This window comes from Bufo gargarizans, chromosome 5 (genome assembly GCF_014858855.1).
Source record: "Bufo gargarizans isolate SCDJY-AF-19 chromosome 5, ASM1485885v1, whole genome shotgun sequence".
In the NCBI taxonomy this organism is placed as follows: Eukaryota; Metazoa; Chordata; class Amphibia; order Anura; family Bufonidae; genus Bufo; species Bufo gargarizans.
The window spans coordinates 316,916,923-317,160,715 of NC_058084.1; the positions used below are offsets into that span (position 1 = coordinate 316,916,923).

The 243,793-nt window shown below is 43.7% G+C and overlaps 2 protein-coding genes across 2 annotated transcripts; one reads left to right on the forward strand and one right to left on the reverse strand.

The window, feature by feature from the left end:
- Positions 1–34,145: 34,145 nt before the first annotated feature.
- PPP1R3G (protein phosphatase 1 regulatory subunit 3G) lies at positions 34,146–37,097 on the forward strand. Its single transcript, XM_044293226.1, has one exon. It carries the CDS (start codon positions 34,414–34,416, stop codon positions 35,326–35,328), a length of 915 nt encoding a protein of 304 aa, XP_044149161.1. The 5' UTR covers positions 34,146–34,413; the 3' UTR covers positions 35,329–37,097.
- Positions 37,098–101,864: 64,767 nt separating this feature from the next.
- On the reverse strand, positions 101,865–242,665 carry LYRM4 (LYR motif containing 4). The gene is made up of 4 exons (XM_044294006.1): positions 242,568–242,665; positions 240,165–240,294; positions 217,208–217,328; positions 101,865–102,222 (listed from the first exon to the last, which is right to left on the reverse strand). Exons 2-4 carry the CDS (start codon positions 240,248–240,250, stop codon positions 102,160–102,162), a joined length of 270 nt encoding a protein of 89 aa, XP_044149941.1. The 5' UTR covers positions 240,251–240,294; positions 242,568–242,665; the 3' UTR covers positions 101,865–102,159.
- Positions 242,666–243,793: the final 1,128 nt, after the last annotated feature.

The following is a 243,793-nucleotide window of genomic DNA, read 5'->3' on the forward strand; positions in this document are numbered from 1 at the left end:
AAGTCATTATTTACACTAGTTTCTCATGTAAATAATGATGAATAAGCTGGAGCAAATGGTCCCGCCTACTGTCTCTTGCCATTGGCCTTTTTGGCCAACTCCGCCTGAGGGCGATGTCTAAGCACACCCCTCATTCTTGACACGACTTCTGATGGTGAGTGGAGACGTTCCCAAGGAGTGTACCAGGCGCTACCTCAGAGGGGTATTGGGACCAGGGAGTGAACCCACTGGATTGACCTTCAGGTGGTAGGGTACGAAGGCAGAAGTCAGGACAGGCGGGATTCAGGCAAAGTCCATAAACATAGATCAGGGTCAGGGCAGGCGGCAATCAGGCAAAGTCCATAAAATGTAATCCGAAGTCCGATACACAGAGTGACAAGAACCAACAGAACACCTTTGCTCAAATGGGAAACTAGACAAGCTAGAAACCTAGGTTGCTCCGGCACCTTCCTGTAGAAGAAAAAAGAAAAAAAACACAATGCAACAGCACTCTGCAAATACAAATAAGGTACAATAATGCCATAGTTATAGAAAATATTCTGGTGCTAATGCTACATTTATTTTTTAAATTTGATATTCTTAGCAGATACATTTTGTAAAAAAATTATTTGGGCCTGTCTGCCTGCGTCAAGGCGATCTCTATAAGATGGGAACCTAACACTAAATACTATCTGTTATGTGCCATACTGTCCACCATAAAATTGAAGGAATGCAGGTTCCACATGCATGCTGAGTCCACTCTGCCTTTTATCATTTTTGTGCCATAATTGCCTCTATTAAATCCAGGGAATGCAGGTTCCAACATGCATGCTGAGCCCACTCTATACCTCTCCTGGTGCCAGCCGGCTTCCAATGAATTCAGAGAAAGCAGGCTACAGCTTTATACTTACACATTAAAATCAGACTATAAGGCAGACAGCATGCATGTTGGTACCTGCATATTATAACCCTATTTATTTAACTTATATGCAGAATATATCATTCGAAATTCTCGACTGGATAAAGCAAAAGCTGAAATTGCTGGAAGAAATATCAACAACCTCAGATATGCAGATGATACGACTCTTATGGCAGAAAGTGAAGAAGAATTAAGGAGCCTCTTGATGAGGGTGAAAGAGGAGAGTGCAAAAGTTGGCCTAAGTCTCAACATAAAAAAAAACTAAGATCATGGCATCAGGATCCATCCCCTCCTGGTAAATAGAGGGGGAAGAAATGGAAGCAGTATTAGATTTTGTTTTCTTGGGCTCAAAGATCACTGCAGATGGTGACTGCAGCCATGAAATTAAAAGACGTTTGCTTCTTGGAAGGAAAGCATTGACAAAAGGACCAAGTCTTGTAAAAAGATGGTATAGGGCTCGTGTTCTGAGAAAGCTAGAAGCTCAGAGACCCTCTTGGCCGAAGTCACTACAAGAAGAAAAGCAAGCTTCCATGTGACGAACTTGAAATCAACCTCCTCCAAAGGCTCAAAGGGGGGAGATGCTAACCTCTTGAGGACTACTGATAAATCCCATTGAGGAATGGGTCTCAGTACTGTAGGCTTTAACTGTAGGCTTTAATCTTTCAGATCCCTTAAGGAACCGTTTGATGCTTGGGTCCTGAGAAAAAGACCTGTTGAGGCAGGCTGAGATGGCTGAAACTTGAACCCTCAGAGTAGATGGAGCAAGGCCTTTGTCAAGGCTGTCTTGCAGGAACTGAGGGATGGCGGAGAGGGGCGGATATGCAGACGCCACCTCCCTTGAGGTACACCAGGATAAGAATATCGTCATAATCCGTGCAGTAGGCTCTTGAATGAGACAGTGTTCTCAGGACCAACTCTGAAAGCCCTTCTACTCTGGGAAGGGACTGAGTAGAAGGGCTGTCAGGTTCAATCTGTGCAGATCTGAGCAGAGGTGAATGTCCCATGACACCAGGGTCTGCTGACGGGGGAGCCTACAATATTGCCCTCAACTCATCTGGGTGAGCTGGGTAAACCAGGATCTCTTTTGCCAAAAGGGTATGATGGCTATCACGAAGGCCTGATCCTGACGGATTTTCATCAATATCCTTGGAATCATAGAAAACAGAGGGAAGATGTAAGTCAGCCTGAACCTTTCAGGATATTGACAGAGCATCTATCGCCAGGGGGTTGTCCTCCCTGTAAAGGGAGCAAAACTTCTCCACCTTGGCGTTGAACCTTGTTGCCATGAGATCCACCTCTGGCATCCCCCACTTGAGGACTATCTGCTTGAATATCTCCGGATGTAAAGACCACTCCATTGTTGGAAGACCACGGCTCAGCCAATCCGCTATCATACTGAGGGAGCCTCGAATGTGGATCGCAGATAAATGGGACTGGTTCGACTCTGCCCAATCCAGAATCACCCAGATCTCTGATAGAATGGAAAGTGATCTTGTGCCTCTCTGCTTGTTGATGTAAAGTACCGCAGTCATATTGTATGACTGGACTTCCACAGCTTTGTCCCGGATCTGAGGGGCAAAGTGAAGGAGGGCTAGCCGGATAGCTCGAATCTCATGGAGATTGGATGAGAGAAGCTGCTCCTGAGGAGACCAGGTTCTATGAACTGGAGAGTTGTCTAGGTGAGCGCCCCAGCCTACTTGGGATGCATCTGTTGTCAATATGATCCAGGTTGGCTGGGTCATAGACTTCCCGTCTAAAAGATGGATCCACCATCTGAGGGAATACTGAGTTAGCCAAGACAGGGAGCACAGGAAGTTTAGCCCGGCAGGGCTGCCATTGCATTTGGAGAGGACCTCCGACTGTAGAGGGTGGAGGTGCCACAGAGCCGAAGGGACTGCTTCTGCAGACATTGACATGAGCCCCAACATCTTCATGAGAGTCCCAATTGGAACTCGCCAGGGAACGGATAGGAACTCTGCCGTGCTCTGTATCCAGGATCTTCTTTCTGGAGACAACTGGAGAGACATCCCAACGGAGTCGATTATGAAGCCTAGATATCTTACTGAAATTGACAGGCTCATGTTTGACTTCTGCCAGTTGATGATCCAACCTAAGTGGAACAGTCCCTGAAGTCTTAAAGCCACCACCACCTTGGTAAAAGTGTGAGGGGAAGAAGAAATGCCAAAAGGAAGGGCAACAAACTGAAGGTGTCTTGTGACACCCGACACCTAAGATATTTCCTGGAAGTAGGATGGATCAGAAAGTGCAGATATGCATCCTTGAGGTCCAGGGTTGCCAATTCATCCCCAGGACTGAGAACGTGAACCACTGACCTCATATGTTTCCATATGAAACTTCACCTTCCTTATATACTTTTCGATAGTCATCCGGAGATCTCCTGACGCTTTGGGAACCAGAAAATCTGGTGAATAGATTCCTAAGCCCCGTTCCCCTGCCGGAACCTCCTCCAGAGCCCCCTTGTGGATTTAGTCCTGAACGTAGGCCTCCAGAACCTACTGCTTGGCAGCTTGTAAGAGCTTGGTCTTGATGAACTTGTCTGGAGAAAGAGAGATGAGATTGATCAAATAACCTTCGGAGATGATATTCAGGACCCAGGGATCCAAAATATTTTGGATCCAACTTTCTTTGAAGTGGGAGAGATGGCCCCCAACAGGTAGATGAGGCAGAGGAAAGGGGAAGCTTTCTGGCAGGACGGCAGGAGTAACGGGAGTCATCCAAGATCCTCGAGGAGTCCCGTATTCAGGAGGTGGCTCTTTTATCCTTGGCTCCTCCGCAAGAGCACCTCGAACCCCTTTACTGAGCTACCCAGTCCCTTCGAGATCTTGACTGCTGGCCAGACCTACCCCCACGGTCTTGTCTGCCCCACCCTCAAAAGGACTGTTGGGGAAGATTCTTCCCCCTTTTAATCTGACAGGACTTCCATAATGTCATCAAGCTCCAAGCCAAACAGATGGTTGGGCTCAAAGGGAAGGCCACATAAAATGGGCGCGCAAAACCAGACCAAGGACGCCGCTGAGACGAGCAAAACAAGGTGCGCTAGCACGGTGCCGACAGCCGGTAAGCTGCTGGAACCAAATACCATAGGACCAGCGCCTGAAAAGAAAGAGAGATCCCCCAAAAAAAGGAGGGGATCACCGCCAGTCTACCTGTCCAGAAGGACAGAAAAAAACACAGTCGGCTGGGGGTGGTTCCCTACTTTATAGGGGATATTTAATTGTTTACTTGCATGATTTACTTGGGCTCATAATAATTCCGCCGGTCCTACCAGTCCACAGGGGGTGGTTAACTCCATCTGTGCTGCTGGTAGGACGTAAGGGAATCTGATCCATGACAGTAGAGTGCTGAATATGTACGTTTGCGTGTGTATAAAATATATATACAGTACAGACCAAAAGTTTGGACACACCTTCTGATTCAAAGAGTTTTCTTTATTTTCATGACTATGAAAATTGTAGATTCACACTGAAGGCATCAAAACTATGAATTAGCACATGTGGAATTATATACATAACAAAATAGTGTGAAACAACAGAAAATATGTCATATTCTAGGTTCTTCAAAGTAGCCACCTTTTGCTTTGATTACTACTTTGCACACTCTTGGCATTCTCTTGATGAGCTTCAAAAGGTAGTCACCTGAAATGGTCTTCCAACAGTCTTGAAGGAGTTCCCAGAGATGCTTAGCACTTGTTGGCCCGTTTGCCTTCACTCTGTGGTCCAGCTCACCCCAAACCATCTCGATTGGGTTCAGGGCCGGTGACTGTGGAGGCCAAGTCATCTGGCGCAGCACCCCATCACTCTCCTTCATGGTCAAATAGCCCTTACACAGCCTGGAGGTGTGTTTGGGGTCATTGTCCTGTTGAAAAATAAATGATGGTCCAAGTAAATGCAAACCGGATGGAATAGCATGCCGCTGTAAGATGCTGTGGTAGCCATGCTGGTTCAGTATGCCTTCAATTTTGAATACATCCCCAACAGTGTCACCAGCAAAGCACCCCCACACCATCACACCTCCTCCTCCATGCTTCACGGTGGGAACCAGGCATGTAGAGTCCATCCGTTCACCTTTTCTGCGTCGCACAAAGACATGGTGGTTGGAACCAAAGATCTCAAATTTGGACTCATCAGACCAAAGCACAGATTTCCACTGGTCTAATGTCTATTCCTTGTGTTCTTTAGCCCAAGCAAGTCTCTTCTGCTTGTTGCCTGTCCTTAGCAGTGGTTTCCTAGCAGATATTCTACCATGAAGGCCTGATTCACACAGTCTCCTCTTAACAGTTGTTCTAGAGATGTGTCTGCTGCTAGAACTCTGTGTGGCATTGACCTGGTCTCTAATCTGAGCTGCTGTTAACCTGCGATTTCTGAGGCTGGTGACTCGGATGAACTTATCCTCCGCAGCAGAGGTGACTCTTGGTCTTCATTTCCTGGGGCGGTCCACATGTGAGCCAGTTTCTTTGTAGCGCTTGATGGTTTTTGTGACTGCACTTGGGGACACTTTCAAAGTTTTCCCAATTTTTCAGACTGACTGACCTTCATTTCTTAAAGTAATGATGGCCACTCGTTTTTCTTTACTTAGCTGCTTTTTCTTGCCATAATGCAAATTCTAACAGTCTATTCAGTAGGACTATCAGCTGTGTATCCACCTGACTTCTCCACAACGCAACTGATGGTCCCAACCACATTTATAAGGCAAGAAATCCCACTTATTAAACCTGACAGGGCACACCTGTGAAGTGAAAACCATTTCAGGTGACTACCTCTTGAAGCTCATCAAGAGAATGCCAAGAGTGTGCAAAGCAGTAATCAAAGTAAAAGGTGGCTACTTTGAAGAACCTAGAATATGACATATTTTCAGTTGTTTCAGACTTTTTGTTATGTATATAATTCCACATGTGTTAATTCATAGTTTTGATGCCTTCAGTGTGAAACTACAATTTTCATAGTCATGAAAATAAAGAAAACTCTTTGAATGAGAAGGTGTGTCCAAACTTTTGGTCTGTACTGTGTATAAATATATATATATATATATATATATATATATATATATACACAAAATATTTTATTCTTTAGTGGATGGTGGGACATTGGAATTAATTCCACTGGTTGGACCAGTGTACCCCAGTCCGACACTGGTGGGACATATGTCAGGCATTTTGTATAGTAGGGCATTTGGCAGGCGTTATTATGCTGGTATATGTGGCCCATGTTTATATAATCGGACATGTTGCAGGCATTTTGTATGGTGAAGTATGTGGCTGATAATGTATTTGGAGTTCCTGTTGCTGTCATTGTACATGTGGATGCGTGGAACTCACTATATGGGTTGTAGGCGTAACTGTGAATATATTTGCACCATGCAGCTGGCTCTGAAAGCACACAGAAAGGAAGGGAACAAAGTTGCCCCTCTTTTATCTGTCTGAGGTAGAATAATGCTTTTTATTATCACTATAGACTACAATAAAATACAATTTACCAGCATCATTGCCTGCCTTCTTGTAAAAGACTGCAGGGGGTGATTATATAGAAGTAGGCTTGCTTGTTCCCAGTTAAACAGACTGTTTAATGGTATAGACAATTTTGCTTCCCAGATTATTGAACGTAAGCTGTCGACGTCAGCTAATAAGAGCTATTTGGCAGATACAGCCTTCTATGAGGTTGTGTGCTGTTAAGGCCCTAAAAGGCTTTCTACTAAAGTAAGAAATACATGATCTGGCAGATTCATAAATAACAGAAGGAACATTACAACTTTATATCTGTGCTTGTGCCTAAGTTAAGCAGTTTGCTCTGACTTTTTTTTGTTTCATTCATAGTACATTGTTATGTACCTTTCGGTAAAATAATTGATCTACCACATGTGTGTATGCGTTGCGTAATTGAATTTACTGTGCATGATTTCAATTCCACTCTGTAATATTTGCTGATCTCTGATCCCTAAAGTTTGATGATACACATTGATGTCCTGAGAATGCATTTATATCAGTTCCTGTTATTCCAAGGGAATAGAAATCTAATTTCCTTATCTCACACATGCACTTCACAATATCTAGTTTCATAGGAAGCCAATTAACCTTAGCATCTGAGAGATCCATTCTCCCATACCTCTTTTTAAATAACTAGGATAGATTGGATCTCCACACAAGGGAGAGAGGAAAGATTTCCTAATAAAATGTTTGAACAGGTTTTCCCTTCCGTTTGTGCCATCCACAGGATGCAGATATAATTGAGCATCCATTTTAGCGTTTCAGGACAAGGGTCCCTGATTGATTCCCTGACCTGTTATTCGTTGCTCTGTTGTGATGCAGGAGGCGCAATGGCGCCTGCGACATTCTGCACATGCCAACTTGGCCTATAGAGAGACCAGGACTGCATTGCTGGATAACTTTGTGGGATAGGGTAAGGTAAGTATTATACAACTAAATGTAGAAAAAATAATATTGAGATCCTCTAGGCATATGTTGCATGTACCATATTTATTTATAAATGTTCCCATAAAAAAAAATACAAATAAAAATAAATAAAAATAGCACAATGAAATATAACAAAATACACATATGTTAGCATATACACTCACCTAAAGAATTATTAGGAACATCATACTAATACGGTGTTGGACCCCCTTTTGCCTTCAGAACTGCCTTCATTCTACGTGGCATTGATTCAACAAGGTGCTGATAGCATTCTTTAGAAATGTTGGCCCATATTGATAGAATAGCATCTTGCAGTTGATGGAGATTTGAGGGATGCACATCCAGGACACGAAGCTCCCGTTCCACCACATCCCAAAGATGCTCTATTGGGTTGAGATCTGGAGACTGTGGGGGCCATTTTAGCACAGCAAACTCCTTGTCATGTTCAAGAAACCTATTTGAAATGATTCGAGCTTTGTGACATGGTGCATTATCCTGCTGGAAGTAGCGATCAGAGGATGGGTACATAGTGGTCATGAAGGGATGGACATGGTCAGAAACAATGCTCAGGTAGCCCGTGGCATTCAAACGATGGCCAATTGGCACTAAGGGGCCTAAAGTGTACCCAGAAAACATCCCCCACACCATTACACCACCACCACCAGCCTGAACAGTGGTAACAAGGCATGATGGATACATGTTCTCATTCTGTTTACACCAAATTCGGACTCTATTATTTGAATGTCTCAACAGAAATCGAGACTCATCAGACCAGGCAACATTTTTCCAGTCTTCAACAGTCCAATTTTGGTGAGCTCGTGCAAATTGTAGCCTCTTTTTCCTATTTGTAGTGGAGATGAGTGCTACCTGATGGGGTCTTCTGCTGTTGTAGCCCATCCGCCTCAAGGTTGTGCGTGTTGTGGCTTCACAAATGCTTTGCTGCATACCTTGGTTGTAACGAGTGGTTATTTCAGTCAACGTTGCTCTTCTATCAGCTTGAATCAGTCGGCCCATTCTCCTCTGACCTCTAGCATCAACAAGGCATTTTCGTCCACAGGACTGCCGCATACTGGATGTTTTTCCCTTTTCACACCATTCTTTGTAAACCCTAGAAATGGTTGTGCATGAAAATCCCAGTAACTGAGCAGATTGTGAAATACTCAGACCGGCCCGTCTGGCACCAACAACCATGCCACGCTCAAAATTGTTTTAATCACCTTTCTTTCCCATTCTGACATTCAGTTTGGAGTTCAGGAGATTGTCTTGACCAGGACCACAACCCTACATGCATTGAAGCAACTGCCATGTGATTGGTTGACTAGATAATCGCATTAATGAGAAATAAAACAGGTGTTCCTAATAATTCTTTAGGTGAGTGTATATTCACAGTCCAGAACAAGCTATGGGCCCAGCAGCTTATTAAAATGATGATGGATCAACAGAAATAAATAAAAAGAACAAAAAATATTGCTAAAGGTCATGTCACAAGCCTACCTGACTGGGCTCCAGTGGCAAGATCTCCAGTGTAACGACACCCAGGGCATAAAAGGGGGTAAAAGCCGTTTAAGAGATATTCCCTTTCCAGATGCAAAGGCAGCTACTAAAGACACCAATCTCCCGAACTGGAAACCATATGAATGCTGCATATAGCCGAATAGGAAAAACCATAGGAAAGGTTTACACTCCTAGCAGTCGAACTGGGACAGCATAAAATCCCCCCAAGAACGAGACCAAGCTCTGTGTTGAGGGTAAAGCAGTGGACAGCCAGAGCTGTGTGTTTATTGTTCTTATATACACATTCTTACACAGTACCACCCACAGGGTTTTGTAAAACAACCAGTAACCCCGTACAATACACTCAGACACTCCCACACAAAATCCTCCCCTCAGCCTATGATACAAATACCTTACACAATGGGTTAATGTAATTATCACAGGCAGGATAATACACAGTTTTACACAATGTCTTCTGTCCTGGAGACAATTGGGAAGTAATCCAATTTATCTCCAAGGGCAGAGGCAAAACTCCATTAGCCACATGGTAGCAAAAGACAATAAAAGACATAAGAATATTTAACTGTGCAGCTATTGCACAAAACATTTAACATATCCCCAGATAGCTCAGGTCTGAGCGCATATTATTAGGTAAATGGCACTCAGACTACACGAATACAGTAGAATCACCATGGAGCCAAAGTCTTTCACATAGTCTTTGCAGGGGAAAATCAAGCGTTTCAACTTGGGGCCATAGTATAAAAGAAGCAGGCGGGCAACCAGGCTTCTCCAATGCAATGTGGCGAGATTGGTCTCGTCACATCTCTCCCCTTTTCCAAACAGACTAACAGGGTATCTGACTTTCTGCCATTAAGTTCCCTTGTTAGTCCAGCAGCCCACCCACAAAACAGAAACAGCAGTACAGCCCACCCACAATAAATGGTTACTACACCTGAGCAAGGGAGAAACCTGTCCATGTCCAGCTGCCTCACTACAGCTGTGTGGGGGACTGGTAGAATGCCTTGGTGGGTTGCTGAGTGGGCAGAGACCAGCGGTAGTTTGCCCTGGTGCCAGCGCTACCACGGAAGAAGCCTGGTCGGAGCCTGATTGTTGGAGGAGGAGACCGACTGTGTCCCCTTTGGATACCCAGCTCTGCTGCTGGAGGGGGAGACCGACTGTCTCTCTTTTGGCTAAACAGCTCTGTTGCTGGGGGACAGGACTGACTGTCCCTACCCCCTGTGCTGTAAGTTCAGAGACCACGGTCCCATCTGCACTGTTGTGGGGCTTACTGTCTCCCCCTGGTACGTTAAGCTGCTGGGGAGAGGGGATAACAATCTCCTCTCCCATACATACTTCCAGCCGCTGGGGAGGGTGACGAACTGTCTCCGCTCCCAATACAGTGTCCTGCTGCTGGGGAAAGGAGACTGGGCTCTCTATTCCCGGCTGACCACTCTGCCGCTGGGGTGGGAGTCCAAAGCTCTCCTGTCCCAATAAAACACTCTGCCACTGGGGGACAGGACCGACTGTCTCTCTCCCCTATAACTCAGCCTGCTGGGGAATGGAGACTGGGCTCCCAATTCCCTGCAGGACCGGTGGAGAGACCCCGGTCCCATCTCCACCGGCCCCCTAGGGTTCTTCCCAGTAAACCTCCACAATATCTTCCAAGCTGAAGGGGTCTGGCTCTGTCACTCTGCTCTCCTGCTGAGCCTTCTCACTGGAGTGAAACAGCTGCTGTTAGCCCTGTTCCAGCTCCATCTCCCAGGTCACCAGGTGGAGCAGGTCCTGCTCAATCTCATGAGTGTCGTCCCAGTCATACTTGTTCTCCCTCCATTCAAAGAGATCACGGAACCGGCTTGTGTAGGGCTCCCAAACTCCAGCTCTGAAAAAGTCTCCCATAACAAGCCAGGACCATAAAACTCCTCTCCCTCTGGCTTGTCATGCTCAGCTGTCCTGGGTAGGTACTGTGCGCCACAAATTTTCTTCACACTTAAAGAGTGTGCCCTGAACTTTCTTATACTAATGGAGCGCCGAGTCATGGACCTCTCAGGTTCTGATCCTGGGACTTGATGCTCTATTTAAACCCCTTCCTGGTCATATACCAGTGCCAGTGATAGTCTTGTTTGGGCTCACTAGCTAGGTTTGAGGTTCTTGGATTCATTTGTGCTTTTGACTTCGGCTTGTCTTTTGACTACTTTCTGTGTCACATGATTTGTACTGTGCATCCTGTCTGGTATTTGATCTTGGCTTGTCTTTTGACTACTCTCTGTCTCTCATTTTTTCACTGTGTTGTCCACATGAATCTGACCTATTTTTGTACGACTATCCCTTTTTGTTGTTTATATCTCTTTGTGTTTGTCTGTGTCTGCACCTTAGTAGCATTGAGACTGTCGACCATTTGCGGTCTTGCTACCTAGGGCTTGAACTGCAAGCAGGTAGGGAAAGTAGGCTGGGTTCCAGGTCAAGTCATACTGTCCATGTCTATTCTTATCTACAAGTGTTACAGGTCATCAGCAAGAGTCTATTCAAGAAAGGTCTTCACTTGTGGTATAAATCTATATAGTCTTTACGAAGATAATTGATTGATACTTTTAAATGTGATCTTAAAAATATACTGTTCACACGTAAAAATGCATTGTTTACAAAATATATACGGTATGTTGTTATCCTTTCAATTCATAGAATAATACCTGTGCTTTACTTCAATATAGAAGGCTCATAAGCTCGTAAGGTAGCAATTTGCTTCAACTGGTTTGCTACTTTGTATGCAATTAATTGCTACCTCACTACACAGATTGCAATGTTAGGGTCAGTTCACATGGGTAATTTCTAAAATACACATATAAAAAATCTGCTCTGAATCCAAGCAGATTTTTATGCCTCAAAATTAGGCATGGTTATTTTTCTGCTTCCCATTAATTACAATTGGAAAATCAGCGCTGATTCTTCCCCAAGATAGGGCATACTGCTTATTTTTTACATGCTGCTTTTTTATACATGTAAAAAGGAAGCAACTTGTCACGGTGGGATGGAGTGTGTGCAGCCCTGAGCTCCACCCACACCTCTGTCCCTGCCTACTTGCACGTTCCACCCTAGGCAACAGGGTACAACTAGACGGCGGTCCCTAAACTGAGTACGTGCAGGGCCTTAAAGGTAATAATACAATACAGGAGAAAACAACAAACAAAGTGACAGGCAGGCACAGGGGGGGTAAAAAATACAACAAGGTAAATACGAGCTGAGGTCAGTAGCCAGGAGGTCACATAAATACAAAAGGAAGACACAAGGTCGAGGTCACAAACAAAGCCGAGGTCAGAAGTCAGGAGGTAACGTCAATACCAAGGAAGACAGTCGAGGTCAGAAAGCAAAACCGAAGTCAAAACACACAAGGTCACAATACAGAATACGCTAGTGAAGGAAGACCAATCACAGATAACCTGTGGCATCAGACTGCCTGTTTAAATAGCCCTGGCTGGTGAGTCATGCAGTACACAGTCCTGCAGGGTATTGCGATGGTGAGGTCACGGTTACTTAGGCAAACGAGGGTTGCTCTGGGTTACTCACAGTTTTCTTAAAAGACCCTGGGCAGGCGTACAGCAGTGATGGAGAGGCTGGCACAGGGGTCCTCTGGGGCACTCTCTGTGTAGAGGGACCAGGCTGGGGGTAGGTGAGGTGCCCTGGGTGTTGCAGGTTTAATGTGCCGGTGGCAAGTTCCCTTTAAGAGTCGTGACGCCAGTGCCGGTAACGGTGGCACACCGATTTATGATAGGAATAATTGAAGAACACGATGTTGTGGTGAACCAAAACTTCCTTTTACTGGAAACAGTCAACTATTTACAGTCTTTTGGCAAAGTTCCATAAGGCAGTAGCAATTATAAGCAGGTTTTATAAATGTCAGGCACAATGTTCTTGCAAGATACTCAGAGGGTTAAAACACTTACAGACCAGGCTGCACTTTTCCAAGGCCCGTATGCCCTAATGCTGGCTTTATCCTTGGTAGAAAACTTTCTCAGGTATATATATCCTTGCTTTCAGTAAATCCTTCTGCCCTTCACCCCTCAGGTTGGCTGGAAACACTTCTGCTCTGCTCTGGTTATGGGAACTTCAGGTTTCTCTCAGGAGGCAACTTCTTCTCCTGGTGGCAACTAGAAGCCTGGGCTGTCTAGCTGCATGTCAGGAGGTGGCCCTCAGCTCCTCTCTGGCAAAAGTGCACACTCTCTTCTGTCTCTACACAGAATCCTGACTACACAGACCCCTCTCCCTGAACAGGACCTGACTATATATATTAGGGGTTCCCTCTACTGTCTAGGAGGAGGAACTACACAGATCTAACAGGCCTGACACACAGATAAACAGGGAAATTACACATAAATACCACAGCAATATACATCAAAATGCAATGTAAAATACAATGCCACTGTTCCACAGGAGTTGGAGAACAACGTGGCCCAATTGACCCTTGTGTAGTGCCCATATTTACCTAGTGGGACACTACAGTCACATGACGTGGCAGCGTCACATGACTCACAATACACAGCCCAACACAGCCAAGCACCGATCATCATTATCGGCGCTCAGCTCTCCTGCTTCTCACCGGCTGCCATGGAGACGAGGACGCAGACTGCGTCCTCGCCCCTCTCCATGCGCAGGGCACCGACGGCGCTGTGAAGGAAGCACGCGTCGCCGGCCCTTCGTTACACAACTGCTGACTTCCATTGAAATGAATGAGAGGCAGTTTACAGCCATATAACACGTCAAAATACGATCAAAAAACTTGTGTGAACTGACCCTTACTATCTCTCAAAAGGAATACAAAGCAGGGTTTAGCTCTATTTAGTGCTGGCCGTGTTCATTCACCATGCTTGCCTTGATACATGTATCCTTTTAAAATATGGTTAGATTGAGACTTACCGCTCCAGACACGACAGAAGCACTCGTGTTAATACTTACGGTCTGATGGGAGCACTTGAATAAGTTGATTTTTTTTCTGTTCTGAGGTCTGAATTGGGGTCTTAAGCTTTTCACTACCAGCAGAGTACATGTATGGTGCTGGAGTGATGGGTAAACAAGGAGCCTGCTTGCATGTGCAGGGGGCGCCATGGCCGGCAGGTCATCGCTGTTTCAAACAGCAGAGACCCACGGCTAATGACTGCAACCGGCAATAATGCTGATCATGATCATTACAGCCTTTAGAGGCTGTGATCAATTGTGATCATGGCATCTAAAAGCTAAAAAAAACTGAAGAGTGTGCTTCTTTCCAGTATCCCCTGCGGCCGGTAATTGATTTCAATACATTGGGTCTCTCTGAAGTGACCCAGAGTATTGGAGCTGCAATTCTTATTTTGGCCAACATCAAAAATGAGCAATTCAGCTATTTTCTTGGTTCTCTATGAAACATGATAATATTGAATATAACAAAATTAGTAAGGCTACTTTCACACTAGCGTTCGTCGGTTCGCTTGTGAGCTCCGTTTGAAGGGGCTCACGAGCGGACCCGAACGCAGCCGTCCAGCCCTGATGCAGTCTGAATGGAGCGGATCCGCTCAGACTGCATCAGTCTGGCGGCGTTCAGCCTCCGCTCCGCTCGCCTCCGCACGGACAGGCGGACAGCTGAACGCTGCTTGCAGCGTTCGGGTGTCCGCCTGGCCGTGCGGAGGCGTGCGGATCCGTTCAGACTTACAATGTAAGTCAATGGGAACGGATCCGCTTGAAGATGTCACCATATGGCTCAATCTTCAAGCGGATCCGTCCCCCATTGACTTTACATTGAAAGTCTGAACGGATCCGCGCAGGCTACTTGCGCACTTGCGAATTTTTTTAAAGTTATTAATGCAGACGGATTCGTACTGAACGGAGCCTCCGTCTGCATTAATATGAGCAGATCCGTTCAGAACGGATCCGCCCGAACGCTAGTGTGAAAGTAGCCTAAGTCTTGTAGCCTAAAACACTGTCTACAAAAACATCAAAAAAAAATGTAAAAATATATATAAATAATGAAAAAATATAAAAAATTACATCACCCCCCTTTCCGTAGAATAAAAAATAAAATAAATAACAAAAAAAATATAAACATCATGGGCCTCACCACATCTATAAACGCCCTTACTATTAACCCCTTCAAGACCCCTTTCCATTCACATAGCTATATGAGGGCTTATTTTTTGCGGGACAAGATGCATTTTTTAATGCCACCATTTAATTTACCATGTTTTGTATTAGAAAAAAGGAAAAAAATTATTGGTGTGGCAAAATTTTTAAAAATACAAAATTCCACCAAGGTTTTTTGGGTTTTGACATCACAGCATTCACTATGCACAAAAAATTACCTGACATTCTTTTTCTGCATCTCAATACGAATGCGGCAATACCAAACTTGAACATTTTCTTTTTGTTTTACTAAATTTTCTTTGCATCGCTATATTCTGACAGCCATAACTTTTTTATATTGCGGTCTACAGAGCTTTATAAAAAAAAATTTGTTTGTAACGAACTGTACTTTTCATGCCATTTTTGTAGTACATACAATGTTTTGATCACCATTATTCAAATGTTTTTTGGGACAAAATAAAAAAAAATGTCAAATTGCGTGTTTTTCTTTTTTTTTTGGGTTACTGCGTTCACCGCACAAAAATTAAAAAAAAAATATTTCAATAGTTCAGACATTTTCGGACACGGCGATACCCAATATGTTTTTTCTTATTGTTTATGTAGATTGATATGTAAAATTTGGAAAGGGTAGTGATTCAAACTTTTAATATAGTGGTGTTTTTTTAAACTTTAACTTTTTTTTTTGCAGCAATTAGCCCCCATAGGGGCCTCATACATGGGATCTTTTGATCCCCTCTCCTATTCACCATAATAGAGATCTATTGAATAGGATTTTTACACACTCCATTCTGCACTATGCCTCGTGCATAGCTCAGTATGGAGAAAGCCATGGCAGGCCTGGATCGCTTCAGCAGCGTCCAGGCTGCCATGGCAACCGATCGGAGACCCGCGATTTCACTGCGGGGGCTACGATTGGAAGGAAGATGGAGGCGCATCACGTCACAGGTGTCGCAATCAGCCTCAGCCGGCACCTGAGGAGTTGAATGGCTTCCTGTTAGTGCAGCCGGATGCCGGCTGTATCATACAGCCAGCAGATCATGCGTATGGAGCGGGCTCACTGCAGAAGCCCGCTCCATACATCCCCTCTCACGCAATTACATACCTGTATGTCATCATGCGTGAAGGGGTTAAAATCTAAAAATATTTTTCCAATACGGTGAAATGCGTAACAGAAAAAAGTGTCAAAATAGCCGACTCACCATTTTTTAATTGCTTCTCTTACCCCAATTTTTTTTTATAAAATGTGATAAAAAAGTCACACACACTCCAAAATGGTATCAATAAAAACTACACACCACCCTGCAACAAAAATGAGCCCCAACACAGCTCAGTAGATATAACTATAAAAAAATTATAGGGGTCAGAATATGGTTATGTAAAAAAATTTGTTTTAATTTATTTTTACATTATTTAGACATAAAAAACCTATACATATGTGGTATCGTTGTAATCGTACTGACCCAGAGAATGAAGAGCACTGGTCAGTTTTGTCACAAAGGGAACTCCGTAGGGACAAAACACGTAAAACGGTGGAGGAATTGTGTTATTTTCTAATTCATTTTTTTTTTCCAACTTCCCACTACATTATATGCCATTTATTAAATATACAATGGTGGCATTAGAAAGTACAACTAGTCCCGCAAAAAAGACAAGCCCTCATATGGATACATGAACTCAAAAATAAAAATGTATGGCTCCAGGAAGATAGGGAAGAAAAATTAAACTGCAAAAACAAAAAAAACTTCCAGTATCCAAAGGGTTAACATTGGGGGTCTGATCTGAGTGTCTGAAAAGGGGTCTTATTAACATGCTGGTCTGATCTGAGTCTTAACACTGGGGGTCTGATCTGAGTGTTTGAATAAGTGGTAATGGCAGTTACTATGTCAGCATTTATAAAAAGGGCTAGATGATTATCTAATAGCAAACGGTATTGGGGGTTATGATGAAGCTAACAATAAATGTTATACAGTTGGTCTACAAAGCGTTGAATTTGATGGACCTGTGTCTTTTTTCAACCTATGTAACTGTAGGTGCTGTGTTGATCTGTTGACCCTGGCACTCTGCTGTATATACCTGCCGATAGTTTATGTATAAACATATGTAAAAATGACCATGAACTTTATAGAAATCGATCCTATATTTTGAGTTTTGTGTCTCTTTAATTTTTCAAAGCTGTTAATCAATATATCTTTATCTTAATATTCTCATACTGCCCTGGGTGTGGTGCCCTATTTACTTTGTAGCCCAGTCATGGATGACAACCTTCATTTCCATTCTGCCATTATCACATGAATCCAAAAAAGAACTACACCCTTAAATAGCACTTTAGTGATATGTTAGTTATCATACTAATCATTGTTGTAATGTTTCAGCCCAATTTCACTGTTTCAAACACCAGCAAGATTTCACAAATATATCCATGTCATATAGCAAAAGAAAAAGTTATTGTACATTGATATCAGTAGTTGAAATCTGTCATTAGAAAGTGATAACACAAGATTTCATTTCCTTTCATAAAAATAAATGTTTTTTTAGAAAATCTGTGCAAAAATGACATTCATCATATATCAGTTATATACAATATGTATACTTCTTGACCAATGGCGTAGTACTATGGCTCGCTGATCGGGTGGGTGCAGGAGCCGGACCCCTGCTGTATGCGACGGCATCGGTGAAAACACCAATGCTGGCGCATTGACCCTCCTTATGCTGCGGCATGTGGGGGGAGGGGGGGGGAGGGAGCTGCCTTCCATGTAATACACTTACAGCCAATGCATTACAATACAGAAGTATTGTAATGCATTGTACAGGGGATCTGACCCCCAAAAGTTGTGCAAAAACAAAAACTACAAAAAAAGTTAAAATAACGTTTTGCATAATAAAAAAATGTAAGTTTCAAGTAAAAAAAGGCGTTCTTTTCCCATAATTAAGTAATTTAAAAAATTGCAAAAAAAAGAAAAAAAAAGTATACATATCGCGGTATTGCCGCGACCGTATCGACCGGCTCTATATAAATGTCATATGATCTACCCCGTCAGCCATTTTTGGTCACTTCACAAAAAGTGTAATATCAAGCGATCAAAAAGGCATATTTAGCCCAAAAAGGTACCAATCAAACCGTCATCTCATCCTGCAAAAAATAAGATCCTAGCTAAGACAATCGCCCAAAAAATAAAACAAATATGGCTCTTGGAAAATGGCAACACAAAAACAAAATTTCATTTTGTTCAAAAATGCAGTTACTGTGTAAAACTTAACAAAAATAAAAATGATAGACATATTAGGTATTGTTATGTCCGTAACAACCTACTCTATAAAAATATCACATTATATGCCCCCTCAGGTGAATATTTAAAACCTTTTTTTTATTAAACTATGCCAAAACAGCCTTTTTTTTTCACCTTGCCTTGCAAAAAGTGTTACCAAGTGATCAAAAAGTCTTATGTCACCTGGGGGGCTAAAGCAACATTTTATTGGAAGAAATGAAACTTTTCATTTTCACAGCCAAGTGTTTCCAAATTCTGTAAAACGCTTAGGGGGTCAAAGTGCTCAGTACCCCCCTTAATATATTATTTAATGGGTGTAGTTTACAAAATGGGGTCACTTTTTGAGGGTTTCCACTGTTGGGGTACGTCAGGGTCTCTTCAAATACAAAATGGTGCCCAAAAACTATTTTAGCAAAATCTGCCTCCAAAATCCATATGGCGCTCCTTTCCTTCTGACCACTGCCACGTGCCCATAGAGCAGTTTACCACCACATATGGGGTATTTCTGTAAACTGCAGAATCAGAGTAATGCATATTGAGGTTTAGTTTGCTGTTGACCCTTGCTGTGTTGCTAGAAAAAATTTATTAACATAAAAAAATCTGCATTAAAAATTTAAATTTAAATTTAGCCTCCATTTTCCTTTCATTCTTGTGGAACACCTAAAGGGTTAACAAAGTTTGTAACATCGGTTTTGAATAATTTGAGGGGTGTCGTTTCTAAAATGGGATCATTTTTCGGTGGTTTCCATTATGTAAGCCCCTCAAAATCACTTTATAACTTAATTGGTGCTAAAAAAAATGGTTTTGGAAATTTTGTTGAAAATGTGAAAAATGGCTTCTAAACTTCTAAGTCTTTTAATGTTCTAATAAAATGACATTTACAAAATGATGCCAACATAAAGCAGAAATATGGGGAATGATTACTGATAACTATTTTATGAGGCATCACTATCTGTCTTAAAATTTGAGAAATTAAAATTTTTTAGAAAATTTAGAATTTTTCCGAATTTTTTGTAAATTTGGGATTTTTTTTATAAAGAAAGGAAAAATATATTGACTCAAATTTAGCACTGTCGTGAAGTACAATGTGTCATGAAAAAACTGTCTCAGAATGTTTCCAAAGTTATTACCACATTATTACAACGTAAAGTGTCGGATTTGCAAAAAATTAACTGGGCAGGAAGGTGACAACTGAAGGTAGAAAGGGATAATAGCATTTTTTCAAGTGGCAATCACCGTGATGTTTATTTTTTTGTTCATGTATTTTTATTTTGGAGAAAGTATTTGTAAACATTTTTTTATACTTTTTATATTTTATATAGGTAAATAGAACAAGCAATCATCAAATTGATTCTCTCATAGACTCCATGCATTAGCATTGAAGCCTATTAGAAATAGGACTCGAACGTATTTTTATTCCGTATCCGATCCACATTTTGCGCGGGTCGGATGTGGACCCATACACTTCAATGGGGCCGCATAAAAAGCACACTAGCTCTCAATAGGAACTAATGTGCAGCAGCCTGGAGTACAGGCTGCGACATACACCCTACGGCTCCCCCTATCTTCCATGGAAGGAGCCAGTACACACCCGGAAGCGTGTGCTTCCAGATACCGTGGTCATATTTGAGGGTTTAAATGTCCGCAATCTGCATTGCACCCGATTGCTATGGCACACACTCTGTTCCGGTGCAGGCGCCATCTTTAAAGACCTAACATGTGACATAACAGTATGTCACCAGATAATGGTCAGCCGGCACTCTGTCCAGGAAGCGTGGTGCACGTGTCCGAGATCATGCCATATCTGTTTGAGAAAGGCTTGTATTGTGAGCCGTAACGCGCGTCACAGAAATTGTATCTTATATGCGACGAATAAAAGATTTAATTTGCAGAAGACCAAGTGAGTGCCGGTCTCTTCCTCTGTAACAGTATGTCACGTCGGGAAACAGTTAAAAGGTACCCGCTGCGTACGGCGCAAGCTAAGAGCATGAGCCCGGGCATACTTCCTCTTAACGTTTATGAAGTACAGGTACATCATATAGCATTAAGGGGTTAAAAAGGCCATGGTTTTTAAGTAAAATTTATTGTAATGTACCATACACTATACATGCTAATTTAGTCCCTGATAACAGGAATGGCAGCCACCAAAACAGTTACTAGTTTACACCCAGCATATCTATGGACCCTCTCTGTATAGCAGTGATTCTGACCCTCTCTGTATAGCAGTGATTCTTACCCTCTCTGTATAGAAGTGATTCTGACCCTCTCTGTACAGCAGTGATTCTAATCCTCTCTGTATAGCAGTGATTCTGACCCTCTCTGTATAGCAGTGATTCTAATCCTCTCTATATAGAAGTGATTCTGACCCTCTCTGTATAGCAGTGATTCTGACCCTCTCTGTATAGCAGTGATACTGACCCTCTCTGTATAGCAGTGATTCTGACCCTCTCTGTATAGAAGTGATTCTGACCCTCTCTGTATAGCAGTGATTCTGACCCTCTCTGTATAGCAGTGATACTGACCCTCTCTGTATAGCAGTGATTCTTACCCTCTCTGTATAGAAGTGATTCTGACCCTCTCTTTACAGCAGTGATTCTAATCCTCTCTGTATAGCAGTGATTCTGACCCTCTCTGTATAGCAGTGATTCTAATCCTCTCTGTATAGAAGTGATTCTGACCCTCTCTGTATAGCAGTGATTCTGACCCTCTCTGTATAGCAGTGATTCTGACCCTCTCTGTATAGCAGTGATTCTGACCCTCTCTGTATAGCAGTGATTCTGACCCTCTCTGTATAGCAGTGATTCTGACCCTCTCTGTATAGCAGTGATACTGACCCTCTCTGTATAGCAGTGATTCTAATCCTCTCTGTATAGCAGTGATTCTGACCCTCTCTGTATAGCAGTGATTCTGACCCTCTCTGTATAGCAGTGATTCTGACCCTCTCTGTATAGCAGTGATTCTGACCCTCTCTGTATAGCAGTGATTCTAATCCTCTCTGTATAGCAGTGATTCTGACCCTCTCTGTATAGCAGTGATTCTAATCCTCTCTGTATAGCAGTGATTCTGACCCTCTCTGTACAGCAGTGATTCTGACCCTCTCTGTATAGCAGTGATTCTGACCCTCTCTGTATAGCAGTGATTCTAATCCTCTCTATATAGCAGTGATTCTGACCCTCTCTGTATAGCAGTGATTCTGACCCTCTCTGTATAGCAGTGATTCTGACCCTCTCAGTATAGCAGTGATTCTGACCCTCTCTGTATAGCAGTGATTCTGACCCTCTCTGTATAGCAGTAATTCTGACCCTCTCTGTACAGCAGTGATTCTGACCCTCTCTGTATAGCAGTGATTCTGACCCTCTCTGTATAGCAGTGATTCTAATCCTCTCTGTATAGCAGTGATTCTAATCCTCTCTGTATAGCAGTGATTCTAATCCTCTCTGTATAGCAGTGATTCTGACCCTTTCTGTACAGCAGTGATTCTGATCCTCTCTGTATAGCAGTGATTCTGATCCTCTCTGTATAGCAGTGATTCTGACCCTCTCTGTATAGCAGTGATTCTGACCCTCTCTGTATAGCAGTGATTCTGACCCTCTCAGTATAGCAGTGATTCTGACCCTCTCTGTATAGCAGTGATTCTGACCCTCTCTGTATAGCAGTGATTCTGACCCTCTCTGTACAGCAGTGATTCTGACCCTCTCTGTATAGCAGTGATTCTGACCCTCTCTGTATAGCAGTGATTCTAATCCTCTCTGTATAGCAGTGATTCTAATCCTCTCTGTATAGCAGTGATTCTGACCCTCTCTGTATAGCAGTGATTCTGACCCTCTCTATATAGCAGTGATTCTAATCCTCTCTGCATAGCAGTGATTCTAATCCTCTCTGTTTAGCAGTGATTCTGACCCTCTCTGTATAGCAGTGATTCTAATCCTCTCTGTATAGCAGTGATTCTAATCCTCTCTGTATAGCAGTGATTTTAATCCTCTCTGTATAGCAGTGATTCTGACCCTCTCTGTATAGAAGTGATTCTGACCCTCTCTGTATAGCAGTGATTCTGACCCTCTCTGTATAGCAGTGATTCTAATCCTCTCTGCATAGCAGTGATTCTAATCCTCTCTGTATAGCAGTGATTCTGACCCTCTCTGTATAGCAGTGATTCTAATCCTCTCTGTATAGCAGTGATTCTAATCCTCTCTGTATAGCAGTGATTCTAATCCTCTCTGTATAGCAGTGATTCTGACCCTCTCTGTATAGAAGTGATTCTGACCCTCTCTGTATAGCAGTGATTCTGACCCTCTCTGTATAGCAGTGATTCTAATCCTCTCTGCATAGCAGTGATTCTAATCCTCTCTGTATAGCAGTGATTCTGACCCTCTCTGTATAGCAGTGATTCTAATCCTCTCTGTATAGCAGTGATTCTAATCCTCTCTGTATAGCAGTGATTCTAATCCTCTCTGTATAGCAGTGACTCTGACCCTCTCTGTATAGAAGTGATTCTGACCCTCTCTGTATAGCAGTGATTCTGACCCTCTCTGTATAGCAGTGATTCTAATCCTCTCTGTATAGCAGTGATTCTGACCTTCTCTCTATAGCAGTGATTCTAATCCTCTCTGTATAGCAGTGATTCTAATCCTCTCTGTATAGCAGTGATTCTGACCCTCTCTGTATAGCAGTGATTCTGACCCTCTCTGTATAGAAGTGATTCTGACCCTCTCTCATCATTACAACTGCCTGAACCAGGCTAGAAGAGGCCTGTGTCCTGCACCGCATCGCAGACTGTGGCATGGAGGTGCACATTTACATTCATATCTTCCTTTGGCACCTTGGGCAGTGTGTAGCTGTGCCGCTTTTGGGGGCGGGGTCATTATTATTGTAACTGAGGGGCACTATGGGACATTAATACTATAGGCAGTTTTTTGTTTGCTTTTATGTTTTTTTTAATGGGTGGTGAGCATCATTACAACTGGGGAGCACCTTAGGGGCATTAGTAGTACTAGGGGCACTATTTACTCCTGAGCCACATTGTGTGGCTTTAATACTACTGGAGGAATTATAGTTGGCTTAATAACTGCCAAAGGGTACTATGCTGGGTTTTATTACTACTGGGTGCACTTTACTGAGCTTTGTTTCTATAGGACCTTAACATGTATAGCTTGGAAGAAAGACGAGACAGAGGGGATATGATAGAAACGTTTAAATACATAAAGGGAATTAACAAGGTAAAAGAGAAGAGAATATTTAAAAGAAGAAAAACTGCTACAAGAGGAGATAGTTTTAAATTAGAGGGGCAAAGGTTTAAAAGTAATATCAGGACTTATTACTTTACTGAGAGAGTAGTGGATGCATGGAATAGCCTTCCTGCAGAAGTGGCAGCTGCAAATACAGTGAAGGAGTTTAAGCATGCACGGGATAGGAATGAGGCCATCCTACATATAAGATAGGGCCAAGAACTATTCATAGTATTCAGTATATTGGGCAGACTAGATGGGCCAAATGGTTCTTATCTGCCAACACATTCTATGTTTCTTATGTTTATTACTAATGGGGCAGCAGTACTACTGGGGGCACTAAAGTCAGACATTTTCACTAATGGGGGCATTATGGTGGGTTCTACTACTACTGGGGCGTGATAGGGGAATTATTACTACTGCAAGGCATTATGGTGGGCTTTATTGCTACTGGGGGACTATGGGAAACTGCAGTATAGTATCGGGGAGCAGTGTGGGCACAGTATTGAGGGGGCCCATGGGGTGTTGAGAAGGTAGGGAGGAAAATGGAAAAGTAGGAATCTAAGATGTCTGTGTGACAAACTCTGCAGAGATGAGACTTTAGCGGAATGGCGTTATCATGATGGTCTGGTCTGAATGGAGAACATGAGGAAAGAGAACATCTATATCAGAGGAGACATCGCTGGGTGTGAGATGTAGTGCTGTATTCTCCTGTGTATTTAGTAGCACAGAAGGTAATTTAAATAGTAATAATCATCTATCATGGGTCCTAATGTGGTGGCTGTCGTTTTGACAGGAAGATTAGTGCAACATGCTGTGCTATTCTTCCTGTCAAATCTGAAGGAACTGCTGACAGAGGCTTAGAGCAGAGCCTATGACAGTTATTTTGTTAAAGGGGTTGTCCGGGATTGAGAACGTTGTTACATTAGTACAAGACAGACATACATATAACATACATCCATGTCCTACCTTTTCCACGTTTCTCAAGCCCCGTTTTCCTTTAGGAAATTTATCGCCGGAAGTGAACTTTTCGGTGAACTTCCGGGAGCTTGAGGAGCCCGGTGACGTCACCAGCACTGATGGGCGGGCTTTAGCACTGCTCTAGCCAGTAAAATGGTAGAAGCCTCCGCCGGGCAGTGTGTTATTGTAAACAAAAGAGCCTTTGCCCTGCGCGATTTAGCGCAATGCAAAAGAGAGCATCAGAGCATGAACTGCTCCGATGCACAAGTCAGGGGGGCTGCCTGGGTGAAAATAGAGGTTTGTCTGGGTTCAGCTCTGAACTCGGACAACCCCTTTATCATTTATCTCTGTTCGCTTCGTTGAGGATACACAATCTTACCTTCTTGTCACGACGTGAAAAGGTTGAGAACCACTGCTGTATATAAATACATTGTTAGACACATATTTTCGAGGAATAATAAGCCAAGTTCTTAGACCCAGATTATCAGCATTCATCTCTCAAGATCTTTACAGAATAAAGATCAGACTTGGAACTAAGAGTAGACCTGGAAAAAACACTAAAAAGTCGCCCCATGTTGTAGGTGGGTCCAAAACAAGTTGTTTGGTCCAGAAATACCACAGTGCATCACAATATACTTCCCCAGTAGAACCAAATGCCTCCCCAGAAGCTGCTCCATTGTGGTGGCCAGTGCCAACTGCCAATTATTGTCCTCCTCCTCCAGTTGTCTCTAATTAGAATATGGAGGAGGGTGAAATGTGGGCCAAAGCACTGAGCCAGTCCTACCCTCAGCATGATGCCTGGTCTTTTAGTGTTAACAAATAGTATTGAGCGAATCAAGCTTCAGATCCAAGATCCGAAGTCAATTCACTCAAAACTTTATTTTAATGCTGTCTCTGTACACACTCCGGCGAGGTGAAATTCGCTATCACCGAAGTCTCGCAAAACTTCAGTGAATAACTTCAGCATTCGTTTTTTAAACTTGAAAAACATTTTAAAACAGGAATCCGAAGTCGGATCCGGTACCAACTGAAACCTCAGTACCAAAGCCGACTTCAGATCCAAGTTTTAAAATGTTTTTTAAGTTCTGAAATCGAAGTCCGAAGTTATTCTTAGTTAGTCTTGCAGAACTTTAGTGATAACGAATTTCCCTCGCCTGAGCCCATACATTTTAATGCTGTAAAGAAAACGAATCTCAGTACAGCAAGAAGTTTTGGGCGAATCGACTTCGGATTTATGATCCAAAGCTTGATTCGCTCAACACTACTAACAATCATCCGGGAGAATGCAGCAATACATACCACTTACACAGGGTCGTAGCTATAGAGGGTGCAGAGGTAGCAGTCGCTACCGGGCCCAGGAGCCTGAGGGGCCCAAAGACCCTTGTGCCACATAAGACACTGGTATTATATAAAATGTATGCTGTTTAAGAATTTGGCATGAGGGGGTGCCCTTTCAATGTTTGCCTCAGGCAGCAGAAAAGCTATGTGCTCCCCTGCCCCTTTCCAACAAGCACTGAGGGAAGGGGGGCCCAAGCTGAACTCTTGCACTAGGGCCCATGAGCTTTTAGCTAGCCCCTGCTCTTACATCTAGTCATGTTTCCTCTGATGTAGAAGTTCTCTTTCCTCATCTTTTTCTTTTTGGCCTACACTGCCATGACAAATTTTTTCAGCTACATCTCTGCACAGTTTGCCAAATAGACATCTTAGGTTTCTTACTTTTTCATCAGTCTTTACACTAATTTCCAATTCTGCTGCCACACCAGCATTAATAATGCTCCCTTACAATGCCTTCAGCAGTAATGCACTTTTTAGTGCCTCTGGTAATAATCCCTAAAATGGCAACAGTAATAATAATGCCCAGCAATCACAATGTTCCCTATAGTGCCTTAAGAAATGCCCATATAGTGCCTCCAGTAAAAAAATGCAACACTAATGCTCCCTATAAGGCCACAGTATTAGGTCTCCTGCACACGAACGTGTGCGCCCCGTGGCCGTACTGCGGCAAAATGTGGGCTACAATGCACGAACACGGACCTTGAGGCAGCCGCAGCGGATCGCGGACCCATTCAATTTAATGCACATGTTCTATCTTTTTGTGGAACAGAAGTACGGGATGAAACCCCTCGGAAGCACTCCGTAGTGCTTCCGTAGGGTTCCATTCCGTGCTTTCGTTCCGCATCTCTGGATCCATTCAAATGCCCACGGAATGCGATCCGCAATACGGCAACGGGACACCTACGGCCGTGCGCAGGAGGCCTTAGAAATGCCCTCTGTAATGTTCCCTATCCTCTGTAAATCTAATACTCACCTGAGTTCTGTTCCATGCCGCCATCTGTTCTGCAGACCACATGCCTCTTTCAGCCTGAAATTCCTGCATCATGGCATAAGTGGTCCTGGTGATGTCATCGCTTCGGGGCCGCCTGCGCTAGGCAATGTCAAACCAGAGGTTAACAGCAAGGGAGGAGAAGGAGCAGGAAAGGTAAGTAAGCTTTCCTTTAGGGCTGTTTCAGACAAGCGCGTCCAGTGCAGAAATCACACTCCGTGTGTGAGCATGATTCTCCGTTATGGACACTGCTCTATTTACAGGAGTGGATGGCATTATACTGATTTATAATGCTGTGTGTCTCTGCATGACATATATCTCTTTAATAATACTGACACTATTATGTCAGTATAAAGCTGAATGCACACGGTCGTGAAAGGTCCGTGGTAAGGCTACTTTCACACTAGCGTTCGATCGGATCCGTTCTGAACGGATCCGATCGTAATAATGCAGACGGAGGCTCCGTTCAGAACGGATCCGTCTGCATTAAAATGGCAAAAAAAAAGCTAAGTGTGAAAATAGCCTCGGACGGATCCGTCCAGACTTTCAATGTAAAGTCAATGGGGGACGGATCCGCTTGAAGATTGAGCCATATTGTGGCATCTTCAAACGGATCCGTCCCCATTGACTTACATTGTAAGTCTGGACGGATCTGCACGGATCCGCACGCCTCCGCACGGCCAGGCGGACACCCGAACGCTGCAAGCAGCGTTCAGCTGTCCGCCTGTCCGTGCGGAGGCGAGCGGAGCGGAGGCTGAACGCCGCCAGACTGATGCAGTCTGAGCGGATCCGCTCCATTCAGACTGTATCAGGGCTGGACGGCTGCGTTCGGGTCCGCTCGTGAGCTCCTTCAAACGGAGCTCACGAGCGGACCAGCGAACGCTAGTGTGAAAGGAGCCTAACACGGCCTGGATTCCTGTTGAGAGCAGGAGCACACGGCGTCATTGGTTGCTATGACGCCGTGCGCTTCATGCCGCTGCTGCACTACAGTAATACACTTGTATGATCTATATGAGTGTATTACTGTAGTGCAGCGGCGGCATGAAGCGCACAGCGTCATAGCAACCAATGACGCCGTGCGCTCCTGCTCTTAGCAGGAATCCAGGCCGTGTAACCGTGGACCGTTCACGGGCGTGAAGCCTTGTGCATTCGGCTTAAGGCCTCATGCACATGAACGTTGTTTTTCCAAAAAATGCGTCTCGGATGGGGACCCATTTACTTCAATGGGGTCGCAAAAGATGTGGACAGCTAAACGCATCCGTAACTCCGTTCTGTGGCCACATGTCCTATTCTTGTCCATATCATGGACAAGGATAGGACTGGTCTATTGAGGGCCAGACCTTCCGTTTTGTGAGGGGGTGCCAAAACCCTCACATTCTTTCACAACCCATTTAACAATTATCACCAAGTAAACAATTCGGTTCCAATTAGTGAATACATACCGTACTTCCAAACTTGGAAGGTCAAGAGGGACAATTTGAACTATATTATAATTACACAATAGCACAAAAATTATCTGAATATAGAAACTTCTAAAAATCTAATAATAAAATAATATACATGGCGGGCTATAATATACAGAGAGGAACCAGAAAAGCATTTTCTAGATCAATATTGTAAATGTAATAATGCAAATCTATACTTCAGATCAAAAAGTCGGACATTAATTAGGGACAAAGGGACTTGGGTCCAAAAGAGGGACACTGGAGCAAGGTCAGTAGTTTCTGTTTTTGTTTATTTTGTTTATTATTAACACAGACGGGGGACACAGAGGGCTTTACTATTATGAAGGGGCACAATAGGCATTTCTACTATGGAAGGGGCACAGAGGGCATTACTACTGTGAAGGGGCACAATAGGCATTTCTACTATGGAGTGGGCACAGAGGGCTTTACTATTGTGAAGGGGCACAATAGGCACTTCTACTATGGAGGGGGCACAGGGGGCTTTACTATTATGAAGGGGCACAATAGGCATTTCTACTATGGAAGGGGCACAGAGGGCATTACTACTGTGAAGGGGCACAATAGGCATTTCTACTATGGAAGGGGCACAGAGGGCATTACTACTGTGAAGGGGCACAATAGGCATTTCTACTATGGAGTGGGCACAGAGGGCTTTACTATTGTGAAGGGGCACAATAGGCACTTCTACTATGGAGGGGGCACAGGGGGCTTTACTATTATGAAGGGGCACAATAGGCATTTCTACTATGGAAGGGGCACAGAGGGCATTACTACTGTGAAGGGGCACAATAGGCATTTCTACTATGGAGTGGGCACAGAGGGCTTTACTATTGTGAAGGGGCACAATAGGCACTTCTACTATGGAGGGGGCACAGGGGGCTTTACTATTATGAAGGGGCACAATAGGCATTTCTAATATGGAATGGGCACAGAGGGCATTACTACTGTGAAGGGACACAATAGGCATTTCTACTATGGAGGGGACACAGAGGACTTTACTACTGTGAAGGGGCACAATAGGCATTTCTACTATGGAAGGGGCACAGGGGGCTTTACTACTGTGAAGGGACACAATAGGCATTTCTACTATGGAGGGGGCACATAGGGCTTTACTACTGTGAAGGGGCACAGTAGGCATTTCTACTATGGAAGGGGCACAGGGGGCTTTACTGCTGTGAAGGGACACAATAGGCATTTCTACTATGGAGGGGGCACAGAGGGCTTTACTACTGTGAAGGGGCACAATAGGCATTTCTACTATGGAAGGGGCACAATAGGCATTTCTACTATGGAGTGGGCATGAGGGCTTTACTACTGTGAAGGGGCACAATAGGCATTTCTACTATGGAGGGGGCACAGAGGGCTTTACTACTGTGAAAGGGACACAATAGGCATTTCTACTATGGAGGGGGCACAGAGAGCTTTACTACTGTGAAGGGCACAATAGGCATTTCTACTATGGAGGGGCACAGGGGGCTTTACTACTGTGAAGGGGCACAATAGGCATTTCTACTATGGAAGGGGCACAATAGGCATTTCTACTATGGAGTGGGCACAGAGGGCTTTACTACTGTGAAGGGGCACAATAGGCATTTCTACTATGGAGGGGGCACAGAGGGCTTTACTACTGTGAAGGGGCACAATAGGCATTTCTACTATGGAGGGGGCACAGAGGGCTTTACTACTGTGAAGGGACACAATAGGCATTTCTACTATGGAGGGGGCACAGAGAGCTTTACTACTGTGAAGGGGCACAATAGGCATTTCTACTATGGAAGGGGCACAGGGGGCTTTACTACTGTGAAGGGACACAATAGGCATTTCTACTATGGAGGGGGCACATAGGGCTTTACTACTGTGAAGGGGCACAGTAGGCATTTCTACTATGGAAGGGGCACAGGGGGCTTTACTACTGTGAAGGGACACAATAGGCATTTCTACTATGGAGGAAGCACAGAGGGCTTTACTACTGTGAAGGGGCACAATAAGCATTTCTACTATGGAAGGGGCACAATAGGCATTTCTACCATGGAGTGGGCACGAGGGCTTTACTACTGTGAAGGGGCACAATAGGCATTTCTACTATGGAGGGGGCACAGAGGGCTTTACTACTGTGAAGGGGCACAATAGGCATTTCTACTATGGAGGGGGCACAGAGGGCTTTACTACTGTAAAGGGACACAATAGGCATTTCTACTATGGAGGGGGCACAGAGAGCTTTACTACTGTGAAGGGCACAAGAGGCATTTCTACTATGGAAGGGGCACAGGGGGCTTTACTACTGTGAAGAGACACAATAGGCATTTCTACTATGGAGGGGCACATAGGGCTTTACTATTATGAAGGGGCACAATAGGCATTTCTACTATGGAAGGGGCACAATAGGCATTTCTACTATGGAGTGGGCACAGAGGGCTTTACTACTGTGAAGGGGCACAATAGGCATTTCTACTATGGAGGGGGCACAGAGGGCTTTACTACTGTGAAGGGACACAATAGGCATTTCTACTATGGAGGGGGCACAGAGAGCTTTACTACTGTGAAGGGCACAATAGGCATTTCTACTATGGAAGGGGCACAGGGGGCTTTACTACTGTGAAGAGACACAATAGGCATTTCTACTATGGAGGGGGCACATAGGGCTTTACTATTATGAAGGGGCACAATAGGCATTTCTACTATGGAAGGGGCACAGAGGGCATCACTACAGTGAAGGGACACAATAGGCATTTCTACTATGGAAGGGACACAGGGGGCTTTACTACTGTGAAGGAACACAATAGGCATTTCTACTATGGAGGGGGCACAGAGGGCTTTACTACTGTGAAGGGGCACAATTGGCACTTGTAATATGGAGGGGGCACAGAGGGCTTTACTACTGTGAAGGGGCACAATAGGCATTTCTACTATGGAAGGGGCACAGAGGGCTTTACTACTGTGAAGGGGCACAATAGGCATTTCTACTATGGAGGGGGCACAGAGGGCTTTACTACTGTGGAGGGGGCATTACTGCTGTGAAGGGACACAATAGGCATTTATACTATGGAAGGGGCACAGGGGGCTTTACTACTGTGAAGGGACACAATATGCATTTCTACTATGGAGGGGGCACATAGGGCTTTACTACTGTGAAGGGGCACAGTAGGCATTTCTACTATGGAAGGGGCACAGGGGGCTTTACTACTGTGAAGGGACACAATAGGCATTTCTACTATGGAGGGGGCACAGAGGGCTTTACTGCTGTGAAGGGGCACAATAGGCATTTCTACTATGGAAGGGGCACAATAGGCATTTCTACTATGGAATGGGCACAGAGGGCTTTACTACTGTGCAGGGGCACAATTGGCACTTCTACTATGGAGGGGGCACAGAGGGCTTTACTACTGTGAAGGGGCACAATAGGCATTTCTACTATGGAAGGGGCACAGAGGGCTTTACTACTGTGAAGGGACACAATAGGCATTTCTACTATGGAGGGGGCACAGAGGGCTTTACTACTGTGAAGGGGCACAATAGGCATTTCTACTATCGAAGGGGCACAATAGGCATTTCTACTATGGAGTGGACACAGAGGGCTTTACTACTGTGAAGGGGCACAATAGGCATTTCTACTATGGAGGGGGCACAGAGGGCTTTACTACTGTGAAGGGGCACAATAGGCATTTCTACTATGGAGGGGGCACAGAGGGCTTTACTACTGTGAAGGGACACAATAGGCATTTCTACTATGGAGGGGGCACAGAAAGCTTTACTACTGTGAAGGGGCACAGAAGGCATTTCTACTATGGAAGGGGCACAGGGGGCTTTACTACTGTGAAGGGACACAATATGCATTTCTACTATGGAGGGGACACGTAGGGCTTTACTACTGTGAAAGGGCACAGTAGGCATTTCTACTATGGAGGGGGCACAGAGGGCTTTACTACTGTGAAGGGGCACAATAGCATTTCTACTATGGAAGGGGCACAATAGGCATTTCTACTATGGAGTGGGCACAGAGGGTTTTACTATTGTGAAGGGGCACAATAGGCACTTCTACTATGGAGGGGGCACAGAGGGCTTTACTATTACGAAGGTGCACAATAGGCATTTCTACTATGGAAGGGGCACAGGGGGCTTTACTACTGTGAAGGGACACAATAGGCATTTCTACTATGGAGGGGGCACATAGAGCTGTACTACTGTGAAGGGGCACAGTAGGCATTTCTACTATGGAAGGGGCACAGGGGGCTTTACTACTGTGAAGGGACACAATAGACATTTCTACTATGGAGGGGGCACAGAGGGCTTTACTATTATGAAGGGGCACAATAGGCATTTCTACTATGGAAGGGGCACAGAGGGCATTACTACTGTTAAGGGGCACAATAGGCATTTCTACTATGGAAGGGGCACAGGGGGCTTTACTACTGTGAAGGGGCACAATAGGCATTTCTACTATGGAGGGGGCACAGAGGGCTTTACTACTGTGAAGGGGCACAATAGGCATTTCTACCATGGAAGGGGCACAATAGGCATTTCTATTATGGAGTGGGCACAGAGGGCTTTACTACTGTGAAGGGGCACAATAGGCATTTCTACTATGGAGGGGGCACAATAGGCATTTCTACTATGGAGTGGGCACAGAGGGCTTTACTACTGTGAAGGGGCACAATAGGCACTTCTACTATGGAGGGGGCACAGAGGGCTTTACTATTACGAAGGTGCACAATAGGCATTTCTACTATGGAAGGGGCACAGAGGGCTTTACTACTGTGAAGGGGCACAATAGGAATTTCTACTATGGAAGGGGCACAGAGGGCTTTACTACTGTAAAGGGACACAATAGGCATTTCTACTATGGAGGGGGCACAGAGGGCTTTACTACTGTGAAGGGGCACAATAGGCATTTCTACTATGGAAGGGGCACAGAGGGCTTTACTACTGTGAAGGGGCACAATAGGCATTTCCACTATGGAAGGGGCACAATAGGCATTTCTACTATGGAGGGGGCACAGAGGGCTTTACTACTGTGAAGGGGCACAATAGGAATTTCTACTATGGAAGGGGCACAGAGGGCTTTACTACTGTAAAGGGACACAATAGGCATTTCTACTATGGAGGGGGCACAGAGGGCTTTACTACTGTGAAGGGGCACAATAGGCATTTCCACTATGGAAGGGGCACAATAGGCATTTCTACTATGGAGGGGGCACAGAGGGCTTTACTACTGTGAAGGGGCACAATAGGCATTTCCAGTATGGAAGGGGAACAATGGGCATTACTACTATGAAGGGGGCACAGAGGGCATTACTACTGTGAAGGGGGCACAGAGAGCATTACTCCTGTGAAGGGGTAGGCATAACTGTTATGGGACACAGAGTGGGCATTATTACTGTTATGGGGCACAAAGTGGACATTACAACTGTTAAGGGGGCACAGATAGGACATAACTACTGTGAGGGGGCACATTGAAGGCATAACTACTGTGAAAAGGGCACAATGAAGGGATAAGTATTTTAAGGGGGCATAATGTGAGCATAACTACTGTGAAAGTTATACAGTGAGTGCATAAATACTGAGAGGGGGTACATTGTGGGCATAACTACCGTGAGGGGGCACAAAACTACAGTGAAGGCTGTACAATGAGGGCAATGCTACTGTGAGGGGGTACAATGATTTTTAAGCATTGGGGAAGGTGGGGTGTGCCAGTGAAAGGACCTGGTGCCAAACACCCTAGGCATGCCACTGGCTATACCCTCAGTGTAGGTGCTGGTTTTTGATGCATTTTTTGAGCCAAAGCCAGGAGTGGATACAGCAGGAAGGAGAAGTCCTTCTCTTAAGTTTGCACTCACACTTGGATTTGGCTATAAAAAAAAGGAAATACTGTCTGGAAAAACGGCATGTGTGATCGAAGGCTTAAAACAAGACGCCAGAGAAAGTAGAGCAGCGCTGCCAGTGCCTGGGAGGCGCCATCTGTGAGGGGAGGAGGACGCTTCCTGCCTGTTGCTGAGAGGAAGTTTCTCAGTACATGCTGCTGTGCACGGACACTACAGCCCGGGGTGGAGGAGCAGTGATGCCAGTGAGGCTGGGGGCGCGGGGCTAGAGCTCACCCACGGGACATGGCGGCTCTCTGCCCCCTTCGCGCACAGTGATACACATGCCCCACACGGAGATGCCGAGCCTGCGCCCGCTGGTCGCGCTGCCCGCCGAGGAGAACATTGCTGCGTGTGAGCCGAGCACTTAGCGCCTCCGGACTGGACCGCCACTATGAACGACCATGACTGGGAGGAGGAAGGAGCCGCCACAAGTGCCCTGGCAGCACCGGAGGGCACCGCCGGCCCCTGCCCACCGCAGGCAGGGGCCCCCGGAGAGTTACTGAAGGGGCTGAGCGCCCTGCAGCTGGCGGAGCCCCGGTATAACGACGGGAGGCGGAGGCCCCCTCTGGTGCGCACTCATGTGGACACCAGGTACCCGGAGCCCCTGGCCACAGAGCTGTCTCCCCGCAGGAGGGCACGCTCCCTGCCCTGGAACTCCATCCCGGAGGTAGATGTGGAGGACGAGGGGGACGCCCTCATGTGCTGCTGTAAGCTGAAGAAGAAGGTGCAGTTTGCGGACTCCCTCGGCTTATGCCTGGCCAGTATCAAGCACTTTCTGCCCTCTGAGGAGCCCCTGGTGCCCCAGGCTGTACTGGCCAGGCTGCAGAGTTACCCCCCAACCGTGCCAAAGCCAGAGCTTCATCTGCTGGAGGGCATGTGCTTTTCTGAGTGCCCCATCCCTGAGGACCTGCTGGCAAGGCTGGAGGAGCAGAGGGTCTGTCTGGAGCAGGTGTCCGCCTCCACTTTGGGGGTAAATGGGTACATCTTGGTGAAGGACCCAGGAGACAATGCCCAGGTGAAAGTCCGCTACACCTTTAATAAGTGGTTGTCTTTCCTGGACTGCCCAGCAACTGCTGCCCAGCAATGTACTGGCCCTGGCGCCCAGCGCTTCCACTTTAACCTGTGTTACCCACCCTTTGCCTCTCTCATTCACTTTGCTGTATGCTTTACTACAGGCAACGGGCAAGAGATCTGGGACAACAACCAGGGGGTGAACTACTCAGTCAGCTGCCAGCAGAACCAGCCCCCCGATGTCCAGCCCGCAAGCCCCGAGCCGGAGGAGTTCGAGGGCCTCCGGCTCTGGTAGCACCCAGCTGAAGGGCACCTTTTACACGTATTGGCTGGCAGACGCTTTGTTTCCCTCAATGCAGCACCATATGACCGAGAACTGCCCCCCGCTTCCTGGCAATGTGTGCGGAGCGGTTGTGAAATGGAGCACACAGTACGGTTTTCTAGCAGCAGCACAAGGTTATAAGGGAGACGGAGGATTTTCTCACCTGATGGCGGCCTGTGACAATGACACATTATCTGCCGGGGACAGTAGGGACATTGTTTCCTTGTGTAACATCTCTGCTTAGGACGGGGTTAATTCTACCCTCTCTGACAGTGACTTCCAAAACGTGATGAAATTGCGCACATAATATTCTGTAGATCTGCTAATCGACAATCATGTCATGCAATGGGCAGTCACTAATCAATAAGGCCACTTGGCATATCAAAGGGAAGTTAACCCATTTATTTCCTCTCTAGCGACAATCCTGCTTCTCAGAACGAGGAAAATGAATCTCTGGCCACGAGAGAGTTAGAAAGGCATCTGTCAGCAGTTTCGTACCTATGAAGCTGGCTGACCAGTTGGCAGCTGAAGGCATCTGTGTTACAGAGAAAAATGATATTTTAATATATGCAAATGAGCCTCTAAGAGCAACGGGTTGTTGCCATTACTCCTAGAGACTCTGCTCTCTCTGCGACTTCTGCGTCCTCTCCGCTTTGACAGGGCCCGGTGTCATCACATTTACACTGCCTGGACCTGTCCATAAAAGTGCAGGGGGCACAGCAGTTGCAGAGAAAGCAGAGCTTCTAGGTGTAAAGGATAACCCCCTCTAGTGGCTCATTTGCATATATTAGGCTACTTTCGCATATGCGTTTTGCTTTCCGGTTTGAGACCCGGCAGAGGATCTCAAAACCAGAGCAAATCGCTTCAGTTCAATTTAATACATTCAGATGCGGTTGTATTAAATCGAAACTGAGCAAACTGGATCAATGGGTCCTGGATCCGTTTTTATATCCGAAAAAAAAAAACGTATCCGGCACCATTGACTTACATTATCGTTGGTGCCAGATCCAGTTTGTTCAGTTTCGCAGACCAGACACAAAACCGCAGCTGATGCGTCCTGCTCTGGTTTGTTCTATTTTGTCCCCATTGATAACGATCGGCGACAAAATGAAAGCCTTTTGCCCCAAGTTTTGAGATCCTCTACCCGATATCAAAAGCGGAATGTGAGGCCTTAAAGCATAATATTTTTCAGCAATGCGGGCACATATCAACATGGGACCTACAGAGATACCGTCAGCTGCCAAGCGCACATTTAACAGGCACAAAACTGCTGACAGATGCCCTTTAAAACTTTATTCTGCAGTGTGGGAAGGACAGCCAATATCGCCACCGGTACTGCCCCTACAGGGGGATCGCCCAGCTTTCCTAGACTCCGGAAAAGGGGCAGAACTATGGGGCGATAACTGTATGGGCAGAATTGCCTTTCTGGGCTAGGAAAAGCTGGCTGACATGGGAAGGGTCCTGGCGGCCATATTTGCTGTCCCCTGGAAGGGACGTATGGAGGATCAAGCACTTTGCTCTTTAACCATGGCTTCCAATGAGATATAAAATAACAGCTCCTCACAACCTGCAAAAGTTGTAGGCTGTTATGGCACGCTGGGACTTGTAGTGTCCCAGAGGTTGCGGAGCAGGGATAAACGTATATTTCGACTGTAGAGGAGAGGCTTGCACAGTGGAGTCATTGTATGCACTTTACAGGGTTTCTATGCACTTTTTACATGATTAAAGTCCTGCTTCTCCTGCGCTGTCGTACACTTCAGTGTCTGTGCTTTCCCATCGGTGCTGGTAGCAGTGTAACTATTTACAGGCTGTGGAGCTGCACTCCATAAAGCTGCCAAGTCTTCATTACTAAATCATGACTTGTAGTGCCTCTCCCAGCTCCAAAACAGGAGAGTGCGATCTGCAGCGTTTGCCTTGATTTATGGCTTTTGCTGTGTCAACGGCAGCCGTACTGTTATATAAGAAAAAATGTGCCTTCTGCTGTAAATCCTACATCTTACAAGTCTCCTCGGGGGTCCTGAATACATGCACTCTACATTAAGGGGTTGCCCAGTGTATATTGCTATCTGCAAATGGGCTGGGAACAGAACATCATGGGGCAGTATTAAACTACTGATCATTTTATGTTTCCATGAAGGTCCCCTGACCTGAATATGACGCAGGGAACATAGCCGCTGCTGGAGGATTCCATCTATTAGCGGCCTCCATTCACTTACACTGGGGGTGTACTGCGCATGCGCTAGTTTCCCTGTCAGTCCCCAGTGTAAGGCTATGATAGAAATGCCGATTCTTGTCTGCAAATGCGGACAAGAATAGGACAAGCTCTATCTTTTTTTGCGGCGCCACGGAACTGAACTACGGATGCGGACAGTACGCGGTATGCTGTCCGTATCTTTTGTGACCCCATTGAAATGAATACGGTCGTCTGAATGCACCCTAAAAAAATGGACACCACTGATCAAAGGTCCTGCATGGAAACATGAATTATTCATATTAACCTATTGGACATCAGTGCCGATAGTGTAATAATGCTCATTACGATGTATGTGCTGTTCCCAGCTGGTGTACCTGGCCAACCTATTAACATTTCTCACCATAATTCTTACTAGGGCTCGTTCACACGACTGTATGGCTTTTTCAGTGTTTTGCGGGACATTTTTAACAGATCCATATTTTTATTTTTTTTCAGTAGTGTTTCCGGTTCTGTTCCGTTTTTCCGTATGGCATATACAGTAATTACATAGAAAAGAATTGGGCTGGGCATAACATTTTCAATAGATGGTTCTGCAAAAACGGATACGGAAGACATACGGATACATTCCTTACTGTGGGTGAGACATCCACTGTTCATGAGAAATGGGGTCCCTTGTGTCCGAGGTATCACTGCATTCACTTCTGTAGGACTACCGGAGATTCGGCACCCCCATATATAGTAAATCAAGAGGTAGTCATGCAAGCGTCCTACCACTTCATTCACACTTGGGGATCACTATTATAGGCCTGTCGGACCCTCAGGGATCATTCATTTAGCACCTGTCCTGTGTCCACGAGCTGTCAGGCTGCTCACACAGCAGTGCATTGTATGTATAATGCATAATGTCCGTTATCTCCTCACTGCTCGGTTCCCCGTGCTGTGCCTGAATTCTGCAGCTATTTGGGCTCATCTCATTTTAGACATATCAATGAAGCAGGTAAAGGGGTTGTCTCACTTCAGCAAATAGCATTTATCATGTAGAGAAAGTTGATACACGGCACTTAATAATGTACTGTTATTGTCCATATTGCTTCCTTTGCCGGCTGGATTCATTTTTGCATCACATTATACATTGCTTGTATCCATGGTTACGACCACCCTGCAGTCCATCAGCGGTCGGTGTGCTTACACACTATAGAAAACAGCATCAGCCTACGTGAGCTCCTACTGTCCTGGCCACCAGAGAGGCCAACACTTTTTCCTATAGTGTGTAAGCACAGCCACCGTTGCTGGATTGCAAGGTGGTCGTAACCATGGAAACGAGTAGTGTATACTGTGGTGGAAAAATGAATCAAGCCAGCAAAGGAAGCAATATGGAGAATCACAATACATTAGTAAGTGGCTTGTAATAACTTTCTCTATGTGATAATTACCATTTGCTGAAGTGACAAAACCCCTTTAAATCAGTAAGGATAAACCACAGCGTCTCCTATGCCACATGGGGCTTGGCCTAAGATGTGCCACTGGGTGACAAATTCTGTCACAAAGTGAGTCAACCAATAGCTGGTATAAAGATATACACTTGTTTATAGCCATGCACCAAATTTATCATCCACCGTGATAAAGACTGTGCCTCTTTAGACAGTCTGTGTTTTAGACAGGATTAGTAAATCTGCCTCATGGGCCCATCTCACCCATGTTCTTCAGTCCCAATTTGTATATCTGGTCTTGGCTGTTGACAACCCTTCAGAAGCAACCAGGCACGGACAGGGAACTTAAAGTGGCCCCATGCTGTAGGCGAATCCAAATTGACAACAGCCAAGGCAACACCAGTAAGCAGGGACAACAGGAGTAGGCGGGGCCAGCAATACTGTAGTTAAGCACAAAATACCGCCCCTGCAGAACCAAACACCACAGTGCAGCACAAAACATCACCACCCTTGCTGGAGTATTCAAGTGTATCACTGTTCTGAGTTGAATTCAGGAGGGCCAGGTGAATAAGAATCTGATACTCCTACATTAATCAATATTGAGGTCATCAGCCCACCCAGAAGTTTTCCTGTAAGGTCTATGAACGGTTTGAGAGTGCCTTCTCCAGTATTGGGCAGGATCTAAGAGGAAAAAAGATCAATTCAGCTCATCCCTGTGCAGATTCTATTTCTCGGTCCACACTTATGACACCATGCACGCAGGCAGTGCCGCTTCTGCCACAGGTTCCAGCAACAGATCTTTAACTCTTTACTGGGTCACATTAAAAATAGAAATCCAAGAAAATGCATGGTGAGACCTATTCGTTTCGATCAGACACCTGCTGTCCTTAGTCGTGGCATAACAAACAATACATAATGAGCACCTTTTAAAATTAACTGAGGGGTCGCACCCAGTGAGGTAATAAAGTCAAGGCGCTCCAACAAATTAACCCCTTACTACACCTTATTTGTTAACACTGCTAATGCCATATCTATCTCCTGTTTAAGGGTGATTATATCAATAAAAATATAAAATATCAGAACGTAGGTTTAAGGGGATTGAGAATCTAAACGCAATATCCAAAATAATTCTGTCGTTTGGACCTGTCTGGTCTTCGTTCCTTTTGGGGTTTAAAAAAATCATTCACACCCTTGCACCTTAAAATAGGTAAGATCTCCTGCATGTTGACTTAGGAACTGGTAAGATGCTACAGAAAGATTTATTGAGCTTGGATTGGACATATTAGGGTAAATACACCCGTTCAGGATTTACGTGCGGACAATCCACACTGAAATTCGCAGGTGTTCGCATGGAAATCCGTCCGGTCAATACGCATCGATTTCCTTCTCCCCATTGAAGTGAATAGAGAAAATCCGGACAGATAAAATAAATTGCCATGCTGCGGTTTTTAAATCCGCACCATAGGCTAAAATCCGCATTGTGTACATGAGAAATTTAAAGTCTCATAGAATACAATGTATGTGACCTACGGTGCGGATTTTCCGCACGCAATTATGATCGTGTGCATGTACCCTTAGGCTAAATGCCCACGGTCAGGATTGCGTGCGGATGTTCAGCGCGGATAATCCGCACCGTAGGTACATTGTATTCTATAAGAATTTGAAATTTTCAATGCACACGATGCAGATTCTTTCATCGCGGAATTTGACCTGCGGATTCTCCGCACATGAATCCTGAACATGTGCATGTACTCTACCCGTATGTGAATGAAGAAAATCCGGTCAGGAAAAACTAAATAAATTGACATGCTGCGGATTTAAAAAATCTGCACCGTGTTCAGTGAGAATTTCAAATTCTCGTAGAATACAATGTACATGACCTACGGTGCAGATTTTCCGCGCACAATTCTGATCGTGTGCATTTAGCCTAAATGTGCTCTGAATAGCTTTTTCTGAATGTTCTAGTAGTGGAACCAACGTATGGTTTCCTACATTGAATACAGGTCAGATCGTAATCCAAATGGGTGGAAGCACAATTAATAAAGGTGTAAATAGGAAAACCTCTCCAGTACTACTCGTGGTAATGTCATGTAGAGGCACAGCCTACACCCTGACCCTCCGCATCAATAGACTCCCACTGTTCCCAGCCACATAGTGCCTCCCTTATGTTTCCTTGTGTAAAGACTTAGTGAGACCAGCTTTCCAATAGTGACTGCACGTCTGGCCACAAACCTTAATCCTGCAGATCAAATATTCCCCCAAGGTCAACGTCTGATTCTTTTTTTTTTTTCAATTCTACGGGGCTGCAAATAATATGGACACCACACGGATGTCATCCATCTGCTGCCCATATCCCTGCAGCCGGGCTGCAAATTATAGAGCATGTCCTATTATCTGTTTTTTTCAGTGTGGGATGCACATGGACCACATCCGTAATTTGTGGATCTTCAGTTTACAGACTATGTCTTGTGAATGCACCCTTATTCTAAAACAGGATAGGTAGTTTTTTTTTATATGATCAGTATATGATGATACTGATTACTATAGGACAGTGATGGCGAACCTTTTAGAGACCGAGTGCCCAAACTGCAACCCAAAACGCACATATTTATCGCAAAAGTGCCAACATGGCAATTTATCCTGAATACTACAGTCCAATATAGTATATCTTCTATGTACTTTATCATTTAGCTATAATAGCCTGCCTAAAGTTAGTGCGCTGCCTGTGCTGTTCATGGTGCGCCCTGCGCTGCCTGTGCTGATGAATGGCAGGGGGAAGTCTAAGGCATATTGGTACACTATAGACTTTTTCCAGGGTGCAGGTACCCACAGAGAGGGGTCTGAGTGCCGCCTCTGGCACCCGAGCCATAGGTTTGCCACCACTGTTATAGGAAGTACTGATCCCCACTTCACCTGCACTTCTCTGGTTTCTCGGACAGAGGCATATTTTACGGGTTCTTGATGTTGCAGTTTGTAGGCTGTATTAAGACAGTTGGTGTATCCTGGAATCTGTAACCTAGACTGTATATTTACCTATAATCATCACTGCAACAACGTCTAGCTCTGATAAATTCTCCCACAGGGAGATTCCTCACTACATGCCTCGGATGGCAGCTAGAAGTATATTCGGTAGGGAATTCCCGAGATCCGTCCCAAGCCTCTATTGCCATTTACCCTAAAATCCAAGAATGGAATATCCAGTTCCTTAAAGAGATGTGTTAATACCAAATTAAAGGGGTTATCCAATATCTAATATACCTAATGCCCGAGCCGCTTGTATGGATTACACTTACCTGCTCCTCGGCACCCATATCGCTCCGGATCCCTGTACGGCCGCCAAGCCCCCTTGAGGCTGGTCACTGTTGCGGCCTGCTATTGGCTGCTCCCCTCGTTCCCGGATGTTTTCATTTTTCCAATATAGTTTATTTAGTGAAGTTGTACATTTAGGGTAGGGCTACACAACGACATTTGTTGCGCTGCAATTTTTATAATGATAGTCTATGGTGCCATACTGTGACACGACAGTAGCAAAAAATCCATCCAAGATGGCTTTTTCTGTGACTGCCGCATGTCGCAGTGCGACACCATAGACTATCATTATAAAAATTGTTGTGTAGTTGTGCCATTATTGTCGCGCAACACATGTCATCGTGCAGCCCTAGCCTTATAGTAGAAAACTTTACCAGAAAGAGCGTTGCTAAGGCACGTCCATTTTCCTAGTACAGTTCAATACAGTACCGACCAAGAAGATGCGCTAGGCGTCTGCCCTCATTTCTCCCTCAAATACTATAAATAATATTCATATGTGTAGTACTCTAAATATAGGTTCACATCCCTGCTTATTTCTCACTGATCAGCATAGCACGCTGAGTAATTTAACCAGCCGCCAGGAGATACAGTACATGGCGGTGTGCAGTAAGCGCCCTCTAATCTGAATCCAGGGAGAAGCTGTTCTACAGGATATAGGGACAGTTATATAATACTAGCAGAAGGACCCGGCTTTGCATGGGTATATTTCATTTTATGTTTCCGTGTGTCGTAAAAAAAATATCAACAGTGACCTCTACAGTGACCGCCCCTTTAACTGTGACTTTCACTATGACCGCCCCTTTAACGCAGTGTTTCCCAACCAGTGTGCCTCCAGCACTTTGGTTGTGCGGGCATGCTGGGAGTTGTAGTTTTGCAACAGCTGGAGGCACACTGGTTGGGAAACACTGCTTTAACATGACTTTCACAGTGACCGCCTGTTTAACAGTGACTTTCACAGTGACCGCCCCTTTAACCTCTTAAGGACATAGGGCGTACAGGTACGCCCTTGTGCCCTGGTACTTAAGGACACAGGGCGTACATGTACGCCCTGTGTATTTCTGATCACTGCCGTGCGGCTGGCAGTGATCGGAACCCGGTGCCTGCTCAAATCATTGAGCAGGCACCTAGGCTAAATGCGCGGGGGGGTCCCGTGACCCCCCCATGTCGGCGATCGCGGCAAACCGCAGGTCAATTCAGACCTGCGGTTTGCTGCGATTTCTGCAGTTTCTGATCCCCGCGGTCAGAAACTTTAGTATTCCTAAAATGCATCTGTATCCCTCCCCCCTGCACCCCTTAGTGATTTTTGCCTGGTGGGAGGTGCAGGGGGAGGGTTGCGGGCGGTGCGGCAGGCGGGATCGCGATCCCCCGCCCGCCTCCCATTGCGTAATCGTTGGCGTCTAGTAGGTATACCAGGGTGCCAGCACATTGCTGGCACCCTGGTATAAACGGCTGACATCGGTGATGCGATGTCAGCCGTTTAACCCTTTCCATACAGCGGTCCGTACGGACCGCTGTATGGAAAAGGTTAACAGCGCAGGGAGCTCCCTCCCTCTCCCATCGGGGGGCTGCTGTGCCTTTGCAGCCCCTCCGAATGGAGAGGGAGAGAGCTCCCAGGCAGCCCCCCCAAGCCCCGTCCTTACCCTTCCCCGTCTGCGCAGTTCTGACCATAACTGAGCAGACGGGGAAGGTTCCCATGGCAACAGGACGCCTTCTCAGGCGTCCTGCTGTCCATGGTGCTGAACAGATCTGTGCTGAAAGGCATAGATCTGTTCAGACAAAGTGTAAAATACAGTACAGTACTATATATTGTACTGTACTGTATTATACAGACATCAGACCCACTGGATCTTCAAGAACCAAGTGGGTCTGGGTCAAAAAGAAAGTGAAAAAAAGTGAAAATAAAGTAAAAATCAAAAAACACTTATCACTGATTAAAAATTAAAAAAATGAAATTCCCTACACGTTTGGTATCGCCGCGTCCGTAACGACCTGATCTATAAAACGGTCATGTTACTTTACCCAAACGGTGAACACCATAAAAATAAAAAATTAAAAACTATGATGAAATTGAAATTTTGCCCACCTTACTTCCCAAAAAAGTTAATAAAAGTGATCAAAAAAGTTATATGTACTCCAAAATTGTAACAATCAAACCGTCATCTCATCCCGCAAAAATCGTACCCTACCCAAGATAATCGCCCCAAAACTGAAAAAACTATGGCTCTTAGACTATGGAAACACTAAAACATGATTTTTTTTGTTTCAAAAATGAAATCATTGTGTAAAACTTGCATAAATAAAAAAAAGTATACATATTAGGTATCTCCGCGTCCGTATCGACCGGCTCTATAAAAATATCACATGACCCCCTCAGGTGACCACCGTAAATAAAAAGAAAAAGAAACGGTGTAAAAAAAGCTATTTTTTGTCATCTTACTTCACAAAAAGTGTAACAGCAAGCGATCAAAAAGTCATATGCACCCCAAAATAGTGCAAATAAAACTGTAATCTCATCCCGCAAAAAATGAGATAATCGCCCAAAAACTGAAAAAACTATGGCTCTTAGACTATGGAGACACTAAAACTTTTTTTGTTTTAAAAATTAATTCATTGTGTAAAACTTACATAAATAAAAAAAATTGTATACATATTAGGTATCGCCGCGTCCGTGACAACCTGCTCTATAAAATTACCACATGATCTAACCTGTCAGATGAATGTGGTAAATAACAAAAAAAAACGGTGCCAAAAAAGCTATTTCTTGTTACCTTGCCGCACAAAAAGTGTAATATAGAGCAACCAAAAATCATATGTACCCTAAACTAGTACCAACAAAACTGCCACCTTATCCCATAGTTTCTAAAATGGGGTCACTTTTTTGGAGTTTCTACTCTAGGCGTGCATCAGGGGGGCTTCAAATAGGACATGGTATCAATAAAACCAGTCCAGCAAAATCTGCCTTCCAAAAACCGTATAGCATTCCTTTCCTTCTGCGCCCTGCCGTGTGCCCGTACAGCAGTTTACGACCACATATGGGGTGTTTCTGTAAACTACAGAATCAGGGCCATAAATAATGAGTTTTGTTTGGCTGTTAACCCTTGCTTTGTAACTGGAAAAAAAATATTAAAATGGAAAATCTGCCAAAAAAGTGAAATTTTGAAATTGTATGTCTATTTTCCATTAAATCTTGTGCAACACCTAAAGGGTTAACAAACTTTGTAAAATCAGTTTTGAATACCTTGAGGGGTGTAGTTTCTTAGATGGGGTCACTTATATGGAGTTTCTACTCTAGGGGTGCATCAGGGGGGCTTCAAATGGGACATGGTGTCAAAAAAACTGTCCAGCAAAACCTGCCTTCCAAAAACCATATGGCGCACCTTTCACTCTACGCCCCGCTGTGTGGCCGTACAGTAGTTTACGGCCACATATGGGGTGTTTCTGTAAATGGCAGAGTCAGGGCAATAAAGATACAGTCTTGTTTGGCTGTTAACCCTTGCTTTGTTAGTGGAAAAATGGGTTAAAATGGAGAATTAGGCAAAAAAATGAAATTCTCAGATTTCATCCCCATTTGCCAATAACTCTTGTGCAACACCTAAAGGGTTAATGAAGTTAGTAAAATCAGTTTTGATTACCTTGAGGGGTGTAGTTTCTTAGATGGGGTGACTTTTATGGAGTTTCTACTCTAGGGGTGCATCAGGGGGCTTCAAATGGGACATGGTGTCAAAAAAACAGTCCAGCAAAACCTGCCTTCCAAAAACCATATGGCGCACCTTTCACTCTATGCCCCGCTGTGTGGCCGTACAGTAGTTTACGGCCACATATGGGGTGTTTCTGTAAACGGCAGTCAGGGCAATAAAGATACAGTCTTGTTTGGCTGCTAACCCTTGCTTTGTTAGTGGAAAAAATGGGTTAAAATGGAAAATTAGCCAAAAAAAATGAAATTCTCAAATTTCATCCCCATTTGCCAATAACTCTTGTGCAACACCTAAAGGGTTAACGAAGTTTGTAAAATCAGTTTTGAATACCTTGAGGGGTGTAGTTTATAGAATGGGGTCATTTTTGGGTGGTTTCTATTATGTAAGCCTCGCAAAGTGACTTCAAAGCTGTAGTGGTCCCTAAAAATTGGGTTTTTGTAAATTTCTGAAAAATTTCAAGATTTGCTTCTAAACTTCTAAGCCTTGTAACATCCCCAAAAAATAAAATATAATTCCCAAAATAATTCAAACATGAAGTAGACATATGGGGAATGTAAAGGCATCACAATTTTTAGGGGTATTACTATGTATTACAGAAGTAGAGAAACTGAAACTTTGAAATTTGCTAATTTTTCCAAATTTTTGTTAAATTAGGTATTTTTTGGTGCAAAAAAAATATATTTTTTAACTTAATTTTACCAGTGTCATGAAGTACAATATGTGACGAAAAAACAATCTCAGAACGGCCTGGATAAGTCAAAGCGTTTTAAAGTTATCAGCACTTAAAGTGACTCTGGTCAGATTTGCAAAAAATGGCCTGGTCCTAAGGTGTAAAAAGGCTGTGTCCTTAAGGGGTTAACAGTGACTGTCACAGTGACCGCCCCTTTAACTGTGACTTTCACAGTGACCGCCCCTTTAACTGTGACTTTCACAGTGACCGCCCTATTAATTGTGACTTTCACAGTGACCGCCCCATTAACTGTGACTTTCACTGTGACCGCCCCTTTAACTGTGACTTTCACTGTGACCGCCCCTTTAACTGTGACTTTCACTGTGACCGCCCCTTTAAACAGTAAAGAAATATGGCTGGGTTGTTATGGAAACCTGGAGTAAAACTGTGTTTATGGCAGTTGGGCTTTGAAGCGAAAGAATTGCAGGCTTGTATTGGGGGGGGGGTAATTTTTGGGGAATATCTCAGTAACGGTATGTCCTAGAGAGCTGAGACCCAGTCTAAAACCTTCCCGGACACCTGATGTACCTGTGTGCCAAATTTGGTGAAGATCTGTCCAGTCGTTTGGTCGCGCATAAAGAACGTCTAGACAGACAGAAACTCATTTTTATATAGTCATGTGAAAAAATTAGGACACCCTTTGAAAGCATGTGGTTTTTTGTAACATTTTTAATAAAAGGTTATTTCATCTCCGTTTCAACAATACAGAGAGATTAAAGTAATCCAACTAAACAAAGAAAACTGAAGAAAAGTCTTTTCAAGATCTTCTGTAAATGTCATTCTACAAAAATGCCTATTCTAACTGAGGAAAAAGATAGAACACCCTTGCCCCTAATAGCGAGTGTTACCTCCTTTGGCTGAAATAACTGCAGTGAGACGGTTCTTGTAGCCATCTACCAGTCTTCGACATCGGTCTGAGGAAATTTTACCCCACTCCTCAATGCAGAACTTTTTCAGCTGTGAGATGTTTGAGGGGTTTCTTGCACGTACAGCCCTTTTCAAGTCACCCCACAGCATCTCAATGGGATTCAAATCTGGACTTTGACTTGGCCATTCCAGGACTCTCCATTTCTTCTTTTTCAGCCAATCTTTGGTTGATTTACTAGTATGTTTTGGGTCATTGTCATGTTGCATGGTCCAGTTCCGCTTCAGCTTTAATTTTCTAACTGATGGTCTCACATGTTCTTCAAGCACCTTCTGATACACAGTAGAATTCATCGTGGATTCTATGATGGTGAGCTGACCAGGTCCTGCTGCAGCAAAGCAGCCCCAAACCATGACACTTCCACCTCCATGCTTCACAGTTGGTATGAGGTTCTTTTCTTGGAATGCTGTGTTTGGTTTACGCCAAACATGTCCTCTGCTGTTGTGTCCAAATAATTCAATTTTGGACTCATCTGTCCAAAGAACATTATTCCAGAAGTCCTGGTCTTTGTCAACTTTATCTCTGGCAAATGTCAGTCTGGCCTCGATGTTTCTCTTGGAAAGCAAAGGTTTCCTCCTTGCACACCTCCCATGCAAGTTAAACTTGTACAGTCTCTTTCTGATTGTAGAGGCATGTACTTCTACATCAACAGTAGCCAGAGCCTGCTGTAGTTCTCGAGATGACACTTTAGGGTTTTTGGAGACCTCTTTTAGCATCTTGCGGTCTGCTCTTGGGGTGAACTTGCTGGGGCGACCAGTCCTGGGCATGTTGGCAGTTGTTTTGAAAGCCCTCCACTTGTAGACTATCTTCCGGACAGTGGAATGGCTGATTTCAAAATCTTTTGAGATCTTTTTAAATCCCTTCCCAGACTCATAGGCTGCTACAATCTTTTTTCTGAAGTCCTCTGACAGCTCTTTTGCTCTCACCATGGTGCTCACTCTCACTTCAACAGTCAGGAGCACACCAAACTAAATGTCTGAGGTTTAAATAGGGCAAGCCTCATTCAACATGCAGAGTAACGATCTACTAATTATGTGCACCTGGTGTGATATACCTGTGTGAGATCTGAGCCAATTTAAGAGGGAATACATGTGAGGGTGTCCTATCTTTTTCCTCAGTTAGAATAGGCATTTTTGTAGAATGACATTTACAGAAGATCTTGAAAAGACTTTTCTTCAGTTTTCTTTGTTTAGTTGGATTACTTTAATCTCTCTGTATTGTTGAAACAGAGATGAAATAACCTTTTATTAAAAATGTTACAAAAAACCACATGCTTTCAAAGGGTGTCCTAATTTTTTCACATGACTGTACAGTACAGATCAAAAGTTTGGACACACCTTCTCATTCAAAGAGTTTTCTTTATTTTCATGACTATGAAAATTGTAGATTCACACTGAAGGCATCAAAACTATGAATTAACACATGTGGAATTATATACATAACAAAAAAGTGTGAAACAACTGAAAATGTCATATTCTAGGTTCTTCAAAGTAGCCACCTTTTGCTTTGATTACTGCTTTGCACACTCTTGGCATTCTCTTGATGAGCTTCAAGAGGTAGTCACCTGGAATGGTCTTCCAACTGTTTTTAAGGAGTTCCCAGAGATGCTTAGCACTTGTTGGCCCTTTTGCCTTCACTCTGCGGTCCAGCTCACCCTTGGGAAACCATCTCGATTGGGTTCAGGTCCGGTGACTGTGGAGGCCAGGTCATGTAGTGCAGCACCCCATCACTCTCCTTCATGGTCAAATAGCCCTTACACAGCCTGGAGGTGTGTTTGGGGTCATTGTCCTATTGAAAAATAAATGATGGTCCAACTAAACGCAAACCGGATGGAATAGCATGCCGCTGCAAGATGCTGTGGTAGCCATGCTGGTTCAGTATGCCTTCAATTTTGAATAAATCCCCAAAAGTGTCACCAGCAAAGCACCCCCACACCATCACACCTCCTCCTCCATGCTTCACGGTGGGAACCAGGCATGTAGAGGCTATCCGTTCACCTTTTCTGCGTCGCGCAAAGACACGGTGGTTGGAACCAAAGATCTCAAATTTGGACTCATCAGACCAAAGCACAGATTTCCACTGGTCTAATGTCCATTCCTTGTGTTCTTTAGCCCAAACAAGTCTCTTCTGCTTGTTGCCTGTCCTTAGCAGTGGTTTCCTAGCAGATATTCTACCATGAAGGCCTTATTCACACAGTCTCCTCTTAACAGTTGTTCTAGAGATGTCTGCTGCTAGAACTCTGTGTGGCATTGACCTGGTCTCTAATCTGAGCTGCTTTTAACCTGCGATTTCTGAGGCTGGTGACTCGGATGAACTTGTCCTCCGCAGCAGAGGTGACTCTTGGTCTTCCTTTCCTGGAGCGGTCCGCATGTGAGCCAGTTTCTTTGTAGCGCTTGATGGTTTTTGTGACTGCACTTGGGGACACTTTCAAAGTTTTCCCAATTTTTCGGACTGACTGACCTTCATTTCTTAAAGTAATGATGGCCACTTGTTTTTCTTTACTTAGCTGCTTTTTTCTTGCCATAATACAAATTCTAACAGTCTATTCAGTAGGACTATCAGCTGTGTATCCACCTGACTTCTCCACAACACAACTGATGGTCCCAACCCCATTTATAAGGCAAGAAATCCCACTTATTAAACCTGACAGGGCACACCTGTGAAGTGAAAACCATTTCAGGTGACTACCTCTTGAAGATCATCAAGAGTATGCCAAGAGTGTGCAAAGCAGTAATCAAAGCAAAAGGTGGCTACTTTGAAGAACCTAGAATATGACATATTTTCAGTTGTTTCACACTTTTTTTGTTATGTATATAATTCCACATGTGTTAATTCATAGTTTTGATGCCTTCAGTGTGAATCTACAATTTTCATAGTCATGAAAATAAAGAAAACTCTTTGAATGAGAAGGTGTGTCCAAACTTTTGATCTGTACTGTATATAAGAGACTAGCAGAAGGACCCGACTTCGCACGGGTATATTTCATTTTATGTTTCTGTGTGTCGTAAAAAGATATCAACAGTATCCCCATAACAGTAATCTCTACAGTACCCGCTCCTTTAACAATGACCTCCACAGTGGCCGCCCCTTTAACATTGACCTCCACAGTGCCTGCCCCTTTAACATTGACCTCCACAGTGCCTGCCCCTTTAACAGTGACCTCCACAGTGTTCGCCCCTTTAACAGTGACCCCCCACAGTGCCCGCCCCTTTAACAGTGACTTCTACAGTGCCCACCCCTTTAACAGTGACCTCCACAGTGCCCACCCCCTTAACAGTGACCTCCACAGTGCCTGCCCCTTTAACAGTGACCTCCACAGTGGCCGCCCCTTTAACTGTGACCTATTGGCTGATAAGGGCATAGAGTCCTAGAGAGCTGAGACCCGGTCTAAAACCTTCCGGGATACCTGATGTACCTGTGTGCCAAATTTGGTGAAGATCGGTCCAGTCGTTTGGTCGCGCATAAAGAATGTCCAGACAGACAGACAAGTTCATTTTTATATATAAGAGATAACTGGTTTTGCAATTTTCAGCATAAATTAACAGACAACGACACGTTATCACTTACTAATAGTGCTTGTTTATCTGTGATGCCCCGTTTTCTTGCACTCCATCGCGGAGGTGTGACATTTTCTGCTGTGTTGGTTCCCTATCCCAAACGCTTCACGCCTACATCTGATTTGTGGCAAGGCTCGTAAGGCTCTGCCCCAACATCATCAGCGACCCTGCCTCTCAGGGTGGTGTTCTGCTCATTCTCATGGACCCTGTCCTTGTAGATGTGATGTCATCAATGATGCTGTGTCTTAGGGCAGGGGTTTTCCAGCAGGGCTTCAAGCAGGTTGGATCTGTGATTTTCAAGCTGGGAGCAGAACGAGAGGCAAAGACCTGATGCTACAGACACTGCCCGTGAGTCTTATGCCGGGACAGAATGTGGGTCACAGATCACAATTACACTTGAGGAGTGAAAAGGCACTCCGAACGTTGTTATCTGACTTACAGGTCCTTCTAAAAAAATTAGCATATTGTGATAAAGTTCATTATTTTCTGTAATGTACTGATAAACATTAGACTGTCATATATTTTAGATTCATTACACACCAACTGAAGTAGTTCAAGCCTTTTATTGTTTTAATATTGATGATTTTGGCATACAGCTCATGAAAACCCAAATTTCCTATCTAAAAAAATTAGCATATTTCATCCGACCAATAAAAGAAAAGTGTTTTTAATACAAAAAAAGTCAACCTTCAAATAATTATGTTCAGTTATGCACTCAATACTTGGTTGGGAATCCTTTTGCAGAAATCACTGCTTCAATGCGGCGTGGCATGGAGGCAATCAGCCTGTGGCACTGCTGAGGTGTTATGGAGGCCCAGGATGCTTCGATAGCGCCCTTAAGCTCATCCAGAGTGTTGGGTCTTGCGTCTCTCAACTTTCTCTTCCCAATATCCCACAGATTCTCTATGGGGTTCAGGTCAGGAGAGTTGGCAGGCCAATTGAGCACAGTAATACCATGGTCAGTAAACCATTTACCAGTGGTTTTGGCACTGTGAGCAGGTGCCAGGTCGTGCTGAAAAATGAAATCTTCATCTCCATAAAGCTTTTCATCAGATGGAAGCATGAAGTGCTCCAAAATCTCCTGATAGCTAGCTGCATTGACCCTGCCCTTGATAAAACACAGTGGACCAACACCAGCAGCTGACATGGCACCCCAGACCATCACTGACTGTGGGTACTTGACACTGGACTTCAGGCATTTTGGCATTTCCCTCTCCCCAGTCTTCCTCCAGACTCTGGCACCTTGATTTCCGAATGACATGCAACAGTCCAGTGCTGCTTCTCTGTAGCCCAGGTCAGGCGCTTCTGCCACTGTTTCTGGTTCAAAAGTGGCTTGACCTGGGGAATGCGGCACCTGTAGCTTATTTCCTGCACACGCCTGTACACGGTGGCTCTGGATGTTTCTACTCCAGACTCAGTCCACTGCTTCCGCAGGTCCCCCAAGGTCTGGAATCGGTCCTTCTCCACAATCTTCCTCAGGGTCCGGTCACCTCTTCTCGTTGTGCAGCGTTTTCTGCCACACTTTTTCCTTCCCACAGACTTCCCACTGAGGTGCCTTGATACAGCACTCTGGGAACAGCCTATTCGTTCAGAAATTTCTTTCTGTGTCTTACCCTCTTGCTTGAGGGTGTCAATGATGGCCTTCTGGACAGCAGTCAGGTCGGCAGTCTTACCCATGATTGCGGTTTTGAGTAATGAACCAGGCTGGGAGTTTTTAAAAGCCTCAGGAATCTTTTGCAGGTGTTTAGAGTTAATTAGTTTATTCAGGTGATTAGGTTAATAGCTCGTTTAGAGAACCTTTTCATGATATGCTAATTTTTTGAGATAGGAATTTGGGGTTTTCATGAGCTGTATGCCAAAATCATCAATATTAAAACAATAAAAGGCTTGAACTACTTCAGTTGGTGTGTAATGAATCTAAAATATATGAAAGTTTAATGTTTATCAGTACATTACAGAAAATAATGAACTTGATCACAATATGCTAATTTTTTTAGAAGGACCTGTATATAACACACTACAGTTGAATGCTGGTTTTATTTTTTGTGAAACCAGAAACCCCCTAAACCCTTATTGTGGCAGCCAATTTTGACCTTTTTACATCAAGCCGTATGGGGGCCTTTTTTTGCGGAACAAGTTGTGCTTTTCAATGGCACTATTTTGATATATGTTCACTATATGGACAAAAGTATTGGGACACCTACACATTACAACTACAGGCTCAGTTATGACATCCCAGTGCATTGACACCACCATATCCATTCTGCGGTCCGCAGATCCACAAAATACAGATAAGGTTCCATGTGGCGTCCACATTTTGTTTCAGACATATTGACTTCAATGGGTCCGCGGTCCACATTTTTTTTATACTACATGTTCTATAGGATATATGGATATGGACAGCACACAGACAGCATCAGTGAGCTTTTAGAACAACACAAATGTTTGTACAGGCAGACTGCATAGCTAAGGGCTGGATTTTATACACCTGTGGTAATGGGTCTGAACAAAACACCTTCAGTGATTAAAAGGTGTGTCCAAATACTTTTCTCCATATAGTGTATAATGCATTGAAAACATTGGTCGTCATTTACTAACATTTTTCCGCAAGTTTTTGGTGTAAAAATGGGTTTTGTTGCATGGGTGTTTTTACACTGCATTTAACACTTGAGGGTGGCGGGGGCCAGAACATCGCCTCCTGGGAAAAATTTACTAATATTTATGCTTGAAAACTGAATAAATGTTGGTGAAAAAATACTCCAGTCAGGGACTGGAGTAGTTTTTATGCCTGGGGCAAGGACTGCCAAAGGTGAGCCTAATTTATAATGACGCGCACGCCTCGTCATAAATTAGCTGAGGCATTCTTTAGAGGCATTCCATTATTCATTCAGTAATAATAGAAGTCTATGTCCTGCATAAGGGATCCGTCCGGTTTACGTTATGCAGGAGAGGACTCCAGCATAACGTAAACTGGACGGATCCGTTATGCAGGCCCTAGACTTCTATTATGATCAAATGAATAACGGAATGCCTCTAAAGGCATTCCATCATGAAATTGCATTATGGTCTGTGGTAACGGAATCCATAACGCAATTCAGTAAATACCAAAACATGAACCCGCACACAAACTTAAAAATATGAAATTCGTGCATCCCTAATCATGATGATACCAACTTTTTTTTATGTGTTTTTACTTTTGTGCAATAAATACACTTTTTGAGTCACTGTTTTTTTTTCCATTGATCGAGCAGTGTGATGGCTTGTTTTTTGCAGGACAAGTTGAAATTTTCACTCACTGATATCATTTTGGGTGCATACAACTTTTGGATCCCTTTTTATATATTTTTTTTTTTTGGAAGGGGCAAGCAGAATCGACAAAAAACAGCAATTAAATTTTTTTGGCGGGGGGTTTCAGACAGCCAGCAACCACTTTAATCCCTTAAGGACACATGACGTAACGGTACGTCATGTGTTGTTCCGATCACCGGGGGACGGTGATCGGAACAAGGTACCTGCTCAAATCATTGAGCAGGCACCTCGGCTAAATGCGCGGGGGGGTCCCGTGACCCCCCCGTGTCGGCGATCGCAGCAAATCGGTTTGCTGCGCTATCTGCAGTTTCTGATCGTGACCACGGGGATCAGAAACTTTAATATGCCGAAATTATAGATTTTTCACCACCCCTGAATGATTTTATGCCGGCAGGTGGTGCAGGGGGGGTGTTGCAGGCGGTGCGGGAGTCGGGCGGTGGGGCAGGCGGGATCGCGATCCCCCGCCCGCCTTCTCTTGAATATTTATTGGTCTCTAGTGGGTATACCAGAGTGTCAGCACATTGCTGACACTCTGGTATAAACGGCTGACATCTGTGCTGTGATGTCAGCCGTTTAACCCTTTCCAAACCGCGGTCAGTACGGACCGCTGTATGGAAAAGGTTAACAGTCAGGGAGCCCCCTCCTTACCCTTCCCAGTCTGCTCAGTTGTGGCAGACGGAGAAGGTTCCCATGGAAACAGGACGCCTTCTCAGGCATCCTGCGGTCCATGGTGCTGAACAGATCTGTGCTAAAGGCATAGATCTGTTCAGACAAAGTGTAAGTAAAATACAGTAAAATACACTATATAGTTTACTGTACTGTATTATACAGACATCAGACCCACTGGATCTTCAAGAACCAAGTGGGTCTGGGTCCAATTATTATTTTTTTTTAAGTAAAAAAGATTTAAAAAAAAACATTTATCACTGAATAAAAAAATAAAATAAAAATACACTACACATATTAGGTATCGCCGCGTCCGTAACGACCTGATCTATAAAACGGTCATGTTACTTTCCCCGCACGGTGAACGCCATAAAAATAAAAACTATGAGGAAATTGAAATTTTGCCCACCTTACTTCCCAAAAAAGGTCTCATCCCGCAATAATCATACCCTACCCAAGATAATCGCCCAAAAACGGAAAAAAAATTAGACTATGGAAACGCATGATTTTTTTTGGTTAAAAAATGAAATCATTGTGTAAAACTTACATAAATAAAAAAAAGTATACATATTAGGTATCCCCGCGTCCGTATCAACCGGCTCTATAAAAATATCACATGATCTAACCTGTCAGATGAATGTTGTAAATAACAACAAAAAAATGGTGCCAAAAAAGCAATACCAATGTTTTGAGAGTGTTTTTGCATTCATTAAGCTGCAGTTTATGTCTGGAACTGCACTAAGAAAGGACATGAAAACAGTGGGATCGATGTCAGTGTGACCCCCCCCCCCCCCCCCCCCCACCCCGACTGTTTTATGGCTGAATCAGAGCCAAATTCAGCTTGCAAAAATTTCTGTGTGAAAGGCCCTTTAGGGTTTTGAGTTTTCTATTATAATTTTTTTAGATATATGTTATTTTAATTTTTTTTGCGCTGGTATTATACACTGCAATACTTCTGTATTGCTGTGTGTTATATCTGTCAGTATTGCAATGACAGTATTGCTACCCTCCAAACATACTGCAAGAAAATTTAGACTAGCTGCTAGCTTTATGGATGTGCACCTGTGACTTTGGATGTGCTAGTCTAAATTTTCTTGCAGTATGTTTGGAGGGTAGCTCCCTCCTTTAGATTGAGCACTCCCAGCAGAGTATACAGATAGCTGGTTCCTATATCGCCCTGGACATTGTAGGCTTAGGTTAGGCCCAGGAGAGGCAGTTCTGTTAGTATTAGCTACCCATCTGTAGAAGCAACCTTGACGCCGGGATATGGATCTGACACACATTTAATCAAAAATGTGCGCAAAGAGCTTCCATTTTTACATGTATAGTATCACTTTAATCTAGAATAATCCCTAATCCATTGTTCTATTATTTGCATGTGTAATGGTGTGCAGCCATACGTTTCTTGTTTGCTGTCTGCATGCTAGCTTTATGGATGTGCACCAGTGACTTTGGATGTGCTATTCTAAATTTTCTTGCAGTATGTTGGGAGGGTAGCCCCCTCCTTTAGATTGAGCACTCCCCACCCATCTGTCTGGGGCTTCTGAGCAGAGTATAAATATAGCTGGTTCCTATATCGCCCTGAACATTGTAGGCTTAGATTAGGCCCAGGAGAGGCAATTCTGTTAGTGTTAGGTACCCATCTGCAGAAGTCACCTTGACGCCGGTAGATGGGCCCTACACATGTTTAATCAAAAATGTGCGCAAAGAGCTCCTATTTTTTATGTATAGTAAGTACAATACCACTTTAATCCAGAATAATCCCTAATTCTACTGTTTGCATGTGTAATGGTGTGCTGCCATATATTTTTTGTTTGCTGACTGCATGCTAGCTTTATGGATGTGCTAGTCTAAATTTTCTTCCACCTAATTTGGAGACAGCGTGCTGGTATACAAACCGGTTAGAAATTAGCAAATTGATTCAGTCATCACTTCTTCAGATGCTAGGAGCTCTCCTGTCACTTGATTGATATGGCTTGACATCTTGCCCAGCCCTAACAATCTTGTTCCTGCATCACAGCTCCAAGTAGCGGCGCAAGCACAGACAATCTGCTGTCAATGCTGTGCATGTGCCACTACATTTCTGAGTAGCGGTGCATGAACAATCCTTAGGCTACATGCACACGACCATATGTGTTTTGCTGTCCCACAAAAAAAAACGTATGACATCCATTTTTTTGAGGATCCATTGTAACAATGCCTAGAACGGACTTGTGTCCGCATCCTAGCCGCAAAAAAAAACTGAACGGACACGGAAACAAACAACGTTCGTGTGCATGTAGCCTTACTCTGGTATTGGAAGCAGAACCTCTGTGCTTGCCCCGCTTCTCAGAGCAGTGGCGCAGGCATGTGAATATCAGGGCCGGGCAAGATGTCCAGCCCGGTCAATGAAGTGCCAGGGGGGAGCATATTCAGCAGCAGGGACTGCCCCTAGCAATTGAAGAATTCTGATGATATAATAAATTCCCTCATCCCTGGTCTAAACGCTTCTACCATAGATTCCAATGATTTACCACAGGCAGAGCTTGATAGGAACTTGAGGCTCCTAGGCTGTCATAGCAACCAGATGGCTCCTGCAATCTTGTCGCAGGGGAGCCATGCCGTGCAATTGACCTCGGCATCTGAGGGGTTAAAATTCTCTGCCACTGGGAGTCTGCCATGTAAAACAGTAAGCACCCAGTGGTTATGGTGCCTGCTCAGCTCCTGAGTAGGTGCCAACTTTAAAGACACGACATCCTCCGTATGCATACAGCTGTTGTCGGAAACGGGTTGACGAACTCTGTGTGTGTGCACCAATTTGCCTACTTCATTTACTTTTCTCATTAAAGGGGTAAGGCTATTTTACATGGGCCAGTGATTACTCGTCACTGTACAGCGGAGGTGATTGCTTCATGTAGATACAGCCCTCCTCTCAGATGACGATCTGACAGTTATTGGAAGGGTCTGCTTCATTCCCGATAATCTGCCAGATTGTCTCTACGTAAAAGGACCCTTAATGTGCTGCTAACCACCTGACAAACAAGCAAAATGTTTGTTTGTCAGATGATCTGTCCTTAATGTGGCAGAAAAATAATAAATCTGTATGAGGATGAATGATCAGGCGATGATTAGAAATGAATGCCAATTCCAGAGCATTGCCCTGTGTATCAGTAATTTTATATCATTCCATCCTGGTGGTGATTAAAATCAACTCTCCATTCACTGCCTTCTTGGTGAGCTTGTGCTTATACAGTCTGAAAACAGAAGAGCCGCAATGTAAAGTGTCAGGCAGTGTAAAACCCCATGAATCTTGGCTAAGACTATTACATCAAAATCCCAACAGACAATGGGGCAGATTTAGGTTTCTTTCACATCTGCACTTTTCCTCTCCGGTATTGAGATCCGTCATAGGATCTCAATACCGGAGGAAAACGCATCATGATTATCAATGGGGACAAAACTGAACTGAAGGGAACGTGCACTAGAATGCATTCTGTTGCGTTCCCATGCCGGATAGAATAACGCTGCAAGCAGCATTTTTTAGTGCGTTATGGGATGCGGAGAAAGACAGATCCGGCATGAAACACAATGTAACCGGTTTTTTTTCGGCCACAAAAGAAAACTGATCCATCGCCCACTGACTTACAATGGTTTTAGTGATGGATCCGTCATGGCTATTTTAGATATTATATAACTGGGTCGGTTCATAACGGATGCAGACGCTTATATTATCCTAATAGAAACGTTTTAGCTGATCTATGATGGATCCAGCAAAACGCAGATGTGAAAGTAGCCTTACTAAGATTGGCGTTTCACATGGCTGTCTTAATCAAAAGCTCGATGTAGTACGGTGCACAACAAATTGATCAAAACTCCAGTGCCTCTTGCACACGACCGTATGCGCTCCGATATATACGGTCCGTGAGCGGGTCATATGTCGCGGAGCGGCATTGATCTTGCGCACGGGAGCGCAGGAACATAGATTACAATGATGCTGTGCACGTCAGGCCGCCCGCGGTGCTATTGTCTCTCTCTCATAAGATCATATGAGTGCGCGGGACAATAGCCCAGCGGACGGCCCGACGTGCACAGCATCATTGTAATCTATGATGCTGCGTGCTCCCGTGCGCATGATCAATGCCGCTCCGGGACATATGACCCGCTCACGGACCGTATATATCGGAGGGCATACGGTCGTGTGCAAGAGGCCTAAATTTGGTGGTTCTTAGATTGTCCATGTGCAACAAATTCAAATCTATGCCAGCCGATTTCAGCTATAAATTACACCAGTTTCTGGCATTCATTATGATGACAGGCTACACCCACTTTTTATAACTCGCATTGAGCCCTTAAAACATCTCAAAAAGTCACAAATTTGTGTCTTTTGTATGCTTTGATAAATTCCCTCCACTAAGGTGCAGCCAGCACTGCAATAATAATACCACAAGTATGTACTAACCATAGGTATAAATATGTAATTTTAAAGACTACAAATTGACACTACTTTTGGCCTCTTGCACATTCAGTTTTTTGCGTTCCGTATACGGAACCATTTATTTCAATGGGCCCGCAAAAAAACCACAGAATGTACTCCGTATGCATTCCGTTTCTCTATTTCCGTTTTTCCGTTCAAAGATAGAACATGTCCTATTATTGCCCGCAAATCATGTTCCGTGGCTCCATTCAAGTCAATGGGGCTGTAAAAAAAACCTGAACCGATACGGAATGCATCTGTATGTCTTCCAAATCAGATTTTATGCCCAGAACATTTTTTCTATGTTATTACTGTATACTGTATATGCCATGCTTCCGTTTCCATTTGCGATCTGCAAAAAACGGAAACCAAACAGAAAAACTAAACGGAAGCGGACTGGAAATACTACTGAAAAAAAAAAAGAAAGAAAAACTGATACGTTTAAAACAGACTGCAAAACACTGAAAAAGCCATACAGTCGTGTGCAAGAGGCCTGGCTGCATTCTGATTTTGCTCTGATACATCTTGAGCTTCCTAATGTCCTTGATTTCTGTGTTCCAGCAGCCTTATTCTTCTGGCATTCAACTTTTTGGAATTGTAGATCAGTCAATCTGTTTTATGAGTGTTCTTCTTTGGGCATGTCTTTGTATAATGATATAGTGAGAGAGATAGAACTCCTATATAAATAGGTAAGCTACTGTGTAGTTTACTGCTGCGGTAAATGGAAGATGTTATCTACTAGTAAAATAGTAGATTAGTAGAATTAGGATGACAGCTCTATTGTTTTCTTGATAGGCCTAGATAAAGATGCCCACAGAAAAGCATTGCATTTCTTAGTGTAATACTCTAATTGAGGCACTTACACACTTCCCCCTCAGACTTCAGAGATGATCTGAGTGAGAAGATAAAACAAGGCTGTTTGCTGTGCTAATAGCCAAAAGAGAAGACGTTCAAGGGATTCTGTCACCTCGTTTTCGGTTATAGAGATGCGGACATGCACAGTTTCGATACAGTTAGATTGCTGTAATCTTGCAATGTGCGAGCTCGCGCATGCACAGTTCCTTCCCTGAGGCTGATGCCAGCACAGGGAAAGAACACTATAGCGGCACTGCGCGTGCTCGCACATCGCGAGATTACGGCAATCTAACTGTATCGAAAGGAGGAGATTCGGAGGACATAGGCGGTGCTGGGCTCCTTCACAGGGGGGAAGGCTGGGCACCAGGAAGGTTCGTACAGCCCCTTGTGCACCTTACCAGGCTCATTTACATATCTCTAAAATAATTTTTTCAACAAAATAAAAGGACACAGCCCTACAGGACCGGTATATTCAGGACATGCTAGCAGCGATCTAGCCGTGCATGTCAGCATCTCTGTAACCGAAAACGAGGTGACAGAATCCCTTTAAGAGCCAGTACAGGACGTAAAATGACTTAAAAAAATTCTATCCAGAAAACCATCAACCTGTTTATTTTGTTTTTGTTTCTATTTTTTGGAAAAAGAAAAAAAAACATAATAGATAAACTGGATATTAATATTGTAATGTTCCTTTAAACACTGTTAAAATTCTTACAAGAAATGCCTACATTAAAAAGAAAACTAAATAAAAGAGACTTCTGTACATTGCTACATATTAGATAATAGACAGCATTTCCAATAAAAAGGCTGCGTCCTGTGTGCATCAGAAACTCCACGGTTGAGGATTACAAACACGTTGGTCTCAGAAGCTGAGTGCAGTGGTCAATCGAACATCCCTTTAGAAACTGGAAGAAATCCAGCACAGCTATCAGCTGAAAACCAAGTAGCACCCCATCTATAGTCCAGTGTTGTCAGATGTGGTCCTAATGGAAGGTTTTTTTTATCAACTAGCAAATCCTCTGCAAAACTATAATGGTGAAAAGGATGCTTGGCTCAGAAGTAACAAATATGGACGCCTCCCTTCGGTCTGTGGGTGATTTGGTAAGACTTGATGAAAAACCTAGAAAAGTTCAAGCCAATTTGTTACGAAAAAATAACTGAATGGTCCCAATTTCTGAAGATGAAGAAGAAATACAAATACATCACAAAGCAGTACCTTCAGTAAATAGAAGAACATAGAGCTCTACAATAGATGGTAAGGCCACCACAGAGTCCTGATTTGTGGAATTACTTGCAAGTACTAGAGCTGTGATGGCTAACCTCCGGCACTCCAGCTCTGGTAAAACTACAACTCCCAAGATGTACACTTGCTTGGCTGTTCTGAAAATTCCATAGAAATGGAGCATGCTGGGACTCATAGTTTCACCACAGCTGGAGTGCCGGAGCCATCACAACCAAAGTCTGCAGGATAACAGCTTTTCAGACCATTACCATATGATTATGAACTGAAAAACTGTAAGTTAATGAATAACAATTGTATGTGTGTGTCCCAAAAAAACATTAGCATGCCTTTTGTAGATGAACAAGCATTTCCATTTGTCGTTTTTGACCACAACATGTTTCACATGTGGCACAACTGCTCCTATTGACTTTGAGTAGATTTCATTTTCTACTATTGTGATAAAGAACCTGGTTAAAGGGATTCTGTCACCTCCCCTCAGCCAAAAAACGATTTAAAAGCAGCCATGCAGCACAGCTTACCTGGATTAGGCTGTGCTGTTTTATCTTGAAATCCGTCCAGCAGTTACTTCAAAAAACGACTTTGATCAATAAGGAAATGCGTCCTGAAGGTGCCCAGAGGGGCGTTTTTTTCTTCCTAGTGAGCCCAGTACCGCCCCTCTTTCAGTGCCCAGCCCGCCTTCCTTGTATTTTCTAACCGCCGCCCCCAGCCTGCCACAGCCTCCCCTCCCTCTCCTCCCCCTCCCTCACGCCGAACGAAGTCTCGCACAGGCGCAGTACCCACTGAGGGCTGCGCCTGTGCGATCATCAGGAGACTGAGGGCGGCAGCTTCATCTTCGTCACTGGGCATGCGCCGAGCCCAGTGACGTCCGATGCTCGCTCTTCCCTGCTGACTGAGGGAAGAGCGAGCATCGGACGTCACTGGGCTCGGCGCATGCCCAGTGACGAAGATGAAGATGCCGCCCTCAGTCTCCTGATGATCGCACAGGCGCAGCCCTCAGTGGGTACTGCGCCTGTGCGAGACTTCGTTCGGCGTGAGGGAGGGGGAGGAGAGGGAGGGGAGGCTGTGGCAGGCTGGGGGCGGTTAGACAGTGCAAGGAAGGCGGGCTGGGCACTGAAAGAGGGGCGGTACTGGGCTCACTAGGAAGAAAAAAACGCCCCTCTGGGCACCTTCAGGACGCATTTCCTTATTGATCAAAGTCGTTTTTTGAAGTAACTGCTGGACGGATTTCAAGATAAAACAGCACAGCCTAATCCAGGTAAGCTGTGCTGCATGGCTGCTTTTAAATCGTTTTTTGGCTGAGGGGAGGTGACAGAATCCCTTTAAGTTTAAATTTTATATATTCATTCGTTACAGTATATTCCATTGGACATTAGATGACAATGTCATTAACCCTTTCACGCATTGTCACGTACATGTACGTGATGTGATCCAGCGGGTGCAAGAGCTGCATCCACTGGCATCGCTGTATGTGGTGATGCCACCAGATTAACCCTTTCACATGCCACGGTCAGCACTGACCACGGCATGTGCAGGGTTTAGAGAGGTAGGGGGCTCCCTCTGACACCATCGGCCCCCCGCGCTGCACTGACAGGGGGACGATGGTTGCCATGGCAGCCCCGATGCCTTACACAGGCATCGGGGCCTGCCAGCTACAAAAGCCCAGGAGATCCAGCCTGAGGGCTGGGTCTCCTAGGCAACTGTCAGCGTCTTACTGTGTAAGACGCTGACAGTTAAATTCAGTACAATACAGAATGTATTGTACTGAATTGAAACAGGGATCAAACCTTGAAAAGGTGAAGTCCCACAGTGGGACAAATATAAAAAGTACAAAAATCCTGAACACTTGCTGGCATAAATTTCCATTGAAATGTATTAGTGCCGGATCCAGCATTAAAATTGCTGCATTGACGGATCTGTTCTTCCGGTCCGCGCATGCGCAGACCTTTAAATCTGTGAAAAAAATAAATACCGGATCCGTTTTTTCGGATGACACCGAGAGACGGATCCGGTGTTTCAATGCATTTGTCAGACGGATCCGGATCTGTCTGACAAATGCATCTGTTTGCATCCGGATTGCTGGATCCAGCAGGCAGTTCCAGCGTATCCTCTGTTGCAAGTGTGAAAGTAGCCTTAGGTATCGCCGCGTCCGTAACAACGTGATCTATAAAAATGTCACATAACCTACCACCTCAGGTGGACGGCGTAAAAATGTTTAAATAAAAACTGTACCAAAAATGCTTATTTTTGTCACCTTACATCATAAAAAGTGTAGTTCCAAGCTATCAAAAAGACATATGTCCCCCAACATTGTACCAATAAAACCGTCATCTCTTCCCACAAAAAATGAGCCCCTACATAAGACAATCGCCCCCCCCAAAAAAGGCCTCCAGAAAATGGAGATGCTAAAACATGATATATTTTTATATTTTTTAGACATATTAGGTATCGCCGTGTTCATAAAAACCTTCTCTATAAAAATATTACATGATCTACCCCCTCAGTTGAACGCTGTTAAAAAATAAATAAAGAAAAACTGTCAATTCACAATATGAAGTAATTCTGGCGGTACACGTTCACTACATCCAACACCGGATACATGGCTCAAAAATACACTAACTGGGACTTTTCCATGTGGAGCATGTATTATCTGTGGTAACATCATGAAAGGGACATTCTTCACTAGTCAGGTGACTAAGGAAAGATTTTCCATCAGATCTTTTATCAGATGTACATCAGTGGGAGTCTTGTATCTACTGACTTGCCAATGTGGTGTCCAGTATGTGGGCAAAACCAGACGCGAACTGCGGAGACGCATTGGTGAACATCTACTCGACATAAAAAACAAATGTGACACATCAGTGGCACGCCATGTTTGTGATTATCATGGCGGTAATCCAGAGGTGTTGAAGGTCCAAGGGATTGAACACATTGTGACATCCATTCGCGGAGGGGACATTGATGTGCCGTTGCTCCGCAAGAAAACCAAATGGATATTCAAGTTGGATACTGTATACCCTAAGGGATTAAATGAGGCAGTATCATTCTCTTGCTTTATTTAAGTGATTATGGGACAGTAGATTTGGTCCATCACTTTGTCATGTTCAGTTGTTCTGGTCATGACAAATGGAGAGGTTGTCCTTGAATATGTAATAATCCTGCAATACGCATTGGGTGGTATATATATATATTTGACCCTAGATGTCATCCTCTTTTAATGTATGGCTGTCTGTTCGTGTACCTGATGCACTTAATTGTGCCAGCTCTCCAATACTGGCCTCTTTCTTATATCCTGTTCAGCTTTTCATAGTGATGTCACTTACATACACACCGCATTATGATTGTCCCCCATACAATTGAGCATATTGGTGCTCCTCCCCGTGAGTGTATCATGCTGCAATGTGCGACGGCCACGTCAGGGAGCGTGTCAGAGGATGCGCCTCCATCCCTGATTGGTGACTGACGCCGGCACACACCCTCTGGGGCGGGTGTTAGATTATTTATATCCGGTGTGCGTATGGCCGCACACACATCACAGCGCCGGTGTATGCACGCCACAGTGCAGTAGCTTCACCTAATCTGACACTATCACGAATCTTGTTCGCTCCTGATGACACATGACATCTAAGAGTCATGTAGAAACGCGTAGAGCAAGTTCTTGTGTCTTGTACCGCTTAATGAATAGGGCAGCTTTAATAAGTGATAGTCCATTTGCACTGGCTCCCTCATTCTGACCGCATTGAAGCATAACATATCACTCACTTTTCAGGGCAGCGCTACTAAGGTGCACCAGAACCGAGTATAGCAGCCTTAACTGTACCGACTATCCACTGTATGGCTCAAACACATGAGCAATTCAAGTTGGCAAGTGGATCAGTTCAGTACTGTTAGTCCCTGCACTGAGTGTGGCACAAAAACATTATTTTTGTTTTCAAAAATGCTTTATTATGTAAAACTGAAACAACAAAAAAATTACACATAAATGGTATTGTCGCGTCCGTATCAACCTGCTCTATAAAAGCAACACACGATCTATCCTGCCAGGAGAACGCCGTAAAAAAACTATGCCTCACAAAAGCGTAATATCGATCAAAAATCATATGTACCCCAAAACAGTACCAATAAAACTGTCACCTCATCCCATAATTTACAAAATGGGGTACATTTTTGGGAATTTCTACTCTAGGGGTGCATAAGGGGGTTTTCAAATATGACATGGCAACTTAAAATTATACCAGTGAAATCTGCCCTCCAAAACCCATATGACGCTCCTTTCCTTCTGCACCCTGCTGTGTACCGATACAGCAGTTTATGACCACATATGGGGTGTTTCTGTAAACTGCACAATCAGGGTAAAAATATTGAGTTTTCTTTGGCTGTTAAACCTTGCTGTGTTAGGGTACTTTCACACTTGCGTTGTTTGATTCCGGCAGGCAGTTCCGTTGCCTGAACTGCCTGATCAGGCAAACTGTATGCAAATGCATGTCATTTTTTCTGACTGATCAGGCATTTTTCAGACTGATCAGGATCCTTATCAGTCAGAAAAATGCCTGATCAGGCAGAAAAATGCATTGCAATACCGGGTCCGTTTTTCCGGTGTCATCAGGCAAAACGGATCTGGTATAAATTTTTCTCTCATTTTTAAAGGTCTGCGCATGCGCAAACCGGAAGGACGGATCAAGCATTCCGGTATTTTGAATACACTAATACATTCCTATGGAAAAAAATGCCGGATCCGGCATTCAGGCAAGTCTTCAGTTTTTATCGCCGGAGATAAAACCGTAGCATGCTACGGTTTTCTCTTTTGCCTGATCAGTCAAAATGACTGAACGGAAGACATCCTGAAGGGATTACTCTCCATTTAGAATGGGGCATATCCATGGGGATATGCCTGATCAGTTATTTTCCAGTATAGAGCCCCTGTGACGGAACTCTATGCCGGAAAAGAAAACCGTGAAAGTAGCCTTACATGGAAAAATTGATTAAAAGGGAAAATCTGCAAAAAAAAATTGAAATTTTGAAATTTCACCTCCCTCTTCCTTTCATTCTTTTGGAACACCTAAAGGGTTAACACATTTTGTAAAATCAGTTTTGAATAACTTGAAGGGTGTAGTTTCTAAAATGGGGTCATTTATGGGTGGTTTCTACTATGAAAGCCCCACAAAGTGACTGCATAACTGAACCTAAAAAAGTGGGTTTTGGAAATTTCCTTAAAAATTTTAATTGCTTCTAAAATTCTAAGCCTTGTAACGTCCTAAAAAAATTAAATGACTTTTACAAAATGATGCCAACATGAAGTAGACATCTGGGAAATGTATAGTAACAACTATTTTATGAGGTATAACAATCTGCTTTAAAAGCAGAGACATTCAAATTTCACATGGAATATACTTACCTGGCTCCCCGTGGCGCTCCTGGTCCCCGAACCACCACTGCTGCTTCTCCCCGTGCATGGATGAAAACATCTGGTGTCGGGGGGGGAGCAGCCAATAGCAGACGGGGATGGGGATGAGCCTCCCTAGCGTAACCCGTGATGCCAGGTAGGCTTGTCCCCATCCCCGCCTGCCATTGGCTGCTCCCCCTGACACCAGATGTTTTCATCCATGTATGGGGAAAAGCAGCAGCGGTGGTGTGGTGCGGGGACCAGGAGCGACGCGGGGAGAAGGGTAAGTATATTCCATGTGAGGGGCCCAGCACATGGGGGGGGGGAAACTTTATACTCTTGGATAACCCCTTTAAGTGAGGCCAGAATAATTATATTTTTCTTAACTTTGATAGGAACTGTACTTTCAACAACTTTTGCATAAATCAATAGTACATGGGAATATAACAAAGTTTGCAATATCTTAAATGCCACTATGTCCACTGTTGGCTGATTGTTCAGCCTCAATTCACAGCTAAAATCCATCTTGAGAGAAGATGAGCCATCAGCTTTCTGAGGGATCAGGTTACATGCTGTGCTTAGCAGTATTTTGAGACTGCAGGGGGAGGAGTATGCTTCTGGAAAGTGACTTATACACAGAAAACTTATTAGAGCTACTTACAGGTAATAGCACTGTCTCTGTCTCACCCCAGTTCTGGAATCACAGCTACACTGCCTACAACTGCAGCATAATGTCCTCCATGCTGCTGCTTCTGAAGGTGTGCTACAGAGGGATAGCGGAGTAGGATCTCCTCTTCTGTGTGTGTGAAGTGTATGGGAGACATCATAGCAGCTAGTCTCCATCACTAACTCTGACATTTAGAAAGAGAGTCTGCAGAGGAGAAACTGGTGACAAACTGTAGAACACACATAATGGGCAGATTCCTCATGTACAGTGCACACATATAACAGCTTATTTTAACCACAGATGCAACTAATAATCCGACACAAGCAGATTTTAGTGCCAGGAAGCACAACCATCAAAAGTGACCCCTTTGTACTTACTTTATCAGACTCATTTCCAGCTCAAATATTGCATTATGAAGCACTGTTTGTTTCCTTTTTGTCGTTTCTCATAGTTATCTATTATATCTGGAGTCAATCCATCATCCATTGACTTCAGTCTAATGTAAAGTGATCAAAACAAAAATGGCGATGGATATGAATTAATTTTTTCTAACAAAGTATATAAAATCCCATGTGAACAGAGCCTAAGATGCGAATGTATCAGGCCTTGAAATCTAGAAATTCTGGCTTCAAATTGTCTCAAAATAGGGCTTTGACCTTTTTTTGGGCTTACTTGCACCAAAAGTTTGGGACATTTTGCAATTTTACAAAGTGGGTGTGGTTAAGTATGTTATTTGCTTTACTTTTTAAAAAAAAAACATTAAAAGTCAGTTGCTCTCATCTCACTCTAGTAAAGAGATTGCGTAGAAAAAGTGGAGTAACATCTAGACAAAAGTGCCCTGTTTAAAGATCCACCAAATTTATCAAACGACGTGAGACTTTTCACTAATTTGGCACAGAATGTTCACAGACTAAAAAAAACTGTCTATCACAGAGGTCAACCGCCTAAAATATAACTTTTATTAAGTAATATTAAAAATTACCATGAATCCCTCACATGGGGACAATAGAATAAGACAAACAAACAACTAAGCACAAGTGGGCTAAATTAAGGACAGGGGGGATGGATGGTAAAGTGAGGAAAAGGGCTGGCCAGAAGGGTCCCTAGTATAGCCCTAGGGTATCCCTTGCTAGTACTTAGCCCAGAGATGCACCCTGATGGTGGGAGCACTCTGTCCCTGTGCCTAACCTATCTTTCCTTAAAACAACCCTACAACACAATAGACCCTTATGGATGCCCAGGTCATATATTATAGTAAGATATCAAATACAAAAATGATTGTCTCTATTAAAAGGTCCTCATCTCGACGCGTTTCCCCTTATAAATTAGGTTCGTCAGGAGACAACTAGAAAAAACCCAATCCAGCGCTGCCACACCGCAGCGTGAATACATTAACATTCCAAAAGAACATAAACCGAAATACTGGAGCACCAATAGACAATGTCAAGCCGCCCGACACACAGACAAAATATGCAGAGATAATGCAGCCAAACAAGATGATGTAAAAGCAGAGCATGCGGCAAAAGAGTACAAAAGTCCACCTGAACAGAAATAAGAGATGCTATACTTATCATTCAAGCAGAGCTTGCGGCGGAAGAATACACATATCAACCTCCAAAAAGATAAATCATGCTGTACTTATCATATGAAGTGTGTCCGGCGGCTTGAGGTGCTCCAGGGGGTGCTGAGATGAGGCTCCAATGTGTACAACTGCGCCATTCCATTTAAACCCTAAGTGGGAGGTCCCTATCACTGCCCCAATCCAATTAGGGGCTGGATCACATGGTCTCCCCCGCATATCCTAACTCTCTTAGATCCCTAAGAGATTTATATTATTAGTAGGCTAATAGATAAAAAAATAAAAATAAATTATGAAATAAAATACAGTATATATGGGGCATGGTGATCCCAGTATACTAATAATCCAGGAGGTGGAACGCACGCCGAGCGTCCAAGATGGCCGTGCGTTCCACCATGGACTTGCCGGCACTCAGAGGTGGGGCGCTGCCTGTGTTCCTCGGACGTGTGGAACGCACGCCGAGATCCAATATGGCCGTGCGCTCCACCGTCTAGGAAGTGCTCAATTCCTTTACCAGCATGCGATGGTCGTACATCGCTAGTCCTCCAGTGCTGATCCTGTGGAACGCACGCCGGAATCAAGCATGGCCGTGTGTTCCACAGACCAGGAAGTGTCCAAAGCACAATGTTAATGTGCCTGGGCAGAGATGTGATGATCTGAGGATGTCCACAGAGATAACTAGGTGCCTCCACAAGGAGTTAAAAGCTACAGGGACCCATGGTGAACAGGGGACAAAAGATTATTAGATTATTATTATTAAATATAACAGAGCCCAATTAGGGAAATGCTGGAATCACCCTGGTCGGTATCCAATCACAAATTGGGATAGACCTATATATCCAAGGTGCATCACCCCAAATTGTAGGATGTGTGTCGGAGGTATACCTACCCCGTGACAAAGCGGAGTAGATCAGGACCAAGCAAATATATGTAAATAGGGTTAATGGCTACTCAGATGTTGGTACTGTCTAAAAAAATGATGGACGATTTACTGGGTATACATGATAAAAGAAACCCTTAGATGTATAAATTAGACCCTTCTTGTGTCGATGTCAATTACTGTCATATGAGGACGAGAAGTAGACAGGGGAAGGTCCCCAGTTCTGAAGAAAGAAATGCTTCGGTCTGCTATAAAAAGCAGGTAAATGTGAGTAGCTCATTAAGGCCACCCGGTGTCTGAGACCGCAGTCGGAAGATCCATTCGGTCTCTGGAGTTCCGAATATTACGACACGCCAGACAGGCACCACACTGAAAGGTACCGAAGGGCTTGCGATCAAGCCAGGTGCCCCTCAGTGCGGGCCCCGTGTAATGACTGTGGACAAGTCGATCACGAAGACTCCTACCGCGTCTAAAAGAAATGCTTGGTTGAGGAGAGAGTTTATCTGACATGTCCGGGCCCATTAGCAAAATGGGCCAGTACTTTTTGATGATGTTTCTCACTTCCTGGCTCATGGTATCGAAGAATGAGATTATTCTAATGACCTCTTTATCTTCCTTCTTACATTCTCTCGGGACCAACAGGGTATTGCGTTCGCATGCAGACGCATGCTGGAATGCATCCCTAAGGACGTGTTGCGGATAACCTCTCGTAGTAAATCTCTTTTGTAGTTTCCTCGCATCTTGGTGGAAACCCTCCATATTAGAGCAGTTTCTCTTCATACGCAGATATTGGCCGCGGGGTATGCCCCGCTTTAGACTAGATGGATGATGACTGTTCCAATGCAATAGCTTATTGGTAGCAGTGGTCTTCCTGAAAGTGGAGATGACAAGCCTGCCTCCGGTTTTTGTTACTCTAACATCAAGAAAGGTTAAAGACTCTGGATGGCACTCCGAGGTAAATGATAGTCCCAGTTCGTTAGTATTAAGAGCCCTGATGAATAGGTCAAATTCCTCCAGATAATGAATACATTATCGATGTATCGAGTCCAGAAGACGATCTTGTCACCCCACCAGGTGTATATATCCAGGAAGACCACTTTATCTTCCCACCAGCCCAGGAGGAGATTTGCATAGGAGGGGGCACATAGGCTCCCCATTGCGGTTCCTCTGAGCTGGTGGAAGAACTGTCCATTAAAGAGAAAGAAATTATGCTTAAGGACAAAATCCAGGAGGGTCACCACAAAGTCACTATGCAGTCTGTGACAGACGGCTCTAGTGTTAAGGAATTCCTTTGATGCCATCAGGCCCTTCTCGTGGGGAATCGAGCTATATAGGGCTTCAACGTCAATACTCGCAAGGGAACACGATGGATCAATGTTTAACGCCTCAATCTTGCGTAAAAAATCCATCGTGTCCCTTGTGTAGGATGGAAGAGAGGATACAAAACCTTTCAAGACATCATCTATATAAAAGAAAGAAAGATGGTCCAGCTTCACTGAAAAGTACTTGAGGCTTTATTCAATCCCGTGCAGATAAAAACCAACATACAGCAATGCAGAAAATCGACCGGTTTCGGATCACTATAGATGCGGATCCTTAGTCATGATGTGCATCAGTAGGAGGTGAGGTCGAGACTAAATAGTGAACCACCAAACACAGGTGATCACAATCAGGTACAGGACACACCTCCTGATGACATCCTTCACAGATAAAGTGCATAGTAATTACAACATGCCAAAGGACATAGAAAAATAAGATAAAAACTACAAATTGCAATGATAAAAAAGAGGAAGAGTAAACATATTAGTAATGTAGAATAGTATCATGACGCCTATTCAGTCCTGATGGTATCCGTGAGCCTAGTTTGAAAATCCAAAAGCACTCACGATTGAGCAACTTTTTCTTGTGATCACCGCCTCTGCTTGGTCTGTTAACCCTTTCCACTCCTTGTACTGACATGCTTTCTGTATTACCATCGTGGACCGCAGCAAAATGCAGACTAGCGGCAGAAACATTTTTTATTTTAGCATGAGGTACATCAGAGATGTGACAGCAAATTTGAATTTTCAAACAGTTGGATGTGCACCCGACGTACTGTAAATTACACAGAGAGCATGTTATGCAATATACCACATATGTGGTGTTGCAATTGATATATTGCTGAATAGTATGAGTGGTGTGGTTGCTTGTAGACACAATATGCGAGCTCATCCTCATATATGAGCAACATGTACATCTTTTATGCCCACATTTAAAATTACCTATGTTTCTCAGCCAAGTAGGCTGGGAGCCAGGTTTATCCTGGTATAGAGAGGGGCTCACCATATTTGCTAAAGTAACAGCACGTCGGGCAACACATCTAACACCGCTTTTTACAACATCACCCCACGCTTGGTCATATTTGAGAAGATGAAGATGTCTTTTGACAATATTACATATTTGTGAATATTCACAGCTATAACTCGTGGAAAAAGTAACTTGCTTCTCTTTATGACCAAGCCTGGGCATTTTGTTGGGAAAAATTAAATTATCCCGAGACATGGTAGAAACCATATTCTTAGATCGATTTAAAAGTCTGCTGGGATAATTCCTGGCTAAGAGACGAGTGGTGACAGTATTCATTTCTTCAATGCAAGTTTCACTAGAGGAACAGTTGCGCAAAGCGCGAATGTATTCGCCCCTAGGGATATTATGGACAGTGTGTGCAGGATGACAGGATCCCGCATGTAGGATGGTATTTCCTGCAGTTTCCTTTCTGTGCGTACGACTGTGTACACGGCCATCCCCTACATCCCCCACCAAACACAAATCCAAAAAAGATATTAGGGTCTTATGAGAATTTAAAGAAAAACATAAATTACAGTTGTTAGCATTAAGGAAGGATCCGAATGACGGTACGGCCGCCACATCGCCCGACCAAACAAGGAGCAGGTCATCGATGTAGCGACCGTACCACCGGACGGATCCACTCCATGGGTTGGAATCAGAGAAAAGAAAATGATGTTCCCACCATGCCATATAAATGTTTGCAAGCGATGGTGAGAAACGAGCCCCAATAGAGACTCCTCTGCATTGGAGAAAAAATCTCCCATTAAACATAAAATAATTGTGTTGCATAAGAAATAATACAACTTTGCAGAGGAAATCTCTAAAGGGTAATAAGAAATTGGAATAAAGACTCAAAAACCAACCCAAAGAGATAATGGCAAGATCCTGGGGGATGGCCGTGTACAGGGAAGCAACATCAGCCAAAATCCAAGAAAAATCAGAGGACCACTGGAAGGAATGAAATGCCTGCAAGACTGAGGCAGTATCCCGCAAAAAAACAGGGATACACTGCACTAGTGGTTGCAACATGCTATCCACCCAGGATGACAAATTTTCCGAAAAAGACCCAATACCCGAAACTATAGGGCGCATGGGGGGAGGGAATCCCTCTTTATGTATCTTGGGGAGGGAATGGAAGATGGGGACCACTGGATAAGAGACAAAAATATAGTCAAATTGTTTTTGGTCCAAGTAACCACTATCCAGTCCCTCCTCCAAGATACTCCTCAAAAGGGTTTGGAAAGGAGCGGTGGGATCCTGTGTCAACCTGGTATAGGTGGCGGAATCAGAGAGCATAAGGTCATTTTGTGCGGCATACACGGGTCTGTCCAGGATGACCACCGCTCCCCCCCTTATCAGCTTTTCTCACAATTATATCAGACATACTCTTCAGTTCTTTTAACACTTTGCGTTCACTGGCCATGAGATTATTTTTGTTTTTATTTTTACTGTCATTTATATTCCTACTCTGAAGCACCCTATCAAGTTCAACCAAATCACGTTCTACATTGTCTTGGAATTGATCGAGAGCGGGGGTGCGTGATTGATCCCGCTGTTTTGTATTATGGAGCACACTCCAGATACAATAGGGCGGCCCCTCAGCGGGGACACGCCTTTGTGGACTTTGGGCAGTCCATAAGAGGTGGCTATCTGGGGTTTGCTGGGTAGCAAAAAGCGGAATTCTGCATCACTGATAACCTTATTGGTTAGTCCATCTGTCAGTATCGATGTGAGCTTGCCCAAAAAGATTTATGTGGGGTCGGACGGTAGCACGCGGTAGCAGTCTCTATCGTTTAGTAATTGTTTACACATATGATTATATTGGAGGTGTCCTAAAATCACCAGGTTCCCACCCTTATCTGCCGGCTTAATCACTATAGAGGTGTCCCTCTCAAGATTGCAGGGGGGCCTCGGTCTCACTGCCAGACAGATTATGAAAATACGATTTCAATGGAGATAGTTTTTCTATTTCCTTCGTGACCATCCCCAAGAATATTTCAATATGGTCGTAGTTCATGGGCGGAGGTGCTTTTTTGCTCTTGGGTCGAAGGTCCGTAAAAGGACCCTGACCCGGTGTACGGGAGCCCTCTTCCTGTAAATCACATAAAACCCTGAAATCGACATACTCACTCTCCTGCAAGCCCAACTGTTCACAAGTACTACGATTGTTATTTCTCATAAATTTGTGCCACTTCAATTTCCGTGAAAAAAGATGGAGTTCCTTTGTCCAAATTAACGGGTCAAACCTAGTGGTGGGAACAAAAGAGAGCCCCTTTTTGAGTAGGGCTTCTTCCGCTACGCTCAGTGTCCTGGAAGAGAGATTGATGATCTGTAGTTGGTCACTAGTTTCAGATTCATTATTGATTAGGTACGGGCTCGAAGCTGATAGGGCCCCCCTTTGGCTAAAAAAAATTCCCCTGTATGGCAGGTGGCAAGGAGTTGGACACCGATGATGGAGAAGAGGAGGGCAGAGAAGATGAGGGATAATCGCTGCCTCTTCCTCTTTGATTTTGTACTCTCGGCCATCTCTTTTTGTAGTAACCTCTACCTCCTCCCCTCTGACCCCGTCTATTATTACTCCTTCCTCGGCCCGCCTGTGCTTCAGAGTCCGTGAATTCTTGTTCTGAGGATGAGATATCGGTGTCCTGGGAGGCTTGAGGCCTATCAAACTGGTAGGCCCTATTCTCCCTAAATTCTCTCAAATCTTTATTAAACTGCCTATGTTTCCTTTCTTTAATTTGCCCCTGAAATCTTTCTACAGCGGTTTGTAGAGAGGACTCCCTCCTACTGAAGTTTTTCAGAGGATTTTTCAAAATACACCCTTTCCTCAGATAGGAGTATGTTCATGAGTCTCAGTGAGCTGTTAGTCAGCTCCTGTTCCCATTTGGACAGAAGTCCCGGTGAATGTATTCGTTCAGTGGGCGTAATCCCTATACGGAGGCCGCGGGGGATGATTTTATGTTCAAGGTAGCTCTCTAAAGACTTTATTTCCCACCAAGATTTGATGTTGTTTTTATACTCCTCATATAAGTCTGTGAAAGTGAGCTTGCAGGTGAGCGAGTTCGACAGGCCCGGCAATTCCTTATCTGAAAATATGTCATTAGCTTCTTTAAAGGGCTTCTGTCTGCCCACTAAACCGTTTTTTTTTTTTTTGGTTAATAATAATCCCTATACTGCGAGCTCCCTATACATAAGCTAAATATTCATTTTGGTTCAGTAGATTTAGTTAAAAAGCAATTTTTATAATATGTAAATTACCTTGCTTCCAGCAAGTAGGGCGGCTACTTGCTGGTAGCAGCCGCATCCTCCGATTCTAATGACGCCCCCTCCGCTGTGTGATTGACAGGGCCAGGGAACGGAATCGTTCTCTGCTGGCCCTGTTTGAATTCCAAATCTCGCGCCTGCGCCGTACCTGTCTTTAATCGGCGCAGGCGCACTGAGAGGCGGCCGCTCTCTCGGCCGCTCCATCCTCAATGCGCCTGCGCCGGGTGTAGATGTGACGTCATCGGCTCAGGCGCATTGAGGATGGAGCAGCCGAGAGAGCGGCCGCCTCTCAGTGCGCCTGCGCCGATTAAAGACAGGTACAGCGCAGGCGCGAGATTTGGAATTCAAACAGGGCTAGCAGAGAACGATTCCGTTCCCTGGCCCTGTCAATCACACAGCGGAGGGGGCGTCATTAGAATCGGAGGATGCGGCTGCTACCAGCAAGTAGCCGCCCTACTTGCTGGAAGCAAGGTAATTTACATATTATAAAAATTGCTTTTTAACTAAATCTACTGAACCAAAATGAATATTTAGCTTATGTATAGGGAGCTTGCAGTATAGGGATTATTATTAACCAAAAAAAAACAAAAAACGGTTTAGTGGGCTGACAGAAGCCCTTTAAAACAACCCTACAACACACAATAGACCCTTATGGATGCCCAGGTCATATAATATAGTAAGATATCAAATACAAAAATGATTGTCTCTATTAAAGGTTCTCGTCTCGACGCGTTTCCCCTTATAAATTAGGTTCGTCAGGAGACAACTAGAAAAAACCCAATCCAGCGCTGCCACACCGCAGCGTGAATACATTAACAATCCAAAAGAACATAAACCGAAATACTGGAGCACCGATAGACAATGTCAAGCCGCAGACAAAGTATGCAGAGATAATGCAGCCAAACAAGATGATGTAAAAGCAGAGCATGCGTCAAAAGAGTACAAAAGTCCACCTGAACAGAGATAAGAGATGCTATACTTATCATTCAAGCAGAGCTTGCGGCGGAAGAATACACATATCAACCTCCAAAAAGATAAATCATGCTGTACTTATCATATGAAGTGTGTCCGGCGGCTTGAGGTGCTCCAGGGGGGCCGAGATGAGGCTCCAATGTGTACAACTGCGCCATTCCATTTAAACCCTAAGTGGGAGGTCCCTGTCACTGCCCCAATCCAATTAGGGGCTGGATCACATGGTCTCCCCCGCATATCCTAACTCTCTTAGATCCCCAAGAGATTTATATTATTAGTAGGCTAATAGATAAAAAAAAATAAAAAATTCTATGAAATAAAATACAGTATATATGGGGCATGGTGATCCCAGTATACTAATAATCCAGGTGGAACGCACGCCGAGCGTCCAAGATGGCCGTGCGTTCCACCATGGACTTGCTGGCACTCAGAGGTGGGGCGCCGCCTGTGTTCCTCGGACGTGTGGAACGCACGCCGAGATCCAATATGGCCGTCCGCTCCACCGTCCAGGAAGTGCTCAATTCCTTTACCAGCATGCGATGGAAGACCACTGCTACCACTGCTACCAATAACTTATTGCATTGGAACAGTCATCATCCATCTAGTGTAAAGCGGGGCATACCCTGCGGCCAATATCTGCGTATGAAGAGAAACTGCTCTAATATTGAGGGTTTCCACCAAGATGCGAGGAAACTACAAAAGAGATTTACTATGAGAGGTTATCCGCAACACGTCCTTAGGGATGCATTCCAGCATGCGTCTGCATGCGAACGCAAAACCCTGTTGGTCCCGATAGAATGTAAGAAGGAAGATAAAGAGGTCATTAGAATAATCTCAACCTTCGATACCATGAGCCAGGAAGTGAGAAACATCATCAGAAAGTACTGGCCCATTTTGCTAATGGACCCGGACATGTCGGATAAACTCTCTCCTCAACCAAGCATTTCTTTTAGACGCGGTAGGAGTCTTCGTGATCGACTTGTCCACAGTCATTACACGGGACCCGCACTGAGGGGCACCTGGCTTGTTTGCAAGCCCTTCGGTACCTTTCAGTGTGGTGCCTGTCTGGCGTGTCGTAATATTCGGAACTCCAGACAGAATACCTGTTCAGTCACAGGAAAAATATATGATGTCCGTGAATTTGTGAACTGTCGAAGTAAGGGGGTGGTGTATCTAGCTCAGTGCACCTGTCAAAAAGATTATGTGGGGAAAACGTTTAGGGAGTTCCGGAGGCGTGTCCTTGAACATTTAAATGACATTAAGAACAAAAAAGATACCCCTCTAGCCAACCACATGTGGGAACAGCATAACGGAGACCCCCGACTTATTAAATTTACAGCATTAGAGTTGATTAGACCCTCTCCGAGAAAGGGTGACTGGGACCGCAGGATCCTTCAAAAAGAGACCGAATGGATCTTCCGACTGCGGTCTCAGACACCGGGTGGCCTTAATGAGCTACTCACATTTACCTGCTTTTTATAGCAGACCGAAGCATTCCTTTCTTCAGAACTGGGGACCTTCCCCTGTCTACTTCTCATCCTCATATGACAGAAATTGACATTGACACAAGAAGTGTCTAATTTATACATCTAAGGGTTTCTTTTATCATGTATACCCAGTAAATCGTCCATCATTTTTTTAGACAGTACCAACATCTGAGTAGCCATTAACCCTATTTACATGTATTTGCTTGGTCCTGATCTACTCCGCTTTGTCACGGGGTAGGTATACCTCCGACACACATCCTACAATTTGGGGCCATGCACCTTGGATATATGGGTCTATCCCAATTTGTGATTGGATACCGACCAGGGTGATTCCAGCATTTCCCTAATTGGACTCTGTTATATTTAATAATAATAATCTTTTGTCCCCTGTTCACCATGGGTCCCTGTTGCTTTTAACTCCTTGTGGAGGCACCTAGTTATCTCTGTGGACATCCTCAGATCATCACATCTCTGCCCAGGCACATTAACATTGTGCTTTGGACACTTCCTGGTCTGTGGAACACACGGCCATGCTTGATTCCGGCATGTGCGTTCCACAGGATCAGCACTGGAGGACTAGCGATGTACGACCATCGCATGCTGGTAAAGGAATTGAGCACTTCCTGGACGGTGGAGCGCACGTCCATATTGGATCTCGGCATGCGTTCCACACGTCCGAGGAACACAGGCGGCGCCCCACCTCTGAGTGCCGGCAAGTCCATGGTGGAACGCACGGCCATCTTGGACGCTCGGCGTGCGTTCCACCTGGATTATTAGTATACTGGGATCACCATGCCCCATATATACTGTATTTTATCTATTAGCCTACTAATAATATAAATCTCTTAGGGATCTAAGAGAGTTAGGATATGCGGGGGAGACCATGTGATCCAGCCCCTAATTGGATTGGGGCAGTGACAGGGACCTCCCACTTAGGGTTTAAATGGAATGGCGCAGTTGTACACATTGGAGCCTCATCTCAGCGCCCCCTGGAGCACCTCAAGCCGCCGGACACACTTCATATGATAAGTACAGCATGATTTATCTTTTTGGAGGTTGATATGTGTATTTCTCCACCGCAAGCTCTGCTTGAATGATAAGTATAGCATCTCTTATTTCTGTTCAGGTGGACTTTTGTACTCTTTTGCCGCATGCTCTGCTTTTACATCATCTTGTTTGGCTGCATTATCTCTGCATATTTTGGCTGTGTGTCGGGCGGCTTGACATTGTCTATTGGTGCTCCAGTATTTCGGTTTATGTTCTTTTGGATTGTTAATGTATTCACGCTGCGGTGTGGCAGCGCTGGATTGGGTTTTTTCTAGTTGTCTCCTGACGAACCTAATTTATAAGGGGAAACGCGTCGAGACGAGAACCTTTAATAGAGACAATCATTTTTGTATTTGATATCTTACTATATTATATGACCTGGGCATCCATAAGGGTCTATTGTGTGTTGTAGGGTTGTTTTAAGGACAGATAGGTTAGGCACGGGGACAGAGTGCTCCCACCATCAGGGTGCATCTCTGGGCTAAGTACTAGCAAGGGATACCCTAGGGCTATACTAGGGACCCTTCTGGCCAGCCCTTTTCCTCACTTTACCATCCATCCCCCCTGTCCTTAATTTAGCCCACTTGTGCTTAGTTGTTTGTTTGTCTTATTCTATTGTCCCCATGTGAGGGATTCATGGTAATTTTTAATATTACTTAATAAAAGTTATATTTTAGGCGGTTGACCTCTGTGATAGATAATTCTTTTTACAACCACCAGAAATGCATTTTTCCAGTGTTAAAAATTTTGTAGCTATGCAAATTAGCCTAAGGTCGATCAAAACAAACCATTTCAACCAAAATGGGTTTAAATTTAACAATGGACGATATGGAACACATACATTTTAATGCACAGAAACAAAATCACAACGTTTTTTAACGAATCAACTTTGGATCTATAAAGTAAAAAATACAATCCAACAGCATTCTGCAAACTAAATAAAGTACAAAAAAGTATTCTATTGCTATGCTTATGTAAATTAGAGATGCTTGGCAAATACATTTTGTACAAAATTATTTGAGCCCGTCTGCCGCACGTCAAGGCGATCCCTGTAAGACGGGAACCTAACACTAAATTCTACCTGTTATGTGCCATGACAGCTACCATAAAAATCAGGGAGTGTAGGTGGTTTGCAGTGCTGTTGCATTGTATTTTTTTACTTTTTTTCTTTGAACTCTGGATCTATGATCAAAAGCTCGATTCGCTCAACCCTAATGATATACATGTAAAATAATCTGTAGTGTTTCTCCTTCTATGCTATAACATTGGGGAAAATAAAGTAAAAGATGCTGCTGGAATACATCAATGGTTGGGCTGATGAGGACAGTGTGTGCAGCTCTGGAGTACAGAATGGAGAAGTTCTAGAAGTGCAGCAGCTGATCTGTTTGTTGAGCTTTCAGTCACAGAGACGTTTGGTCTAACAGCAGTCATTTTAATTTAGCAATGTTCAGCATGAAACTGCAATTCCTTATCATTCTATTTTTAATCAATATCACCATGCACTGAAGAAAAATGTATTGTATCCTAGGTTGTAATTCTCCCTACAGTTATTAAAGGAGATTTGTCTCACTTCACCAAATGACATTTATCATGTAGAGAAAGTTACTTCATGGCACTTACTAATGTATTGTGATTGTCCATATTGTCTCCTATGCTGGCTGGATTCATTTTTCCATCACATTCTCCGCTGCTCGTATCCAGGGGTTACGACCACCCTGCAATTCAGCAACAGTGCCCATGCTTGTACACTATGGTAAAAAACACCGACCTACAGTGGATATAAAAAGTCTACACACCCCTGTTAAAATGTCAGGTTTCTGTGATGTAAAAAAATTAGACAAAGATAAATCATTTCAGAACTTTTTCCACCTTTAATGTGACCTTTAGGCCTCATGCACACGACCGTGCCGTTTTTGCAGTCCACAAACTGCGGATCCGCAAAAAACGGAAGGCGCCCGTGTTGCCTTCCGCAATTTGCGGAACGGAACGGGCGCCGGCAATATAAATGCCTATTCTTGTCCGCATCTTTTGCGGCTCCATTGAAATGAATGGGTCCGCATCCGAGCCGCCAAAACGGCGGCTCGGATGCGGACCCAAACAACGGCCGTGTGCATGAGGCCATAAACTGTATAACTCAATTATAAAACAAACTGAAATCTTTTAGGTAGAGGGAAGAAAAAAAAACTAAAATAATAATAATAAGTGTGCACACCCTTAAACTAATACTTTGTTGAAGCACTTTTAGATTTTCATACAGCACTCAGTCTTTTTGGGTATGAGTCTCTTCTTTGCAAAAACACTCCAAATCTGTCAGATTGCGAGGGCATCTCCTGCGCAGCCCTCTTCAGATCACCCCACAGATTTTCAATCGGATTCAGGTCTGGGCTCTGGCTGGGCCATTCCAAAACTTTAATCTTCTTCTGGTGCAGCCATTCCTTTGTTGATTTGGATATATGCTTTGGGTCGTTGTCATGCTGAAAGATGAAGTTCCTCTTCGTGTTCAGCTTTCTAGCAGAAGCCTGAAGGTTTTGTGCCAATATGACAGAAACCTGACATTTTAACAGGGGTGTGTAGACTTTTTATATCCACTGTATGTGTGCACTCCCATGGTCCTGGCTACCAAAGAGGCCTGTGCCTTTTTTCTATAGAGTGCAGGCATGGCCATCAATGCTGGATTAGGACTCATACACTCATGGCTTCATGCAGTCCGCAATGCATGGGCACCGACTGTGTGCCCGCTGTCTGCAGACCCTTTCATTTGAATGGGGTTTGCGATTCGCATCCAATGGCCCGCACCACAAAAAAGTAGTGCATGCAGGGACAGAAAACCCACAGAAGCTTCCCATAGTGCTTCTGTGGGCTTCCGATCGGTGCCTCAGTTCCGCACAGCCCAGTACCACCCGGATTGTGGACCTATTCAAGTGTTTGTGGACTGCAATACGGTCGTGTGCATGAGGCCTTACAGGGTGGTTGTAACCCCAGGCTACAAGCAGTGTATAATGTGATGGAAAAAAAAATAAAGACAATCACAATACATTAGTGAGTGCCTTGTATTAACTTTATCTACATGATAAATGCCACCTGCTGAACTGAGACAACCCCTGTAACAATTTTCAAAACTTGTAAAAATTGCACAAATTGTGCCAGTTTATCAAAGTGCCTCACATGGAAGAATATCTCACTAGTTATGCCTAGAAGGCATCACTGGCATTCATTTGCACCAATATTGCACATATATCTTTTAAGGCAGTTTCTGAAACTACACATACAGTGCCTTGCAAAAGTATTCACCCTCCCCCCCCCCTCGACTTTTTTTCGTACTTTGGTACATTATAGCCTTAAGTTCAGTGTTTTGTTAATCTGAATTTTATGTGATGGATCAGAACACAATAGTCTAAGTTGGTGAAGTGAAATGAGAAAAATATATAAATAAAACTATTGTTTAGAAATAGAAAACAGAAAATTGGCATGTGCGTATGTATTCACCCCCTTTGTTAGGAAGCCCATAAAAAGCTCTGGTGAAACCAATTACCTTCAGAAGTCACATAATTAGTGAAATTATGCCATCTATGTGCAATCTTACGCTGGGTTCACACCTGAGCGTTTTACAGCGCGTTCAAATGCGCTGTAAAACGCTCAACACATGAAAACCAATGCTTCCCTTCGGCCCTGGTTCACACTTGAGCGTTTTACAGCGCGTTTGAACGCGATGAAAAACGCCCTACGCTCAAAAAAGTTCTTGAGCTTCTTTGGGGCGTTTTGTCGCGCGTTCCCGTACATAGACTTTCGGGAACGCGCGACAATGGGCGTTCGCTTGTCTCTGTATGCGCGATTGTAAACGCCGGTACAATCGCGCATAGAGAGCGCTCCTTTCAGAACGCTCAGGTGTGAACCCAGGGTAAGTGTCACATCATCTGTCATTACATAGTCCCCAGAGGCTGCAACACCTAAGCAAGAGGCATCACTAACCAAACACTGCCATGAAGACAAAGGAACTCTCCAAACAAGTAAGGGACAATGTTGTTAAGAAGTACAAGTCAGGGTTTGGTTATAAAAAAATATCCAAATCTTTGATGATCCCCAGGAGCACCATCAAATCTATCATAACCAAATGGAAAGAACATGGCACAGCAGCAAACCTGCCAGAGACGGCAGCCCACCAAAACTCACGGACCAGGCAAAGAGGGCATTAATCGGAGAGGCAGCACAGAGACCTAAGGTAACCCTGGAGGAGCTGCAGAGTTCCACAGCAGAGACTGGAGTATCTGTACATAGGACGACAATAAGCCGTACGCTCCACAGAGTTGGGCTTTATGGCAGAGTGGCCAGAAGAAAGCCATTACTTTCAGCTAAAAACAAAAAGGCAAGCTGTGAGTTTGCGAAAAGGCATGTGGCAGACTCCCAAAATGTATGGAGAAAGGTGCTCTGGTCTGATAAGACTAAAATTAAACTTTTTGGCCATCAAAGCTATATCTGGCGCAAACCCAACACATCACATCACCCAAAGAACACCATCCCCACAGTGAAACATGGTGGTGGCAGCATCATGCTGTGGGGATGCTTTTCAGCAGCCGGGACTGGGAAACTGGTCAGAGTTGAAGAAAAGATGGTGCTAAATATAGGGATATTCTTAAGCAAAAGCTGTCTGTGGTCAGACTTAAAGATTGCTGTTCACAAGCGCAAACCATCCAACTTGAAGGAGCTGGAGCAGTTTTACAAGGAGGAATGGGATAAATTCCCAGTGGTAAGATGTGGCAAGCTCATAGAGCAGGGATGGCTAACCTGAGCCTCTCCAGCTCTTGCAAAACTACAACTCCCATCATGCCTGGACAGTCTACAGCTATCAGCCTACGGCAAGGCATGGTGAGAGTTGTAGTTTTACAACAGCTGGAGAGCCGGAGGTTGGCCATGCCTGTCATAGAGACTTATCCAAAGCGACCTGGAGCTGCGATTGCCGCAAAAGGTGGCTCTACAAAGTATTGACTTTAGGAGAGTGAATAGTTATGCACATTGACTTTTCTGTTATTTTGTCCTATTTGTTGTTTGCTTCACAATAATAAAAAAACATCTTCAAAGTTGTGGGCATGTTCTATAAATTAAATGATGCAAATCCTTAAACAATCCACGTTAATCCAGGTTGTGAGGCACCAAAATCCAAAAAAAGTCAAGGGGGGTGAATACTTCTGCAAGGCACTGTAGGTGTAAAAGGTGTCTAGAACACATAATTAATTGGTGCGTGCCCTGTGCTCCTATGTTTACACACATAACCACTGTGCTTCTGTGCTCAGTCCCAGTTGGATCAAGCTGTCACACGGGGTGCCCAACCCTGCAATCTGTCATCTCTACATACTGCAAACTGTAAAATAATGCTAACGCCACATTAGATCACAGATAATGTGTCTCCTGCTTCCCTTAGGCCCCTTTCACATGAGCGAGTTTTCCGCGCTGGTGCAATGCGTGACATGAACGCATAGCACCCGCACGGAATCCTAACCCATTCATTTTAATGGGTCTGTGTACATGAGCGTTTTTTTCACGCATCAGTTCTGCTTTGCGTGAAAAACGCAGCATGTTCTATATTCTGCCTTTTAACGCAGCCCTGGCCCCATAGAAGTGAATGGGGCTTCAGTGAAAAACGCATTGCATCTGGAAGCAAGTGCGGATGCAATGCGTTTTTCACTGATTGTTGCTAGGAGATGTTTGTAAACCTTACGTTTTTTTTATCAGGCGTGTGAAAAACGCATCAGACGCATTGCACTCGCGCGGAAAAAACTGAATGCAATTGCAGACAAAACTGACTGAACTTGCTTGCAAAATAGTCTGAGTGTGAAAGGGGCCTTAGTCTTAAATATGAAAATCTGTAAATAACTAAATACATTTATTTAGAAAAATGTAACAGGATAATTGTATAATAATAAACAATGTATAATAAAATGAGAAAAACCAGATAGGAAAAAGGGTAAAAAAAAGCCTGCAGTTTTAACCCAAAAATAAACCCGCACACTTCTCTAAACCCACCCACACACCATCATGCGCTACACCATGGATGCTCAACCTGCGGCCCTCCAGCTGTTGCAAAACTACAAATCCCATCATGCCCGAATGACTGTAGGCTATCCAGGCATGCTGGAAGTTGTAATTTTGAGACAGCAGGAGGTCCCCAGGTTGGCCATGCCTGCGCTACACAATAGCATTTTGCATGGGCATAATATGCTTAGAGGTTAATATGCTCATATCCGGCAGAATGTAATTTACCACAATATTTCCCCCCCAGTCACCAATGTATCTTTAAGGCTACTTTCACACATGCCTTTTGCATTCCGGTTTTGAGATCTGGCAGAGGTTCTTAAAACTGGGGCAAAACACTTCCATATTGTCCCCATTCATTTATCCAGATCAGGATGCATTCTGTTCTGTTTGTTCAGTTTTGCAGACGAGACGTCTGCAAAACTGAACAAACTGGATCCGGAATGAAAATCAATGTAAGTCAATGGTGCCGGATAATTTTTTTTTCTGTAACAAAAGAACAGGATCCGGCACCCATTGACTTACAATGATGTTAATGCTGGATCCGGTTTGTTCAGTTTCTATTTAATACAACCGGATCCAGACGAAACGGATGCATCCGGATGTATTGCATGAAATAGAAGCGTTTTATTTAGGTTTTCAGATCCTGTGCCGGATCTCAAAACCTGAATAAAAAATGCTGTTGAGAAAGTAGCCTAATCTGGCACTGTCAGGTAATGCATCTCAACAAGAAAAAACTCCTGTACCAGAATGGTGCTGCATCAAATGCGAAGAACCTATTTACACTACTGTGTTCTATGGTCTATCTGTGAAAAACACACCACGAAAAACAATTTCCATGTGCTTTTTTTTTTTTTTTTTTTTTTTTTTTTTTTTACTCCTGTCCGATCCACAAAAACAGACCAGAATATGACCTGCAGTGAGCTTCTTGGATTGGGCACACAAATCCATTAAAAGAGTGAATGTATGAAAAACCCCATTGACTTGCATAGGTCAATGTGATATCCAGTTTAAAAACTAATAGCACTAATAGCACAACTAACTTTGTCGCCAACAGTGGCTGTCGACCCACTGTACCAACTAACCAGATTCACTTTGGGCCATCTCTAAATGTGTTATCCTAGCCGTCCCCTGGTTTTCACCTTTCAACCCCTATACAAGAATCTATTCTTTACTGCAGAAGAGACACCATGACGCTGCCTCTTGAGATAAACCCAGTATAGTTGGCGGCTGAGCCACGGAGGTCAGAGATAATAGTGCAAAGCACCAAGGGCTGAACTAGAGACTAGAAACCTAAAGCGCAAGCACTCTCCCCTTGGGAAAGGTGCCTTAAATACCCAGGGACTGACAGTCATAGGCTGGGGAAGAATTAGGATGTGAGCGCTGGCCCTTTAAGAGGCTGAGAGTGCGTGCGCATGTCCTATAGTACGGCCCAGGACCAGCTAGAGGAAGCGCAGGCCACAGCGGCGGACATGGGATGCCAGCACAAACGCAGTCTTTTATAATGTTGATAGCACAAAGAACAGTCACCCAATCTACACATTTATTAGTGTAAGTGCATAAGAGAATTAGAGGACTCATTTCTGTATTTAGGCTAGGGCTACATGGTAATTTTTAGATGCACAACATGTCGCGCAGTCACAGGGTTGGTGTTCTGCCGACTGTGTTAGCCAAAATATGACTGCATTTACTTGCATTACTACATTCCACCATGTAGTCCTAGCCTAGATAGGATGATTTAGCTGATCGAGTGAACTTTTCGGAGGTCCCATCGAAATGAATAGAGAGTGCACCGCGCATGCACAACCACCTCTGCTTTCACCACTATGGGACTGCTGAAAATAGCCGAGTCGCCTCTCTAGTTGTGAATGTAGGGTGTGCTCTCCTTCACTTTGGGGGCGCATTCTAGAGATAAGAGCATGTTCTGGAGGTCAGACCCGCCCCTATCTGACATTGGTGGCATATCCTAGACATATGCCACCAGTGTCTCAAATGGGAATACCCCTTTAATCTATACTTATATAATATACAGTAAATACCTGCATCTGGGACATAATGCAGCGGGGAAAAATACGGCACCTAGAATATCCTCTGAAATATAGGAGCCTCATTTCTCTAGATTTTGTAAATAACTTGGAAAAGCGGATATCTTCCAAAAGTGAAATGGCATTTAAATATTATTAGATTTAGAAGAATCTCTGAAATGCTCACCTCTGCACTCAAGACTACTGACTCACTCTGATTGCTCCCAAGCAGACAGGAGGCGGAATGTTTTACATCATCCATTTCTCAAGAAAAAATAAATAAATCAATATACACAGGATATTAAAATCTTTAAAGGGGTTGTCCAAGTTATATTTATTGATGACCTATCTTCAGGATAGGTCATCAATATCAGATCAGCTGTTTGAAGAGAAGGCGTGCGTGGTGTCAGCGCTGCCTCCTCTTCACTGTTTACCTTCTAGCCGTTGCATCTGCAGTGGTGAGCAGGTGTAATTACACCCAAGCCTTCCTATTGAAATGAATGGGACGGCTTGTGAGTAATTACACCTGCTCACCACTGCAGATGTAACGGCTAGAAGGTAAACAGTGAAGAGGAGGCAGCGCTGACACCGCGCACGCCTTCTCTTCAAACAGCTGATCGGAGGGGGTGCCGGGTGTCGGACCCCGCCGATCTGATATTGATGACTTATCCTGAGGATAGGTCATCAATAAATATAACTTGGACAACCCCTTTAAGCATTTTTTTTTTACTAATGATAAAGTAGAAAAAAAAATACAATGGAACAGCACTCTGCAAACCAAATAAAGTACAATAATGCCATAATTATAGAAAATATTCTGGTGGTAATGCTACGCTTATTTTGTAAATTTGAGATTCTTGGCAAATACATTTTGTACAAAATTATTTGGGCCCGTCTGCCAGCATCAAGGTGATCTCTGTAAGACGGGAACCTACAGTTGTGGCCAAAAGTTTTGAGAATGACACAAATATTAGTTTTCACAAAGTTTGCTGCTAAACTGCTTTTAGATCAGTGTGAACCTGCGCATTGGGATGTGCTGACTGACCCCCATTTTCTTGCATTTGTCATGGCAACAGTAGTCGTTCCAGAAGATTGGAAATTAGCAAATGTTGTGCCCATTCACAAGAAAGGTAGTAGGGAGGAATCGGCAACTATAGGCCAGTAAGCCTGACATCAATAGTGGGGAAATTAATGGAAACCATACTTAAGGAGAGGATTGTGGACCATCTAAAATCCCATGGATTGAAAGATGAAAAACAGCATGGGTTTACTTCAGGGAGATCATGTCAAACTAATCTTATAGATTTTTTTGATTGGGTGTCTAAAATAATAGATGGAGGAGGTGCAGTAGACATCGCTTATCTAGATTTTAGTAAGGCTTTTGACAGGGGCGTAGCTAAAAGCTCATGGGCCCTGGTGCAAGAGTTCAGCTTGGGCCCCCGTCCCTCAGTGCTTGTTGGCGGGGGGCAGGGAAGCACATATCCTTTCTGCTGCCTGAGTCAAACATTGAAAGGGCACCCCCTCATGCAAAATTCTTAACCTAACTCCTTTCCTCCAGCCAGAGGGGCCCGGTAGCGGCTGCTACCTCTGCACCCTCTATAGCTACGCCCCTGGCTTTTGATACTGTCCCACATAGAAGGCTTATCAATAAAGTGCAGTCATTGGGCTTGGACTCCCATATTATTGAATGGATTAGGCAGTGGCTGAGGGACAGACAACAGAGGGTTGTAGTCAATGGAGTATATTCAGACCAAGGTCTTGTTACCAGTGGGGTACCTCAGGGATCTGTTCTGGGACCCATATTGTTTAAAGGAACTTAACATGTATAGCTTGGAAGAAAGACGAGACAGAGGGGATATGATAGAAACTTTTAAATACATAAAGGGAATCAACAAGGTAAAAGAGGAAAGAATATTTAAAAGAAGAAAAACTGCTACAAGAGGATATAGTTTTAAATTAGAGGGGCAAAGGGTTAAAAGTAATATCAGGAAGTATTACTTTACTGAGAGAGTAGTGGATGCATGGAATAGCCTTCCTGCAGAAGTGGTAGCTGCAAATACAGTGGAGGAGTTTAAGCATGCATGGGATAGGCATACGGCCATCCTTCATATAAGATAGGGCCAGGGGCTATCCATAGTACTTAGTATATTGGGCAGACTAGATGGGCCAAATGGTTCTTATCTGCCGACACATTCTATGTTTCTATGACAAAGTAGGTAATGCTTGTTTGCATCGAAAGTCCATGCTCAAGTTTCATTCTGGTGATACATAAGGTATGAGGCTTTATTTTTCCAGACGGATATGTTGGATTAGTGGAAATATTGGGGTGTCTCAATAATGTTATGTTATTTTAAGGTGACATCAGTGACTTTCCAGTTCTTTGACTGCAGTGTCGTACTTCATTAGGGCGGTCTCTCTCTACTTTAAAAAAATGCAGCAGATTTTATATGTTGGCCAGTAGGAAATAATAATGGAATGATACAACATGGTTATATAAATTCTTATTACATGGGACATTAGACATGTCAGGAGAAGTGACATGCCCTGTTTACTGTACGTAAAAGTACCATCTCCATGTAGCTTTTAAGGCCTCGTTCAAATTTCAGTTTTTCACGGACATGTGCTATCTGCATTTTCCACAGACAGAACACGTACTTATTGATTTTAATGTGTCTGTTCACACATAAGTGGTTTTTCAGTGACCGTGGGTCAGTGGAATAATCACTGAGACATGCACTACTTTGATCCATGCCCATTGAAGTCTATGTGTCCATGAAAAATCACTGACAATGCGCATGGCATCCATTTTCAATTGTCCGTGGAATATGGATGAAACCAAGGGGAAAAAATGGACACACGGACCAAACACAGATTCTTCACGGACATCTTCGTGGATGAAACACCGGGCAGATTTTTCCACAGACATCAAACAAAGAAATGTGGACGAGGCCTAAGTTTAACACGTGTTAACACTGGTACAATAAAGCAAGATCCTAGAGAAAGGGGTTATGCCATGATTGATGTAAAAAATAAAAATCGGACATCATATAGTACATGACAATCTCCTTCTAACAAAGCTAGAACCAGCCCTGTACCTCACATGGATCCAGAGATCTCCCCATTCACTGCTCCAACTGCTCTGCTAGATTATCTTCAGCCTGGCAGCTAAGGGGGCATGTCCTTTCTGCTGCAGATCTCTCCCTGTAACATATGGCTGCTGGCAGTTGAAGATTAAGGCTCTATTCAGACGTCCGTATGAATGGTCCGGATCTGTTCCGCAATTATGCGAAACGAGTGCAGACCCATTTATTTTCAATGGCGCTGGAAAATATGCAGACAGCACACTTCCGTTCTGCGGCCCTGAACTTTCGCAAAAAAATAGAACATGTCCTATTCTTGTCTGCAATAGCAGACAAGAATAGGCATTTTCTATTATAGTGCTGGCCATGTGCGGTCCACAAAATGTGGAATGCACATGGCCGGTGTCCGTGTTTTGCGGATCCGCAATCTGTGGACCGCAAAACACTTGCGGATGTGTGAATGGACCCTTAAACTGAGCACATTCGACCAGCTCAGTGAAAAGGACAAAAAAATCTGGTAAAAAACAAACAGCAGATGGCGCTATACAGGTACATTTTATTAAGCAGGTCAGTGGCTATACTACATTTTTAATTACATGCAATTACAAAAATATTCAGATCAAGGTGCTGGTTTCAAAAGTGTAGAATATGTCTTGTGACACAATCCCTTTATTGTCCTTGAAAGAGATCCGGCATCAGCCACACTATTATGTTTTAATATATGGCTCTGATCAATAAAGTGACTGTTATAGGATGTCTTATTGGGAAGGTAATTTGTAGCTCTTTTATTTCTGTGCAACATTTATCTAAAAAGTAGCTTTTGAAATTCATCATGTGCTGGAAATTATTTCATTTTCATTGGACTATTTCGATCATGGTAAATTAAAAGACGAATCATAACCTTTTACTGTTCTGTAAAGTTGTTGAAATAGTCTTTTACAGTCTTTATGATGTTGTGCTTTGGATGCTATGGGGCCCTAATAACTAAGGGGGCCCAGCTCCACTCATATGACACGTGTAGTTAGTGATGTACAGTACAGACCAAAAGTTTGGACACACCTTCTCATTCAAAGATTTTACTTTATTTTCATGACTATGAAAATTGTAGATTCACACTGAAGGCATCAAAACTATGAATTAACACATGTGGAATTATATACATAACAAAAAAGTGTGAAACAACTGAAAATATGTCATATTTTAGGTTCTTCAAAGTAGTCACCTTTTGCTTTGATTACTGCTTTGCACACTCTTGGCATTCTCTTGATGAGCTTCTGAAATGGTCTTCCAACAGTCTTGAAGGAGTTCCCAGAGATGCTTAGCACTTGTTGGCCCTTTTGCCTTCACTCTGCGGTCCAGCTCACCCCAAACCATCTCGATTGGGTTCAGGTCCGGTGACTGTGGAGGCCAGGTCATCTGGCGCAGCACCCCATCACTCTCCTTCATGGTCAAATAGCCCTTACACAGCCTGGAGGTGTGTTTGGGGTCATTGTCCTGTTGAAAAATAAATGATGGTCCAACTAAACGCAAACCGGATAGAATAGCATGCCGCTGCAAGATGCTGTGGTAGCCATGCTGGTTCAGTATGCCTTAAATTTTGAATAAATCCCCAACAGTGTCACCAGTAAAGCACCCCCACACCATCACACCTCCCCCTCCATGCTTCACGGTGGGAACCAGGCATGTAGAGTCCATCCGTTCACCTTTTCTGCGTCGCACAAAGACGCGGTGGTTGGAACCAAAGATCTCAAATTTGGACTCATCAGACCAAAGCACAGATTTCCACTGGTCTAATGTCCATTCCTTGTGTTCTTTAGCCCAAACAAGTCTCTTCTGCTTGTTGCCTGTCCTTAGCAGTGGTTTCCTAGCAGATATTCTACCATGAAGGCCTGATTCACACAGTCTCCTCTTAACAGTTGTTCTAGAGATGTGTCTGCTGCTAGAACTCTGTGTGGCATTGACCTGGTCTCTAATCTAAGCTGCTGTTAACCTGCGATTTCTGAGGCTGGTGACTCGGATGAACTTATCCTCCGCAGCAGAGGTGACTTTTGGTCTTCCTTTCCTGGGGCGGTCCGCATGTGAGCCAGTTTCTTTGTAGCGCTTGATGGTTTTTGTGACTGCACTTGGGGACACTTTCAAAGTTTTCCCAATTTTTCAGACTGACTGACCTTCATTTCTTAAAGTAATGATGGCCACTCATTTTTCTTTACTTAGCTGCTTTTTTCTTGCCATAATACAAATTCTAACAGTCTATTCAGTAGGACTATCAGCTGTGTATCCACCTGACTTCTCCACAACGCAACTGATGGTCCCAACCCCATATTTAAGGCAAGAAATCCCACTTATTAAACCTGACAGGGCACACCTGTGAAGTGAAAACCATTTCAGGTGACTACCTCTTGAAGCTCAACAAGAGAATGCCAAGAGTGTGCAAAGCAGTAATCAAAGCAAAAGGTGGCTACTTTGAAGAACCTAGAATATGACATATTTTCAGTTGTTTCACACTTTTTTGTTATGTATATAATTCCACATGTGTTAATTCATAGTTTTGATGCCTTAGTCATGAAAATAAAGAAAACTCTTTGAATGAGAAGGTGTGTCCAAACTTTTGGTCTGTACTGTACATGGATAATGGAATAGTGCATTACTTTTTGCATTATTTCTGTACTGACATCACTGATTTATTTCTGTACATCACCACGCTGTTGTGATATCACTGAATCGTTTTGCTCTACAGTGACATCACTGAGCACATTTTTGCTGTGCTGTAATGTCAATGTGCACATTATCCCACCAATGTGACATCACTGTGTGCATTCTGAAAACCAATCTAATCATAAGCTTATCATATCCAAGCTACTGAAGTTGGTGGTCCTTGGACATAAGGATATCACGGCTGATGGTTATTACCCTGTTCTATGACATCGCTGTGCACATTATCGCCATACTGTGACAGCACAGTGTTTATTATCCATGTGTCATGAAATGTTAGTGTAAGGATTATGCACACAGCAATTATTTTGGTGTTGTTTCTTCACTCTATGACATCACTGCCTCGGCACATTAGAACTGCGCAGAGAGAACACTTTTTTTCCTCCTTCTATGCTGTGACATCACCGTATTTAATACACATGTACTATTACGGCCATATTATTCTTGTGCACTGACACGTATGTACTTTTTCAGAAGAAGAAATACATAAGGCGTTAAAGCATTACATTGAAATGGTGCCTGCCTGAAGTAGCACAACCCTTCCTTCCCAATAGATGACAATATAACTATAAATTACATTAAAACTTGGGAGGTCCTGCGCCATATTTTGCATCAAGATGGAGGATATCCAAGTTATGCCTCTGGATATAGATGTCCTCAGAAACATATAAAACACCATGATAATTCAAATTTCCCTTGGTCAGCAGTTTCACTTGCATAAGGCGATTCCACAGCTCAGCTCCTCTTCCCCCCCATGCAGTGATTTCTGAACAGGTCATGGAGCCCCACAGAAGTCAATATGTTGTTTTCCTATGTGAAAATGTTTGCTGTGAATCAAATCTCTGAAACTGGTGTTCCATTCCTTAAAGGGATTTTACATTATTACTGAGGTTTTTAACAGATATGCTCATGTAGTTGCTTACCTCATATGTATCTTCCACATGTTTTTCTTTTTCAGTTTGGACTCCGTTTTTACCATGTAAACCTATTTGGTTTGTTTACTTCCTGTATGTAGCACTTCCTGTTCCTGTACCGAACCAATCCCCCATGGTGCACTTCTCCTTTCTCTGCCACAGCTCCAGCACCGCCCCTAACAATGCCCAGCTAGTTTGTAGCTCCTCCTCCAGCTAGTTACATAGACACTGCCCTATCAATTATTCTATTTATATTAATTATATCTATTATTTTAGCCCCTTAAGGACCGAGCCCATTTTCATTTTTCCATTTCATTTTTTTTCTTTCTGGCTTTTTTTCTTCCAACCTTCCAAGAGCCATAACTTTTCAAATTTCCCATTAACATAGCTGTATGAGGGCTTATTTTTTGTGGGACAAGTTGCATTTTTTTTATGCACCATTTTACTTTTTTCTGACCTCTACCGTACATGTACAGAGTAATTTGGGTCTTAAAAAATAGCACCCCCTCAGAAGCTAAGTGGGCACCATAGCACCCATGTGCCTGCTGTTTTACACATCAGACACCGTGAGGCAATGTCTGCGATTAATGATAACAGCAATCATGGACATTTAACCCCTCAGATCCGGTGGTTATCTGTGACCACACATCTGAGAGGGCTTTTCCCAGCTCCCGGGACCTGAACAGCTCCCCAGTGCTGAGATCAAGACTGACTTTCGGTTGCTGGGGCAGCCACGGACCTTTTGAACGCTCCAAGGCCTGCTTGTGGCAGGGTTTCATAGAAACATAATGAATCTCCTATAGACTGCAATGGTATTTCATTGCAGTCTATGGGAGAAATGATCTGACGATCGCATGTTGCATAAAAAAAAGCTAATGCAATGCAGTGTATTACACTGTTAGTACTATACTGACAGGCACTATCAGGCTGCACCAGAGAGGCATGGCCTGATAGGACATACACTGAGGACAGGCTTGTGGATCATTAGGCCCCAGGCTGCCATGCTAAGACATAGGCACCCCACAATCTCATTTGCAGGGTGTTGATGCCTGACAGAGCACGCCCACTCTCTCTAACCACTTCAGCCCCGCTAGGTGAAACCCCCTTCATGACCAGAGCACTTTTTACACTTCGGCACTACACTCCCTTCACCGTTTATCGCTCGGTCATGCAACTTACCACCCAAATGAATTTTACCTCCTTTTCTTCTCACTAATGGAGCTTTCATTTGGTGGTATTTTATTGCTGCTGACATTTTTACTTTTTTTGTTATTAATCAAAATGTAACGATTTTTTAGCAAAAAAATGACATTTTTCACTTTCAGCTGTAAAATTTTGCAAAAAAAACGACATCCATATATAAATTTTTCGCCAAATTTATTGTTCTACATGTCTTTGATTAAAAAAAAATGTTTGGGCAAAAAAAAAATGGTTTGGGTAAAAGTTATAGCGTTTACAAACTATGGTACAAAAATGTGAATTTCCGCTTTTTGAAACAGCTCTGACTTTCTGAGCACCTGTCATGATTCCTGAGGTTCTACAATGCCCAAACAGTAGAAAACCCCCACAAATGACCCCATTTCGGAAAGTAGACACCCTAAGGTATTCGCTGATGGGCATAGTGAGTTCATAGAACTTTTTATTTTTTGTCACAAGTTAGCGGAAAATGATGATGATTTTTTTAATTTATTTTTTCTTACAAAGTCTCATATTCCACTAACTTGCGACAAAAAATAAAAAATTCTAGGAACTCGCCATGCCCCTCACGGAATACCTTGGGGTGTCTTCTTTCCAAAATGGGGTCACTTGTGGGGTAGTTATACTGCCCTGGCAATTTAGGGGCCCAAATGTGTGAGAAGAACTTTGCAATCAAAATGTGTAAAAAATGACCGGTGAAATCCAAAAGGTGCACTTTGGAATATGTGCCCCTTTGCCCACCTTGGCAGCAAAAAAGTGTCACACATCTGGTATCGCCGTACTCAGAAGAAGTTGGGGAATGTGTTTTGGGGTGTCATTTTACATATACCCATGCTGGGTGAGAAAAATATCTTGGTCAAATGCCAACTTTGTATAAAAAAATGGGAAAAGTTGTCTTTTGCCAAGATATTTCTCTCATCCAGCATGGGTATATGTAAAATGACACCCCAAAACACATTCCCCAACTTCTCCTGAGTACGGCGATACCACCAGATGTGTCACACTTTTTTGCTGCCAAGGTGGGCAAAGGGGCACATATTCCAAAGTGCACCTTTCAGATTTTGCAGGCCATTTTTTACACATTTTGATTGCAAGGTACTTCTCACACATTTGGGCCCCTAAATTGCCAGGGCAGTATAACTACGCCACAAGTGACCCCATTTTGGAAAGAAGACACCCCAAGGTATTCCGTGAGGGGCATGGCGAGTTCCTAGAATTTTTTATTTTTTGTCACAAGTTAGCGGAAAATGATGATTTTTTTTTTTATCTTTTTTCCTTACAAAGTCTCATATTCCACTAACTTGCGACAAAAAATAAAAAATTCTAGGAACTCGCCATGCCCCTCACGGAATACCTTGGGGTGTCTTCTTTCCAAAATGGGATCACTTGTGGCGTAGTTATACTGCCCTGGCAATTTAGGGGCCCAAATGTGTGAGAAGTACTTTGCAATCAAAATCTGTAAAAAATGGCCTGCAAAATCTGAAAGGTGCACTTTGGAATATGTGCCCCTTTGCCCACCTTGGCAGCAAAAAAGTGTCACACATCTGGTATCGCCGTACTCAGGAGAAGTTGGGGAATGTGTTTTGGGGTGTCATTTTACATATACCCATGCTGGATGAGAGAAATATCTTGGCAAAAGACAACTTTTCCCATTTTTTTTATACAAAGTTGGCATTTGACCAAGATATTTTTCTCACCCAGCATGGGTATATGTAAAATGACACCCCAAAACACATTCCCCAACTTCTCCTGAGTACAGCGATACCAGATGTGTGACACTTTTTTGCAGCCTAGATGCGCAAAGGGGCCCAAATTCCTTTTAGGAGGGCATTTTTAGACATTTGGATCCCAGACTTCTTCTCACACTTTCGGGCCCCTAAAAAGCCAGGGCAGTATAAATACCCCACATGTGACCCCACTTTGGAAAGAAGACACCCCAAGGTATTCAATGAGGGGCCTGGCGAGTTCCTAGAAATTTTTTATTTTTTGCATAAGTTAGCGGAAATTTATTTTTTTGTCTCACTTTCCGCTAACTTAGGACAAAAATTTCAATCTTTCATGGACTCAATATGCCCCTCAGCGAATACCTTGGGGTGTCTTCTTTCCGAAATGGGGTCACATGTGGGGTATTTATACTGCCCTGGCTTTTTAGGGGCCCTAAAGCGTGAGAAGAAGTCTGGAATATAAATGTCTAAAAATGTTTACGCATTTGGATTCCGTGAGGGGTATGGTGAGTTCATGGGAGATTTTATTTTTTGACACAAGTTAGTAGAATATGAGACTTAGTAAGAAAAAACAAAAACAAAAAAAAAATTTCCGCTAACTTGTGCCCAAAAAAATTTCTGAATGGAGCCTTACAGGGGGGGGGGGGGGGGGGGGGGTGATCAATGACAGGGGGGTAATCACCCATATAGACTCCCGGATCACCCGCCTGTCATTGATCACCCCCCTGGTAAGGCTCCATTCAGACGTCCGTATAATTTTTACGGATCCATGGATCGGATCTGCAAAACACATGCGGACGTCTGAATGGAGCCTTACAGGGGGGTTATCAATGACAGGGGGTGATCAGGGTGATCACCCCCCTGTCACTGATCACCCCCCCTGTAAGGCTCCATTCAGACATCCGCATGATTTTTTACGGATCCATGGATACATGGATCGGATCCACAAAACACATGCGGACGTCTGAATGGAGCCTTACAGGGGGGTTTATCAATGACAGGGGGTGATCAGGGTGATCACCCCCCTGTCACTGATCACCCCCCCTGTAAGGCTCCATTCAGACATCCGCATGATTTTTTACGGATCCATGGATCGGATCCACAAAACACATGCGGACGTCTGAATGGAGCCTTACAGGGGGGTTATCAATGACAGGGGGTGATCAGGGTGATCACCCCCCTGTCACTGATCAACCCCCCTGTAAGGCTCCATTCCGGCATCCGCATGATTTTTTACGGATCCATGGATACATGGATCGGATCCACAAAACACATGCGGACGTCTGAATGGAGCCTTACAGGGGGGTTATCAATGACAGGGGGTGATCACCCCCCTGTCACTGATCACCCCCCCTGTAAGGCTCCATTCAGACATCCGCTTGATTTTTTACGGATCCATGGATCGGATCCACAAAACACATGCGGACGTCTGAATGGAGCCTTACAGGGGGGTTATCAATGACAGGGGGTGATCAGGGTGATCACCCCCCTGTCACTGATCACCCCCCCTGTAAGGCTCCATTCAGACATCCGCATGATTTTTTACGGATCCATGGATACATGGATCGGATCCACAAAACACATGCGGACGTCTGAATGGAGCCTTACAGGGGGGGTTATCAATGACAGGGGGTGATCAGGGTGATCACCCCCCTGTCACTGATCACCCCCCCTGTAAGGCTCCATTCAGACATCCGCATGATTTTTTACGGATCCATGGATACATGGATCGGATCCACAAAACACAGGCGGACGTCTGAATGGAGCCTTACAGGGGGGTTATCAATGACAGGGGGGTGATCAGGGAGTGTATATGGGTGATCACCCGCCTGTCATTGATCACCCCCTGTAAGGCTCCATTCAGACGTCCGCATGTGTTTTGCGGATCCGATCCATGTATCCATGGATCCGTAAAAATCATGCGGATGTCTGAATGGAGCCTTACAGGGGGGTGATCAATGACAGGGGGTGATCAGGGAGTGTATATGGGTGATCACCCGCCTGTCATTGATCACCCCCCTGTAAGGCTCCATTTAGACGTCCGTATGCGTTTTGCGGATCCGATCCATGTATCCGTAAAAATCATACGGACGTCTGAACGGAGCCTGACAGGGGGGTGATCAATGACAGGGCGGTGATCAATGACAGGGGGGTGATCAGGGAGTTTATATGGGGTGATCATGGGTGATCAGGGGTTTATAAGGGGTTAATAAGTGACGGGGGGGGGGGGTGTAGTGTAGTGTAGTGTAGTGTGGTGTTTGGTGCGACTGTACTGACCTACCTGAGTCCTCTGGTGGTCGATCCTAACAAAAGGGACCACCAGAGGACCAGGTAGGAGGTATATTAGACGCTGTTATGAAAACAGCGTCTAATATACCTGTTAGGGGTTAAAAAATTCGGATCTCCAGCCTGCCAGCGAACGATCGCCGCTGGCATGCTGGAGATCCACTCGCTTACCTTCCGTTCCTGTGTGCGCGCGTTCACAGGAAATCTCGCGTCTCGCGAGATGACGCATATATGCGTGACTGTGCGCCAGCCTGCCACCTCCGGAACGCGAATCTGCGTTAGGCGGTCCGGAGGTGGCTAAACCACTTAAATGCTGTGGTCGCTATTAACTGCAGCATCTAAGGAGTAAAACAACAGGAGTGGCACTTTGGGCGGTCCAAGCGGTTAGAGCAGGAGTCCAGCTGTCATGTGACACACCTGTGCAGTGCTTATTCTAAGCTGCTGTAGAATAAAGCGCAGTAATGACCGCCATAGTATTGGCAGTCATTAAGGGGTTAAAAATAAATTAAAAATAAACACTTCCCAAAATGCCTATACTATTAAAATATAAATGTATTTACGGCTTTCACCAGACTCCTTTTTTGTCGCTACACCTCCCCCCAAAAATTTATGAAAAAGTGATCAAAAAGTCATACACACTCAAATGGTATCATTAAAAACAACAGATTGTCTGCAAAAAATGAGTCTTCACATAGCTCAGTGGATAGTAAATATATGGGTAAATATTTTTTTTCATTTTTTTTTATATTAAAACAAGATAAATTATATAAATCTGTTATCTCTGTAACCACAACAGGTCAGTTTTACTGTATAGGGAATGCTGTATAAACCTATAAAACTATGGTGGGTATGCATTTTTTTTTTCATGAAATCCACCCAATTTGGATAGAAAGTACAACTTGTCATGCAAAAAACAAGACTGTGAATGGAAAAATAATACAGAAAAATAATAAAGTTATGGCTTCCGGTAGGACAGGGACTAAAAAAAAAAGACGCAAAAATGAAAAATTGCATGTTCTTGAATGGGTTAATTTACCATAACTTGTATTGGGGTGAAATTGAGGAGTACAATTAGTTGGCGCTCCAGTCACAATACTGTTTAGTCTGCCTCCGTCCTGTCAATCCATGTTCAGAGGGAGCAGCAGTAGCAGAGAGGACAGAGCTTCTAAGTGTAACAGCAACGCCCTCGTTGCTCCTAGAGGCTCATTTGCATATATTAAAACTTAATTTTTCTCAGCAAAGGGGGCATATATCAACATGGGACCAACACAGATGTCTTCAGCTACCAAGCGCCCATATAACAGATCATAGGTACAAATCTGCTGACGGATGCCCTTTAAGGCTGCCCTCTTTACTATACTGTAAGCAACTGAAGCTGCCTTACATTACTCACAGTTACATTTGACAAGTGCAAAAAACTCAGCTGGGCCCTTGCTGGGACCCTCGGGATAAATTCACAAAAGCAACTAATGGTCAAATGTCCAAAAAATCCCTTTAGGGTCCTAACTTATATTTATATGAAACTACATCCTTTATTATTATTATTAATTTAAAAACATTCAACACAGAAAAGAAAAGCAATGTGTTAAAACTATCAGGACGTAGCAGGGGACAAATGTCAGTTTCACTGATGATAGCAGCAATGGAATCAGTGCTTTATATAATAACACTGTGTTATTAACAAACACTATTTTTGAGGTGAATTGTGTGGTGTTATTATTTCGTCTCGTAACCTCCATCCATTAACCCTTTTTTTATATATATTTTTTTCTTTTCGCACAGTTATATCTTACAGTGTATATAATAACTTGTAATAGAGGTTTCCTACCTATCAACAACAGTGCCCTATGGAGACGAGGGAGGAGATATAGCAATGCTCCTGATCACAGATCCTACTGCGGTAATTACCGCCCTTCTATCCAATCCCCTGCTCACATTGCTCTGGTCTAGATACAATGTGGCAGTAAATGTATCAGCTCACGGAGCTAATCTCCTTTCACACACACACAGTTCACTTCACCGATTGCACACTGTCCATGCAAAAGTATAGCTGGTATAGTCCCTCTGCTATTCCCTGCCTAAAATCTCACAACAAACACTACCCCTCCCGACATGTTTCGCCGCATGTGCGGCTTCGTCAGGGGAGTTTGGGGTAATAGTCCCCTGCTACGTCCTGATAGTTTTAACTACACATTGGTTTTATTTTCTGTGTTGAATGTTTTTAAATTAATAATAATAAAGGATGTAGTTTTTTAGAAATATAAGTTAGGACCCCTAAAGGGATTTTTTGGTCATTTGACCGTTAGTTGTATTTGACAAGTGCTACACAACACTTGGGGGGAATTTATCGTAGATGAGCGTTTTACAATGCGATATGATCTCCACTGAGGTGCACGCCTCGTCATAATTTGGGCACATCTCTGTCAGTGCGCGTAAACTGAAATCTACGCCAGCCTGGCAGAAAACTGATGTAGAGGAAGATAAATGTGCTGGGCCCGCTGGCACCGTCCCCTCCCCTGGCACGCGGGGAATGATAGATATACAAATTCTGTACTAACACAAAGACTGCAAAAAATCATTTGATAATTGTAATTTTATTTCCAGAGACAAAACATTCACACACAGCCATAATCCATTACAGCCATAAGTAACTTAAGTAGATCTCATCCGATTGGACTGGTTGTCACTTCAGAGATGGCTCTAACTGTATCCTGTAAATTCACTCTGTTATAGTAGGAAATATAACATATAATGGACTAGTTTAAAAAAAAAAGGATGGCAGGAAAAGAAATCTGTGTTTCATTCCTGAAAATGCAAGAGTGTTCGAGAGGTGGACCGATGCATCAATCGTCTGATGGGGGATGGCGATATTACTGGGTCCCTGAAGATTCGATGATCAGTTTGTCAGTGGTGTACAAATGGCCAATTGTAACCTGCAATAAAAAAAAAAAAAAGACAATTTTATGACTTCATATATCAAACAGAGAATAAATACTACAGCCTCATATCTCTAAAGGCTTCTTTACGCGGGCTGACACAGGAGGTGAAAGCTGCATTTACAGGTAGCCATCACCTCAGCTGTATTGGGACAAGTGATGGCTCATCCCCATACACTGTTTCAGGGCAGCAGATCGCTGTTTAGATAGGGCAGTCTGCCGCCCAGAAACAATGATTCAGGTGACCACACCAGCGATGCTTTCACCTGATTTGTTCATCGGGTGTTTGGCGGCACCTTTGAACAAGGCTATTATCAGCCCCTATCATTGGCCCTGGGGCTTTAACGTGTAAAAGAAAAAGTGCTATTGTTGCCCATAGCAACATGGTTTATTCTTACAGTACAGTGCAGTCAACGAAGAGTGATTTCTGATTGGCTGCGTCCGCTAATATGCCAAACCTTTCATTCACTTTTAATATTTGAGGCTTCATGAGTTCCTGACAGCTTTAAAAGTGTTTCCTTGGATTACCTTTTTGTGTTTTTAATAGTAATGATAAGAAACTTTTATAATATACCCCTATTCAAGATTTCATACCAATTCTGGTGGTCCCCACATCACCCGGTCTTGTTTTCTACTATCTGGTGCCCTACATCCGATACGTGATCTATCCCTGCCTGATTGCACGCCCACTGTACATGTTAAAAGGGATTTCAGAGATTTTGATACTGATGACCTATCCTCTAGATAAGTCATCAGTATCTGATCAGTGGGGGTCCGACACCCGGGACCCCCACCAATCAGCTGTTTGCCTTCTCCCTGCTCACCAAGCACACTGCCACAAATTGTATAGTGGCTTTTCTTGGTACAGCGCTCAGCCCCATTCACTTGCTCCTAGGCCCACGTGACACATGAAAGGGAAGACAGCGGCGCTCACTATGTCTAACATAAAGACATCATTTAAATGGCAGGTCATTTTCTGATGACACATTCCCTTTCAGAGGATCGCTTCTGCCCTGATGGTCGCCTGCTTCTACAATGGAGCACAGAGGTCGTGGCATCATTTACTGGTCCGCCATGTTCTGTGCAAGTGACCTGATGTTCACATGTAACTTTCTTAAATCTCACATGCACAAAATGCTGACTGCCACAGTTTTAAGGGTTTTCTTGGTCTTTTAAAACAGTCAGATAACCCTGTTCCCTGGTCCATTTCGGCCATACCTTCTACAAAAGCATGTTCAGTATTTCCATGCAGTGCCACACTGTAGGAGTCCCAAGCACAGGCCTAGTGTGTATACAGCGCAGTGGTCAGTGCCAGGGCCGTACACAAACAGCCCACGTCCCCTCCTCTGAAGAGGAGACGGCACATGATCCACTTTCTTTCACCAGACTAAATAGATTTGTATAAACTGAGCAGAGCACCGCTCCTGGCCGACTGCCATGTTCCAGAGGTCAATGTCAGAACAGTTCAGTAACCAAAAACAAACACGGCAAGGAAAATACACCACAAAATAGTCAGCTGAAAGAGGGACACCGAGTCCGGCATTGTACAGAGTCAGAACAATCCGTATCGGAAGCAATGAACTAGAGTGCTTTCTGGATCACACAGCAGACCTTGTGGTCAGTGGCCCTTTAAATGGCTGTAAAAGGGATTATCTGCACGTACTAGCTATAGAAGAATGCTTCCAGCGCTGCATGTGATGTATGTGCTGTCACCCAATCCTCTGAGTGCAATCAGCAGCCGTGACACAGCTAGGGACGGGCAGCAGCTTCCTAAACCTCCTGCCTTCGCCTCAGTACTACTGGGGCAAGGGGGGCTGCTATTAGGGTGTGGATAAGATATACTACTACTACTACTGAGGAAGAGACCATGCTGATAGTACTGCAGGTGGAAGGGGGCACTGCTGCTACTACTAAGGGAAGGGGGGGGCAACACTACCACTGCTGCAACTGAGATGAGCTGCGATACCAAGCACAGCCACTATCAAATGGACGGCAGTGTGCTGGTTGAGCAGGGAGAAGGCTGCAGTGCTACTGTGGGCGTTGGTGCCTTCTCAAACAGCTGATCGGCGGGGATCCTGGGTGTCAGACCCCCACTGATCAGATAGTGATGACCTATCTGAAGGAATGGTCATCAGTTCAAAAATCTCACAAAAACCCTTTAAATATAAGATCACTGAAAATTCTTAAGAACTATGTTTAACATAAAATCTGAGATCGCTTCTGCCCTGACGGTTGTCTGCTTCTACAATAGAGCACAACAGAGGTAGTGGCATTATTTACTGGTCCTGCGGGGTGCGACAGTAGTGTCGCTGCTGCTGGTACTACTGCTACTCTAAATACTAGGGGAAGGGGGGCAACACAGCTGCTGCTGCTAGTATTACTGCTACTCTTAATACTAGGGGAAGAGGGGGGTGACACTGCCGCTGCTGCTAGTACTACTGCTACTCTTAATACTAGGGGTAGCGACACTGCCGCTGCTGCTAGTACTATTGCTACTCTTAATACAAAGGGAAAAGGGGTTGACACTGCTGCTGCTAGCACTACTGCTACTCTTAATACTAGGGGTAGAGGGGCGACACTGCCGTTGCTGCTAGTACTACAACTACTCTTCATTCTAGGGGTAGGGGGGCGACACTGCCGTTGCTGCTAGTACTACAGCTACTCTTCATTCTAGGAGTAGGGGGGCGACACTGCTGCTAGTACTACTGCTACTCTTAATACAAGGGGAAGAGGGGGGCGACACTGGCAGCTCAGGGGTGTGTCCTTTCTGCTGTAGCTTTCTCCCTTCATCTGCCACAGCTTCTAACAGAAGATATGGCTGGCGACAGTTGAAAATTTAAACTGCAGCCACCTCAGTGAGGTGGACAAGAAATAAGGAATAGTATAAACAGCAGGTGGCGCTGTACAGATACATTTTATTTATTTTTTTAAAAATTTTTAATTACATACAATTACAAAAGTAATCAGATCTGGGTGCTAGATTGAAATAGAACCATTTAAAATTAATTTTTACCTAGATTTTCTTATAAAACTGGTAATATATTTATTCAGTAACAAGCAGATAGAATAAAATGAATTGTGGGAAAAAATTACAATGGAGAAAGCAAGCCTGTAGTCCCAAACTTGCAGGCAATGTCCCTAATTTTCAGAGGCGGTCCTGCAAATTAAGACCAGCGGGGGCTGAAAATAGGTATTGGCTTATGTAAGCAAGCAGTCTCAGGTGGGTGCGGGAGTTCTCCGAGTGGGGCTTTACCAACTCTAGTGCTGGTGAGCCTGCGTGAAGCCCAAAGGCAATACTATGACAGTGTCATAAGCCGTACTGTATGAATATAAAAAGACGACACAGCCTAAAAGATATCCTCAAAAATGGATACACATGACTGATGGTTAGTGATTGGACATTTTTACACATTATCCTTTTTAATCTTTTATGCCGTCTAAAAACGTGCACGGCAATATAACCAGAGCCTGCAGTGGGTCAGTGTTAGGGTCCATTCACTCGTCCGCAAAATGGGTCCATATCCGTTCCACAATGTTGCGGAACAGGTGCGAACCTATTCATTTCCAATGGAGCCGCAAAAGATGCGGATAGCACACCGTGTGCTGTCCGCATCCGCACTTCCGTTCCACAGCCCTGCAAAAAAATAGAACATGTCCAATTCGTGTCCGCAGCCACGGCCAAAAGAAAAGGCATTTCTATCATAGTGCTGGCTATGTGCGGTCCGCAAAATGCGTAACGCACATGGCCGGTGTCTGTGTTTTACGGATCCGCAATTTGCAGACTGCAAAAACGATTTGTGAATGGACCCTTATGCCATGGCATGCTATTGGGCATAAAGGCAGTAATGGTGAACATGGATATGAGCGTTGTTTGAATTTATCAATTTAGAGTGGCTTGGTCCCCACAGATTATTAGGGTCTGCATTCCCAGTAATTATGATGCACTCTTTATGTGTCCTTATCCTTTTTTTTTTTTGATTTTGTGTTTTTGCGCAATACAACTATTTCTTTGTTGGATATCACGTTCTGTGTGCAGTCTGTATGCCATCTTCTGTTTGTTGTTCTCATTATTGCATCACGCCACCAAGCAATGGAATGGGACCAAAGTGAAACTTAAAACAGTATTCCTTTTTTTTTTTTTTTTTTTAGGTTTGGTCTTTTATGGAAACATCATGTAATGAAAGTGGAAACATGAAGCCTTTCCTAAATGCCAGATATAATTAGTTTTCCATGTAAACGACCCCAGCATTCTTCAGAATCAGTGGGTCCCAGTTTCAGTGTTGATTAGGCAGCTGACATTTCGACCGTATGTATTTTGCGGTCCGCAAAAAACAGATCTGCAAAAAATACGGATGACATCTGTGTGCATTCCGTATTTTGCGGAACGGAACTGCTGGCCCCTAATAGAACAGTCCTATCCTTGTCCGTAATGCGGACAATAATAGGACATGTTCTATTCTTTTTACGGAATGGAAATACGGAAACGGAATACACACGGAGTACCTTCAGTTTTTTTTGCTGACCCATTGAAATGAATGGTTCTGTATACGGTCCGCAAAAACAAATGAACAAACTGAATGAAAATGCCTTTGTGTGCAAGAGGCCAAAAATAGAGACAAGCTGCATATTCAAGTGTTAAATTGTGCACCATGACTTACTTAGGCCTTTTTTAGATGAGTGATACCGAACTCATACAAGTAATCACAAGTTTCTTTCACTTTTTTTTTCTGCAATTCCCTTCCATTTGTGGATAGTGCACGCCAATATATAATGAAATTTAAGGTATAGGTTTATTGCAAAAAATCTGAACAAATTAATCCACATATGTTACAGGGGTTTTCCAAGTGTCTTTTTTTTACTATTGACCTATCAGTCAATAGCTATTTAAGAAGTCACTGGTGTTCGCCATAGCGCCGCGGCCTTCTCTCTGCTCACCAAGGACCGCTAGCGCCATACATTGTATAGCAGTTGTTCTTGGTATCACAGCCCACCCCATATGCCATGTGACTGATCAACGTGGCGGCACACGGCCTAGGAAAAGCTGGAGAAGGTCAACAGTAAAAAAAAAACAAAAAAAAAAAAACACTTTAAGGGTCCAGTCACACGTCTGTATGTGTTTTGCGGATCCACAAAACACGGACACCAGCAATGTGCGTTCTGCATTTTGCGGACCGCACATCGCCGGCACGCTCATAGAAAATGCCTTTTCTTGTCCGCAATTGCGGACAAGAATAGGACATGTTCTATTTTTTTGCGGAACGGAAGTGCGGATGCGGACAGCACATTCTGGCCCCATTGAAAATGAATGGGTCCGCACCTGTTCCGCAAAATTGAGGAACGGGTGCAGACCCATTTTGCAGACGTGTGAATGGACCCTAAGGGTATAACACAGTAAGGTTGCTGTGACTGGAGTGTGACGTTTTGGTCCCAGGTGCGGACCTTGGTCACAGAGGAAAGAAGCAAGGAGATGCTATCAGAAGTGGATGCCCAAAGGAACAGAGGGGTGACACTGCAGGGCGATGGAGCAAATGTCTGCAGGGCAATTCTCATAGCATCTCCTTGCTTCTTTCCTCTGGGACCGAAAGGTCAGAATACAGTTACATCAACCTTACTGCATTATTTAGTAATTAGTTCTTGTGCCTTTTTTGGAATACACCTATACCTTTAAAACGTGTAATATATTGAAATGTGCAGTAGTTTATCTACAAATCTGTGATTTACTAATTCCATGAGCACCCCACTCTGTGCATCCTTATTCTTTGTGTATTACATTCCGTTTTTTCTGCACGGGTGCCATCACTTTTATCGTTTTTCTCATTAGTTAGAAAGAAACTGAAGACACCAGTATCTTCTAGCAACCAACAGTTAAAAATGGACTGGCTTTCAGTGTGCTTCAGTTTTTTTTCACTGACCCATGAAATGAATGAGTCCGCATCCGACCTGCACAAAATGCGGATCGGATGCAGAACAAACATACATTCATGTGCATGAGCCCTAACTTGGCATGTCCTGCATGAAAACAGATGAAGACTGAACATGATGAGATTCTCTCTGAATGGACAGACCTGACCTGTAAACATACGCATTCAATGAATGGGTCAGTGTTCACTCTGAGTGCTATCAATTGTAAACTTCGACAGCACCAGGGCAGGAAAAAAAACACCCATGTGAAATTGTTAAACTGGGTTCACACCTGAGCGTACTCTGTATGCGCTCTGTATGCGCGATTTGATCGGGCGTTTACATACACGGCTCCGGAAACAAGCAAACGCCCATTGTCGCGCGTTCCCGGAAGTCTATGTGCGGGAACGTGTGAAATTACGCCCCAAAGAAGCTCCTGTACTTCTTGGGGCGTAGGGGGTTTTACAGCACGTTCCTACGCGCTGTAAAACGCTCAGGTGTGAACCCAGCCTGAGGCTCCATTCACACATCTGTAATAATAGGTCCGCATCCGTTCCCAAAAAATTGCGGAACGGCTGCCGACCCATTCATTCTCTACGGGGACGGAATGGATGTGGAGAGCACACTATGTGCTCTCAGCATCCGCATTCCCGGAGCGCGCCCCCGATCTTCCAGTCCGCGGCTCCCCCAAAAAATAGAACATGTTCTATTCTTGTCTGCAATTGCGGACAAGAATAGGCATTTCTATGGGGGTGCCGGCCAGGTGTATTGCGGATACGCAATGCACTACGGATGTGTGATTGGACCCTTATAGGGGTTGTCCGCTTTTTACTATTGATGACCCTTCCTCAGGTCAACTATCAACGTCCGATCAGCAGCAGTCCGATCAGCTGTTTGAAGAGAAGGCAGTGCTCAAACAAGCACTGCCTTCTCTAATCAGTTTGCCTGCTCGCTGCAGCAATTAAAGCAGTGAACAGGTGTAATTACAAGTATGGTGTCCCCATTCACTTCTACAGAATACTACAGAGCTGTCCTATAGAAGTGAATAGGGACGCCATTATTGTAATTTCACCTGCGGCAAGCAGTTAAACAGAAAGAGAAGGCAGTGTTTGTACGAACGATACCTGCTCTTCAAACAGCTGATCGGCGGGAGTGCCGGGAGTCGACCCCCGACGATATGAAATGGATCCCGACGATATGAAATGGATGACCTATCCTGAGAATAGGTCATCAATAGTAAAAAGTGGACAACCCCTTTAAGTTCTCAGCTAGCATATCCCCAGTGATTTCACATCCCTGTCATGGGTTGTAACATAAATAATACAGCATGATTAGGCAATTGCTAAATAACAAAACATTATCAGACAGTATTTCAGGGTGTGCAACACTCCTTTCATAAATAAAAATGGTTCCAGTGCATACAGATATTAATCATTAGCCGCACCACTGCTTGTACTGATCTACACATGGATAGCTGGTACTGACACGTTGTATGTGGAAAACATGAGCAGCTAACCAAATACTGTAAGCACAACATGCAGTAATGCCTGCCACGGCCTGTAAGGGCCCATGCATACAGGTGTATTATGCCTGCAAGGGAAACCAAATAAATAAAAAGTCAGGGGATTCACAATGTCCCAACCACAGGGGGCATGAAATTAGGAGTCTCCCTAGTCACAAACGACTGTCTTATCTTTATTTATTTTATGCATTTATATAGCGTTCCTATATTCCACAGCTCTTTACAGACATTAGCATCAAGCTGTCCCCAGTGGGGCTCACAATCTAAGTATGTCTTTGGAGTGTACCCTGAGGAAACCCACGCAAACAGGAACATACAAACTCCATGCAGATGTTGTCCTTGGTCGGATTCAAACCTAGGACTCCAGTACTGCAAAGCACCAGTGCCAACCAGTGGGCCACCATGCTGGTTTACTCTGAAATGCTGCTGTGTTTCAGGGGAAACATAAGGAATAGATAGAAGAGTCATGGCGGCATCTCCCCGTTGGCTTTTCCCTACCTTTCTTCATGAATAGATCTCGCCCTATTTATGTAATAAGACCTGCCAGGGTCCCTTTAAACAGGACCTGTCACCTCTCTTGGCTTTTGACCCTTGCTACTTATATTCCTCAACAATTTTGGAGAATTTTTCTAATGACTATATGTTGTCCCGTTTTTCTCTTATTTCTGGGCAAAGTTTATGGATAAAGGTACGGATGGGTGTTACCAGTTGTTTTTTATTTCCTGAACACTGGCAGCATTGATTGGTCAATGCTAAACCATGCAGGGACACACCCCAACTGGTAACTTCCATCTGTACCTTTATCTATAAACTTCTAGGAAGAATAGAAAAATGAGCCCCCAAGGGGAGTGTGTCAATATCCAAAACATAACTTTTAATTAAATATAGAGATAAAACACACCACTGTGATGCAAAATTCTAAAAATGTGGGTGGTCCAAGCCTGGTACCCCAACACTAGTAGATCAAGAATGATCCTGCTCCACCTAGTGAAAACTGCGAGCAGTCTTACCAGACCAATATGTATGATGAGACCTGGAGAGAGTCCAAGGGAGGCGGATCCGGAGGGCATCAGATGTAGGTCCAATGGAAAGCCACGGTAATCGACGGGGTCTGTGTAGATGAAGGAGCTCTGTGCCCTATTATACCTTATTAATGGGGAAGGGAGCTAGTTTCATTTTACGTGTCTATACAGAGCACCCGCCCTGACAGGGGTGACCCTGTCCAGATACCTGTCCCTACTCGGGACTGATCCCTAAATCTTAAAATAATCGTGACCAGCTAGTGCGCTCCTGATGACATCCCGATGTGGCACGTTTCTGTCCGTGTCGACTCTTCAGGGGAATTCGGACAAAAGGAAAGAAAAACGCTGCAGGTGTACAGCCTGCAGCGACAACTAGGTCAAATAGAAATTTACTTATAAATGCCCCTTAGGTAAGAGGATGCATGTGTGCGGAGGAAGTAATAATCCTACGCTAATAGGTCAGGAGGATGTGATAATCCTACGTTGCGGGTCCCCTATGTACAGGTTTGGTACTGTATTTGGAAGAAAGCAGCCATATTTTTCTCATTATGTACAACCGCTTAATTACTGCACCCATAGAACTCTGTGGAGTTGTATTGTAGAAGAGTTAATGACAGCATTAAATGGGACTTTGTAAGAGCGGTTTTCACTCTGGCACAACTATTTATGTGTTACATAGGGCTGTGCAACTGAATGGCTGCCATATAGTCCAATATTTTCCCTGTTGTGGTTGCTGCAGGGGAAATGTCTAGCCAGTAGAGGCCCTCCTAGGACCCGCTGCTGGGGTCTCTGTGTTGTACTTTGGATTTTAATGTAGGCTCTAATACACTTGAAGATTTTTAACTGAAAACCTAATTCTGGTGCTGGATTTCCTCTTTTCTGCTATATGTAGGAAAGGTAGTGATATGGCTGCTCCTCTACTAAGCCATAAACCAGAAATAACTGATGGCCAGTGAGTTTTCCTTTTACACTGATATTCGGATTACACGCTTTCCCTCTAATATTAAAAACTTGGACTATATGAAATATCTTAAAGTCACTTCCTTTCAAGTAAAGCAGAAGGAAGCATTTAATATGGCAATAACTGTTTCCCACCACAGTTCACATCTCACAAATCTTCCTCTTTTTGTAGTCTAGTCGCTATTATATTTGTTAGGATTACATTAAAGGGGTTCTGCAGTTTTTATAAACCGATGACCTATCCTCCGGATAGATCATCAGCTTCTGAACGGCGGGGGTCCGACACCCGGGACCCCTGTCAATCAGCAGTTTGAGAAGGCAGTAGCGCTACGGCCTTCGCGCTGTTTACCGCAGGCCCAGTGATGTCACAACTTGTATCACTGGCCTGGGCGGGGCTAAGCTCTGTTCACTTGAATGGAGCTTAGCCCCGCCCAGGCCATGGATACTAGTCGTGATGTCACTGGGCCTGCGGTGAACAGCGAGAAGGCCGTAGCGCTCCTGCCTTCTCAAACTGCTGATCGGCAGGGGTCCCGGACTCCTGCCGATCAGAAGCTGAAGGTCTATCCGGAGGATAGGTCATCAGTTTATAAAAACTGCAGAACCCCTTTAAAGTGATCCTTTGCTTTTTTGGTAAAAATTTAAATAAATAAGAGGGCACCAGTTTCTATGAATTCCCCCATTACGCCTATTCAGTCATTGCTATGTTCCTTACTCAGCCCTGTCTGAGGGCCATTTGGTCACTGGAGGAGACTTTTTAGTTACTTGAAGCAGCCTGTTCCCCTCCAGATAAATGACCACTCAGGAGCCATAGTCACGACTGACCATGGCATCTGAGGGGTTAAACATCTGTGGTAAGAGTTGTCTCCAAATTCAGACTCCAACAGCGGACTGTATGGTAGATGTCGAAGGGGTTTTCCAAGACATTACTACAGATCGCTTATCCTTCAGAGAAGTCATCAATATCAGATTGGTTCCTCATGATCGACGGGCTGAAGATGTTGCAGCACTCTAGAAGATGCACAGCTCCGTACATTGGTTGGTTCCGCAAATAAAACAAAGTGTCCTATTCTTGGCTGCAAATAGGGACCACCGACTTATTGAAGTCAATGGGACCGCAAAATACATACGTTCAAGTGAATGCTAAGTGTTTGGTCAGTGATTTTCCTCAGTGATTGTGAGTAGAGATGAGCGAATTTCATATTTTCAAATTCGTTCACCCCTCGTTTAATAGTAAAAGCAGAATTGAGTTATGGATTCCGTTACCACGGACCATAACGCAATTCTATGACGGAATGCATAACGGAATGCCTTTAGAGGCATTCCATTATTCATTCCGTCATAATAGAAGTCTATGCATTACGGAAATAGGACAGATCTGTTATGCAGTCTGTAGACTTCTATTATGACGGAATGAATAACGGAATGCCTCTAAAGTCAGTCAGTTATGCATTCCGTCATAGAATTGCGTTATGGTCCGTGGTAACGGAATCCATAAAGCAATTCTACTTTTACCACCAAACGAAGCGTGAACGAATTTCATAACCTCAAAATTACTCATCTCTAATTGTGAGCCTAAGTTCTTCTTCACATTTCTGGACTGATTTTTTTCACGGACATGAAACGGACCTGGAAATGTGAACGAGGCCTAAACCAGAAGTGGAGGCTATACAGAGATATAATGGAAAGATTTGTACCTGTTCCGTGTTTTTGACCAAGACCTGGTTTTGGTTCACAACCAGTGATGGAAATCACTGATCAAAAACTGAACAAACACTGAAGCCTCTTGCACACGACCGTATGGCTTTTTCAGTGTTTTGCGGTCCGTTTTAAACGGATCCGATTTTTGTTTCAGTAGGGTTTCCGTTCCGTTTTTCTGTTTGGTTTCAGTTTTTGCGGATCGCAAACAGAAACTGAAGCATGGCATATACAGTACGCAGTTATTACATAGAAAAATTGGGCTGGGCATAACATTTTCAATAGATGGTTCCGCAAAAACGGAACAGATACGGAAGACATACAGATTTTTTTTACAGCCGCGTTGACTTGAATGGAGCCACGGAACGTGGGTTGTTGTGGCCCAGTGCCAAGAGGGCTTAGCCTAATATACTGTAAGGGGTGCTGTTGGGCTGCTGGGTCTCATAGCCTACTCACTTCTGCTCCATTCATTCTCTACAAGACTTCCGGAAATAGTCCAGCGCTGTACTTTGCGATTGAAAACTTGGCACAACTCCTTTAATACTGATGGCCTATCCTCAGGATACTCTTAATATCAGTAGGAGTCTGACTCTCATCATCTCTGCCAAATATTTGAAAGTGCTCTGTCCCATTAACCCATAGGATACCAGCGCTGTACATGTATGGCGCTGGAAAGTGGGTCAGAAATCCCATCGCCATACAGCTATGGCGCTGTGTATACCCGGTCCCTGAGCGAAATCACTCGGTAACCTGGGGATGGCTGCTCTACATGGCAGGCAGCCATCTTTCCTACGGGCACAGGTTCCCCCCCCCCCCCCCCTGCAGCCCCGATTGCTGCAATTGGCCGGTTTCTGCAGACCGGCCAATCTCAGCTCCAGATGTTTTTTTAACCAATCATGGAGCTGCAAGGGGGTTGTACAGGAGTGACTGGTGCTGAACTGGTCAGCACCTGTCTCCCCCGAGGTCAGGAAGGGGACACCAGTGTTTGGCGTCTCCTGCCTGCTCTGCGATTGGCTAGAACAACGCTCCAGCCAATGACAGCGCTATAGCAGCACAGGAAAGGGCTGAACCTGTCTGCAGGCAGCCATTCTAGCTGGTGACTGCGTGCAGAGAGGTTCTATCCTTCTCTGTGCTGCTTGTTGGCTTGCTGGGACTTGTGGTGCACCACCATTGTGATTTGACCTTTTGCTGCTGAAAGAAGAAAGGAAGAAGAACATCTGGAATTGCTGCTCTGATAAAAAAAATAAAAATTCATTTGCAGCAGTTCCAGATCCCTATACCACCCTCCATCCCTGTCCTGTCTTCACTGTGTTCCAAGATATATCTAATGCCATGGAGATTATTTTGTACCCTTCTGACTGATACCTTTTAACAATGAGATCCCTCTGAAGCATCCCACAGCAAAAGCCATGGTCCACAGAGAGCTTCCAAAGCATCAGAGGGATCTCATTGTTAAAAGGTATCAGTCAGGAGAAGGGTACAAAAGAATTTCCAAGGCATTAGATATACCATAGAACACAGTGGAGACAGTCATCATCAAGTGGAGAAAATATGGCACAACAGTGATATTACCAAGAACTGGACGGACGTCCCTCCAAAATGGATGAAAAGACGAGAAAAAAAAACTGGTCTGGGAGGCTACCAAAAGGCCTACAGCAACATTAAACAAAGTATTAGTTTAAGGGTGTGCACACTTATGCAACCATATTATTTTATTTTTAGATTTTTACTTCCCTTTACCTAAAAGATTTCAGTTTGTTTTTCAATTGAGTAGTACAGTTTATAGGTCACATTAAAGGTGGAAAAAGTTCTGAAATGATTTATCTTTGGCTAATTTTTTTTTACATCACAGAAACTTGACATTTTAACAGGGGTGTGTAGACTTTTTATATCCACTGTGTATATGTGTGTGTGTGTGTGTGTGTATATATATATATATATATATATATATATACAGTACAGACCAAAAGTTTGGACACACCTCTCATTCAAAGAGTTTTCTTTATTTTCATGACTATGAAAAGTGTAGATTCACACTGAAGGCATCAAAACTATGAATTAACACATGTGGAATTATATACATAACAAAAAAGTGTGAAACAACTGAAAATATGTCATATTCTAGGTTCTTCAAAGTAGCCACCTTTTGCTTTGATTACTGCTTTGCACACTCTTGATGAGCTTCAAGAGGTAGTCACCTGAAATGGTCTTCCAACAGTCTTGAAGGAGTTCCCAGAGATGCTTAGCACTTGTTGGCCCTTTTGCCTTCACTCTGCAGTCCAGCTCACCCCAAACCATCTCGATTGGGTTCAGGTCTGGTGACTGTGGAGGCCAGGTCATCTGGTGCTGCACCCCATCACTCTCCTTCATGGTCAAATAGCCCTTACACAGCCTGGAGGTGTGTTTGGGGTCATTGTCCTGTTGAAAAATAAATGATGGTCCAACTAAATGCAAACCGGATGGAAAAGCATGCCGCTGCAAGATGCTGTGGTAGCCATGCTGCCTTCAGTGTGACTCTACAATTTTCATAGTCATGAAAATAAAGAAAACTCTTTGAATGAGAAGGTGTGTCCAAACCTTTGGTCTGTACTGATATATATATATATATATATATATATATGTGTATCACTTCACCCAGCTAGAACAGAGCCCAATAGATAAGGGAATAGGAAAGACCGATCCAAATCCAATTAACTCAATGATAAACAAATGTGCTTTCTGGATTTTAGAAAGAAAGTGCCGAAAAATGCATTAGGGACACTGAATTGTCCTAAGAGTGGTCATGAAAAGCATTGGGTAAGTGCAGAATTTTGTTTATGTAGCATGTGCGGTATTGCAATTAACAACAAATTATGTGAAATGTAATTATTCCTCCCTGTAACAAGAGCATCCTTAATAAGAAAAGGTAGTGGGATGCGAGGAATGATAAATGGGCAAATAACATCTGTGCAAAAAGAAATTAGGATAAAAGTGAGATAATACGATCTAAATATAGGTATTTTTGGAAAAAAGCTCACACACTGAAGACAAACTAAGCTGTAGGCCTAGATGGTACTTTTTCTCCTTGAAGAGACCACAAGTTGGCTTAGGGAGTCTTATAGGCCATGCAATGCTTCCTGGGAAAATGAATATGTAAATAAACTCTCATCCAGGAGGAACTGAGTTGCCTCTTTAGTGCCATCTACTGTAGACAGCTAACCTGTCAATGTCCAACCCCTTAACAAGTCTTGCAACATGACATGGGACATAAGCCGAAGCAGAATCTTCTTCATAAAAGGCCACTAACAAGACCACTTATGTTTGGTCTACGTCCGAACCACATTCACATTTTTTGTGAATCACATGCAGACCTTTTCATTTCAATGTGCTGCCCGCATTCGTATGTCTGTTCCGCGGTCCAGCTACAGATAAAACATGTCGGACTGTTACAATGAGGCCAGCGAAGAGTGCGGGATGCACACGGACCGTATCCGTATTTTGCAAATCCACAATTTGCAGACTGTAAAGTGGATAATGCCATGTGAATAGTCCCTAAGGAAAAGACATCCATCTGTCTTTTCCTTATGTTGTAATGTCTGTTAAATGGCTAGAGATAGTAGCTACCATTGGTAGGTGGCGCTAAAGAGACAGCATTCATCCTCCTGGGTAAGGCCTAATTTACATACTCTGCAGGCAGCAGTTCTAGAACAGAAGGAGCTGAACAGATTGATATAGAGTTCTGTGGGGGGGAAAAAGAATAAAAATTAAAGGGGTTCTCCAGGAATAAAAAAAATGAAAATACTTAAATATTATTTTATAATAAATATATTCACAAATACCTTTAATTACTTAGAATGGCTTTTTTTTGTCTAGGGAGCAGTCATTAGGATAAATAAAATTGTCGCCGTCCTATCAGTACACACAAAACCTGTCCTAATCACAGAGGAGGACAAGTTACTTCACCACAATGAGCCATAGTGCTGCCTCATCCTCCTAAGGCTCTGCTCGTCAGGAATCATACAGGTGAATCTCTGTGGGAATAGAGATGATGAGGAGACATAAGAGGAGGGTGAGGTATGGCTAATGAGCGGCAGCTCTTGTTTACAGTCTTCATTACCACAGCCTGTCCTGTCCGTCCTCTCTGTACTGCATGTCTCCTCATTAACTAAATTCCCCAGAGATTCAGCTAAAGTTCTAATCTGTATGCAGGATCATAATCCCTGACAAGTAGAGAGAAGGAGGATGAGGCAGCTCTGTGTTATAAAGTAACTTGTCCTCATGTGTGATCAGGAGAGGTTTTGTGTGGACTAATAGGATGGCAGCCATTTGGCTTCTCCTGATGATTGCTCCCCAGACAAAACAAGCCATTATAAAAAATGAAAGGTATTTGAGAATATATTTATAATAAAGTAATATTTAGGTATTTTAATTTTCTTAATTCCCGGAGAACCGTTTTAACCGCCTCCGGACCGCCTAACGCAGATCTGCGGTCCGGAGGCGGCAGCTCTGCACAGAGTGACGCATATACGTGTCATCTCGCGAGAGCCGTGACTTCCTGTGAACGCGCGCACACAGGAACGGAAGGTAAGAGACAGGATCTCCAGCCTGCCAGCGGCGATCGTTCGCTGGCAGGCTGTAGATGCGATTTTTTTAACCCCTAACAGGTATATTAGACGCTGTTTTGATAACAGCGTCTAATATACCTGCTACCTGGTCCTCTGGTGGTCCCTTTTGTTTGGCTCGACCACCAGACGACACAGGTAGCTGTGTAAAGTACCACAAAACACCACTACACTACACCCCCCCTGTCACTTATTAACCCCTTATGAACCCCTGATCACCCCATATAGACTCCCTGATCACCCCCCTGTCATTGATCACACCCCTGTCAGGCTCCGTTCAGATGTCCGTATGATTTTTACGGATCCACGGATCGGATCCGCAAAACACATACGGACGTCTGAATGGAGCCTTACAGGGGGGTGATCAATGACAGGCGGGTGATCACCCATATAGATTGCCTGATCACCCCCCTGTCATTGATCACCCCCCTGTAAGGCTCTATTCAGACGTCCGTATGATTTTTACGGATCCACGAATCGGATCCGCAAAACACATACGGACGTCTGAATGGAGCCTTACAGGGAGGTGATCAATGACAGGGGGGTGATCACCTCATATACACTCCCTGATCACCCCCTGTCATTGATCACCCCCCTGTAAGGCTCCATTCAGACGTCTGTATGATTTTTACGGATCCACGGATACATGGATCGGATCCGCAAAACACATACAGACGTCTGAATGGAGCTTTACAGGGGGGGTGATCACCCCATACAGACTCCCTGATCACCCCCCTGTCATTGATCACCCCCTGTAAGGCTCCATTTAGAAAAAAAAATTGGCACAAGTTAGCGGAAATAGATATTTTATTTTTATTTTATTTTTCTTACAAAGTCCCATATTCCACTAACTTGTGTCAAAAACTAAAATCTCACATGAACTCACCATACCCCTCACGGAATCCAAATGCATAAAATTTTTTAGACATTTATATTCCAGACTTCTTCTCACGCTTTAGGGCCCCTAAAATGCCAGGGCAGTATAAATACCCCACATGTGACCCCATTTCGGAAAGAAGACACCCCACGGTATTCCGTGAGGGGCATATTGAGTCCATGAAAGATTGAAATTTTTGTCCCAAGTTAGCGGAAAGGGAGACTTTGTGAGAAAATACAAAAAAAAAAAATCAATTTCCGCTAACTTGTGCAAAAAAAATAAAAAATTCTATGAACTCGCCATGCCCCTCATTAAATACCTTGGGGTGTCTTCTTTCTAAAATGGGGTCACATGTGGGGTATTTATACTGCCCTGGCATTTTAGGGGCCCAGAAGCGTGAGAAGAAGTCTGGGATCCAAATGTCTAAAAATGCCCTCCTAAAAGGAATTTGGGCCGCTTTGCGCATCTAGGCTGCAAAAAAGTGTCACACATGTGGTATCGCCGTACTCAGGAGAAGTTGGGCAATGTGTTTTGGGGTGTCATTTTACATATACCCATGCTGGGTGAGATAAATATCTTGGTCAAATGCCAACTTTGTATAAAAAAATGGGAAAAGTTGTCTTTTGCCAATATATTTCTCTCACCCAGCATGGGTATATGTAAAATGACACCCCAAAACACATTCCCCAACTTCTCCTGAGTACGGCGATACCACATGTGTGACACTTTTTTGCAGCCTAGGTGGGCAAAGGGGCACACATTCCAAAGAGCATCTTTAGGATTTCACCAGTCATTTTTTACAGATTTTGATTTCAAACTACTTCTCACGCATCTGGGCCCCTAAAATGCCAGGGCAGTATAACTACCCCACAAGTGACCCCATTTTGGAAAGAAGACACTTGTGGGGTAGTTATAACCTTTGACAAAAAATAAAAAGTTCTATGAACTCACTATGCCCATCAGTGAATACCTTAGGGTGTCTACTTTCCAAAATGGGGTCATTTGTGGGGTGTTTGTACTGTCTGGGCATTGTAGAACCTCAGGAAACATGACAGGTGCTCAGAAAGTCAGAGCTGCTTCAAAAAGCGGAAATTCACATTTTTGTACCATAGTTTGTAAACGCTATAACTTTTACCCAAACCATTTTTTTTTTTTACCCAAACATTTTTTTTTTATCAAAGACATGTAGAACAATAAATTTAGCGAAAAATTTATATATGGATGTCGTTTTTTTTTTTTTGCTAAATTTTACAACTGAAAGTGAAAAATGTCATTTGTTTGCAAAAAAATCGTTACATTTCGATTAATAACAAAAAAAGTAAAAATGTCAGCAGCAATGAAATTTCACCAAATGAAAGCTCTATTAGTGAGAAGAAAAGGAGGTAAAATTCATTTGGGTGGTAAGTTGCATGACCGAGCAATAAACGGTGAAAGTAGTGTAGTGCCGAAGTGTAAAAAGTGCTCTGGTCATTACGGGTGTTTTAGCTAGGGGGGTTGAAGAGGTTAAATGGGTTCTCAGAGCTACAAATATTAGTGACCTATCCTGTGGATATATCATCAATATCAGATCATTGATAGTCTGACACCGTGAACCCTCATCAATCAGCTGTTTCATGCTACCGCAGCACTAACAGTGCAAGGAGGGGAAGCAGGAGGCTCCATATACTGTGTAGTTTTGGCCTTAGCGTACTCAAACTAAGCTCCTATTCACACAAATGGAAACTGAGCTGCATTACCCCAGCATGGCCACCACAGTGTATGGAGCGGTCTGCCTCCAGCTCTGCACACCGTATACCGTAGTTTCTGGCACCACAGCAGCCCGAAACAGCAAATTGGTGGAGGTAACAGATAGAGGACCCCAATAAATACCTGTAGCCTGGAAAATCCCTTCAAATCCCAGCTCTTTTATGGTTAGGAGTCCAGTCACAGTTGTTTCTATATGCAGAGTCATATAGACCTAGCTGTCAGTCATTGAACAGGGCTGCCCACTGGACTGTGCGTGCAGCAGAGGGATTTATACATTTTAGGCCTGTTTCCAGATTACAAATTATCACTAGAGACCATCGTCACAGAATTCCCTTTGATCAGCATGTCAGTAAATATACTTTGGATAACTCATCAATATTAGATTGGTTGGGTCTGATCAGATGGCGAATGCTGCGTTCCTGTACGTTGTGTAGTGGCTGCGTATGGTACTGCAACTCTTTGTAGGTCAGTCAGTACCATTCAAGTGAACAGAACTGAGCTGCAGTACAATGAAGGGGAAATAGTGCCATTCAAACAGCTGATGGAGGTGCTGGGAGTCTATCCCCGCCAATCTGATATCGATAGCGTATCCTATCATACAAGATCTGATCTAAGCATATGTTTGGGTAAATGCAATTATATATATATATATATATATATATATATATATATATTATACATTGTGGCTCGTTTATAAGGCTTTTCCATATTTCCCCTCTTACAATGTATGCTGTGATCTCAGATGGCAGAAGAAAAATGCTATTTTAGTGTGGTGCATCATTCAATTACATCCTGACTCCAAACTCTCTCCTTGGAATTGTTGTCAAATGAATCATTAGTTGTACCACCAAACATAAAAAAATCAACACTGAAATCTGTTCCAACAAGTTTCAACCTCTAATAGAAAAGGCCAAATTCTCAAATGCCAAGGTCATTCCATTCCTTGTTCAATTACAGGGCTGGAATTGGATTTTTATGCAAACAAGGTGAGGGATGGAATGAACTGAATCCGAGCTCCATTGTGACCTCTAACATGAAACGGCTTGCTTGCTCTGGGCTGCATTAATTGGTGCATTAATTCCACTTGTAATAATCTCTAATGCAGATAAGACTCTAAATATCACCCAGCACTGCTTATGTGCACCATGTGTATGTATGTATGTAAATATATATATATATATATATATATATATATACACACACACACACACACACACTGACGAGTAAAAGGTAAATTTTTTTAGAACTTTTGACTTTTTTAGGCGCTCAATATCTCACCATCTACTACAGCTTTGAATGTGAGACTAACATAATTTTATAGACAATCATCTTAGCCATCTCATATATAAATTGGACTTGCAACTATTTACCATATGATCAGTTATTCAGATTCTTGTCATGTAACTGCATTATAACGGTTTTGGTCCTGGTGGTGGAACAATCTTATTGTACAAATTACAACCTGGTTTGAATCCAGGAGCAGCCATGAAGAAGATTTCCCAAGAAAGAAACAGCATCATCCAGTTCATCGATGGCAGTATCTCAGCCAAGAAAATTGCCCAACTACATCATGTGAGTGACATGACAGTTGGAGGAATGTGAAATGAAGTCCGTCCATCCATTCCAAAGCCAAGAGGTGGACGTACAGTCAAAATATTGGAGTCAACAATTCGGCTCATCACAAGGTCTACCAGTTCTTGAGCGACAAACACGGCAGTGGAGGTGGCTCGTATGCTTCCTAATAGTGAGATCACAGACGTTAATGCAAGCACTGTGCGATGCACATTACACGAGTCTGCTTGAGTTTGCAAAAAAGTAAGAATAATGGACAGTACACGATTGGAAACGGGGGATTTGGACGAGACGAAAGTCAATACACGGGGCTCTGATGGGTACACATGGGTCTGGAAGAAACAAGGTAAAAGGGGGATCACAAATTAAGAAATTGAAGGAGCTGTGAAGTTAGAGGAAGGAGGAGGTGGAGGAAGCTTGATGATATGGGGATTTTTTACAGCCAAATGCTTTGAATACTTGACCAGGATCCATGGTGGTCTCAATGCTGAGCTTTATGTGAGTATCCTACAAGACGAGTTACTTCGGACACTCAAGTACTATGGGTATGAAAAGGACGACAGTGTTCCAGCAGGACAACGACCCAAAGCATACAGTACGTCAAGAATGGCTAAGAAATTGTTCAACGACAATGAAGTGGAGGTGCTAGATTGGCCCCCACAGTCCCCAGGCCTCAGCCCAAGTGAACACTTGTGGGTAGAGTTAAATAAAAAACTATATTTGTACCCAAGTGAGCCGACCAGTATGCACCAACATTGGGAACGTGTAGAAGAGACCTGGGAACAGATTTTGGTCGAGACATGCTTGAATGTGATCGAGAGCATGCCTAGAAGGATTCAGGCAGTGCTTAAAGCCAAAGTTGATTTTCAAAATACTAACAAAATAATAAAAATGAACATTTTGAATTTTAGGAGCAAAACAGTAACAATGCAGTTACATGACAAGAATGTTCATAACTAATCATATGCTAAATAGTCGAAAGTCCAATTTATGTATGAGATAGCCAAGAGGATTGTCTATAAAATGATGGTAGTCTCACATTCAAAGCTGTAGTGGATGGTGAGATATGGAGCCTGAAAGTCAAAAGTTCAAAACATTGTTACCCTTTTGCTCGTCAGTGTATGTATATATATATATATATATATATATATATATATATATATATATATATACACACACATATACACATATACACATACACACACAGTTATGTGCAAAATAATTGCAATAATAGCAGTCTAACATCACTAATGTGTTTAATTACTGTTTTGGGCAGAAAAGATAATACAACATGGGGAAAAAATTCATGACTAGTTTTAGACGAGTAATGGGCGACCAACGGAATATGATATGACATGCATGCTGCTAGTTGTGTATAATTAAAGGGCTTCTGTCACTCCCCATTTAGCAATTTTCAGTATCGGACATTAGCTATTTGTTAATGTCAGTTGAGTCCATATATATCACTCTTACCTCTCTGTGCTGTAATTTCTTAAAAAATCGTACTTTTATAATATGCTAATTACTTCACTACTAGCAAGTTGGGCAGTCTTCTTTTCCGGGTGTAGGCTGACGTCATTGGCGCAGGCGCACTGAGGAAGGAGCAGGCAAGCGAGCGTCCTTCTCTCAGAGTGCCTGCGCCGAATAAGGACCGGTACGGCGCAGTCGCGGGATTTCATGGGCAGACACGGCCAAAGGGGGGAGGAGAGCGCTCGCTGGCCCTGTCTATCAAGTGGAGGAGGGGGCGTGTTTATAGCCCGAGGATGCGCCGGCTACCAGCAATTAACCGCCCAACTTGCTGGTAGTGAAGTAATTAACATATTACAAAAGTATGATTTTTAAAGAAATTACAGCACAGAGAGGGGTAAGAGTGATATATATGGACTCAACTGACATTAGCAAATAGCTAATGTCCAATGCTGAAAATTCCTAAATGGGGAGTGACAGAAGCCCTTTAACTCATTTAAGGGTGAGGGGGTGTCAATGTCGGCCCTTATTTAAAGGGGTTATCCAATAGTACAAATAAAGAAATACTACCATCTGTGTGGCTCATAGAATAACAAGAATGGCAAAGAAGCATCCAATGATCAGCTGCAAGGAAATCAAAGAAGATCTTCGGTGACCTGTGAGTACTGCAACAACCAGTGGACGCCTACCCGAAGCCAAACTATTTGCAAGAAACCCTTGTAAAGTACCATTCTAATCTTGGACAACACTTAAAGGGCTTCTGTCACCCCACTAAAGTCATTTTTTGGGGGGGCTAGTTAAATTCCTTATACTGCGATATATGAAAATATAATATAGTGTTACTTACTTTCTTTCAGCAGTTTCTGATAAAAACGAACTTTTATAATATGTAAATTAGGTCTCTACCAGCAAGTAGGGCGTCTACTTGCTGGTAGCCGACGCAAAAAAACGCCCCCTCGTCGTGTTGATTGACAGGGCCAGCCGCGATCTCCTCCTCCGGCCGGCCCTGTCAGCATTTCAAAAATCGCGCGCCTGTGTTCATTCGGCGCAGGCGCTCTGAGATGAGGAGGCTCGCCTCCTCAGCACTCCCTCAGTGTGCCTGCGCCGATGACGTCTTCTCTTTCGGTGATGTCATCGGCGCAGGCGCACTTTGGGAGTGCTGAGGAGGCAAGCCTCCTCATCTCAAAGCGCCTGCGCCGAATGAACACAGGCGCGCGATTTTTGAAATGCTGACAGGGCCGGCCGGAGGAGGAGATCGCGGCTGGCCCTATCAATCAACCCGACGAGGGGGTGGTTTTTGGCGGCGGCTACCAGCAAGTAGATGCCCTACTTGCTGGTAGAGACCTAATTTACATATTATAAAAGTTTGTTTTTATCAGAAACTGCTGAAGGAAAGTAAGTAACACTATTATATTTTCATATATCGCAGTATAACAAATTTAACTAGCCCCCAAAAAAATTTACTTTAGTGGGGTGACAGAAGCCCTTTAAGAACATTCAGTGCAGTGTATAACAGTAATAAGGGTCGTAGTAAATCTCAGCATTTTAACCCTTTCAGATGCCATAGTCTCGGTCTCCTAAGACTTTAATTTATAATCCGCAGCACCCAGTTTTAGAATGTTGGCACAACCTTATCTTGGCCAATGTTTGCTGGTAATGTTTATCTAATGTTAAAAAAAAGTTTTCAACAGTGTTTAACTATTTGTAGTCCTTTTTAAGATGATGGGTGAGATGTTCCTGGTTAAATGGTTTCTCTGGCTTGATGACTTATCCTTCGGTTGGGAGCAGCATGCACGGCCACTACACAGTGGATGTAACAGTGCAGTTCTTGGGCCTGGTTCCACAGATGATCGGCGGCAGTGCCTGGGATCGGATTGTGGCCGATCTGATATCAGTGACCTACCTTAGGATAGGTCATCAATACTTAATTCCTGGAGATCTCTTTAAATCATACTGTGTATTTTAATGGAGAGTTATCTGTTCTTAAAGGGGTGGGCAGTGGCATGATATTGATGACCTATCCACAGGATAGGTCACCAATATCAGACTGGCTGGGGTCCGACTCCCAGCATCCCCATACCTTCCAAACTTTGTAAATGAACAAAGAGGGACACATTGTGCGGCCCGTCAAGAAGCAAATTTTTGCTGCACTAGGCCACGCCTCTAACTCCACCCAAAACATAACGATACACCTAATCCCACCCAGTCCCCTTAATGCCCCCACATAGTAATTATTCCCCCTTCATGCCACAGCACAGTATTTATACCCACATTGTGTCTTCACAGAATTATGCCCAGCTGTGTCCCCAGTAATATGCCCAGTTATATGCCCCCAGTAATATGCCTACATTGTGCCCCAAGTAATATGCCCAGCTGTCCCCCCCAGTAATATGCCCACATTGTGCCCTTTACAGAAAGTAAATCGGCTGCCTGCTCTCTGCTTCATCATAATCCAGGCAACTGTCTCTGCTTCCGTGATCCAGGACTGTCCCGCTGGATCTGGGACAGTTGGGAGGTATGCATCCCTGACAATCAACGCTGCATCCTCTTCAATGTTTAACTGCATCCTGGGTGTCGGACCCCTGAGGATAGGGCATCCGTATTACTGCACAGGACAACCCGTTTAAATTGCATATGGGATAATTCAGCAAAAAAAGTGAAATTTCACCATCTTCTAAATGGAAGGGCTTTTATTGGAGTTCCCACAGGCTGTACATTGACTGTGGCGATCTGTAGTGTGTGTAGTCTCTGGAAACTGCAATAAGTGCCTTTCCCTTCATGAATGCTGGTGAAGTTACACGTTCTTGCTGAATGTTTTATGACCTGGAGCAGAGACTGAGAATTTCACCGCTGCATTTGGGGCACGCTGCTCATTTGGTTATCTTTTTTGCATTTAGAGCCATTTTTATACTGTACAATAAAGCCTCCATTGTTAGTGCGGTGGTTCTTCTTTGCACTTTATCAAGGTGTTTAGCACGGTAGACATAGTCTTATACAACTTTCTAAATAGGAGTATTCCACTATGCAGGCACAAGGCTGACATTTCATCATTATAGCGCTGTGGGCTATGGCGTTGGCAGGAAATACAGATGTGGTAACTTAACGGTCTTGAATAGTACTGTTTGTGCACGATAATACAGTATTTCCAACTTAACAGAGAACAGAATCATAAGTTCCTTTACTGTCCGGGTAATTTAACATTTTCCAAAAACGTACCGTTTTAGCAGGCAGCACGGCTGCAGTTCCCTTTCTATGTTAGCAGCCACTAGAGTCATTATAAGGAAGCGGTGTGAATCCAAATCACTCTCCACAAAAATGCTGCTGTCAAACACAGACTTTTTGTGCTGAAATCTATTAGTCAAAGAGCATCTGTCAGCAGATTTTTACCTATAAAACTGGCTAACCTGTTGCACTTGGCAGCTGATCGTATGTGTTGGTCCCATGTTCAATATGTGACCACATTAATGTCACAGATGGTGTTGCAGAAAACAAGAAGTAACAAATAAAGACCCGACAGGCTTGATCCCAAACTAAGAAACAAATGGGTGAGCCCTATAAAAGCCCTAGAGCTCTCCCTGACTGCTCAGCCCATGCAAAGATCTTTATGATAGAAAGTTGCATGTCCACGAAACTAGACTAAGTGACACCTGCAAACCCTATAATAGTGAGGGGACACGACCACCAGCTCCCTACACTTAATACGGAGGGAGTCAGGGTCACCTAGAATCAAGCCAACAGGAAAAGACAAATACAAAAATAGACTTATCTGAGGAACCAGCAGTAGTAGCATCTAGCAGTGAACACAAAGTAGTATAAACCGCAAAGTGAGGCAGTATGAGAGGGGATATAAAGGGAGGCAATCACTGCTAATAGATGACAGCTGCAAGAGGGAGAAGAGATGTCAAAGCGAAACCAAAACAAAAGAACATGATGCAGGAGGTACTGAAGAACGTCTGTCAGAACTTCTCAGAGATCTGGCGGTGACAATTGCTGAGAAAAAGGATGTGTTAGTATATGCAAATGAGCCTCTAGGAGCAACAGGGGCGTTGTCGTTACACTTAGGCCTCTTTCAAACTGGCGTCGCGTGTGAGGGCCGGATAAGATGCGGGTGCGTCGCGGGAAAATGTATGATTTTTCCACGCACGTGCAAAGTGTTTTAATGCGTCTGCCATTCTTTAACATTATGCCATGGCACCGATGACGGTATGCAATTTTCCTTACTATTTTTTGGGGGATAACCCGGGAAGCTGACATAAACCCAAAAAAGAATATACCATAAGAGGCTCAACACAGTGCATACTTTAGGTTCTCATGATAAGATTAGATACTAATGTCTGATATTGTAATGGGCAGGGGGTGTGGATGCTGTGCATGTCGGGCCGCCCGCAGTGCTATTGTCCTGCATTCATATGATTTTATGAGTGCATGACAATAGCACCGTGGGCGCCCCGACGTGCACAGCATTATTGTAATCTATGATGCTGTGTGCTCCCGTGCGCACGATCAATGCCGCTCCGGGACATATGGCCCGCTCACGGACCGTATGTCACGGAGGGCATACGGCAGTGTGCAAGAGGCCTAACAGTTTTGACTCTGGGCTAGTCCTGAGGGGGATTATCCTAGCAATCCCCTGCTTTTTATCCCTTAACGTCTATAAAAGGGATCAGGCCTTCTCTGCAGGGGACCACCCAGACCACTACCTAAGGGGTCGGGTAATACTCGTAGTTGGTAAACAGGGAGAGGTCAAGGAAGACAGAGTTTGTGTAATTCCATGAACAATCCGAGATCAGGGCAGGCAGCAAAGGATCAGTACGGTAGAGAGACTACGGTCAGTGCAGGCAGTGGCGTATCATAGACTGTAAGCAGGCAGACAATCAGAACAGCACACCTTCAAATTAGAGTGCCGTCACACGCGGCAGATTTTTTCATGTAAATGGAGTTGTTTTAACGGAAGCACAAGGATTTCTGCAAGCTTCATTCAGGTGAATTTCAATAGTATAAATTTTCTGCAACAAAACCTTCCGAGTGTGATGGCTCCCTTAAACTTTTAAGCTAGGAATCTAAACTCGGGCAAGGAGTGAGGGGGCAGCCCAGCATTTATCGCAGAAGCAAGGAGAAGAGGGGAGAGGTGGTGATGGCAAAAAATAATGAGAGTAGTAGTAGTAGTTTAATGAATAATGCTCCTAATTGAAGTGGCGGGGCGGCGACGTAACAGATATGCAGGAGGAGAGGAGGAGTAATATAATTAATAGTAAAGAAAAGAATGGAAGCACACAGCACACAACAGTTGATTCATCACCAGAAGCGGAGGCTTTTGCATTTACATATTTATGTACACACAGTCTGGAACACATTCTGTCTGCCGAAAACTGCTTCATTGTGTTACAATTTCTGAATTAAATTAGAGCTCAGTGTAGCCAACTAGAAAATGTGTACTAGAAATGCTCCCACCCATATAGGGCCACATTTCTGTATACTGGGCAGTGAAATCTAGCAGCTATGGACAGTCCGTATAGACTGGGGGATGTTTATTATATAGACTGGAATTTTTGACACCAGTCTATGTTATCCCCTGCACTGCTGGAGGATGCAACGAAATTTATTAAACTGGCGTAAATGAAGATAGCTAAAGAAAGATATGCTGGTCCACCGCTGGCCATGCCCCCTCCTCAGAAAGTGGCGATGGTGAAGTAGAAATGGCACTTGTGTCAAAATTTTGTTGCAGGGGCATTTAAAAAGACAAGGTTTGCAATAGTTTTTACCCCCAGAAAAGTGGTGTGGAGGAATGATAAATTTCCCCCCTCTATGTTGGTCAGAGTTAAAGGGGTTTTCCGAGATTTTGACACTGATGACCTATCCTCAGTATCTGATTGGTGAGGGTTCCATCGGACACCCCTCTGATCAGCGGTTTGAGAAGGCAGTGAATTCGAATTTTGAAGTGAAATGGGCTAAGCGGAATAGCCAGCACAGCCGCTGTACAATGCATGGCGTTGTGCTTGGCTCACAGAAGCACTGGTGCCTTCTCAAACAGCTGATCGGCAGGGGTCCCGGGTGTCCCAGATCACATACTGGCGACCTATCCTGAGGATAGGTCATCAAGTATCAAAATCTCGGAAAACCCCTTTAAATACAGACAACCAGTAAAATGCTTAAATGTTGCCAGCCCAGCTCCACTGCAACTCTGATTTAAAGGGAACCTGTCATCACCTTTATGCTACCCATACTAACGGCAGAATAAAGTAGAGACAGGTGAGCTGATTTCAGTGGTCTGTCATTTAAAACTTAAAAGTAAGTGGTTGCCGAGAACCAGCATCATAACCATTGCAGACTGGGCCTGGAAAAGAGTCCCGGCCACCTGAGAAGAGTCCTGATTATTCATGAATTCCTGCTCTCCTGCCCACCTGCTGATGACTGACCGGCTTCTACCTAGTTTTCTCCCTTTCTCTAGGAGAGAACTGCCAATCATCAGCAGATGGGCGAGGAGGGCAGGAGATTATGAATAACCAGGACTCTTCTCAAGTAGATTTGACTCTTTTCAAGGCCCAGGCTGCAAAGATTATGATGCTGGTTCTCAGCAACCACTTACTATTAGCTCATGAGTGACACAGCGCTGACATCAGCATTTCTGTTACTAATTTATGCTGCCCTCAGTGAGGTTAGCATAAAGTTGATGACAGGTTCCCTTTAAAGTTAGATCTGACGGTCTGGTTCCTAAGGAGATTCTGCTTAGCAGCAGTCTTTTCATTGGGGTTGCCCGACAGCATGTCTGTAGCTATGAATTTGAATTACATAATTTAGGTCAGTCCGAGCCACAGCTGTCATTAAACTGAGGTCAGAGCAATAGGGGAAAAAAACTTCAGTTTACCTCTTATTGTTAAACTTCTGGTGGAGAATATGGTCCACCCCTGGCTGTAGTCCTAGCTGGTGATGTGAACTTGTGATAAAATAACAAATGAAGTATCACACACTTTGTAAATCCCTGACCGCTTAGATGGTCCTGCCGGTCTTGTATTGATGACATTGTGACCACCCACATGTGACTGCTGCAAACAATCACTGTCGTTGACTGGCTTCAGCAGTCATGTGGAGGGTGGTCACAACATGGACCACTGGAGGAGCAGCACTGGAGCGGCAGTAGAGTTACAAGATGAATAATTATTATTTCGTTATTTTATCATATTTTCTGCATTCAGCATTATTTTAACAACCCCTTTAAGGGATTTTTACAAGCACCAACCTACTCTAAATAAACTTTAATATACCTACATGGTGTCTGATCTGCAAGTCACGCATGACAGAGCAGAGTGATATGAGGCATAAGGATTAGTATAACTTGTATCTGATTCATTTTAATACCTGCTCTTTCTATGGTTAGGAGTCCAAGTCGGTGTTCCTACATGGTGATTGACAATTTTCCCTGTTGCATACAGATAGCTGTCATTCACTGGACTCCTAGCCATAGATAGACCAGAGATTTATATGAATAAAATACAAGTTATACTGAATCTATTCCCATATATATTATGCTGCTGCCTGCAGATCAGACATGTGCAAAGTAACAGCTTTCCTGTGGGATATTTATGCAGTTGAAATGCTGACCACTAGATGGCAGTAAAATGCAGCAAGAGACATTCAGAGCCATTCCCTAACAAACACACATAAAATGTGTAGAGATAATTGAATTTCTTTTTGTAAATTTTGAAAATGACTTAAAAAAACAAAACTGCATACTTCACTATGAATTTTTCCAGGCGCCATCTATTTAGAGAAATGCAGTGCTGAATAGCTAAAGACAAAGATAAATGGTGTGCTATGGTTTAATGTGAAATCACAAATCGCTAACCATTCAATATGAACAAATCCAATTCCCACCTTAGGTTGAAGATAGTCCTTTCCCTAATTACTAAAACCAAGAATTTAAAAAAAGTTATAACTGCAGCACAGCCACAGCGCAATTAATCACACAAAATCTACATTTAAAATGCATTCCAGGGATCCGGAAATTAGATCTGGGAATGTGTTATAGGAACTTTAAAAAAAATGTAGTATGCTTCAGTTTTTTTTGTTAATCCAGTAGTCTGCAATGAAGCTGCATAATCTTTTGCACTATGTGAGGGGAGGCGTTCAGATCCACTGCATGCAGTATTGCCTCCCTCAGTAGAGTCGCCTCTGTGATTAGCTGAGCTTTGCAGCTCCAGCTTTTGGCACTCCTCTCCTATAACTTTCTAGTTGAAACTTGTAGGTTTTAAGGTGCACAGATATAAGGGCCCAACATGGAAATAAGTATCATGCAGCCATGCCTAGCAAAGTCATGCACTATGAATCTACTCAAATTCACCAACATCAGCAGGCAGCACTTTTTGATCTGGACATAAGGCATCATAGGGATACCCGAGTTTGCTTTGCAGTTCTGCGGTACATTTGGATCACTCCGGCAGCACCTAGGATTTATTGTGCTAAAGTAATAACATTACATTACATTAGTACTCAGTAGTGGCGTCGCTAGAGGGGGGCGAGGGGGGGCAATTGCCCCCCCTATGTTGTTCCTTGCCCCCCCAGGTGCCCCCCCGCTGATTCCCCCGAGTGAATACTAATGAGCGCTTCCATTAAGGAAGCGCTCATTAGTACAGAAGGACCAGGAAGTGGTGAACGCTCTGTACTCACCACTTCCTGGTCCTCGGCTGTCGGCTGTGCAGGGCTGCGCACAGCGTGAGGTCGCTCTGTGACCTCACGCTGTGCGCGCCAGTTTAGAGCACGCACAGTCGACTGAGGAGGGAGAAAATGGCAGGCGGCGTCCGTCCAGGAGCAGGAGAGGTAAGTGTTTTTTTTTTTAATTTTATAAAAAATGTGGCTGATGGGGGCTAATAGGAGGCATATGGGGCTAATTGGAAGCATATTTGGGGGCTAATTGGAGGCATATTTGGGGGCTAATTGGAGATGTATGGGGGCATTTGGAGGCATATTTGGGGGCTAATTGGAGGCATATTTGGGGGCTAATTGGAGGCATATTTGGGGGCTAATAGGAGGCATATGGGGCTAATTGGAGGCATATGGGGGCTAATAGGCATATGGGGCTAATAGGCATATGGGGCTAATAGGCATATGGGGCTAATAGGCATATGGGGCTAATAGGAGGCATATGGGGGCTAATTGGAGGCATATGGGGGCTAATTGGAGGCATATGGGGGCTAATTGGAGGCATATGGGGGCTAATTGGAGGCATATGGGGTCTATGGGGCTAATTGGAGGCATATGGGGGCTAATTGGGGGCTAATTGGAGGCATATGGGGGCTAATTGGAGGCATATGGGGGCTAATTGGAGGCATATGGGGTCTATGGGGTTAATTTGAGGCATATGGGGTTAATTTGAGGCATATGGGGGCTAATTGGAGGCATATGGGGGCTAATTGGAGGCATATGGGGGCTAATTGGAGGCATATGGGGTCTATGGGGCTAATAGGAGGCATATGGGGGCTAATAGGAGGCATATGGGGGCTAATAGGAGGCATATGGGGGCTAATTGGAGGCATATAGGGGCTAATTGGAGGCATATAGGGGCTAATTGGGGGCTAATAGGAGGCATATGGGGGCTAATTGGGGGCTAATTGGAGGCATATGGGGGCTAATTGGAGGCATATGGGGTCTATGGGGCTAATTGGAGGCATATGGGGTTAATTGGAGGCATATGGGGGCTAATTGGGGGCTAATAGGAGGCATATGGGGGCTAATAGGAGGCATATGGGGGCTAATAGGAGGCATATGGGGGCTAATAGGAGGCATATGGGGGCTAATTGAAGGCATATGGGGGCTAATTGGAGGCATATGGAGCTAATTGGAGGCATATGGGGGCTAATAAGAGGCATAATGGGGGCTAATTAGAGGCATAATGTGGGCTAATGAGGCATAATGGGGGCCAATGGGGCTAATAAGAAGAATAATGGGGGCTAATGAGGCATAAGGGCTTATATGGGGGCTGATATGGGAGTGATGAGAGGCATAATGAGGGCTAATGAGAGGCATAATGTGTCATCCACAGATCCCCCATAACAGTGTGTCTTCCACAGATCCACCATAACAGTGCGCCTGTGCACTGACGAGAGACAGAAAGAAGGGGAAAGAATCCGTGGAAGCAAGCAGAGGACAGCACAGCAGACGACTGAATAGCTTCTTTTGTAAGTAAATTGTTTTATTATAACTGTATCCCTGCAGACCGCAACTCTCTCGTATTTTGTAATCTTATTTTGTTTTTGCCCCCCCATTTTTGACTGTGGTATCTTTGTGCCCCCCCTATATATTGTTCCTAGAGTCGCCACTGGTACTCAGGATTACCTAGCGCTACGTACTGTGTCCTCGCACAAGTCACTAGTTTCACCAACATCATATTACTATCCAGTTCAGTTAGTTCCAGGGAAGGGGCTCTCACAAGCTCTCGCTCATCCATTCTATGTATCATATCTGCAACTCTCCAGCAGGCTGTTCTGGCAGAGAACAGCCTGCTGGAGCTATCTGGATCCGGCATAGCTGGATGTTACCTCGTGCTCACTAGCCCCATTGTCTATAATGGGATCGGCTGGAAATCTGGCTGCTACCCAGCAAATATGTCCAGCCGAGTCCCGGTATATTTGCTGAGTAGCACCCGGATCTCCGCTGGATCCCATTACAGTCAATGGGTGCCAGCAGGCAACTACTATCATGTGGCAATGCTGGATCCGGAGAGCTCCAGTAGGTTGTTTCCTGCCAGAACAGTCTGTTGGAGGTCTTAACACTAGTGTGAAACTAGCCTTTACTGTAGTTTCTATTAGACATGGAAATTTATAGGATAAAGCCACTTAATATGATAGTGATATAAGAACAATTGCAATCTAAATTATTCAACCTTCATTGAAGTGTTGGGAGATTTAGGTTTAATAGCCAAATTTACAAACTTTCAGTTGTTTGCAAGAAGCCAATCAAACAAGAATAATTGAAATAGGTCAACACAACTAATATAACAAGTGGTTTCTCCAAATTAAACACAAAATATCACCTTTAATAACTACTGCAGTTTCAGAATTATCCAAACCCTTCATGACAAGCTTCTATACTACCTTTTTGCTATGTCCTGCTGCAAATGACATGCATAGCCAGACATTAGAATTCCTGAGGTATCTTAGCCCATTCCTCATGGACAATGGTGTCCAGTTCGCAAATATTCTTGGGTTTGTTTGCTTCAACCACCTTCTGCAAATCCCACCAAGATTTTCTATAGGGTTCAAGTCAGGTGACTTTGACCACCACTTCAGAACTTTTTCTGAAACCAAGCCTTGGTGGACTCTGAGGTAGGTTTGAGATCACTGTACTATTGGAAGGTCCAATGATGCCCAAGCTAGAGGTCCTTCACATGATGTTTCCTCCTAGGATCATGCTGCCGGTTTCCAGTGCCAGAGGAAGCAGAGCATCCCCACAGCATCACCAAGACACCACCATGCTTCGCTGTAGGCAGGATGTTGTATTCAGCCTATGTTTCATTCTTCCTCCTCTAGACATTCGGCTGATCCATAGGCCCGAAAAACAAAATCCCAAAACTTCTGTGGGTTATTTATACAGTTTTGAGCATACTGAAACTGCTTGTGCTTTTGGGTCAGTAGATGTGCATGTCTTGGAGTTCAGGCATGGAGACCTTCAGTTTTAATATATGCCTTATGCCTCTTTCACACGTCAGTGTTTTGGTCAGTAATTTCCATCAGTGATTGTGAGCTAAAACCAGGTGCGGCTCTAAACACAGAACATGTGCAGATGTTTCCTTTATACCTTATGTCTGTGGAGGCTCCACACCTGGTTTTGGCTCACAATCACTGAACAAAAACACTGACGTGTGAATGAGGCCTTTCTGTGCAAACTGAAAACTCATTGCCTGCTGACACCAAATCTTGCAGCAGGTCTTTTGCAGTCACTCAAGGTTTTATGACCACCTGCCTCCTCAGGAATCTGGTGGAAGCCGGTGATAACTTCTTCTTTCTGCCAAGTCCAGGTAACATAACCAGTGTTTCTTTACCTTTTAAACTTGCAAAATGAGTTTCCAACTCTGTCTTTAGGAACATTCAGTGCCTTTGCTATCTATTCGTATCATTTTCCTTGTTTGTGCAAGGCAATAATCTCTTAAATTTTGCAATCAAACATCACAGTCAATAAACCCCTTTTCCAAGTATCTGATGTGCTTTATCTCAAGCATACCTTATGTAACTAATGGAGTTCTCTATTAGTTGCAATAAGTTTGCTTGATTTGCAAATGCATGTTCTTATGAGGGATTCTATTCAGGAGGTTAAATAATTCTGAGACTGCATTAGTCATTAAAAGTGTGGCATTTTGCACTGAATTTGGAGAAATCGCTTGTTATATTAGATGTATGAGCTATTTAAAGGGTTTTTCCGAGACTTAAAGGGGTTATCCCATCTTAGACAATGGGGGCATATCGATAGGTGCGAGTCCCACCTACAAGGAGAACGGAGCGGAGAAAGTTGAGGAGGGTGCACTGCGCATATGCAGCCGCCAAAAATAGCCGAGCACTGGCTCGGCAATTTCCGTCGGCCGCATAGAAATGAATGGGAGGGGTGGCCGCGCATGTGCTGTGCGCTCCCATTCACTTCAATGGGAGAGGCGGGGAGCTGCGCATGGTGGTGCACGGACCCCGGAAAACTCGGGGTCCTTCAGCCACAACTCTCCCCGGCTCTGTTCTCCTTGTAGGTGTGGGACCCGCACCTATCAGACAATGGGGGCATATCCTAGCGATATGCCCCCATTGTCTAAGATGGGATAACCCTTTTAAATACCAATGACCTATCGTCAGGATAGGTCATCAGTATCTGATCGTGGGGGTCCTACACCTGGGACCCCCGCCCGTCAGCTGTTTAAGAAGGCACTGGCCTTCTCTTTACTCACCAAGCACAGCGCCATCCATTGGATAGCAGATGTACTTGGTAACGCACTCAGCCCCATTCACTTCAAAAGGAGAAAGGAAGGACAGATAAGAGTAACGGTGCGTTTACACATTGTGGAAATTTGAGCCTTATTTACTCGAATGGGGTTTACAGAAATCCATGTACTTCTCACCAAAACAACCTCATTCAAATGAATAGAACTGATTTTCAGTTGCAGAAAATATTCTGTAACAAAATCTGCTGCATGTGAAGACTCCCTAAATAGAAAAGGGCTGGCAAAATACAGAAATAATAGAGAAGAAATACTACAGGTGAATATTATAAAGTTTGTAGTATATCTTAGCAGAGAAATTTCCCTGTTCTGAAAATTGTGTTAAAGTGAATTGTTCAAACCCAAATGGGCTGCCTGCTCACTAGTGGATTAGATTATATCATCCTTTTGAAATCTATACAGAGGTAAGGAAAGTGCATTGCATTAGCATCTTATGTCAAAAATAATAGAGATGAAAAGATACAGATATGGTCATCCCAAATTGCCCACCTGGAGAGCCTGGAAGAGGTTACTTGTTGATTCTCATGCGCTAAACATGGCTTATCTTAGATAATTAACACCTTGAATCAAAAAATGTGCCAAAATATATCTCACCTCCCAATTTAAATACTATGTCCATGGAGATAAACCAAAGAAAGGCAAAAACCTTCGTCCCCACTTTACACTCTTCAGATAGTGTGATTTTATGGGACACTTAAGGCCATTGTTGCTGAATTCTGCAAATACTAATCTGCTTTGTACAATATTAGCTCCTCTGACCCTCCTGATAATACTGAAAAGAAAGAAAAGTGCACTAAATCCTTCTTAGACTCCATTACCCTCCCTACAATTACAAATAAACAAGCTGATTCTTTATGCCAACCTTTTACTGATAAGGAAATCTACAAATCTTGAAATCTGCTCCTAAAAATGGCTTACAACCATTTTATTATATACAATGAGAACAGAGCGGGGAAATGAACGGAGGGCGCACTGGGCATGCGCAGCCATCCTCCATTCATTTTTATAGGGCTGCCGAAAATAGCCGAGCGCTATTTCTGTCTGCCCCATAGAAATGAATGGGAGCAGGGGCCGCGCGTGCGCTCCCATTCATTTCTATGGGAGAAGCGGGGAGCAGCACTTGGTGGTGGACGGACCCCGGGAAATCCATGGTCCTCCAGCCACAGCTCTCCCCGATCTGTTCTCGTTGTAGGTGCGGGTCCCAGAGGTGGGACCCGCACCTATCAGACAATGGGGACATATCCTAGTGATATGCCCCCCTTGTATGTGATGGGAATATACCTGCAGTCTTACTAGGTAGAGACACTGAAAACTCCTTTGATTGGGCCTTCATGACATCCGTTTTACTAAAATAAAATTTTCCCAAAAGGGATGCCCTTTATCTCCTCCATTTTTTTTCCCTTACAAATAAAACATAACTGCAAAAAGTCTGGATTACACCTCTAGATTTTGTAGCGATAGATGATCAATTTGTTTGCGAGTTGCTGGCGATCGAATTTATGATTGCTCATGGAGGTGTGCTACACCCAAAAGTTTCAAACCGCACCTCCCGTGCAGTCATTTATGAATAGCAAACCACTTATTAGAAGTACAGATATGCACATGATGAGCAATATATATTTTTTAACATGCTGAAAGATAAGGATCACAGAGAATTGAACGACACTACGATCATTTAAAACTATCAGACGTAACGATTATCGCTCGATTCCGAACGCTATAATGAATGTTTGTATGTACGATTGTCGCTGGGTGTAATAGGGCCTTTAGGCAGCAGGAAGGTGTTCTTTGTGGAGGCAGAGAGCAAAAAATAGCTGCCTTTACAGATAGCCTCTTCTTTTATGATCACAAATCCTTTAATTCCCTACCTATCCACCTCCATTCCTTTCTTTTGCTGTCTTTATGGTTTTATCTCTAGCTACTAGATTAATACAGCTAAATCCCAGGTATTACCCTTTGAGGACATGGCAATTTTCATGTTTTTGCATTTTCATTTTTTCTCCCTGCCCTCCTAGAGCCATAACTTTTTTTTTTTCCCATTCACATAGATGTATGAGGGCTTGTTTTTTTAATAGCACCATTTGATATTGCATACAATGCACTTTCTTAGGCCTCATGCACACGACCGTTTTTTTTTTAGGGTCCGCAAAAACGAGGTCCGTAGGTCCGTGATCGTTTTTTCGTCCAGTGGGTCTTACTTGTTTTTTGGAGGATCCACGGACATGAAAAAATGAAAAACAAATCTAAGTAAAGTTTGCCATAGAAATGATAGGAAAAAACGGACACGGATCACGGACACGGATCACGGATGACAATCTTGTGTGCATCCGTGATTTTTCACGGACCCATTGACTTGAATGGGTCCGTGAACCGTTGGCCGTGAACAAAATAGGACAGGTCCTATTTTTTTCACGGCCAGGAAACACGGATCACGGATGCGGCTGCCAAACGGTGCATTTTCCGATTTTTCCACGGACCCATTGAAAGTCAATGGGTCCGTGAAAAAAAACGGGAAACGGCACAACGTCCACGGATGCACACAACGGTCGTGTGCATGAGGCCTTATGATGTAACCTGGCAAAAAATTCCAAATGGGGAGGAATTCGAATAGGATTTTTTTTTTATTGTTTATTTTTATTATAGGGAATTTGAATGTTTATATTTTTAAAACTTTTTTTCATTTTTATTTTAACCTTTAAAGTCCCCCCTTAAATAAGAGAGCTTCAGATCGCTTCTTCCTTAAGGTGGCTATACACATTAGATTAAAGTCGTCCGGAATGGTTGTCGTTTGAAAAACTAGCGAGAACAAACATACACTATCGCCAATGGCAGACTCTCGTCTACCAAAAATGCGATACGCTGTGCTGGAAAACTTCAGCTATTAATCGGCCGAAACTGCATGCTGATGGCAGCCAGCCAATCCCTTGCCATTGTGCTCAAGCACCAGGGAGTCTGTTTTTATAAAAAAAATATGACTCAGTCGTTCGTACGTCATTAGCTCAAATGTATGTCTAGCTTTACACTGCAATGAACTGGCGCTGCAGTGTATGGTGGATTCGCTATTCTCTAATCGAGCACTGCCACCTTCAAGCCTCTATAAGAACTACAGTTGTAATAACATTGAACTCTTCAGAGAAACCAATGGTTTAACAGGAATTATTGGCTTCCTCCATTTCAGAGCGGGGAAGCCGTTCTGTCCCTGGGAGCACAGCACTCTCTGGGAAAGCCGCCTCACTGTGACTGAGGTGGTAAAATTTCTGGTCTGAAATTGGGACCATAATGGAGAAGGTGTGTATTATTATTGTACACAAATTCTATGACTACATTTATTGATTAGGGCTATGATAGCAGCTACACGACTCCTAATCTCTGCTTCCTGGAAATCATCCAGCTTTCCCTCCTTACAGAAGTGGATTTCCAAAACTGATTATATATATAAAATTGGTTTTGGCTATCCACTTCTGTAAGAAGTGGATAGCCAAAACTGGAGGAACTTTCTTTCAGGGAACATAGAAACCGCTCTAAATATACTAAGATATGGTCCCCATGGCAGAATTACAGACATTTTGTCTGTGATCCTGACCCTATATAGATAGCACATCTCTCTACACTTATGGAAGGTGTACTTGGGTAACCTAAATTGCTACTGTACATTTTTTGTACTCTAACTTTTAATTACTTGATTGATATAAAGTATTCTACAAACTATATATACTTTCATCATGCTTATTCCCTACCCCCATTACCGTTATATCCCTATCCTTTCCACTTTATTCCCTAATGTTTGATGTTCTTTTCTGTTAACTAATAATACCTTGCCATCAGGTGGCACTGTTAACCTTTGCTGACAGTATTCAACAAAGTTGTTTCACTGTATATGCTCTTCTCTTTTGTTTAAAGTTCAATTAAAAGGGATTTTAAAAGAAAAAAAAAAATCTGTGGAGAGGAGGAGCAGTAGTGAAAGATACTCCTAGCTGCTGCATAATGTCTGCAGTAAGTGTTATATATGACCTCTAGTGCTTAATTCACATCACTACCCCTCAGTACTTCTCTGTTTTTACTGAGTAAAAGAGAGTTAAAGGGAACCTGTCACCTCCAAAAACCATCCCAAGCCGCCAGCAGTACCTGACAGTAGCCAACAGTGTGTTTTCGACTAGAATTTTCTTCCTGGAGGCCGATGCGGCTAAAGCTCAAAAAACGTTCTTTTATCCCCTGCCGACGCGCTTCTCTAGTCATGCTTAAAGTAAAGGAGGCAGCGGCCTCCTTGCTTCAAGTCAAGATAACCACTGCCCCTTCGCTGTGACTGACAGGCGGCAGTTTGGCTGGCTTTGCAGAACTCTCTGCATAAGCGCTGTCAGTCACAGCGAAGGGGCAGGAAAGGGGGCCTGGTTACCTTGACTTGAAGCAAGGAGGCCGCTGCCCCCTTGACTTCAAGCATGACTAGAGAAGCGTTCCGGCGGGGGATAAAAAAAAGTTTTCTGAGCTTTAGCCGCATAGGCTTTTAGGAAGAAAATTATCGTCGGACACACACTGCTGGCTACTGTCAGTTACTGCTAGCGGCTTGGGATGGTTTTTGGAGGTGACAGGTTCCCTTTAAGGAGCAGAATCTCCTGTCTCTTTGTGTAGTCTTTGGGAGACATCTTTACAGCTAGTCTCAACAGCTCAGGGACTACTGAGAATTGGAGACGCAGAATGGAAAGGAGAAATTTGGTAAAAATGTCATATTATAGATATACTGCTTTCACTCATGTACACACATAACAGATTATCCTGAAAAGAATCTTCCATGATACACATTTTTCAAACATAAATGAAAACCACATAAGACAAATTCTTAAAAACATGCAATTCCTTCTGTTCTCACTAGCTTAGAGATGCCATAGGGGCATATCAGCTTTTTTCATCTAGGGCAGCCCATAGTACTATTATGCTCAGTTAAAATTTTCTTGTAAGAACAACTTTTTTTTGTCAGTGGTAAACGCTATTTTGAGCATAGAGAAGATAACTCACATCAGTTATGATTAGGGACATTTCTGCTTCAGGAAAACTACACATTAAGAAGTGTGTCTGCATACTACTCAGTGATCACACTCCTGTTCTTGTAATGAAAGCATGGACGTGTTCCTGGAGATCTATGAATTGGGGTGAACCCTTAAGCAGAGTTTGCTTTTTTATTTTTATTCAAAATAGCAGCCAGTATGATCTTTCATACTGGACGTATATTGCTTTATTTTTGGTAACTTCCATACTAAAACAGGTCAAATCTGTAAAATGTTTTCACCCATCAACTTAAGGGGGTTGTCCAGCCTTTTTTAACTGATGACCTACGCTCAGAATAGGCCATCACTAGATGATAGGTGGGAGTCAGTCCAGCCTCTTAGTATAGCGTCACTGCAAGTCTATGCCAGAGCTATATAGCATCATTCACATTGTTTTGTGGGAGCTTGTTACTACAGCTTTGCTCCCACTGACTTCAAGGAGAGAAGTGCACCAACTTCTGTTGATGGAGCTACACCAAACAGCTGATTGATGGGGTAGTGGGGTGCTGGACCTCCACCTATCAGCTAGTGATGGCCTATTCTGTACAGAGACTATTAAAGAAGGCTGGATAACCCCTTTTCAGTTGATGGCTGAAATATTTAGCAGATTTCCCCTGTTTTTCATTGGAATCATATTAAGATAAATTAGGCCATTTGTTTTAGAAAATGCCTTCATTGGCTTTTGTGACACAATGCGAGGATAAGAAACGTGTATTCTGAACAATAGGCTGGACATAGATCTATGCTTAGCAATCTGCTTTTTATTTTAACTCAGCATAAAAGAAGCATGTGAGTTTGTGTCCTGCTGTGACGGCACATGGTGTACTTTGGGTACCTGCAAAAATGTAAGGTGCTTCCATAAAACCTTCATGCCATAATTAAAAAAATTTAAAGCAAAGAGCAGACAACCCTATTGTAGGAATGCAAAGTAGAGATTTGCAGATCAACTTCATCCATCAGATTCAATTTATATACTAAAGTACAAAGAGAAAAACTACCAAGGCCCATTAGGACTGTGTGCGGTGTCAGAACACAAGAAGATCTAAAAGGGAATAGGCATAAAAAACTTCAGGACATGGTAACTAAGAATGAACTGTACAGAACCTGCTAACACAGGGATGCTCAACCTGCGGCCCTCTAGCTGTTGCAAAACTACAGCTCCCAGCATGCCCTAATAGCTGTAGGCTGTCCAAGCGTACTGGGAGTTACTTTGACACTAGTGTTAAAGTTTTCCTTTATCGAGTTCTGTCATAGGGGCTCAATACCGTAAAAAAAAAAAAAACGCATCAGTTTTGCCCTAATGCATTCTGACTGGAAAGCGTTCCGTTCCATATGCATCAGGATGTCTTCTGTTCCGTCCTTTTTACGGTATTTGGCCGGAGAAAATACCGCAACATGCTGCAGTATTTTCTCCGGCCAAAATTCCGGAACACTTGCCGGATTTCCGGATCCGGCATTAATTTTCATTGAAATGTATTAATGCCGAATCCGGTACCAAGAGTTCAGGAAATTGCGGCATTGACGGATCCAGTTTTCCAGTCTGCACATGCGCAGACCTTTAAAAATAAACGCCGGATCCATTTTTCCGGATGACACCGGAGAGACGGATCCGGTATTTCAATGCATTTGTCAGACTGATCCAGAAACAAATGATATCCGTTTGTATACAGATTTCCGGATCCGGCAGACAGTTCCGGCAACGGAACTGCCTGCCGGAATCCAGCAACGCTAGTGTAAAACTAGCCTTAGCATTTTTGAGTATTTTTAGCTAAGGAGGAGTACAAAAGTTGCAGTAATTAAAAAAAATATAATACGTAGGCTTACATAATATTATGAGGTTGCAAGTTATGCAAGGAAAGTGTCATCACATTTACACTGCCTGGACCTTTCAAAGTAAAGCGGGTGGTGCGGCAGTTTGAGAGCGCAGAACCTCTCGGAGTAATGGCGTTGCTCCTAGAGTCTCATTTGCATATATTAAAACTTCATTTTTCTCAGCAATGCGGGCACATATGAACATGGGGCCAACACAGACGCCTTCACCTGCAACAGGTCAGCCAGTTTCATAGGTACAAATCTGCTGACCGATGCCCTCTAAATTATAAAAAGACGTTCTATCGTATAAGTATAAAGCAGGGCACTTACATCAAGGTTCTAAGGCACAACTTTGTTTCCAAGCTATTTAAAAAAAAAAAAAGACAGACCCCCCCCCCCCCCCCCGAAGCTTAAAATGAGCGCGGTTTACGCTGTAAAATGAAGACCATTTAGAACTACTTGACAGTTTCTTTAGATATTAAAATCTCAGGAACTGTGTCACATGGACTGCCAAAAAAAGCTTCCGTACTCATTATCGATGAAATGGTATTTGCTCATCATTTGGAAATTCTTGTACTAGCCGACATTCACAAGCAGAAAGTTCAATTGTATTTCGGGTCCCTAATGAGCATATCCAAAAGTAATAAGGAAAATGATAGAAAAGAAAGCACATTTCTCGGTTATCTGCTGTACTGTGATTAGGATCTGTCATTACCAAGTTATTACAAAGAAAAAAAATAATCGCCGCGCCGTTAAATAGAAGACTGCAAGGCTTCAGCTCTTCTGCCGTCTGACTGATCAAGGTCCGGAGAGCAGATACAGGTTAGCTTTTAAAGGTCCTCTAGCAGTCGTAAGAAATCATCTTAGGTCAGCACTAGTCATTTAAGGCATATAAGTAAAGGATTGCCCTTGCATATACGGAAAGCAATGCGGCAGTGTAATTCGTATGCCATTATCAAGGCAATAATGGTTAGATCAGTCTACAGAACACATTTACCTGCAATAAAATTCACATTTGACCACTCAAGCAGGGAGACACGTTTTTTCTTGATCAGTCCGTTCGCGGTATGCTATTTACTGAGTGACTTGGTGCATTATTTTTCTAGAGTCAGCTATTGTTGCAAAACATGACTTTAGTAAATCAGTCAGCCAAAATGAAGAAAATCTTTAATCCATCTTCAGATGCATCAACTGGAGTCTTCACTATTGAAATTTGGTAAATTATTCTGACCAGTCCTGTCTGCAGCTTCGTATTTCCCCAAATTCTAAATTATTAATGCAGATGATCTCTTAAAGTGATGCTCTACTTTTCAGGGTATTTTGCACGATATGATGCCCGTAACGTAACGGGCCTTTTATCTAAACTGCCTCAAAGTAAAATAGTTTTTGTTGAATATAGTGACCTGAGTGAACCGAGCTTTCATTTTTATAGAGTAGTTTAAAGGGGTATTCCAGCTGCTAAAGGTTATTCACAGGATAGGGGAAAACTATTAGATCAGTGGGGTCCCAGCAGAAGGATAGGTACTCTATACCCCTTGGAGCCTTTCCAAATGAACGCGGCAGCAGGTTAAGGGTCCATTCACACGTCCACAAATGGGTCCGCATCCATTCCACAATATCAGGAACGGGTGCGGACCCATTCATTCTCAATGGGGTAGGAATCGATGTGGAGAGCACACTATGTACTCTCTACATCTGCCTTTCTGGAGTGCGGCCCCGAAGTTCTGGACCGCAGCTCCGCAAAAAATAGAAAATCTCCTATTCTTGTCCACAATTGCCGGCCAGGTGTATTGCGGATCTGCAATACACCACGGACATGTGAATGGACCCTAAGCATGCGCATTGCTGCTCCACTCATCTATTTCAGAGCTAAGTACAGCGCTCAACTATTTCCGGAATTTCTACAGAGAGACGAATGGAGCAGCAGTTTGTACGCTCGACCTGTCACTCCATTAATTTCAGGGGGCTCCAAGGGGCACAGGATCCCTGTTCTCGCGATCAATAGGGGTCCCAATGGTAGGACCCCTACCAATAGTTATGTTAACTTTTACCAACTGGAATACCCCTTTAAAAAATGAAATCTGAACTCCGATTGGCTGCTATGGGCACCAATGACTGTTTTACTGTTAGGTTTGATAAATGGGGCCAATATGGAGAAATGGCCTCTAAAAAGATCAGGCCAGTTTCAGCTTTCTTTTGTTACAAATGTGACATGGAACAGTAGACCACGGCATTTTCATAGCTGGTGCCAACGGACAGTTCCTATTGAGACTGGTAGAAAGAACTCAGACGAGGTAAAAGCTAATTTTCCTTATCTTAGGGGGAAAAAAAAAAAGATTTCCCGACTCCAAATTAACAACCAATCTCCAGTAATCTAGTAACTACATTATTAAGAATTCTACAATTGTTTCTCTGGGTGGCTCCATGCAAAATTGGAGACACATCAGGAGAGATGCTGTATGGCCCATAAAATTTGCGGGGTTCTGTATTACAGATAGTGGTAACATAAAGCCAAAAAGATACCAGGTTGGGTTGACACCAGTGCTAGTCATTTCTATTGTTCTTCTCCATTAGAGAAGCAGAACAACGAAAATAATGAAATTGATGTATTCAGCACATAACTGAAGCCAATGGAGCTTCAGTTATTTTCCGTTTGGGGCGCCACCTTTTTGTCTGCCCTTTTTGGCGGAATCTGTGACAGGGGCCCCGAACAAAGGCTCTGACGCAGATGTGAACATAGCCTTACTTTTCTTGCTTTATTTTAAAGTGTGTACTTAAGATGTGTATACTTTAAGACATTATATCTTTCAAGAGACTAGAGGCACCAAAAGGGGCACAGACTACTGTGGAAAGTGGTTTTGTTACATGGATGATGTCATAAACGAGTACAGATTTCATTCATTCATAGTTTCTTTTTCATTAACCAGAACAAGACCAATTAAAATTCATAGAAAATATTTATAGTAATGATATTAAAGATAGAGGCCATATTCTACAAAGTATTTTTCCTCGGGAGGTTATACTGTCACCTGATATATCCATTTGTTTTAGCTCATATGGCATAGGTTCCCAAAAGTTTTTCACTCACCTTTTAAGGGGTTTTCCAGGAGTAGAATATTGTGATGGGTCATCAATATCTGATCTGTGGGTGTTCATCCCCTGGCACTGGCACAGAGAGTCTGTGGCACTCAAGTGCTGCAGTCTCCTCACAGCATACAAAGCACAGTGCCATACAGTGTATAGTGGTTGTGCTTGGTATTGCAGCCCAGACCCATTCACTTGAATAGGACTGAGATGCAGATATGCCATGTGACTGAGGAACATAATGGCACTTGCCTAGGAAAAGGCTGCAGTGCTGATCAGAGCGCCACGGCCTCTTCAAAGAGCTCATCAGCAGAGGTGCCGGAAGTCAGACCCCCACCGATCTCATACTGATGATCTATCCTGACAACAGCAATATTCTACTCCTGGAAAAACCCTTTAATACTGATTTTATGAGCATTAACTGTTTGTAATAAATTGCGGCAGACTGAACAGTAGCTGTAAACTCAGAGGCAAGTAGAAAAAAATCACTTCTTCTCTAATACGCTACTAAGACAATGAACCGGCGCTACGTATGACGACTTAATCACAAATCCTCTATCCTGTGCTCCTGAATTGTCAAGACATTACACTGCACTGTTTTAATGTGAGGCAACGCAGGTTGGGTCTATTTAGTCGCCTCTGTTGGCTTTAGTACTTGGTACTACTTCAGGGCTGCAAGTTCACAGCAGAGCCATCTAGTGCCAGGTTTACTTTAATGTGTATGTTAATGATGAATTGGAAGTAGGACATTTTCATCACTTGCATGAAGGCAAACACATTATTTCACCAATTCTTTTAATTTGCCATTTTAAAGTGAGACATTAAACATTTATGGGCCAACTATTTTCTCATCTCTGACAATCTGCTGAAAGTTTTAGCCAACTGGAACAATCACGGAAGGTTTAGCTGAATGCTTCTTTTTAGAAATGAATTCAATTTTAAAGAGAACTCTTCAAACCTGTACAAATCTGCATAGGCCACGCCTGCATTTTTCATTCTAATTGTTCTGCTTCAGTATAGGGGCAAAATAATGATGGCAGTGGCAGATCTGTTGCATAACAGACACCAATGGTGCCAGTAAACCACACTGACTCTAATGATATCCATTGGGTTTTTGTCTTGGGTGCATTATTTAACCATGCAGTGCTATTTTGTCTGAGAGTTTTGATGAGACTGTGATGGAGGCTTAGTAAGTACTGGCACTTCAGTTCCCAAAAGCCTCTCTTAGGTAAGTTAGGCCATTATAGTCTACGACCTGCCGCCACCGTGTAACCACTTTGTTTTAGTGCCCGTCTTATGAAAAGAGAATATTGTGCTCTAAAGTCAACATTATCTTCAGGCGTTAGAGTCCATGAGGATCTACTCTCCCTTTCCAGCATAATTAACAGTAAACTTTCAATAGTCTGGTGTACTTGGGACAAAAATGATAGACAACTGTATTGTTCTGAACACACATGATAAAAACTATATGAACCTTTTTATGCATGTGTGGACCCTGAAAAAGCCAGACCATCAACCTTTTGTTTTATCACATTCCTACAAATGAAGCTCAAATCAAAGATGTGTTGGGGAGTGTAGCTACATTGTGGTCTGTATGTCATTGTACCTTACACTTTCTTTAATTTAAAAGGGGTTATCCCATGATTAATGTAAAAAAATAGAAAATCAGACATAATATAGTACATGACAATTAGAGACGGCCTTGCGTTTCGCCCGGCGGTCGTTTTGCCAACAACTATCAACGCTCGCGGTTTGCCGAACATGCGAACATATGGCAATGTCCGCCGGCGCCATATTCTTTTGCATTGCGCCAAACTTTGACCCACGACACATCCATCAGGTGGGACAGGACAGCCAATTGAGATGTTACAGCGCATGGACAAACACCCACCCTATCAAAGAACCCGATCTGGCAGCCATTTTACATTCTGTGTTTTGCCAGTGTAAGGAGAGGCAGCTTTGTGGAGCAGGGACAGGCCGTTAGGGACACCAAATGATAGCTAACAGGGCTACAAAAGTCCTTTTAAGGACTGGTATAGGTGTGCTATCGATAGGTGTGATGTACTTATAATATACTTTCTAACATAGAAAGTATATTATAGTACATTTGTATTGTGTAGCAGTTGTGTGCGGTTCTGCTGTGATACCACAGCTATATAGAGGGACAAGCGCTATTGGAACAAATATTTTCAACAGGTGTGATATACCTCTTGCCCCCCCAAAAAAATGATTGATGGGTGCGATATACCTTCTTCCACAAAATACTGATTGAGGGTTGCCCCAAATAAACTAGGTGGTGCGATAACGGTTGTGGGAAAAAAAAGAATTGAGGGGTGTGATATACCTGCTTCCACAAAATACTGATTAAGGGGTTCGATATACCTGCTTTTTCAAAATATTGATTGAGGCCTGCGAGATACCTGCTTCCACAAAATACTGATTATGGGGTTCGATATACCTGCTTTTTCAAAATATTGATTGAGGCCTGCGATATACCTGCTTCCACAAAATACTGATTAAGGGGTTCGATATACCTGTTTCCACCAAATATTGATTGAGGCCTGCGATATACCTGCTTCCACAAAATACTGATTAAGGGGTTCGATATACCTGCTTCCACAAAATACTGATTGAGGGCTGAGATATACCTGCTTCCACAAAATACTGATTAAGGGGTTTGATATACTGGCTTCCACCAAATACTTATTTAGGCATGCGATATACCTGCTTCCCCAAATACTGCTCTTCTCTAGGGACTTAGGCACAGGGTCATTTTAAAAATGACAGGCAGAGGAAGAGGCAGGCCGTTCTGCAGGGATGGTAGGGGTCAGGCAGGTGTGCACCAGGCTGGAGCCTAAGTGGGAAGTTGAAGAAGGCGCGTGCGATTACTTCAAAGGACGCACCAAAGTTGGTTTAGTGGCTCACTCACCCTTCTGCTTCTGCACCCTCCTCATCCTCTGTATCTGCACCCTCCTCACTCTCTGCTTTGTGCACTCCCAAAGACATCACCACCACCATAGCCCCTCCACTCGAGTTAGAGGAATTATTTTCCCATCCATTCCCAGACCATACCAATCCGCAGCCATTCTCGACATCGGATGAGGAAGAGGAGGTAGCAATGGCTGCCACTCAGCGGTCTGACGATAGTACCCAGATCAGCCCAAGGAGGGAGGTCCCTGCTGTTGCTGCCTACTCCGAGATCTCTAATGTCAGAGGTGGCGACGGTGACGATGATAACGTGTTGATAGAAGTCACGTGGGTGCCACAAGAGAGGAAGAGGAGGGGAGTTCAATGAGAGAGATGGAGCAAAAAAGAGGGAGGAGAAGCAGGCAGAGCTTGCAGGGCAAATGTATCTGGAGCGAGCCATTCACCATGCACGGTCACATCTGGTGCTCTGAGAAAGCCGGCACATGGCTCCGCAGTGTGTTTTTTTGTGTGTCACCTGCTGACAATAGTGTTGCCATCTGCAGCCTGTGCTGTCAACGCATAAGTCATGGTAAGCCCAACACTCACCTAGGGACGACCACCTTAAGAAGGCACCTGGCCTCCCATCACCGAGCCAAATGGGAGCAACGCCGTCAGAACCCACAAAGCCACACTCCCGGCGCTCCACGTCCTGCCTATTTTCCTCTCTCCTCCCATTTGTCCTCCACTCCACCTTCCACCGTGCCGTCGTCGCCTTCATCTGGCAGAAGGCAGGCTTCTGTGGCCCAAATGTTCGAGCATAAAAAGTTGATGACGCCGGATAACCCTCTTTCCCAATGGCTGACCGCTGGCTTGTCGGAACTGCTAGCCCGCCAACTACTGCCATAAAAACTGGTGGCCTCGGAGGCCTTTAGAAAATTTGTGGCCATTGGCACACCACAATGGAAGGTCCCTGGAAGGAAATATTTCTCCCAGCAGGGCATCCCAGAGCTATACGGCCACGTTCAGCGGCAAGTGAATATATCTCTGGCACACAGTGTTGGTGCCAAGATATGTCTGACCACAGACACGTGGAAAGGAAGGTACATAACTTTTACTGCCCACTGGGTGAACCTTCTGACAGTCGTCAAGCATGAAACCCGTGGCTCCCGTGTGGATTTGGCGTTACCGCCAAGGATTGCATGGTGGCCTGCCTCTTCTTCTCCTCCTCTTCCTCGGCTGACTCTTTCTTTTCCATTGCTACTGCCTCTTCCGCTGCACCCCCCAGGCTCCCCAGAACCTATTCTACGTCTGGAAGCCAAGAGCCACACCGGTCCTGCACTCATTTCAGTTCTGCGGTCACAGGCCGATCAGTGGCTAACTCCGCTCAATTTGATAGTTGGTAAAGTGGTGTGCAACAACGGTGCCAATCACAGAGCTGAGCACTCTGAAACAGGGCAAATTGACACTTGTGCAGCGATTCGTTGCCAAATACCCCGGGGTCCAGGATGTCTTGCGGCAGGCCAGGAAAATCTCTAGCCATTTTAGAAGATCTTACAGGGCCATGGCTCGCCTTGCTGACGTTCAGCAGTGACACCACTTGCCCGTCAGACGTCTGATTTGTGACGCGCTGGAACTCCACCTTGTATATGCTTGATAGGCTGCTCTAGCAGCAACGTGCCGCTAACAACTATCTTTATGAACTCTGCAGCAGGACATGTTCTGGGGAGCTTGTTTTTTTTTTTTCACCGTGCCAGTGGCTGCTCAGACTTCTGCAGCCATTTGATGAGATCACCAAACTGGTCAGTCGCAGCCAGGGCGCTATCAGTGACATTGTACCTTGCACGCTCCAGAAAGAAGGCGTATTGTGTTGTGTCATTGATCAAGCCGTTGAAGAGCAGGAGCTGGAAGATGAGGAAGTCGCAATGCTGAATCAATTCCCAGGGGGAGCTACTCCATCTAAGACAAGTCAGCAGGAGTCTGAAGAGGAGTCAGAGGAGGATGGTGGCTGGGGGGAGGAGGAGCAAGAAGAGCAGGCTTTAAACTTTTTGGGGATCCCTGGTGTTGTCCGTGGCTGGGGGGAGGAGACAGAGGACGACCTTCTCCTCGGCGATAAGCAGGAGCCAGGGTGCTCCACCGCTTCCAATTTAGTGCAAATAGGGGCCTTCATGCTCCAGTGTTTTAAGAGGGACCCCCATATAAAAAGCATAAAGGGCAAGGACCAGTACTGGGTGGCAACGTATTTAGACCCCGGTACAAACACAAAAATGGCGGACATGTTACCAGCATCACAGAGGGCTGGCAGAATGCAGCATTTCTACGCCTTGCTGCGAGTAATGCTGCATTCTGCTGTTGGGGGCGCTGGCAGAGTAATTTCCACCCACAGCGAAACAGGCGTGGGTTCCAATCCTACTGCGCCTGCAAGAAGAGGGCAGTTTGAAGATGTGTTGGTAACTTCGGATATGAGATCATTCTTGCAGCAGCAAACCCATCGACAGCCGACCTCCGGATCCAGCCTCAGGAAACACCTAGACCGACTTGTGTCTGACTACAATCGGGTTAACGGCCGATGTGGACGCTCTGAGAAGTGAGTACTACTGGGTGTGCAGGCTTGACCTGTGGCCAGAGCTGGCACAATTTGCCATGGAACTGTTGGCTTGCCCCTCGTCGAGTGTCCTGTCCGAAAGGACATTCAGCTCAGCGGGGGGGGGGGGGGGGGGTCGTGACCGATAAGTGCACTCGCCTAGCTCACTAGTGTGAACTACCTCACATTTCAAAAAATATATGAGGCATGGATCTCGGAGGAATCCAACACCTGTGACGACAACGTGTAATTGAATTTCCTTATGCCAGCCCACACATATCCGCCACCACCCAGAACAAAAAAAGGTCCTTGTCTTTTTTTAATAATAAACTTTTATTCGGATCAGAGACAAGTTCACATCTTAACAGGATCGAGAGAATTTCAAAATGGCGTATATTTCACCTATATTGTTTTCAGCTGAAATAAAGTAAAATAAACCTCATCCTGATCCATTTTTTATGCGAAACCATTTGTTCCTTCATAAACCAAGTAGTTCCAGCAAATGTTTCATCACCTCTCTAACTTTGTGTTTTGTAAGCGTTGTTTCAATAAACTTTCTCCATTTTTGAAAGAAATTCTTTGTGGCTTTTTCTTTGTTTCTTTCAGTATCTAATCTATCCATATACATAAGCTTTTTCATTGTTCCAATAATTTAATCTTGAGTGGGCAATTGGGGTTGTAACCACTTCCTCAAAATCCATTTTTTGGTCCCTTGATGCTCACAATGTTTGTCGAGTCTGTATCCCGATCTCTGGGAATGAACTGGAAGATACATTGTTGAGGCACATCACGCACTTCAACGTCCTAAGTTCTCTTAACATAATCACATATTTTCTCCCAAAAGGATCTCAAAAGGTCACATTCGCACAACCCGTGTAATAAATCGGCTTTCCGTAACCCACATTTAGGGCAATTTCTTAAATAGTGGGCTGAAGCATTGCTATATGACAGGTTAAAGACATATGTTGCTTTATGAATTATTCTGAATTGGGTTTCCCTCCACTGTTCATTGTTAATAGCTGAATGAACTTTATCCATTCCCGCTCTAATTTTAGGGTTAAATTATTACCTCCTAACGTGGTTTCCCACACTTTTAAGATACTTTGCGGCATCACAGAGTCTTCTGTATATGGAAGAGAGTGAATCAGTTCTTGTTTCAGTGCTCATTAAGTTTTAAAAACGGATGAGATTGTTTTCCATCCCCAGGGAGCTGGATTGGGCTGCACAAAATGTCTTCAATTGCAAATAATGTTTTGACGAAAGCTGGAACCTATTCTGTAATTCCTCCCAAGAAAGCAGGTTGGCCCCGGAGTGATCCAGTATGTCCTGAGAGTCTCAATACCCTTCTGCCTCCATTCTTTGAATAATTTGTTATTATGGCCTTGTTGGATGGATGTAAGTGACCACAGTGGCATGTATGCCAATATATACATGGTAAGTTTATACAACTTCCTAATAGGCCTCCATGTTGCCAGAGTATCCCTAATTAAGGAGACATTCTTTGCAGTTTCAGGGAGCAAAGCCCTTTTAGCGAGAGACTATTATTTCCTGTGACAGTGATGCTCCTCCCCCAATCGGCAATAATTGGCATTTGGTAACATTTATTTTGTACCCCATGAAATCATTCACCCCATTCAGGGTCTCTAGCACTTTTGCCAAATCTCTGGTCGGATCATTCATAAATAATAACATCATCTGCAAAGCAGGTTATTTTTACCTCCCTCTTCCCTATTTTTATTCCTTCATAAATATCAGACCCTAGTAGATGCAGGGCTAATCGTTACAATGCTATGTAAAAAAAGAGCGGTTAGAGCGGACAACCCTGTCTCGTCCCTTTCTGAAGTTGGATCGGAGCAGACAAGAATCCAGGGAGGCAGATTATAGCCTGCGTTGAGGTGCATATTGCTTGAACAAAGGCCCGAAAGCTTCCTCTAATTCCCATCCGGTCCAGAACCAACCCCAGCCATTCCCAGTTTACATTTTCAAAAGCCTTTTCGGCATCTATCGCCAAAAGAGCCTGACGTCCTCCATTTTCAGGGTGTCTTCTTTTTGTTACCCAATCCTGTACTGCCAGTACTGTACGTATGTTTATAGTGGCCGAACGACCCTTTACAAATCCCACTTGATGGTGAACAATTAATTTAGGTAGGATGTCCGCCAGTCTATTTGCCATTATTTTAGCAAGGATCTTTAGATCTTGGTTTATCAAGGAGATTGGTCTATAAGACCCCGGATGCGTTATACCCAAACCGGATAAGGATCTAAGTTTAATATGCGCCACTTTCCCTGATGGCATAACACTTTGACCCTGCAGAATCAAATTAAACAATGAGAACAGACTTGGGGCCAATTCAGTGCTAAGTGCTTTATAAAACTCAGCTGGGAATCCATCTGGGCCCGGGGTTTTCCCATTGTGCAAGCATTTAATGACAGACAGAATCTCTTGCTCTCCCCCCCATACCTGCGGCAAGGCTATGTTATCTAAAAAGGCTTTGCCACCCTGCATGTCATATGGGTCCTGAGTATATAGTTTTCCATAGTAATCCCTGAAAATTGCCAAGGTGTCTCTAGGGTCATTTGTCACTCTACCCTCACTGGACTTAAGTCTTGGCATTGGTTGTTAAGGTCTCCTTCCTTTTGCCAGTCTGGCTAATAGCTTGCCCGCCTTGTTACCGGACCTGAAAAAGTACGCCGAGGTGTGATCAGCATAAATCTTCTCTAGCTTTTCTGAATAATGGTCAAAGTTGTGCTTAGCTGTCACCCACATGACCTTGCTTTGTACTGTAGGATTCTGCAAAAATGGGGTGTAAAATCTCCTAAGGGAGCTTGTGGCATTTAGAAATTTAGTTCTCGCCCCTTTTTTTCTGGGCTGAGGTATATGAGATGATTCTTGCTCTCAACACTGCCTTCGCAGCATCCCAAAACAGAGCAGGGGCGTCCCTATGTTGCTTATTAGTCTCCACACATTCCCATCACCACCCCAGAAGTCTGTTTTTAAAATCCTCATCAGCGGCCAGATATCCAGACAGACACCATATCAAGTCTTGGCCTTTAGGCCTGACTTCTTGCAATTGTAGAACTACCGGGGCATGATCTGAGATCACCATCTCTCCTATCTCCACCCCCTGTACTCTTGGGATCAGGTGATTAGTTTCTAAGAAATAATCAATCCGTGAACAAGCTTGTTGAGAGTTTGAGAAATGTGTAAATTCCTTTTCCATGGGGTTAAAGTACCTCCAGATATCAGTAAGCCCAGTGGCCTCCAGGAGGGTAGGGAGAAGGGGAGACGTCGTAACTCCCATCCTGATCTCAGTTTTTGTCTTTTTCCTGTTTTCCGAAGCCAAATTTACCATGTTCAAGTCTCCTCCCACCAGCATAATACGTCCTTCTAGTTCATGAAAGAAAGAGTTAGCTTGTGCATTAGGTGCATATACATTATATATTACCATTAGTCCCACTGGCGTTTCCAATGTCACTCTTGCTAATCTTCCTTTTCCACCATCTTCTCAAGTAAGTATCTTATATTGTAGCTTTTTATGTAGCAATAGGAGCACCCCTGCCTGTTTTCCTTCAGACAAGCAACCCAAAACTTCACCTACCCATAATCTCTTCATCCGCAAAAAATCACTTTCTTCTAAGTGAGTCTCTTGTGATAATGCTATGTCAGCTTTAGGTCTCTTTAGATGTCTAAGTACCATTATTCTCTTATGAGGTGATCTCAGACCTTTTACATTCCATGTGACTATACGTACCATCCTTTAAATAATGTGATACCATCTTGTTCAATGTCCTCCCTTGGGTCTCCCCCACCTTTCCAATAAAGTCTGCATCTGGGTCTGCGACTTCTTTAGCTCATCCTCTAGCAGGCTCATACGTTGCTCTAGTTCTGTTATTTGGGAGGAGTGTTGGTAAATGTCAGCCTGCAACTGTGCTAACGTCGCCTCCACTGTGGCCTCTAGCGTTGATTTAATATCTGGGGCAAGCCGCTTTGCTACCTGCAGCGCCAGCGACTTACATGTTATAGTTAGCCCCTTCAATACCTCTGGTTCCTTGTCCTGCTCTAGATCCATATCAGTTGGTCTGTGAGGGGGCTGTGATAAAGATCTGGTGGAGCGCATGGCGCGGTCGCCATCTTGCCGCTATGGTGTCGGCTCTTTCTACGGGGTAGATCAAGACCCTTCTCCATCCACTCCCGGACACCGGACAGGTGTCAGCAGTGTGATAGGGGATTTCTCCCCTCTGTGAGGTTTGGTCTTTGACTGAGTAGCGGAACTCCTTCCTACTGCTTCTTTACATGCGCGAGCCGGAACCGGAAGTCTAGTCCTTGTCTTATGTATATACAGTAGCATAAAAGGCCTTTTCTGTCCGATTAATGCCTAATTTTTGTGGCCTCTACGCCAGTGACCTACAGTAAGATTTTTATAGAGTGACCGCCTAATGTACCCCCCCCCAGCCACATCATCACAAGTTCTTTTCTGTCAGGTGAATGCCTCATTTTTGGGGCCTGTACTTCCGTGGCCTAAAATAAAATTCTTCTAGGCGCCAGCAAGGCACATATTTGAGAGGTTCCCTTTCCCTGATTAAAATACATATTTTTTGTGGGAATTTTTGCCAATGATTCCCCTCTAGTATGTCACTGTCCATGTTGTGGGACGATTTGTGCATGGCTAGTAAGTATTTGGTGGCTGCAAATATGACCTAAAGGTTTTTCAGGTTCGCCTGACATTAAAGTCAATGGGACCCCCCATGAACAATGTCTTTCTAACAAAGATAGAACCAGCCCGGTACCTCACATGGAACCAGATATCTCCTCATTCATGGCTCTACTAGATTCATATCAAGCTGACTGCTCAAGGGGAGTGTCTTTTCTGCTACACAGAGGTGTGTTCTCTCTCTCCCTATAACAGCGCAGTTGAAGAATGAAACTGAGCATGTGCGGCCATGTCAGCGAGTCGGACAAAGAAATAAGAAAAAGAACAAACAGCAGGTGGTGATTTACAGATGCATTTTATGGAATAGTTTAGGGGATATACAAATTTTTTAATTACATGCAATTACAAAACTATTCAGATCCAGGTGCTGGTTTGAAAACTGTAGAATATTTTTTTTTTTGTGGGACAACCCCTTGGGGAACAGCAGGGAGTGGCAATTAGGAAGGGACTGTTCCTTTCCAAAAACTGTCTCTGCATCAGTGGAGGTGAAGAGCTGCATTTACATGCAGCAATCACATTAATTGTATGGGAATGAGCAATGGCTACTGCTATTTCTTGTCCTCATACCAATTCACCTTTTCTGATCAACAGATCTCTGTTCACACAGCACCATCTGCTACCCAGAAATTATAATTTAGGTGTCCACGTCAACGTTGAATTCACCTGAAGAATGATTGTTTTGCTTGTTCATTGGGTGGTCAGTGTCACCTTTACATGGGCAGATTATTGGGAATGAACAGTTGTGCAGTATAAATCCACCTTAGGTCCAACCAATATTGCCCATCCTTCTGTAACAGAAACATCAGTTTAATCGCTGTGTCTAAGGCCCCATTCACACAGCAGTGTCCGTTTTCTGTGCACTCCACATCCGTGGATCCGTGAGGCTGCACTGCAAAAGATAGAACATGTCTTATATTTGGCTGCATCTTGCAGACCTATTGAAGTTAATGGGTCTTGCGAATTTTGGACCCATTTAAGTCAATGGGGCCGCACTACTATGCTTGGTGCACACGGCCGGTGACTGTTTGGAAGATGCGCAAGCTGGTGTAGATATTGTTCTAGGCGTACAGACTGATGGAGGATGTGCATAACTTATGACGAGGCATGCGGTGGCACATGGGATGAAAATGCGGTCTTGGTAAATGCCCCCTATGACTCTTTCAGTGCAACAGTTTCCCCAGTATGACAATTCAAATGTGCAAAGGCTAATGTGTATCTACAACTGATGAAGCTGCAAAATCTGAACAAAGACTTAAAACTTGACTTCAAAGAAGTCTTGAAAATACGCTGAGCTTTCCATTCTCTGAAAAAGCCATAAGAAATCCCTTTACAAGACATAAAATTTTATCACTTAAAATACAGCATTTTAATCAATAGGATCTTGACAACTGAAAGTTTTTTTTTTCTCCTTGACAAAACATTCATTTTAACAACTTTGTGCAGTAGATAACTTCACAGCATTTTCAAAGTAGAAATTCTGCCAGCAAAAAATTATTTAATCTGTTTAGCAAGCAGGTATTAAAAATAAATCTGGGCTTCATGAACTGCTGCTTGTACATTAGATAAGTGTCGCCCGCTGCAGGTGTATGATGTCTTATGACAATTCTAAGGGGATGCCACAAACCCTATGGGGTGAAGTTACAGCAACCTGCCCTCCAGAATGGTGGCTTCAAAAGGTTGCAAAATAGGGGCTTTACATGTTTACACCACTGGAATAAGGTGTGGTTAGCCAAACTCCAGATTTCTCACTGAGACTTTAAATACCGTAGTCAGATTTTTTTTTTTTTTTTAACTCACTCCAGTGGGTGGCATAGGAAAACTAAAGTAACATTTCTAGACAAGAATGTTAGGTTTAAAGATTACATTTAAACAATCATGCAGCCTCTGATACATTTGATACAAAATACTCCAACGTAGACTACTGCAAAACTGATTTTAAATATTACCCTCATGATAAACTCCCCCTATTTTTCTCCAGTTTCCCTAATGACAAGGAGATGATTGCTAATATTGCTGCTGCAGGACTTCGCCTTTTTATTGGTGGCTCACCCGATGATTATCTGATTCTCCTCAGTGTCTGGTTGCTGCAACCCCCTAGTAATCAGCCAGTAGCATCAGGGAAGCTGTAGTATCTAGTGCAGTGGTACATACATACTGAGTCAAAAAGTCTCAAGACACCCTTTTATTTCAGAAGCGAAAGGGAAAATGAAATATCGGAGCGAGGGTGATGGGTGAGGGGACTTATCTTTTAGGCTATGTCCGGAACATGGCCGCCATCTTGAAAATCCCCATACTGGATCAAGGGTAAATTTTTCCAATGCAAAGGGGGTCATGTAGCAGATCAAAGACCAGAATTTTCTCAGAAATAGATTGCCACAATCAGATTTGCAATATCTCTTGTGGTTCAAAAGTTGTCAACACAGAACACAGCAACAAAAACCGGGAACATTACCTGTGATGCACAGTTATTTGATGTGTTCAATGTGTTGCCCCTGGTGCTGAACACACAACTTTCTGGGCTATTCATTTTCCCTTTCGTCTCGGAAATAAATGGGTGTCATGAGATTTTTGACTCACCCTGTACTTACTGTGCACAGGATAGGGGATAACTATTACATCCGTGGGGTCCTACCGCAGTGCCCCCATCCACCATGAGAAGGGTAGGTGGAGCTCCCCTTGAAATGGACGGCTGGTTGGAATTTGCACAGCCGCTGCAATTATTTCTATGGGAGTGCCAGAGATCGCCAAGCGCTGTGCTGTGGATAGGGGATAGCTTTTTGTAACCAGAATACTCCCACTCCCAATAAATGAAAGAACACTCCCACTGCTACCCTGCAAATGTCCCTCCCATTGTGACGAGGCTGCACAAGGAATCAAATGTCATGTGAACTGTATTTGAACGTCAACCCCCCCCCCCCCCTCCCCAAGAACCATATTCGTATGTCGCCGTATGTCGCCGTTTAAACTGTGTTTTTAGAATTCAAACTACATGGCATACTGTATTGCTATATTACTTTTTTCAAGTTTCAATTGTGTGTTCGCTGCACAATACACTTAGGTCTACAATAACTTTCTACATACAATAGATCAAGTTATCACCGAAGTACATGGCCTGCCAAGCATAGCTGCCAGGTCTAAAGCTATCAAAGAATACTGTGACTCATCAATTCACAGCAGCTCAAGAGTCGTGGGTTGCGAACCACTGATGTAAACGTATAAAAGGCTATTACTATGTATGGCATCTTTTAAGAGCACGCAAGATCCACTTCTTAGGACCACTCTGGACAACCCATGTACATAATGGGCATTATTTTATATTCAGTGGCACGCTGAGGCTAAGGGGGCACACTGTGGCATGACTGTGTATTGGAGGAGCAATATGGGATTATTATTATATGCTAATGTGGCACAAGTGGCATTATTATATTTGAAGGAGGCACCTGCAACTATTGTTTTCGGGATGCCATTTATGTAGCACTATTTCTGAGAAGCAATGGTACACAGTATTTGGGGACACCATGCCATACAGCACATACAGTAATAAGGCCAAATGGGGCAGCAACAGGCACAGAACTGGTGGTATCAGCAGAATGGGGAGTTTGTGTAGGTTAGGGAAAGGATGCTGGAAAAGTGAGAAATCAAAGATGTTTCTTGGAAACTCTGCAGACACAAGTTGTGGCTAGAAGAAGTCATCAAGGTGGTATGGGCCAGATGGAAAAGATGAGGAAAGTGTACAACTCCAAATAAAGAACACATTCATCAACTGTAAGTCACTGGATAAAAGTGCCTGTGTGAAAGGGATATCTACCATTATACGGTCACTACATGCTGGGAATATTGGCCTTTGTACAGTGTCTTATTCAATAACACTATGATAATTCAGTCACTAATGTTATTGGTAGTCATTGTGTGGCTGGCGTCCCACTTAGGCTTTAAATGTGTTCAACCCTCACCCCCTCCCATACTGCGCCTGTGTCTGCCCCCTATAATCTTGATAGAAAATAGAATATGTGTCACTATCTGGTTTGAATTGACAAAAAATGATAAGACGACTCATTCCCTTTACGGCACTACATTTCTTTTCAACACAGACGGCAATTTATAACCCATATTAAGCAAGTGTAACATTATAAAACGGCTTTGTGTAAAAGGCACAGGGCATGCTGCGAAATAACTGCCACCCCCACAATTTATTACATTGTCTGCTCTTCTATGAACATTTCCACACTGAAGACCTTCATTACTTTATTAGAGATCATAGCAGCTAACACAAAAATAAATCACCAGTTCCTATAGGCTAGGGAGATGACTGCTGTAATAATATTACAGATTTGGCGTTTTGGAGTCTGCGCACCTTTGAAGCCATATTGGTTGTCATTCAGCTTTCTCAGCCGCAGATATGATTTACAAAGGGAGCAATAATAATTTTAACAATTTGCCAGAATACTTTAAAAGATTTGGAAAACTTTTGAACTGGCCTCCGTCTACCATATGCATTGTAATGGCAGAATAAAACCCCAACGGTGACATACGCGTCACACGTGCCTCCGCACCTCTCAGGTGTCTGTACCCACAGTTTCATCATTCAGGACTGAACTTCAGCTTTAGCCATCCAATGAATGAGTAGGCGACTCAACAATCCTATCCTGCCAGAAAATAATGGGGCCAAGAGCTGAAAGCTAACCAAGCAATCAATTGAAGGATGGGAAGCTGTACAATAGGCTACTTTCACACTGGCGTTTTGGTTTCCGTTCAGGGCTCTCACACGCGGTCCAAAACGGATCAGTTTGCATTCTAATGCATTCTGAATGGAAAAGGATCCGCTCAGAATGCATCAGTTTGCCTCTGTTCCGCTTTGGAGACGGACAACTGCTTGCAGCATTTTGGTGTCCGTCTGATGAAACTGAGCCAAACGGATCCGTCCTCACACACAATGTAAGTCAATAGGGACGGATCCGTTTTCACTGACAAAATATGACAACAGAAAACGGATCCGTCCCCCATTGACTTTCAATGGTGTTCAAGACGGATCCGTTTTTGCTATGTTAAAGATAATACAAACTGACCCATTCTGAACATGCGGTTGTATTATCTTAACAGATGCGTTTGTGTAGATCCATGACGGATCCGCACCAAACGCCAGTGTAAAAGTAGCCTAATGACGAGAAGCATTAAGTAGAGCAAGACCTCACCCCCTTCCTTCACTTCATTACTTATCCGATTTTATCATTTGCCCCTATTCTTATTGAGAACAGTTAGAAAAGTATTACTTTACATGAGATCTTTTTCGGCTCACAGGCTCTGTGGTCTCATATGCACGGAAGATGTGTGGAAAACACAATTGATGAACTTGGAAATAAACAGAAAAACTCCAGCATCCGATAAAAGACCGTAGAGACTTTATTGTGCGGCTTTAAAACCAAACGGGGGAAAAGATGGACACATGAACACCTACGCGTTTCACGTCTACCAATAATGACCCTTACTCATGGCATAAAATCATACAAAAAAATGTTAAATTACAAATGACCAATGGTTGTTTGTTACCAAATCACATGACACAGTAATTGGTTACTGAACAATTGCACTTGTTGCTCAATCATAGAACCAACTGTCACTGTTCACCTAGCACAGTAATTAGTTACTAAATAATCACACTTGTTACTCTATTATTGAAACCACCATGTCACTGTTCACACAGCGCAGCAATAAGTTGCTAAGGAATTACACCAACAACGGCACCATTGAACCTACTAGGTCACTGTTCACATGGAACAGCAGTTGCATTTGTTACTCTATAAGTAAACCAACTTTCGCTGTCCATATGGAGTAGTAGTAGTTATTAAACCGTTGCATCGCTCACACAGTTATTGAGCCAACTACAGATGTAGTAAAGTTAACACACACATGCTTAATGAGACGTGGTATCTAAAAGAAATGCGTTAAGCAAACACCTTCAATTGCTTTCCAATGGCTTTTGTTTCAAGATAACTCAAATTTCTTAACTCATCGCGTTAAGGCCTCTTTCAGACGGGCGTTGCGGGAAAATGTGCGGGTGCGTTGCGGGAACACCCGCGATTTTTCTGCGCGAGTGCAAAACATTGTAATGCGTTTTGCACTCGCGGGAGAAAAATCGCGCATGTTTGGTACCCAAACCCGAACTTCTTTACAGAAGTTCAGGCTTGGGATCGGTGTTCTGTAAATTGTATTATTTTCCCTTATAACATGGTTATAAGGGAAAATAATAGCATTCTGAATACAGAATGCATAGTAAAATGGCGCTGGAAGGGTTAAAAAAAATTATAATAATTATTTTACTCACCTTAGTCCACTTGATCGCGTAGCCCGGCATCTCTTCTGTCTCCTTTGCTGAACAGGACCTGTGGTGAGCATTCATTCCAGGAACAGGACCTCTGGTGACGTCACTCCGGTCATCACATGATCCATCACATGATCCATCACCATGGTAAAAGATCATGTGATGGAACATGTGATGACCGGAGTGACGTCACCACAGGTCCTGTTCAGCAAAGGAGACAGACGAGATGCCGGGCAGCGCGATCAAGTGGACTAAGGTGAGTTAAATTATTATTATTATTATTTTTTAACCCCTCCAGCGCTATTGTACTATGCATTCTATATTAAGAATGCTATTATTTTCCCTTATAACCATGTTATAAGGGAAAATAATAATAATGATCGGGTCTCCATGCCGATCGTCTCCTAGCAACCGTGCGTGAAAATCGCACCGCATCCGCACTTGCTTGCGGATGCTTGCGATTTTCACGCAACCCCATTCACTTCTATGGAGCCTGCGTTGCGTGAAACAAAGAGGAGCATGCTGCGATTTTCACACAACGCACAAGTGATGCGTGAAAATCACCGCTCATGTGCACAGCCCCATAGAAATGAATGGGTCGGTATTCAGTGCGGGTGCAATGCGTTCAACTCACGCATCGCATCCGCACGAAATACTCGCCCGTGTGAAAGGGGCCTAAGAGTTGGTGTGCTAACCCTGCTACATCTGTATGTCACTGTTCACATGACCCAGGAATTGGCTGCTGGAAAACTGCACTTATTACTTTATTATTAGGCCAAGTGTGCTACTGTGCTGTGCTGAACATCTGTACTAATTGGTCAATCATTGAGCTAACCAGATCACTGTTCACATGGCGCAATAGCTGATCACGGAACAGTTGAGCTGACTGCTCATAGAACTAACGCATAGGGGTTCGCGTCTCTGTTTGGGCACCTGTCAACATATTTGTATCTATGGAATTGGTTGACCTGTTGCATGTGCGCTTGGCAGCTGAAGGCATCTGTGTTGGTCCCATGTTCATATGTGCCCGCATTACTGAGAAAAATTGAGTTTTAATATATGCAAATGAGCCTCTAGGAGCATCGGAGGCGTTGTCATTACACCTACAGGCTCTGCTCTCTGCAACTGCTGAGCCCTCTTCACTTTGATAGGCAGGGCAACGCATTAGGAGGCTTACACTGCCTGGTCCTGTCAATCGATGTGGATAGTTGCAGAGAGAGCCGAGTCTCTAGGAGTAATGTCAACGCCCCTGTTGCTCCTAGAGGCTCATTTGCATATATTAAAACATCATACTTCTCAGCACATATGAACATGGTGCCAGCACAGATGCCTTCAGCTGCCAAGTGCACATGTAACAGGTCAGCCAGTGTCACAGGTACAAATCTGCTTAAAAGACGCACAATCAAGCCGCTACGGTCTTTTATTAGATGCTGGAGTTTTTGTGTTGATTGCCAAATTCATCGATATGAATATATACTGTATAAATAAAAATAGATTTTTTTATATAACAAATTATGTAATATTACACAATATAAAAATTATTAGCCATATTTTATGTCTGCTACTTGCAAATGTACTAATAAAACAGTGATATCATTAGGAAGCAATGTAGTAGCACAGAGGTAAAGTGTTAGCGGTGACATTAAAATACGCCAGCAATCATTGTTTAATGTCTTCTAGGATGAATCCAATGCATTAATAACCACCCCCCTCAACGTCTGTCTAATGAAATTCCTGGGACATGCAGCAGAATATCTTACAGCTATTCTCCGCCATCTGTCTCTTTTTCCTCTCTGCAGCAATATGAATTTACAAGAGTTGTAATGTAATACATTGTGCCGTATGCCGCTGCACGTTTGCTAATACTGACATATCAATTTCACCTATCAAGAGTCACAACTTCTATATGGGCGCGCTGGCCCGACAGCTCTGGCATAAAGGAGGTCTGTCTCCTCCATCTCCTATAGCCTGGACGCCGAGATTATTTTCTTTATAATTTAAAACTCCTTGTAGAGGCCACTGAGAAATGGAATAGTAGGCTGTAAAGCGCACAATGAGAAGCCAAGTGAATGTGAACACTTTTATGTGCAGATACATTGGCAATTCAATTTGTATGTTAATCCAAAACAGGACTATGTCTAATCCAAAAATTCACCAGGGAGGTATTAAAAAGAGGGGTTTCAAGTCTTTTAATTATTAGGCACCATCAGTGCTATTTCTGAGTTTTAATCTTTTCTATGTCAATAGTTAGGAAACTTAAAACTAGAAAATAGCCTGTAGCCGTTTAACTGTTGTAGCTGCTATAATTCAGCCTAAGCACCTTTTAATATGTCAGATAGAACCAATAGAATAAAAATGCACTGGTTCTCACTGCCAGTGCAAAGAGATACTGCACTAGAGGGACCTACATTAAAATAGCACTCACACAAAGAATGTTATTCTCTGACCTGTTAGAAAAGTACATGATGTAAAGTGTAGTGAATGTAATCTTACTAGTGACTGTACTTGTGAGTTATAACCTCCCTTCTGGTTCTAAGCTGTGTCATGTCACCAGCACTTTGATCTCCAACTTGACACAGGACAGAAAGTCAGTTACTTCTTTATTCATTACTATAAGACTGAAATGGATGCTTCCATAGGAATACCTAGAGAAAATGGCTTCCTATCCACACTGTGTTATTCGGTGTGGATAGGAAGCCATGGTCACTTGACACAGCTGAGGATCAGAAGGGAGTGGATAACTCATAAATATAGTCACTGGTAAGGCGAGTTCACACTTCAGTTATTTTCATCAGCAATTGTGATCCAAAACCAGGTTCGGGTCAAAAACACAATTAGACCTTAGGCCAAGTAAGATTCACTACTGGTTTTGGCTCACAATACTGATGGAAATAACTGACCAAATAATTGAAGTGTGAACTTGGCCTAAGAAGATTACCATTTTGTTGCAGAAATTTTGATGAATGAAAAGAATGGGGCTTGCAGAAATCCATGTGCTTGCCACTCCACTTAATGAAACTGATTTTCAGTCGCGGAAATTTCTGCAACCAAATCTGCAGCGTGTGAAGGCGTCCTAAGGCCTCTTTCACATGAGCAAGTTTTCTGTCTGGATGTGATGTGTGAATCCCGAACCATTCATTTCAATGGATATGTGCATGTTTTTCACGCATCATCTTTGCGCTCAGGAAAAATTGCAGTATGTTCTATACTGTGCGTTTTTCACGCAGCCCTGGCTCCATAGACGTAAATGGGGCTTGTGTGAAAAACAGAAGGCATCCGGATTGAAATGCATTTTTCAGTGATGGTTCCTAGGAGATGTTGAGTCTTATTCTTATGTGAAAAACATATCAAAAACTGATTGCATTCGCACGGAAAAAACAAACACTGAACACAATCAAAGATAAAACTGATTGAAATTGCGTGCAAAAACATCAGTTTTTCCCTGAACAGACAATGACACAATCTGTATGGCTTGTGTGAAAGAGGCCTAAGGGTGCGTTCACATCTCCGTCAAGATGTTCCTGCTGCTTGATCCGACACAAATGCCAGCTGGACCAAAAACCGCTGCAAGCAATGGTTTTGTCCGTCCGAAACCCGGCATTAACGCCGGAAAGCTACTGGATCAGCCATTATAGTCAATAGGGATCCGGCAGAGATCTATTAATTCTGGCAATGATGGATGCGGTGAACTCTGGCAGGCTGTTCTCTGCTTAAACAGCCTGCTGGAAACTTTCACCGGAGATTTGAACTTGGCCTAAGGAGTGAGTCACCGTGGTTATAGCTATATCAAAATTGTGCTTACTGAACTATGCCAACATATACAAATAAATGTATAAAACGCCTCCTCCTAACATGTTCTCAGCCAAAAACCTCCACATATGAAGGCTTGACCTGAAGCTGGATATCCAACATGGTGCACCGGAGCCGTCTACAATGAAGCAGAAACAGAGGGAATATATATATGCATGTATGTTACATGTATTTATAGGCCCCCATTCACCCAGTGGAAGCAAAAAAAAGTATACTGCAGTATAAAGCAGTTGTCTGCGCTATTCTATCCATAGAAATCCTGCAAAAAAAAATAAAATATATATATATATATATAAAAAAAGTATCCATGTGGTATATTATTATTTTAAGATGAGAGCCTACGGTGACACCTGACACTTTTTGCCTTTACAATGGCGGCATACATTGAGAAATCCTCCTAATATATACCTCCAACATACACTGTGTGAATATACTCTTGCTAGAGAAGACATTTTCCTTGGTGGTAAAGCCAGACACTCAAATTCATAGTATACTGCCATGCAATTGGACTGGAAAGCTGTAAATGCAATGTGAATGTAGCCTAAGGAGAAGGGAGATTAGCGATGGTTCAGCGCTAGGCATTCCTCATGGATGGCAGCAGTGGCAGGAGTTTGGACCATGTATGATGACAATCTGTGTGAGGATGAGGGCACAAGTAGGACATCTGGGGTCTAGTGTGTAAGTAGACATTCCTTCTAACAGAATTCTAGACCCATTCTGCCAAAAACTTTAAAATCAAAACGATCGTATCTCTCTTGAAGCTATGATTCCCATACCTACCAACGTTAATTTGGCAAATTTGAGGCATCTAACCCCGGCCCCCTGGGAACGTCACGACTCAGCCGAGAACGCCCTCTTATCGTTAGCCCTGCCTATTTTTGGTCTGGGACAGTCTAAATTTGCCAGAACGGTCTCTGAATATAAGGGACAGTCCAGGCAAATTCAGGAAAGTTGGCAACTATGGATCCAGTGTAATCACAGTGGCCCACATTTACTAATGTGTGTGAACCTAGATTTTGGCATCAATTGGAGCAAGAAGTGGTTTCTGTGCCTAATTCATTAAAATAGTGTGGCCTACCTAAAAGTTGTGTGGATTACTAGGAAGCGGGAGTTGTCTAAGATGTGCCATTTTGGTCAAAACTTGCGTCACAATTCTGTCTCAAAGTAAGTCAATCAATGGTTGGTACAGACAAAGAAAAGGGCCTTCATCAGATTTATCATCCAACGTAGGCCCCAGCCTAAGTTTACACCATCTCCAGAATTAGTAGATCTGCCCGGTATGTTCCATTTATGACGCCTGCAAGTTTCTCTCCTTAAAAAAATAGCAGATAATTTATATAGAGGGGAGGTAACCAGTTGGGAGGGGGGGGGGGGGTGGGGTGTACCTGGACAATCGGAATATGGCAGCACTGATTGGATAGAGTGAGTCATGTGCAGGGACACACCCACAACTGGTTACCTCCCCTCTGCACCCTTACTGCAGACTGCTAGCAATTCATTCATAACTTCTAGTAGAAATAATAAAGGAATGGCACAACATACAGACATAAGAATAGATGCTCCAGAATTGTTATTACCTGGGGAATGCATGAAGCTATTAGAACAGGCATGTCAGGAGTGGTGACAGGTCCTCTAAGTTTTGTGAGGATCCAGCCCCATATACTGTAACTCGTGCAATATGCTGCATACAATTTTGCCCCTATTAGGCACTGCTTTGTGAGCGCTTATTCATACCTAAGCCACACGTGCTGTTATCACAGTACAATACTGTCATAGTGATACTAGCGAGAAGGACAAGATGTGACAGATTCCCAATAATCCATAAAAAGGAATAGCCGTTGCTATAGTATAATAGTGTGTGAATGTTATAAGGGTCAGATTCAAATTAAATGTCTATGCAGGAATGAAATTCAGCATGGTATAGTCCACCCTCTACTGTCAGTCCTAAGGGAGCACGTAAACCGCTCGTACATAACACTGAAATATGCTCAAAAACAGATTCCCATTGTTCATACACTGCTTATATTTATACATCTATAATTTCATACACCTTTTTACACCTAGAATTTTTTTTAATGCTTTTAAGGATTTGTCACCTGAAAAATGGGTATTAAGCTGGCTGACATTAGCGATGTGCTAATCTCAGCTGAACATAACTATATTAGTGCCATCTCACTGACTGAAGCCTTTATTGAGAAAAACAAACTTTTATAATATGCTAATTAGCCTCTAGGATCAAGGGGGGTGTTGCACCTGCTCCTAGAGCAGGCAACTCAAACTCGCGACCCTCCAGCTGTTGCAAAACTACAACTCCCAGCATGCCCAGACAGCCTACAGGTATCAGCCTACAGCAGGGCATTGTGGGAGTTGTAGTTTTACAACAGCTGGAGGGCCGCGAGTTTGAGATGCCTGTCCGACCTAGAGGCTCCGTTTGCCCACCTCTTTTCACGTCCTTTTCTAATTGACAGGGCCAGAGCAGCGCTGCTTTCCTGCCGCCGGCCGTGTCTGCAGTGTAAATCTCACGTCGTTCAGTACTCAGCGCAGGCACAGTGAGGGGAGGACGCTCGGCGGCTGCTGGCTTCCTTACTGCGCCTGCGCTAAATACTGAACGGCGCGAGATTTACACTGCAGACACGGCCGGGGAAGGAGAGCAGTGCTGCCCTGGCCCTGTCAATCAAGAGAAGAAGGGGTGAAAAGAGGTGGGCAAACGGAGCCTCTAGTAGCAGGTGCAACGCCAACCCTGCTCCTAGAGGCTAGCATATTATAAAAGTTTGTTTTTCTCAAAGGCTTCAGTTAGTGAGGTGGCACTAATCTAGGTTATGTTCAGCTGACATTAGCACATCGCTAATGTCAGACAGCTTAATACCCATTTACAGGTGACAGGAACCCTTTAAGAAATCAATAGGAGATCATAAAGTACTCTCCGAATACTCTGGTGTGTGATTTTATTACATGACACGGAGGCTCCTATTCCTATTGCTATCTCTTTCTTTACTAAAATCGTATAGCAGCAAAAAACGAACAAATCAATCAAAGTGGAAACCATGGCAACTGACTCCTCCCCACTGTGCCAGTATAACAGTCCTAGTCACTGTCGACTCCTCCTCTTTCTTTGCTGCTCTCCTCACAGATAAGTACAGTGTCTTATTGTCTGTGGGCTGAGCGTTATTAGTATTATTATTATTATTGGTATTATTATTATTAGTATTAAGTATATGTCATATATTATATGTTTTATATATATATTTATGCCTCCTTGTAGTCCTCATTCTGGTGAGGTGTGTTTTTCCTCCCCACCCTTGCCTTTTGCCCTTATTGCTTTTTCCCATAGGCACAAGTTTTCTTCCCTTTTAGGCTTCATTTCCCACCTGTAGCGCTGCTGGGTTCGTCCCCACTCTCTGTGCGGCCATTTCGCCGCTCCATAACTCTCCCGTCACCCACCGCCACCTCTGCACCGCTCAGCTTCTGCTTCCTTCTGGGCGGCCGAGATCTCGCGAGATTTCGGCCGCCATTTTACCTCAGACGTCTTTTCGCGCGCATCCCGCTCTCTGCTCTGAATCGAGCGTGATCTCGCGGGATTTCGCGAGATTTGCGCCGATTCTCCTCAGAGGAGCTGCCGGAGCATTACAGTACACCTCAGCATATCTGCTGCCTCTTAGAGATATAGAATTTAGAGCTTTTTGCTTGAATATTGAGCTATATTTTACTGCTTATAACCATATTAATATCAGCCTATTAATATTAGCCCTCTGTTAATAGCCACATTAGGCCCTGTTAATATTAGACCGTTTTTGTTAAGCCACATTAGGCTCTATTGATAATACACAGTCTGGGATACAATGTCCAAAGTTAATATGGGTGGGTGTGAGTCTAACCCTGAAATGGTAGAGGTGCCCTCTGATGCACAAGAACAAGCTGCCATGTCTGTAGAGGCACAAACTTCAGCTATTCAGCGTTCAGTGACTGCAGCTATCCAGGCTGCCATGGGGTCTATGTCCACGGCCATATCCACTTCAATTTCTGAAGCCCTTATGGCCGGCCCCTCCTCCTCCAAAACTTCTAGGTCCCATCCATCCGAGACCTTACTACCTGCCTCCAGAACCATTAAGACTGGTGGAACTGAAGCCACCCAAGATGGCGTGCCCCGTTCACGCAAAAGAGCCTATGCCCGCCAGGCAGAAAAGGCGAGGCAGTGGAAAAGCGCTAGAGCGCTACAAGATTATGTTTCGGGCTCTGAACCCGACTCAGATGAGGAGGCTCAGTATAATTCTATTGAATTTGAGGACTTGGAGGAGGACGATCTTTTGGATTCGGACCTTCCAGGTCCATCCTCCAGATCTATCACGCCACGGTCTGCTTCCACGGAGGTTCCTATAGAATCTTCAGCCATTTTAGATCCCGAGGGTGAACCCCTATTTGATCCCGATACATTGCACCACCCAAGGTCTGCAGAGTGGCTCCCGTCCTCACATGTGGCAAAGTACCTTGAAGCCCGAGTGCGCCAGCCTCTTTCTAAGGAGGCGCGCAATAAAATGAAAGCGGAGTGCCCCAGACCCATAATTCCAAATAAAGTATGCGAGACACCTATCGTTGACCCGAAAATGTGTCAATTCCTCGCTAAATCGGGCTGGAACCCAAAGAAGGGGTTAGAGTCGGCATTAAAGTCCTGTCAGGACAAACTATTAGACCTTTTGGGCCCACTAACAAAAATTTTTGAAATGGCTGAGTCAGCCAAATCCCAGAATTCACTGGTGGATCCGGAGGAACTCCGGGGATGGGTTCAGCGGGCTGTATGCATAACAGGCAACGTTAATTCGTCACTATCCATAGAGAGAAGGAAGGCGATTCTTTTCAAAATAGAACCCAAACTCTCCAATTTAGCCCTCACAGAGGCTGGTAAAGAGGCCCAGGGATTACTGTTTGGGGACTCCTTTATAAAGGACCTGTCCCGGTTCGTAGGAGCCTTCACTGCCCTTGACAAGGCCCAAACCTCGATGAAACGAGTATTCCAGGGTAGGGTCTCTCACAGGGCCGGCAGCTCCAGGGGCCGCCTGTCCGGCCGTCCTTCCTTCCAGACCCGTGGTTCGGGTCGAGGCTCCTTCCCCTATCGTCACTACAATCAAGAGTTCCGACAGCCACCCGCCTTCTTCCCCACCCGAGGATCAACTTGGCGTTCCCGTGGACCAAGGGGTTCATCTAACCGACGCCCTTTCGGTAAGTCGACTTCCAACATCTTCTTTGACCCCTTGGGTAGGGGGCAGACTCCGTATTTTTTCCCATGTCTGGTCAACCATCACGACCGACCCATGGGTTCTTTCTACTGTACGGGGATTCCACATAGAACTGATTTGCTCGCAGATCCTAATTTCCCCACCACATCCTGTAGTCCTCCCGTCCTCAACGCGCAGACTGTTACATCAGGAACTGACGGCGCTACGTCAGAAGGGTGCCATAGAGCGAGCTCCCGTATCCACGGAGGGAATCCTAAGCAGTATGTTCCTGGTGGCCAAAAAAGGAGGTCAAATGCGCCCCGTGATCAACCTTCGGGCCCTAAACGCTTTCGTGCGATATCGGCACTTCAAGATGGAGGGCATTCACCTTCTCAGGGACTTGCTACTCCATGGCGACTGGATGGTCAAACTAGACCTGAAAGATGCCTACCTGACAGTGCCGGTAGCCGAGTCGTCCAGGGATCTTCTTCGTTTTCTCTGGGGCTCGGAGATATGGAGATTCACATGTCTACCTTTCGGACTTTCTTCGGCCCCCTGGTGTTTCACCAAACTTCTACGGCCGGTCATCTCCTGTCTCCGCAGTCAAGGGATTCGTCTGATTATTTATCTAGACGATATCCTCATCATGGCCCAGTGCCCTTCCGTCCTGCTTACACATCTGCAATGTTCCATGGACCTATTATCTCGACTGGGTTTTCTTCTCAACCTGGAGAAATCGACTTTGACTCCGACTCAGTCCATAGAGTTTCTAGGCTTCACCATCAATTCGTCCACGGAGACCCTCAGTCTCCCTCCTTCCAAAGTGCGAGCCATCCGCAAGGAGCTCCTTCATGCCCTCTCTCTTCCACAAGTCTCTCTACGCCACCTGGCCCGTATAATAGGCCTTCTCTCTTCATCCATCCAAGCAGTGTTCCCAGCTCCTCTACATTACCGGGCCTTGCAGAGGCTCAAGATTGCCCACCTTCAATCGGGAGCATCCTACGCGGATTTGATCACCTTGGACGAAGACACCAGAGACGAGTTGTCTTGGTGGATCCACAACCTGGAAGTGTGGAATGGGAAGGCGATTTTTCGTCCCCGTCCGGACATCACGATAGAGTCAGATGCCAGCCTTCTAGGCTGGGGAGCTTACAGCAACGGTGTGTCTACTGGAGGTCGTTGGTCGGTAGAGGAGTCGACCCTTCACATAAACGCCTTAGAACTTCTGGCGGGCTCTTTTGCAGTTCGCAGTTTCGCGAGCAACCTGACCAAGGCTTGCATCAGATTACGGATGGACAACATCTCTGCAGTCAGGTATGTCAATGCCATGGGAGGCACACATTCTACAACCCTATCCCACCTAGCGCGGGATTTCTGGACTTTCTGCCTTGCCAGGGAGATCACGGTGTCGGCAGAATATATACCGGGCCTACACAATACCCATGCGGACTGGAGCTCTCGTTTTCTGTCGGACTCCAGCGATTGGAGATTAGACACCACAGTCTTCTCATCCATTTCATCCCGTTGGGGTCCTTTCTATCTAGACCTTTTTGCGTCTCCCAACTCCCAACTTCCACGATTTTACAGCTGGCGTCCGGATCCAGACGCAGAGGCGGTAGATGCTTTCCTTCAAGATTGGACGGGTCACATTTCCTACGCCTTCCCTCCGTTCGCTCTGATCCCACGGGTCTTAACCCTAACCCGCCTTCAGGGAGCGGATCTTGTTCTTATAGTCCCGTTTTGGACCACCCAGTCGTGGTTTCCCCAACTTCTGGAGTGCTTAATTCAGTGTCCCCTACTTCTTCCGATCTTCCCGGACCTCTTGTTAGATCCTTCGGGTCTCGGACATCCTCTTATCCTCGAAGGCTCCCTCCAACTTCTGGCGTGCAGAATTTCAGGGAACCCTGGAACATCGCTGGAATTTCGGACTCAGCTAGACGCCTATTGGACGAGGCATGGGCTCCGGGGACCAGACGGTCTTATCGGTCAGCCTGGAGATCTTGGTCTGATTGGTGCCTGGCTAGGCACCTGGATCCCGTTTCAGCCCCTGTAACAGACGTACTTCAATTTCTTACTTCGCTTTTTGAGGACGGTAAAGCTTACCGTACCATCAACTTGTACCGCTCTGCTATTTCCGCTTTTCACCACGGGTTTGGGGGGTGCCCGGCGGGTCAGCATCCCCTTGTTTGCCGTCTTCTTAGAGGTTCCCGTCTTTCCCGTCCGCCCAGACCTCGTTTTTCCTCTACGTGGGATGTCTCTTCTGTTCTGTCCCTTTTTTCCTCCTGGCCTTCTAATACGGACCTTACCCTTCGCCAGCTTTCGGCTAAGCTGGTTTCCTTGTTTTGTTTGATCTCCTGCAAGAGGGTATCCGACGTCCGCGCTTTAGATTACGACGCTAGATCCTTCACTCCCAATGGGGTTGTATTCAACATCACACGACGCACCAAGACTAGTATCAGGTCCGTTTCTTATCCATGTTTTCCAGACTCACCTGCCCTCTGCCCAGTGACCTGCCTTCGGGAATATGAGGTACGTACTCTCCCTTTTCGCTCACCTAATTGTCCTCAGCTTTTTCTATCATACCGTCGCCCTTTTGGACCGGTATCAACAATCACTCTAGCCCGCTGGGTAAAGTGGGTTATGTCCTTGGCAGGTGTGAATACGGAAATTTTCACCGCACATTCCACTAGAGGGGCTTCAGCAACCTCAATGACTATGGCAGGCGCCCGTTTGGAGGACATTATGAAATTAGCGGATTGGTCACGAGTTTCTACCTTTCGTGAATTCTATTTCCGGCCTCCGATTCATGTTTTTTCTTCTGTGGTAAGTCAGCTTTGAACTCGCAATAGGAGCCTCCGTGTCATGTAATAAAATTGCATGATTTTCCTATCTTATGACGTAAAGTCATGATTTTATTAAAGACACGGAGGCGAGTATTGCCCCACCCTATTTTCCCCCCCTGAGGTTTTGGGATTTGAATAACTGTGGTTTTTATATTATACCTACATCTGACAGTTACAGTACTATATGTATACTGCAATGCGTAACTGATGATTATTACCTTCATTTAGACGTTTTTCTACCTTTTGTCTCTTTTTCTTTTCATAGGATGAATTTACCACTTCCCAACTGCTGCTATCGTTTCAGTTTCCAGTTTTTTATTCTTCAGTTAAAGAGTTGATTGATCTTCAGTTTCTATGGACTTTTAATCATCAAGATCAGTTTTTCCAGTGGACTGGAACCTGGCATCTTGGCACAATGGTTTTCAAGCTGTCAGTGAAGCTGTGAGTAATCTTCTCCTTATATCAGCTGAAACTGAAGTCCAGCGCCATTTCTATAGGATTGCTGTGTTCATACCAATACTTACATATAGACCAAGAAACGGTCCACCGACGAGTACAATGAAAGAAGATTATGTACGATGCTAGAAGCCAGGTCCTTGCATCTGGCGTCTATGACTCTGGTCGTTTCAATGCAGCCAAGTGTTTATTCTAGATATGAAAGAAGCTGGATTGTGAACAGTTCCGTTTAATCCGTCGTTAGAAACGGGCAGCAAACATCCTGCCATTTACCAAATGCAGACTGCTATTTTCATGCAACAGAGTGTGTACAAGCAAAATCCTGGCCCTTCCATTGAGGCTTTTTTATATCTGTGTACTTTATAAACAGAAAAAAAAATTGGCATTAAATCGCATTCAATTGTGTCATAGGCCCAACGGAAATTGGCTGCTGTAAAAATAGTTCTATTTCTCGGCTATGTCCCTGGTGTCTCTGTGGATGGCGGGAGGGTGACATTATGCTCCTCATGTTCAAACCTGGCAACTGTGGTTGGAATGGGATAAAGCGGCAGCTGCTACGCGGGCTAAAATCTAAGTCTAGTAAACAAGTTGGGAAAGGCTGGCTTGCTGAATGCCTAGGACTAATTAACTAGTAAAAAAAAATATAATTTTTTTTTAAAAAACATCAGGATCAGCCTTATTCAGAAAATGACAAAAAAAAAAAACACAAAAAAAAATCTATTCTAATCAGGTTTACAACATGCCATACAGTCTGTAAAAATTGACTAGACGCTAAAGACGTCTCGACAAGTATGAGAATACCTCATATTGGAGTGGCAGAAAAAAACTAAATGCATCAAAAAACCCACAGTGGTAGATCACATGAAGAGTATCTTAAAGGGGCTCTCCGGTAGTAAATTTAAAATGGACACAAGCAACCTGTCCTAGAATGTGGGCAGTGCGGATTGCCTCCACTTGCAGAGCTGCCTAGGGAGGTGAGGTGGTGGGCAGTGTTCCCTGTAAGCTGCGCGGGCGCGCAGCTTCCATTATGCCTCCGCTCAGGACCTCTGCAGGCCCGCTCACCGCCGCAGCCCGGACTTCTTGTAATGGTGCTTACAAGATGGTCTACATAGCATGCGAAATTAATTTTTATATAGTAATGCCGTTCATACTGGCACCCTGCCTGTAAGCCACATAATGCTGACAAATAAGCAGTGAGATGCCCTGATGCTGTCGCTGCTTATTGGCCAGCTGTACTTCAGCATCACCACATCTCATTTCTGGCGCGGCAGGGGCGAGTCTCCGGCTGCCGGCACCATTGCAGTGAGGGGACAAGAGGCCCGTAGTTCTTGAGGAGAAAAGTTTGGAAATCTCCCCCAGTGTGACCACCGCGGCCCAGTGACCAGCACTTTGTCAGTAGGAGAGGCTGCAGGCCTGGTGCAGCAGTCTACATCACTATGTGTGACTGTACTAGTGTAATAGTCACACACTGTGCTGCAATGTGTAGGGAGCTGTACGCTGTGGTCTCTGGGTGGTGTGTACTGTATAGCCACAAAGGCCATCAGTAATAGGACAATGAGGTAGAGAATGAAAGCCCATCAAATTACAGCATTTCCCTCATAGACATATGCTCCAAGCTGGCCCCGCCATAATATATATTGTTCAGCATGGTGCAGGGGTTATAATATATCTTGTACAGCATGGTGCAGGGATTATAATATATACTATACAGCATGGTGCAGGGGTTATAATATATATTGTACAGCATGGTGCAGGGGTTATAATATATATTGTACAGCATGGTGCAGGGGTTATAATATATATTGTACAGCATGGTGCAGGGGTTATAATATATATTGTACAGCATGGTGCAGGGGTTATAATATATCTTGTACAGCATGGTGCAGGGATTATAATATATACTATACAGCATGGTGCAGGGGTTATAATATATACTATACAGCATGGTGCAGGGGTTATAATATATATTGTACAGCATGGTGCAGGGGTTATAATATATATTGTACAGCATGGTGCAGGGGTTATAATATATATTGTACAGCATGGTGCAGGGGTTATAATATATATTGTACAGCATGGTGCAGGGGTTATAATATATATTGTACAGCATGGTGCAGGGGTTATAATATATCTTGTACAGCATGGTGCAGGGATTATAATATATACATACAATCTGTATGGCTTGTGTGAAAGAGGCCTAAGGGTGCGTTCACATCTCCGTCAAGATGTTCCTGCTGCTTGATCCGACACAAATGCCAGCTGGACCAAAAACCGCTGCAAGCAATGGTTTTGTCCGTCCGAAACCCGGCATTAACGATTATAATATATACATACAATCTGTATGGCTTGTGTGAAAGAGGCCTAAGGGTGCGTTCACATCTCCGTCAAGATGTTCCTGCTGCTTGATCCGACACAAATGCCAGCTGGACCAAAAACCGCTGCAAGCAATGGTTTTGTCCGTCCGAAACCCGGCATTAACGCCGGAAAGCTACTGGATCAGCCATTATAGTCAATAGGGATCCGGCAGAGATCTATTAATTCTGGCAATGATGGATGCGGTGAACTCTGGCAGGCTGTTCTCTGCTTAAACAGCCTGCTGGAAACTTTCACCGGAGATTTGAACTTGGCCTAAGGAGTGAGTGGTTATAGCTATATCAAAATTGTGCTTACTGAACTATGCCAACATATACAAATAAATGTATAAAACGCCTCCTCCTAACATGTTCTCAGCCAAAAACCTCCACATATGAAGGCTTGACCTGAAGCTGGATATCCAACATGGTGCACCGGAGCCGTCTACAATGAAGCAGAAACAGAGGGAATATATATATGCATGTATGTTACATGTATTTATAGGCCCCCATTCACCCAGTGGAAGCAAAAAAAAAGTATACTGCAGTATAAAGCAGTTGTCTGCGCTATTCTATCCATAGAAATCCTGCAAAAAAAAAAAAAAAAAATTATATATATATATATATATATATATATATATATATATATAAAAAAAGTATCCATGTGGTATATTATTATTTTAAGATGAGAGCCTACGGTGACACCTGACACTTTTTGCCTTTACAATGGCGGCATACATTGAGAAATCCTCCTAATATATACCTCCAACATACACTGTGTGAATATACTCTTGCTAGAGAAGACATTTTCCTTGGTGGTAAAGCCAGACACTCAAATTCATAGTATACTGCCATGCAATTGGACTGGAAAGCTGTAAATGCAATGTGAATGTAGCCTAAGGAGAAGGGAGATTAGCGATGGTTCAGCGCTAGGCATTCCTCATGGATGGCAGCAGTGGCAGGAGTTTGGACCATGTATGATGACAATCTGTGTGAGGATGAGGGCACAAGTAGGACATCTGGGGTCTAGTGTGTAAGTAGACATTCCTTCTAACAGAATTCTAGACCCATTCTGCCAAAAACTTTAAAATCAAAACGATCGTATCTCTCTTGAAGCTATGATTCCCATACCTACCAACGTTAATTTGGCAAATTTGAGGCATCTAACCCCGGCCCCCTGGGAACGTCACGACTCAGCCGAGAACGCCCTCTTATCGTTAGCCCTGCCTATTTTTGGTCTGGGACAGTCTAAATTTGCCAGAACGGTCTCTGAATATAAGGGACAGTCCAGGCAAATTCAGGAAAGTTGGCAACTATGGATCCAGTGTAATCACAGTGGCCCACATTTACTAATGTGTGTGAACCTAGATTTTGGCATCAATTGGAGCAAGAAGTGGTTTCTGTGCCTAATTCATTAAAATAGTGTGGCCTACCTAAAAGTTGTGTGGATTACTAGGAAGCGGGAGTTGTCTAAGATGTGCCATTTTGGTCAAAACTTGCGTCACAATTCTGTCTCAAAGTAAGTCAATCAATGGTTGGTACAGACAAAGAAAAGGGCCTTCATCAGATTTATCATCCAACGTAGGCCCCAGCCTAAGTTTACACCATCTCCAGAATTAGTAGATCTGCCCGGTATGTTCCATTTATGACGCCTGCAAGTTTCTCTCCTTAAAGAAATAGCAGATAATTTATATAGAGGGGAGGTAACCAGTTGGGAGGGGGGGGGGGTGTACCTGGACAATCGGAATATGGCAGCACTGATTGGATAGAGTGAGTCATGTGCAGGGACACACCCACAACTGGTTACCTCCCCTCTGCACCCTTACTGCAGACTGCTAGCAATTCATTCATAACTTCTAGTAGAAATAATAAAGGAATGGCACAACATACAGACATAAGAATAGATGCTCCAGAATTGTTATTACCTGGGGAATGCATGAAGCTATTAGAACAGGCATGTCAGGAGTGGTGACAGGTCCTCTAAGTTTTGTGAGGATCCAGCCCCATATACTGTAACTCGTGCAATATGCTGCATACAATTTTGCCCCTATTAGGCACTGCTTTGTGAGCGCTTATTCATACCTAAGCCACACGTGCTGTTATCACAGTACAATACTGTCATAGTGATACTAGCGAGAAGGACAAGATGTGACAGATTCCCAATAATCCATAAAAAGGAATAGCCGTTGCTATAGTATAATAGTGTGTGAATGTTATAAGGGTCAGATTCAAATTAAATGTCTATGCAGGAATGAAATTCAGCATGGTATAGTCCACCCTCTACTGTCAGTCCTAAGGGAGCACGTAAACCGCTCGTACATAACACTGAAATATGCTCAAAAACAGATTCCCATTGTTCATACACTGCTTATATTTATACATCTATAATTTCATACACCTTTTTACACCTAGAATTTTTTTTAATGCTTTTAACCCCTTAAGGACACATGACGTATCGGTACGGCATGTTTCCCGAGTCCTTAAGGACACATGACGTACCGGTACGTCATGTGTTGTTCCGATCACTGCCGTGCGGCCGGCTGTGATCGGAACAAGGTGCCTGCTCAAATCATTGAGCAGGCACCTCGGCTAAATGCGCGGGGGGGTCCCGTGACCCCCCCATGTCCGCGATCGCAACAAACCGCAGGTCAATTCAGACCTGCGGTTTGTTGCGCTTTCTGCAGTTTCTGATCGCTGCGGTCCCTGACCGCGGCGATCAGAAACTTTAGTGTGGCGAAAATATATATTTATCACCCCCCCTGCACCTCTGAATGATTTTAGCCCGGTGGGAGGTGCAGGGGGGGTGTTGCGGGCGGTGGGGGCGGTGCGGGAGGTGGGCGGTGCGGCAGGCGGGATCGCGATCCCCCGCCCGCCTCCTATTGCGTAATCGTTGGTGTACAGTGGGTATACCAGGGTGCCAGCACATTGCTGGCACCCTGGTATAAACGGCTGACATCGGTGATGCGATGTCAGCCGTTTAACCCTTTCCATACAGCGGTCCGTACGGACCGCTGTATGGAAAAAGTTAACAGTAAGAGTGCCTTTGCAGCCCCCCGATGGAGAGGGAGAGAGCCCCCAGACAGCCCCCCCAGAGCCCCGTCCTTACCCGTCCCCGTCTGCGCAGTTCTGACCATAACTGAGCAGACGGGGAAGGTTCCCATGGCAACAGGACGCCTCTCAGGCGTCCTGCTGTCCATGGTGCTGAACAGATCTGTGCTGAAAGCATAGATCTGTTCAGTGTAAGTAAAATATAGTACAGTGCAATATATATCGTACTGTACTGTATTATACAGACATCAGACCCACTGGATCTTCAAGAACCAAGTGGGTCTGGGTCAAAAAAAAAGTGAAAAAAAGGTAAAAATCAAAAAACACATTTATCACTGATTAAAAATTAAAAAAATAAAATTCCCTACACATGTTTGGTATCGCCGCGTCCGTAACGACCTGATCTATAAAACGGTCATGTTACTTTACCCGAACGGTGAACGCCATAAAAATAAAAAATAAAAAACTATGATGAAATTGAAATTTTGTCCACCTTACTTCCCAAAAAAAGGTAATAAAAGTGATCAAAAAAGTAGCATGTACGCCAAAATTGTAACAATCAAACCGTCATCTCATCCCGCAAAAAATGAGACCCTACTTAAGATAATCGCCCAAAAACTGAAAAAACTATGGCTCTTAGACTATGGAAACACTAAAACATAATTTTTTTTGTTTCAAAAATGAAATCATTGTGTAAAACTTGCATAAATAAAAAAAAGTATACATATTAGGTATCGCCGCGTCCATATCGACCGGCTCTATAAAAATATCACATGACCTAACCCCTCAGGTGACCACCGTAAAAAAATAAAAATAAAAACAGTGTAAAAAAAGCCATTTTTTGTCATCTTACGTCACAAAAAGTGTAATAGCAAGCGATCAAAAAGTCATATGCACACCAAAATAGTGCCAATCAAACCGTCATCTCATCCCGCAAAAAATGAGACCCTACTTAAGATAATCACCCAAAAACTGAAAAAACAATGGCTCTTAGACTATGGAGACACTAAAACATTTTTTTTGTTTTAAAAATGAAATCATTGTGTAAAACGTACATAAATAAAAAAAATTGTATACATATTAGGTATCGCCGCGTCCGTGACAACCTGCTCTATAAAATTACCACATGATCTAACCTGTCAGATGAATGTTGTAAATAAAAAAATAAAAAACGCTGCCAAAAAAGCTATTTCTTGTTACCTTGCCGCACAAAAAGTGTAATATAGAGCAACCAAAAATCATATGTACCCTAAACTAGTACCAACAAAACTGCCACCCTATCCCGTAGTTTCTAAAATGGGGTCACTTTTTTGGAGTTTCTACTCTAGGGGTGCATCAGGGGGGCTTCAAATGGGACATGGTGTAAAAAAAAACAGTCCAGCAAAACCTGCCTTCCAAAAACCGTATGGCATTCCTTTCCTTCTGCGCCCTGCCGTGTGCCCGTACAGCGGTTTACGACCACATATGGGGTGTTTCTGTAAACTACAGAATCAGGGCCATAAATAATGAGTTTTGTTTGGCTGTTAACCCTTGCTTTGTAACTGGAAAAAAAAAAATTAAAATGGAAAATCTGCCAAAAAAGTGAAATCTTGAAATTGTATCTCTATTTTCCATTAAATCTTGTGCAACACCTAAAGGGTTAACAAAGTTTGTAAAATCCGTTTTGAATACCTTGAGGGGTGTAGTTTCTTAGATGGGGTCACTTTTATGGAGTTTATAATCTGGGGGTGCATCAGGGGGGCTTCAAATGGGACTTGGTGTCAAAAAACCGGTCCATAAAAATCAGCCCTCCAAAAACCAAACGGCGCACCTTTCCCTCTACGCCCCGCTGTGTGGCCGTACAGTAGTTTACGGCCACATATGGGGTGTTTCTGTAAACAGCAGAGTCAGGGCAATAAAGATACAGTCTTGTTTGGCTGTTAACCCTTGCTTTGTTAGTGGAAAAAATGGGTTAAAATGGAAAATTAGGCAAAAAAATGAAATTCTCAAATTTCATCGCCATTTGCCAATAACTCTTGTGCAACACCTAAAGGGTTAACGACGTATGTAAAATCAGTTTTGAATACCTTGAGGGGTGTAGTTTCTTAGATGGGGTCACTTTTAGGGAGTTTCTCCTCTAGGGGTGCATCAGGGGGCTTCAAATGGGACATGGTGTAAATAAACCAGTCCATAAAAATCAGCCTTCCAAAAACCAAACGGCGCACCTTTCACTCTACGCCCCGCTGTGTGGCCGTACAGTAGTTTACGGCCACATATTGGGTGTTTCTGTAAACGGCAGAGTCAGGGCAATAAAGATACCGTCTTGTTTGGCTGTTAACCCTTGCTTTGTTAGTGGAAAAAATGGGTTAAAATGAAAAATTAGACAAAAAAATTAAATTCTCAAATTTCCTCCCCATTTGCCAATAACTCTTGTGCAACACCTAAAGGGTTAACAACGTATTCAAAATCAGTTTTGAATACCTTGAAAGGTGTAGTTTCTTAGATGGGGTCATTTTTGGGTGGTTTCTATTATGTAAGCCTCGCAAAGTGACTTGAGACCAGAACTGGTCCCTAAAAATTGAGTTTTTGTAAATTTCTGAAAAATTTCAAGATTTGCTTCTAAACTTCTAAGCCTTATAACATCCCCAAAAAATAAAATATCATTCCCAAAATAATTCAAACATGAAGTAGACATATGGGGAATGTAAAGTCATCCAAATTTTTGGGGGTATTACTATGTATTACAGAAGTAGAGAAACTGGAACTTTGAAATTTGCAAATTTTTCCAAATTTTTGTTAAATTTGGTATTTTTTGGTGCAAAAAAAATAATTTTTTTGACTTCATTTTACCAGTGTCATGAAGTACAATATGTGACGAAAAAACAATCTCAGAATGGCCTGGATAAGTCAAAGCGTTTTAAAGTTATCAGCACTTAAAGTGACTCTGGTCAGATTTGCAAAAAATGGCCTGGTCCTTAAGGTGAAATAGGGCTGTGTCCTTAAGGGGTTAAGGATTTGTCACCTGAAAAATGGGTATTAAGCTGGCTGACATTAGCGATGTGCTAATCTCAGCTGAACATAACTATATTAGTGCCATCTCACTGACTGAAGCCTTTATTGAGAAAAACAAACTTTTATAATATGCTAATTAGCCTCTAGGATCAAGGGGGGTGTTGCACCTGCTCCTAGAGCAGGCAACTCAAACTCGCGACCCTCCAGCTGTTGCAAAACTACAACTCCCAGCATGCCCAGACAGCCTACAGGTATCAGCCTACAGCAGGGCATTGTGGGAGTTGTAGTTTTACAACAGCTGGAGGGCCGCGAGTTTGAGATGCCTGTCCGACCTAGAGGCTCCGTTTGCCCACCTCTTTTCACGTCCTTTTCTAATTGACAGGGCCAGAGCAGCGCTGCTTTCCTGCCGCCGGCCGTGTCTGCAGTGTAAATCTCACGTCGTTCAGTACTCAGCGCAGGCACAGTGAGGGGAGGACGCTCGGCGGCTGCTGGCTTCCTTACTGCGCCTGCGCTAAATACTGAACGGCGCGAGATTTACACTGCAGACACGGCCGGGGAAGGAGAGCAGTGCTGCCCTGGCCCTGTCAATCAAGAGAAGAAGGGGTGAAAAGAGGTGGGCAAACGGAGCCTCTAGTAGCAGGTGCAACGCCAACCCTGCTCCTAGAGGCTAGCATATTATAAAAGTTTGTTTTTCTCAAAGGCTTCAGTCAGTGAGGTGGCACTAATCTAGTTATGTTCAGCTGACATTAGCACATCGCTAATGTCAGACAGCTTAATACCCATTTACAGGTGACAGGAACCCTTTAAGAAATCAATAGGAGATCATAAAATACTCTCCGAATACTCTGGTGTGTGATTTGCTGTGTCTGGTGTGTGATACTGCTGAAACGGAGGATGACTTCTCTAAAAATCAGCCTTGTATATTTCAGCCAACATGTTACGGCATGTGAACATACCCCAAGAACATTTAAAGGGGTTCTTCCATTACATCAATGCATCATCTATACACAAGATGGAGTATAAGTTTATGATCATTTGAATGGAGACGGACGCGCACTGCTGCTCCATTCAGCTCTATGGGGCTGCCGGAGATGATAGAGGTTACCACAAAATTGCATACATTTGTATATGTTTTTTTCACTGCATGTCTAAACATATCCACTTCACGTACGCAAGAACGAGATGTGAACTGTCCCTTAGACAGTTTTCACAGATCTGCCACACTGTTTTTGTTGCCCGTAGCAACCAATCAATCACAGTGCAACATTCATTTTTCAAGAGCACTACAAGAAATGAACGCTGCACTTTGATTGGCTGCAATGGCAGCCAAGCCAGGTTTTCTCAGGATAGTGTCACACTAGTGCTTAGTATACCTGCCGGATCTCTCTGCATTCTGGCATTGCCAGAAGCTTAAAGGGGTTATCACATGACTAATGTAAAAAAATGAATATCAGGCGTCATAGTACATGACAACCTCTTTCTAACAAAGCTAGAACCAGCCCTGTACCGCACATGTGTCCAGAGATCTCCACATTCATTGCTCTGCTAGATTTATATCAAGCTGATGGCTCAAGGGGAGTGTCTCTTCTGCTGCAGCTCAGGGGGCGTGTCTCAGATCTCCCTATCACAGCTCAGGAGGCAGCTGAAGGATGAAACTGAGCATGTGCGGCCTTCTCAGTGAGCAGGATAAAGAAATAAGAAAAAGAAAACTGCAGGTGGCGCTATACAGATACATTTTATTGAATAGTTCAGTGGCTATGCAAAATTTATAATTACATGCAATTACAAAAGTATTCAGATCCAGGTGCTGGTTTGAAAAGTGTAGAATATTTTTAACTATAATGGGGACCGGCGGAAATCGAGCTGCAACTGGTCCGCAAGAAAAAACGCTGCACAGACATTTAGGCTTCCGGCAATGCTGAAATGCAGAGAGATCTGGCAGAATATTCCCTATTAATCTTAGACAGTCATAAATTCAGGACGCTCTGTAGAACGTTTTTTTTTCTTAATGAACAAAATAATACCGCTTCATGTCAAAGAGGTTCTGCAGGGTCATGCCAATCTACTGATGAACAAAAAGACCCTTATTTTGGGGGGAGAGGGGGGTGCCAGCAAACTTGGCAGGGAAGCAGAGAGCCAGTGGTGAGGTGAGAACCTGGCATCTTGGCACAATGGTTTTCAAGCTGTCAGTGAAGCTGTGAGTAATCTTCTCCTTATATCAGCTGAAACTGAAGTCCAGCGCCATTTCTATAGGATTGCTGTGTTCATACCAATACTTACATATAGACCAAGAAACGGTCCACCGACGAGTACAATGAAAGAAGATTATGTACGATGCTAGAAGCCAGGTCCTTGCATCTGGCGTCTATGACTCTGGTCGTTTCAATGCAGCCAAGTGTTTATTCTAGATATGAAAGAAGCTGGATTGTGAACAGTTCCGTTTAATCCGTCGTTAGAAACGGGCAGCAAACATCCTGCCATTTACCAAATGCAGACTGCTATTTTCATGCAACAGAGTGTGTACAAGCAAAATCCTGGCCCTTCCATTGAGGCTTTTTTATATCTGTGTACTTTATAAACAGAAAAAAAAATTGGCATTAAATCGCATTCAATTGTGTCATAGGCCCAACGGAAATTGGCTGCTGTAAAAATAGTTCTATTTCTCGGCTATGTCCCTGGTGTCTCTGTGGATGGCGGGAGGGTGACATTATGCTCCTCATGTTCAAACCTGGCAACTGTGGTTGGAATGGGATAAAGCGGCAGCTGCTACGCGGGCTAAAATCTAAGTCTAGTAAACAAGTTGGGAAAGGCTGGCTTGCTGAATGCCTAGGACTAATTAACTAGTAAAAAAAAAATATATATTTTTTTAAAAAACATCAGGATCAGCCTTATTCAGAAAATGACAAAAAAAAAAAAAAACACAAAAAAAAATCTATTCTAATCAGGTTTACAACATGCCATACAGTCTGTAAAAATTGACTAGACGCTAAAGACGTCTCGACAAGTATGAGAATACCTCATATTGGAGTGGCAGAAAAAAACTAAATGCATCAAAAAACCCACAGTGGTAGATCACATGAAGAGTATCTTAAAGGGGCTCTCCGGTAGTAAATTTAAAATGGACACAAGCAACCTGTCCTAGAATGTGGGCAGTGCGGATTGCCTCCACTTGCAGAGCTGCCTAGGGAGGTGAGGTGGTGGGCAGTGTTCCCTGTAAGCTGCGCGGGCGCGCAGCTTCCATTATGCCTCCGCTCAGGACCTCTGCAGGCCCGCTCACCGCCGCAGCCCGGACTTCTTGTAATGGTGCTTACAAGATGGTCTACATAGCATGCGAAATTAATTTTTATATAGTAATGCCGTTCATACTGGCACCCTGCCTGTAAGCCACATAATGCTGACAAATAAGCAGTGAGATGCCCTGATGCTGTCGCTGCTTATTGGCCAGCTGTACTTCAGCATCACCACATCTCATTTCTGGCGCGGCAGGGGCGAGTCTCCGGCTGCCGGCACCATTGCAGTGAGGGGACAAGAGGCCCGTAGTTCTTGAGGAGAAAAGTTTGGAAATCTCCCCCAGTGTGACCACCGCGGCCCAGTGACCAGCACTTTGTCAGTAGGAGAGGCTGCAGGCCTGGTGCAGCAGTCTACATCACTATGTGTGACTGTACTAGTGTAATAGTCACACACTGTGCTGCAATGTGTAGGGAGCTGTACGCTGTGGTCTCTGGGTGGTGTGTACTGTATAGCCACAAAGGCCATCAGTTATAGGACAATGAGGTAGAGAATGAAAGCCCATCAAATTACAGCATTTCCCTCATAGACATATGCTCCAAGCTGGCCCCGCCATAATATATATTGTTCAGCATGGTGCAGGGGTTATAATATATCTTGTACAGCATGGTGCAGGGATTATAATATATACTATACAGCATGGTGCAGGGGTTATAATATATATTGTACAGCATGGTGCAGGGGTTATAATATATATTGTACAGCATGGTGCAGGGGTTATAATATATATTGTACAGCATGGTGCAGGGGTTATAATATATCTTGTACAGCATGGTGCAGGGATTATAATATATACTATACAGCATGGTGCAGGGGTTATAATATATACTATACAGCATGGTGCAGGGGTTATAATATATATTGTACAGCATGGTGCAGGGGTTATAATATATATTGTACAGCATGGTGCAGGGGTTATAATATATATTGTACAGCATGGTGCAGGGATCATAATATATACTCTATAGCATGGTGCAGGGATTATAATATATACTCTATAGCATGGTGCAGGGATTATAATATATACTCTACAGCATGGTGCAGGGATTATAATGTATATTGTACAGCATGGTGCAGGGATTATAATGTATATTGTACAGCATGGTGCAGGGATTATAATATAAAGCGTACGGCAGCTCTCACCTGCTAAGTAATACCCTCTGTGCATGGACGCCGCACCTGGATGCGGAAATATGTAGAATCCAATAAAAGAAGAAGTCCAGCTCAGCTCGGGTGCAAAAGGTGACTCTCTTATTCCCATAAAACAAGGTGTGTATAGTGATGCGTTTCAGACCTCTGTAACATTTGGGTCTTTCTTCATGACAAACACAGGGATTATAATATATATTGTACAACATGGTGCAGGGATTATAATATATACTGTACAGCATGGTGCAGGGATTATAATGTATATTACACAGCATGGTGCAGGGATTATAATGTATTCTGTATAGCATGGTGTAGGGATTATACTGTATATTGTACAGCATGGTGTATGGATTATAATATATATTACACGGCATCGTGTATGGATTATAATGTATATTACACAGCATGGTGCAGGGATTATAATGTAAATTATACAGCATGTTGCAGGGATTATAATGTATATTGCACAGCACGGGGTAGGGGTTATACTGTATATTGTATAGAATGGTGTATGAACTATACTATATATTGTACGGCATGGTGCAGGGATTATAATGTATTCTGTACAGCTTGGTGTAAGGATTATACTGTATATTACACAGCATGGTGCAGGTATTATACTGTATTTTACGGATGGTGCAGGGGTTACACTGTATGCTCTTTAATGTGACAATTATCTTCGGTTTTCCTATCACCCACCGTTGATGGCGCTGTGCCCAGCTCTGACCTGACCCCGCTCAGCAGCTGCCAAGGTTTAGAGGGATCACTTGTGGCGGGACCTCACTACACACTATGCTCTGGCACTTTCTTATATATATATTGGCGAGTGTTCCTGTCAGGCTGCTCAGCCATGATGGCATTTCATAGGCAGGATCACATAATTCCCATATACTGTAGAGCAATGTAATGTGTAGTGATGAAGAGTATCCCTCTACCTCTTAGGCAACTCTGCAAATGGTGGCAACCAGTCCTGCTCACATTCTAGGACAGGTTGCTGGAGGTCATTTTCAGAAAACAGGTAGAGGAATGCAAAAAATAAATAGAGTAAATGTTAACTTACTAAATACTACACGGGCTAGTCCTGGGGGTTGTTGGCCATTGTCTACTGTAGAGGGCAGTACTCCACATGAGCATGGAGTTTCAGCATAGTAACTGCTACCAGCAAGCCTGTTAGTAGTCATTATGATAAATTTAGATGTTGAAGAGCTTGAGATGCACAAATTAATAAATACCAGAATAGGAGCTAAAAAGGTAGAAAAGTGATATGTCTACTTGGTGATTAAAACGGTCTTAACGTACCGTACAACTAACTGGAGAAGCATCACTACGTCCCTGTCACACCAAACCTTTGCTATATAGTGGAGGTGTACATTTCTTTCAAGCACATTCATGAGCTGCAAGTTCTCACCCACTGGCTGCTGATTGACAGATTTATCCTTCTGCAAAGTCATAGGGAGAAAGCTGCTAATCTGCAGAGGGTAGACAGGTAGGGGTTTACATTTCTTGAATACGTCATGCTCCCGCAGCACATTGCCTGCAGTGCATTGCAACTATTTAGGCTGTGTTCATCATGTTTTCGTTATGTTTAATGTATACACGATGTGTACGTCAAATTACAGATGAGGAGAGATATCTGGCCCCGTCAATCAAGCAACGGGGGGAGCATATTGAGCAACTGGTACAACTCGTACGAATCGATTCGCCCATCTCTACGTCACGTGAATTCCTCAGTCGGAGGCGGTAAAGTGGCAATGCCATAGGGCTTTATTGAATAAAAGAAAAACATTGATTCTTATTGCTCAGGGTGCTTCTGTGCAGGCTTATAATACACTATGGGGGGAATTTTTCATTTCCCCCACTCCAGTGCCTCATCACTTTCTCGAGATGGGGTGTGACGAAGGTGGGGGATCAGCGGGCCTGAAACATTTGTCTGGTGTATATTTCACTATAGGCACATAGACTGCCGGAGGATGTGCCTAATTTAAATTAGGCGCGTCCTTTGGCAGTGCCAAGAATATCACAGACCTGCGTAAAATGCCAGTCTATAATAAATGTAATATATCGATGTATACTAACTGTTGGTTCAGAGTGAAATAAAGTAGAGAATAGGCTTTGCAGTTTAACCTGTAAGATCTGTATATAGATGTCATCCAACTAAAGTAAGGACAGAATAGGATAACTCAATGCGCCGCATTTCAAGAAAATGTTACTATGGATTTCAAGAGTTTACAAATGGCTGAATAATGATCAGTTCCCGGCATTCCCCCCCCATGTTCTTACACACTTCATTGTGAGGATCCATTACGGTAAAGGAGAAAGCACTTGGCATGTGAAAGGCATTTCACTCCTCACTTTGTGGAGCAGACAGGGGAGCGTCATAAAAGAACAGTGGCTGGCACGTCTGTGCGGTAATACTGCCAGCCTGCTGAGAGCAATTACCATCGCACAGGCATCACTACCTATATTGAGCATTATTGAATTAAGCATGAAGGAAAAAAAAAAAAGGGGGGGGGGGTTCAATTCAACTAGGAATTTAGAAAATTGTAATGTAAAATTCAGATCGGATCTAAAAGATCTTTTTGTGTGAAAGATTTAGAAAATGAGCATAGCACACATTAATATAATCCTGTTTGCTCACAATATATGGCTCAGGCATAGAGTAACTATCCAGATTTGCTACTTTTCAGCAATGTCATATTAATATGTCATTAATAGTAATCATGCAAAAGTATTGACTTTCTACCGCTGCTTTCAGTGTATCTGCCGTGAAGAAAAAATATCTTCACAGTGCTCTTAGATCCTCATGTCAAGCCTTTCCTCTTCTAAATTCAGCTATCTCCTCCACTGATGAAGGCCTCCTTCCCGACAATTGCCTGCTCCATCGGGCCTTGCAAAAGTTTGAATGGAGTGGTAGTCAAGCATGTGTGCTGCCTATGTGGCTGACAGAAACAACGCAACACTGTACTCCATCAATCCGACAAACTGACTATGGCGAGAGTGAGTAGCTGGACCACCGATGGGTTTATGTCTGCGCTGACCTTTCTACTCTAGTCAGTATCCGTTTTGTGGTCTGCAAACGGCGTAGATGCGAAATACGGATACTGGAAGTGTGCATCTCGCACTTTGCACTGACCCTGCTAAAGGAATGTCCTCAAAACGGCAAAGAATAGGCTATGTTCTATCATTTGTGCTGTCTGACGTTTTTGCGGACCCATAGAAATGAATGTGTCCACTTGCAATCTGCAAAAATGCGGCTGAAAATACAGACATGTGAATGTAGCCTTACTATGCTTGTAGATTAGGATTTATTTTGTTGCAAATTTTCAAAGAAATATTCTTTTCTAAACAAAATTAACTTCAGGATATGGTAAATTCAGCTCTAAATAATATCTAGTTATTAATTAAATTCCATAAACTTTCTAAAGAAAGAGAATACAGTTCATTACAATCCCTTTTAGCGTTCCTACAATTCGGAGAAAGTCTATGGTCAGCATGGTACTTGTCTTTCGTGCTGAGAGGACAACATGTGATACAGCGGTTTCCATTTATGTTATTCTCGTTACTTTATTGATCTTAATCTCTCTTCACCCTGCCGCTTTGATGGTAATAGCCCCATACTTAGTAAGAGCACCTTAGTGGAGCAAAACACCAATTTTATAATCAATTCTGAACGGTCTCTCTGTGAGGCCGGGTAAGTAGACGCCGGCGTGCCTCTATGCCTTCTGCTCGTCTCCCCAAGCCTAAGGCAGAGCTCTGCAACCTTCAACACAAAGCCTCGGCCAGCAAAATCTATATCTGCTAATCATTAAATGAAGGAGCAGGAAGAGGAACTGAGGAATGCTATGTATAATACAGTAGTGTCTCTCCCAAGGCGAACTTCTAAGGACAATCACTTGTTGGTGATGGTATACTGGGATAAATGAGACAGTCCAAGCCTAACATTTCAGCTACCACTTCTGTAAAAAAGGGATAAATCACGCTATTGTGAACAAATTAAATATACCATTTAGACACCGTGAGAAATGTCCAAGACTGTGTAAATAGTACCAGAGAACAGGGCGTTGGATGAAACTGAGAAAAAAAATAAAATCCACACTCATGTTTTACACGTCCTGATGTTCTGGTTCCCACTGGGCCTCCAGAGGTTACATGCCATCATGCGACCACTGCAGCCAATCATTGGCCTGAGCGGTCGTGTGCCATTCATCTACGTCAGACCTGGCATCCGTGTTCTGACACTATTTATTAAATGAGTGTAACGGACAATTAATTGAGCGTTAGATTGATTTTTATTTTTATTTTTTATCCAGACACAGTCATGTGTACTTACCTTAATAAATCCACCCTATTGGGGGAATTTATCATGAGGGGAATATTTGAAGTCAGTTTTGCTCGAGTCTGCATTTACTTACTTTATGCCACATTTATCAAAAGTCACATGTTGTTTGATAAATTTGTCTTATCCGTACAGGGTTAGGGTCCATTCACACGTCCGTTTTTTCTTTCCTGATCTGTTCCGTTTTTTCAGGAACAGATCTGGACCAGATCTGGACCCATTTATTTTCAATGGGTCCTGAAAAAAAACGGACAGCACAATGTCAGATTTTTTTCAGGACCCATTGAAAATGAATGGGTCCAGATCTGGTCCAGATCTGTTCCTGAAAAAACGGAACAGATCAGGAAAGAAAAAACGGACGTGTGAATGGACCCTTATCCTGGAAAGTCGTCACTATCACATCTGCAGTTGTCCGAGTTCCAACACCTCCGCTGATCAGCTTCATTCAGGAAGCTGTGGCGGTTACCGGAGCCTCAGTAAGCACTGTTTCCTTCCAGCAGCTTACCAAGCATCACACATTGTATAGCGGCTGTGACTGGTACTGCAGCTCAGCCCCATTGAATTGAATGGGGCTGAACTGCAACTAGGCCATGTGACTGATGACAGCACTGGCCTAGGGAGAGGCTGTGGCCTGGCCTCTTCTAACAGCTGATCGACTGGGGACCCGGGTACCGGACCCCTACTGATCCGATATTGATGATCCTGGATTCTGAATAACCCCTTTAAACCTAATGTAGGCATCCATAGACTGCTCCAGCACATCTGTTGAACAGCTGCACTACAAACCTAACCTGGGGTTCAAAAGAACATGCAGAAAATGGTTTCTCTCTTTATTTTTTTTATTTTTTTGCAGATTTTAGGTCACAAAGTTTTTCCATTTAAGGGTCCAATTAGTCAGATATTTTTTCATTAACAAGGGGCAAGGATGATTTAGTGAGTCGTTTACATTCGAGAGACGTTCATGAAATATTTGTTTCACTATTTGTTATTGTCGATCATTTGCCCCTAGAACATTTACACTTTATTTAGCAATAATTTATTGCTCGTCCTAATTTCTCAAATTCAAATGATTTTATGAAAATTCTAATGATAACCGCTCGATCTAATAAGCACGTAAAGGGGAATTCTGGTTATATATAGTTATCCTCTATCCAACTAAAACTATTAGATTAGTTCCAGAGATACAGTGCTCGGCTATCTCCAGGACTCCCATAGAAATGAATGAGTGGCCTTATGCATGCCAGACTGACCACGTTCTTTTTGGGGTTCTCCCCGTTCTTGGGATTGGTGGGGAGTCCCAGCGGTTAATACTTACGCCCTAAACTGTGGATAGGGAATACCTTTATATAACCAGACTACCCCTTTAAGAGTTGTCATGTATTCCAGCAAATAAGAACTGATCTGTTTTATCCCCATGCATTCTGAATGGAGAGCAATCTGTTCAGGATGCATCCGGGTGTCTTCAGTTCAGTCTTTTTGACTGTTCAGGACGGATATAATACCGCAGCATGCTACGGTTTTATCTCCGGCCAAAAAAACTGAACACTTGCCTAAATAATTTTTGTCCATAGGAATGTATAAAATACCACAATGCCAGACCCGTCCTTCTGTTTGTCCGTATGACAAACAGACAGACGGATTCGTTCTTGCAATGCATTTCTGAGACACATCCGGATCAGTCTACAAATGCTGTCCGTTTGCATGCAGATTGCCGGATCCAGCAGGCAGTTCTGGCGATGGAACTGCTTGCCGGATCACTCTGCCGCAAGCGTGAAAGTACCCTAAACAATCTGAAATAGCACGCATCAAATCTTCGTTAATCCACAGCTTCAGAGCCATTATAATTATTATATTCGGGAACTTCAGTTGCCTAGTATATCAGGCATCCGGCATCGTGGATTTTATCAGTGCAGTGCCGACAGACGACATATATTATAATTATTCATCTTCATCATTCCTTTGCCACATTTACAATGTTTTCCTTCTTTAATAAAGCAAATCTATTAGGCAGCCTTCGAGCTTGTCAGCAGAGGCCTGCAGTAATAATAACTGCTGTCTGGGCTCTGTATGTCGCTAGGCCACAAGAAATATTGAAGAAATGCTTTTTCTGAGCTTTATATTGCTCAATCTTTCATCATCTGAGGGTTTAATGCAAGATCAAACAGACATTCAAGAACACTTACTTTTATAACCTTGGTCATCACTCTACTGTACATCCAGATGGAAAATGAATGCTATGGAAACAAGATTCTGGGAGCTTTTGAGAATACCAATATGCATCAGGATAAGTGCAAAAATACTGAAATGTTATCTTTGAAGAATTATTAAACCAGAGGGGATCAAAAATATATATTTAAAAGTTTTAAAAGGCTTGTCAAGCCCCATACAAATTGTAGAGACAGCTTACAATGCCATAAATAATAAAGTAATTTCAACACCTTATCGAACCCAAAGCTTCCCGGTTTCCTGGTCTCTGTTTACCAAGCTTCAACGACAATGTGTGGACACATGTGGGCACTGAGTGGTGACGTATCTACACCAATTAGGTGACAGTTGCATCCAGTGATCACATGTTCTGTACACACATCATCGCTAGAGCTGGGTAAACACGCGTAGGATACGGCCACACAAAGTTTTTTAGGGAAAGTTTTGAGGTACATCTGCCTGCAAGATTTTCAGCCAAAGCTAGAAGTGGATCCACCAGAAAAGAGAAGTATAAATCCTTCCTTTATATTTCCATTTCCTTTCGAATCCACTTCTGGCTTTGGCAAAAAAAAAAAAAAAAAAAAAAAAAAAAAAGCTTGCAAAGGAGCTGCCTCAAAATCTCATCCAATATTAGGGTGAATGGTATTTTTTATGTTTTCCCTCTGGGCTCAATACTTTAAAAATGGTGGTAATTTTCCTGTTTTGGTATGGTATCTACACAGCTGTCCTGCTCCGATTCATGTTCTTCTTTAGTCTTCAAGTAGTGAAGCACAGCATTGTCAGGATAGTGCTGCAGCACAAGCTCTACTCCTTAAAGACCTTAAGTCATCATTTGAGGAGATATACTGTACCTTTGGCAGTACTTTTGCCAATCTTTTTTTCTTTATTCGGCATATCCTTGTGTGATAAAATTGCTGTTATATCTTTTATCATAGTGTCACATAATCTCTCCATAGTTATGTTTTGTCCACGTGGCGGTGCTTTGGATGCAGCTTATTGAATTTTTTACAAAGTATGTTAGAATATATTTCTGGAGCTCGCTTTCCCAGCACATTAGACTCTCCCCCATATCCAAACCTTCTAAAGCAACCTGTCTTAGTCCAAGTGCTCATTACTACATGTCAGTACCTTTCTGTGATGCACTACACGACCTGGGGCTGTTGCTGAGTGAGTATGGGAAAGTTAGGAAGCGGATTCTTTTCTACTTTCTGTGTACAGTAGATGGGAGCTAGTCTACACCCACCGGATCTGACAGAACTGCAAACTGAAGATCTAGCATACAGAGGACAAAACTGCCAAAGTCATATAATGAGAGAAATAGTGTTATTCCTCGTTCACACACACACACACACACACACACACACTGTACTACTGATTAATGCAAAGTTTGTAGTAAGGTTAGGTACACTCTGAGTTTATCAATGATCTGACACGAAAATCTTCTTATTTGCTTGGAATAACTATTTTGTCCCACTTTCAATTAGGCTGGCTACTAATTATCTGCCACAATGCTACATGGCAGTTGGGTTTTGTATGACTTGATAAAAGGTATATTATGGTCAAAACATTGCCTGTATTATACTACAGTAACAAGTTGGAATAAATAACTGCATTGTGAATAGAAGTCCAATGGCTTCCTTCTTTCTGAAATGTTACTTAGCATGGCTGTGGAGTCAGTGGGAACGTATCAACTCCAAGTCCGGCTTCAAATTGACATAACTGATGTTACCATTTTACTACAGTTAATTTTATATTACAAATTATTATACATGAGCCATTTAAGAAGAGTGTGTAAAAAAAGAAAGAAAAAAAGTTTGGCTTAATGATTCCACAGTCTTGCTATTTAGTATCTAATCTTATGCTGAAAATATAAGAAATTACCAAATTTATATTAAGTGACCAATGGCTGCAAGCTGACATACTCTCTGCATTTGGATGTTAATGTGCATGAGCTCTACTGTAATGCAGCGTTTGTGGACCCACAAAGAAATCCCCATTCAGTGATAGCTAACCCAGGTGGGTCAAAAAGACACCGGCGGCACCAAGGGAACAGGAAAAGTCTCAGTCAGAGAACAAATGGAGGTCAGGGCAGACTTCGTTCAATCCGGTAAACAGGCAATAGGTCAAGGCAGGCAGCAGTGGGTCAAAACAATGAAATGACAGTTTACAGGCAGAAGACACAAAACACGCAAGCAGGGACCGGGCAAGCTAGGAACACTATTGCTCAAGTACCAAAGGTGCCAAATATATCTCAGGAAAAGCAGCCATTTGCGGGGAACTGATTAGGTTGCCCTAATCAAACATGCACCAAGAGGTAAGGAAAGCCATAAGCAGCCTGAAGCATGAAGTAAACAATCCAGTGGCCTGCTTGCTAGGAGAGGAGATATGATGGCGGGAATGGACAAACAGCACAATGGCGTGACAGGAGGGGTAAATATTCAAGTGGCTGTGATTAGACCGCTAGAATAATTTAGAGCTAAGGATGGGATCAGACATAATATGGCCATGTGAATAACTCTAAATTAAACAAATCTCTCATGATTAGACTAAATCCACTTGAGAGAGCGTAAACTGAACCTATACTTCAATGGTAGGAGTCACCAAGATATTCTACCTTTTTTTGTACAAATATGTTAATATGATCAATTTCACAAGTTTGCATGAACTGGAATCGTCATCTACACCATGGCAAGCCTAAATACAGCAACAAGACATAGGTTTGTTATACTGTATCAGCAAAGATTTCACAGTAGACTGGAGTTTCAAGAAGTGCTGTTCAAGCTCTGTCTGTAGATGCAATGGTTGGCCAAGGAAACATAGTGCAGCAGATGAATGACACATCATGCATCCCTTTGGAAGATGTCTAGCAGTGACATCAGCTCAAAACTGGCTCCAACATGAAAACAAGGCCAAGTGACTTGAAGACAAAAGAACAGGGGTACAGAAAAATGGCAGCAGGTCTGACGAGTCAAAATTTGAAACATTTAGTTGTAACAGAAGGTAGGTTTGTTCACTGAAGGGCTTGAGAGCAGTTAAATTATGAGTGTCTGCAAGCAAGAGTGAAGCGTAGTGGAGGTCCCTTATGGATTGTATTTCAGCAAATGGAGTAGTGGATTTGGTCAGGATTATTAATGAGAAATACAGGCAGGTATTTATCCATCATGCAATTCCATCAGGGAGGAGTTTGCCTTTAAATTTATTCTGCAGCTGGACAATGACCCCAAACATACAGCTAATGTCATTAAGAACTACCTTCAGCATAAAGAAGAACAAGGAATCCTGGAAGTGATGATATGGCCCCCACAGAGCACTGATCTGATCATCATTAAATCTGTCTGGGATTACGCGAGGAGACAAAACGGTTTGAGCAAGCCTACATCCACAGAAGACCTGTGGTTAGTTCTCCAAGATGTTTGATTTCCTTCAAAAACTGTGTGCAAGTGTACCTAGAAGAACTGATGTTGTTTTGGAGGTAAAAGGTGGTCAGACCAAATATTAATTTGATTGAGATTTCTTTTTTTCTTCATTCAATTTGCATTTTGTTGATTGATAAAAATAAACTATTACCACTTATTTTTGTAAGCAGTCTTACTTTGCAGCATTTTCCACACCCACCTACTTTTGCACAGCACTGTAGATCTTTTCGGTGTCTAAGTTTTAAGATTTTTTTATAGCACTTCATTTCTACAAGGTAGATCTGGGATCATACTATACTACCCTGTTTGAAGGTGCCACAGTATGATGACAGGCCACAGGTATCTGCAAGCTGGCACAGTGGTAAGCCCTGTCTTGCAGTGCTCCTATCTAACCAAGGATAACATATGCTCCAGAGCTGTTCTTGTTGTGTTTGTCTGTCCTTCCTTCAAGTTTTCTGGTTTCGTCCTATACTGCAAAAACATACTGCTACGTAAAATTGTCCTGGGTGTGCCTGGCTGGGAAAACCAAATTGTGAGTTTTATTAGGGAGCGGTCACAATTTCTGAACAGCGCTGTGGAATATGTTGGCACTATCCCCTTTCCTGCAACAAATGGAGCATAATAGTTTTTTTTTTTTTTTTTTTTTTTAATCTCCATATTTTATTTATAATACAAAAATACATATCAGCATGACATTTATAATATAGATCATCCCCAACCCGCCCCAACCCCCCCCCCCCCCCCCTCCCAGCCTTGCAGGAAAGAAAAAAAAAAAAAAAAAAAAAAAAATTTTTAATTAATTAATTAAACCGTAACCCACTCTTCCCACAGACCAATCCATTTTAAGTAGGCTCCTCTTTGTTTGTACAAAATCTTCTCGTAGTTTTTCACCTTCTCAACCAGAGCCATCCAGTTACCGCAATCTGGAATGGTGGAGCTAAACCACAATCTAGCAACAATAAGCCTGGCCAGGAACATAACCTTAATCAGTAATTGACGATTTATGGGCTGATAGTTAACCTCCGATAGGTCTCCCAGGACCCATATCCTGGGGGACAAAGGAACAAGCATATTCAGTTTGCAAGCCAAGGTGGTCTGGACTGATCTCCAATAACTACCCATCATCGGGCAATCCCAGAACAGATGTAGGTGATCTGCCCCGGGGTCGCCACAGCGTGGGCAATCAGAGGAGGTCCTAAGTCCTCTTCTATATAACCACATAGGTGTCACATATATTTTGTGCAGAATGTTAAATTGTACAACAGTGTGATTAAAATTGTGTGAAACATATTTTAAGCTTTCCCCTATAGTCTCCCAATCTGGGGGACCCACCTCTGAAAGTAACAAAGACCAGGACTTCTGTCCTGGAGAAAGAAGACCCATAAAAAAGTGTTTCATTAAGTGTCTATAACAATATGACATTTTGATTTTTGTAGCAGTTTTCTTAATAATAAGATTGTGTAAAAATTCAGGAGAATCTATAGAAAGAAGGTGACTATTCAAAGTGCTAGAAAGTGCAAACCTCAATTGGAAATATGCATACCAAGCCACCTCACCCATATCTGCCCTCTGCCCTATTTCCATTGAGGACAGAATTTGTCCACCACTAACCACCTGATGTAGATACTGAACTTTCTTCGTCCTCCAATACTGGCAGCACTTCAAGTCCCTTATATTCACAAGCTTTAGGTTATGCCACAATGGGGTACAAATAAGCGATGCCTCAACTCCACACCAGCTCCTGATGACCCGCCAGGTCTTTATAGCCATTCTGCAAAAAAGTGTATACCCGATCTGTGAATTTAATAGATAGTCGGACTCCAATACAGTAAAGAAATCCGTAAAGCCTGAGTCTTTCACCACTTTATTGCAGAAATGGCTATTCTCCCAATCACTAAAAAGGCAAAGCTGAGAGGCCATGAAGTAGCCCCTAAAGTAAGGGAGGTTAAGGCCTCCCTGACTATAGGGCATAGAGAAGTAGAGCGCCTTCAGTCTGACGCGCTTCCTCCCCCACAGTAGATCGTTAAGCATCCGCTCAATTAGTCTAAAGTACTTATCTGCGATCCATACAGGCGAGTTGCGCAGGACATAAAGAACCTGGGGCAGTACTACCATTTTGATTAAAGAAATTCTATCAGCTCTCGTATGCAGAATTTTTTGCCATATCTTGGATTTGGCCCTCAGCTTTATCAGCAGGGGAATCAAGTTAAGTTGTAAATATTCCAAAGGTTTGGCAGAAACTGAAATCCCCAGGTACTTTATTGATTCAGAGACAGTTAGCTGATCATCCCAATTACCTCGCAGCTCGTCTATAGGAAGGAGAGCAGTCTTCTCCCAATTGATCTCTAGGCCAGACGGAGCAGAAAAAAAACAAACCAAATCCATTATACGGGGGAGAGTAGTTTCTGTTTGCTGGAGGAAAATCAAAATATCATCTGCGTAGAGGGATACACGGTCATGCTTCCCCATTAAACCGAAGCCAGCCACCTGCAGATCCTGTCTTATGCTGGCCGCTAAAGGTTCAATATAAATATTAAAAAGAAGAGGTGAAAGAGGACAGCCTTGACGGGTGCCTCTTCCTAGGGAGAAGCTCTCTGTGATCGTATCATTAATCCTGATCCTAGCAGTTGGGGAGCTATATAGTAGCTGAACCATCGCCATAAATCTGGGGCCAAAGCCCATTTTTTTCATTACCGCCCAGAGAAAGGTCCACTCCACCCTGTCGAAGGCCTTGGTGGCATCCAGCGACAGGATGGAGCGGGCCCCACACCCCGGAGACTGAATGTTAATAAATAACCTGTGCAGATTGTGGTGAGTGCCCCTTTTTGGCATAAAGCCATTTTGGTCTGAGTGAATAATAGTTGATATAACCTGTGAAAGCCTCCTAGCTAAAACTTTAGATAGTAGCTTAGCATCTGTGTTTAGTAACGAGATCGGTCTATAGGAGCTCGTTTCTAACGGATCCTTATCCTTTTTGGGAATTAAAACAATAAGAGCCTCCATCATAGTGCATGGTAAATTTCCTCCCTGTGTTGCCTGAGAAAGGACATCTAGAAGTTGAGGGAGAATCACATCGCTATACTTGCGGTAAACCTCATATGGAAGGCCATCCATCCCCGGCGACGAGTTCCCCGTGATGGATCCCAAAGCCTCTTGAAGTTCCAAAAGGGATAACTCCTCTTCCAGATATTCTATTTGAGCTTCATTTAAAACAGGAAGTGAGATCCTCTCAAGAAACCGCGTCGCTAGGTCAGGCGGCAGGCCAGGAGAGGGGCTATATATCTGGGTGAAATATTGTAGGAAGGTGTCCCTAATTCCTTCTGAATCTGTTATAGTTTCCCCTGCTATATTACGGATCGAAACAATAGACTGATTTTTCTTGCCTTGTTGTGAAATTATCCTAGCCAGCAACCTGCCGGGGCGTCCAGACTCCGAAAAATATTTTAAACCCTTGAAAAATACTCTATGAGTAGCTTTCTCTGTTATGTATTTATCCAAGGAACAGCTGGCCTTCTGCATCTCCTCCCTATTATACTCAGTAGGTTGGGCGATAAAACGCTCGCTTGCGCCTGCTACAGCCCTGGTCAATTCCTCCTCTTTTTTTTTAAATGTTCTCTTTGCTGCAGCAATCTCGCTTATGAAGACCCCCCTCAGATATGCTTTCAGGGCATCCCATACTATGTTGATGTTAGCAGAGGGGCGATTCACTTCCCAAAAAAAGGATATCAATGATTTAGTGGACTGTAAATTATCCATAATAGAAAACCAATATGGGTTCAACTTAAATCCTAGCCCCCTATTATCCTTGTTCTTCCCAATACAAACCTCAATCAATACCGGTGAGTGATCCGAGATTGTTCTTACACCATATCGTATCTTACGGATATTGCAGAGATTATTCTCATTGGTAAATGCTAAATCAATTCTGGACATAGCTCTGCCGCCCCTGCTAACACAAGAGTATACTCGCTTGCCTCCGCCAAGATGTTCCCATATATCCACCAGTCCAACTTCCCGGCAGAATTGTGGCAGCGGGGAGGCAGATAGATTCCTCCCACATTCTGCATCTAATGTAAATCTGTCTTTCTTGGGGTCCATCACTGCATTAAAGTCCCCCATCAAAACTAGCCGGCATTCTGATCTCCCTTCAAAAAAGAGTATTAGCTGGACCAATGGGTACATTGAAAAGGGCGGAGGTATATAAAAAAAAGCGAGAATATAGCTATGGCCATACAGCTTGCCATGCAAAAAAATAAATCTACCCTGGTCATCTATATAGGATTTAATAAGGATAAAGTCCACAGAGTTATGGATCAAAACTGAAACACCCCTAGAAGAGCTACTAAAAGTGGAGTGATAGGACTGCAAATGCCATCCCGTTGTCAAACGGGACACGGTTTCTTTGGTAAGATGGGTTTCTACCATGCAGATAATTGCTGGAAGATATCGTTTAAGTGCATCCATAATGGCTTGCCTTTTTACCCTTTCACCGAGCCCTCTGATATTCCAGGTTACAATCCGAGTAGACATCCTTCACTGTGCATAAAGAGAGAAAAAAAAAAAAAAAAAAAAAAAAAAAAAAAAAAAAAACCCTCCCCGAACCTGCAAGGTGGGTTCCCGCCCGCCCATCCCGCTCCCCTCTCCATTGATCCGCCCGATCTGGTCAGCGAACCTCTAAACCCCCGGCCGTTCTCCCTTGCCCTGGCCCCTCCCTTCCATAATAATATCCGTTTTCTCCAGCTGTTCTGACGCTTGTTGAGCTTTTTTTCTTTTTTCCTTTCTTTCTCTCTGAACAGGATTGAGCAGTTCCCTTATGGATCACTCTTGGATCGCTGGATGCTATAGCAAATGTTTAATATCATTGGGCGCCCCTCCCTCCCTTCCTTCCCTTTATTCCTACTAATACAAAATTTCAGATGCCCATTTGCTCCAGCCAGTTTAACGCCTGCTGTGGTGTCTCAAAATAAAGTGAAGTCCCGTTGTGGATTACTCTCAATTTCGCTGGATACTGTAGAGAGTATTTGATCTCCTTAGCCGCCAATCGTTTCTTTATCTCTATAAAGTTTCTTCTTTTCTCCTGAGTCTGCCGCGCAAAATCAGGAAAAAAGAGCAGTTTAGTACCCTGATATTCAATGGGTGCACATTCTCTTGCTCTTTTCAAAATCATGTCTCTATCAGCAGACAATAACAGTTTGATTAAAATTGCACGCGGCGGTCTCCCTGGTATGGGCTTCCCTCCTGGTATTCGGTGTGCTCTTTCTATTTGGAACATAGGGGAAAAGTTCTCACTCCCAAAGCTGTGCATGACTACATCTTTAATTTCTTCCTCTAGTTGTCGGCCCTGAGCTCCTTCAGAGAAACCGATTATGCGCACATTATTGCGCCTTGACCTGTTTTCTAGGTCCTCTAGCTTATTTTGTAGTGCTTGATTTTCTGATGCCAGGGTTATCATTTTGGGTTTTAGCATGCCCATGCCTGTTTGCAGGGAATCAATGGTTTTTTCCGCGCTAAGAACTCGCTCCCTTATCTTTCCTAGATCTTCTCTTATTAAGGAAATATCGCTCTGCACTGACCCCAATTGCGTGGACATTCCCTGCACCAAAGTGCCATTATTTTCCACAGCGCAAAGGATTTTGTCCAAAACCGATGGGTCGTATTCCGTTCGTATTTGTGTAGAGGAGCCTTCCTCGCCTCCCTCCTGGTCAACGTCCTCTGATCCATCCTCAGAGAGATCAGCATTTTGACGAGTATTCGCCAGTTTTTTCATCTTGGCTGGAGGTTTGGTTTTAGCTGGGTTTTTTTCAACTAAGAAGGGCGATTTTAAAAATTTATCGATTTTGTTCTCTGGAGTCTTAGCCCCCAGCTTAGTAGTGGAAGAGTCAATTGACCGTCGTTTTGGGGCCATTTCCAACACTTTATATTGTATATATATATATATTTTTTTTTTTTTCTTTATCGCCCCTTCTCCCTTTTCTCCCCCCTCCTTCCTTTTATTTTTTCCCCTTGTTTATTCCTTTCCCCTCGCCTATATTTTGTTTTTATTTATAGTATATTTTTTTTTTCCCTTTCCTTTTCCCCTTCTTTTTTTTTTTTTTTCTCTCTTTCCTTTAGTTCTGTTTTTTTTTTTTTTTTTCCCTTTAACCACCAGCAGGGAGCAGTTTTTGGCAAAAGCTATCTCCGCGCCACATTAACAATACGATAAGTACGAAATCAAAGTTCAGTTCTCACGTGAACGACGTTGTAGTCCCAGTATCCGCCGTGGCCGTAGCAGCAAGTCCAAGCCGTGGTATAGATATGATATATCCGTCCGAGTGGCAGAGAGACCGATAGCAGGCGAATAGCAGGGGGTCAAGGAGTCCAGCAGCAGGCACACCAGCACGCCAGCAGAAAGGAGGCAGGAGAAACCCAGCAAGGCGAAAATCCGGAGGAACAGGCAATCCACTAATCCAGCGTCAAGCAGAGCAGCGAGGCAGCAGCAGCAGACAGGGGCCGCAAAGAAGAGCCAAACGGGCAATCACGAGGTCAAGCAGATCAAAATCAAACAGGTAAAACGGATGAAGCAACGCAGGGCAAACAAGTCTAGAGCAGACCAGAGAGTGAGACAGCCGCGGCCGGCAGCAACGTCCTCCACTTAACATGCGGAGACGTGAGCTGTGCGAGAGTCAAACCGGGCACGCAGCTCTGCTCTCCTCATCAGCTGTCCGGCTCAGCGCATCGGAGCTCGGCGCATCAGAAGGCACCAGCATCAGCTGTTTCGGCACAGGGCGTCGGAGCTTTGGGAGGAGGACGCCGGCGTCAGCTGTTCAGCGTCAGGGCATCAGCGCTTGCAGGGAGGAGGCCAGCACAGAGGGGAGAGCGAGACGCGACGTACTCACGTCATCCCGCCGTCCTTATCTGTGGAGCATAATAGTTTTAGTGAGGTAATTGCATGGTTCTCATCTCTTTCACTATTCTGTTTAAGAGGAGAACAGTATCTAGTATAAAAAAATATATATATAAGAACACTAACAAACCTGCAAAGCTTACAATGGCTGTGATTTACAAAAGTCCTTTGTGCGTCATTTTGCCGACAATTTTATGTTTTTTAAAACTAACTTTTTGTGAAAACTAAATTCATTCTGCAAGGACAAGACGGGCAGATAAAAAGACTATCGAGTAACGATTGTAACCTGAAACATGATACTTAGGCAGTCTCTGCAATGCAGCTATTTTATCAGCCTCTTGTACCGCACATAAGAACAAGGTTGCCTAGCAAACTGCAACACTGGAGCTACAAAAAAAATATTACGCTTCACAGAACATAGGAGAGGTGCCACAGATACCCTCACAAATTAGAACCATATGAATATAATATTGGTATTTAGATAGAGAAAATCGGAGATACCGCACTCTAACTTATTGGGCATAAAATCGATTTATGCCCAATAAGTTAGAGCGCAGTATCAACGATTTTCTCATTATCTTAGCACCATAGTGCATCAGTTGTGTTGCGGTTCTGCTGCTATACCGCTGCTTTACAGTAAGGAGGCAGATATAGCGCTTCTGGAATATTTTATAATATTGGCATTTACTGTACTTCCAAAAAAACTATTTTGTTAGGTTTCCATTTCATTTCTGTGCTACCTTTTACTTGGATCTGTTTTATTAACCAACCACAATGGGATGGCTCGATAATGTCCTGTAGATATATGCAAGGGGAGTGCATGTATCACGTAAATAATGAGCACAGGAACCGCTGTGGAACGTGTTAGCTCTTGAAAAGTATTAGGGCCCTTTTACACAGGGCGAAGATCGGGAACAAACAATGCTGATGATCACCAGGGGAATATGCAAACACTCATTTGCTGGCAGATCGCATTGTATAGGCAAGCAAAAATGTGCTTGCTTGTTGGCAGCACATCTCCCTGTGTTTATCACTTGAAGGGGTTATCCCATGAAAAGCATTTATCGCCGCTCCACATGATCACTGGGGGTCTCAGCCAGGGGCAGATTGGCCATAGACCCTACAGGGAAATTTCCCAGGGGGCCACCCTGGTCCTCCTCTTTGCTATTGACTGGGTGCATAATGAGCTCTCCACAGTAATTAACGCTGTGAGAATCAGGTACTCATGTACCCAGCCAGCGACCGCACATGCCCACCAACTGCTGTGGCCCGCACCTCACCTCCTAAGCTCCCTGCTCCATAGACAACTGGAGGAGGAGGACAGAAGATGGTAGCTATTGATGGCCACCACAGAGGGCCAGCTTTTGGAGCAGTATATTGTGCTACACTGTGTTATTTGGTTCTGCTGGAAAGGTATTTTGCTCTATGGTATTGTTGCCCTGCCTTCTGTTAATTTGGACCTGCCTACAAAATGGAGCCTCTTTTATTTTCCTTTTCCAGTGCCACTTTAAGTTTCCAGTCAGCCCCTGGTCTCAGCAGTCAAGAATGGAGAGTCCTCAAGATCCCTTTCTGATTGGAGCGGTAGTGCGCATCTCAATCTGCAGCTTCATTGATTTCTACAGTGGTGCTTTCTACATCAGTCCCACAAAAGTGAATGGAGTGGTGGACCAACATGCACAGTACTAATCCTTTCGGAGAGGGAAACCGGGGACCCGACTCCTTTTGACCGTTGCCTTTTTTGCAGTCCGCGAATTGCAGGTCCGCAAAACACGGATACCAGCCATAAGCATTCCGCAAAACGTCCAGCCCATAATAGAAAAGTCCTATCCTTGTCTGCAATGCGAACAATAATAGGACATGTTCTTTTGCGGCACGGCCATGTGGACACAGAATGCACACAGAGTCATTTACATTGAAGTGAATGGTTCCGCAAAGGGGCCGCATGAGCCCTTAGGGATAAAAATAAAAAATACATTCCTGGCATAACCCCTTTAAATTAGTTTTCAGGGAGTTTAGATTTTTGACCTATTAAGATATTACAATATTCATCAAGATCATTAAAGTAATTTTCATATTTTTTTTTTTTGCCAACGTGTAAGGACAGAGATAGGGAACATTGCTGCGCTGTACTAACTAGAAAGACGCATTACTGTCCCTATATACAGTAGAACAGCTTCCCCCTACCTCCCTGCATTGCCAATAGCGAGCACTTACTGCTCAGACACCTCTCCCAATGGCTGGTAAGTTACTCAGCTCGCCAGGAGTACAGGAGAAGAGCTCACTGACAGCACCAGCCACGTTGATCAGTAATGAACTGGCAGGAGCCACAGCACTCTTCAATTGTAAGGCCTTTTCTAGGTGCACGTTCCTTTTTGATCCCTTCTCCACCCCAGGATCGAAATCTTCTAAACATATAATACTCAGACAGCACTCCAATAAATGATATCAAAGTGAAGGATTTATTCATCCAGACAGGTTAGTGCACATCAGCGTGGCAACGTTTCGGGCTTATGACGACATTTGGAGCCCTTCATCAAGTCAATTATGTGGCTGCACATATGAATGCTGGCCGCCACACTGATCAGCAAGAGACCTAGGGGTGTGTGTATATATATATATATATATATATATATATATATATATATATATATAGATATTTAAACATATTTATGTACTGTCCCCAGTCTGTGAGGGAGCAGTGTGGGCAGATGCCCAGCAGCTCCCATCCCAGCACGTCTTCCTAGTCAGTGCTGCACGGTGTTGTATTAGGAGGATGGATGTCCCTTAGCATAGCTCCATTGAGAGAGCGCTGCTAAGGGACAATTCAACCCAAGTTTTCTGGTATAAATATACGATTTCCCTAAATAAACTATATTTGAAAAATGTTCCCGGTCTCTGTGCCTACACATTAACAAAAACAATAAAAAAAAAAAACTATAGATGATATCAGTTACACATTAATAATAATAATAATAATAATAATAATAATAAAAAATAATAATATTAGTGGGAGTTTGACTCCCGGAACCTCCCTGATTAGCTGGCTGAAGAAGCAGCGGGGCTCCAGAAAAGGCACAGCGCTGTATATGGATTAGTGGCCGTGAGTGGTACTGCAGCTCTCTCCTATTCACTTTACCCCACCCACACACATGATGACCATGGAGAGAACAGGTCCTGAACCAGGAGGTGAAGGTGAAGCAGGGAATGTAAGCTGAGGACATCAGTTTAACTACTGTCACACTTTGAGCAAGGAAGTGCTGAAGCACAAAAAACAACTCCTGCCATGAATACTGGATGCTAGTCAAGAACAAATCAGCCCAAAAAAGTTTTGAATTTCTGAACTCCGGGAAAAACCTGTTGAAGTTCCACAGCTTACAGAAGCTAGCAAAGAGGGAGGCTCCGAGAAAAGCAATAAACAGAGTTAGCATTTAATCCATGTGTAGTCTATCCGGCTTCTGCAGTGCAGCGAGGCTCTAATTAAATGATTTGTTTTAATCAGCATTTCCACTTATTCCTTACTAATCTTCAGCACATTCTCATGACTGCCATAAAATTACACAAAGCATGAGAGATTCAGAAGTCTGTTCCCGCTCACACATGAGCCTGATTTATCCTGCTAAGTCCATTGTTAAAGCTTGGCGGTTAAGAAATATTGATAAATCTAAGCACATTATTGATGCCAATTAGAAAACCCCAAGATTGATTATTTACCCAGAGGTGCACTGGCATAAGCAATGACCATCAATAACAGTTTCCTGCTGACTAACACACAATGAAATGCCTACAATACCAACATTCACTTTCAATTAGGGAGATTTTGTCAGCATTAAACTGGGAATACCCTGCAGAAACCACAGGCTTGAACATGCCTACAACTGTATTTTTCATCCGTCTGCAATCCACATTTCTTGTAGACAGCACATGGACCCATTCACTTCTATGGTGCCATGTAGGGTTGGGTGATATACCGGTATCACGATATACCGCGGTATAAAAAAAACCCGGCAATATCGCTGTTTCCTAATTACCGTGGTATTTTGTGACGTCATAGAAGCGGTCATGTGCGCTGACAGCTTCAAAATCTGAATGAACCGATACTGGACATTTGCAGAGTACTTGTACTCGTGCAAATGTCCCCGATACCACTGCCGATAACTGCTGGCCGCTTGCGGCGGCACTCTTAGCAGTTCGGCGTGGGGGAAGGAATTCTGTGACTCGCATTCCCGGCACCCGACCTCTGAGAGGACGCTGTGATCCACGCAATTAACCCCTCAGGTGTGGCACCTGAGGGGTTAATTGCACGGATCACAGCGTCCTGTCAGAGGTCGGGTGCCGGTAATGTTCTTCAGGCTCTGCAGTATTAATCATTGGTGGAAGTGGCCACAGGGTCCCCCCCCCATCATTGGTGGCAGTGCGCCCCCCTCCCCAGTATTAATCATTGGTGGCAGTGGCCACAGGGTCCCCCTCCCATCATTGATGGCAGTGGGCAGTTCCGATCGGAGTCCCAGCAGTGTAATGCTGGGGCTCCGATCGGTTACCATGGCAGCCAGGACGCTACTGAAATCCTGGCTGCCATGGTATGTTAGTGAGCAGCATTATACTCACGTGTGCCATGGCCGCCGAGCGTTCCTTCTTCTGTCTGTGCGGCGCATTGCTAATGCTTATAGGATTAGCAATGCGCCGCACAGACCTATGAGAAGAAGGAGCACCCGACGGCCACGGCGCACTTGAGTATAATGCTGCTCACTAATATACCATGGCAGCCAGGATTTCAGTAGCGTCCTGGCTGCCATGGTAACCGATTGGAGCCCCAGCATTACACTGCTGGGACTCCGATCAGAACTGCCCACTGCCACCAATGATGGGAGGGGGGGACCCTGTAGCCACTGCTACCAATGATTAATACTGGGGAGGGGGGCGCACTGCCCACTGCCACCAATGATGGGGGGGCAGGAGGGGGACCCTGTGGCCACTGCCACCAATGATTAATAGGGAAGGGGGTTGAGTTACCAGAGGGGGCTGATAAGAGGGAGAGGCTGGGGGGCACATGAGAGGCTAATCAGAAGCTGGGAGGATGATCAGAGGCTGGGGGCTGTTTTTTGGACTTTTGGTTGGTCAGTGGTCACAAAATAAATTTGTTATTTAATTGTTATAATTGGTATCGGTAATTGGTATCGGTGAGTACTTAAATAAGAGTATCGGTACTCGTACTCTGTCTAAAAAAAAAAAACGGTATCGGGACATCTCTACTATAAACCACTCGTTCTGGTACAGAATTAACTCTGTAATGGTTTTGTTGTTACTAGAAGTCAATTGACTAGTTACAGATACCCGAAATGGTGAAAAATGACATATAAAAGTATAACAATTAACATCTCCTTGTGGCTGCCTGGCTGTCCCCATACATTGTAACGTATCCTTGTGGCAGCCCCATACAGTGTAACGTCTCCTTGTGGCCGCCCCATACAGTAGTGTCTCCTTGTGGCTGTTCCCATACAGTAGTGTCTCCTTGTAGCTGTTCCCATACAGTAGTGTCTCCTTGTAGCTGTTCCCATACAGTAGTGTCTCCTTGTAGCTGTTCCCATACAGTAGTGTCTCCTTGTAGCTGTTCCCATACAGTAGTGTCTCCTTGTGGCTGCCTCTATACAGTGTAACGTCTCCTTGTGGCTGCCCCCATACAGTGCAACGTCTCCTTGTGGCTGCCCCCATACAGTGCAACGTCTCCTTGTGGCTGCCCCCATACAGTGTAACGTCTCCTTGTGGCTGCCCCCATACAGTGTAACGTCTCCTTGTGGCTGCCCCCATACAGTGTAACATCTCCTTGTGGCTGCCCCCATACAGTGTAACGTTTCCTTGTGGCTGCCCCCATACAGTGTAACGTGTCCTTGTGGCTGCCCCCATACAGTGTAACGTCTCCTTGTGGCTGCCCCCTTACAGTGTAACGTCTCCTTGTGGCTGCCCCCATACAGTGTAACGTCTCCTTGTGGCTGCCCCCATACAGTGTAACGTCTCCTTGTGGCTGCCCCCATACAGTATAATGTCTCCTTGTGGCTGCCCCCATACAGTGTAATGTCTCCTTGTGGCTGCCCCCATACAGTATAATGTCTCCTTGTGGCCCCAAGTGTTTTTTTCTTCTAAATGGGCATTTATCGCGATAAATTTCTTAATATCGTTATCGTGGGAATATTTTTGATATCGTCCAACCCTAGTGCCAAGCACATATCCGTGTTTTTTTTTTGCTGATCCGTGTGGCCATTCCTCAATTCATAGAACGTGGCCTATTCCGGTTCTTATTGCGGACGAGGATAGCCACTTCTATTGAAGAGAGTTCATTTTTCACAAAAACAGAGGCACATAGAAAGAAGGAACAGCGACTGTTGGCTTCAGTTGACAATAGCACATGTTTAAAGTCAGCCAGTTTAATAATTAATGTTCCTGATGACATCAGCCCTTTAAGAGTGACTTTTACAGCTTTGATCCTTTTAGGAGTATTGGATATATTACCCATATGTAAAAGACTTTCTTTAAAAGCATTTCCGGCAGGAATCTGGTCGATCTCCGGCATGGATCCCATTATAGTCTATGTGGTCCGTGTGAACGGAAGTATCGGGCAATGCCAAATCCAGTAAACTCCGACAGGCTGTTCTCCGCCAGAACAGCCTGCCAGATCAGGAGATGTGATCCAGTTTGATGTTGTTCACAAGGCCGTTTCACACATGCATCACATGACCCATATACATTCTCACGTATCAGAATCTATACAGTGCTGCTAAATGTATGTGTAACGGATAAAGGGTGTAGCCCCACCGTGCCAACTAACCAGTTTGACTCTGGGCTAAACCTAAGGGTGTTGTCCTGGCGGTTCCCTGGTATTAACCCTTTACCCTCTACAGGGATCTAGACTTCGCCGCAGGGAACTATTAAGGCCGCTACCTCCTGGAGTACTTCTGGTGTAGATGTCAGCTAAACCACGGGGATCAGAGACACTGCTGCAAAGCACCAAGGTCCACAGTCAGTGAGGCTGAGTACTTGCGTATTCTAAACAGCAATTCCAAGGTCGGGGCAGGTAGAGTACATCACAGTTCCAAGGTTGGGGCACGTGGCAAGGAGCTGAATCGGTGGACAGACAAGGTTCATTACACAGGTATTCAGAGAAGAGATGACCTTCGCTGGTTACTAGCAACCAGAAAACCTCAAAGCTCAGATGAAGAGATGGAACACCAGCCCAGCTAAATATGGAGACCTGGACAGGAGGAAAGGATTAACTCTTGCGGTGCTGAAAGAAAGTTTACTGAGGACTAGTATTAATACACACAGGGAGAGTGGAGCGATGCCTGCGCCTGCTCGGAACAGCCTGGCAATATGGACACTATACAAGCAACAGGAAATAAGTTATCCTGTGTATTTTAGTAATACAACGGATAATGAGATGTTTGTGTTACATGAAAAATCCTCCATTGCTCCAATTCTCCCACTGGTCTCTGTTGCAGTCATGATGATGAGACTATTTGCATGTGACCATTGAAGCCAATCAGCACATTTTCCAGGTGAGTAATATTTATTTTGTTACTTTAGCACATCCCTTCTTTTACTGTGATTTTAAGTGTCTTGGACAACCCCTTTAAATTTGACATGAGTCATTATATACCATAGAAGCCACCATAATAAATGTAAAACTCCCACTAAATTAGAGCCATAGCATAGACTTTTTAACCCTTCCATGCTGCCCAATTATACCATTACATTACGATAGCGGAGAGAGCGCAATGTTTGGGTATTTTTATTATTTGCTGCAGATACAAGCAAGCATCCTCACAAATGCCTTTCCCGATATGCGCTTAATATTCTGCTATCACCCATGCTGTGATTACTCATGGCATTATAGAAGAGCAATTTGTCTGCAACAAAAAAGTCCCAGTTACCCCATCAATCAAAGTATCAATCGAGAATGTATCTCTGTACTAACTTTGTTCAATTATTATTACAGAACACAAGGATCTTTATCAAACTGTCCAATTCCAGATAATGCCGTTTTATACATAGATTAATAGCACCGTACATCAGGCCTGCATGGCACTAATGATGTGCACCTACAGTTCCCAAATCTCAAATTTCAAACCAGGGGCCTCTGTTCTGCAAAGCTAGCACAAGTCTCACAATTGCACTCATTTACTGGTTGTTGCATAGAATTTAATCAGCATTTTATTCGGAAGTACCACACAAAGGGACCATAAGTGTGATAAGTTTCAGATACCAAACTACTGATGAAATGTATTAACAGTACAAAAGGATACACATATTGAGATGACATGCATGACTAATGTGCTATGGACACCTTTAGGAACTTATTTTTTATTTTTGCATTCTACTCATTTTAGGCTAAAATAATTTTTTTCGTTGGTCGTATTTAAACATTTTAAACAGTGTTTCATCTACAGCTTTCACCTGCAGGGTTTCTACAGACTGTTGCTTCCCCCTTCGCAGTGCATTCATCAGAGAGCTGCCCTGACCGCTCCATCTGTAGCCCTTATCTTCACCTTCCTAACAGCTCATAAACAATCATTATAGCTACAATCTTATCAGGTTGATAAGAATTTAGCTATAAACGGGCATTTATGAGCTGTCTGGAGAACAGAGAAAATGCCTGCAGACGGAGCTGTCAGAAGGAGCCATCTGAAGGATTTACTGAGAAGGTGGGAGCAACGCTCTGTAGATGTACTGAAAGAGCTGTTGAGAAAAAACTAAACGTTTTTAACAAAGATCAATTGAAAAAAAGATTTTTAGCCCTAAATGAGTATCGATCTAGATTTATAAATAATCCTAAAATCCTGCATTTTGTGCACTGGCCACTAATACTGGGCACCACTTGTTGGTCTGGTTGGTCTACAAATGTAAAAACAATTGTAACCAAAAAAATGGTCTCTTACAGGTAATCGCTTATGCTGAAATCGGTAACAAATCTTATAGTGCAAATGTCTGCACTGATAATAGGTCCAATAATGCGTTTGAAGTCTTTCGCAGCATCTGTTAAAGGGGATGTCTGGCCAAATTTTTTAAGGCTCAGAATGGTGTAAAATAATGCACCTTAAACAGGTTGTCCGACCAATTAATTACACTACAAAAAAAAAAAAAAGGTCACAACTGTGCAAAAAAATAAAAAAAAATAAGTCAAACTCACCTAACCGATCCCCCATCACATTTCCCCACCCATCTCTAAATTTTGGTCCCTCACAGCACACACAAAATGACTGCTCAGCCAATTACTGGCCACAGTGGTGGATCACCTCTGTCAGTGATTGACTGGGCAGTCATTTACGGTGTGTCCGTACAGACATCAGAAGAGGACCGTGAGTCATCAGAAGTAGAGACATCTGCAGAAGACCATGAAGCATTGAAACAGGAGCAGTGGAGATCCCAAAAAAAAGGGTTTCTCCAGGATTTTTTGAGGGTCTATCCTTAGGAACTGCACAGCTTTGTCCACTGTACTTACTAAAAACGGAGCAGTGTTGCAGCAACTAACTCTGTCCACTACCCAACTGACTAAACTACCAAGTTGTGGACCCTATTGTCAGCGCTACTGAAGAATAGCGGATATGCAGGGGTGCCGAGAGGTGGACCCCGGCTAATCTGTTATTGATGACCTATCCTGAGGATAGGCCATAAATATAAAATCCCAGAAAACCCCTTTTAACACAGAAGGCTGTACTTGATTTGGTGCTGTATGGACTACAACCTATGAGCCACCAAAAATTGTGTGTGTATTCCGTTTCCGTTCCGTTGAAAGATAGAACATGTCCTATGAACTATTAGGACTACACTGCTGGGGCTCCGATCAGAAGCTGCCACTGCCACCAGTGAAGGGGGAGAGGGGACCCTGTGGCCACTGCCACCAATGATTTTAATACTGGGGGGGTTGAGGGGGTGGGGACGCACTGCGCCACCAATGATTTTATTGCTGGGGATCGGGGGGGGGGGGGGCGCACTGCACCACCAATGATAATTAACATCTAATACAGATACAGTAGGTGGGTGTGGCGGCAGAATGACAGCCTGCACCCAGCTCCCTGTCACAGAGGTCGGGTGCAGACTATGTGATTCTACCACCGCACCCGCCTTCTGTATCTTTATTAGACATAATTTTCATTGGAGGCGCAGTGCGCCCGCTCCTCTCTCCTCATTGGCAGCGGCGGCACCGGGGGAGGGAGAGAGTGACTCTTTCTCCCCATGCTGCAGAGGGAACATGGCGCGCGCTGACAGCAGCGCGCTCCATGTTCTCTAATACTGGGCTGCGCATTCTAGTATCGATAAAATGGCAAATCCTGGTACTGAACCGGGATAAAAGTATCGATATTTCGATACCCACAACAACCCTACTATGATATACCAAGACATGAAAGCTCTGACAAATATACTTATAGCAAATGTTAAGTCAAAAATGCGGAAATAAAATAATAAGCCCAAAATTATTTTTCTAAAAACCCAAGCTGGTCAAAAGTGTTTCTGAATTGAGTACAGCTATAGCTTGTGTGGTCTAAAGAACTGGGTTGGTTTCTAAAGAATACAGATTTTTAGAAATGTCACCCATTGTTGTCTTAATAAATGACTTGGAAACAAACACAAAACCCCCACACTGCAAATGTAAAGTGGGACGCTGTGGCGGTAATATTTTCACTACAAATAATTAATACCGCCATACAACAGCAGAAACATTTTCGAAAGCCCCATGTAGAGCCAAACAAAAGCATAGCATCTCCTGCGTACAATTATTTCACTTTAATCAATTGTACTATTGACTGGTTTGATTTAAAGCAGTCTACAGCCATCATGCTGATTTTATTCAATTCATTTACTAGGTCTAAACATTTTTTTCCAATATTGTTGCTAAGTGCAAATAGATTTCAAGCAAATATTAATGCAATTAGAATAGGGGGTAAACAATGATTGGAACAAAATAAAGGTCACATAATTTAAGTTGGGAACTGTGGAATATCAACACACACTGAAAGAAGCATAAAAGATTCCAAAAACGTATGCACACTTTATAGCAGAACTCCATTAGCCCAGGGTCTGATCATATTAGTCCGGCATAAAACAAAACCAGTCTCATAGATCCGCAAGAATTTAGGCTACTTTCACGTTTGCGTTTTCCTTTCCGGTATTGAGATCCGTCATGGTATCTCAAAACCGGAAGAAAACGCTTCCGTTTTGTCCCTATTCATTGTCTATGGGGACAAAACTGAACTGAATGGAACAGAGTGCACCATAATACATTCCGTTCCGTTCCCTGTAGGCAGAGTTTTTGAGTGCGTTATGGGAGACGGAGCAAAACGGATCCGTCATGAAACACAATGTTTTCTCGGACACAACGGATCCGGCGCCCATTGACTTACAATGGTTTTATTGCCATCTTGGTCATTTTAGAGATAATACAACCAGATTCATTCTGAATGGATGCAGACGGTTGTATGATGTACCAGATGCATTTTCGCTGATCCCTTGACGGATCCAGCAAAGACGCAGATGTGAAAGTAGCGTTACCTGGCAAATTACTCCAACTGGTCTACTACAGAAGAGAGATTTTCCATGGCAATTGTCTGTCATGTGCAGATGCCAAGGATGGTCGCTCAATGGAACTTTACACAGTAAAAATATATTTTAAGGAGTATTCTGGTTATATTAAGTTACCCTCTATGCACAGGATGGGGGATAACTATTAGATCAGGGGGTGCTACCGCTGGTACTCCCACTAATCACAAGAATGGGGGACCCGTTCCCGGGGAAACCCGACGAAATGAAAGGAGCAGCCAGCTTGGCATGTACGCAGTCGCTCTATTCATTTCTGTTGGAGTTCCAGAGATAGAGTGAAGCTATGGTACCGATGAGGAAGAAAAAGGGAGTCAAAAAAGAATTTTTTTTGTGCAAGCACCATTTGTACGAAAAGTGCTCCTTCTAAGTGTTTTCAGACCACTTTTATCCCTTTGGTTGTGGCATGGCCTTCAGCAGTCTGACAAATTTACTATAATTTATGCCAGAAGCTGGTATAGGTTATAGCTCTAATCTATGCCAACTATGAGCCACATGGAGGGCCAGAGAGGGCCTCTTAATAAAATAGGTTACCCCCGTGCAAACTAGATCAAGACTGGTGTATGAAATGCCACTCTTAATAAATTGCCCCCAGAATGTCAGTTAGCAAATAACATTGGTCTTACCTGACGCTGAATGATCCCCAGGTTTTCTTTGGCCCGGTATATGAGAGATTGGATTTCATGGAAATCGTCAATGCTCTTTTTCTCTCTGAAGGCATCTCTTACTCTTCGGATAGCATAGGTTCTGGAAACAGAAGAGTAAATATTCACCATGCACAGAAAATACGGCTGAGAATGTATATAGTAATAGTCCATGTGACATCAAGGTGACCACCACTTGTGCTTAGATGTCTCTGTAATGTGGCAAACATCTTGCTAGATGGAGCAAGTACAAATGCTCTAGGTTCAGATGGTGGTAAAGGAAGGGCCTGTGAGAAAACCAAGGTATCTTGAATGTAATGATATACCCAGACAGTTGACGGCCAAACGCGGGCATATTGAAATCCATCTAATGCATCCTTCTTGTCCCCAATATCTGCCATGGGGGAAGGGGGGGGGGGGGTGTTGGAGGCCCTCATACATATTAAACATTTATTGGTAATGGCAAAATTGCCAGGTTCAGCCGACAACTGTTTGTCATTATTTAAGTCTATTATATGTGTAATTTTTTTAGATGGTGACTTGAATACACACAATGAGGGAGACTTATTAAAGAAGCACTCCCACAGAAATGTTTATTCTCTGACCTGTTAGAAAGGTACATGATGTAAACTGTAGTGAAGGCAATCTTCTTACCAGTGACTGTATTTGAGAATTATAACCTCCCTTCTAATTCTCAGCTGTGCCATGTGACCAACACTTTGATGTTCAACTGACACAAGACAGGGAGTCAGTTAATTCTCTATTCATTCCTATGAGACTGACATTAAAGGGACATTTCCATCACATACAATGGGGGCATAACGCTACAAGGAGAACGGAGCGGTGAGAGTGGTCGCTGGAGGACCCCGGGGGGTAAACGCTTCAGTTTTGTCCTCATTCATTGTCAATGGGGACAAAACTGAACTGAAGGAAAAGGAGTACACCAGAATTCATTGCGTTCCGTTTCATTGCGTTCCCATGACGCACACAAAAGCGCTGCAAGCAGCGTTTCTGAGTGCATCCTGGGATGCGGAGCAAGACGGATCCGTCATGGCTCACAATGTAAGTCAATGGAGACAGATCAGTTTTCTCTGACACAAAAGAAAACTGATCCGTCCCCCATTGACTTGCAATGGGTTTTAGAAACTGATGTCAATTTATGCTGCAGATTTGCTCCACAGTTTACAGCTTTTGTGATGCAGGGGATGAAATTATCGGCAAATCCACAGCCAAATCCACGGCAAAATCCAATGTAACTAATGTGCATTTTGCAGCAGATTTACTGTAGATCTTGCAGTGGATGCTCAGGTAAAAGCTGGATTTTCAGGATGTTTTATGTGTGGACAACCCATGGCATCCAAAAAATGCAGAACAGGAGATGCAGCAAGCAACTAGTTTTAGCAAATTATAAGATCTGATATCATAGAAAAATAAAATTACATTTGACAATAGCATCATCACACAGCAAAAATAAAACTCATAAAACACATTTTCAGACCAGTTTACATTGTCAAATGAGGTCTAATCCCGTGTGCTGATATTGCATAAAAGAAAATCATTTTTCCATTTATTTTCAAAAAAGGGATTAATGACAGCTGTGCCCATTAGATGATGCTAAGCAGCTTCCAGGATGTCTTCTATGGGATCATTGACATTTTCCAGACACAGCTCATACATAATACATATTCGGTCCCAGGGAGCATGCTGGCTGTGGTGTGCCACCCTGCTGCCATGCACTAGCAGATGGTGTGTGCTTTTAATTAGGGCCCGTTCACCTAGAATGTGACATGGGTGTGTATTGTTAATAGAATTTATTAAATATGGAAGCACGCTCATTAAACAGCTGGTACCTTAGGATGAGTTTTATTGTTCCCGGGTAAAGATGAAATGCTTAGCTTTTAATATAAAAAGGACTGGTGACGTTATAAAGGGTATCGTCTTTGTGTTATGTGGAATGAGGGAAGAAAATAATCACAGTTATGGAGAATAATCATTTTCTTGGCGGCGTCACATTTCCAACTACATAACCTTCTCCTCTAATCAAACTACATTTATCACCCTGCTAAGCCGCCAAACTGGTGAAAGTATATGTGCCCTATAAAATGCCCATCTCCTGTGATATCACACTTCAGTTACATCAGCAGGTTATAATCCAGCTCATCTTCTTTATAGTCCATGAGGACATCATTATGCTTTCAAAAGATAAATATAAATTCATATATATACACAGGTGAAACTCGAAAAATTAGAATATCGTGCAAAAGTCCATTTATTTCAGTAATGCAAATTAAAAGGAATTGCATCAATGCAGCTTAAAATTAGAATTTTGTGAAAATGTTCAATATTCTTGGCTCAAAATGTCACACTCTAGTCAGCGAATTAATCCATATCCCCTGAGCAAAGGGTACCTGTGACTTTGGGGTTTCATAAGCTGTAAGCCATAATCACCCAAATTATAACAAATGAAGGCTTGAAATATCTCACTTTGCATGGAATGAGTCTATCTCATATATTAGTTTCACCTTTTAAGTTGCATTACTGAAATAAATGAACTTTGCACGATATTCAAATTTTTCGAGTTTCACCTGTATAATGATGACCTATCCTCAGGCTAGGTCATCATTATAAGATCAGCAGGGTCCGAGTAGCCCTAACCCCCCCGCTGATCAGCCGTTATGGGGAGCCACCGCATTCACCAGACCATGCAGCTCTCCCAAACACAGCGCTGTACATAGTATTGGTATTGCAGACCAGCCCTATTCACTTCAATGGGGCTGAGCTGCAACGAGGCCGATGTGTGGTGATGTCACATGGCTTAGAAAGAGGCTGCGGCGCTCATGGAGCGCCAGCCTCTTCTTGCAGCTGATTGGCGGGGTTTCGGGTGTTGGACCCCACCGATCTAATATTTATGACCTGGGGATAGGTCATCAATATTTATTACTGGATAACCCCTTTTAAAGTAATAAAATAATTATGATCCTCAGGAGTTGAAAGAGTTTATCCATCCTTGTAACCATTTTTTTAATATTTATCAAAAGTAGGTGTATCCATGGTTACAGACTACAAACAAACTGTGTGTAGTATCATTGTGTAGTCATACAGAATGTATTGTATGTTTACACGTGGACGGAACTATGGTTGCAGGATCAAATGTATGTCCTTGATGCTGAGCAGTTGTCATGGTAGTCAGGGACCTAGTGATGGTCCCCTGGCCAGGCATGTTGGTACTCCTATTACAACTGCCAGAGGTAGGATAACTGTAACACTGGAATACTTAAATATTGTAAATGCAGTCAAATGACTGCAGGTGTACATCCTATGGAAAGAAGTGCGAAGGGTTAAAAGTAAGTTCTTAAAAATATAAAAAAAATAAAACTTATTACTGGAATAAAAAAATAAAAAAGGTGTATGTACCCCAAAATCGTACCAATAAAAACTTCAGCTCACACCACAAAAAAACAAGCTCCCTCCAGCTTTAGAATATGGGGATAAAAAGCTATTTTTTTCGTGTGTCCGCAAGTGACACATCACTACTTGGTCATATGCTGCAGAAAACCGGAAATAGTACTCATCGGTAATTCTTTTTCCATGAGATCACCACGATGGTGATGCAGGGAGATTGACCCCTGACCTCTGTAGGGACAGGAAGCGGAGAAAGGTTTAAATACCCCCCTCCCACCACCAATGATTCCAAAATACAAGAGTAGAAAGGTGGTGGAAACCCCGAGACTTTATAATATCAGAATAAAACCAAAACGAAGGGAAAGTATTACTCCATAGCAATCCCAAAAAAGAAAAAAATATAATGGGAGGGAATTTATATGCAGTCGTGGTGATCTCATGGAAAAAGAATTACCGGTGAGTACCAATTCCGGTTTTCCACCGTAGCATCACCACGACGGTAACACAAAGAGATATACAAAATATGATCAAGGGGGGGTAATAGCCTGAAGGACTTTTTTTCCAAAAGACAAGTCTGATTCTTTGAAAAGGTCTAGTCTATAGTGTTTAATGAAGGTATGGATACTAGACCAAGTAGCGGCTTTACAAATTTCCACTAGGGAAACACCCGCTCTCTCCGCTTGGGAGGAAGACATCGCTCTGGTAGAGTGAGCCTTCAGATTATCTGGGCAAGAGAGATAGTATAACAAGTAGAAATAGAATTCTTAATCCATCTAGCGATTGAAGATTTGGAAACTTTCTGCCCTCTGTTTTTGCCCCCGAATTGAACAAAGAGACAGTCGGACCTCCTAATCTCTTTTGTAGAGTCTATGTAGTCAAGTACAGCTTGTCTAACGTCTAGGGAATGGAAGGACCGTTCTCTGTCATCTGAAGGGCTATCATAAAAAGAGGAGAGAGTGTAATTTCCTGATCCTTGTAGAATTTATAAAACTACCTTAGGCCTCTTTCACACTTGCGTTGTCCGGATCCGGCGTGTACTCCACTTGCCGGAATTACACGCCGGATCCGGAAAAACTCAAGTGAACTGAAAGCATTTGAAGACCGATCCGTCTTCAAAATGCGTTCAGTGTTACTATGGCAGCCAGGACGCTATTAAAGTCCTGGTTGCCATAGTAGTAGTGGGGAGCGGGGGATCTTCAAAGGGTAGAGAGTTTTTTTTATTGACTTTCGCCTCAGCATCTATTTTAGGAATCATATTAAATAGTAGACGGGGGAGCAGCACACTTACCATCCGTGTGGCTCCCGGGGCGCTCCAGAATGACGTCAGAGCGCCCCATGCGCATGGATGACGTGCCATGCGATCACGTCATCCATGCGCGTGGGGCGCCCTGACGTCACTCTGGAGCGCCCCGGGAGCCGCACGGACGGTAAGTATGCTGCTCCCTACTACCTTTTACCATGGCTGCCAGGACTTTAGCGTCCCGGCAGCCATGGTAACCATTCAGAAAAAGCTAAACGTCTGATCCGGATCAATGCCTTTCAATGGGCATTCATTCCGGATCCGGCCTTGCGGCAAGTGTTCAGGATTTTTGGCCGGAGCAAAAAGCGCAGCATGCTGCGGTATTTTCTCCGGCCAAAAAACGTTCCGGTCCTGAACTGAAGACATCCTGATGCATCCTGAACGGATTTCACTCCATTCAGAATGCATTAGGATAAAACTGATCAGGATTCTTCCGGCATAGAGCCCCGACGACGGAACTCTATGCCGGAAGAAAAGAACGCAGGTGTGAAAGAGCCCTAAGGCATGAATTCTGGATCTAGTCTCAGGATTGAGCCTCATTCACACATCAGTGTTTTGGGTCAGTGATTTCTGTCCGTGATTAAGAGCCAAAACCAGGATTGGAGCCTCCACAGACATAAGGTATAAAGGGAAAGATCTGCACCTGTTCCATGTTTAGAGCTGCACCTGGTTTTGGCTCATAATCACTGATGAAAATCACTGACCAAAACACTGACGTGTGGATGAGGCTTTAATCTATTGTTTTTGACCTGCAGGTAAGGTTCCCTCATGGATAATGCCTGTAGTTTGCTAATTATTCTGGCAGAAGTGATGGCCACTAGGGAAGCAGTCTTGAATGATTTTAGTTTCAAAGAGAATTCAATGGTTTAAAGGGGGGACGTGATAGTCCTGTGAGAACTATGTTTAAGTCCCAGGTAGGAATATGAGATTTTAACGTCACCGCTCTCAAATCTTCTGATCCATTTGTGATTCGCTATTTCAGTGTCGTAGAAACAGCTTAAGGCGGATATTTGAACTCTGAGGGTAGCAGGTCTTAACCCCATATCGAAACCATTTTGTAGAAAATCTAGAATCGATTGTATATTAGGAGCAGATTTGTTAGGAGAGGGTGATCCTGACCAGGAACAAAATCTCTTCCAGATCTTCAAATAAATAGCGAAGGTGACCTTCTTCCTGGAGGCCTTTAGCGTAGAGATCACCTGATTCGAAAGACCTGATTTCAGGATTTGTTAGATGAGTGACCCCTGATTGAACTGGACCATGGTCGCCGATAATAAACTCTTCGGACCTTCGACCACCAGCCCCACTGGCTTGCATCTGTGGTGATCTGGGTGTGAGGTATCTTCTTCCACGTTATTCCTCTAGTCAAGTTTTTATCCCGTGAGGTATGGAAATCCTGTGATCTAGAGAGAAAACTTTTTTGTCCCATACTCTGAGTATCCACATCTGAAAAGGTCTGAAGTGAATTTGACACCATTGTACTGATGGGATGCAGGAAGTGAGGACACCTAGAAGACTCATTGAGTCTCTGATAGAATAGGTTCTTTTGGATGAAAATACCTTGATCTTCCGCTGGATGTCGGATATCTTGTCCCGAGGTAAACTGGTTAGCTGTTTTTGAGAGTCCAGGATAACTCCTAGGAACCTGATCTCCATGCAAAATTACTGATAAGAAATAAATCTGTTTAGGAGCTTCAAGTTTATAATGGTTCGAAAGGAACCTTCCTTCTTTTTCACCAGAAAGAGTCGAGTAGAACCCTTTCCCTCTTTTCAATGGGGGTACCTCTGTTATTACGTGTTTGGATATTAATTCCTGAACCCCTTTCCAAATTGGGCTTTGAAATGTTGGAGTAGGGAGTTTTGAAACTATAAATCTTCTTGGGGGAAGGGTAGAAAAATTAATCCTGTAGCCTGACTTAATAATCTTTAGCGCCCATGGGTTTGAAAATCTTTCCCCCACTCTGGCGTCACTGATTTTCGCTTCCTTTTTGGGATGGGGCCAGGAAACCCCTTCCTCCTTTGGGGTAATTATAACGCCCTGTTTTTCCTTTACCACTGTAAGGTCTGCTCTCATTAGAGGGGGCACGAAAAGGATTTCCTTTTGTAGGACTTTTCCTCTAGGAAACCCTTCTTTTTATTCAAAGCTTTTTCAAGTATTTTATCTAATTTGGGCCCAAATATATACTCCCCCGAGAAAGGTATGGAACAAAGTCTCGATTTAGAGACCTTGTCTCCAGACCAACATTTGACCCATAGGGCTCTCCGAGCCGCATTTGAGAGTCCTGCGTCCTTAGCCGCAAACCGAACGGACTCTGCAGAGGCATCAGCAAGAAATGCTGTGGCAAATTTTAAGAGTGGGAGCGCACTTAGGATTTCCTCGTTATCAGAAACACGATTTTCTAACTCTGAAAGCCATACAAACATGGATCTGGCTACAGAGGTAGCAGCTATGTTGGATTTTAAATTGTACATGGCCGCCTCCCAGGACCTGCGTAATAGACCATCAGCCTTTCTGTCCATAGGGTCTCTTAGTTGTGATGCATCTTCAAAGGGTAGAGAGTTTTTTTTATTGACTTTCGCCTCAGCATCTATTTTAGGAATCATATTAAATATTTTGGCTTCCTCCTGATCAAATAGTAGACGGCTCTGATATGCTCTGGAGATTCCTAGATGCTTTTCCGGATCAGACCATTCATCTAATATCAAACCCTTAATGTTTTTATTAATAGGGAAGACTTTATTTATTTTTTACACGCAGTCCACCGAACATTTCCTCCTGAACAGAAGGGGTTGGTAGAATTTCCTCTACACCCATCGTTGCACTGACTGCCTTGAGTAATTCTGGCATATCCTCTGAAGAAAAATAAAATCTTTTTCTACCCTCATGGATATCCCATTCGGATTGTCTGTTATCCTCCTCCCATGCTTTGGAGGAAAAGGCACCGTCAAATTCATCTGACAGAGATGCCAAAGAAGATCTAATTTCCTCCTGCATCATGGTTCTGAACTCCTCCATTGAAGATGGTTGTTCGTCTCGTATAATCTTGGTGATACCATCACCACATAACTTTTTTAGGTAGTCGTCAGGCAAACGTTTAAAGCAAGAAATGCATTTTGAGGATTTCTTGGGTTTCCTTTGCGCTTCTTTAGAAATCTAAGGGCAGAAGAATAAAGCCCCTTTAGAAATATAGAGAAGCATATCCCACATATGGCCAGAAAACCGGAACAACAACATTGGTTTAAATCTCTCCCACAGGGGGACTTACGCAAGGCAGCGCAGTGGCTTCTGAGTGCTCCAGTGCAGACATCCTGGAGGGATAGAGAGACAACAACTCACCGCAGCCAGGAACGCTGGGGGAAGAAGATTTCAAATTTTCTTCCGGTCCCGCTGAATATGCGCCACCTTCGTCACTTCCGGTGATGTCATTCCGGCGCCGGAAGTGACGTATTTTATATAGCGCCTGCTGGCGCTGGGCGCGCAACCCAGCTGGAACTACCGGAGCCCAGGCGGGAGACAGCAGCCCTAAGAGCAGGCCCCAGATAAGACCGGAGCAAGGCCTCCCAATCCACTCCCTGCCCAGCATCAGTACGGGGACCGCGGGAGTCACCATGTGGAAATGGTGCTTAAGGTGTGCATCATCTTTATCTCCCTGGCGCAAGGCGCACAAGGAGACCTTTCTCCGCCCCTGTCCTCTGTAGGGACAGGAAACACTGGTGTTGGTGGTGGGAGGGGGGTATTTAAACCTCTCTGCTTCCTGCCCCTACAGAGGTCAGGGGTCAATCTCCTTGTGTTGCCGTTGTGGTGATGCAGTCATATGCTGCAGAAAATTTTGATTTTTTTTTTTCAAGTTTTTTTTTTCCAGTATTAAGATGCAAGAAAAACTATACAAGTGTGGTATTGTTGTAATCACACTGACCTGGAGAATGAAGGCAACAGGTCCATTTTACCACATAGGGAACTCCATAAAAACCCACCATAAAACTGTGGCAGAATAGTGTTTTGTTTTTTTCCAATTCCGCCCCATCTGGAATTTTCTTCCAGCTCCCCACGACATCATATGCAATTTTAAACAGTGCCAATAGAAATTACAACTTGTCCCGCAAAAAGTAAGCCCTCATAAGGCTATGTGAACAGAAAAATAAAAAAAAGTTATGACTCTGGGAAGGTCGGGAGTGAAAAATGAAAAAACACAAGAATGGAAAATTGCACGGTTAATTCTTGTGGAAAACCTAAAGGGTTAACAGTAGGTCTTTAAAATCAGTTTTGAATAACTTGGGGGGAGTACCATAGGTTCTAAAATGGGGTTATTTATGGATGGTTTGTATTATGTAAGACCCACAAAGTGACTTCATAACTGAATTGGCCCCTAAAGCGGGTTTGGAAATTTTCTTCAAAAAACTCAAGATTGCTTCTAAAATTCTAGGCCTTCTAAAAAATAAATAGGTCTTAAATAATAAAAAGATATTTACAAAATGATGCCAACATAAAGTACACATATAGGGAATGTTAAAGGGAGTCTGTCACCAAAATATGACATTGTACACCACTTACAAGGCTCTCTAGCACACCTAGCCATGATTCAAATGGTACCTTTGTAATTTTCTTCTGAGTTTCACCAGCAGGAAGAACGCACTTTAATCCATATGCAAATGAGGGCTCGCAAGTGCCCAGGGGCAGCGTTTGGTGTGTAGGTGCCCAGGCTGCTCTGCCTTCTTTTTACATTACTCCTCCCCAGCCTCTTACTTGGCCCGCCCTGCAAGTCCCTTGAGTCATCCACAGGACCGTCCGATATCCCGCGCGAGCGCAGTGCACATGCGCCGGCCTCCAGTCCTTCTGTTTGCTTCTGGTCCACCCTCTAGTCACTGGTTTCAATCCTGTGCTGGCGCATGCGCACTACACGTAGCGATACAGTGCCCACAATTGGCATCACAGAGGTCATGCCTGTGCCGGCGACGCACTGCGCACGCACGGTATATCGGCCGGTCCTGTGGACTTGCAGGGCGGGCCAAGGCAGAGGCTTGGGAGGAGTAATGTAAAAAGAAGGCAGAACAGCCTGGGCACCTACACACAGAACGCCGCCCCTGGGCACTTGCGAGCCCTCATTTGCATATGGATTAAAGTGCGTTCTTCCTGCTGGTGAAACTCAGAAGAAAATTACAAAGGTACCATTTGAATCATGGAAAGGTGTGCTAGAGAGCCATGTAAGTGGTGTACAATGTCATATTTTGGTGACAGACTTAAAGGGATGAAGTCAGAACTATATTATAAGGAATCACTGTCTTAAAAGCTGAGAAATTCAAATTTAGAAACTAGTGAATTTTTTTAAATTTTCCGAAGATTTGGGAATTTTTAATACATAAAGATAAAACATATTGACTCAAATTTACTACTGTCGTGAAGTACAATATGTTATGAGAAAACAATCTCAGAATGGCTTGGATAAGTAAAAGTGTTCCAGAGTTATTACCACATAAAGTGACACATGTCAGATTTGCAAAATGTGGCTTGGTCCTTGCTTATGGTGAAAAGTGGGTCGGTCTTCAAGGGGTGAAGGGGCTAAAGGTTGTTTTTTCTCAAAGGGATTTATGCCATATCCAAGTGACCATGTGTTGCCATCTCTCAGCCAGGAAAGTGGGACAGGTCTCTCCTGTTACTGGAATTGGTGGGAATTCCAGTGATTGAGCCCCCATTGATAACACATTTATGGCATATCCAAAAAATGCAATCCAAACAACTATTATATACTACTCCTCATCTTCTAATGTTATGGCATCTTGATAGGATCAGACCTTAGCAGTCAGACTGTCACCAATCAAAACGTCAAGTCATATTGTAGCTATTTGCTTCTTTAAAGGGGTTGCCCGAGTTATTTTTTTGTTCTTTGTAGGTTTCTAACAAAAAAAAGGGAAAGGCTTTACAATGCACTTACTTTATTTGCAGTTGCTGCTTTCTCAGATTTCACTGAGGGTCACATGACTTGTGATATCAGCTTCTCTCCCTGCTGTGATAATGTTTCGTGCACAAGCCTGAGAGAGCAGATATGTGTCTGTCACTGTGCTGGCCATGCCCCCCTGCCATCTGCTTCTTATTGCTCTCTCCCTGGATTCTTCAGGAAAAACTTTAACCCCTTCAGCAGCAGAGAGGGCTAGAGGCTTTACCGAGTAGCTGCAGGCAGTGAGGACACAAATGCTGGGCACAGGAGCTGACAGACTAGAGGGGTACTGCAGAGCATTGCACAAGAACAGGTAGGGAGAAGATCCTGTGTGAATCAGCAGTGTCATTGTACAGCTGGGACTTGTAGTCCTACACATAACATGCTGCTGACTTTTATTCACTCCCTTTGCAGAGTAGGTAGTGGCACAAATATTCACGTGGAAAACCTCAGAGATTGTTGTTATTGAAGGTAAACAAACAGCCAGAAGAGAACCAGGGAAATGAGGAAATATAATTTTTTTTTGCCTAAAACTTGCCTAGCTTAGTTATATATTGCTGACGATCAGATTTACAGCGCTATATATTCTTTTTCATAACAACCCCTTTAAACCTATGCTGAAAGACAAACCAATACTGATCCTTTATAAAGCATCCTCAAAAATCACAGTAAAGCGTAATACCTAGAATTGGTGAAAAATGTCCAAGAAAACTCTAGGAATGGAAAAACTGCTTAATCATTCAATCTGCAACCAGCTGAATAGGAGGCATAATAATATAGTGCAGACATTATTGGAAAATGGTTGTGGGTGAAAGATAAAGAGAAGCAGATGGATATCCAGTCTGAAACATGATAAATCAGGAGACGGTAATAGAGACCCTCCTGAATCACCAGCATCAAATAGATGAAGCAGTGAGACAGCACATTAATGGGTTTACGGGTCAGAGGGGAAGCACAAAAGCAGAGGAAGGGCAAAGACACAAGACATACGGGGAAGTAAAACACTCAGGAGCAGCAGGAGGTCTCTGTCTAAGAGCTCTGATTTGTTAAGTCTGTGCCACGAGTACTAAGGAGAATTTATTTTCTACGAATGAACAGCACTTCTACTTCATTATGTAAGCTGACAATGCAGCTAATGCATGCCGCGTGTTTCGTTTTCATACATACGCCAACCCCAGGGACAAAGGCCATTTTTGGCCTTCAGGACCACACAATTTTTTTCCATTTGTCTTTTAGATAATGCCGGAACCAAGGCCTGTTTCACATCTGCGTTTGACAGATCCGGCAGGCTGTTCTTGCCGGGAACAGCCTGCCGGATCCGTCACTGTCGGAATTCCATACAGTCCCATTAACTATAACGCGGACTGGCAGAGCGCTTTTCGTTCATCCGATTCTTGATAGGTTTGCCAGGTTGCGACTGGATCGCCGCCGGTGCCCATTATAGTTAATGGGGACGGCAAGTATCAGGTAGCATCCGGTAGTGCCAGACACCTCTGGCAGGCTGCTCCTTGCCAGAACAGCCTGCCAGAGATGTGTAACGCAGATGTGAAACATCTTATACATATTTTTTTTTTGTATCAACAAAGCAATATACAGTCTTATTTTTAAGGACAAGTTGTAGCTTGTACAAGTACCATTTTGGGGCATGTATACACCACAGCAATAACATTAAAACAACCTACCTAATATCGTGTACGACTACATACCCCTAGTGCCACCAAAACAGCTCTGACCCTTCAAGTCCTTGACTACATGGTATAGCTCCACTGAGTTATCCTATGTTGTTTTTTTCCTCTGTCGTCACCCCTTGTTCCCCAATTATTAGTGGCCAGGCGGTAGGTCTGCTAAATAATACAGAAATGTGGCAATGAATAGCCACATTTGGTGATCTCCAGCACTCAGTGCTCAAAGAGGACTACTGTCCCTGATAATCTGGGGGGGGGGGGGGGGGAATAGACAAAAAATAGCACTGGTGCGAATCATAAATGTATGCAGATTTCAACATTTCAGCAGGTGACAGGTCCTAGTACTGTAAAGCTGCACGGTGGGGCCTCCATGGAACAGTCGCATATCATTGATCCCTAGTTGCCCATAAACCTGTCGCTGGTTCATCGGTCGTCCTTCCTTGGACACCTTTCGTTAGGTACTAATCGCGGCAAATACTCCACAACACCTGCTGTTTCAAATACTCTCTGACCCAGTCATCCAGCCATCACAAGGTGGTCCTTATCAGAGTTGCTCAGAACCATTTCCCATTGCCCATTTTTTCTGCTTACAGCAAATCAACTTCAAGTACTTACTGTTCACTCACTACCTGATATATACCAGTCCTTAATAGGTCATTAACCCCTTAAGGACCCGCGCCGTGCAGCTGGACGTGACTTAAGGACCAGCACCATACATGTACAGTGCAAGGTCCGCTGGGTGCCGGGGCAGGATCGCAATCAGTGCACCATGGTTGCTCTTACCGGCAGGCATCCATGCCGGGTAAGGGCAGAATGGTGTATTACCGCCCTCCTGCAGCTCCAAGCGCTGCGATTGGCCGGTCAATGAAGACCGCCACATCGCAGTGCCAAAAGCAGGAGTAAGCTGTGCGGTGGGGGTCATGGGGAGTCAGCACCGGTCTCCTCCGAGGTTAGGCAGGGGACGCCAGTGTTTGGCATTCCCTGCCAGAGCTGCGATTAGCTGGAACAATGCTGGAAGTTTAACGTTTTTTTTCATGTAAATATTTTTCCTCCTCCACAAATAGTGCTGCATTAGCACAGGCTATATAGTGTGTTCAGTCGTTGCCAACAGCGCCATTAACCCTGGCGTGGTGACAGAGACTGGAGTGACCCAACCACAGCATCTCGGCAGTTAAGTAAGGAGCTCTATGTGACCATCAGCCCTATGCAAACACAATTGCAGGGTGCTGATGAGCTGTCATGGCAGCTGAGGGCCTAGCACAGACCCCCAGGCCTGCCATGACTGTATAACTATTTGACTGTGCCACAGGCTCAGCCTAATAGACAATCTGCCATGCCAAAAATAATCTAGGAAAATCCATATTTGTCCTTAAAAGGGTTGTCTCATAAAAAATATTCTACAGTTTTTAAACCAGCACCTGGATCTGAATACTTTTGTAATTGCATGTCATTACAAATTTAGTATAGCCAGTGAGTTATTCAATTAAATCTGTGTAACGTCACCTGCTGTTTGTTCTTTTTCTTATCTATCAGGCCAATCTCACTGAGGTGGCCGCACATGCTCAGTTCCATCCTTCAACTGCCTTCTGAGCTTTGATAGGGAGAGCTGCAGATTAAAGGACACACCCTCTGAGCTGCCAGCCTGATATACATCTAGCAGAACAATTGGATCAATGAATCTCTGGATCCATGTGAGGTACAGGGCTGGTTCTAGCTTTGTTAAAAAGAGATAGTCAAGTACTGTATGATGTTTGATTTTTCATTTTTTTACATTAATCATGGGCTAACCCCTTTAAATAAAAAATATTCAAGATTATTATTGTATTTTCCGCCCTATAAGACACTTTTCCACCCCCCAAAGTGGGGGAAAATGTCAGTGCATCTTATGAGGCGAATACTAACGAGACCATGGAGACCATTGTGAAAGCGTTCATTAGTACAGGAGGACCTGGAAGCGGTGAATGCTGCACTCCCCAGGCTCTCTACTCACAGCTTCCTGGTCTTCCTCGGCCGCTCACTGTGCTGTGACTGCACACAGTGCGCGTCAGGAAGAACAGGAAAGCTGGATGACAGGAGCAGCGGCATCCAGAGCAGGAGAGTTGTTTTATTTTTTTTCTCTGACATGAGCATGGGGATCTTTCAACTTGCTCTCTGATCTGAGGTCTGATTGGGGGACTTAACATTGGGGGTCTGTTCAAAGGTCTGATTGGGGCTGTGAGTTGATGTCTGATTAAAAATATTTTTTTCTTATTTTCCTCCTCTAAAACCTAGATGCATCTTCTAGGCAGGTGAGTCTTAGAGTGAAAAATATGTTTTTTTGTTTTGTTTTTGCAAAATTCCCCAGCCCTATAGTAATATCCATAGTAAGGAAAGGATAATGTTCTTCCTACTGGCAGTAGTAAGTCATTTATGGTTTTGATTAAATTAATAGTATCTTTATTATAACATTCCAAGTTAAATAGTCACTAACTTTTCACAAAACGTTTGATAGTTTTGATAAGTGGGGTCTGAGTGCTGAGACCCCCACTGAATTCTAGAATGAAGGGAGAAAAGTATGCGGATAGCACGCTCTCTCTCCTCGCTACAGTACACAGATTCGATACAGGCTCCATAGAAGTCTATCTGTGCACTTCTCTCCTCTCGTTCTAGGGATTAGTGGGGATCTTAGTGCTCAAACCCCTCCAATCAAAACTTCTGATATGTTTTGCAAAAAATGTGTGACCCTTCAGGGACATACTTTTATAATAAGATGTCTATATAGCTAGATTCTCAGTAAGGCAGTCAGGTCCAGGGATGGGTGGTCTCCTAGGAGATTTTCATATATTGATATATATTGAATTTTATACATTAATTTTTATGTATTTTGCTTCCTCTTTGTCCAAGACACATGTAAATATTCTTACTTCTAAGAATATTTTTAGATCATCACTGAAATCATATCTTGGACCTCTGGGAAGTGAAATGGAAAATTAGGAGTCTTATACAATTTGTTTTTCTTCTGTTATATAGTCTTCTTTGTTTAGAGTGACTATTACTACTGTAAGAATATACTATGGTGAATGTCCGGAACCACAGCCAGCAAACTTAGAAACTCAAAGCTAAGGCTACTCCTAGATGTTCACTAGAGCCTGGATGGACTTGGCTGCACAGTAAGGCTGCAGAAAAACTGGTGCGAAATTGCTAGAAGCAGACCTACCAGAATGATCAGGGTGGAAACGTAGTTGACAAGCAGGGTCGAAACCAGGAAACATACATAAATTAAAAACAGCATTCAAGAGAATATTCCCAAAACAAGCCTCAGTCAAGATACTAGGAGAATCAGAAGAAGCCACAATAGCAGATGAGGTGTTACTCCAGAAAACAGGCCACAGTCAGATACCAGGAGTTCAAATAAAGTAGTGAGTAGCACACTGCTCAGGAGTCAGCAGATACAAGATAAAAAAAAAAAAATCACAGGCAAGTCAATTACAGATCTGCAATCTCCTGTCTAGGACCGGACAGAGACGGGAAACAAATTGGCTCGGCTTCTAGCCCCACCGATAGGTAGACCAGCTAGGACTTGGTTGGTCGGTATGGCAACTCTCCCAGAAGAGCCATGCACAGTAATTTGGCTGGTTAAACCCGGGTTTTATTAATTTCAATGTTTGTCAGTTGTTTGAAATAATTTTTTATTAAGGTTTTATCTCTTTATACGTGAGGTTATCCTTCGTTGCCACAGTCTTTCAAACAGCTGATCAGTGGCGGTTCCGAGAATCAGACCAAGGCTGATCTGATCCTGATCATAGGTCATAAATATCATGGCACTGCATAACCTATAGGAAGGACTAAGGGGAATTTTAAGCTTCTGCCACTTCTACTATAGACACATAATGGAGGTATTCTGATCAATCATCTAATCAGCAAAAAAACGGATCCGCAATTTTGCTGACCGCATTCGGCCGTCTGAATGAGCCCTTAGCCTCATCAGCCACGGTAATGTACCAGTACATTACTGTGGCTGAGGTAATGTTTGGAGTGGGCTTCTGCAGCTAGCCCGCTCCATACGCGGCAGGTGCCGGATGTATAATACAACAGGCATTCGGCTGCAATGACTGGAAATGGCGATCATGCCGCACCCCATCATTTAACACCTCAGATGCTTTGATCAACAGCGATTGCAGCATCTGTGAGGTAAGCAGAGGGATGTATCTCCCTCTGCCTTCCGATCGGAGCCCCTGCAGTGAAATCATGGGGTCAGATCGGTTACCATAGCAGACTGGACTAAAAACGGAGCATGCCAAAATCTTATTCACCCTAATAGATCGCCGTTAGGGTGAATAGGACAAGGGATCAAAAGATCCCAGGTTCTAGACCCGTGAGTTTAAAATCACCCCACTTTCCCAATTTTACATATAAAAATATATAAAAACAATAAAAAAAATTATCAGGTATCGCTGGATCTCAAAATGTCTGAACTATTAAAATATTTTTAAAAATCTCCTTAACAGAAACAAAATAAAAAAACACGATTTGCTGTTTTTTAGTCACCTTTCCATGATCAAAAAGTCGTACGTACCACAAATATGGTACCAATAAAGACTACAATTTGCCCTGTGAAAAATAAATTTTTTTTTTCTAAGGTTATTATTTTAAAAGTAGTGAAACAAAACAAAAACTATACAAGTTTGGTATCGCAGTATTCATGGTGAGCTGCAGAATAAGGCCGCTATGTCATTTTTAGCACACAGCGAACGACATGATGTATTTTTTCCATTTTCCAATAATAAACTTGGAGCCCTATAAAAACACAACCTATCCTACAAAATATAAGCCATCAGATGGCTATATGAACAGAAAAAAAAGTTATGGCTATTGGAACGTGGGGAGGAAAAAATGAAAACACAAAACCAAAAATGGGCCCAGTTCTTAAGGGCCATTCTACTAACACCAAATTATCACCTTTCCACCAGATAGCTGATAAATGCTAGATTGCCAGAACTGGAATCCCGTGTTCACCATCTGGATGAAGCAGCAGATGACCATGCATTCTGTCTAAGGCTACTTTCACACTTGCGGCAGGACGGATCCGACAGGCTGTTCACCATGTCGGATCCGTCCTGCAGCTATTTCGCCTGCCGCCGCTCCGTCCCCATTGACTATAATGGGGACGGGGGCGGAGCTCCGGCGCAGCACGGCAAAAGCCGCCGGACTAAAAAGCCTGACATGAAGTAATTTTAGTCCGGCGGCCTTTCGCCGTGCACCGCAGCTCCACCCCCGTCCCCATTATAGTCAATGGGGACGGAGCGGCGGTCCGGCGGCACGGCGAAATAGCCGCAGGACGGATCCGACATGGTGAACAGCCTGTCGGATCCGTCCTGCCGGTAGTGTGAAAGTAGCCTAACAATTCAGTCTTTGGGACTGACATAGCTGAACTTGGATATTTTCTCAATCCAATAAACTCTGAGTAAAGTGAAAGGATATGCTCAGCAGCTGCTCCGTTCAAACAAGTGATGAGGCTACGGACTGAGCTGTCAGAGCCGCTCTCAGTCTGATTTACGGCTCATGCAGATGAAGGTAAGGGCTCCGTGCCTGTGCTTCAATATGCAATATACAGTTACCGGCCATGTGCACTCCATGGTGCGGATCTGTTGACTTGAATCGGTCTGCGATCCGCAAAATACGGCAAAAGATAGGACATGTCTTTGGCAGTGCAGTGCACAGACCCGAAAGCCCACAGAAGCTCTTCGTAGAGCTTCCGATTCGTGCCACTGTTCTGCAAAAGATAGGACATGTCCTATTTTGGGCCGTGTCTCATGGATCGCAGACCCATTCAAGTCAATAGGTTTGCGGTCCGCAATATAGACAACGGAGCCCTTACATTCATGCAGAATGCAATAGTCTGTAGATGCACTAAAACTGAAAGCATTAGAAGGCTGAAGGTTTTTAATAAAGACCATTTAAAAAAATGATTTTTAGCCCAAATGAGTGAAATATAATGATAGAATGTGGTTTAAATAAGTGTTTATGACCTTTTAGTAACTTAGAGATGAGGGTTATTAGGCACAAAGTGAAAGTACAATTCACCAGGGTGGTTTTGATTTAAATCACTAGTCAGTAAGTCTGGATTCAAATCATAGTTTTCTACATAGACTAATTCTTGCTGGTATAACTTATAATATGAAAGTAGATGAAGATTTTTAGAATAACAACTTTTCATATTAGTTTGATTAGGTTGATTCTGTATTCATAGGTTTGTAGAAGTTAGGATTAAAGAGGACCTTTCACTACTGTATAAACTAAAAACTAACTAGATCAGTGGGCAGAGCGGCGCCCAGGGGTCCCCCTGCACTTACTAGTATGCCTGGGCGCCGCTCCGTTCGCCCGATATAGGCTCCGGTGTCTGCGCTCCCTCTGACTGATTTTTTGTAGGAGGCGTGTCCCTTGCTGCACTGCTGGCCAATCGCAGCGTACAGCTCATAGCCAGGCTATGAGCTGTGTGCTGCGATTGGACAGCAGTGCAGCGTGGGACACGCCTCCTACAAAAAATCAGTCAGAGGGAGCGCAGACACCGGAGCCTATACCGGGCGAACAAAGCGGCGCCCAGGCATACTAGTAAGTGCAGGGGGACCCCTGGGCGCCGCTCTGCCCACTGATCTAGTTAGTTTTTAGTTTATACAGTAGTGAAAGGTCCTCTTTAAGGTCTTTTTCTCAACTCTGTTCATGTTATAACATTTTTGCTGTGAAGAAGAGGCATGTGATCTCTGCTGAGTCAAATTCAGTTTTGAGAACTGCAAAAGTAAACCAAGCATCTGTGATAATATCTTGTAGGCAGAGAAACTGCCCAATAATCTTACAAAAACCTCTGGAAGAGCATGACATTGTGAATGGATTAATGGAATTTATTTACCAAAAGAATTACACATATACAGCCTAATTCTACATAATTAAAAAAGTAATCTTTTTTTCCTGATGGAATAACTTTTGGATGGTAATATTTTCCTCAAAAAGCATTTTTTTTTTTAAATCATTAATTTTTATCCACCCTGCAATTCACACAGCTAGACAAACAGTTAAACCTTTGTGACAGAACGGCTGAATATTTTTAATAAAAAAACAATTGAAAAAATTAGTTTTAGCCCAAAATTACTAAAATGCAATCATAAAAAAATTGCCCCCAAAGGTGTACATAGCCTTTAGTCCCTTAGGCTTTTTTCACACCTGATGCAACCAGAATGCTCGCCGTCCCCGTTAAGTATAATGGGGTCCAGCAAAGATTCGGCCCCGTTCTGGCAGAAATGCAGAGAATTGGCCGGACACAAACCGCTGCAGTTTGTGTCTGGTCGATTTAGGGCATTGTCTGCTAGATCAGTTGGCGCCGCAGGAGTGAAAGTAGCCTTAGTTACAGCCAATTTTGGGCTTTAGTAAAAAGACTTATTCTTTTTCTTCGTTGCATTCCAAGAGCTATTACTACCGATGTAGTCGTATGTGGGCTTGTTTTTTTTGCAGGACAAGTAGAAGTTTTATAATAGCACCATATTTGAATACACATAACTTACTTATTAACTTGTATTAACTCATTCTGGGGGGGGGGGGGGGGGCAGCAATACCGCCATTGAGTCTTTAAGTTATATATTTTTCGGCATTCATTTTTCAGCACAAAGAACATAAAAAATGTACTGTCTGGGTCAGTATGATTACTTTTTTATGAAAATGTTTTTGCATCGCCACATCCCAAGAACCATAATTAATTTTTTTTTGTACAGAGTTTAGTGAGGGCTTGATTCTTACTTTACATTTGGTATCATTTTGGGGTACATAACACTTTCTTTTTTTGTGGCGAATAATCAAAACCAACAATTCTGGCATTGTTTACCGTACAGGATTCATTACATTACTTGTGTAGAGCAAGTCATCATGGATGTGGAGATACCAAAAATGTGGAAGGGATTTTATTTCAAGAGAAACAAAACTTTTAATTTTTTTTCTTTTAAACTGTTATAAATAGCCCAAAAATAATTTTTGTATACTTTATTCATTAATTATGCTGTTTTCCATCTTAAAAAAGGACCCAAAGTCCTGGATTGTACCGCTTCTTAAATTCACCATTCTGGTACAGCGCTGGCTTGTCAGCGCTGTACGGATTACTGGCTGCCATGGAGAACACTCCACAGGACGGAGCACAGATCGCTGCTCCTGCCTCTACTCTCCTCAAGCTAATTCTGGCACAGCACATCGGTACCCTGTGCCCTTTACCAATGTGCTATGCTCCTGCTTGTGCCCGCTCTTCTCAGCTCAAGGCTCTCTATAGCACATCAGTACTGAAGCCTTCAGCTGAAGGGAGCAAGCACAGGCAGGAGCCCGCTCAGCTCAGCTAAATCCTGGCATAGCACATCAGTACAGGGCACAGGGTACCAATGTGCTGTGCCAGAAATGAAGCCAAGCTTGGGGGGAGCACAGGCAGGAGCAGCGATCTGTGTTCCATCCTGTGCAGCATTCTCCACAGCAGCCAGTTAAATCCATACACCAGTAGAGTGCTGACAAGCCAGCACTGTACCAGAATGACAATTTTAAGAAGTGGTATGATCCAAGGAGTTTGGGTGCTTTTTTAAGATGGAAAACAGCATAATTTTTAATAAAGTATATTACAAAGATGATTTTGGGCTATTTAGAACAGTTTAAAAGTAAATTGTAATTTTTTTTTAGTCTTTTAGAAATTTTTTTCATTGAAAAAGGGTGTATTTTATTTGGAACTTTTTTGAAACGAATCTTCTATAATATATTATGCATATAATCATTATGTCAGTGCTATACTGATATCCACCAGCAGGGTGCGCCAGAGAAGCACAGCCAGATACAAATACTGATACGAGTGCAGGCCTGGGCCTTTAATAGGCTCTAGGCTGCTGTGCACAGACATTGGCACCCAAAGGCCCCTTAGTGACTGCCGTAAAAAGGTGTATTGGTGGTCACTAAGGGTTTAATACATATTGTGTAGCCAGATTTATTTGTAACTCATTTAACCTATGGTTGACACCTTCAATGATGCGGAAAAACGTGTGCATGGATATTTCCGCTAAAGAATAGAAACCGTACCATTGAAATGAGTAGAAGCACAAACCTATACAACTTACAGACAACATGTATGAAGAAAATGCATTATTATTAGCTGATCCCTAATATGTGCTGCCAACAAAATAACATCAGGGAATCGCTCAGGAAGAGCTTCCTTAAAGGGATTCTGTCACCTCCCCTAACCCAAAAAACGATTTTAAAGCAGCCATGCAGCACAGCTTACCTTGATTAGGCTGTGCTCTTTTATCTTGTAATCCGTCCAGCAGTTTCTGCAAAAAACGACTTTTATGGATATGCAAATGAGTCCTGAATGTGCCCAGAGGGGCGTTTTGTTCCCCTTAGAGAGCCCAGTACCGCCCCTCTTACAGTGCCCAGCCTGCCTTCCTTGCACTGTCTAACCGCCCCCAGCCTGCCACAGCCTCTCCTCCCTCTCCTCCCCCTCCCTCACGCCGAACGAACTCTCACACAGGCGCAGTACCCACTGAGGGCTGCGCCTGTGCGATCAGCAGGAGACTGAGGGCAGGAGCTTCATCCTCGTCACTGGGCATGCGCCGAGCCCAGTGACGTCCGATATTAGCTCTTCCCTGCTGACTGAGGGAAGAGCGAGCATCGGACGTCACTGGGCTCAGCGCATGCCCAGTGACGAGGATGAAGCTCCTGCCCTCAGTCTCCTGCAGATCGCACAGGCGCAGCCCTCAGTGGGTACTGCGCCTGTGTGAGAGTTCGTTCGGCGTGAGGGAGGGGGAGGAGAGGGAGGAGAGGCTGTGGCAGGCTGGGGGCGGTTAGACAGTGCAAGGAAGGCGGGCTGGGCACTGTAAGAGGGGCGGTACTGGGCTCTCTAAGGGGAACAAAACGCCCCTCTGGGCACATTCAGGACTCATTTGCATATCCATAAAAGTCGTTTTTTGCAGAAACTGCTGGACGGATTACAAGATAAAAGAGCACAGCCTAATCAAGGTAAGGCTACTTTCACACTAGCGTTCGATCGGATCCGTTCTGAACGGATCCGATCATATTAATGCAGACGGAGGCTCCGTTCAGTACGGATCCGTCTGCATTAATTACTTAGAAAATTTTCTAAGTGTGAAAGCAGCCTGAGCGGATCCGTCCAGACTTTCAATGTAAAGTCAATGGGGGACGGATCCGCTTGAAGATTGAGCCATATTGTGGCATCTTCAAACGGATCCGTCCCCATTGACTTACATTGTAAGTCTGGACGGATCCGCACGCCTCCGCACGGCCAGGCGGACACCCGAACGCTGCAAGCAGCGTTCAGCTGTCCGCCTGGCCGTGCGGAGGCGAGCGGAGCGGAGGCTGAACGGCGCCAGACTGATGCAGTCTGAGCGGATCCGCATCCATTCAGACTGCATCAGGGCTGGACGGAAGCGTTCGGGTCCGCTCGTGAGCCCCTTCAAACGGAGCTCACGAGCGGACAGCCGAACGCTAGTGTGAAAGTAGCCTAAGCTGTGCTGCATGGCTGCTTTAAAATCGGATTTTGGGTTAGGGGAGGTGACAGAATCCCTTTAACATGTACAGGGGCTTCAAACTGACTCGCCCTTCGTATTTACCTGTAGCTGTAAGAACTGAATTTCTGGCTCTCTCTTAACAAGACCTTGTAAAGATTCAACACTTGGGCCCGGCTTGAAGATGCCATTTTTTTTTTTTTTTTAAATGCTGCAAGGTTCGGTTACAGAAAATCTGAGATGAGATCAGGGAAGAAATAAATCTCAATTAGTGAAAATGAAATTTGTGTTATAATCAAACATGCAGAAAAGCCTTCATCACAGATAATCAGAATCCTCAGTCAGCACTTTGAACACCTGTCTGATGGGGGCGGACTGGGCAGAGACCCTACAGGGAAACATCCCAGGGGGGCGCCCAAGCACTGCTTGAGGCCGCAGCTGGGTACAGAACGATCGGATGCTAGAAGCAACATATATTTATCTACCTGGTCAGAGGCTGCAGGTGCCCTCCTGAATTCAACTTCTTGAGTATGGTGATAGGGCAGTATTTTCTGCTGCACTGTGGCCTTTAGTTCTGCAGGGGCAGTATTTTCTGCTGCACTGTGGCCTTTAGTTCTGCAGGGGCAGTATTTTCTGCTGCACTGTGGCCTTTAGTTCTGCAGGGGCGGCATTTTCTGCTGCACTGTGGTATTGCTGGCCCCGCCTACATCTGTTGTCCCTGCCTACATGAGTTGCCCCGCCTTCTGTCAATTTAGACTCATCTATAAGATGGGGCCACCGTTAGTTTTTTTTTTCCAGGGCCCCTGCTCATAACTTAGAACCAAAAACTGCGCAGACATGCGGTTTTACCACAAATCCGTGCAATTTTCAAACTGACTGTTAATAGCCGTGCAGTTTTGCAGGTAATCCCCAGTGACCGCTATGTTGGAACTCAGCCTAACACCTTTCATTTAATGACTTGTCATGGCTTTGGATTTTAACAAAATCATTGACTGACGTGAGGGCCCTGCTATGATCCATTAGACGGATCCGTTTCCCCCACTGACACACATCCGTGTACCACTCCTGTGAATACACAGATCACATCTGCTTAAAGCAGTCCCATTACTGCAAATAATACAGAAGTTTTTATATATGTAACACTCTATGCCGTTTCAAGGGGTCTTGTTAAATCTCCTTACCCTCACTACACAGCGCGCTTCCCGTGCGCAGTGTTAGGGTAAGGGGATTTACCAAGACAAAAGACCGTCAGATCTCCTCACCCCTGAGAGTGCACGCACGGTATCCGTGCGTGCGTCCATGAGTCAACGCTCACTGTAATTTTACCTTACCCATGCCCTGGTACTACGCTTGGGCGGAGGCGCCGCGGTACTGCACTTGCGCAGAGGCGCTCACCCCCGGAAGTCACGCGGGGTAAGGGAATCTGACGAGGTAAGGTTTTCTGACAGAACACCAGCATGATACAGGAACCAGGCCAAATACCCAAAAGGTCCCATTATAGTCAATGGACTCCGGAGGAGAAATGCACCATCTGCCTATGCCAGGTACCATGAATGAAAAGGCAAAAGTATTGCATCTCCTCACTTCTGTTTGGCCTCACACACGTCCGTGGCGGTCTGCAAAACACGGATGCTGGCCTTGTGTATTCTGCTATGTCCTGCCCTCTGTTAGAAATGTCTATTCTTGTCTGCAAAACTAACAAGAATTGGACATGTTCTATATTTTTGCAGATGCCACAGAACGGACGTGCGGATGCGAACAGCACACAGTGTACTGTCTGCATCTTTTGCAGCCCCGTTGAAATGAATGGGTCCGCATCAAATCTGCAAAAACGGATCAGATGTGGACCAAAACCACGGTTGCGTACATGGGGCCTAAACAGTATATAAATTCATAGGAATTCCATAGACCAGCGAAATGATGACTGAATCGCCCTCGTGAAAGATCGTTTCACCCAATGAACAAGCATTTCGCTCACATTTAGGGCTCATTCAGACGGCCGTATGCTGTCCGCAAAAATACTGAATGCTATCCGTTTTATTATGGATCCGCTAAAAAATTGATAGCATTAAGTATTTTTGCGAACCAATAGTCTTCAATGGGGCCATGTCCTGATTTTCACGTATAGGACATTTTTCATTTGTTTTGCGGAACCGTGGAATAGAAAAGGGCCCCATAGAAGTGAATTGCACAGCATCTAATCCGCAAAAATACAGATCCGCATTTTTGCAGACAGCATACGGCCATCTGAATGAGCCCTTACACTGCCTGATTATCAGGAATGATCGCTTGTATGAATGTTCGTCCCCGATAATCGAGGTAAAGGAAGCAGTTGTTAGGCACTTTGCTTATACAGCCTGGGGCCACGTGACCAGTGATGTCACACCTCCAGCTTCTGCCACCACTGACTGCACATAATCCAGGCTAAAATATGAACCAGATATCCAAGGAGCATAAACAGTAAGAGCCTCACTAATCCCAGCACTGTGCACACCATCATACACTCACACTGCTCCGGGATCTGCTCAGGGGACTGGAGAGGCCAGGTCCTAGGAAGATGAAGGACCTTTGATGATGTCATAGTCATGTGATCAGTCACATGTAGGGGAGGAGTCGGAGCCCTGGTCCTGGAGGAGTTTTATTTAGGCTTGGTTATGTACAACTGGTTTCATCAGCCTCCAAAGTAACAGCTCTGCTGCCTCCTATATATGTGCATTACACACACAGCTCTGCTGCCTCCTATATATGTGCATTACACACACACAGCTCTGCACTGTATGCATTATACACACACAGCTCTGCACTGTATGCTTTATACACACACAGCTCTGCTGCCTCCTATATATGTGCATTACACACACACAGCTCTGCACTGTATGCTTTATACACACACAGCTCTGCTGCCTCCTATATATGTGCATTACACACACACAGCTCTGCACTGTATGCTTTATACACACACAGCTCTGCTGCCTCCTATATATGTGCATTACACACACACACACACACAGCTCTGCTGCCTCCTATATATGTGCATTACACACACACAGCTCTGCTGCCTCCTATATATGTGTACTTTATACACACAGCTCTACTGCCTCCTATATATGTGCATTACACACACACAGCTCTGCACTGTATGCCTTATACACACACAGCTCTGCACTATATGTATTACACACACACACAGCTCTGCACTGTATGCCTTATACACACAGCTCTGCTGCCTCCTATATATGTGCATTATACACACACAGCTCTGCACTGTATGCTTTATACACACACAGCTCTGCTGCCTCCTATATATGTGTCTGCTGCCTCCTATATATGTGTATGTACATTGTACACACACAGCTCTGCTGCCTCCTATATATGTGTATGTACATTGTACACACACAGCTCTGCTGCCCCCTATATATGTGTATATACATTATACACACACAGCTCTGCACTGTATGCTTTATAAACACACAGCCCTGCTGCCTCCTATATATGTGTATGTACATTATACACACACAGCTCTGTACTGTATGCTTTATACATACACAGCTCTGCTGCCGCCTATATATGTGTACATTATACACACACAGCTCTGCACTGTATGCTTTATACACACACAGTTCTGCTGCCTCCTATATATGTGTACATTATACACAAACACACAGCTCTGCTGCCTCCTATATATGTGCGCATTATACACACACAGCTCTGCACTATATACATTATACACACAC

Bases quoted from the DNA above. Each gene is read 5' to 3' on its own strand.
- LYRM4 (XM_044294006.1), bottom strand. From the start codon at position 240,250: ATGGCATCTTCAAGCCGGGCCCAAGTGTTGAATCTTTACAAGGTCTTG. The intron at 217,329-240,164 runs GTAAATACGAAG...TTCTGTTTCCAG, and splicing joins TTCAGTTCTTACAGCTACAG to AACCTATGCTATCCGAAGAG. The intron at 102,223-217,207 runs GTAAGACCAATG...TTTTTATTGCAG, and splicing joins TGGGGATCATTCAGCGTCAG to GTTACAATTGGCCATTTGTA.
- PPP1R3G (XM_044293226.1), top strand. From the start codon at position 34,414: ATGAACGACCATGACTGGGAGGAGGAAGGAGCCGCCACAAGTGCCCTG.